Here is a 281272-nt window from a genome sequence, read left to right on the forward strand (position 1 = left end):
TCTATATTTAATAAAGCCATTAGAATTGATGCAAAGGAAACTCTCCAATGGACATTAAGAATTCAGAAGGGTGGACAGCACTCTGGTTTACATGATGGGTAGCACCAGTACCATGGGGTGTGACACCAAAACTCCAAGCCCATAGCAGATGGGTCGTGCTGCGGCTGACAGTGCCAAAGTACATCTGCAGATGTGCGATGTCACGTGGCTCAAAAACCTTTGGGATGTGCAGATGTGCACAGCTGGGATCATGGGCAGGAGAAGTTTGGAAGAGCGACTTTTCATAAGGAAAACGTAACATGGGGAGCTGCAGGGACCATCAGCTTGAGAGCAAACCCACCGCCTGCTCACTGCGTTGTGAGCCAGCTGACACCCGAACCTGTGGTATTAGAAGGGCCACAGTCACAGAATAACCGAGTGAAATCCAGCCTTACAGAGACGATCTTATCCCCGTTCCCCAAATCATACCGCTTCAAATACCAGTCCTGTTAAGAGATTAGAAGTGCAAATTCTAACTCAGTGTTTTAGAGATTCCAGGGTAAATGAAGAGCCAAGCGATGCTCATGGCTGGTCCTTCTATAGGAGGAAGATTCCATATTTCATTTTTCCAGGGGTATTCCTGGTCAGTGGGCATGGCTTTCCCGGTTTTCCTGGACTCCAGCATCATCCATGTCCCTGGCATGCCTCAGCTGTACTGGATGCAAGGGGGGGTGGTGTGTTTTCCTTGTGTTCTTGGTACCGCCTCCACGGGTCAGGCTGAGTTTGCTTCCAGCCCTTCCTGCTAGGGACTCACTGAGTCTGTCAGCAGGAATAGATAATTCCCATTGGAATGAATAGTCCCAAAGCTGACCTAAGCTTTGAGCAGAAATGCAGCTTCTTGGGCTGTGGAAACCCCTTGCAAATTCAAGCTCCCTTGCTGCTTGGTTCTGTCTGAAGGCAGAAGCTAAATACCCTGAGAGGGGTTGGTTTGGTCTGCAGCCTGCAGGAAACCGGAGATTCCTGGGGCATTTCCAAGGCAGGCACTAAACCCAACTGGATTTTGCTTGTTCTATCGCACATAAACCTGAAACTCTGGAGATCCTCTGATCCCTCCGGCAGGCTGATCGTCCCCACTCCCTCTCTGGCACCACACTGACCCATTCACAATTGCCCTGGGTTCGCTCTTCATTTCTTTAGTATCCATCTTTCAGCAGCTCGATAGGTCTCTGGTTTCTCTTCGCGGCTATGAACCATATCAAGCACTCTAATAAAGCGGAGAGATATGAATCCCAGCGTGTTTTGTCTCTTCTAAGCTTTTACTCTGTGAATGAAGGCAATTAAACTGCTTCATCAGGGTGGTTTTCATGGGCCCCTATTCCCTCACGTTCTTCTAAAGCCTCCTTTGCTCAAAGGGTAGCTGCACTTGTCAGGTTATGTTGTATGCTCTGCTCCTGCCCAGGGCAGTGGTTCTGTTATCACTGGCTTAAAGGCAGTAATACGAGGCAGTAATAAGAGGCGGAAGTACATCTTGCTGCCTTAGAGGCAGGGTTGGCAGCAGTACCTAGAGCCAGAGCTGGAGCTTTCCCATCAGCTGCTTAAGGAAAGCAAAGGAGACAGTGCTGTGGCCGAGTGTGAACCGCTTGCCAGGGAAGCTGGAATCCAATGCAGTCATACAAGAGATGTGGAAGTGGCAAAGGAAGTGAGAGGTTGACCCTAGAGCATTTCTTCAGCGGCTTGTAACACTGGAGAGATGCAATGAGCCCTTTTGCAGCCCAGCCTGGCACAGAACCCATTTCCTATCTGCCCATTTCCTACCGCTTGCATATCTACGAGTATGTTTGGTAGAGCAGCTGAAGTGCAGAGCACATCTCCATGTGGCAGGCTGAGATTCACATTTGTCACATTACCCAAATTCCCAACGTGCGTGTTCTCCTCTTGTGAGCTATGACGGACGGGGTTGTCTTAGACTGAAGTCGGGATGGGTCAGGAACAGCCAGGGCACGGTGTGCACCTCTGCAGAGCTTGTGCAGTGAGCCTGAAGGTGGCACTACTTGTGGCTTGAGCCCACAACAGGCTCTTCTCTACCTGAGCTTCACAGGCCCGGGCCGTGCACCACTTGCGGCTGCTTTTCCATGTTGCAGTGGCCCGTTGGAATAAAGAGAGCAGGAGTTCTGTGTTTTCTCCCCAGCACTGAGGCAGAAGTGCTTCGGCTGACTCCAGCAGATTCAAACGAGTGGAGTGGGGAAGGTGCCAAGAGCTTGGAAGCACTCCTGGGCTCCGAGTGGAGCGCAGCCTGAGCTCAACGCCGTGGCAGCTTTCCACATGGAACGTGACGGCTTTGGAGAACTGCACCTCTGCAATCCTCAGTTCCAGGAATGTTCTAGGAAGTGGGCAGAATCCTACTGATTTTGGTGAAAGCTGGAAAAGCCTGATTTCCCCTTGAGATCGCCTCAAATCTCTCAAGATGCCAGTGTGGCACAGCAGCCCGTGCTGTCTGGATGATGCTTAGGGCTAGGAGACCTGCTGCCCCCGCTTTAACCCGGGTGCTCTCCTCTCTTCATCTCTTTCTGTCTCATTCAACCAAGCAGCCAGCAGAAAAGAGGCTTTTTTAGTTAATACCAAAATAAACACAGCACTGTCCAACATGGGAGGGGAGGGAGAAGGGGGAGAGCATGGGCCTCAGTTGTAGAAGGAGTGTAGTAGGAGAGCAGTTGTACATCCCAGCCTAGGGGTGATGCAGCACAGTACAATACCAAAGGAGTCAGCAGAGCTGGGATGGGACCCGAGTCCTTTTCTAGCTCCTACAGCTTAGGAGTGTTTATTGAGGGATTTCTTTCCCTTTCACTTGGGCACACATGCTCTAAGATCAGTGCTGAGCATCTGGGGTTTGTTCCAGGACACTTCTTTATAGTGATGGGCAAACCATAAGCAATTCCAGCAGATTCATTTCCCTACTAACAAACAAGACAGTGTAACAGGACTGAAACAGGATGCAGGAGAAGAGGCTGGAGGGGGTGACAGGTCTTGCAGAGATGCTTGCAGTGGAATGGCAGTGTGGAAGTCTCCAGGAAGGCGTCTGAATATTCTCTCTGTCTTAGCCCAGGTTTCATGCACCCACTGGGAAAGATTCATGGGTTCAAACTGAAACAGGGGAAGTTTAGATTGGATCTAAGGAGGAAGTTCTTTCCTGTGAGGGTGCTGAGGCACTGGAATGGGTTGCCCAGGGAGGTTGTGAGTGCTCCATCCCTGGCAGTGTTCAAGGCCAGGTTGGATGAAGCCTTGGGTGGGATGGTTTAGTGTGAGGTGTCCCTGCCTATGGCAGGGGGCTGGAACTGGATGATCTTAAGGTCCTTTCCAACCCAAACTGTTCTATGATTCTATTAAAATCCTGCTGTTACATTTACTTTTTGCCCAATTTGATTCCTATGAAGAAGTAACCCAGGATCCTCCACAACCCCTTGGCTGAGCTGATTCAGACAGTCCTGATGCAATGGGATTAGATCTAGTTAGCTTGAATTAGGTTAGTTAGCTTGAATTTTACTCCTTCCTTCCTGCTGAATGCCCATGCTCATTCACTTCACCAAGCAGCTGGAATCCCAAGCAGCCTCCAAGTAGGGGGTTAAAGCAGCAATGGCAAGGAGGGACATGGAGGAATCTGTAATCAGGCTTATGTGAGGCTCTCTGCGCCCTGCATGTGCCCTCTTCTATCTGATTGCTTTTCTGAAAGCTGCTGTTCCTCTGCCCCATGGCCCCACTACGTATAACCATGTTCTCCTTTCAGTCTTTATCTGCAAACCCTCATCTCAACGCAAAAAGACAGTATTTCATGCCCCAGTGTTAAAAGCAACAAGAATTAACAAAGCATTTCAGAGAACGTGACTTTTCCGGGGTTCCACCCCTCCAAGCCAGGGTTGCTTTAGCCCTTGGGCAGGATTCCTGGGATGTCTTCCCAAACTGGCCTCCTGGCCCTGCCTGGAAGGAGGTCTGCCTGTTTACACTCTGCTGTAGAGCAGGGCCCATGCAGGCTGGATTGTATTTGGTGGCGCTTTTGAAGTGGAAACAATGCTGCTGTGATGAGAAGGTTGGCAAACAGACTGGTCAGAGGCATGGGAGGAGGAGGAACAGGCCAGTCCCGGGGCTCTGTACCCAAACAGCCATCCTGGACTGCAGTGTGCTGAGCTCCGTCCCCCCACCGAGAAACAGCCCATGCATTTATGTCCTCTGGAGTTCACATCCTGGCGGAGAAAATGAGCTGAAGATGGAGCGCCCGGGCTCTCTGACAGAGGCAGCGATGCGCTGTGTCATCTCCCTGCAGAAGAGGCTGACCCCCATGAACCCTGTGATCAGGTTTTACTGGGACAGGCCAAGCAGGGCTGGGTCTCGCTGCCTTGCTGGGGGCTCAGTCCTCACCCAAGCTCACTGAACCGGCCTCTGTTCATCTTCCCTTTCCAGCACTGCCTCCAGGTATCCAGGAGTCAACTCAGAGGAGCCTCATCCTAGCCCATGCCTGCAACGGGAGGAGGAAGGTGTTGGGTGATGTGTTGGACAAGAGAGCAGAGCCACTCTCACACCTGGAGACACCACGTCCCCTGTGCTGAAGCTTGGGCAGGTTGCATCCATCCTACGCATCTGGCCCTGCCTAGTGTCAGTTTGCCCTTCCGAACTTCATCCCTGTAGCTACAGAGGGTGTTAATGAAGCTACAGGGATGTGTGTAAGGAGAAAAGCTTCTCTTCTCCCCATTACTTTCACCCATCCACACTCACATTTGATCAAATGCCAGCTCATTGAAGGAGGCGGGCTTGATGGTTCAAGTTCATTGGACTTGGTGAGCTGAGAGGGCTTTTCCAACCTAGTTGATTCTATGATTCTAGGTGCTCACAGAGGTTTAGGAGCTGCGCTGGCTGTTACGCTACACACATCCACTGCCTTTTGTCTCCGCCAGGCAGAGAAGCCTCTTCCCTGCACACCAAAGGCTGTCAGGAAATTGCTTGTGAGCACAAAGACGGACTTTGAAGAATCCAACTGTAGGGGCTGAAATGGTCTAAGAAGGAAGATTAGATAAAATATTTCGGAGCATATGGGGCTTCTTGACCACTCCATTGTTGGGCAGCCCCGGCTGTCAGACCCGGAGCAATCCCAGAAGGAGTTAATGGAGAGCTGGGCAGGAGCCAAAGAGCTCTCGCAGGAAGCTTATCTTCCCCACTGACATATCTGATGTCTGCAGCTATGGCCATGGTATTGTCCTCATAAAACACAACAATAACAACAAAACAAGCCCTGCTATTCACAGCCCAGAAACCAGCCAGAAAAAAAAAAAAAAGGTCAAAAAAAAGGAAAAAAAAAAAAAAAGGAAAAAAAAAAAAAGGAAAAAAAAAAAAAAGGCTCTGGAAATGTAAGAGTATTTTTTAAAATGGAACCATGTGTTTCACATAGTCCTGTCTTCATAAGCTTGTGCACATCACATTGATGTTTATGTTCTCCTCTGGTGTGTGAGGGGTTTTTTCCATGCCTGTTAGTGATTAGCTGGAGGGAGCCTGAATGAACTCATGTCTCCAGCGAGTGGGACCAGGAAACCCTGCACACACTGGGTGATATGCAGCTGCAGGAAAGACACAAACTTCCTGCAGGATGGCCTTGCTTGTGTCCCTGCAGAAAGAGCCAAGCAAACAGGAGAGATGGGGCTGAAAGGAAACGGGGAAAGACGAGATTCCAGGGCGATAAAAGAGGAGGAAATTGTCCTCTGACTCATTGCAGAGAGTGTGAATTCAGGCTCTGCATTGAGAATCTTCCCTGGAGATGTCTCCTAAGGCTCATGTGAATCTGGAGCAAACCTGTCCAGGGAGGCAGGGAGATGGCTTGGGCCACGTTTATGGTTCAAACACATCACCCTCCCCTTCTGCTGGAGCCGCTGGGAAGTCAGCAGGTCTCGGCGGTCTCCACCACCCATTAGCTGTCCAGAGGAGGGCAACGCAACCGGTGGCAGGGCTGGAGGGGATGTCCTCTGAGCAGGAGAATTCTGGAGTTGTATTCTGCGGAGGAAAGAGCGCTGAGACCTTGCTGATCCTGAGGGGCAGACGTGAAATGCTGAGCTCTTCTCCCTGGGATCCGGGGACGGGATGGCTGGGAATGGCTCGAAGCTGCAGCAGGGAGGTTCAGACTTCAGCCTTTTGTTGAGGTCAAGCGTGATGGATCACGTAGGTGGCAGCTTTGGAAACACCCCCGAGCTCTGTGCTGCACTGCGCACACACGGGTATTGTTTCTGAAACGAGGAGGCTGACCCTTGGGAAGACAGTGGTGCTCCCTGCGAACTCGTCAGCGGAGCAAGCAAAGAAGAGCAGCCAGTTCTGGCCTTTAACAGAGACCTTCAATCTGTCTGAAGCTACTGGGGCATCAGCACAAGATGCGGCCGCCAGCGTTTGTGGGTAACTTGCTGGTAATCTGCCCTTAGCTTCCTGCTCCCAAGCGCTGATGGGCTCCACTGCACACTGCAGGACACTTACTGCACCGAGCTGGGGTGTTGTAGATACAAAAGAAGCTTTGGTGACTCTGGTCTTGGTCTTACATTAAAAATACAGACATACCGAGAAAGTCTGGAGCACGGATTTGGACAGGAGCTCCCAGAGAAACAGGTTCATTGGAGGAAACCCTGGGAAAAAGGGGTTTCAGATCTTTTTAGTTGAAACTGTTAATACCGCAGTTGTCATTTTTATAGGGATGAACAGCCTGGGGAAGGACCAGGAATTCATCACACACTGAGTGAGCTGGTGTAATGACATCCGCACGGTGATACAGCTTCACAGAGCCAGAGGCCAGAAGGGACGTTAGACCATCCCGAGTGACCTCATACATATCAGAGATTACTGAATTTCCCCCATTTATCCTGGTACTGAGCTAGCTCGCTCAGTTTGACCAGCGCATTTCCTCCTGCAAGGCATCCAGACTTGATCAGAGGCACTGGGGACAGGGGAGCCCATCATTCCCTGGCAGGCTGTGGCACTGGCAAATCCCTGGTGTTAGAAATGCTTTCCTTCGTTCTAATTTTCATCCTCTGGCTTTGGCATCCAGCTGATTATGTGTTTTCCCCAATGGGAAAGAGCTCTTTTCTATCCCACATTCCCCCTTCCCCCAGTGATATCCGTGCCTGGCAATCAGTGCATCCCTCAGACTTCCTCCTGGTTGATAAACCAGGATCAGCCGCGCCAGCCCTGCGGCCAGGGACCTTCTCCAGGCCTTTGATCAGCTTTGGAGCTGTGTTTTACAGCTGCTGTGGTTCAGCTCGCTCCCTTTGATGGCCCTGTCCTTATCCTTGTTGAAAACTTGTCCAGTTTGGGGCCTGCAGAGGTCCCTGCCACTACTTCCACATTTTCTCCCTGCCTCTGATGGAAGCCTGAGAGATCACAGAGCCAGAAATGTTACTGCACACTCATGGTCCCTATCGATAACAGCTCTTAACCTGTTGCACACACACCCGACCGATGCCATTCATGTGGCGCCTGCCCTGTTGGTGTTTCCCCTGGTACAACCACACCATCCTTGGACCAGACTCTGAATAAAGCCTTCCTAGTCCAGCAAGCTTCAGTTGTATTGACTGATAGGAGCTGACCCACCACCCTTTAAAGGGTCATGCAGTTTCTCTCCTAGCTTTTTATTGCAGACAGCATAGGGAGCATCACAGGCCGTACAGACGTGTTATTCAGGAAGTCAAGTCTGATTGTCAGTCTGTTCCTTCAGGCTTTCCATTCCCCAGCTCAGCGAAAGCCTTGACCACGCACCAAACAGAAAGACCCATGGAAGTGGCGTCAGCCCACACCGGCACCTTTCCTGGCAGAGCTCCTGGTGCCTCCATCTCAGCCCTCTGGGGCCGGCGGCCACCGCCTGCACCGTGTCAGACGTCAGCCGTGAGCTGCCTTTTCAAGTGACTGAGTCATGGAGGTGTTGGCACTGAGGAAGATTTGCTTCTGCTCTCAGTTCGCAGCTGGAACCATGCAGAGAGAGCTGAGAAGAAAGAGGGCGTTTTGCACCTCCCAGGGAAGGCAAAGAAGTAAGAGCTAAACTATTAGCTCGAATCTATATACGTTAAAAGGAAACAGATTTGCTGCTGGCTCTTGGTTTATTCTCTCATTACACTGAACTGGAAAAGAGACCCTGCAGGCGATGGACTCAAGACATTCAGGTTACTATGGCCAAACAATGACATCAGCTGATAGACTAACTCATACCAGAGGGTGCTGGTGACTCGCACACGACCCTGACAAGCAGAGTCTGTTCATGAGCCAAAAGAATAAAAGGGAAAATCTATTTCCCCAGACCTTGAAATATTAATAATGCTTGCAAGACGACAGAGTAATGATGCAACTCCCAAGACACACAGAAAGGTCTTCTGCCAGACAGCCCAAGACACAAAGACGTCTGCTGTGCGCGTTTCTTGTGAGGATGCTGAAGGCTGCGCATGATTGAAGACAGGGATCTTGCTTCCTGGTGCTCTCAGCTGTTGTACATGGCCGCTGTAACTGAGTGCTTGGTGGACACAGGTTTCTTCTCATCACTTTTGGCCTTTCGGTGGTTTTCAGTAATGAATGTCAAACCTATTTTGCATTGTTAGACAACAGGGTCGGAGCAGTAACCAAACAGACCCTTGCATGGGGCTGGCGTTGCTCTGGGATAATCCAAGCTGATGAAGTGCTGGTACCCAGGTTTGGAGCAAGGCAATGAAGAGTGTTCCAGCCAGTTACCATGCACTGTTCAGGGGATGAGTGAGGTCGAGATCCCATTTAGATGTCACTGCCTTGTCCTGGAGCAGGAAGAGACTTTAAGGATCTGGACATGGCCCATGATGTGATGCTTGTTTTCGGGGCAGGAGAACTGTCCTCGTTATACTAATTTGAGTGGAGCTTCTTTCCGCTGCTTTTGGTATAACCTGACTTCATGGTGGCAGAACTGGGCTTTCCTCAAGCATTCCAAGTATTGCAGGTTCCTGCAGGGACACGGGGCTCAGTTTGCTGCTTGGGCTGGTTTGTTGTCCGTGGCACTGGGCTGCAGTTGTGGGACGGTTAGGCTGTTCCAGCACACGCTGTACTGTTCCAGCTCCAGAGTTGCCTGTGTGGTCTGGCAATGTTCACAATACAGATGCAGTTCTGCGCAGCACCTTCTGTGGAGGCCAATCCTAGGACAAGAAGAATGCCTGGGCAGAATGAAACCTGAGGGAAGTTCGCATTTACCAACTGGTTCTGCACAGGCAAATCGAAATCTGTGGGCCTGCTTTGAACAGCACAAACCAAGGGCCATATTACAGATGCCGTGTCACTGGAGAAGAGTTAAAGAGGTTCCATCCAGGGCAATGCAGCCACGTGAAGCACTGCGTGCTGCCTCAGTCGAGCTGCCTGGTGTATCATAGAATCCCAGCCTGGTTTGGGTTGGAAAAGACCTTAAATCTCATCCAGTTCCAACCCCCTGCCATGGGCAGGGACACCTTCCACTAGAGCAGCTTGCTCCAAGCCCCATCCAACCTGGCCTTGGTAGTTGTAGAGAGCGAGAAGGTCCCCCTGAGCCTTCTCTTCATCGTCCACATCACACAGCTCATGCTCTGCTCCTGTGTTTGAGAGTCCTGAGGAACCACCCAGTCATTTGAACAGGGCAGTGCCAAGCGCAGGCATGTTCTGAAGAACTCAACCGAAGCTCAATGCTCCCAACTAACCTGAGTTGTTTTGTCTGCTGAGAAAGGAAAACAAAATGTAATATAACATCATGCATTGGCAGAGAACACGAGAGATGACCTCACAGGTCTTTTCCCTATGTAAAAAAGGGAAAATCACACACGGGATAGCTTTTATTCTCCAAAGAAATAGGTAACTACCCCAGCTGCTTTCACCTTTAGGGAATGGGATGCTTTTCTTCGCTTCTCTGTGATCCATAAGGAGGTAAGTTCAGTCAACCTGAAATCTGCCCTTTGACCTAAAATGAAATCATGCATTTGGCCTCACATTATATTTTATCAACCCTAAACAAGGCAAAATTTGAGATGGAGCTGTCATTTTAATCTTAAGACCATGGGCTTGTGCAGGTTGGAAGGGACCTCCAGAGATGTCCACCTGCCCAAAGCAAGTCCGGTTTGAGCACGTCTCCAGTCCATGTCGAATGGGAACTACCACAGGAATGGAGATTCCAGCATCCCTTTGTGCCTCTTCACAGGGCTTGACCAGTCCTTGTACGAGAAAGGTTTTAAATCTGAGTGGAATTTCCCTCGCTCCAGATGGTGTCCATTGCATCTTGGCCTTTCATCGCACACCTCTAAGCAAACCTGTGTCCGTCTTCTCTGTACCCTCCTGTTAGGTAGGTGCAGACAGTAACAAGATCCTCCTCCCTTTGCCTTCTCACTAAACAAACTCATTTTCCACAGCCTCTCTTCACACATCACGTACTCCAGCCCCTGTCCATCTCAGTGGTGCCTGCTGGACATCCTCCAGTTCATCAGTGTCTTCCTCGTACTGCGGAGCCAGAAACTGGAGACAGTGTCCAGATGTGGTCTCACAAGTGCTGAACAGTGAGGAATAATCACTGCCCGTGACCTGCTGGCTGCACTCTGGCTGATACAGCCCAGGATGTGGTTGGTCTTTCGAAGATGATGGAGAGCAGCCTCACAATGACTTTGGCCAGCGCCATCAGCACCTTCCGATGCATCCCATCTGGTCCCCTGCAAATTTTTGGTGTGAAAGTAAAAAGAAGACTAAGAAATACCAAATCTTGAACTTCTCACTTGCCACTTATTATACGTGCTGCTTTGTTTTGACTGGAAGAATCTGGAGATGATTCCAGAACTTCAAACAATATTTCTGTTAGAAAATCTGCTTTCCACAGGAGACTTCTGCCCATCGCCATTCCAGAGCTCTTTGTAAACCTTACGAAGTTGTGCTTATTGTAATTCTAACCAGCCTGTCCTTTACTGCACGTTGTAAAGAGACCCGTAACCACCTCACAATGGCAAAGAGGGAGCTTTTGCCCTATGCTCCCCTCCTGAACCTCTCCAGTCCCTGTGGGTTCATTCCTTTGCTCTGTCTCCTTGTGTCAACTGACTGCTCTGGGCTTGGATTGTGCACGACCTGCATGAGCACGAGCGTGTTCTTCACTCATCTCTTTGCACTGAGAGGAAAAAGAGGGATGTTCTCTCCCCCGAGGAATGCCCCAACCTGTGCTCTGCTCGCAGCTGGGCTCGGGAGCGTGTGGATGTGCTCTTAAGGCTCTGCCTGATCTTTGTCTTCGAGATAGGCTGGCTCTGGGTTTAACCACACTGATACTTGTACCAAGTGACTTGTAGGAAGGGATATTATATCATAGCAGTCTTCCCGTACCTAAAGGGGCCAATAAGAAACCTGGAGAGAGGCTTTGGACAAGGGCCTGCAGGGACAGGCCAAGGGGAATGGCTTGAACCTGCCCGAGGGGAGACTGAGCTGAGCTCTTAGGCAGAAGCTCTTCCCTGTGAGGGTGCTGAGGCGCTGGCACAGGGTGCCCAGAGAAGCTGTGGCTGCCCCATCCCTGGCAGTGCTCAAGGCCAGGTTGGACACAGGGGCTTGGAGCAAGCTGCTCCAGTGGAAGGGGTTGGGACTGGATGAGCTTTAAGGTCCCTTCAACCCAAACCAGGATGGATTCTATGGTTCTGTGATTAACCCTAAAGTTATCCTCTTGTTTTCACTTAGAAATTAGATCCCATGGAATTTGAGGACTTGGGAGCTTCCAATGGGGAATTAATACACTCCCGTGGTGACTTGTGCATTTCTGATGTCCTACAGAAAATTCCAGCTTCTCTATCTGACAACTGTTTGTAGGCTTTGCCTTGGCAGATCCAAGCAGTAAGTGGCTGGAAATCCTGCATACAGCATTGAGCAGAAGTTCCTGGGATCTGGGGAGTTGGTCCAGTGCTCTCCATCTGTTCCAGCGCCGTTGCCAAGTTCAACTTCTGTGCTGCAGATTGCACAAAGGGGAGAAAAGAGCTACAGAGGAAAAAGCAGGTTTGAAAATGGGGGACTTTGCCTTCAGCCAAGGGAAAAGAGGGTACCGGGGGCCTCTTTGGGGCTGTGGAGGGGAGACTGCACATCTGCCTGGAGATGCGCACTCCGTGGCTGTGAGACTCCCAGCACCTCCAGCAAGGGCTGGATGCAGACTCCATCCAGCCCACCTGAGGGCAACAAGAAAGGTGTTTGTATCCCCGGTTGGAATTTCACGGGAAATGGAGGGATCGCCTTACTGCTGGCGGGAGAAAGAGGCAATTTTCATCCTAGGGAAGGCAGCTCCCCTGTCAGAAGTTCCACAGCGCGGTCCCACTGCACTCACCGCGCGCCTTTTTATGAATCAAAGCTTAATAAATGTCCAGGGCTTGAGTTTTTGCAGCAGACTGGCCTGGCTTTGATCTGCACTTGCCTGGGCTCAGCCCGCCCGCCGCTGCCTGCCAAGCTAAAGAGAAGGGAAAAAGTTCCTTTCCTTAGGTTGAAATAAACCTGTGTTTTTTTAACCATCTTGGCTGTGGAGCTGGGGGTTATACATCATGCCTCGGCCCCATCCCTGCGCTCCCCATCCAGAGCGCACACTGAAACAATTTCCCTGTGGTTTCCCTCCTTGGTGGAGTCGAATTCCTAGAAAACAAAAGGAATGTTGCAACTGTGGTCACAGGCTCTGAGGCTGCAAAGCTCACACACAGGCGGGAGCCTTGGCCCGAGCGGGATACTGATAGCAGCTTATCAGGAGTGGGTACCTCGGGTTCCATCCTTGCTGCTGGCTCTGGCGAAGTGGATGGGTCTGTCCGGGTCCGTACGCATCCCGGTTTACACAGGAACATAACGCCTCACACGTGTGTGCGAAGCGAGGGAATGTTTCTGGGAATGGCAGGAGGCAGTGAGGATCTGATCGTCTCCATTGGCTCCTTGCCCTCCACCCTGAGGTCAACTCAGATCTTCCAGAGGCAAAGCCATCGGGATCTGGATCTGAGCCGGTCCTGTCTAAACGGCCCTGCCTGAAGCCGGAGGTCTCAGGGTGGGTAACCTGGGGCTCTCATCCAGGTTAACCCACACGGAATTGGGGTGAAGCTGTGGCTGCCCCATCCCTGGCAGTGCTCAAGGCCAGGTTGGACACAGGGGCTTGGAGCAAGCTGCTCCGGTGGAAGGGGTCCCTGCCCATGGCAGGGGCTGGAGCTGGAGGAGCTTTAAGGTCCCTTCATCCCAAGCCGTGCTGTGACTCTGTGATTCTATGAAACAAATGTGATCGGACTCGCAAAAGGTGAGGCAGGAAAACTGATCTGGGGTGCGTTATTTAGGATGTCAGGTAAGATGCTAAACCAGTCTGGTTTGATGTTAAAAACCCGTTGATCATGCTAGGCTGTGTGCGAAACTGGAAAGCAAATGAAACACTTGATGTGGGACCATCTCCCTGAGGAAACCTTTGTCTGAGTTTGTTCGTGACTGCCTTTAAATGCTTCCTGTGGCGCTGACAGGTTCCACTTCTGATCTCAGACGTGTTATGAAATCTGATGAGAAGTTTCTGGAAACTCCCTGCGTCTGTTTTTGACTCCTATTCAGTGCAGAAGCATTTCAAAGGAAGAGGGCATCAGGCCTCCGCTGTAGGGAGGCAGAAGCTGAAGTACAGAGGGATGAGGTGCTCGTCCCTGAAGGAAGATGGGGCTTGTCTCTTGGGCTCTGTTTTCATTGCACAAAGATGCTGTAGAACACCCGGGAACATCATGGAAAGCACCCTGGGGACAGGACTCTGGCCACACGCTGGAGTGGCTGCAGGAGGAGGGGATGATGCTGGGGGATGATCCTGGTTGTGCTGGGCCTACAGGAGCAATCCAGGGGTCACAGCTCCTACCAAGGAGGAGCCCATACCCACAGCTCTCTGGCTTCCTAGGGTCCTTCCCCATCACCGTCATCCATGTAGCTGGTCCCAGTGATCACATCTGTGCCCTTTGGCAGCAGCCCTCGCCCCAGCACCATAAGGCTCTCAGATCAGCCACGCTGTGCATCCTCCTCAGACCGTTCACACCATTCCCTTTAAATCAGATCTCTTAATTTCTCTGTTTCAAAGCTAGAACGAGCAGCCGTGGGCTTGCCAGGACACAGCCTTGCAGGGAGCTTGGAGCAGCAGCAAAATCCCACATTCCCTGACCTCAGTTCTCAGCACAAGAGCCTGATCTTGATTCCTTTTCTTTAGATGACATCACGATTAAGAGCTGTTGCTGTCCTGAGCCCAACTGTGTCATCTCGCAAGAAGCAACATGGGCTAATTTTAGCAAGTGCATTTTTTACATTGCGCTCAATGGAGTCAGACATGGAAAAGTTGAAGCTACTTTCACTCAGCTTTGCTCTAGGGTTTTGACAGTCACTGATAGGACTGAAGACATCGTCTGCTGCTCTTTAGTACAGAAACACAGGAGAGAGGTGTAATAACGTGTAACAGAACTGACGCGCCGGATTCCCATCTCGGTGTATTCATAAGGTCCTGATACCGTGCACAGCCCAGAAGAGCCAAGCATTAAGAAGCAAATGTTGAAGTTAGCTTCCTAAGCAGCTTCCAACATTCTCCCTGTGCATTTGCATGATTAGAATGATGTTAATTAATGAGGATCGCAGACTGTTTTCCTATAGGATTGCCACACGCGAGCGCATCAAAGTGAAGAGATGGCATCTTTTTCTCTACCTAGTCGGATGATCAGACCCATTATTTATTCCCACTGTTCCGTCCAGGCACGCAGGCGACATGGCAGGAATTCCTGGCCTCATCCTGTGAAAAACTTGTAAATCTCTACCCAGTCTGTCAAATGCTTTTGACAGAAAATCAGTGACGGGCGAATCTTTCCTTTCACTAAAGGTAAAATGATGTGCTCGCCTTTTTCCGCTCAAAACAACATTTCAGGAGCTTGGACAAAGATCAGCATTTAAGATGAATTAAAGCCCCCTCCACACCCAAAAGCTCATTGTTTAAAGTCAAATTATATGTTCATGTCATGCTAAAATGCTCATCAAATCACCCCAGAACGACTCTTCCTTGCTCTTCATTTCCCAGCGTGTCCAGCGCAGCAAAAAGACCGGTTCCTTGTACAGCTCTGTTCTAAGCACATCATTAATAACAATAATTAACTACGAGCGTTTCCCCCGCTGTGCTTCGCGTATTAAAACCGACCCACTTCGCCAGCAGTTTATCTTCATGGCAGCCCTGTGACCCAAGGCAAGGCGCTCTCCTGCTTTACAGGCGGGGATGTCAAACGCTGCCGTTGGCATGAAAACGCATGCGCTCATTTGCAGAGGCTGGCAAGCGGGGTTTTTCAGTGTGTGATAGTCATTGTACAGCACCTCACGTGCGTTCCAAATGGTTTGGGCTCTTGGAGTTTTCTTTGGGTACGGTTTGGAAGCTGCGGGGGCCAAAGTAAGAGAATTTCTCTAAGTTGCATTTATCAGTGAGGCAGCCGTAGCTAAAAGAGCGGTTGGTGTTCCTCTCCTGGAGCAATTGTTGCTACGGATAGATCTGTTGTGTGATTGAGAGGGAGCTGGAAGGAAATGCTTCTTTCTTGCAGGGAATGCTAAGACAGGGATTCTCCCTTTGACTCCTAAAGCCTGCAGGAGGACAGCTGCTTTTTATTGAGGGTAATTGCATGTAGGCTGGCTGGGATGGTATTTAACCACCCTATTGCTCCTTATGCTTCAGGGCTCTTACCTTGGGGATTTTGTGGAGCTGAGAAGCAGCAACTGCCCCAGTGCTTCTTGTTTCTGAAGGGGCTGATGTGGACCCCACTGCTCCCTGAAAGAAAGAAGAATTTCCTTCCAACTTCCTCTTCCATCCCTAGCTTGAGTTAAGGAATTCTATTGGATGCACATAGCAGAGGTAGGTAAGATGCTTCAGGTATTCACTTTGCCTTCTCCATGCTGCTTGGGACCAGCTAGATGCAGGAATGATGGGGATGAATGTTATCACGCACAAAAGCAATGCCAAACCACCCAGGGGGAAAAGAGATGGGGAGCTAGACAAACACATACAAGTGTTTGTAACTCCCTGTGGCCGGCAACAAGCATTCGATGGCAGGGAAATAAAGAACCGGTTGGAGGCTTGAATGAGACTTTGAATGAGATCTTGCTGGGCTGCCTGGATCCTGGGGCTTGCTATGCCCTAATCACATGCAGCTGCGCTGCAAAGCCCTGCTCTAGAAAATCAGGGAGGGAGCGAGCAGCATCGTGTTCACAGAGGTTTAAACCCCTTCTTAACCCTCTGTAGTGGAAGGCACGGCAAGGAGGGGGGTATATTTCACTTATGTGCCAGTCACTTGTAGGGCTGTGCCCCACTGCAGCCCTCAGAGAAAGAGGAGAGTAAATGTACCCAGGAAACGTTCCTTAAATGTGTTCTGAGATCCCTTACATGTGAATTAACAGAGGAAGTGGGCTGAGCAGGATCATGCCAGAGGTGAGACATGGGATAGCATCTATTCTAAGCACAAAGAACAGTTTTTCACTAGCCTGGATGCCCTAGACCCAAATGAAATCTAACTGGCATTGCAAATGCTCTCCAAAAGTGAAGCTCTGTGATTGATTTAGTACCTGCAGAAGAAGCAATGCAACTTGTCCCTTTGTGTAGCATCCCTTTGTGTAATATCACCTGCTTTGGACTGGGTTTTACAGTCTTTGGTGGCCAAAAGTCACAGATTTCTGGGAGCTTCTGCAAATCCAAGAGACCCTGTGTGCGTTTTTAGGGGTCCAAATGCTTTTACCTATGCGGTGCCCACATAAACGTGACGATCACAGTGTAGGTGTCAGCAAGGACTAAACTAGACTGGACTGCAGTGCCAACTGTTTGGCCCAGCAGTTGTCACCAACTTGCTGTGCCCTTGAGAGCGAGGAAAAGGTCGTTTGTGGTTGTGCTCTCGTTGCTCTTCTGCTCCCAGTTCTGCCATTCTCAACCAGGTAAAGTCCACACTTACTTGAACTGAAACGGGTATTGCAGGATCGGGCCAGGGGACTGGGTTTTGTATCTTGGGGAGCTCTGCAGATGTGTTGACAGAGCTGCATTCCTTGCAATGCTCCATTATTGGCTGCCTGTGCAAATGAGCTCTGCCTTTTCCCTGTCAGTCCCCACAAGTTTGCTGCTAATTAGGCTGAGCATCAGTGCTGACTTCTATAAAGCTTGTAGGGGGTTGATGAGGAAGAGCCCAAAGAACAAAGAAAGGCAGCGAGGACGTTTCAAAGGAGCAGAAGAGATGACAGAATCCCCGTCAGCTTGGGGCTTGCCCTGGAATTTCTGCACCTCTGGGAATTGAGCCGATAGCTGCATTTGAACCCTCATCTGCTGGGTGTAAAGAGGTAACCGAGCTCCAAGCCAGATGGTGGGATAACAAGGAGGCATCCCGGGATCCCCGGCTGGGTTGTGCGCAGCCGTTTGGGTTCCGTTTGGTGCAGAGACCTCTCTGAACCTCTCTGACCTGAAAAGCTGCTCGATTTGGGCTTTTAGGAGCCTTCTGGCATGCGGGGGGACTTCCACCTCCTGGCAAGGCTGTGGGTGTGCAGTGGCCCAGAGCACAGGGCGCCCAGGGAGGAGGAGGAGGCCATGTGCGTTTTATTATATAGTATTTAAAGCAGAGCCATGGGTAACGATTCCGAAAGCAAGAGGCAGAGGGAGGATTTTTTTGCATGGAGAAAAAGAGCGGAATGAGACTCGGAGCTGCCATTCAAAGTTCTTTCTTTATGCCACCAAATACTTATATTTCTATAAAGATACGAAGTTCAGACTTTTTATCACCAAATACTTTTTCCTTTAAATATATTTGTTGTGAGGAAGTGTTTTTAACTGCAGAGATTTTGTCCTTTGGAGCCGAGGTGTCTTTTGAGTGTGAAGGTTTTGAGCGGGGTCACTTATCCTTCAAGTCCATCTTTCCTTCATTGTTTCATTATAGTTGTACTAACTATAGGAAAATAATCGCAAGAAAAGTGTTTTTTTGCTTGAAATCAGGTTTTCCCTACTTTTAACATACCATTAAAAAAAGAAAAAGGAGGGAAAAAAAAAAAAAAAAGAATGTAAGCCCCAAATTGGAAATGAATTATTTTCCCCCAACCCTTTTGATGTGAAGTCACTGTTACTAATGCCCTCCTGCCTCCTGCAGCTCCAGCCTAAATTTGGGACAAGCTGGAACTGCCAGCGCTCCCTAATGAAGCGGCCCAAAGGAGGAATGCTTAGGTGATAATCACGTCTGCATTCAGACGGCTCCTGCTAAACCCAACCTCTCCCCCAGCCCCTCCTTGAAGTGAAAGACTTTTGGCTGAAGAATGCGGTAGGGTTGTCCTCTGCTACTCCCACTCCTCCTGCACCCCTTTCCCCGGCGCAAGGCCCTCCCCCTGTCCAATTTGGATGAGGCTGTACCTTTTCTTCTCTCCTTCAAGAGTGAGGGTTTTAGTCCCTTCTTTTCTGCCCAGATCTCCACTAAACAAAGGAGCTCTGGGCACATCACCAGTTCCAGGACGTAAAGGTATTTAAACAGACTTAAATCCAGAGCTGCATAGCTAAGAGCTGATTTCTTTCTCTTTATCTGCCTGATTGTTTGTCTGCCTAATTGCGTGTTAGCTGTGATTTGCACATTGTTATTTTAATGGATTGGTTGCATTTGCACACTCAAAAGCATGGGTTGGAAACTTCTCTCCTGGTTCCCTCCAAACTCAGTTTCAACTCTGATGCAGGGATCGATTCTCTTTGCTGTTTCTTACAAGGGGTCTTTGAGGGTATTTCTCAGAGCTGAAAATCATTTTCGAGCCTTTTTAAGCTGTCTTTTGATGGTTGTAAATGGCTTTTCCATACTCTCTCAGTAAGCCTTGTGCGAGCGCTCTCGGGGTACGCGCCTGTGTATCGATCATTTGTCATGCTGCTCGTCGCTGCGGGAGGAAATGGATGCGCCTGGACTCTCTGCAGTTTAAATTCAGCACAAAGGCTGCGAATGTCCCGAAGCGCACAACTTCGTGCTGCTTTCTATGAGCTCCTTTCTCCATCTGTTCCCTAGCTCGGGAGCAGAGGGAAGCTCTCCCTTTTGTCTCGCTGCGGGCGCTCCTCTCCCAGCCTTCCGCAGACAGGCGCGTGTAGCGAAGCGGCGGAGCTCTCGGGGCTGCAGGCAGGGCAGTTTCTTTGTCTCTGCCTTTGCTCCCGGCCCTGCCTTTTCCCTTCCCACTCTTTCTCATTGAAACATTAGACCTTGAAAACCGCCTGCCCTCGAGAGCAGCGCGATTCCCCCCGGCGGCTCTGGGAGCAATGAGGGTTTCGTTCGAAAATCTTGAATGTTCTGACCATGGTTTTATTTGTTTCGTTTGTTTCAGGCGCATTTTCTGCCTTTTCTGGGCTGGTTTTTCCCCCTGTTGCCTGCTGTGGGGCCGGGCTGGAACGGGAAAGCGCTGCAGTGGGAAAGCAAGGGGGACAGTTAGGGGAGGCTCGGGGGCCCTGTCCCTCCCCGCCGGAGCGGGCTCGGAGCCTCCATAGGAGCACCAGATGCTTTTCCACTCTGGGGTGGACCGGGGGGACCCGTGAGGATTCCTCCGTGAAGGAGCAAACTTTTGGGGGTCTTGAGGTGAGCGATGCTGCCTGCTGCTGAGGAGGAAGGATGGAAGGGAGGGCTCCGCAGCCCCGTTTGCGCAGGCAGAGCTGGGAGGTTTGGGGAAGAAGGGGACCGGTTTGTGGGGTGCATTCCTCTCTAATCCGTTTTACAGAGCCTTTTTGACCAGGTTTCTTACAGCCTCTCCGGGCTCCCACCCTGAGCCTGGCCATACGGCCCCGCAGCACGAAGCTGTTGCCTTGTCACAAGGAGTGTGACAACTTTCGGGGGGGTGTCTGCCTTGTGCCAGGGTCTGTGCCCCTTCCCAGGGCTGTTTCCCTTTGCCCCTCAGAGCCTCTCATGGCTGCTGTATGCACTGAACTAAAGGGACCACTGTGGGCTCCTTGTCCCCAAGGACCACCCCCCCCCCCAGCCCCAGCCGTGCCATTGCCCTCGGGGCAGCGGGGCTTAAGCCTTTCCCCCCAGGAAAGGGCCTTGTTCTGCTCAGGGCAGAGTGGCTCTGGGGGCTCAGGACCGGCCTTGGAGTGATTCAGGGCCAGGCTCTGGGTCTGGCCCCTGCCCAGCTGTGGCCATCCCGACCATGCTGTGCTTGCCCCAAGGTGTGTGCACAGCCAGAGGTGTGGGGAGTCTCCTTCCTGCCCCTATTGCTCTACTCCATCCCCTCCACGGAGGCTCTGAAGCCTGCATCATCCTCCTCCTCATGGCCTCTTGTGCCTGTTCCAGCTCAGCAGTTCTGCATCCCTCCAGCATGCCCAACGCTCCTCTGTCCCTTCATCCTCCATGGAAACCAAGCTTAGCTCAATGCACTGTGTCTTCATGCGCTAGCCCCAGCTCATGCTCTTCCATCCCGCTGCAGCCCATGATGATCCTTTCCCCTCCCTGGTGTACATGTCCCTCTCATGGGCTTGCAAGCAGATCCCTCCCCTCAGCCAGCCACAGTTACCAGGTATTCCAGCACCTGATCTCCATGCCATGGCCTATCTGGAGCACAATGCAGTAGAAGAGAGCTCAGGGACCAGGGAAGGTGGTCCATAAATAGGATCTGCTCTTTCCCAACGTTCTCTTGCTTCTTCGTAGCATCTCCTGTTGCTCCTCTGAACCAAGGCACTATGCTGAGGTCAGTGCCGTAACCCACCACCGTGGGCCCACAGAGGACGGATGTGCTTTTGTCACTCTTCATTTCTCCATCAGAAAGGCAGGAGAACAGATGCAAGGGCAGAACCATGAGTCGTGGAGATCTCTTGGTTTCCTCTTTGGGAAAGAAAAGATACTGCTGTGATTACTGCTGTGATAGGGAATGCTGTGAATGTGTTGGCTGCAGGTCCAAGGAGCCAGACGTGATGGAGACTGCACGGTCCCACTGTGTTAACTCTGGGGAGCGGCTGCTGGGGGTGATTGATCCTTTTGAGACTATGAAGGCCCTTAAGAGCTCTCATGTCTTTCTCTTTCCTCTGTTCTTCTTCTAGAAAGGGAGCAGCAGGACAGCACCTTGGCACTTGGGGGCTGCTGCCAAAACCCATCCTCTACCAAGGCAGCAGGGACCCTCCAGCTGGAACAAGCATTCGGGGCAGCCGGGGGAATCGAGGAATCTGTGCCATCATGGGGGTATTATGGCTGGCCAGGTTCGTGCTGGGATGTACAGCAGTTATGTATGTGGAACAAGCCCAGGGTCAGTATGAAGGGGACTTGCAGACAGACAGATTTGCAGGCTACGAGGAAAGACAGCCAGCAAACAGAGTGCGAAGAAGAGGCCAAGACACTTTACGAGGGTAAGTTTAATGTTCTTCTCTATTTTACAAAGCGGAATCTGGAGACGTGTACAGAATTGGCTTTCCTTGAGCTCAGGAAGGAGTCTGCTCTGCAGGCCTATGGTAGGAGGAGAGCTCATGCCACAGGGGACAACCAAGCTGACTCCCATATGAGCAGAGCTTGGTGCTGAGCTCTGCTGCTTTGTTTTGGGGCTCACAGCACCTGAGGGCTCGAGTGAGGTTATGGCTATGAAGAGCCATCCACAACCTGCCTGTTTGTGGCAGTGATGGCTGTGGCTGCGCTTTCCACCATTGCTGGGGGGCGGATTCTGCCAACCCAGGTTTTGACCCTGTTGTTGCCTTCAGCTCTCTGCCTCCAGTCGATGCTCCGGGCTGCAGTGAGAGGTTATTACCTCTGATAACTGCTTTCTCGTGGCTGCTGCTGATGGGAAGGTCTCACACTCAGGCCCCTGATGCCCAGCATGGTTGTGGCTTGTGGCCTCACCTGCAGACAACTCGGTGCCAGAGCTGGACCCAGGAGCGTTTTCCACCTGAGGAGGGAGACAGGGCTCACGTCGAGAGGCGCGTGCTGGAGCTGAGCGCTGTGTGCAGGCTCTCAAGATGGTTCCTGGCCCCAGCGCTGATGCTGGGTTATTTTAAGTCTGCCTGGCTGTGGTTCTTGGATAGTGTTCCTGTGTCAGTGGGCAGGATGGGAGCAGAACGTGAGACACGCGCGAAGCCTGGCCCGTGCCAGAGTCCTCCGGCCCTTGCTGGGGAATGCTTCTTGAATGGGCTGGAGCGCTGCGCTTTCAGCCCAGACACTCAAATGTGCCGTGTTTGGGCTGGAGCTGGAACACAGAGTCTGGCCGTTGAGCTGTCGGGGCAGGGCTGGCGGCATCTGCTCTTGCAATCCAAACGTGCGTGTCCATTGCCTCCTGCTGCACTGGATTCGGGAGCCGTGGACGAGGGGTGTCCTGCGGGTTTGCTCCTCTCAAAACTGGCTCCCCAAAGCTCCCTCGCAGGTAGGGACACCCTGTGTGTCCCCCAGTATGACCTGTAAGTGCTTGCGTCGTGCTCTTCTCCTGGAGTCCATCAGATAAAACCTCCCAGACCTTCATGGCTAAGTGGGATGAGGCTATTCCTTGAGAAGGATGGGATGGCAGTGTACCAGATGCAGAGATTCTTGCTCAGCCTGGGCGCCTGGGGCTGTGTGTGATTGATTACTGTGCTCGTAGTGGGCTCAGAAAGCATTGGAAGGAGTTGTGTGCATGGGTAATGCTGTCTCAGACAGCCCTGTGAAAAGAAAAGAAGGGCAGAGCAAGGAAACGACTTCTTCCATTCCCTATGGGACCAGGAAGGAGGTCACTGGTGTCCAATGGTCTTACTGCGCTCGGTGTCTTAGCTGACCAAATCCTGTTCTCAAACACTGATTTACTGCTTAAATCCTTTTGACTCTTGGCGACTCTAAAGGTCCAAATCCCAAGTGCATTTTAAAACTGAAGCCCAGTTTCCCAAGTTAGAAATTACTCCTGAAATCCCTTCTGTACTTGAAAGCCTCAGACATGGAGCGGCACTGAAGTAAAGCAATACCCAGTTCGTGGTTGTGTAAGTTCTTCGTGGCCACACAGTGAGTCCGAGGCAGGACCTGAAGCGTCTGGCTCTCGGTGCCCTGCAGAGAGCTGAGGACCCCACTGCTGCCTCCTTCATGTTCCCTTCTACTTTCCTCATGCCCCCTGAAGCAATTGCTGTAGGAAAAGGAACAAAAGCCCCACTGGGGTAAGCGCAGGCTCTGTTTGAGGAAATCTGTGCAGCTCGAATGTGAGGCAACTGAGGAGCCATTGTTTCTTGGCCCTTAGGAGAGCAGGGATTCAAGGGAGGGAATCACAGTGGAAGCTGGCAGAAGTCAGCGTGGCTGGAGCTGCTGCCCCAGGGGCTTCCCATGCTCTGTGTCAAGCGGCCCTGACAGCCTCCTCGGCTTTGGGTTCCAGTCTCTGCATCAGGAATTCCAGCCCTTCGGCAGTCTCTCTCCAGAATCTCTATTTTACAGGCAGACAACACCACTTGAGATGAGAAATCCATTGAAGAGTGATGGTCTAAGTAATGTTCTGCTCGGTGTAGAAAGCAGCTACAGATGTCACCAGCTACAATGGTGTAGATGGGGCTGGCAGCCAGTGCAACCCATCTCCTGCAGAGCCACAGACCCAGAGTCCCCAAACAGCACCAGTCCCTTGTCCTTATGCTCTGCCTTGAAACAATGCTGGAGTTGCAGCTTTGGATCCGCATCTCCCCTGACCTGGGTTTTGCTGCCTTAAGGCATCAGGATTCTTTGCTGCTGTGGGATTTAACAGAGTTTGATACACTCGGGGGGGGGGGGAAATCAGAGAAGCCAGCATTTAAGGTTTGCTTCATTCACAGACTAGCAGTGAGGCAGCAAAAGAAATGAATGGACAGTGATTTTTTTTCCTTGGGGCAGCTTTGATGTGAAGGAAGGTAGGGTTGCTTATAGAAATCTGGTGTTATTTTACAATGCGGGCACGCAGGTGGATTTGTGGAATCATCTATTCTAACGCCACACCTCTAAACACCCACCTGGACCTCTAAACGTGTTTATCTGTGGTTTTGTTCGAATAGTTTGGCATCATGTCATGTATTTGCTTTGGCATTTGCTCTCAAAGACCTGCAAGTTTCTTTGGTTAGAGAGATTAATCTCAATCCAAAGGTTCATCTGAAATAGCTTCGGTTCTGAGGCTTTTCGTTCTGAGGGTTGCATGGAAGGAATTTAAGTAGAACTGGAATTAAACTACAGCAAAGCTTAGCTGCATCACATGGGCCTTTTTATGTCATAAAGCTTGTAGTGAGAAACTGCTGTTGGTACCTCTGACCCACACAAGGTCTCCTTGCTAATGTCTGGAGGGAACTGGCTGTGCACTAGGAAGCTGTAGATGCCTTACTGGTCAATGAGGCTTCAGCAATGCAGGAGGAAAGATTGTACGGATTTCTGCTGGAACCATTTATTTGGAGCTCTGCTCCCATCCCAGTCCCTTTTCCTAAAGGGAAAAATATGCAATAGATGCAAAATAAACAAGGCTGTTATTCAAACAATGCTTTTACAAATAACAGTACCGTGGAGCAATAAATCACAGCCAAAGCCACGATTTAATCTATCCTTAAACCCATTAAAGTAAAGGCAATTTAAAATGACCGTCTCCTGAAAGGCCCAGCACTGACAAATCCATTTATGAGGCAGGATTTGAATGGGATTATTAGTTTAATGAACTATTGAACAGTTTCCAAGAGCAAGAATGTGTTTAACAAAGGGGAAAGAAAAGATGATTAGTCTGCAGCCAGCTGAGCTGTTTGCTGGCAGAATGATTTCCTGTAAGTTCATGGCTGCCTGTTCTTTCAAGTAAGAAGAAAGGCTCAGCTACAGCCTGACTTTAAACACAACTAATTATGTCAGGCCCATTAATTATGAAATGGCCACTGCAATTGAGAAGATGGATGAAGAGAGGCTGCTGGGGGAGGCGTTGGCTCTGCCTCTTCCGTTGCTCTGACTTGCACAAAAAGACAGAGATGTCTAAATTGAGTGTGGGGAATGGGGGATAAGAGGCGTTTCGAAGCTGCTCTCCTGTGGATTGTTGACACCTCCTTATTTTCCAACTTGACACTGGGGAGCGGAGAGCAGAAGCACGTTGCAACTGCGCAACAGCAAGAGAAGAGGAGTTGCTGGGAGGTAAATGAGCTCTTCATAGAATCATAGAATAGAATCGTTAGGGTTGGAAAGGACCTTAAGGTCATCCAGTTCCAACCCCCCTGCCATGGGCAGGGACAGCTCACACTAAACCATCCCACCCAAGGCTTCATCCAACCTGGCCTTCGTCCACCACCCTAAGCTTGGGAGCGTAGATCAGTGGAGGGGAAGAGCCATAGGCTGTGATTCTGGGCCAAATGGCACCAAGCTAAACTGGAGCTTATGCTGGGATGCTCATAGAATGGTTTGTATTGGAAAGGGCCTTAAAGCTCACCCAGTTCCAGCCTCCTGCCACGGGCAGGGGCACCTTCCACTGGAGCAGCTTGCTCCAGGCCCCTGTGTCCAACCCGGCCTTGAGCACTGCCAGGGATGGCGCATGCTATTCAATGTCAAGGGGAGGCTGGACATAGAGATGGGCTTCATCACTTTAGTAGTTTACTCCGAGATGTGCCCAAGGAGCAGATGACTCCCAGCAGTGTTTTAATCCAACTCCATCCCTGACGTTGCAGTTCCACAGGGACCTCGGTGCAGGAATTACAAACGGGTGTCCAGCAGCAGTTGTAATTTTCTTCACACTTGCTTTAGGTTTATTGGAAACATGTGCCTTAAAAAAGAGCTGATGCCCAAAGCGCAACCAGCAATGTCAGATGTTTCATGATTCAGGCCCTGATTTTGCCTCTGCCAAGTGTAAGAGTAGTGTTTTAGTTGACTTCGTTGAAAGGAAAAAGCCCTAAGAGGGAGTCAGCAAATCTTTCCTGCAGTGTTACATCTCTGCTGCTGCTGCGAATCTAGTGAGAGGTACTGATTTCCTCAACGTCTCAAAGTGAAGTCCTTTAAATATGGAAGTTCAGCTTTCATTCCTTAGAAAAAAGTTGATTTCTTGGCCTCAAACTTGTAGGAAACTTGCTTGAATGTGAAATCCAGTTTAGAGTAAGAACCAAGGTGCTACTAAGAGGCAGTAGAAGCTAAAATGTCCCATTGCTTAACTTAATGCTATGGTTTAGGCGACCAGACACTCTCATACTGACTGTGTGGGTTGTTTGTGAAAAAGAGCCAGTAACTATGGTGATTTAAATGCTTAAAAAAGCAAATCTGTGGGGTACATCACTAACTACAACTGAAACAGCAACCGTGTGTAGCCAAAGAGTAACAACATCCCTCCAGTACTTATGAGAGCGGTCTGAAATGGACCGTGCTGCTTGTGGTTGCCCACATGTCATTGCAGTTGGATTAGGTGATGACTGTAGGGCCCTTCCAACTGAAATAGCCTCTTCTATTTCATTCTAAATACTGGGTTTTCTTACAAGACAGTGAAATGCATGTTCATGCGTGCTCTGAAGACTTCATCTGCAAGGGAAAAGCTTTGGGCATCTCCACTTAGAAGCTATGAGGAAGAGCATGGTTAAGCTAAAGCAGATCCTTCTTGCCTTGTCCCATCACATTCCTGCCCTGGGCAGGATGTGGGCCTATGTGCTCTGAGGCTTGCTAAAACCACGTTTAGAGTGAGTGGACATCATTCCATAAAGGTGCACCTGGAGCTTCCAGCGCTGTGATCCACTTGTCTCTTGAGCATCTCTTGAGTTATCTCTTTGGTTGCTTCCAGGTCCACCCACTCCAGGCTTGTAAACCTTTATTCATGAAGCTAGAGCTGAAATAGAAGCAACAAAATGAAGGCAGCAGATGGAAACTTCCGACTGAAGACTCTTGTCCCTGAGTTTTCCTTGTGAGAGGGTTGATCTTGGACTTCTGGCCTAGGCTGGTTTCTCTTGCTCTTGGCAGGAAACATGAAGGCGGCTTTGGCATGGCAAGGGGTTATCTGGTGGAGAAGTGAATGGGTTTTGTTGGGAGCTCTAAGGATTGTACTTGGAGTTTTGATTGATTTCAGAATTTAAGGGGGAGGGGAAAAGATGGGAGAGCTGGTAATGCCGCTTCCCAAAGGGAAGCGTTAACCAGTTCCTGGAAATCTGCTTTCTGCTCTGGTTTTTGGTAGGAAATTCAACCCTGGCCACAGAGATGGGAGAAGCACCATCAAGCATTAAAAAGACCCAGTTAATGCTGTTTCAATTCAAGGCAATTTAAGATGTATTAGAAGTAGAAATGTAATAACCATCTGGAAAGCATAATTTAATTTCTCCCCTTTTTCTAATAATATAGAAATGAAACCAGTAAGCACCTGAGTGACTTTATTTGAAACTATAATTGCTCAGTTAAAAGGCATATATTTTGGTACCATGCACTGTCCTGGTTAACTAAAGAGAGTGCTGAAGTAGGTGTCTATGGGGTGACTCTCTTTAGCTTCAGATCCTCCATTTTCTGGGATAAAATTACTAAAGCATAAAATGTGAGAATAAAAGAACTGCTTAAATCAAGGCTTCCTTTTCTGTTAAATAGCCAAGAAAAAATAGCCTCTGTTCCCTTAAACCAATCTCTCTTGTCTAGAGCCCCTTCTAGGCTCTGGGAGGAGGAGCAGGCAGTGATGTACTCTTCCACCTCTTCCTAGTTTCCTTAAAGGGAGCCACAGTGGAGGATCAACAGCTGAATTCAGATGCTTGAAGGGCTCAGCTTTCTTTGAGCATCCTATGTCAAGGTCTTCTGAGTCCCAGTTACTTTGTCTAGGGTAAAGCAGAGACCAGGGCAGCAGAGATGAGAAGTGCTCAGTGATGCAACCAGGAGGGAGCTGTGCACCAGTTCCCATCACTTCTATCCCTGGGGATGGAGGTAGGGGTGCTCCAGAGGCCAGGGAATGTAAAGGGTTTCCAGCAGGAATGTGAGAGACGCCATAAATGTGGGGCTTTGGTGAGATCAGAGAGAGAGGTTTGTGTTGCCACAGATGGAGTTGAGTATTGCAGGTACTGCAGAGCGTCTTAGGGAAGCGATCCATAGCTCAGCAAACAGCTTTGGGCTGTGCTCAGTTCTGAATACTTTTGGGCTTGCAATATTACCCAGCAAAATAGCTGTTGGCAGCCTTAAGGGTTGTGGTTTTTACTGGTGGTAACAGGAAGCTGGCGTCTCTGCACCTTGAAAATGGAGCTCTTAGAACCAAACCGAATTGAAATCACCGGGATCTGAACTCATTCCTGAAAGCTAAGCAGATGCTGGGCTGCTCTGCAGAACGCGAGGATGATGTTTCAAGTGGGAGGAATTAAGCACCTCCTTTGCAGGACTCAGTTAATATCCTTACATTAAACAGGGAACAGCATAGGAACAGCTGGCTTCTCCAGTGGAATCACTCTACTTTCTCATTAGCAAATAACTTATTACACTGTGTATATTGCTTGAACACATATACCTGGGGGGGAGAGTAAGCAATGAACACGTGCATAGTGCGGGCCTAGGCTTGTAAAACTGATAAATCATAGCATGGTTCGGGTTGGAAAGGACCTTAAGACCATCCAGTTCCAACCCCTTGCCATGGGCAGGGACACCTCACACTAAACCGTGGCACCCAAGGCTCTGTCCAACCTGGCCTTGGACACTGCCAGGGATGGAGCATTCACCACTTCTTTGGGCAGCCTGTGCCAGTGACTGTATTCATGGTCTCTGTATATTCATATAGGGTCTATGTTTATAGGCATTAATTGTGTTTGGCTCTTTGCACAGGATTTCATGGTCAGAGGAGGGCTGGGGAGAGGGGACAAGTAACCTAAAAAGAAACTTCTATGTCTCTTCCCCTAAAATAGCTGCTCTGTGGGTAGCAGCCAGCACTCCCTTTTGCAGTGTCAAACCAGGAATCCTCTCTAGCCTCCATTGTCACTCAGGTGGTGAATTTATAGCAAAATCTGAAGGACTTGGGGCAATCTGGAGCGGTGTTTGGGCTGATGGTTGTTCCTAAAGCTGAACAAGTAGAAGTGCATCGAGAATGGTCCTTTCCAACCCTAACTATTCTATGATTCTATGAATTGGCTAAATCTGTGCCTGGATGGTTTGATTTCCCCATAAATATTTCAAAGCTGAAACCTGAGGACAGGCAAAAACCTGCAAATGAGGTAAGGGGACAGGGGAGGTGGTGACTGTGAACGTGCCAAGGGGTTGCCATTCACCCCATGTGAGTTGTCAGAACTGCTGCACCCCAAACTGGATGTGCTTGCGGAGTAGAAGAGAGATTTTCCTGTTTCTCAAGGTGCCCAGAGAACACAAAGAGAGGACAGAAGAAAGGCTGAGAAGGCCGGGCAAGGCTCATGGGTTCCTAACGTTAGGAGGTTGTGAAAGGGGGGAATAACTCCCTTGGACCTGGTGGCCACGCTTCTCCTAATCTAGCCTAGGATGTGGTCTGCTGCTGTTGTGGATTTCTCCTCTGATGAATCTGTCCCACCTATTTTGAGGACCAGCATCATGGATGAAGTCTCTTGACCATGAGGTTTGTGGTGGGATAGTTGATCTGAGGTGCTTCTCATCCTGAAACCCCCAGGCGCTGATCCCATGTGCTGGCGGGGAAGTTGCTGCACACTCTTCCATACAACACCGGGCTCCAGCCCTGCGCAGTTGTACTTTGGCAGGGCAGGAGGGTAGTTTTTAAGTGAGTGTTTTGCTTGAAACACTTAAAGAGAAAGGAATTTGTGCTTGGTCACTTGCCCGATGTGCATCTGGGGCCTGGTGCAAGTGCTCCCCTTAGCAGAGTCTTAGCTTACAGCAAAGAAGCAGTTTGAATGCAACGAGTACCTATTGTGTCACTTTGATTTGTCCTCATCAAGGCAGCAGAGAAGAGATGTCAAGTGTTGGCATCTCTGCCCTTACCAAGAAACTTAGACTGGTCCAGAGAACTGTGGCTTAGAGCCCATGGGCCCTCTTAGCTCAGTCCTTTTCCCATTGAACAGAGGATATCTTGGAAAGCAGTGCTCAGGAGGAAGGGTCGCAGCACCGAGGACCTGTTTTCACCCAGCAGGAAGATGTTTTAGGCTGTACCAAGGAGGGAAATACTGAATGTCTGTGCCAAACAAGGGAAAGGGTCCCCGTGCGCTGGCAGCGGGTACCCGGACCAGGCTTTTCCAGGTGGACACAAAGAAAGCAATGAGCTGGGAGAACATTTGCTGGACCACTGAGCATGTGCCAAGGCAGGGCAGGGTCACAGACCAGGGTGTACTCAGTCATTGGCCAAGTGTCTCCACTTGGTGAGAAGAACAGGAAATTGGCCCAAAGTGATGAATTATAGTGGGGTTCCCCCCCGCCCCATGAATTAATGTGTTCCATTGCCCCGGATGAGGAGATAAGGAGATACGTTCTCTAATAAGGAGAACAATGACCAGCTATGGGAGCAATCCCTGCGCCGATCAGAGCATCTCTGAGAATTACCCCAGCCCTGGCAATCCACCAGTTTCCATTCCCTTCTCTCTTCCTCTAATTTAAGGAATGAAAATACCCGTTTTGATGGTTGGTGACAACTGGGGTGCACTGATTGCTCACGACAGGGGAGGCAAACCCTGGGCTGCTGAGCCTGCTGTCGGGAAAGCACACACTCCATGCAGCCAAGGGTTCATTAGCTTTGTGTCTTGCTGGGTGGACACTGCAGTTATTACTCAAACCAGAGCCTCCTGAAGGTTTGGAGAGTTCAGCCTAGCCTGGGTATCCTTTTGCCCATGGCTGGAGGAGCGGGCAAAAGCCCGTGTGCATGTGCTGATGTTGGGGTTGTAGCTGTGGGTGAATGGGAAGCTCGGGGTGACTTGACTTGGTGCTGCTGAGGCTGCACCTTGAATCTGGGCTCCTCACTTCAAAAGAGACATTGAGGTGCTGGATGGGGCCAGGGGAGGGAATGGAGCTGGTGCAGGGCCTGGAGCCCAGCGGTGATGGGGAACGGCTGAGGGACCTGGGGGGTTCAGTCTGGAGAAGAGAAGGCTCAGGGGGGACCTGATGGCTCCCTACAAGTGCCTGACAGGAGGATGGAGCCAGGAGGGGCTGGGCTCTGCTCCCAAGGAACAAGGGATGGGACAAGAGGAACCGGCCTCAAGCTGCCCCAGGGCAGGTTTAGATGGAGCTGAGGAACAATTCCTGCCCCAGAGGGTGCTCAGCATTGGAACAGGCTGCCCAGGGCAGGGCTGCAGGCACCGGCCCTGCGAGTGCTCACACAGCGTGGGGACGAGGCCCCAGTGCCATGGGGCAGGGGTGGCCTTGGCACTGCTGGGAACGGGTGGACTGGATGGGCTTAAAGGGCTTTTCCAACCTGGTTGATTCTGTGATTCTACAACTTAGTTTTCGGCTTCCATCTGTGTCTGCAAAGCGTTCTCAGCCTGGACTGCCCATTCTGCGCCATCTGCCCTCTCCTACCTTTAACAATGAATTCTTCTGGGGTCACTCGGGGCATCTGACAATAACTGGCAGGACCGAGTCCTTTCTGGCTGCTTGCTCAGCCAGTGAGCAACAGCTCAGTGCTCCGGGCTGCCTTTCCCAGGCTGCTAACAGCAACAGCCAGATGCTGCTTGTGTTCTGGCCCCACAGGCGGGCTGGCACCCTGAGCCTGCCCTGTGGTATGGATTGCCTCCCAGCCCTTGCTCATGCCTCCAACCCCATTGTGGATGTGGGAGAAAGGCTTCTCTTGCTAATAGCCGTGCCTTTTCCCATCACATGGCCACAACTTTGCTCTGCTCCAGTGGGTTTTTTTCTTGGCATCTCCCCATTCTCGGATGGAACCACGGCCGGCAGGCAGCATTTGGTGCCATCAATTGAAATTCATGCTTACTTTGTCCTTGCTTATCTCTAGAATCCTACTTATTTAAAGAGGACAAAGAAGATGCTATGGCCAACATTGCGTTTCCCTCTGTCCTTTCTTAGCATCACCCTTGGAGCCATATTCACACTCACGCAAATAGATCTCTTGAGCAGCTGAGCTCTCCCAGCCTTTTCCTACGTGGCACAGAAGGTGATAAGGGAAGATCTGCCTCGTCTCGCACGTCTATTTTTGCACCAGCCAAACCATGGGCCTGCACCAGCAGTGCTGCTCTTATCTCCATAGCTCTAACACCCAAAATAGAAGCCACCCGGGCACTAGCACCATCTCAGCAGTACAACTGTGTCTCTCCAGGACTGCATGGCGTCTGGATGAGACCCCTTTGCTATTGTGGCTAGCAAGGAGGCAAAGCTGAGAACCAGTGGAGTAGAAAAACCCTCTTGGCTTTCAGTTTAGGCCTGGTATGAAGTTTCTTGCTGGTTCTGAAACGTCTGTGGGTTTTGATTATCAGCAATAACCCAAGTTAAGGGCAAGTTTATGGGATTGGAATCCTTTTTCCTCTAACCTTGGCATTCCCACATCCGAGGAGCGCTTCACCACAAACTGCTTGCACTTTGCTGTTTAACAACTGAATGACGTGCCTTTTATCCGCACCTTCTTGCTGACGGGAATGTGGGCTTCCAGCTTGTTGTTCCTGGGGCTGAGATGACTGCTCTTAATTTCCCAAAGCAATTTTGACACAATTTGGTTAAATGTTATGTTTTTTCTCACAAAGCAGTGCTCTCCTCACTGGGTTATTGCTTTGGAATCTGATTTCATTCTCCCTCCAGGTCCTTTCTGTGACACCATTAATTTCAACCCATTCAAAATGGGTTCTCCCCATGTTTTGTTTTGCAACTCGGCTAATTTTTAGCATATGCTTGTAAAGGTTCAGCTCTGGAGGAACAATGGTGATCTGGTGCTTTAGCTTACTGTGTAACAGGGTGCCCAGGGCCTCTCCCAGCATCCCTGCACAGAGCTTGGTGAAATTCTTGGCTGCCTGTCTCGTAGGAAAAGGTGGTACTTGCAACCGCAGTTCAAAATACCCACTTCAGCATCAGTTTCATTCAGCTTCCACTTTCATCTGTTGTAGTCTATGGGGTTGACGAAGATACATCTTCCTTCAATGACTTTGACAAAAAAGCATTTTATAAATGGCTATATAACAGTGTACGAGGGTTGATGGTACATGGCCATTCGCATCCACTTGCATGGCCTTTCACATCCACGTATTGAAAGGGGGGTCTGGCAAACAGCTTCAGGTGGAAGTTAAGCTGCATTCTTTGGTGCCTGGCTGAGGTCTCTGGGCTGCCTACGCATTGCATGGGGAGCCCTGTATCAAAAGAAGATCATCCATCCATTCGTCCACCCACCCACCCATCCATCCAGCCAGCCAGCCACCCATCCATCCATCCACCCATCCATCCATCCATCCACCCACCCATCCATCCATCCACCCATCCATCCACCCATCCATCCTGCATGCTGGGAGCTTGAGGGATGAAACTTGGGCTTTACAGGATCTCTGCACCTCTCTGCTCCAACAGCTTCTCATCCCAGTTCATGTCAACCACAGACATGTGTCTGCTTCTACCCAAAGATTTACACCTGAATACCAGTGGCAGCATTAGTTGTGCTTTATCCAACCTAATGCAACCGGGAGCTGCAACCCCTATCTGGGGGAACCTTAATCCATACCAACAGAAGAAGCTCTGCATTCAAGGTCTCCTTTCAATTTCTAAGCACAGGAAAAGCAGCAGATGCCCAGGCTCTTGGAAAATACAGGTGGCTTTAGAATCAAAATATAGAGTCACTCTCCACCTCCAACCATAGCACCGAGTTATTGTAGCACAGCCCTTGGTTCTATGTTACTGAGACTGATGAAGGAAGCCACATGGCGCGGGGCAAAAGCAGGTCAGATGGGAAAAGAGTTGCCACAGCTTCTATACAGGGCACTGTGTGCTCTGGGAACATCAGAACTGGGGAGCAGAGCAGCGCAGCAAATGGTCCCACCCGGTGTGTGCTGCTCAGGGATCTCCATCAGCCATGAAGAGCAGGGATGGCTTTTACATGGGAGCATCACTCCCTGCTCGGTAGAGGGTTCCTCAGAGTTTGCTCGGAGTCCAGCTCAGTGTTTTTGTCATTAGTGCAAGCGCTGCCCAGTTCCTGCTTCCACGGGAGAGCGTTCTGCTTCTTGCACATTCCTGCAGTGTATCTGCTGCACAGCCGCTGTGTCTGCCGCACAGCTGCACACGTGCTGCACTTCTGCCGTGCCTTGTCCCTGTGGCTGCTGCACGCTGTGTTCATGCCGCATGTGCTGTGCATCCCGTGTGCATCTGCTGCATCGCTGCTTTGCTTGCCATGCTTTCTGTTCATGTATTGTATGGACACTTCCTCCTGGCTGCATGTCTTCTGTGTATCTCCTATGCATCTACTGCAGTCATGCTGAAGGTGGAAGCCTTGTCTGTGCTTGGGTAATGGGTTGAGGTTGTTCTGGGATCCACTGCCCTCTCCCAGCCAATCTGCTGGGAGAGGCTGGAATCTGGTTGTTGAGCCCCACAGGATGCTGCTGAGACTGGTTGCTGTGCGCAGGGTGCACAGCCATCCCAGCACCCCCTGCCTTCCCACTCCTGGCTTGCTGCAGGAGCTTGGGAATGGCATTCAGTGTGGAAGAAAACCTGGAAAACCTCCCCACCACTCGGATTTCCAGGCAGAAGCAAAGGCAAGGACAGGAAAACAGACCAATGGTACAGCTCCCGCAACAGAGAAATGCAGGTCTCCAGCTGATTATAGACTCATGGAAGGGTTTGGGTCAGAAGGGACCTTAAAGGTCATCCAGTTCCAACCCCCTGCCACAGGCAGGGACACGTTCCACTAGAGCAGCTTGCTCAGGTCATTGACAGACTGAACATGGACTGGTTTTAGACTGATGATGTTTAACGTTGTGGCTACGGTCCCATGCTGCAGCCTCATGTCAGGGTAGACCTGGCTTTCCTTGAGTTCCTCACCCTCCACATAGTCCTAAGAGAGTCGCTGTAAGCTCAGAGCCCCAAAGCATTCTGCACAGGGAGCTCAGAAGTCAGTTCCTGACATAATGTGTGGTGGTTCCTTTGGTGGGAATGAAACATGTCTTGTTCAAGCTCACAGCAAGGGAATGGGGTTTGGCAGAGAAATATCCCACCAGAAGCTGTTTCGCTGCTCTCCCGCAGTGATGATCCACCATGATCCATGCTGGATTCATCCAATGCACTGCACAGAAACAGAGGAAAACAAGGATTGTTTTTCATTTTCAGACCCAATGTCTGTGGCTCGAGGTTCCATTCCTACTGCTGCCCCGGCTGGAAAACGCTGCCTGGAGGGAACCAGTGCATCGTCCGTGAGTATCCGTCTTCCTGTTAAAGGCACCAAGGGGGCTAAATTCCACGTGGGAAGGGATGCACATCTCACAGTTGAGTGGGTAACGCATTTCATAACCCACCGGGACAGGAGCACTGGTGCTGGGAGTTCTCATCTCTGCGAGGCTTGATTAAACCGGGGTGGTTACAACTGATGCCATTTAGTGCCTGGCCTTTTACTGCTGCCCCATTGCCACGGTGTTCCTTGTTGCTCGACAGGGAGATGAAGGAGCCTGCCCTTTGGATGGGAAGTGCAAGTCAGCTCAGGAGTAAATAAATAGGATTCCCAGTGGAGACCATAGGGGTGATTTTACCTGCATTTGGTCGTGCTTCATACTGAAACACAGTACATACATGATGTCCTGGAGGTATTACCAATACCCTGGGCATACAAAATAGCAGAGAGCACTATGGGATGTTGGTATCTCCCAGTATTTTAGCTTCCTGAAGAAATCTCCTGCATTAGAGCACACCTGGAATTGTATTGAATGCCCTTTTCCAAAACTTCCTAAAAGGAGTTGACAGTGGGAGGAAAACAACAGGCTCCTCTAGTGGGATCTCCCACCTCATACAGGTCCCATATTTCACAGGCAATTCCATCTTCAGAGTCAAAAACTCAGTCAACTTTGGGAGAGAAACACCTTGTGCTTCCTAATAGAGAGCAGTCTGGGACAAGATGTACAAAACTGAGCCCGGAGCTGCAAATACTCTCCTCTCAATGGAAACGGTGTCTGTTGTGTTAGGAGTGATCATAGAATGGTTTGGTTTGGAAGGGACCTTAAAGCTCAACCAGTTCCAGCCTCGATGTCTCACGGGCAGGGATATCTTCCACTAGACCAAGTTGTTCAAAGCTCCAGCCAGCATGGCGTGGGATGGGGACCGTTGATGCATCCTTGCACACAGTGATTAGCCAGTCCCAGAGAATGGCATTTTATGCATTCAAACCAGAAGGGCAATGAAGAGGCCTCATATCTCAGGATATGAGATGCATTAAATGCATCCAGCTTCACCCCACGTGATGGTAAGAATTGAAGTTCTGCGCCCTCTCCTTTCTCCTAAGAGAAACTCACATAATCCTCCTCAGCATCCTTAGGATGCAGGATGCCCAGACAAGGATACAGGGCTTGAGCTGGATGCTGGCTGCAGCGAAGGGTTAAAGAACTCCCAGCCAAAGAGCTGCTCTGTGGCATGTGGGGTTAGCGACACTTGGGGCTGGCTGCTGACTTTTCTCATAACTAAACCATGCCATCTGGGCTGCTGGTCCTCAGGGGACTCTGGCTTGTAATTGTATTTATAAAACACACAGAGATGAGATACTTTCATGGGGCTCTCATAAAAGTTGTGCTTACACAGGTGGAACAATACTGCCAGCTATGCTCTTGGCTCCCATGGCACAGGAAAGGGAAGAGATTAGCAGGGGTCCCAGGCAAGAAGGGATGGGGATTGATATGAAGGCATCCTGCTGGTGCGTCTCTGGCTGACTCAGGCTCAGCCCCTCATTCCACAGGAGATGCATCCCAGTGACAGTTTCCTCAATGCCAGACCACAGAGTGCAAAATGCTTTGTGGAAACGCATGCATCGTAAGGAAAAGAACAACCTGGCTCAGTCTGAACATCACTTGTCTCGGCTGGGAATCTTTGTCAGCAGGCAAAACAAATTTATTTGTTATAACATATATTATAATAACAAAAACATATATTATAATAACGAATATATAATAGAACAGATATAAAAGTGAAATACGTCTTCCCTGTCCTCTGCTGGCTCTAAAAGCAGTGTGGCAGCAGGACCAACCACTGGCTATGGCAAAAGGCAGATGTCTCCAAGGACTCCCTGTGAACAAGTGGGTCCTTCTCACTGCTGCTCTGCCCTGAGAGGTGCCCCAGCTTCCTGCCCAGGTTCTTATTCTTACAAGAGATGAATTCACAGCCCTTTAGCAGCCAAAGCCATGCCTGTGGGCAAGTTCACCCGCCAGCGCTCTGTGCTCATCGCTGTGTCCTTCTCTTCCTCCAGCAATTTGCAGGAATTCTTGCGGTGATGGGTTTTGTTCACGGCCAAACATGTGTACGTGCTCCAATGGACAGCTTTCTCCCAACTGCGGCTCAGCTGGAGGTAAGAACATTGCTGGTGCTGCTCCTCTCCCTGTGCTCTCGATTTCCCCAGCACAATGAAAGGAAACGTCTGGGCATCCCTGAAATCGTTCATGTTCTGGCAGCCAGGTTCTAATCTGAATGGGGGAGCAGTCAGAAAGTCTCATTTCTTGTGGCCTTTTACTAAGGGTCCTCACTGCCCCCGGTACCTGGAGTAAACTGCTTGCAATTCCTCTATGAGGAGTCCTGCAGGATGCAGCTCAGAAACTGCATCTCGGCAGCACAGAGTGACGCTGCTGCCGTAGAGTCCGTGCATCCATCCCTGGCTGTTCTTTGCAGTGGGATGGGATCCGTCACTGCTTTTGGGAACCGGATAAATATTCTATTTTTCCCCAATGGAAAAACAATGCAGCTTTTCCTGGGCTGGGATTTGGATGTCAGGGAGAACTGCCCGGGGTTTTAACCAACTGCTTTGACTCAATGAGGTTCCCCACTGGCAGAGCTGGGAGTGCAGAAACCGCATTGCCCTTTTTTCTGCTTGTTTCTCCCAGCTTGGACCTGGGAAGAGGACTGGCTTAGGTCTCTGAGTAACTCAGAGCGACAGGCGCATATCCAGACAGCAATTCCCATATCCCTCTGGTAATCCCTGCCCATTCAGTACCGGACCCTGCTTGCAACCACTCCGTTACCCTGCAGCACATGGTTCTGCACAGAAAACACTCCTGCTCGAGGCTAAATCCTGATGGCTAATGATCTTGTGTACTTTCTGGAAGGGAATTATTGCTCCTTTGGGCCCCTTTTTCCATTGTATTGCTGAAAGGACCTGGGAATTGTGTAGAGCCCAGGCTGGATCTGAGTCAATGGTCGTAATGGAGGGTGATGGCCACAAGTTGCTGCTTGAGATGTTCAAGCTTGGGATCTTCAGGCATGAAGAGGGTTTTCTCTGAGGGTGGTGCAGTGCTGGGGAGAGTAACCAGAGCTGGTGGGGGGGCTCACCCTCCTTGGGGGGGGTTAGGCATAGAGAGACAAAGCCATAGCCAGCCCGATGTGCAAGCCCTTCCACCCAAGCTCCTATGAGCCAACACAGAGACCCACCTGGGTCAATGCAGGCTCCAGGCAGCCCAAAAGGGCTTCAGTTGTTCCTCAAGTGACAGCAATGTGTGGATGGGAGCTGGCCCTCCAGATCCCCGAATGGGGCTGACCAAGTCCTGGGTGACCGTTTGCACTTGACTATAGAAGCACCTCACCCGTACGTGATGCCACAGCTCAGACAACACCAGCCAAAGAGTAAAAATCCTGCAGGCAAAGAAACGGAGCTGTGGCACAGAATCGGTTTAAGAATGGGTTTTGCCTGTGCCCTGTGTAAAAGGTAGGAATTCAGAGGATTTTAGAGCATTCTGGTGTCCCAGATGGCTGTTTCTAGAGACAGCCCCCAGATTTCTTCCCCATTATTGCCCCTCTGTGGGCAAGCTGTTGTTACTGAAGTGACTCGCAGGCATCTGATCGAAGGCCAGAACCCCCCCCAGCCCCACATCCAGGCTGTGACTCAAAGAAGGAAATTCCCAGGAGCTGCTTCCAAAGTGCCACGTTGTGCTCCAGCCCTGCAGAGGTCCCCAGCAAGCGCTCAGCACCAGAACCCACGTGTGTGTGCTGCTCCTGAGAGGAAGGTGCTGAAGACACAGGAGTTTCTGGAGTGAGGGTCCATGTGTTAGCAATCACGGAGGAATGCAAGGAATGCTGTAAGCAGTATATACATTTGGGCACAGCACTGGCATTCCCCTGAGCCTGGGCTGGATCGCAGCATGCGCTCGAGGTGGGGGTAGGTTCCTCTGCAGGGGCTTCATCAAATCTGGCGTTCATTGTGGGGATGCTTGGATCTGTATTTATCATGAATGCTTCAGGGAGGTAAAGCAGGCAAATTGTGCATTCCAGAGGCAATAAAAGCCACTCTGCCTCTGTCATAACAAAAGGCTTGGTTTCCTGCTCTGGGGAGTAAGGATATTTCAGGAGTCATTTGCAAGTGACTGTTCACACAGCAGTAGTCGGTCAGCAGAAAGGAAACCTGTCTGGAAACTGGTGCTGGTGGTGGCAGCCACCGGTCCTTTAAAATCAATTGTAGAACTGATCCAATCCAGTCCTGGGAAAAGTTAACCGTCATTCCCTTTATTCCTAGGACTTCGATCTCTGCTACCCTGGCAAACCCTGGCGAAGCAGAACAGGCCTTTAAATTCTCAGTGGGAAGATGCTCTTCTGCAGGGGGTTCTAACAGTGCCAGCCTTGGGGATAAGTGAGGTGGTGACGGGATCTCAGGGCTTTGGGGATCATGGCAGAAGACAGGGACCAGGAGGAGTCTTTGCCACTTAGTGGGAAAGATTCTGGATGAGCATCAGGGTTCTTCTTGTGTCAGACCCTGAAGTCCCAAAAGGTCTCAACTTCGCTACGCCTTTCCCCTTGCTGAGTGCATTGAATATGAGGCTCAGGATGCTGGTTCCTGACAGACGGACAGCTCTGACAGACAGCTCTGAGCTACCTCTGTCTCTGGGCAGCCCTCCCAGATTTGCTCTATGTAATTGTTTTCCCAGGGCTGATTAATTGTAGGGAGCAGTGCAGGGGAAGCATGTGCTGGAAACGGCCTTTTCCCAGGGAGACTGGTCTCATGTCTGACAATCCGGGCAATGCTTTGAAGCCTCCAGCTTAGTTTCCTTAATCATTAGGCTTTCATCTAAATTTGGCCTGCTCTCTGGCCATAGAGCAATAGGAAGAGTAGTAGACATCATGACTAATTCAAACCACACCAGCAATGCATGGATTAAATGTACAGCACATGTGCTGAGCATCCTGAACGCAAAGCTCTGAGACTTCCCATTCCCCTCCTCCTTCCTTTCAGGCTTCCTATGAGCAAGGCATCAACCATATATTATCCCTATTGGACACTTGTCCTACTACCTTTTGGACAGACGTTTCACTTGCACTGGCCCCGACTCTTCCCTGCTTGGAGCAGAGAAGACACAAGCCATAGCTGACCATCCACTCACATACGCACTCTCCTTTGAGCTGCCAAATCAGGGCCCCTTCTATCCCTGGCAGACATGAGGTGGTTCATGCTGAAAACCACTTTTCACATAACTTGCTATAACCTCAGAGTTGTCACATCTTACAAAGGCTGAATGCATTGTTCCAGGCCATTCAGGGAAGATGGAAAGCTCTTTGACCTGTATTTGTAAGTCAATGTTTAGCAGTTAAGCCCCATTTTGGGGCTCTTCTGCTTAAATACCATATTACTTTAGTGATGAAAGGGTTAAGCCAATAATGGCTTTGTGTCTACATCAGGATAAAACTTCCCAGTTTATTTATTGCTATTGTTTTCCTACAGTGCATTAGTCACATTTGAGTGTGGCATAATCCAGTGTGAAAGCTGAACTCTTAACACAGCAAGATGAATAGATGATAAGTGCTTTTCTTTTCAGATTTCTTAAAAAACCCTTGTGTTAAATGAATTGCACCATAGCAATAGTAATAGGCCACATAAAAAGAAGTATCTTAAAAGTTGATGCTTTTCCTCCACCAAAGAAATCCTATTCCCCCAAACATCTCATAGGTCTTTTAATACAATGGCATTTTAAAGATTGGACAGCCCAGAATGTGAAAAGTGTGTTTCTAAAACGGGGCAATGATCCAAAAGGATAATAAAAGGGTATGAAAACACTTGAAAAGTGTAGTATTCTGAAAGAAAGGCTTGTTTAGAATGGCAGAGCTATGAAAGAAAGGGAGGTACCAGGAACTATGCCCTTACTCACAGTTACACGAGCTCCGGTGTCCTGTAGAAAGGGCAAAGCTGCAGATGTTCAACTGGGGTAGATTCCTTAGCAAAGCAAAATGGTGAGTTTCTGTGGAATGAGGTCTGTTTCTGTGACTGTAAAAGCTGTTTGCTCTAAGAGGACAACGATACCTTATCCTGTATGGGATGAACTTGAAGTACATCCCTGAATTGCTCCTAGTTTCCCACTGCCCGTAGTGCTCATGGGGTTTTCCCTGTCTGAACAGTATCAGGTATAGGAAGAATCAAACATCTTACACCTAGGGAATAAAGACCAGGCTCTCTATTTACTTTTGTAATTGTACCTCAATAAAAGCATAATCCTTTAACCACACTATGGGCTCATATCCTACCATGGGAGGTCAACAGTCTCTCTGCTTCACTTGAAGGAACTGGCCACTTACCATCACCCTTAGGTTCTGCACTGAGACCAGAAAGCTTTGAGCATCCCTACGTGTGAGGTGCTCACCTCCCATCACAAGCTGTTGCATCGTTGTGTGATATTTCCCTGCTCTTCCCCATAGTCCAAACCTGCAACGTGAGGTGCATGAATGGTGGGAGCTGCAATGAGGAGTCCTGCCTCTGCCAGAAGGGCTACACTGGAACGTACTGTGGACAACGTAAGTACCTGCAGGTCCTGCTGGTGATGGAGGGCAAGGCTGGATCCATGCAGCCTCATGACCAGAGAGGTCACCTTGCACACACTGATGTGCTCTTTGGTGGCATCACTATATCCTCCTCTCCACTGGAATCTCAGCCCACTCTCCTTAGGGGATATAGATACAGATATAGACATATTGGATGTAATTTAACTGTAATTACTTAGAAATATATGTAAATAAATAAATGTAATAAATATATATGTATATTACATATAATTTCTCTGTACATAGTTTTAGGTGAACAGCATATTCTCAATGCTTTCAATTAGAAGAACAACAAAACCGCAAACCAACCAGTACTTTTTGATTATAAATTGCTCCTGGTTACGTTTGGGAAGTTGAATTTTTAGTTGTTATTTGGCAACACTGATTTTCTGCAGAGGAACCTCCATGCCGTAATAGAAAGATATTTTGCAGTGGTTTACGACTTGGTTCTCTGGTTTGTCAAATCACTTCTACCTTATAGAGAGAAATTGAGTTTCCCCCCCTAGTTTCCTAGGAGAGATATTTGGCGATTTTAAATCACTGCTCATGCACATTGTAGAAGTAGCAACCAAACAGCTTGGGTGCCATCTTTAGTAAATGCCTATAAGCATTTACTGTGCACAATAGTTCTGAAAGAACCTCCGAGCAAATGGAGTTTTCCAGGGAAATTTCAAATCCCTGCCTCCCTGTGAGAATCGCTAAGGTTCCCAGTAAGGTCTATAAGCAAAAGCTGGGCAAAACACCATATTTCCCCCTAAACTTCTCCTCAGCTATGACTGATTCCTTTTTCGCTGCAGCTTTCCAAACAGTTCCACTCCAAGCAGACACGCCATATGGAAAACCTCATTCCGAACAGCTCAAGCTTGGGAAAATTATAAGTAACAGCAACCCTGGGCTTAGAATGGAACGTGCTAGGCAACCTTAATTATGTGCTGCTACCAGCTCCACCTAGAATATCCTCAGTAGAGTTTTCATAATGGTTCAGATATTGGCAAGACATCACTGACAGGGTGGGGAACAATGGAGAGTCCCACTGGCAGCATCCCAGCGAGCAGATTTCATCTTCCTCGGCTCTAAGATGAGCGTAGTCTTGGAAGGCTTGGAAATGCAGCAGTACCTGGCCTCTGCAGCTCAGAGCTTGGCCCTGGACCAGGGAGGGCCACACTGAGGTGCTGTGGACCACAGCTTTCATGAGGGTCTATTCTGCTCCTCTACAATGTGCCAATGGTGGTGTTGGGCAACTGAGTAGTGAAGCTCTCTGTAGGAACTTTAGGAGGTGCCATAATGCTCCTCCTCTCTTTAGTCACCACAGCCTCTGAGATTCCAATAGGTCAATGGCATCTGTCACAGCCATCAGTTGCTCATGGCATTTGCAGGAGTGTTCCTACATCCTGCTCAATGAGCTTAGCCCCAGCCCAGGACCTAATCAGCAGCCTCCTGCTTTGCCTTCAGTTAACTGCAGTTTCCCAGCTTAGGGCAGCAGGTCTAATTTGAAGTCAGTGAATACTTTGTGTGCAGATCAGACTCGTTCCTCTTTGCTTTGGGTCTGTGGGATTGACAAGTCCCCTCTCCTCACAATTCACTGCTGTCACACAGGAAACCTTTGCCTTTATGCAGTTTCTCATTTGTATCAGTTCATCTTGACCTTGACATCTAAATCCCAATGCTGACCTGAATGAACTGAGATTCCAGTGCGCAGGAAATCCTCTCAAGTGAAATGAGACTTTATAGCCTTTTTATAAATGGGTTCATTCAGAAACAGGAAATCATTTCCCAGGGAAGAAAAGGATCAGGCTTCTCTCTGTATGTTCCCTGCATGGAGGAGCCTCTTGATGGGTGAGCAACACAAAGCAGGCGATATTCCAAGTGCTGCCAGCACCACACGTCTCACACTGGGGTCTCACTAAGACCAAGAATCCCTGATTTCTCTTTCCATTTCAAAACAGCTGTCTGTGAAAACGGCTGTCAGAATGGAGGTCGATGCATTGGGCCGAACCGTTGTGCTTGTGTCTATGGATTCACCGGTCCCCAGTGCGAGAGAGGTAAGGAACACGTTTTCATGATACTGTCACTGACAGGGCAAAGGATGGGGGATGGAGATTTAAGTATTAAAGATACTCAATTTGATGTGAATTTCTGCTCTATTCCTTTGCCTGATTGCACAGCCTCTAATGAACACCTCATGCCCAAAGTGCTTCCTGAGATCCCTGGTTATGTGTCTCTGGATCCTCCTCTCCACATGTGGCCCTTTCAGCTACTTCTCAACATCAATAAACCCCCATGCTGGGTACAAAAAGGGTATTTTTCTCTTGGGCATTTCCCTATTTCCTAACCTGGGAGTGGCTTAGAAATGCCAGGAAGCCTCTTAGCACAGCATCCTCATGAAGGGAAGGTGGCACCGTCAGTCCCTTCCTAAAACCTAAGAGAGAAGGGGAAAGAAACAGCTCCAGAGCTGGATCAGGGCTGCAGGGGGGGTCTCCCCAGAGCTCAGCAGAGGGGCAGGATCCCCTCCCTGAGCTGCTGCTCCCGCTCTGGGGGTGCAGCCCAGCACAGGGGGGTTCTGGGCTCAAGTGCACACTGAAGCTGGGTCATGGGGATCTTCCCATTGACCAACACCCCAAGTCCTTGTCCTCAGGGCTGCGTTCCGTTCTACCCTTTGCAAAATGGTTTTTAAGGTTTAATGCTATATTTACTTGAAAAACATTGAGAATTAAGACCAGAAGCGAAGTTTTTCCATGACAGAACCTTATTTTAGTAAAACTGTTTTGAAGGGAACCCTAAGCCAACTCTGGTTTATTATAAACCTCATGCGGGTCGGTGCCAGCTGCTGCTCCACTCTGAAACAGCTCCACTGAGAAACACAGTTTTTACCAGCTAAGAATATGGCTCTTAGTGACATGTGGCTTTGCTGTAGCTCATCCAGGCAGTGCGTGCTTGAGCAGATCAGGTTTACACTTGGGCGGTGGGGGTATGACTGAGGGTTTGGCTAGGACGTGCGATTTCTCCCTTTCCTGTTGGCTCAGATGGACATCTCACGACGCTGCGCCGATATGGTTTTTGGCAAGGGGCAGAGTGGCACAGAGCAGAAATGAAACTGAAACACGAAGCCAACGTGCAGACTCCCAGAATTAAGATCAAAGCACCCTGGAAATGCTCTGTTTTTTCTAGCCTCTCGCTTTCCCGAGATTGGGCGAATTCTGTTGAACTTCGCGTCCAAGGATTGGGCTGTTCCTGCCTTTAATGTTTTTTTTTCCAAGCTGGGGATTCTTGGCAACGTGATTTAGAGGGTGAGATAGGAATAACAGTTGGTTTCTGGTAGCCCAAGCATCAGTCAGCGTTGCTTGAATCGCAGCCAGCAGAAATAGGCAGAGCTCAACGGAGCTGTGCAGTGTTCCTTGGGTTGCAGAAGTATCTACTGAACCTAATGGTGCAGGTGCCCCATAAAAGGCCTCTGCTGTGGTTTGAGCCTCACATTTATTGGCTGCAGAGAAGGGAAAGCTCTTTAAAAGCCTCCACACACATTTACTGAAGTAACTTTTCATTGTTCCAGCCTCCTTCTTTGTGCTCTCCTGCAAACACAGATATCGGTTGAGCGCTGCAGGTCTATATTCATTAAGCCCTCTCCTTGCCTTTTTCTAGCACGCACTCACATGCACGTGCAGGTATGCACTGCTTTAGTTATGGAAGGGTATTACGATAGCAGCCTTTCTCTTTCCAAGGCTCTGCCTTGCAAGGGTCCGTTCCCTGAACCCAGGCTCCAACACTGTGTCTGCAGAGCTGCTTTCTTTTTGCCTTGCTCGCAGGGATCTGAAGTACTGAGGTTTGTAAATCCACACAGACATTGGCTGGGTTTGAAAAGAAAGCTGGGAATTTCTGAAGGAAACTTCTGGATACAGCGATGCCAGGAGGGGCTGAAAAAGCCCAACTGTCCTGACTTTGCATGCGTGGTAGTGGAGGGGTTAGCAGCGAGAGTGGAAGAGGCAGGGAAGGAAAGGGTCTGAGCTGGGCCAGACTTTGGAGACATCTTGTAATGTATAAAAAGCTTTACATAAAGAGAGCATTTTTACAAAGCCTTTAGAGATTTGGGTTAGTCCAGACTTGTACAAAGAGACAAAACAAGCTCTCCAGCTGTGTATACACGGCTCTTCCCTGCCAAGACAAACAGCGCGCTTGCTTTGCTAAGAGATGTTAAAAGTTACACTTCTCAAAGAGGCTCCTGGCTGGGCAGTTGGGGAGTTGGCAGCCAGGTGAGGTGGTTGTGACTGCCCCATGTGGGACAGCGAAGGACTTAACCCTTCTAAGGAGCAAACTGAGTCCCGCTCCGTCTCCAGGCCTGTCATGATGAAGCCCCAGACTCGCTGGAGACAGGACCACTGTTGGCTTTCTGTTCAGTTTCTCCATTTAAAGCAGCCGTGGTATTTGACATGGTTACAAGCATCCTTGGGAGTCTCCAGTAACAGGAGACTCAAGTGGCAGGCTTGGAAGGAACATGGATCATCTATAGCTCCATCTATAGCTCTGAGTCTCGCTCCTAAAGACTTTTCCCCAAGAAAGATGAATTCAAAGCAGAGCTTGAAAGCCACTGGCTTCATATGGAGGAAGAACAATTACGCTATGGGAGCATCACCACATCATCCATGCATGGCTGGGAACGTGGTTGAGTACTCTGGAAATTCCTTGGATTCCTGCCTGCATCTCAGTGGGCAGAGAGCTTTTGTGAATCATGGAATGGTTTGGGTCGGAAGGGACCTTAAAGCTCATCCAGTTCCAACCCTCATGCCATGGACAGGGACTCCTCACCCTAGCCCATTTCACCCAAGGCCCTCTCTACAGGTAGTTTAAGCTGGAAGAAAAGCAGGGATGATGTGGTATGTACAGTCACTTCCCTTAGTACTTTGCTGTGAGATGTCTACTGGTAGGACCCAGCTGGGGTGGCAGATCAGGCCACACTCAGCCTGTAAAGGAGGGGATGCGTTGTAGGATCCATTTCTCTTACTGAAATGGGGCAATTGCTTTGGATCACTGCTGGGTAATGTGCAGGCATTGACTTTAGGATGAGTGTGTACAGAGGAGTGATCTGTTCTGCCACAGACATGTGGGCTATGGACCTGTCTGCAGTGGCAAGCACTGGAGAACGTGCCAGTCATCTGTGTCGATGAAAAGAAGGGATTCAAAGCCCACAAATCAATCCGATTGCAGATTTATTTAGGGTTTTCATTTTCCTTTATTTTGCTATAACCCTAAAAGGAGATAATTTTCCCTTGAAACAGTAATAAACTACATTCCTGAAGGCTAAGCAATAGCTTCTGCTGCCCTGCACTCAACAAGCCTCATGTTCAACAGTTCAGGGCTCCAGTAAGAGGCTGCTTTGTAATAGAAGCAATCTAACCAACTTCACACTTCATTCAGGAAACACTCCACTTCGGAGGTAAATACCTTAATAGCTGGGTACTCAGAGGATCTTAGCATCATTTCCTCTCTCTACTTGACATCTTCAGGGATGAAGAACTAGAGAATATATTGTATAACCCCAGCAGCCTTTGGTAACATGAACTCCCATTACATCAGTGTGGGAGGGAAAAGCTGCAGCCCAGAAAAAACGGATCTGGGGGGAAAAAGGCCACATTCTGTTTTCAGTGGTTTTACAGAAAAAGGAGACATTTTGATGTCGTGTCTCTGATCTCACCCTCCTTCAAGCGGGAAGAAAAGGGCTGTGAAAAGGGACAGTGTTTGTCTCAGGTGAAGGTGGGGATGCTCCTCCTGTGTTCCAAGGACGAGGTTGAACTGGGTTTTCTTCCCATCCAAGTGCTGAGGTCTTCACTGTGGATGCCAGTTGCTACCTCCCATGGAAGGAAATCTTTTCCTTTGGAAAAAGAGGTTTTAGGGTAACATCCTTGATCTTTGTGGAGGTGGCCTGTGGGTCCTCTGGTTTGTCTGGTTCAAAGGGCTCTGGCTATGCTAATGGTGCAAGGTTAACCAACAAACTCCTAGGGTGATGCTCTTCAATGCGAACACTGAGCTGAAAGCCAGCTGTGTTCCTGAAGCCTTGCGTGGTTGTTCCCAACTCCCATATCCCATGAGAGCCTTGGAAGGGGTTGTGTCCATGTAGAGATAATAGCAAACTTTCAGCTGGCATCCAGTGTCTGAGTTCTGGCTCTTCCTTGGCCAGTACAAGAAAACAAAGCCCCATCACTGAATACAGAGCTCCAAGCACGTGAACAAAAGCAAGGATGGGAGCCGCAGAAGACCCTAGATGTGCAACAGCCATGGAAAAGGCAGTGAGTCTCTCCTGTTCTTCCACAGTCCTCACTGCAGGACTGTTCTCTTTCCAAACCCATAGCCAGGAGCGGGTTGGTTTGAAGGGGAAATTTACATGAATCTTGGTTAGGTCTAACTCCGGCAGTCAGTTTTGTCTAACGGCAAGCCAGATCCACAGTGATCTCTACTGTTGCCTCCAGCCGTAGCTTTTCCAGTGACAGACATCCCCTGCCATGTATAAACAGAATGCACGATCCAAAACACCGTCTTGTAACGTACAGATGGATGCTCATGAGTGGCTGAGCATAAACTGCATTTTAATCCACTCGGATTTCCAGATGGTGGGAATATTGCAGAATACCCCATTATTCTTGCTTGTGAAGCATCTCCAACCCCCCTCCTGAGGAGACTGAAGAGTGGCTTTGTCTCAGCTTTTCTGTTTCCTCTTCATAATGATTTCTTTCCCCCCCCTTAAAATATTCAGTCTAATTTGGAGGCTTAGGAGAAAGGAAACAGCCACACAGGATGTGTCTGAGCCCCCTGGGTGCATGCAAAAGCCATAGCAGGAAGCAGGCAGCAGTAATGTGGTCCCTTTGCTCACTCCTCTCTTAACTCAGGTCACAGACTTGAACTCCAAAATGCTGCTCCTAGTGAAGTCATCGGGAGGGCTTTATGGATTTCATACCTTCAGCTGGAAACTCCCCCGGAGCCCAGGCACACAGAGGCATACATCATGCTGGCAAGAAAGGGACCACGAGTAGTTCATGGGAATTCAGTGCTCTCTGGGATAACTCAAAGGTTTTAATCTCAGCCTTTGCGTTGCAGACGAAGATACGTCAAAAATCTCTCTTCCATGCAACAGGCAGTGCCTGAGGTCCACGTCCATTGTGAAACTGAGCCCAAATCCAGCTCTTCTGAAGGAAGAGCAACGCACGGTCCCAGAGGAATGGAGAGATCCCAAAACCATGGACTGAGATGCGGCTCCTTGAGTGCCCTTTGCCTGACTCTCCCCATGCAGCCCCTGAGCTGCAAGGCTGTCCCAGGGAGCCACGAATTCTTACTAATTCCTTGGATTTCAGTTCTCTGGGGTAGGAAAAAGGTAGGGACAGCACTGGCTGTGCTGGGTCCTTTCTGCCATCCCACTCAAAGCCATCGGGGCACTTGCTGGACACTCAGCAAGCCCTTCATCCTATGAATTCCAGATTAATCTTGATATTCCTTCAATCAAATCTCTTCTGCAGGAATGCTGTTGGCATCTCCCACCCCCCCAGATGAGCTTTATAGTAAAAGGCTTGTGTTTACAAAGAGATTTCTCATCCCTGTTTGAAACCGGGTGTTCAGCTGAGCTTTCCTAGTCCTCTGCTAATACAGATGTTACGACATAAAGCAGACCACGTAGCTGGGATATAAAATATATCATATAGATAAGTGGTAGAGCTCCTTCTCCTCAGCCTGCCTCCAAAGATGGGGCAAAACCTCCCCTTTCTCTACATTGTGGTAGAAAAAGCATTTTGAGAGCTGTGGTCCAAAGAGCTCTGGCATCTACTTCTCTGCATCACCTGCATCTATGTGGAAAGGTTTGGCATAAACTGCCCAAGGAGTGGGATTCAAGTCTTTCCTCAGCTGCAAGTTGCCATTTTCCTCCTGCGGACAGGTTTCCTTGATGAAGTAATTGTAGTTCTGTAAAACCACATTTCCCTCTGATCTCTGCAGAAAACCAGTGGGAGGCTGCTGGGAATGCTGGTGGATGGAGGCGCATCCTGCACATGTAATTTTCCTGCTTGCCCCTGGGCTTTATGGTCCAATCCTTAATGAGACAATCACTACTTTTCACAGCCCGTGTGGGCAGCACTCCTGATGCACAGCTTCTTGATACCTTTGCTTGTGGCTTGGTGTTCAGCCTGTGGCTCAGGGGCCAGTTTGCTGTGCACAATGGGAAGCAGCCTCTGGAATCAGAATGAATTGCCTCCAGAGCCCTTCATGGAAACAGCATTCCCAAGATTTATCTTTAAAGATGACAGGAATGTTTTGATGGGAATTTTCCAAACCTGCTTATCCTGGTGCAAACCTGTTTCAGGTTAAATAGGTAAAATTTGGCAAAGGTACAAGTAATAGCAAAGAGGGTCTTTGCAATGAGATGCTCGAGTCAACCTTGTCTAAAACCAAGATACTTGCATTGCACTGAGAAACATGGGAGTACTTGAATCGGCTGTAGCTGAGTGAGCTGAGGAGGCTGGACCACAATGGGTTGGACCTCCTTGTCTGCAGCTGACACCTCATTGCCTGCTCTGGGTTGGGCAGGAAGGTGACTGCCTCATCTTCTGGCTCTCCATCACTCTTGGATGCAGTGACATTCCCACTGCGGGGAGGAGTGTCCATGAACAAGCGTATCCTGATGCTGTGGAACCTGCTGATCCCTGTGGAAGGAAAGCGGCGCGAAGAGAAATGCTTCTTTTCACATTTCACATGAATCTGAAGGCTCTGCAAGGTCTGCAAGCAGCGCTCTGCAGGTGACTGTGAGGAATGCAGTGGAGCATCACATCACAGAGGCTCAGTTGAGCACATTTGGAGGTAGACCCATGAACGGCTGCAGTTCCTGTGCACTGACACCATCCCAAGGCTCTGCATCAACTCTGTTTTCTGCAAGCCCATGAAGATGGATGAGGAGGAATGCAGACTGGCAGGAGAAGCATTGCTTGGTCCACATCTACTGAAGGCATTCAGCTCATGGTGGCACAGCAGCTCCAGGCCTCTCCAAGTAAGCAGGTTCCATGTGCCCCATGAGGAAGAGTCTGGAGCTATCAAACCCCTTCGCTACCCCAAGCCCTCCACTCCTGCACATCCTTCTCTGCACTAACCGACCAGGCAGTGATTCAGCAGTGTTCCGAGCCCATGGTCTCCTCCAGGCTGGAGCACACAGCGCGCTCCACCACTCCCAGGCATTTTCACAACTCAAATTTAGATGGAGCTGAGGAACAATTCCTGCCCCAGAGGCTGCTCAGGCATTGGCACAGGCTGCCCAGGGCAGGGCTGCAGGCACCGGCCCTGCGAGTGCTCACACAGCGTGGGGACGAGGCCTCAGTGCCATGGGGCAGGGGTGGCCTTGGCACTGCTGGGAATGGTTGGACTGGATGGGCTTAAAGGGCTTTTCCAACCCGGTTGATTCTGTGATTCTCTAACTGCTGGAACCAGCAGCCCCATGTTGCAGTGTGTGTGCTTTGTGCCTCAGACGCTGCTCGCAGTGGAGAGCCCGCGGAGGAGGGCTGTGCGGGGAGCTCTATCTCAGGTTTCATCAGGCTAAGACTTTGACAGGAAACTGTAAAAATAGGACAGGAAAACTTAAAAAAGTTCTCCCTTTACTGTTTCCTTCGAATATGTTATTTCAGCACTCGGAATGTCTGGCCTTAGGAACCGCCCCGGCCAGCTTTTTCTTCTCTGCAGAAGTCCAAACAGTTAAACATGAGGAATGTGGCTGTGTTTGTACGAGGTAAGGAAATGACTAGGTGGAGAAAGTATTCCATGAGAAAGGAGCCCTTGACGGAGACCCTCGTGCTGTTCTCCCTGCATCCACCGCTCCCCCTCCCAGCAAAGCTGTCACGTAGGAGGCAGCCTGAGAGGCTGAGCAGATACTTGGAGCTGTGCTGTGTGCCGAGACCTAGGATCAGCATTAGGTCGTTGTTAGAGTGATGTAAAAGCTCTGCAGTCACAGTGCAACAGAAACAAGCCCAGGGCTTGTTGGCTCCTCGGTTGGTGGCTTTTGGATGCTGTTCTTCCCCGTACATTCATGGTGTCTCTATGAGCAGGGCATGAATTGCCCCGTTAAGCTCTTAATTCGGAAGCTATCAGCTCCCAGCAGGTTCTCCATGGGCTCCCTAGGGAATGGCCCCACCACAAGCAGCCAGTTTATGTGGGAATCTCTTTGGGTAGAAGCTTGCAGAGGGATGTGCCAGGTTAGTGCCTTGCCTTGCTCGCGTCTTGCCCTTTCCCAGAGCTGTTTGCCTTGCTCCAGAAGTCCGGAAGGTTGCAGCCAGGAGGAGCTGCCAGGCTGTGCTGCCATGGCCCGGGGCACCAGCCTTGTGCTGATGGAAATAATTCATTAAACCAGCAAAAACAGATATCAGCCTGGATATTCCCTGTCCTTGCTCTCCTCTCCTGGGCTGCTGGAGCTTTTAGAAAGCAACGTGGAAGCCTGCCAAAGCCTGGGGCATATGTTGTAGTGACCTCATCCCAGCGAGGTCTGTGGCTCCCTGGGGCTCGCTTACAGGCAACGTTTGTCCTTACTGCTTGAAGAAAAAGCCTTCAGCAGCGGCGTTGTTTATTATGGGAAGGAATTTGATTTTTAGCAAAGAAAAATCTCTCCTTCCTCGCTGCTCTGTTTATTTATGGTGTGAAGAAGGAATTCACCCAGCCCACGGCCTGGCTCAGGAGGGGATTCCAGCCAAACGGTGCTGGAGAAACGGGAGGCTGCAGGATGGCGCTGGGGGTGCAGAGGAGAGCTCTGCAGTCCCTTCACCTCTGGACTCTGCTTACGCGGCTGGGTCAGGCGTATTGGTGCCTCTAGGGCTGTGTTTTAAATAGCAAGGGATTGTTCCTGCTTTTCCATCCTTACCCTGGGATCTCAATTCCCACTGCAAGCATTTGTGGAGTTGGTGACACCCTGCTGGGAAGATGGATGTTAGAGAAGTGGAGGAATCCTTTCTCTTGTGAACGGTGTCCAACAAAATGCTTCTTTTCACAAGTTCTTGGTCAAAACCTACTGATGTCCACAAAGGGAAAAAGAAGAACCGGTTAAAAGGGAGGGGATGTTAATTTTCAATGCCTCCCCCCTCCAGCAGAGCAGCAATTTGAATTGGATATGAAATAAAGTTGTAAATGGTCCAGGTTCAGGCGCTGTTTCAATTCAGGTGGTACACAACGTTTGAAGAACACCCTTGTTTGAGGTCTTGAGGTCTCCTTCAGAGACCTCAAGCTCCTCACCCTTGTTTGAGTAGCTTGAGGTCTCCTTCAGAGGAATCAGCCTGGATTTAACATTTCCATGCAAACTAATGGCACTGAATACCCCAGGGAACCATTCCCTACAAAAGATACCCCTTGTTTTCATTTAGCACTGGGGAAACTGAGCAATAGAGGAGGTGCCTTCCAAGTGTTGTCCGTAAATGTTTGATAGCCTCAGAGTGGTGATTTTAAAGTGTCTGCAACTGATTATTCTTTTCTAATGACTCCAAGCTGCATTTCTGCTCTAAATTATAGCCATGGCTGGCTATAAAGAGCTGTGCATCATTCTTTATCACCTCTTGGAGGAGCTTGGACAGGCTCTGGCAGGGTGAACTTGGGTTAAGTAGGGTAGGCAAAGCCAGGGCAGCATCCCTGGTCCTCAGGTGTTGGACATGGGGAAGCTGTGAGGTTTTGGATACTGGTTTGGCTGAACCATAATGCACTTCACTGCACTTTAGTGTCCCAGCCCTTCCAACAGGACTCCATGCAGCACGTGGGTGAAGGCAGATGTCCTCAGTAACCATATAGTGTTCCTCCACTTACATCCTAGACACTCATTAGGAGAGTTCAAAATGCCTACAGGGATATTTTCAGGAAGCTGCTTGCAAGTGGAATAGCGTGGCTCAGTGTAAGAGCATGTGTAATGGCAAGGATCCCACCCATTGCCTCCCCAAGGCTTTGCGGCTTGGAACTGTCAGGGATTCATTAGCTATAGGGGTTCCTAACGATCTCCATGACAACCAGCCAAACATGGGAACTGGGAATGAGGTCTATTCCTGTTAAGCTTCCTCTTCTGAGCACATCTGGGGCCTGCGGTGGCTGCAGGGTTGGGTAGATAAGACTCATGATAGCCCCACCATGGCTCTGCAGCATCTGCAGAAGTCGCTAGTACAGGGGAGGTGATGCTTCAAAGCCATATGTGGAGGGAGGCTGGGGTCTGAACACAAATTGCATAGCAAAGAGTCAGATTTCTCATGGTTAATGCAAACGTGTTAATGCTTCAGCTCTGATTCCCTGGTGCCTTTTGCCATGTGAGGGCTCTTTCTCCTTGCTGGCTGCTCCAGATGAGTAGGCATGAAGAGTAACCTAATCTAACCTGATGGTGACAAGGAATGTATGATTCTAACTGTATTTGGAGACGTTAAGTCAGGCAGTGATTGATTTTTGCAGCTACAAGTGATTCTAAAGGCCCAGATACGTGTTAAAAGCCTCCTCCATAGAGGTGGAAAGATTCTGATGCCCCAAATAGAGCCTGATCCAGCATTTCTTACAAGCTCTTTAATGAGAACTTTACCTGCAGATGGAACTCATCCATATCCTACCACTGGGCACTTGTAAAGGTTGAGGAAACAGGAAGAAATCTCAGCTTGTAGTGAGGAAGCCACCTTGTCTCTGCTTCTCTAAGAAATGTACCAGCAAAGACCAAGCTTCTAAAGGAGAACTACCTGTGGCAGGGTTCCTGGAAGGTGGGATCCCAAGCATTGACTGTAAAAGGGCTTTAGGCATCCGAGCGTGCATATTTCCTTAATAAAATCTGATTGGTGCCCCATTAAAAATGTAATCATTTCACCATTAAAATTAGCAACAGATGGGCGGTGGAATGCAGCCAGGCTTTCTGCATTCCAGACTGCAATTTCCTTGGCTCCGTTCCCTCCAAAGAAGCAATCTACAGATGAAAATCTATTTTTGTCAATTATTTGTTTAAAAAGGGGGTGTTCTCCTTGTGCTTTCGTTATCAACCTGGAGGAATTCTTGCTGCGGTGCGTCCAGCCTCGGCAGGATGACGTGGGAGGTGCAAGTTTACCCTTTTCCTCTCGGTACAACGGAGCTTTGGGTTATAGATTTAAGTGATGTGAGTTTCTAGGAGCCCTCTGTAGGTAGACACCACAACGACATCAGCCACGGGTTCGCCATGCTCCTTTCGACTAGGAAAGGGGGGAAGCAAGCTCTTTGTTAGGAGCTGTCCCAGGTGTTGTCCTGGGGTTAACAAGGCTTCGAAGCAGCTCAGGTGATGTCCGCTATTTCACAGTAAGCACATGGGCACCGCCGCGTTCGAGCAGGGCTGAGCTGAGTTTGTGCCTCAAAGCTGTCAGTTTCCATACGCTGATAACTGGGGGACAGCACAGGAGCAGAGCAGCCCTTTATGAGCCTCCTCTGTACGGCTTCCCTGGGCACCAGGCGCCTGCAGCTCATATGATCTATGACAATTCGCATCCTCTGTTTGGAGAATTCCTCCCGTGGAGGACCACTTTCCTCTATTTCTTTTGAGCCAGCATCACTTCTCTCCCTGTGGCACCTCCTGGTTCTGGCTCTGCAAGTGCGTCCATCTGCAATCTGCCTGTTCCTCCTCATGATTTTCCCTTCCTCCAGGAGTTCCTTTGCAGGCTGCGGATGCAAACCAGTGCCCCTTGTTGTCCTCCTGAGCCTCCTCAATTTCTGCTGCTTTCTGAACCAGCCTCAAGGTTGACGTTTTGAGCAAGAGCCTTTCAATTTTATATGTAAAAAAAGAGATGAAACAACTCAAACGTTGTTGCTTTCTTCCCTAGGAATAAAGTAGAACAAACTAAAGCGTTCAACTTGGTGTGGCAGGAGACACTAATGAGGACCATGTGCTTTGGTACCTAGTGAAAATTTGGGTCGGACAAAGAAGAGGATTATTTGGTAACTCCTTAGTGCGAACGCAGTCCGCATTTCTGGTCTGATTTTCAAATCACTTTTATACCAACGTAATGTCACAGTCATTACCCTTTCTCTTCTCAAATCCTTGCTGTTTACACCTCGGTGCCATCCACAGCCAAGCTTCTTTTGACACTTTCGTTTGAGTTTCAAATACGGCTGCGCTTCCGACTGCTCGAGGAATACAGATCAGAGGAGGATTAAGCTGGGAAGAAGCAATTATTGTGCTCATTGATTCTCTCCCAGAGACAGAGGAGGATTTCTTGTATAGCTTATACAAGCTTATAGCTTATGCTTGCCCTGATGCCAGGTGGGACAACCATAACCCAGTTGAACCTCACACAGCTTTTACTCAGCGTTGCCACAGGACTGAGGAAGGCGCATCAGCACTGGCACTGTCAGTCTAAAGCCTGCTGTGATTTCCAGGTGATCTTTTACAGCCCAGGATTAAGCCACTCTCTCCTGGTTTCATGCCAATGTAAGGTTCTCCAATGTGGCTGTCGTGCAAACATACCCTATGGGAGAAAGCTTTCTGTCTCAAACCATCAGTTCTATGTTTTTTCTTGCTTTTTATTCTTTGCATATGTGTGTAAGGATTGAAATAGAAGGGAGCTGATTGCAAAGATCAAGTGTGGAAAGACAGCTGAGAATTTGCAGGCCAAGAAATGGAGCTTTCTTTTGGTCAGTGTCTATATTACACTAGGACATTTCTGGAAACAGAACTATTCATCTCTCCATGTGGTGCCCATGCTGCCCAGGGCTCATGATCGAGGTATAACCACCTTCCATACAAGTCTTTTGTTGCTTTACATGTCAAACCCAAATGTTCCACTGCAAAGAGAGCTGTGGGTTAATGTGGGGACTGATTTGGGTTCACAGCCAATTGCTGACCACTTCAACGTCGAAACTCCCTAAGCAACTTTGCAAAGCTCAGCCGGACTATCCGAAATAGCAGCTCTATGACCGACACCTAACATCCTTAGGCAGTTAATGGGGAATTTTCTGGTCTGACAATAATGTGGTTAAAGGTCCTTTTTCCAGCTGCAGATCAAACACTTGCATGCAATCATCTATTCCCAGGCAAAGGAAGATCCCTCTTGTTTCAGAATCTTCTTTCCTGATGAATGCCTGCTGTGCTAATATCCCTAATCAAGGGTCATGAGAGCCCAGACAGTGGCAAAGCCACATTCCTTAGTGCAAACAAGCCCTTCAAAATATTCTTGGCTTTAAGGGGTAGGAGGATCCTTGTTGGGAATGGGAAACAGGCTGGTGGATTCTGCAGCATCTGGGTTTTAAAGATGTAGTGAAAATTGCCAGGGGACCTTTAAGAGTTAAACCAAAGAGATTAATCACAGAGACATGTATAACAGCAGGAGGCTGACTTTACAGAGGCTGTCAGAGAGTGTAGAAATCCTTTTGTGGCATTTACAGTAGACATCATGGGGAAAGGTTTGGGAATCCTTTCCCAGAATGTTTAATGGGTGAGAACTGGGACTCTGACTCTGCAAGCCAAGTAGAAGTGGTCTGACAGCAAGGCACCTCCATCATCCTCTGTGTTTATTGTACACAGGCTGTCAGGCCCTAAGGCTGTCCATGAGAGATGCTTTTACCACGTCATCTCCATAGGCATCTTTGCCCCTAACTGAAATGAAGTCATTGCTTTGCTATACTCAGCAATTGCCTCTTTGCCTGACTTCATATCTTGAGTTCATTCTAAGGCCAGTACTTACAAGGAGTGTCTTCAGGCACGGAATAAGTATAGTTCATGGGATGAGCCTGGGGGAGATCAGGAAGAGCTGGCTTGGAGAGCCTCTTGATGATGACATGAAACATGCAGCAGAAAGGTCACCACCTCCAGTACTGGGCCCTAGCACCTGAGTGGCTGTGCTGGTAGGCAGGGGAACAGACACCCTATGCTGGACAGAAACCTTGGGCTTGTGTCTTGATCTAACCTGTGGATGTTGTTGCTCTCCCTCAGACTACCGTACTGGTCCCTGCTTCAGCCAAGTGAATAACCAGATGTGCCAGGGCCAACTCAGTGGGATCGTCTGCACCAAGACCATGTGTTGTGCCACCATTGGAAGGGCCTGGGGTCACCCATGTGAGATGTGCCCTGCTCAACCGCACCCCTGCCGCCGAGGTTTCATTCCCAACATTCGTACTGGAGCCTGCCAAGGTAAATGCCATGAACATGTAGAGGATGTCCCCATACCCATCCTGATGGGCACTGACAGGGTGAGTGATGAATGCCTGCCAGCAGCCCCAGTACAGAGAACAGTTATGTGTGTAAGCTTTTCTAAATCCATCATTATATGACACAGAGCATCACCATGGACCTTGGGTGTCTCATGGGACCATCTAAGATTATCACAGCTCAATTAAAGAGTCTGGCCCTGCTGTGGTTCTCAGGTGACATCCTCCATCCCACAAGACGTAGATAATCAGGCTAGTGTTTCTCCAAGTTTAAAACTAAGTCACAGCCTTCCATATGGCCTCTTTTTGTGGTGCTGCTGTTGTTAGAGCTTCTGTCCCAGCACCGGAGCATGATCAGCACTTGTATTGGGTGGCTAGTGCTCTGTAAATTGTATTATTGGTTCAAAATAGAAGCTGTGACTCCAAGATCCCACAGGCAGCCACAATATACATAAATCACATGCTTAGAGGTTGCATCCATGGTCGAGGGCAACCAGGCACAAATAGCAGAATGGTCCATGGAGCTCCCATCAACAGATACCATTGGCAGCCTCTCTAAGGGGTTACAGGGATCTCTGCATGAATTCCTTTCTGCATCTGCAACTAACTTCAGCCTTCACCTGCTATGATCAAAAGCCAAAATTACCATCCAAATCCCACATTATCCTACAGGACAAAACTGGGAAGGCTGAAGAGGAGAACTTTTTTGCTATTATAATCCATGTTTTATGGCCCCAGTATCTTCAGGAAGGCTTGGCCTATTTAATAGGTTTGTCACTCACTGTTAGTGCAAGCAGAACTGGAGTCTCAATCAGATCTGCAGCACAAAAGCAGGGTGGTTCTAAGCAGCAAGTACTGAGGCCTTCCTGAGATGCTTTGGAAAGCACAGTGTCCCCTCACGGATGTGGACATCATGGCTGCAGGAGGAGCCTGGGACAGAGCTGAAGAGCAAAACCTGAGTCCATAGGTTCCCCTCTCTGCCCTGTGGCAGATGTTGCTCCCTGAAGGCTGCAGAAGGGCATCCCATCAAGCCACTTCTCCTTCCCAGCTCAGCTACCAGTGTGAAACAAACCGTGAGGGGGTAGACACATGGGTGTTTGCTTTGGAAAACATTACTACACTTTTGTCCCCCTCTTGCTTGTGTAGATAAGGCAGCAACATATTTATGCCCATTTTCTGTCCTTCACCTTATTTCTAATGTGATCTGATGGGCAATTGTGTTATGAAATGTAAATCCATGTACTTTGAGCAAAGCTTCTTCTTTCTTATAGGGTTCTCGTCACGATGGGATTGAAAATTCATGTGTTGCAATGGCTTCACTTTCTAAGATCTTTGCTCTTCTTCCTGTAGATGTGGACGAATGCCAAGCCATTCCTGGCCTCTGTCAAGGTGGAAACTGCATCAACACCGTGGGTTCTTACGAGTGCAAATGCCCTGCGGGTCACAAGCAGAGCGAGACCAACCACAGATGTGAAGGTAGGACTGCAACCTCCTGCACGGCTTCACCAGCCTGCTCAGCACAGGGCTCAGGACACACTCTGGGAGCACGAGGGCCATTGAAAACTGAACCTCTCTGCTCCCAGGGCATCTCCTGGGCTGGCAAAGTAGAGATGTGAAAGAGCTCCCATGCCAGCCTTGGTGTTAGCTTCCAATTAGGAGGGAGTATGGCAAGCATGAAGGCATGATAGAAAACGTACTGCAAAGTGCATTTCTGATCTCTTTATCTGCTTCCCAGAGCCCCAGGCAATGAGGAACGGAGCTCGCCTGATCTCTTGAACTAGGAAGAGGGCTTTATTCATGTAGGTGTTTTCTGAAAGATCTTTTAATGGCAGCACAGACTCACTGAAGAGACAGGACCTCTGGAGGGCTTTAGATCTCGGCTTAGATCAGGACTGGCTCCAAAGCTCTATCAGGTTGCTCAGTCAGAGCCTTTCCTTTTGAGGCTCTTGTTCCAGGGTTGCACCACTGTCTTGGTGAGGGACATTTTCCTTATCCACTTGATATTCGTCTTTTTGCAGCTTGTTGCCTGTAGTTCAAGAGGGTGACTGGAAGGAAGGTGAAGCAGGTGGAGTCTGACTAACTGGGATGGTGATGGTATAAGACAATCAGAAATGAAAACATGGCCCTCAGTGCACTGCAGAAGGGCTGATTCCATGAGATGAGGGTATAGAGCAAGTCAATGCAGTGATACTTCACTGACTTGGTGACATCTTTCCAAACTGGCATGTTGTACAGAACCTGAACCTTGTCCTTCAGTACAAAGCAAGGGCAAATGAAATGCCAGTCAGCATCCTCTGAGCATCGATCCTGTGAGCCAGTGGCCTGGTACTGTCCCAGTCCCATTGGGGAAGCACTCCTCCCTGCTAGGCCAGGGTTATCTGCAGACAGCCTGCTTGGCTTTCCTGGCTTTCTGGTTACTCTGTAGTATGCACCTTGCTCATCTCCAATGGTGGTGTAAATAGGAGTGACCTTTTCAGCCTCAGCATCTCTTGGAAATGATACAGTGCTTCAAAGTGCTTTGGGGTGTGAAGATTTAACAATGTTAAGACTAGTCATGGCAGTTAAGGGAGATCTCTGGTTCTGGAAGCCCTGGAACCGCTCTTGGACTCACGATAAGTTGGTCCACTGTGTTACTCAGTTAAATTCAGGACTCACACAGTGAGACCAATGTCTTGGTCCATGCTGTAAGGCACATGCTGCTGCGGTAAAGCGGGGAGCACAGGCAGGATGAGATGCAGTCGGAATGTTGAACATTCCTAGGGCCACCAATCCGAGCCCTCTTCAGGAGGGTCTGCCTCCAGTTCCTCAAGGTCCAGTCTCAGCATCTCCTTTATCACTGCTTGGCATGTCTCAGAGGTGCGCAGACCTTAGAGGTGTGTGATGGGAAGGACATGCTCTCCCCAAGCATTCCCCAGCAGTACCTTGCCATGAAGGCTGCACCTCTCAGGAACAGGGGAATAAACATTTGTTGTATTTTCCAAACATCTGGCAAATGAAAAGGAAACCAGCATTAAACTTTTCCTGCCTCGGTTGTTAAAGCTCTTTCCCACATACCCTAATGAAACCCTGCTGCCTGCATTTGCCGTTTCAGGGATAAAACGTGTTCATTGCACTGGTGTGACTGCAAGCCACCTAGCTGGGCTTCAGGAACTCCGCTTCCCTATCATTCCTCTCCCAGGCTCTGTTGTAACCAAGACAAGGGGTGATAAATGCACTAGAACCCAGACATTTAACCTGGAATTTGTTTCTAGGTGGCAAAATCACATCGAGAGAGCACCTGAAGCTGTCAGCATCACAGCAACCCACCCCTGTGGCACTGTGGGTTTGACAGCATCCATTGTCTCATGGTTGCCCAAGGAAGTTTTGAATGCTCCATCCCTGGAAGTGCTTCAGACCCGGTTGGATGGGGGGTGTGGGGGGTGTTAAGGTCCCTTCCAACCCAAACCAAGCTGGGATTCTATGGGGTTTTTTCCCAAGTCATTTCTCAGGGAAAGGAGCATCACTGTTTCCAGGTGACTGTTCCCCTAGCCTCACTTTCCTGTGCTCCAGACCCTTCCTGGCTAGGATAACTGCAGTAGTCTCTGTGTCAGTGCATTCCGTGTGACCTGGGTTCAGCTCTTCCGAAAAGCTTTTCCGTAGTGAGACACAACCTACAGAGGTTCATCCTTCGGTGGGGGATGGATGCTCTTTCATGTCGAGCAGACATCTGTGTCTGTGGATCTTCCTTGGCAGGATGCCACGAGACTTTCTCAAGGTAACAGAAGAGTTTCAGTGCTCCAGCATCCAAGGACTTGGAACTCGTGGAATCCAAAGCATTTTACAGGCATCTCAGGTGAAGAGCCTGCTCCCCAAATTCAATGATGTCCCATGCAATTTGGCTGCCTGATGGGCAAAGGCTGGACTGCACTAGAACCTCAGGACACAGAATATCACTCTTGCCTTGCTCTGCCTCACCCGTGCTGGCTGGGGACCAGGCAAAGCACATATGAGATCAGTTTGGCTGGAATCTCCTATACAGCAAGATTAAAACCAATCCATTGTCTGAATCTGTCATCCAGATGCGAGGGGCCTCTGCGTGGGTCCCCACTTCCCAGAACGCCTGCAAAAGCAGCATGATGTGGCCATAAACAGCTTCCTTTCACTCTTCTTCCTGGATAGCCATAAAAAGAGACATCTTCAGCATCTACGGTGTCTGTTCCCTCACTTATCTTACCTCAATTGCTAAGGAGACCACCAAAAGAGGATGCTTTTTACTGACCTAGAGGTCCCTCTCTGTGAATGAGATAAGCATGAAGGCTGCTCTAAACTGACAGGGTTGAGGTTGTTTTTGAAGGCTTGTTTCCCAGACACAGATCGCCAGCACATCCCCACCAGGCAGCTGAAGAGGATATTTGGGTTATCCCTGTTTCCCTGTAGGACATACACCCCCTGTAAGTCACTGAAGAGCAGGATAGAGCCAGCATCTTGTAAGGGCTTCCTCTGATGCAAACACTTTATAAAGACAGGCAGATCTGGACCCTGGCTTGGTGTTTGCTGCATGCTTTGATATATTGGGAGCACTGTTTAGTACAGTGGATAGAGCCCTGAATTCCTGCTCTGCTGAGATTGTCCTGCCAAAGTAGCTGCATCCGTCCAAGTAACCTCCTCACTGAGCCAAGGGTGTTCATCAAAATAACAACCACGGGCATAAGAGGATATTTTCTTTATCCAGGTATGCTCCAAGCCTAAAATCTCAAAGCTGCAGGAGTTCCCTTGTTGAGCCTGTTTGCACTAAATTTATAGCTGGTGAAAGGAGGGGTTTCTCAGCTTGCACTGAGACCATCCTGCTTTAGGAAGGGGAGATGGTTTCTTCTTGTTTTGAGACTCCTTATCCAAGCCTAGCATCCAGGAAGTATTAAAACTAGATTTAATGTCGATGTCAAATTCTTCCCTAGTTCCCAGGAGCTTGTCTTTTCTGCTTAGAAGATTCCTGCTGGGGAGTGAGGTCAGCAGATGGGATTGCATTTGAGCCAAAGGTCAGAGCCCATGTCACTGGCTCCGCTGATGAATGATGTCTCCCTTATTCACGCAGCAGCATGTGCCACTAATCTTCTTTGGGGCTGTTTATTGGTGGGAAAAGGCAGGAGTACAGATAATGTTGTTTCTTTCCCATGGTGATACTTATCTCTTCACACAAACGGCACCTGGAATTAAGGCTCCGTTTTCAGGCCCTGAATCCCTGAAGTATAAAGATGCTTTTCTTATGCAGGATCTTCTATGCTGATAAGAGGCCAGCTCAGGCCTCATCTCCCAGGCACGTAAGGGGGCTGCAGCTGGAGGCCCTGGATGAATCTTGGTCAACCCCAGCAGGCAAATGATGTCCTTTTTCTGTCTGCAGCACATAAGAACGTGAGCACGGCATCGAGTTTGGATTTCAACCTAAATATCCTCCACGTTCAGGGTCGCTCAGTTCCAGAGTGAGTTCTGCAGCACATCTCTAATGAACGCGACACTTCCAAATAGTGGCTCATTTTATGCCTTTGTTCATTGTATTCCAAGGCAGCTCGAGGGATCAAGAGCTCCCGAGTTTGGGGCTGTGCAATGTATAATGAGACATTTCTGGCAGGGAGAGTTGCTGCTCACTTATAGAGGTCAGTGAAGCACAGCAGTGGGGTGGAAGGGGGAGGATCTCTCTTCGCCACCACTGGACACAAGGCCAGCTTTGCAAGTGCCAAAGAGCTGCATTTGTGCTGTGTTGGTATGGAAAGAAGAGCAAGGAGGGCAGATGTTGCCAGCTTAGGGCTGAATTGACAGATCCTGTGCCTGGTTTATGGGGAAACTGAAAAGAGCAGGATCTTGAAGCTTGCAGGGGAATGGGAGGTGTGTGAGCACTGAGAGAAGGACATGCTTACATCCAATGGATAACGCTGCTGGAAGAATGGAATTGTTAAGGAGGACACAAAGCCCTTCTGGCACCAAAGGTGTAAAATGAGGAGAGAAATCATCAAAGCTGAAATCCGACACATCCTCTGATACAAAGACCTTTATCAAGAAGTCATAGGGAAGTGAGGGGCTGTTACACAGAGGGACGGTTTGAAGTTAACCTGGAAGTAGCTGTCAAAATGACTCCTAAGGGAACATTTCCATGGCATGGAGTTAGGGGTGAAATCACTGAATAAAGCTTTTTCCTTCCATCATTCTAGTGGCTCTCTGCCTAGAATTTAGCTTCCTTTCTCAAAGGCCCTTCCTCTGCTGTATACAAAACACTAAGCCAGCTCTGTTATCAGTGAAGTGTGGAATGCCAGCACCTCACCCAGCATGCTTCCCAATACCCCAAAAGGAATGAGTGTCTCGCATCCAAAATTGTTCCAGGAAGATAAAATACAAGGTACAAAGAAGCACATGGAGAAACCCCAGGCCAGGGAGTGAGAGGCACTGCATGCTCAGTGCAAGCTCTGTTCAAATCCAGCCAGGCTTGAGCCTTCTGGACCATCTTCGGCATCTCCAGGAGCCAGATTCTGCTAAGGGAGACCAAATCCTTCAATCACAAATCTCTCTCCTTTACTCACTCCTTTCCATTTAGCATCAGTAGGGTGACAAAAGAGATGCTACTTATCATAGACTCATACAATAGTTAGGGTTGGAAAGGACCTTAAGATCATCCAGTTCCAGCCCCCCTGCCATGTAGGACCTACGTCCCTACAGGCTTCTCTTTCGCCACCACCCCCCAAAATCCCATATTCTCTAATGAAAACAAGGCTCTGTATTTTACACCCTCTTGAATCTCATTCATGGCTCTGAATTGGAGGGAGCTTTCCTGCTTTTCCATGAGCGGAGGGGAGGCTGGCCCCCTCTCCTCACGACTGGAACACGATAGCCATTTTATTAGCGAGGTTTCAATTTGCTTACAAAACGTCCACAGAAGAGCTCATTGTTTGGATCCATTCAAAGCCCATTTCCATGGATTTGGTGTGGTTTGGAGGCTTCCTTTACGCTCCTCTGTGGTTTCTTTGTGCTTTCTGGAAGGGAAGGTCTGAGAGTCCCATGTGCCGCACGAGAGAGGGCTGATGAGGCATGACCTCTGCTACGTGACCCAGGGATGTTTTCCCCATCAAGCCCTGTTTTCCCAGCGGATGGAAAGGTTGGGGTTTCACCACGTCTATGGGCACCCGTGGTGGATGGGCTTTGCAGGCTGCAGCTCTCTTTCTGAAGCTCTGTAGCCTTTGGCTTCCAGCATTTTCAGCCTTCACGGTCAGGCCAACTCCAACCCAGCGCCTTGGAGAGCAGATCCAAAATCAACGTTTGCATTGAATCCTGCCGTTGTCTGACGAGCAGAGCACGCGGAATGTTGCTTTAATTTTTAACAGAGGGTTGGAAAAGTCCTGGAGTAGCCAGGTTGGAGTTGGAAGAATTCCTTGCCTGGAGCTGGGTGTTAATGAGAGCTCTACATATCCGCCCCACTGTGTCAAGCTCCCCACAGGCCTCAGTTCTGAATGAATCAAAAACTAGGAGACGCTTTACAAAGAGCAAATAAAGAAGGCAAAATGTGGTGGGGAAGAGCTCAAACAAAGCCCAGAGCTCGGTTTCTTAAAGTACGGGATGTGTGAGGAGTCTTGAGAAACCGGAATTCTCCCTCCTTGCTACCACTGCCCTCGTGAGCTGGGATTGTCAAGGGGGAAAAGACTGCTGCAGTTCGACTTAACCTTTTGAATTACCTCTGGTTTTCCTTAAGAATGGAATGCAGTTGCTTCCCCCCACTCCGCTTCTCTTTGGATGACTGATGCTATGTCATGAGTACCGATGTGGTGAGATGCCTGCCCGTCAGCTGGCCTCCAGATCTCTGATACAACAAGCTTCAGGCGGGCTCTGCAGGGGTTCTTATGCTGCTGTTTCGCATAGCACAACCAGCTTTTGCTTCATAAAGCTCTTTCCCTTCCAGTGTTCTGCAAACTGTAACCAAACACAGGCCTGTAATTAAATGACAGGGCAGGCTCTAGTGATAAAATCTCTTTCACTGCAGGGGCCCAGGTGGGGGAAGTGTTTTCTGAGGATTTGCATTGCTGCCTTTGGAGGTTTCGAGTTGTGTCTGTGGGTTGGGAGGGCTCTGAGCATCAAAGAGCTAAAGGAGCACTGCAAGGACAGAGGCGATGTCTCTGCTGCTTGCACAACCTTTGGCTGGCTGAGTTCTAGGGTTCCTAAGAAGCCAAACAGGAATGCACCGTGATGTATGGGTGTGCAACCTGCCCTGTGCACTTGGGCTTCACTTTGTGTGTGTTGAAATCGAGGTTTCACTCAATCCCGCAGGATTCGGAGTTGCAGCCAAAGGGAAAAAGAAGCCAATTGTGTTTGTAAGAGGTTGTGTGAGCAAGGAGGAGGGATTGAAGGGGATTGCTTTGACCACACGAAGCACCCGTGGGGGGGGTCTCTGTCAATACCGTAGGTCTCACTTCAAAGGGCAGCTCAGATCATCTTGAACAAACACGCATCGCCACTGTCTATTGCTGAGCTGGGAGGGATGAACTTCCTTGTGTCTCACTTTGCCTGACCCCTCCTTTCTGTTACCACCCTCTTGTTGAGAGCTGGCACCACACAGAGCTCTGGTATCCAGGAATTAACCTTGTTCACAGGTACCATCACCTACCCGCTTCTGCTCAGGGCTGCACTAGCATCGGTAGCCACTGCATGGCACTGTGAGATTGGAGTCAGACATTTGCTTCCCAAGTCCTTTTCCCACTTTCCCACTGGACAGGACACAGCTCAGCACCCCGCTGGGTAACTCACACCTATTTCTTACACCGATTTCATGCCTCTTTCTCAGCTCTGACACTGTGGCTCATATACCCATCACCAGAGCCAGCTCTTCTGGCTCCCAGCACAGTTTCTTCTGGTCCCTCCCTTGCCCTGATGGGTTGGGTTCAGGTAACTTTCCCATTATCCCTTCATCTCTGAAGTCTGCTGGATAAGCTCTTCCAAAGACATTCTCCATCCCCATTCCCATGTGAAAGGTCTTTACTGTTCTGCCTTTGCCCTGCAGCAGCTCTAACCTCACACATGCTAATGCCATCAGGCTGTGCAAGGTGGCCGTGCTGTTCACGTCAGCAAAACCCCCCTCAAAGGAGCAGGCTTTGACCAGTTCCTTTTCATTACTTTCCTGCCAGCCCCAGGCAGCATCTGAATTGCATATAAACCCCCCCCTTAGCCATTCACAGCAGCACCGTAGATTTGAAATCCAATAAATCCAGTTGCTCGGCAGAAATTATTTATTTTGCCAATTGCCAAGACAGATTTTCTTGTATTTCTTTTATTTTGCCACTGTAAAAACTATTGGGCGAATATTGCTTCTGTCTTTTACCACCAGCTGGGCCAGAGCCCCCAGCCAATGGCTTTGGGTGGATTAAGTAGAGGTTGGCTCTAATTCCATCTTAGTTTCTGAATCAGATTTCAGTTGGCAATAGCCATATCGATAACCCTGCTCCCAGACAAGTCCTTGAGTCAAGTGCCCCACAAGCACGTCTGAAACCTCTGCATTAATGATATTACCATTATATATTAATATTAATATATACTGATGATATCAATTAGTGGAAAATAGATTGCCCTTGTGAAAAGAGCTGATTTACCCCTCTGTTCCCATTGATTTTTCAAAGCTTTAGGTCCCAGGTGATAGCTGCACACAGAAGTTTTAGTGGGAGGTGTCCCTGCCCATGGCAGGGGGGCTGGAACTAGATGATCCTAAGGTCCTTTCCAACCCTAACTATTCTATTCTATAAGTTATAGTCTGTCTCTCTCTGTATCATCTGCACTGGTACTTGTTGAACTTTCTGCTCAAGAACTTTGTCAAGGTTGCAATAGAAATGGCCTGAAAAGGCTGGAACATCCGACAGTTCTCAAGCAAACCCTGTAGGGTCTCATCTTTCCACCTCAGTTCTTGCAGCGTGGATTAAAATCTAACTCTGAGCCAGATTTCACCTCCAGAAGCTCTCTTAGGATCCAGAGCCAGGCATCCAGGGTCTTGGCGATGGGCACATCTCCATGGTGAGCTTGTGGTGGTGGAGCCTTGTTCACTTTCAGCTTGAAAGAGGAGCCTGCCCTACCTTCACACTAGAGAGATGCTTGTAGAGCACTTTGTACATTCAGAAGCTACGTGACTGGGGTGGCTGCCTCTGAGATTTGGTGCTCTTGTAACCTCCCCATGACCGTTACCACCTGCCTGGGCACCTGGGCTGCCTGGTCCTTCTGTTGTCTGGGTCTGGCTGTTCCACCTTCCAAAACCTCGTGGCAATGTCCCTATTTTCCATGCTCTAAATCCAGAGAGGTGCACCTCCCTGGTGTGTTACAGTCACACAGCAGTGGGCTGCTGGAGAAGCAGGCTGAGCAGAAGCAGTGTGGGGCAGGACTTGCTGACAGGGATGGTGTTTCTTGGATTGCCATGGATAATTTGGTGGGATCCCTCCAAGGACTCTCTATCTCTCTAGTTTTCCCTGTCAGGAGATAAAACAGTTCCAACTATAGCGTGCTCATGGCACTGTTATGCAAATCACATTAAAATAGGACTGCTGATGGAGGAGCTGAACCCACAGCGTGACATGGCTGGACCCTCCTTGCCTAACTGGTAGTACAGAGGCCTTTTCACCTGGATTTAGATGCCTGAATGCACTTAAAATTGATCCAAATCCCTCCTGCATGGAGAAACTCAGCAGATAACGCACGAGCCGGTCCCAAGCATCCCATGACAACCCATAACACCAGCTGCTTTCTTCTGCGATACCGGCGCTGGTCCTGGATCTGCACTCCAGGCAAGGAGATGATTTACAGGGTGTCCTAATCACTGTTGGTTTGTTCTTTTCTAGATGTGGACGAGTGTGGGGCGATCTCTGGCGTGTGCGATGGTGGCGAGTGCACCAACACAGCAGGCAGCTACGTGTGCACGTGTCCACGTGGTTTCATGACCAGCCCTGATGGATCACGCTGCATTGGTAAGATGCTAAATAGATCTGAGGACCACAGATACAGGGAGACATCACGCTCTGAACCCCAGAGGGGAGGATTTGCAAGTCACTGTCTTTGCAGATCAGAGGGCACATGGCTCCTGCAATAGCTGGGAAATGCTCTTTTCCTTGTGCTGTCCCTGCGTGTGCCTGTTCTGGTCACAGGTTTTGATGCTCTTGCAGACCAGGGCTTTCTCCCTCTCCGTAATTTGGACTGCAGGAGCCTTGGTGCTTGAGGTGTTTGAAAAAGGGTTGCTGAAGACACTGAGCAGGAGGGCTTAGGGGGAAGGTGTCTGGTTGAGGAAGGATCCTTGTGCTCCCACCCACAGAACTGCATCAGGTAGTGGGAGAACCCCAGATGCTACCCCTTTTCACCAGGGGTCATCCCACAACTGCACATTCATCCGCTTGCCTTGCAGAGGTGAAGTGGGGAAAGGTTTACTCCAAGTGTTTGCATAACCAATGCAAACAGTGACTTCTAGCATCTCCTCCTCTTCCCTGCTTAGACCACAGGTAATGGCTCATAAATCCCAGCTGCCCCCAGCTAATCATCAACAGGGCTGTGGACTCAATTGGCTTCATCTCATTGAACTCAGCCTTTTGGGAGTGAGCTGCTTTGCACCGAGCTACTGGTCTGGATCCCCTCTGTACCCAGTGGAGAGAAAGAGATGCTTCCCAAGGACAGCACAGGGCACCGCTGACACCTATTCCTGCACCCGTGTTCAACCTGTTTCCAAGGCCATCATTCAGCTCTTGCACATTACAGTGCTCAGGTGCTGGAAGACCTTGGTGGGGCTGGTGTGTGCTGCTCCCGTTTGGCTCAAGGTGTCTGGGTTTCAGAGCTTCCCAGCACAAGCTTGCCGCACAGGGACAAGCTGTCCTGCCGGCAGACCGCCGAGCCTGCGGTGAATCTTGCTCGTTTAACAGATCAAAACGCCCTTCCAAGCCTTGTAAATATTTGATGGTCCATTTCTCTCTGTAACACAACAGCTTCTATGATAAATAGATCAGCGCTCTGTTTACTTGCTCCCAGCAGGGGCACTTACTTTAGTCAAAATGAATCCCAGCGTTTGTCTCGCTGTTCAGGAAGTTCATTTGCCTTTTGAAAGGCAAGGATGCATGGATTTGTGATGAGGAACTGGTACGAGAGCAATGTTAGTGCAATGGCAAACGTCGGGTAGCGCTTTCTGTTGAGTCCTGGAAATGAATGCAGGGGGAAAAATCCCTTCCAGCTTCTTTTCTATCCACAGCAACTGGCGTACAGAATAATCATGTTCTGGTTGTGGAAAGAAAACTGGTGCTGAGTCTAACACAAGAATCACCTCTGATAGAGTTTAATGAGAATGAGCTGCTTTTCCTGCCTTGGTTCGCAGACCCTGCCATCCGCCTGGAGGGCGGGATGAGTCATATGGACATTTCCCACTTTCCTTGAAACCAAGAGCTTCGAGAAATGAAAACGAAGTAAAATTAGAAAGCCCAGATTTAAAAATAGCCGTAGACTCTTAGAATCAGGGAGTAGCTGGGGTTTGGAAAGGACCGAAGCTTATTTAGCTGCAGTGGACTATGACTGCAGCTGAACTCAATACATCATGCTCCAGCCATTTCCCTCAGCTCATACATGCTGCTGCTGTGCTGCCACATTTTGGGACAGACAGTATTTATCCTGGCATGAGACACGGTCACTTTTGGGGTATCGTTGCCCTGGGATCCTTATTTTGCAAACCCTGATTTGTTTCTAGCAATTTTAGTGCTTGGTTTGGGGGGTTTATGGTACTTTAAGTCCCCGATTGAAATAAATCACAGGAATAGTTTGTAAAACTGGAAATGAATAAATAACGTGGGTGAACGGCGTCAGGAGAGAGCTGAAGAGATTGTCACACTGCCACCTCCAGATGTTTAGACTGGACGTGACCACAGTGCCTCATATATCATGGGGCACCAGCACTGGCGAGGTGGTGACTTTATGGTGGCAGCTTTCATATATTCCCATCCCTTTCCCCTCCCTTTTTAGTAAAGTAAACACCTTTTTATTGCATTTGCACAATCTCCTGTAGTTTCTGCAGCTGAAACAGCAAGGCCCCGAGCTTGGGTTGAGCCCAGCCCTCATTAGGTGCTTTCAGCGTGAAACGTGAACAGCAGCAAAGCTGGAGAAAGGCCGTCAGAGTTTGAAATGAGCATGAAGGTGTTCACAAACCATGTAGATGAGGCCCTCCGTGATATGGTTTAGTGGGAGCTTGGGAGTCCTGGGGGAATGGTTGGACTTGATGGTCTTAACGGTCTTTTCCAACCTACTTGATGCTATTATTCTGTGCTACGCTGTGATTTATTGAATGATTCAACCACTTGTGCTTGACACAAGGAATCCAGTTCCACGCATGTTCAGAGCAGCTTCATTCAGTCAGGCTTGTCAAAGGCAGGCTCAGGGTCTTGCAGAAGCTCCAGCAGGCTGGGAGCTGGGTTTTCCCTTTCCAGGACAACGTTTTGCTTTCCAAGAACAGCTTAAGAAAACGGCCTTGCAGATGCATTTCCAGACACGCGCGTGGTGTTCCCCCGTTTGTGGCAAGTCAGCACTTCTGCACATCGCTTTCTTTTGTTCTTCTTCCCTGACAGTGCAGCAAATGCTCTGAAGGATTTGGGTCTTGCTTTGCTTGGGCAGCATCAGCAGATCTATTGCCTAAAGTTCTGGGTAGGGCCAGAGCTTGCTTATAGTTGCAACGTTCTGGGCTCAGAGAAGGTTATGAGGGTGTCACTGAGGAGTTCACCTGCCTGGGGACACCTTTTTACCCACCTTGGTCGTTATCCAAGGAAGGAAAGAGCAAGAGGAATAAGGAAATATGAGGAGCTATTTCTGAGGGCAAGGAATGACAAAGGGAAGTGGGATGAGGGTCACAGGCTCAAACCAGGTTGATAGGAGCTGGGGCCCTGAGCAGAGCTCCTCAGTACCAACCAAGGCATTGAGGGATGCGGGAGCTGTGCACAGAGGGATGCTTTGTGCTTTGTGCCTTGGTTCTTGTGTGACTCTGCACTGAGACAGACAGCACCATCTAATCTTACCCAGACAAGAAGGAAATTGGTGAGTTTTCCAAAACAGGGAACACAGAATGGCATCATCGGTCTAGACTGTCCTCACCGCAGTATGCGGCTCCTTTTTGCACCCTTCTTCCTTGCAAACCAAGCACCATTGGACATCTTGGGTGGGAGATCTTTGGCTACATGCTGCTGTGTTGCAGCTCCATTCTGAGCTAATAGCCCTCAAGTCTTTTGTAGACAAAGCCAACTGCCTTTTGCAACCACTGGTTTGGGTTTGGTCACTTGGGCTTCTCAGTTTCTGTACACGACAAGACACAGAGTGGGAGAAATACCCACCCTTTGAAGGGCTCTCCTGGGAAGCAGTACCAGGACTTTCCATTCCTCCACCTCCCCCTGTCCCTACCCCACCACCAGGCAAAGAAACTGGGATGAAAACTGCAAAGTCCTTTGCAGGTGCAAACCAGTCTTAGACACCTTGTGCACAGCCGACCTACAGTTCTGGTGTCCCCAGCATAAGGACATGGAGCTGTTGGAGCAAGTCCAGAGGAGGCCATGAGGATGAGCAGGGGCTGGAGCAGCTCCTGTATGGAGCCAGGCTGAGAACATTGGGGCTGTTCCCCCTGGAGAGGAGAAGCTGCGTGGAGAGCTCAGAGCAGCTTCCAGTGTCTGAAGGGGGCTACAAGGATGCTGGAGAGGGGCTCTTCATCAGGGACTGCAGTGATAGGAGAAGGGGTGCTGGGTTCAGACTGAAACAGGGGAATCAGAGACCGCTGGCAGACCTGTGGCTCTATCCCCCACCTCTGTGCACTGTCTAACCTCATGTGGAATTTCACCTCCTTTCTTGCCTGCAGCATCATCTGATTTACAGAAGTTCTTGTGCAAACCTGTTCCCTTTACAGCTGCAGGGGAAGGCAGAACAAACCCACCATGGCTTTGTGCTGGTGTGGGTGGTCCTGCAGGAGGTCACAGGGGGACTGCAGAGACCCGCTGTTCTTTCCATCTACCCCTCTCACTGCCCAAAGGCAGCTCCAGATGAGTTTTCAATTAGCTCTGACCTTTATTTCTGAGAGAGATGATTGCAAACTGCAGCAAAGGCAGCTGAATTTAATAACCGTGTCCAGATGAGTAAGGGCTGGACCATTCCCTCCATTGCACAAACTGCTGTGACCTCCCTGCTTGTCAAACTTGTCAGCACATGTCCGTCTGTGGGGAAGGAGGCTGCCTTCTCCAAATCCCTCCTTACCCATTAACTGGCTGGCTGTGACCATGTATCGCAGCTTCAGGACAGCAGGCATCCCACAGCAGAGCCGTAGGAGCCGGGTGGCATCTATCCTCTCTAATGCCCAAAGGGCTTATTCCAAACTACCACCCTCAGATCTCGAGGTTCGTTTGAGCTCAGCCCTAAGCCCTGATTGAGCTAAACCCCCATTAAGGGTTTGAGGTGCACTTTTCCCGGATGGCCCCACTATCCTGCCCTGGTTTGTTCAGAAAGCAGCTTCTTTCTGGATTGAGAGGATGCTGAGGAACATCAACCTGTCAAGGTGCCATCTCCTGCCTCCAGCACCTGCTGGAACCTCCAAGACATGAGAATTGCTCTTGCACTCTTGCCCCTTGCCAGAGATCAAGGGCTTGGGATGACCTGAACACCCCTGTCCTTGTACTGCCCTTCACTGCAAGTACGAGCTAATCCAGGCTTGCATTCAGTCCCCTCACTCAAGTTTCCTTGGTGGATGAAGTTTCCCAGAAGGGGCTGAACCCATGAATCCCAGGAAAGGATGTATCTGAGGAAAAGACCTGTGGGCTTTAAGCGGGGTCACTGTCCTCTGGAAGTCATTGAGCTGTGATGAGAGAAGAAACGTAACCACAGCCCAGAGATCAAACAGCTCCATGCAATCGATCCCAATGATACTTCAGGGAAGTGTCAGCCTGCTGGCTAGAGGCACAGATGAGAAATCAGACCAGACTTTCCCCCTCATTAATTCACTTGAGAAATAAGGACAGGAGATGAATGAGTGGAAGATTCCAGGTTTTCCTGGAGGACTTGGTGCCAGACGGAGCCTGCTAGACGTGTGAAAGACCCTCAGTCTCCTGGGCCTGGTCCAGATTCCACACACACCAAACACTGGTGCCAGCCTCAGTGTCTGTGGCTTTGGCCAGGCTCATGCACTTTGACCACCATCCAGGACTTGTTCTCCTCCCAGCTCAGTCCAGGCTGTGGGAGCTGACCCATGACCTGAAGCGGGCATCCATCGGGAATGGGAGTGGGTAGGCTGGAGGGATGTGGAATTAGGAACAGGTCCATTCGTTCAGTGAGAGATGCTGGGACCACTGGGACCTGGCAGGGAATGCGTCCTCGTGGGAAGCCTGGGACATTTGCCATTACATCAATTGTGGGAATGAGATTCAGGTCCTTGCCAGGCCTGAGATGTGCAGGACCACGTTGGACAGCGGTGGCTGTGGGAAGGTCCTTCCTTAGCACGGCATCAGGGACCACCGATGCAGGAAGTACCTGGATCCCCAGCCTGGCCAAAGTGGTGCAGGAAACTCTGACCCCCTTGGTCTGCCCGCTCTGCCCTGCCCCAGGACCGCTGCAGCCAAGACTTCAGCCTGGAGCAGGAATGCTGGGGAGTGCCCGCTCAGCCTGGGAACCCTCAAAATAGCAGCAGGCAGCGCTGGGTTGTTTTTATCACAGGGAAGTGTTTTTAGTGGCAGAAGTTAGAGGAAAATCACGCTGGGTCCAATGGCCCAAGAGAGGAGAAGGCTTCATGTAGCCAAGTTCAGGGCCTGTTGGACTTTAATGTCGGCATTGATGGCCAACCCTTGCTCACAAATACAACTAAGCAAGGCAGATGCTAACGTCAGAGGAGGAACTTGAAGAATGGACATCTCAGCCCCAGGATGCTATTTTGTTGAATAATTGATTTAGTTGATTTAATTAATTGATTTAATTGATTGAAGTTGATTTAGTCCATAGCAGTTTATCTGTCTCCAGCAAGGGGATAGGTCCAGGTGTCCATTGTGTCAGTGTTTGCAGTGGTCTCCTGCAGACCACCTCATCTCAGATTGTTCCCTGTCCCAGCTGGAGCACTAGGTCAGTGGGGGAACCCATCCCTGACATGTTTTGTAAGTGCAGAAGCTCTGGTGAGAGGAGAGACACTTGTAAACGACCCCATTTCCCTGAGAAGGTGAGGAAGCGTGGGATGAGGTGAGGGATCTCATTTGTGAGCTCAGCCAGAATCTGCTGGGTCATCTTGTCCAGCTCCCAGCGGAGAGGGATTGCCCACCTACTGCCTGTTTCTGGTCCTTGTTCAGCCTGCTTATAGTATTTAGAAGCCTAAAGGGGGACACGAGATGTAATACTGGGAAATGGGGCCTGGCCCTACAGCCTTGATGTGCTCCAGATGGAGGTGCTGGAGAGCCTCCTGATCTGGGGAGGATGGGGCAGAGCAGGAGGTCAGGCTGGGGCATTGGGCAGCCGGAAAAGGCACCAGTGGGCATGGGCACTCAGGGGCTGAGCAGGAGCGTGGTGATGAGAGGTTGTGAACGTGGCTCCTTGTCCTCTCCCTCTGCAGACCAGCGGATTGGGGCGTGTTTCTCTGCGCTGATCGGGGGCCGCTGTGCCGGGGACCTTCCTGGCCAGTACACCAAGATGCAGTGCTGCTGCGACTCCGGGCGCTGCTGGGCCATCGCTCAGACCCCAGAGATGTGCCCTGTCCGGGGCTCTGGTAAGTGCAGCGCAAAAAGCCTCCATCCTTGGCCAAGTCCTGGCTCTGATGGCCAGAGTGGTACCCCGGGTTTGATGTGGAGAATCATCACCAGAGGATGCAGGGCAGGGTCACACGGGGATGCTCGCTCTCCTGCCTGGGTCTCATCTGACGTTGAGCCAGATGAGTTCAGCCAAGGCAAGAAGTTATCCCTTTTCCTCCTGCCCCTTCAGCTCCCTTTGGCTCCCACCATAATTGAACCGTGGGGCCAAATGAGGGTGAGTCCAGGCAGCAGGAGGCCCTGGGGAGGCGCAGCACTGTAGATATCTGCCTCTCTTCTTTCACCACCAGCTCCAAGCAGGGCAGAGCTTTACAGTGTCTGGCACCTTCCCATGTCCTCTCCTTTCCTGCATGAAGGGAGCCCATGGTGCCATGCACCCCGAGAAGCTGTTGCCAAACACGCTGGCAAGCTGTGTCTCACCGTCTGCTCCGGATGTGTTAAAGCTCTCCTCACCCATCTGCCCTGTTCCCATCAGCACCCATCCTCTTTGCTCCCTGCCAGTCCCTCTCCATCCCTCTGTTCCCTGCACTCCGGCAGAGGCAGGAGGAGGGCTCTGGCCCTCTTGGAAAAGCACTAAGGCAGCTGTTTTGTTTCAGATGAGTACCGCAGGCTGTGCATCGAAGGGCTCCCAGTCGTGCCAGGCTTCCCTGGGAACTTTCCAGCAATTCCTGGATTCGGGCCCAATGGTGTTGGGCCAGGACTCAATGGGCCTGGAGGCATTGGACCAAATGGGGCAAACGGACAAGGCGGGATCCCAGGTCTGCCTGGAATGGGCGCAGGAAGTTCAAGCATCGGTAATTAACCTGACTTTCTTACTGCGCTGATCCGCTGTGGCTGCTTGTCTCGGGACACGGGCAGCGCGTCCTCCTGCGTGCTGGTCCCTGCACACGGCCCTGTTCTTAGACAGCTACAGGGTTTATTTTGACACAAGGCGAGTGATGGGATGTGGCACTAATTCTGTGCGGGATGCTGAGCCCAGAAGCAGATCAAACAGCATCTCCTGGCAGAGTAAGAGCTGAGCCTGGCTCCCGTGCAGAATATCTTCCTAATGACCAAATAGGAACGAAGCTTTCACGTTAGAAACTCCCTCTCTGCCTCCTCCCTACAAAACTGGTTTTCCTGCCACTTTGGATACCTCTCTCATGGGCATCCCTGTATAGCTCCGTGCTAAGGGCTGAAGCCTGTGAAGATGCACTGGATGTCAATGAATATTGATTCCCACCTTTCTTCCAAGAGGCTGAGCCATCTTGTGCATGTCAGCCAGGTACTGCAGCACCCTGCAGAGGCTCCTGAGGCAGCTGAGTTTGTGTCTGCAGCCCCATGGCTGTTCAGGAGCATCAGTGTCACAGGGTTTGGACTTAAGGACCCTTGTGCTTCCTGGGCACAATCAAGGGCGCTGTAGTCCTCTGCCTGATGCTGTCTCTTGTGCTTTCCAGGAACTGCCACTTTGAATCAGACCATTGACATCTGCAAGCATTTCACTAACCTCTGCCTGAACGGACGCTGCATCCCCACCCCATCCAGCTACCGCTGCGAGTGCAACATGGGGTACAAGCAGGACGTGCGCGGGGAGTGCATCGGTGAGTAGCTGCTGCCCCATAGCCCCCACTGCAGTCAGAGACCCACACAAGATAGAGGGCTCGTGTCAGGCTACAAAGCAGCGTGGCAGAAAGGGTGTGTGTGCCCTGCAAGGGTGACCACTCCTGTGGTAGCCACAGCATTGCCACAAGCAGTGTGGTAGCCGGGAATGGGAGATACTGCATGGCTTTGTGTGCTGGCCCAGGCTGAGTGACAGCCCTGCGTTAAGGCTGTGCGAGGGGGAGGTAAGCCTGAATTCAACCTCGAGCTGACTGCCATAAGTAACTCAAGATGGAGAGATTGGACCCTTGTTTCTGCTCAGAGCAGAAGGAAGAACCTTCCTCTGAAGTGCCTCTACAGAAGAGATACAACACTGGGGTTGGGGAACGAAGGGTATGTGAGTAGAGAAGTTCCAGGAAAAGCCAATCATGCAGCCTAGATCCATGGAGGCTCTGATGATGCTGCAACAAGGCAACTTAGAACCACCAAGAGACTATGTCACTGAGAGCAGATGGTGTTATTCTATCCTCCCAGTCAGGGGACAGGGCTGAGGAAGGAGGAGCAGAATCAAACAGGGTGAATGCCTGGCTGCATGCCTGCTGCCATACTCAAGGTTTTGGCTTCTATGATCACGGGTCTGCCTTTGAGAAGCTGGGTCTGTTGGGAGCTGATGGGATTCACCAAGGGCAAATTGTGCCTGACCAATCTAGTGGCCTTTGATGTGACTGCATCAGTGGACAGAAAAGAGCTGTGGCTGTCATCTGTGTGGACTTCTGTAAGGTCTTTGATATAGCTCCCCACAACATTCTTACCTCTAAATTGGATTGATGTGGGTTTGGCAGAGGGACTGCTGGATGGATAAGGAATTGGCTGGAGGACTGTGTTCAAAGGGTTACAGACAATGGCTCAAAGTCCAAGTGAAAACCAGTAACAAGTGGTGGCCCTCAAGGGTCCATTCTGGGACCAGCACTCTTTAATGTCTTCATCACTGCCATAGTGGTACTGAGCAAGTTTACCAAGCAAGTGGTACTGAGCAAGTGGTACTGAGCAAGTGGTGCTGAGCAACTGGTATCCTCAGCAAGTTTGCAGATGACACCAAGCTGAGTGTTGCAGTTGGTTCACTAGAGGGAAGGGATGCATCCGTTGCTGGCTGTGATGTCAGGATGCTGAGTGCTGGGGTTGAAAGGACAGGCTCAAGGCAGCCTTTGCTGCCTCTCCTTGTAGCTTGCTGTGTATCATGGTGACTCATGGGTTTGGGCTTTTCTTCTTGCAGATGTGGATGAGTGCTCCAGCAGCCCTTGCGTGCATGGTGACTGCGTGAACACACCGGGCTCCTACCACTGCAAGTGCCACGAGGGCTTCCAGAGCACCCCCACAAAGCAGGCTTGCATTGGTAAGGGTGTTCTGTTTCTCTTCTGGGGAGGACACAGTGTACTGTAAGAGTGTCAGTGGGTTATAAGAGACCTAGGTACCAAAGGAAAATGATTGTAAAGGGGAGGGAGAGCGAAGAGTCATAGAATCATGGAATGGCTTGGGTTGGAAGAGGCACTGAATCTTTTAAGCTGAATTCTTCTCATGGTTCTCTTTCTGGTGGTGGAAATCAGGTCATCACTTCCTCTTTACAACACTCATTACATGTGGCATTTTGGGGCTGTTCAGCCTGGAGAAGAGAAGCTGCGTGGAGACCTCAGAGCAGCTTCCAGTGTCTGAAGGGGGCTGCAAGGATGCTGGAGAGGGGCTCTTCATCAGGGACTGTAGGGATAGGACAAGGGGTGATGGGTTCAGACTGAAACGGGGGAAGTTCAGGTTGGATCTAAGGAAGAAGTTCTTCTCTGTAAAGGTGATTGACAGAGCCTTGGTGACATGGTCTTAGTGTGAAGCATCCCTGCCCATGACAGGGGGTTGGAACTGGATGGTCTTAAGGTCCCTTCCAACCCAAACCATTCTATGATTCTATAATCCTAAAATGGATCTGATCCTAAGCTGGGTTGTTCTCACTCCACCTGCTGCTACTTTCTTGTGTTTATTTCCCTGGCAGATATCGATGAGTGCATCATGAATGGGGTGATGTGTAGGAACGGCCGCTGTGTTAACACTGATGGAAGCTTCCAGTGTATCTGCAATGCTGGCTTTGAAATAACCCCTGATGGCAAGAACTGTGTTGGTAAGCTATCTCTTGATGCACTTGGGACTGAGACTATGCCCTTCATAGGGACTGGTGATTTCTTTAATCTCTGCTGTATTCCCTTCATCTCTAGGGCAGAGTGCATCCTAAAATGAGAGGACTGGAATGGGAAGGTGTTTTGTAAGGGTGCTAGTGCTGCTGGAGTGCTCCTGTAGGTTTTGGGGTCCAGGAGCATGAGCAGGGCTGCGTCTGGAAGGAGGACATCCTCCAGCAGCCAGTGTCTGAGTCCTGCTGTGAGCTGCACTGGCTGCCCATGGTACTGACAGCAGCAGGGATGCAGCAGGACAGCTCTCACCCAGGAGCAGCACTGGGAGCTCTGCCTTGAGGCTTAGCACCCACTGCCATAAGAACCAATCTGACCATGAGATGGGAGTCAGAATGTTTTTGAGCACAGGAGAGTCTTGCTGATGCTCTCAGGCTCAACTCATGGTTTCTGTTTGTCCTCCCCAGATCACGATGAATGTGCCACGACCAACATGTGCCTCAATGGGATGTGTATCAATGAGGATGGCAGCTTCAAGTGCATCTGCAAGCCTGGCTTTGTGCTGGCTCCCAATGGGCGGTACTGTGTCGGTGCGTAGGTCCCCAGCCTTGGTCCCTGTCCTCTTCCCAACCTGCTGCCCACATTCCTGGGCACTTGTGATGTGTCTGAGACAAGAGGAGCTGAGGAAAACCGAGGCTGTTGCCAGACATATCCTGTTCTGCCTTCAGAAATGACCCCCTCACAGCAGAATGGGCACAGAGGGAAATGTTCTTGCACCTCCACTACAGCACAAATTGGAGCTTCAATCCTCTTTCTGGGGGAGGTAAAGCAGGGCTGTGAAGCTTCCTGTTACCAATGTGAGCTGGCAGCAGTCATCTCCATGGCTTCCCCAGCCTCTGCAGCACATTCCAGTGTGTGCGCCACCTCCCAAAGCCAGGCAGGTTAGAATGTGAAGGCAGAGAGGAGAAAGGAGGAGGAGGAGAACACAGCATTCCTTTGATATGCTGCTGTGACAGAGGGTGAATTCTCTGGGTCACTGAGCTGTAAACAGAGAATGGGCTGGGTCTCAGGAGACCGAAGATCCCCGTTGCTTCCTTTGAACCATCAGGAAGAGTCAGCAGAGCACACAAGGGATGTGATGCTCTAACTGCACCTCTGAGCATCCAAGTCACCCTGCAAGAGAGGGTAAAGCTCCCGTCAGTGTCTCCTGCCTGTGTTTAAGTAACAGCCACTTTCTCCTTCCTCTTTCAGACATCGACGAGTGTGAGACACCAGGGATCTGTATGAATGGCTGGTGCATCAACACAGAGGGCTCCTTCCGCTGCGAGTGCCTCGGGGGCCTGGCCATCGGCGTGGATGGACGGGTCTGCGTGGACACCCACATGCGCAGCACGTGTTACGGAGGCATTAAGAAGGGCACATGTGCTCGTCCCTTCCCAGGAGCAGTCACCAAGTCTGAGTGCTGCTGTGCTAACCCAGACCATGGCTTTGGAGAGCCCTGCCAGCCCTGTCCAGCCAAGAACTCTGGTGAGCTCCTCTTCCGTCTGAGTTTGCAAAGAGCTTGGGAGGTGCTTAGAGACATCCCAGGTCCTGGAGATGGCCTTGACAGCTTGGCAGGGACACGGGGAAGCCATAGGCAGTGGGAAAGGAACGCCATGCAGTTACAAATTGAGGTTGGATCCACAAAGCTGATGCTGATCTCTTTGCAGGGCTTCTCACAGTGTTGGACTATTGAGTGTCAGCTCTCAAATACACATTGTATAAGTGTAAACAGACACTGCTTGGAAGCCCATAGGTGACATTCAACCAAGCAATAAATCCAGCACTACCAAGAGTTGATGTGACTATGTGTGAACTGTCTAGAAAAGCTAACAGCTTTTTGTGCTTTCCACACAGCTGAATTCCAGGCGCTCTGCAGCAGTGGCATTGGAATAACAGCTGATGGCAGAGGTATGTGCATCCCATGGACCAGGGTTTAGACAAGCACCTCTAACATCACTCTCAGCTCTTTCTTTCAGCTGCTTTTAATGGAGTGTGCATGCGTCTGTGGGAGTGCGTGCCATGGGAGGCTTGGCACTGCGGAGGGTGTGCTGGAGAGTTAGTCCATGACACCCGTGTATGTAAGAGCTGTTTGTGAGTAAGCACGGGGTAGTTTGCATAGCCTGGGTGGGTGTAAGTGCATGCAAGAACCTATCTGTGTGTTAGTGAGTGTCAGTGGCTGGGATGTGAGCTTGGGCGCAGGGAGAGAGGAGTGCTGTGTGTCTTGTTTCCTCCCTCCATGAGTTAATGTTGAGCAAGCACCCCTGAGGACTGTGTATTGAATCAAGGAGTTGATTCCTGGCACCCTGTGGGAACTACATTTCAGGGGATGCACACACAGAGCTCGGCTTTACTCCCTGCTTTGGTGGGAATGAAGAGCATGGCCAATTGCATCCTCTTGCTTGTTCCCATCCTCTGCCCTCCAGCTCTGTGGTCACAGGGGAAGAGGGCTCAGGGAGAGGGAGGCGATAAGCGTGTGTTGGGATGCGTTGCCAATGGGCTGCTTTGAATTAGACAGCAAGAGGTCAGGCAGGCGGCTGCGCTGCCAGCCCCGGGCAGTGCTTGGATCAGCAGGAAGAGCACAAAGCAGCCAGAGAGCTCCGGTCTTTCAGAACTTTCCAAATGGGAATGAGCCAGAGGCAAAACCCTGGTGACTTCTTGGGCTTCCTTCCAGGGCACCGTCTCTTGGCCAAAGTCAGTCTCAGGCTAACGATAAGATGCTTTCTAGCAAGAAGCTAACGTCGGACGTGCTCTGGTCAGCCCCTTGCTGCCCGCAGCCAGGGCTGGATGCACTCAGTGCTCTCCAGGGCTGTGTTTCCCTGGGGATGTAACTGAAGTCCAACTGCATGGAGACAAAGGCCAGCAGTGTCTGGGAAGCCCTGGCCTGGGCTTCTTGCCATCTGGCTCTATGGCACTGTGAGGACGCTGCTGTACGAACCTGCCCTGTTCTGTGGGGAGCCTGGTTCTTGCCAGGGTAAAATCTCTTTGCCTGGGCACCACAGCAGGTTGTCCATCATGTTCTGCCCTTGCCCCAGCAGGACCCAGCATCCTGCTCATAGCATCTTACAAACAGTTCTTCCTCCCAGATTTACCAATAGGAGGGATAATTAAATGGTGTGCCCTGAGTACTTGGGATAAAGATACTGTAAGGAGACTCAGGAATGTAACAGAAAGACCTGAGAGCCCTTGATATGGAACTGAATCTGAGTTTATCTCAGCCCCTTATCCAGTTCTCTCCTTCCGAGCTCAGAGCCCTATACTAGATCATACTTGTGTATCCCCAGGGCAAGATGCCCAGTGCCATAGCCCCAGAAAGAGAGGAAAAAGGGTCTCCAGGACCTACTGGGTTAAACCAGTAGGGCAGGAAGGAAGGATTTCTGCAGTGGGGTGCCCACTGTAAGGAACAATGAAGAATTCATGGGGGGAAGATTTCTGTATTTGCATTTGCCGGGATCCATCTGATTTGACTTCCTTCTCTGTGCAGACATCAATGAATGTGCCCTCAACCCTGACATCTGCCCCAATGGCATGTGCGAGAACCTGCGCGGGAGCTACCGCTGCATCTGCAACCTGGGCTACGAGTCAGACCCCACGGGCAAGAACTGCGTGGGTGAGTTCAGGGCAGCTCCAGCTCCCTGTGGCAGGGACCCAGGAACTCAGGGATGCTGGGGAGAGGGTGGCACGCACTCAGTGTGGGGCTGGGAGCCAGATGCAGGCCTCTGACTGCACTGGAGCCTGAGGTGATAGAGACGATGCCCTCAAGCGCTGTTCCCATTCAGGGATGCATTGTCCACATGGAAGAGCACAAGGTGCTTTGTGTTTGCATAGCACCTTGTACCAAGCAAGCTACATGTATGTACATCGCACATTCGTGTAGCAAGGCGCTACATGTATGTGATGTAACATACCTTCCACATGGCATCGCTTTGAGGGTGTTGATGCATTTCCGTGCCTCTCAGGCTGCCAGAGCTCTGTAGATGCTGTAGCTCATCAACCCCATCTCTCTGCCCACAGATGTTGATGAATGCACCGTCAATCGCCTGCTGTGTGACAATGGACTGTGCCGCAACACACCCGGCAGCTACACCTGCACCTGCCCCAAGGGCTTTGTCTTCAGGACGGAGACAGATACCTGTGAAGGTAACGTGACTTGAAGGGACCTGAGAGCATCTTCATGCCTGAAAGGGAGCTCAAGGTCTAACGTGTCTTTGGTTCCCTTTTGACCGCAGCGGTTTGAACTGGAGCAGATCCAGGCTTTGGGTTTGTGGTTTCTTTTCCTGCAAGGGGCAAGTTTCACACTTCATCCAAAAGAGCAGACATCCAAACCCAGAACATCTGGACTGTTCAGTGACAGAAAACCACAACCATTTCCTCTAGAGCCCCCAAATTTTAGCTAAAACCTGACCAAAATTGCAAGTTTTGGCGATTTGATTGCAAGCTTACACTTTGGAACGGGGGAAATCATTTGGTGACCACAAAGTCCTCAAATGTTTGAGAATTGGCCTTTTGTGCATAAATGTCTGTTTAGAGGGGGAAAAAAAAGAGATTTTCTGTAAAGAAGGTGAAAAATGGCCTGGACTGAGGGTCCTCTGGGTGACTGAAAACCTCTTTTCTTCATGTTCTTTATCATCTCCCCCCAGCCTCTGGCCCAGAAAACCAGGTCCCATAGCACTCAGTGCAGTGACAGTCCCTTTCTTCCCACAGATATCAATGAGTGCACCTCCAACCCCTGTGTGAACGGTGTCTGCAGGAACAATGCTGGCTCCTTTGCCTGTGAGTGCTCCCCTGGCAGCAAGCTGGACCCCAGCGGCACCATCTGTGTGGGTAAGGATGTGACCGGCAGCTCTGGGACAGTGGCTGGTATCAGTAGTGCCCATCATCACCCCTTGCTGTTCGTCTGAAGCAAGCCTTGTATTTGTGGCTTGGCGATGGGGATCTTTGGACCCCTCTCTTTCTCATCTGGTGTTTCTTTGGTTGTTGGTAACAATTCACATCTTATTCATGCATCCTGAGAGCCTGAGGAGCAGCAACCTCAGGCAGTGCTTTGAGCAGTGTGCAGCAGACATGGAAATCCCCAGCTGTGCTATAGCCATGGGGTGCCAGGGGATCCTCAGGGCATCAGGATGGTAGGTTCTCACTCAGCAGATGGGTTTGTAGCGTGCTGACATTAAGGTGCATCAGGATGAAGTAGATCCCTCCTCATCAAGATGATAAGGTACCCACTTCCCACTCCTAGGTGGTGAGGGGCAGCTGGAGAAAAGGACTATTTCTACCCAGAAGAGGAGCAGGCTGTAACTAGGAGAAGGGCAGACACAGAAGTGATGCAATAGGTGTATCAGAGAGCACAGAAATGCTGCTCTGCAGCACAGCTGTGCTCAGGAGACCGGCAGAGTTTGTGTCCATGCACTTTACTCCACAGCATGAAGGATAAAGTGACACCAGGGAGCAATAGTCCCACTGCAGCTCCATGATAGTTTCTTCTTAGCTGCTTCTCATGGCAGCCCGGCTTCCATGGAGCCAGGAACCTCCATCAAGGAGCAGCTCTTCACTCGTGTCTTGTCTTTGCCTCTCCAGACAGCATGAAAGGGACGTGCTGGTTGAACATCCAGGACGGACGTTGTGAGGTGAACATCAACGGGGCCACCCTGAAATCCGAGTGCTGTGCCACGCTGGGGGCAGCGTGGGGCAGCCCCTGTGAGCGCTGCGAGATTGGTAAGGCTCTGCCTGCACCACCCTCAGGGAGGCAGGAGGAAGCCCATTTCTTTGCTGACAATCCTCTGTTTCCTTGCAGATACTGCCTGTCCCCGGGGATATGCGAGGATGAAGGGGGTCACATGTGAAGGTAAACTGCTGCAGGACACAGAAGATGAGGGTTTTTATTGGGAACACGGTCACTCTTTACTGCTGTCCTGCAACTGAGTCTTTGGTGGGGGATCTACACTTTGTGACCCTTTGTCGGACTCTCTCCAGTATGTCCATCTCTGTCTTATACTGTGATGTCCAGAGCTGAATTCCAGTTGTGCCCTCACGCGTGCTGAGTAGAGAGGAAGCATCACTTCCCTCAGCTTGCTGGCAACACTCCTAATGCAGCCCAGGATACCAGTGGCCTTTGCAGCAAGGGCACGTTGCTGCCTCATGTTCAACTTGGTGTCTACCAGGACCCCAGGCCCTTTCCTGCCAAGCTGCTTTCCAGCTGGGTGACCTCCAGCATTTATGGATGTTCCTGGCAGCCCATTTCTCCAGCTTGCCAAGGTCCCTCTGGATGGCAGATTGACCTTCTGGTGTAGCAGCCATTCCTCCCAGTTTTGTGCCATCAGCAGCTTTGCTGAGGATGCGCTTTACGCCATCATCCTGATAACTAATGATGTTAAACAGGATCAGACCCAGTACTGAGGCCACTGAACAGCCCTCTCTCGGCCCAGCCATTCAGACAGTTTTCAATCTATCTCACTATCTGCTCAACCAACCCATACATCAGCAGCTACTGTATGAGGACCTTATGGGACGCAGTGCTCAAGGCCGTGCTGAAGGTTAGGTGGACAATGTCCACCACTACTCCCTTGCCTGCTGGGCCAGCCACTTTATCATAGAGTTAGATCAAGCTCATCAGTCATGACTCCCCCTGGTCCATCCACGCTGACTCCTGCTGATGATTTGCTTGTCATTCATGTACCTGGAAATGGGTTTCCAAATTTAGCTGCTCCATCAGCGGTACTCAGGTTTGTGAGTCCTGCTGCCACTCTGTCAGTGCTATGCCAGCCAACGGGACCACTCTATCTCTGACAAGGCTCTGGAATGCCATTGCAGAAGTGCCTGGGCATGGCTGTGGCTCTGTGACAGGATGCCAGTTTTAGTCTTTGGGTAGCTCTGGACTCCTTCCATCTCCTCCTTCCATCTCCTCAAGGCCACACTGGGCTTGTCCATGTGCCGCTCTCATGCCTGTCTCTTGCTTTTGTGCCAACAGATGTGAATGAGTGCGAGGTCTTCCCTGGGGTCTGCCCAAACGGGCGCTGTGTGAACACTGCTGGCTCTTTTCGGTGCGAGTGTCCAGAAGGACTGACCCTTGATGGCACTGCTAGGACATGTGTGGGTAAGGACACCTCCTCTCAGCCACATCCTGATCACTGTTCAGCCCTATCTACAGTGATCCAACCATCCCCTACCCATCACGTGCAACAGTCATGAGAACTGAGTGCTGGCACGTCATACCTGCAAGGCTGCCATAGCTTTGTGTCTGCAGGTTCAGCTAGTAATGCAATCATTCTCCTTGGGTGGACATCAGGGGTAGACATACAATTAACCTAACTGGTTAATGACATGGCCCAGCAGCCCTAAACCAACTCCTGGCTGCTTTCTGGGCACACCATGACAAAACTCTGCCCTTCATATGGGCCATCTGCGCTGCTGACTACCCTGTGGAGGTTCCTTTCTCTGGTCTCGTTGCAGTCACAGGCTGGCCACGTCCATGCTATTTAATCTCTTGTAGCATCGCGAACAAGGTGGCCTCATCCACGTGGCCCCTACCTGGGCATTGTTTAGAGGATGCTCCAGCCAAAGCTGTTCCAGAAACCTTGCCAACTGTCACAGGCAACGACACCTCTGGTTTTCCCAGAGGTTGGGTGCTGCAGGCAAGGGCTCAGCTCTGCTCTCTCCCCAGATGTGCGTGTGGAACAGTGCTACATGAAATGGGATGAAGATGAGTGCACGGAGCCTCTGCCAGGCAAGTACCGCATCGACATGTGCTGCTGCTCCGTGGGCTCAGCCTGGGGCATCGACTGTGAAGAATGTCCCAAGGTTGGCTCCAGTGAGTACAAGGCCATCTGCCCAAGGGGACCCGGCTTCGCCAACCGAGGAGACGTGCTTTCAGGAAGGCCTTTCTACAAAGGTGAGGAGAAAGAGGAGCTGCTGTGCTCAGCCCAAGGACCCTGCTGCTTGCCTGCGGACTCTAAGGTTCATTGCAGACATCCCCTCCCTAAACCTTGCTGTTCTGTCTTCACCCACAGATGTGAATGAATGTAAGGTCTTCTCCGGCCTGTGCACTCATGGGACCTGTCGAAACACCATTGGCAGCTTCAGGTGTCTCTGTGGCAACGGCTTTGCTTTGGATGCTGAAGAAAGGAACTGCACAGGTAAGGGAAGAGCAGCTTCCTCTGGAACACTCTTGCCCATCTTGCAGCCTTGTCCACCTCGTGGAATTCTTAGCATGATGGTGGTACCCAGAGGAGCCACAGCTTTTATCTGAGGGACATACTGAGAAGCCAAAGGCAGGACCATGAGTGGAAGGCTCCTTCTGCTCACGGGATGAAAGATGAATCCTGCACCAGAGAGAAAGTTTAACTGCTCTCTCTCCCTTCAGGAAGAGGAGTTCCTTGGTCTGCTGGGCCAGACCTGCCAGTCCTTGTTCATTGAATTTGATGTGCAGTACAGGCAGCTGTAGTGGTGCTTGTAGTCTGTTCTGCCTCCACTAGCTGCTCTTCATCCCCACAGACATCGATGAGTGCCGCATCTCACCAGACCTGTGTGGCCATGGCACCTGTGTCAACACGCCGGGCAGCTTTGAGTGCGAGTGCTTCGAAGGCTACGAGAGTGGCTTCATGATGATGAAGAACTGCATGGGTAAGGACTTGTCTCCAGGGCAGGGCTGCACCTGACTTGTTTGCAACAGGGAAGAAAGTAGCTGGTGCCACAAAGGACTTTGTGCCATGCTGCTCTCTGTGTGTCCGGCTCTCTAGCATCCTGTCTCTCTGCTCCTTGGTATTAAGCCAAATCTCTTCATTGCCCTCTGGGGGAGCAGTGGGAGTCCCCAGCGCTGCAGAGAGCTCTGGCAGCCTCTGCCCTCCCCAGGGTAGTGAGTCTTTTGCCTTAGAGGTGGAGCTGGGCTGAAGGGCAGCACGTGTAGAGAGAGGGATGCTGTGTATGGAGCTGAGGGCACCACAGATGTAATCCTGGGGCTGCTGTGCTCTACCTGGGCCAATAGCCCATCAGTAAAGGGCTCCACGCTGTCTCTGCTAGCAGTGCCCCAAGGCTCTGCACCATGCAGAGGCAGAGAAAAGGTTGTGAGACTTGGAGCCCAAAACTGGGATTCTTGCCTCAGAGACCTCTATTTATGATGACCTCCTGGTCCAGAGGCCAGAGCCTGTGCCTGGCACCAGGGCTGGTGGTGCCCCATGAGCCAGGGAAGGAGACTGGCAGCCCAGACCAGCATCAGGGAGGACTCTGTATTTTTACATATATATACATACATATATACATATACATTTTATATATATATATATATATATATATATATATATATGTAGTATAGTGCATCCTGGGCTCTTCCTGTGCAACATTCATGCGATATCGTTAGTCCTGCCCTGCCACCTCCTGGCCACCGTTACCTCAACTGTGGGAGGCCACAGGGGAGCCCAGGTGCCACCAACCAGCTTTTCTCCAGTTCTTTCCCATCCCTTTCCTGCTTGCTGTACCCAAAGGGCATTTCCCTGCAATCCCAGTGCAATGTTGCCTCCCTTATTTTACATTAGACTAAGGCCTCGTGTTTCCTGTTCATGCACTATGCTCATTCTTCCTTCGCTTCAACCTCCCCTTGCACCAAACCTTGGCCACTAATCTTTCCTGTTGTTTCAGCCACCAGCAGCTGGAGCTTGAGCCTGGCATTGCCACTGAGCTGGGACAGGAACCATGCCTGGTATTTTCATTCCTGCTACGTAGGGAGACGGCAACCTTTATACTGGAGATTGGCTACTGCCCAGAGGAGCTCTGCCAGGCCAGCAGCTTGAACTCATTGGCTGTGAGCTCCAGTTCTCATGCACACTTGGCTCTTTCCTTTGGGTGATGTCTCATCTCCTTCTACTTATTTTCAGCCTTGTGTTACCCATCTACTATTTATTCTGCCACTGATTATTTACATATCCACACTCTAAATGTGCACCCATCTCCAGACATGATTCATATCATATGTTCAACCCTTACATTGAACCATGTCTTTTCCAACAGCATTGCGGAACGTTTCTCAACTTGTAGATGTTTTTGTAGATGTCTCCATGCCACCACAGGTATCTTCCTAACTTGGTCCATCTACCTGCCCAAAATGATGTCTCACGTGCTGCATCGGTCATTTAAATCCAGTTACATGTAGCTTGGTCCCTTTCTTAGATAATTTATATTCCTTGCAAGGAGCTGTCAAGTTATGATTAGATCACTACTGAGATTAGTAGACCTATTATTTCTACTCCTCTATTAGAAGACATATTAAGCTTTGGTCTTTATAGCACTGCTGTCATTGCACATCCCACAGCCACGTGCCATTAAATCAAATGCTTCCACTGGCATGAGAACATGGAGAAATACCTTGCTCAGCAAGAGGTTCACCAGTTGATAGCTTGCGTCTCTTCCAGCTTGAATCTTGCTGATTGAGCCAGTTTTCCTCGGCCAGCTTTCCACTCAGTCTTTGCTAAAACAACTCTCAACCTGGTCTCGCTTCTGGGTGAGATCTCATCAGCTGCTGCTGTTTCTGCCCCGTTCCTTGGGATCCGCAGCATTTTCATACCTCAGCCATGAATCAATAGCCTCAACCATTAATCAAGCGCCAGTCCAGTTCCCCAGACACATAGCACAGATCAAGTCCTTCACGAGGAGTTCTGGTAGACCATCTGCATTCTTCTACCCCACTCTATTTCCAGTAAGGGTTGTAAGGGCTCCCTTCCACCTGCCCATTTAATCATCCTTTCTCCTCAGATCATTCTTTACAGCTCCTCCCATCTGGCCAATGCTTGGTTTTATTCTGTCAGCTTCTCATCTGCTTTCAATTGAGTAATTCTTGTTTGTAGCTTAAGAAAAACCCCCTCAATGACCTCAGTACCTCAGTTTGTCTCCAACAAGTCAGCCAGACTGTTGCTGTCCTTTAGTTCCTGGCATACCATGTTCCTCTCCTCGTCTGTCTAGCCAGGAGAACTTGTCTGACTGACAGTCTTCATGTTCTGCTCTTTCTGCTTTGCCTTGGACTTTCAAACCACTTCAGTCTGGGGCTTGATTCAATACCATGGATTTCTTTTTTAGATTTGATTCTCTGAGCTCTTTATAATACATCCCTGCCACTGGCGTGGGTTTGTGTCTTTCCACACGATTTGTAGTGTGGGTTCCCACAGCTCACACTGATCCTTCTCCTCCTTTTCCATCTCCATTTCTGGGATACTGAGATTCACAGCCCCACCGATGCCCTGCTAAGCTCTTTCGGTAATGAGATGTCTGATACCTTTACACAAGGATGTTGTATTTCATCGTTGGGTTGGGTTGGGTTGTTTGGGGTTCTTTATAATGCCCATTCCGCCTTATCCTTTCTTCCAGGTGACAGGGGGTTGACTCATTTCACCCCCAAGTGTATTGTGACAACTATGGCTTTTCCCATGGTCAAGGATTAACTTCTTCCTGCCTGTGTCTGCCAAAAGAACTTGGCTTCAGCCTCGCAACGGAAGAATTCTTGCCAGCCTCTGGCAGGAGACAACCTCCTGGCACTAAAGGGGTTTGGGGGCATTTGTTTTAGCTCACTCAGTTCATCCACGTTGCTCTCCATGGCTTTGTATTCTGAATGCCCTCGTCTCAGAGTGCAGCTGTGGACAGATGAATCCTCTGAGCAGTTCCAGGAAGGCTTCTCTTTTTTCCCCTCTCCTACTGTCAGAGCAAACCATCTCGAGTCAATGCTAGGGGCAAGGAAGAATGTACAATCTTTGGAATCTATTCTGGGACCAAAATCGAGATGCTCATTCTCAGATTCCTGTTTCCAGAGTTGGAGGATCAGATTCATCCAGCGCTTGCTATGGGAAGCACCACAAGTAGCACGAAGACCTGTACAATATCACAGGAGATCACGAAGAGCTTTCTCCAGTGACCACAGATCAGGAATCAGTAACAAGGCTTCCCAGTTTCCATACTTGCAGTTCTTCATCTCCTCCTTCCGTGGGTTTCTGGTTCCAACCGTCACCATTCCAGTTCACCATTCCAGTAGTTTTCCTTGCTTGGGTTTATTTTTTGATTCTGGCATTTCTAAACTTCTCTATCACTTTTTTCAGCAGCCCGGTTCCGTCTTCGCCTGGATCACCTCCCTCTCCCAGCAGTTACATCTATTTCAGGAATTCCTCCAGTTCCCAGTAAATTTAATCTCTTTGTCCATATGTGATTTTTTTTCAGCCATGCACAGCCTATTTCCTAGCGCTGTGTGTGATGCTGGCACTGCTTGAAGGCTGGTAACAAGAATGTTCACATTGTTATGCTAGGACAATGTCCTAGGATAGGTGGATGGGAGCTGGGAACTATCTTTCTAGTCCTTGCTGGCTAATCTGTGCAAGGTTAACGACTTCTTTCCTCCTCATGTTACGCTTTCCATTCGACTGAGCTCAAGACAAGAGCTGTGGTTTCCCAAGCGCACACTTCAGCCATCAATCCACCCAAGCCCTGCATTCGCTGCCCTGTTGCTTTTGTGATGTCCCTCTGTGGTGATGGGGCTGTGGTGCACGGCACCAGCTCCACCCCATCATCTGGAAAACCAAGCTGAAGGGGACAGTCCACCACATCTATGATTCTATGATTTCGTGTCGTTCTCTGTAGATATCAATGAGTGTGAGCGGGACCCGCTGCTGTGCAGAGGTGGGATCTGCATGAACACAGATGGCAGCTTCGAATGCATCTGCCCCCCTGGACATGAGCTGACGTCTGAAGGGAACACTTGCATAGGTGAGATGACGTTAGGACCAGAGTGTGTTCAAGGGTAAGGATCCAAGGAGACTTGGATGGGGGTAAAACACACTCATGCTGGAGGGACTGAGGTCACTCCCAGGGTTTCATTGCACTTATGTCTGTTTTCTGCCTGCTGTTTACTGATCAGTGGGGCAATGACATTCAGTCTGGGGACAGAAGTAGGTGGGGGGTACCCAGGGAGGGGACCAGATGATGCTCCTCATGATGTCAGCATGGTTGGCTGCTCAACCTGTTCTTCCTACTGCAGATATCAACGAGTGCTCCCTCAGTGACAACCTGTGTCGCAATGGACGCTGCGTCAACGTCATTGGTACCTACCAGTGCGCCTGTGATTCGGGTTTCCAGGCCACCCTGGACAGGCAGGGCTGTGTTGGTGAGTGCTTCTCTTTGCCAAATAGTTGTGCCAAGACCCCAGTGTACATCCAGAGCCCCCCTGGCCTCATGCCTCTTAAAATGCTTGGGCGGGTGTCTGAGGGTAAGGCAAGGGGGGAACCTCCTGGTTGAGCTACTGCCAGGCTGGTCATCAGCTGTGAAACTAATGTGAGCGGCAAGTGGTTGCCATGGAAAGCAAGAGATGCTTTCTTGTGGCTGGGTGGGGGGGTTGTTTCCTCTTCAACACCTCTCCCACCTTGTCTCTGTTATGGGCACTATGAGCAGCTCTGTTGCAAGGCACGTATGGGCCCATGACCCAGGCAGCTGCCTGACCTCTCCCTTCTCCTCCAGACATTGACGAGTGCACCATAACCAACGGCGGCTGTGACACACACTGCTCCAACTCGGAGGGCAGCTATGAATGCAGCTGCAGTGAAGGCTATGCTCTGATGCCAGACAAGAGATCGTGTGCAGGTGAGCAGTCAGCTTGGTTCTCGTAGGTGCTGCCCCAGGGGCCTCAGCGTCCATGGCCAGTCAACCTTAGTGTTGGCTTTAAGTCACTTCCAGAGAGGTGGTTTTCCTGGACAGATGGTTTTGCTCTGCACTGCAATGTCCAGCCCCTCATTAAAGGCTCCAGAGTCCTGTAACTACATGATTTGGAGCAAAGTCCCTCCTGTGACTCCCTCCTGCTCCCACAATACCCTTTCACTGGCTCTAACAACTTTATTCTGGTCTCCTCTCTAGATATTGATGAATGTGAGGATAATCCAGACATCTGTGATGGGGGGCAGTGCACTAACATCCCTGGGGAGTACCGCTGCCTCTGCTTCGATGGCTTCATGGCATCCCTGGATATGAAGACCTGTATTGGTGAGGACAAGGCTGTGGCCAGCACTGCATCACAAGGCTGCTGTTGGATGGAGGAAGGGCTACAGAGGGTTACCCCAGAGTCGTGGCATGGTTCTTGTGCTGTTCCAAGCAAGTCCTTTTTCTCCTGCAGACGTGAATGAATGTGATCTCAACCCTAACATCTGCCTGCATGGCGAGTGTGAGAACACGAAGGGCTCCTTCATCTGTCACTGCCAGCTGGGCTACTTTGTCAAGAAGGGAACCACAGGCTGCACAGGTAGGAACACACCAGGCTAGGAGGGTGCTGGTGGGAGCCCTCACAAACACCTGCAGCTGCCATGGGGAGAAACCAGCCCTGCACTGCGGGATGCTGGGCACACCTAGGGATGTGGCTGTGTGCTGGGAGCCCCTCCTGGGCAGGCAGACGGCCAAGGAGGCAGGAGCTGGCACTCTCCTAGTTGACAGCCAAGCCAGGGGCCTGCCCTTCCTTTTGTCTTCATCTTCCAGGGGTGAGCAGGGTGAGAGTTTTACCCTTGAGCACTTCAGCTCAAGGGTACAATTCAGGGCAGCCTCTTCCCCAAAGCACCTTGTTCCGACCTCCTGGGGTTCAGAATCCCGGGAGCTGTTGGTACCCAGACCCATTAGCAGGATTTTACCCCCTCCTCTCTAAGGGGAGCTGAGCTGTGTCAGCTCTGATGTCCTTCCTTCCTGCAGACATTGATGAGTGTGAGATTGGGGCTCACAACTGTGACATGCACGCCTCCTGCATCAACGTGCCCGGGAGCTTCAAATGCAAGTGTCGTACAGGCTGGCTTGGAGATGGGCTGAAGTGCAACGGTGAGTTCCTCATCCCAGGAGAGGGTCTTTGTGTGTCCGGGTGCGCTATGGACACTTGTGGAGGGATGTAAAGGTACGTGGGTCTGCTCTGGGGAGGTACTGGGAGTGCGGGTATGTGTGTGGAAGTGTCTCACTGCTGTACTGTGTGTGTCAGCACTGCTGTGGGAGCGTCTCGTGGCCATAGGGGCTCACAGAGATGTGTTGGAGCCTTATGAGTGCTCCAGGCTCCTGGAGGCTGCAGTCTCCTGGGCCATTTGCTTGTCCTCTGCACCCTGCACTACCTGCCTGGGCTTAGAGGGAAGGCCAGAGGCAAAGCACTGACAAGGGTGTTCTCCCTTCCCAGACCTGGATGAGTGTGCAACTGAAGAGCACAAGTGCAACCTGAATGCCAACTGTGTCAACACGCCAGGCTCCTACCGCTGCGCCTGCCGAGAAGGCTTCAATGGGGATGGCTTCTCCTGCTCTGGTGAGGCCCAAAGACTCAATGGGCATCCTGCTGGGACATGGAGTCATCCCCTCGGAACCACCAGCCTGGATCAGCGCCCAGATGCTTGTGTCTGGGGTTCCCCAAAGCAGATGTCCCCCAAAAGCCACTGCAGCCTGCCCTGAGCCACAGCCTGCTCAGATGCCTGCAGCAGAGATCCCCCTCTTCTCAGCATGGGTCTGGGGAGGGTCAAGGCGATGGGGAGCGTTGCAGCCCCCTCCTCAGCCTCCCAGCAGCGGGGTGGGAAGCAGCTCCTGGGAGTTTCCTGGGCAAGCTGAGGGAAGCTCATGGGGTGGACACCAGCTCAGGCTCCTGCCTGACTCTCTCTAGATGTGGACGAGTGTGCGGACAACGTGAACCTGTGTGAGAATGGCCAATGCCTCAACGCACCCGGGGGTTACCGCTGCGAGTGCGAGATGGGCTTCAACCCCACAGAGGACAGCAAGGCCTGCCAAGGTGAGTGCCCAGGGTTGCCACTGCTGCTCTAGGAGGTCCAGTGTCCACCTCCTGGCTGGGCTTGGTCTCTCCACTGCACTGTCACCACCTGATCTATTCCTAAGCAAGCCCAACCATCCCCTGGTGGTGCAAGGCTTCGCTTTCAGGTGGGATGCCAGATCCTGAATCCCCAGCTCTCCCTCTTTTGCAGACATTGATGAATGCACCTTCCAGAACATCTGTGTCTTTGGGACCTGCCAGAACCTGCCTGGGATGTTCCGCTGTGCCTGTGATGAAGGCTATGAACTGGACAGGAGTGGAGGCAACTGCACAGGTATAGGGCTTGCACAGGGCTCTCGGATGAGGATCACTGGTCTGTGATCTGCTGGTGGGACCTTGCCCCAGCCACAACACTGGCAGTGGCACTAGCAGCTTAAAGCCATTTAAGCATCCCCGTATGATGTGGTGATGTGTCCTTGCTCTTGGTGGGAGGTGGGCCTTCAGTGGATGGGAGGGAAAGCTGTGGCTCTGCTCCATTCTTCTGACCCTGGGCATAGTGGTGTGAAATAGGACAAAGCAAGATCTGTTTCTAGAAGGGCTTTGCCTACCATCACCTGAGGAGCCTCAGAAACACTGTGGTCGTGAGGATACACCCTGAACATACAGTGCAGAGCTTAGGGCTGTGGTTTGTGTGCTTTCTTCATCTATTCGTTTTTCAGTCTTCATCTTTCCACCCTTGCAGACATCAACGAATGTGCAGACCCTGTGAACTGCATCAACGGCCTGTGTGTCAACACCCCTGGCAGCTACCTCTGCAACTGTCCACAGGACTTTGAGCTGAACCCCACTGGTGTGGGCTGCGTGGGTGAGTGGAGAGGACAGCTTCCATCCAAGACCTTGGCAGTCCTTGTTGGTCCCACATCCCAGGCCTGGCTGTCCATGCTGGGCTTAGCGCTGCAGCAGCACAAAAGTGCCTACCTCCTGTTAAGCCTGGCCCACCTTGTGTCACCAGTGTGCGTGCTCCTCTGGTCGAAGTAATGTTATTCCTGGGCAGCTGTGGAGCTGTTCTTCAGTGTTTGTTTCTTGAAAGGCCCTGGGTTACTGGGGACATTATTTGGGTCATGCTCTCCAGCCATACTGATGGCAGACAAAGCTGGACACGCTTTATTCTTGAAGGGTTCTCAATGTCATGAGCTGCAAGGACAGTACAACACAGACAACCCAGGCAGCTGACAGTGTGTGCATCTGGGACAGGACCAGGGTCTCATCCCTCTCCTTGCTTCTTGAGGCAATAGTGCCGTTCTTTCCTCCTGTGTGCACAAGTCTTTACTGGAGGGGCTTTGCTCACCCACTGCTGTCTTTGTGCAGATACCCGTGTTGGGAATTGCTTCCTCGACACCCAGGATCGAGGAGATGGGGGGATCTCCTGCAGCGCAGAGATTGGAGTCGGGGTCACCCGGGCATCCTGCTGCTGCTCACTGGGGCGTGCATGGGGCAACCCTTGTGAGCTTTGTCCTCCAGCCAACACAAGTGAGTTGGGAACATACCTGGGGTGAACTTGGTCATGGGCTGAATGGGCAGCATAGAGCTGAGAAGAGAAATGGGGCCACTTCCCTGTGGCTTTTCAACTGAGGCTGGGGGTCCTGGGTCCAGGATATGCTATCATCATGATGGAGCAAGGGGAGCTGAGGGAGAAGGCAGTAACCCTGTTGTGTCAGTGCAGTGGGAGTGGTGAGATGGGGTGCGGGATACCGGGCTGGTTGTGCCTGAGGAATACAGGTTGGGATCCCTCTTTCCAGTACAGTGGGCTAGGGGAGGGCATGTGGATGTGGAATAAACCCATTCAAGAGCAGGCAGGCAGAGACAGGGTGGCTAAGTTGGCTTGGCATGCAGCGGGAGTCAGGATGCTCCATCTGGACCACTGCCACCGTCCTCATGGCCTGTGTCTCCTGGGCTTCTCTCGGTTCTCACTGCCCCTCCTGTTTCATGGGAGCCCTCTAAGGCCAGGACCCCCCTGACTGTCTTTTTCTGCAGCTGAATACAAGACCTTGTGCCCTGGAGGGGAAGGTTTCCGGCCCAACCCCATCACTGTCATCCTGGAAGGTAAGCTGACATGGACCCCATGCCCCTTACCAGGGGCTTGGATGCTGGGTGAGCCCACCCAGCCTTGTGTGGGCACTCTCTGCTGTGGCACTGGGCTGGCTGGGCGCACGCTGAGCCCCTGACCACCAAATGACAAACAGCAAGTGTGTGCTCTCCTCGGATGTGCTCCTGGGCACCAGCAGGGGCTGGAGGTGGAGGGATGGACCCGCTGTGGATGCCAGGGTGCAGGCACTGCCTGCGCTGCTCTGGCAGGCAATGACCACCTCCTGCCTGCTCTCCCTCCTCAGATATCGACGAGTGCCAGGAGCTGCCGGGCCTCTGCCAGGGTGGCAACTGTGTGAACACCTTTGGCAGCTTCCAGTGCGAGTGCCCCCTTGGCTACTACCTCAATGAGGACACGCGCATCTGTGAAGGTAGCTGCAGCGCGGTGCCTGCGCTTGGCTGTGAGCCTGGCGTGTGCGGCACACGCGTGTGTACATGTGCATGTGTGTGCAACAGGCTTGGGTGTGTATCTGGGCTGCCCGAGGAGTGGGTGGCAGAATCAATTCCCATCCTCATCACAAACCCTGTCCCTGTATCAGGCCCATCCAAACCTTGTGCCAAACCTGCCACCTCTCCCATGTCAGGTTTTCTCCCTCTGCCCAGTGCTTTGACCTCCAGTCTCCTTTCCTTGGCAGATATTGATGAGTGCTCTGCTCACATTGGGATCTGTGGCCCCGGGACCTGCTACAACACCCTTGGCAACTACACCTGCGTGTGCCCCCCTGAGTACATGCAAGTCAACGGAGGAAATAACTGCATGGGTATGGCATGGTCTGAGCCTGCGGGCAGGGGTCCGGCAGTGCCCCGCCTGCGTGCAACCCCTGGGTTGTGCTGTGGGCAGCGCAGTGTGGGCACCTTGCCTGAGCACATGGAGCAGCAGTGCTGGGGCTGGCACAAGACACTGGGCTGCCTTTGCAGACATGAGGAAGAGCGTGTGCTACCGCAACTACAACGACACGTGTGAGAACGAGCTCTCCTTCAACATGACCAAGAAGATGTGCTGCTGCTCCTACAACATTGGCAAAGCCTGGAACAAGCCGTGTGAGCCCTGCCCCACGCCGGCCAGCCGTAAGTCACCCTGGCACCGTGGCTGCCCCTTGCTTTTCCAGCCATCCCCTGCACTGTGAGGCACAGACACTGACAGAACAGGAGAAGCGAGAGCCTCCTGTCTGGCAGGGGGGTGCCTGTGGGTGAGTGCTGTGGGGACGGGCATTGCACTACAAGGACACAGGGGAATGGGCCAGTATCTGTGGACAGGAGGCGATCATAGGATCATAGAATCAACCAGGTTGGAAAAGCCCTTTAAGCCCATCCAGTCCACCCGTTCCCAGCAGTGCCAAGGCCACCACTGCCCCATGGCACTGAGGGCTCGTCTCCACGGGGTGTGAGCACTCGCAGGGCCGGTGCCTGCAGCCCTGCCCTGTGCAGCCTGTTCCAATGCCCGAGCACCCTCTGGGGCAGGAATTGTTCCTCAGCTCCATCTAAACCTGCCCTGGGGCAGCTTGAGGCCGGTTCCTCTCGTCCCATCCCTTGTTCCTTGGGAGCAGAGCCCAGCCCCTCCTGGCTCCATCCTCCTGTCAGGCACTTGTAGGGAGCCATCAGGTCCCCCCTGAGCCTTCTCTTCTCCATCTGAACCCCCCAGGTCCCTCAGCCGTTCCCCATCACTTGGGCTCCAGGCACCAGCTCCATTCCCTTCTCTGGCCCCATCCAGCACCTCAATGTCTCTCCTGTAGTGAGGGGCCCAGAGCTGAGCACAGGATGTGTGCCGCCTGCCTCTCGGCCCCCTCTCTGATCACTCCAGCCTTAGTTGTCCCTTGTCGGTCTCGGCCCTTGCCGCACCCTGCTCTGCCCACCAGGCATGGCCATGACCTTGATGTTCCTCTTCCAGCCGAGTACCAGATCCTGTGTGGGAACCAGGCTCCTGGGTTTATCATCGACATCCACACAGGAAAGCCGATCGGTGAGTAGAGCCCCTGGGAGCCAGGTCTGCTCTTTGCCCCTCTGCTTTCTTCCTGCAGTGGTTGTGAGCTTGTTCCCTTCCCCTCCCTTGGTAAATGAAGTCCTGAGCAGAGACGAGGCGAGGAAATAGAGCAGCTATGGGGGCTGCTTTCCTCCCTGCTGCCTTCCCGGGATGCTGAGAGCTGTTGTCTGTGTGCAGATATTGACGAGTGCAGTGAGATCCCTGCTATCTGCACCAATGGTGTCTGCATCAACCAGATTGGCAGCTTCAGGTGCGAGTGTCCCATTGGATTCAGCTACAACAACATCCTGCTCATCTGTGAAGGTAACGGGGCAGCCAGGGCAACACTGCCAAGGACGCCCACGAGGGGGGATCTCAGTGTGGCACTAGCACCTCCTCACTCCATGGGGCACCAGGGTGAGGGCTGGCAGCAGGCATGGACAGAGTCTACATGCTCTCAGCCTTCTTGAAATCTTCATTTTCCACATCCATGGTTGGACAAAATGTGCTGATTTCCATTCATTTTCCTGCCTGCTTTTCCCTTTCTTCATTTTTGGGGGTTCTTTGCAAACGTGTTTGCAAGTTTTGAGAGAGAACTGAAATTCCCATGATTTTCCTGCGAAGCAATAGTGAAAGCTCGAAACTTGCCCCTGATTTGCCCAAACCAAGGGTTAACCCTCAGTTGACTCCTCTGGGCCACTCCAGCCCTGCCAGGCTGCCGGTGGCTGGCGCTTGGCCCTGTGCACAGCCCGGCTTTGCACTGCTCTCCTCCGCAGACATCGATGAGTGCAGCAGTGGGGAGAACCTCTGCCAGCGCAATGCCGACTGCATCAACATCCCAGGCAGTTACAGGTGCGAATGCTCAACCGGATACAAGCTGTCGCCTAGCGGAGCCTGCGTGGGTAAGATGGGAGCTCTTTGCTACCTATTCCATCCAGAGACACGTGTGTGAGGTGCTGACACCCCTGCCTAGGCTCTTCAGGTGGCTTTACAGACCCCCATGTGTGGACCAGAGGAAGGACAGGATGAAGGATGTTCCATGTCCAATGGACAGCATGAAGGATGTGCCAGTCCCATGTGTGGGTTCTTTGTCTTTTGTCAAGCCTGTGGGCTATGGCCTGGCTGTGCTGGGATTATCACAGACTCATAGAATGGTTTGGGTTGGAAAGGACCTTAAGATCATCCAGTTCCAACCCCTTGCCATGGGCAGGGACACCTCACCCTAAACCATATCACCCAAGGCTCTGTCCAACCTGGCCTTGGACGCTGCCAGGGATGGAGCATTCTCCACTTCTTTGCACAGCCCATTCCAGAGCCTCACCACCCTCACAGTAAAGAGCAGTAAAGATAATGGCATACCTTTATTTCTGGAAAAATCCCCAAGGATTGTGGGCGGCTGAGGGGTGAGGAAAGGTCTCTGGGAACTGCAGTTTTAGTCTGGCTGCTCAGGCCATTTGCTCCCGTTCAATGTATACTCATTCTGTTAGAGATCATGGTGCATAAATCTTGTTCCCTGTGAAGCCACCTCTCAGGAAACAGAGACCCTGCTGGGCTGCGCTGCTTCTCACAGACACACTGCCCACCCCTGTGTCAGCTCTTCCCATCTGGTCCATCCCTTCTGCTCACTGGTGCCCATTTGGCTTTGTTTTAGGTCGCAACGAATGCCAGGAGATCCCCAACGTCTGCAGCCACGGGGACTGCGTGGACACCGAGGGCAGCTACGTCTGCATCTGCCACAACGGCTTCAAGGCCACGGGGGAGCAGACCATGTGCATGGGTCAGTGTGGCTGCCAGAGCCCTGCTGGCAATCACAGATCGGGATGGATGTGAGCTCCATCCAGCACCCGCTGGGTAGTGCCAAGGACGGCCAAGGGCCATGGTGTTCCCTGGGTCCCGGGCTGCCCCTGAAAGCCACAGGGGTGTTGTGCAGCTGCCTGGACCCCATCTGCATACCCAAAACAGTGGCTCTCAGCTCACCCAGCCCCTGAATGAGCTGTGACCTTCCCTCTGCAGATATTGATGAGTGTGACCGGCAGCCCTGTGGAAATGGGACCTGCAAGAACACGGTTGGCTCCTACAACTGCCTCTGCTTCCCTGGCTTCGAGCTAACACACAACAACGACTGCATGGGTGAGCTGCATGAAGCCCTGACTGCATGGATTGCTGACTGGGGTCAACGTGGCAGCGGCTGGGGGGCCTGGGTGTCACACAGGGGCATACGGGGAACAGCTCTGGGTGTCAGCCGGCAGTGGCTGTAGGGGTTGTTGGATGTGTCAGAGGTGTAGGACTGACACTCACATGATGCGCATCCCTCTTCCCATTGTGCTTCTCATTTCCCTCCCACAGACATTGATGAGTGTTCATCCCTGGTGGGGCAGGTGTGTCGGAATGGCCAGTGCATCAACAGCATCGGCTCCTTCCAGTGCCTCTGCCAGGAGGGGTATGACCGGACCCCTGATGGGAAGAACTGTGTAGGTGAGTGTGCAGGCAGCAGGCTGGCCCTTCTCTGGGGGTTTTGCCTCATGCTGGTGTGGCTAGCGCTACGAGATGCTATGAGATGTGGTGCCCAAGATGGCCCATTAGAGGCAACTGAGAACTCCACTTGCAAGGCTTCAAGTCCTCCAGAACAAAAGCGTGATCATTTGACTGCCCATGAAAGCTGGACTGGGCCTCACTATGCTTGCATCTCCCTTCCAGCAATGCAGGGAACAGTCAAGGCAGTCCCTTTCTATGTGCTGAGATTTGCAGGCAGTGAGGAGAAATGTTGTCCTATCCATGCCCCTGCACCAAGGGATGCCTTGGGAGCTACCCTGCAGCCAGGGGCTGTGAGGACAGACAGGCAAGTTGACCTCTGTGCCCACCACTCTGCCCCCTGCAGCACCAGGTCCTGCAGAGCTCAGTCCATGTTCCAGGGTACATGAGGCAGAGCATCCTGGAAAATGTCTTATCTGCTTCCTCTCCATGTTTTGGGAAGAGGAGGATGCAGCCGCATGTAGGGCAGGAATGTACCCTGCGCCCAAGCCCTCCATGCTGAGCACGGATGCTATCCCTGGTGGTTTCCTCTCCTCTGCAGATATCAACGAGTGTGTGAGCCTGCCTGGGACCTGCTCCCCGGGTACCTGTCAGAACCTGGAGGGCTCCTTCCGCTGTATCTGCCCCCCCGGCTACGAGGTGCAGAACGACAACTGCATCGGTAACGTTGGCTCTGTGCCTCCTCCCTTTCCAGCACAGCGTGTGCTCATCTGCTTCATAGAACCATAGAAACAACCAGGTTGGAAAAGCCCCTTAAAGTCATCAAGTCCAACCTTGACCCCAGGACTGCCGAGTCCACCACTAACCCATGGCACTGAGGAGTGACCTTGAGCTATTCCCACAAAACCCTTGTTCTTCCTGAGTGGGCTGGGGCATCGCCACCCCCAAATATCTTCTTGAAAGCAATTGGACCCAGAGCAAGGCAAGGCAAGGCCTGCTCCCATGACAGAGGAGGCTTGGGGGTTTTGCTGTGCCCTGGCCTCTTCATTGCCCCATACACCCTGAGGGAGGGTTAAGGGTCAGGGCTGGGATGATGTCCTGCGGGCATCAGAGCTCCCCAGACATCGCAGATTCACGGCTGGTTTTAATGCAATGATGAAAGGAGTCACCTTTGGCTGCTCTGTGTGTCCCTGATGCTCCCAGATATCAACGAGTGTGAAGAGGAGCCCAACATCTGCCTTTTTGGGACGTGCACCAATACCCCTGGCAGCTTCCAGTGTGTGTGTCCTCCAGGCTTTGTGCTGTCCGACAACGGCCGGCGGTGCTTTGGTGAGTGCAGCTCATCCCGGTGGGAAGGGAGGATGATGGATGTCTGCAACGAGCTGTGCATAACCCATCCTCTCACAGATACTCGCCAGAGCTTCTGCTTCACTCGCTTTGACAACGGGAAGTGCTCTGTCCCCAAGGCCTTCAACACCACCAAGGCTCGCTGTTGCTGCAGCAAGATGCCAGGAGAAGGCTGGGGAGACCCTTGTGAGCTGTGCCCACAGGAAGGGAATGGTAGGTGTGCTGAGAGCCAGCTCCATAGGAGAGGTGGCCCCGTGTGTCTCTGACACGTGCAGAGCGTGGGGAAGGTGTGCAAGGGCAACACAACCAGCACGGTGGGCTCCTCTGTCTGGAGAATACTGCCTTCAAACCTAGGAGCCCTTACTGGGCTATGTCCAGTTCTGGACACAGTGGAGAGGGTCCAGTGGAGGCCATAGGGATGCTCAGGGGTCTGGAGCATCTCTGATGAGGAGAGACTGTGAGAGATGGGCCTGGTTGGTCGAAGAAGAGCAGACTGAGTGGATCTCACCAATGCAGATCAATAGCTCAAAGGCAGGTGCCAGCAGGATGGTGCCAGACTCTTCTCAGTGGTGCCCAGCGACAGAACATTTCACTTGTAAAAATACCTCACTTTTCTGCTTGCTTTCTCCCAGTTGCCTTCCAGGAGCTGTGTCCATATGGCCATGGAGCTATCCCAGGCCCAGGTGACACCCGAGAAGGTAAGGTCTGATCTAGGGATGGGGAGGTTGCCTAGAAGCAACCAGGGGCTGTCTGGAGAGTAAGGGTGAATGTCAGTGGTTGGAAGGACATAGGACTGGGTGCCCTCCCAGGCTCATGGTCTCTGGCTGCTCACTGAAGCTCTGGAGAGGAAGCATCTGGGGTTGCAGGGTCAGTGCTGAGAGGACAGGGATGTTTCTGGCTACGTGCTCACATGAGGTTTCGTTGCCTTGGTTTTCCTTCTAGATGTCAATGAGTGCTCAGAGAACCTGGGTGTCTGCATAAATGGGGCCTGCATCAACACTGATGGGTCCTTCCGCTGTGAGTGCCCCTTTGGGTACAACCTGGACTACACAGGAGTCAACTGTGTGGGTAAGTGCATGGGGAGCACCTGCTTCCTCTTGCTTCTATCATAGAATCATGGAATGGCTTGGAAAGGACCTTAAGACCCTTAGGATCTTAAGCCTTAAAGCTTGCTGGGCTTGTTTGAGTGCTCTGGTTACAAGATCAGCCTGCACCTTTCCTAGCTCATCTACCTAACATGGTCCTGGCTTCCTCCAGATACTGATGAGTGCTCCATTGGCAATCCCTGTGGGAATGGTACCTGCACCAACGTGGTGGGAGGCTTCGAGTGCGCCTGTGATGAGGGCTTTGAGCCGGGTCCCATGATGACATGTGAAGGTAATGCTGCTGTGGGGCAATCCCTTCACCCCCATTGCACACTGGGTCACTTGCCTGGGTGAGCAGCAGGTCAGGCTCCAATGGGCAGTGCAGAAGAGCTGGCTGGGGCTCGTCTCCGCGTTAGTGTGCACATCAGCACTGGTCCCCTTCATCTTCCTCTGAGGCTGGAGCCCAAGAGGAGGTCTGGGGACCTGCTGAAATGCAGGAGCTGCCTCAGCAAGGACTGTCCAAGCTGCTGACCCCAGGTGTCAGTGCCGAAGACCATGGCAGGAAGCCTTGGTGGAACAGAGTTCTCATGAGATGAATGCACAGGGAGGGGGGAGCCCCCCCGTCCCTGCCCAGCTGACTGCTGAGAGCACAGAGTGGAGCTCTCTCCTCTCTCCTGCCTCCCAGATATCAATGAGTGCTCACTGAACCCTCTGCTCTGCGCCTTCCGCTGCATCAACACCTTTGGCTCCTATGAGTGCACGTGCCCGTCCGGATATGCCCTGCGAGAAGACAGAAGGATGTGCAGAGGTAAAATCCCCTTCTGCACCCATCAGGGGGGCTCCCACACCCTCCCCAGCTCCTGCACTTTGTTGGTCTCTGGTGCTGTGCAGAGGACTTCTGAGCTGGCATCTCTGAGTTTGGGCATGCTCCCACCTGCCTTGATGTCCGTGCTGTGTGCCAGCCAGGCTGGACCAAGGCAGAAGGGATGCTGGAGGGTGCAGGTGCAAGGACTCAGTTCCTAGTTGCCTTGACAGCGCTGGCAGGTTGAATGTGGGCTCATGAGGTTCTCGGTTGCAGATCTGGATGAGTGCGCAGAAGGACTGCACGACTGCGAGTCCCGAGGGATGCTGTGCAAGAACCTCATCGGCACCTTCATGTGCATCTGCCCACCAGGGATGCAGCGCAGGCCCGATGGAGAGGGCTGCACAGGTACCAAGGACCAGGCTGGCAGGGATTCCCAGTGGGGCTGGAGACCATCCTCTTCTAGGCATTGTCCATTTAGCTTTATATTATGTCCTTCTGTCAAACAGCTCCTTCCCAGGGCTGCCCATGTGTCAGAACTTCCTGGATGTCCTATTAGATGCCTACACGCACAAAACCTCTGTTCATCTCTGGACCTATGGTCTATACACTTCCAGCACAACATTTTACCATGTGTCCTTTCTATTGAGTCTCTCCAGGTCTGTGTCAAGCTTTTGGAGGGGCCAGCACTGGGCAGCCCAGACCTGCACAGTGCTAGGCACAGCAGGAATGCAAAGCGAGCCCAGCTCCACTCCTAGCCCAGCAGCTTGGCCACTTGCACGTGGAGAATGTGCAAAGCAGGGAAGCTGGTGCTCACCCAAAGCCACACTGCTTTGGGAGAGGCCCAGAGCGGGTGGATGTGTGGATGTATTCCTCAGCTGCTCAAGGGTGTAGAACTTGTCCTCAAGGTCTATGGGAGGGTGTTTCAAACACGGGGGCTCATGGAAAGCTGGAATTTGTCCTGTGCCTCACCTCTCCGTGGCTCCTTCCTTCCCAGATGAGAACGAGTGTCGCACCAAGCCTGGGATCTGCCCCAACGGCCGCTGCATCAACACGGTGGGAAGTTACCGCTGTGACTGCAATGAAGGTTTCGAAGTCAGCCCCTCTGGCACAGAGTGTATTGGTAATTACCAAGTCCTGGTGGGGCTTGAGCAGCCTCTGTAGTAGCAAATGATACTTTCCGTGTGTTTCTGAGCAGAAAGTTGTTGGGGTTTGCCTTTAGCAATACCCAAACCACACTACCGTCTGTGCTGGGACTGGCACAGGCTGGACCAGCTGCTCGGTTATCCCTGGAGATGACTCTCACTCAGGTCCTGACCTTGTATCCTCACTCTCTCTACCCAGACACTCGCCAAGGATTCTGCTTCACTGAAGTACTGCAAACCATGTGCCAGATGTCCTCCACCAACCGCAACCTGGTCACCAAATCTGAGTGCTGCTGCAACAGTGGGCGCAGCTGGGGCCCCCAGTGCGAGCTCTGCCCCCTTCCTGGAACTGCCCAGTACAAGAAAATGTGTCCTCATGGGCCAGGGTACTCCACTGATGGCAGAGGTGAGCTGGGGCAAAAGCAAAGATGCGGGTGTAGGCAGACTTCTCCTGGGATAGACCTGCACAGTGCCTGAAGCAGATAGGAAACCTCTGTGACATTATCTTACATAGAATCATAGAATCAACCAGGTTGGAAAAGCCCTTTAAGCCCATCCAGTCCAACCATTTCCAGCAGTGCCAAGGCCACCCCTGCCCCATGGCACTGAGGCCTCGTCTCCACGGGGGGTGAGCACTCGCAGGGCCGGTGCCTGCAGCCCTGCCCTGGGCAGCCTGTGCCAATGCCTGAGCACCCTCTGGGGCAGGAATTGTTCCTCAGCTCCATCTAAACCTGCCCTGGGGCAGCTTGAGGCCGGTTCCTCCTGTCCCATCCCTTGTTCCTCGGGAGCAGAGCCCAGCCCCTCCTGGCTCCATCCTCCTGTCAGGCACTTGTAGGGAGCCATTCAGGTCCCCCCTGAGCCTTCTCTTCTCCAGACTGAACCCCCCAGGTCCCTCGCCGTTCCCCATCACACTTGGGCTCCAGGCCCATCATCTCCCTGACCATATTCTCTGGCTCCCTGGGAGACTCTGATCTCCCCTGGCACAGGAGCATGGTGGCAAAGGCAGCGCCATCACTAAGAGGTCCTTCCCTCCCTCCTGCAGACATTGATGAGTGCAAGGTGCTGCCCAACCTCTGCAAGAATGGACAGTGCATCAACAGCATCGGCTCCTTCCGCTGCCACTGCAGGCTGGGCTACACCGCGGACATCACCGGCACCGCCTGTGTGGGTGAGCTGGGAGAAGGAAACCCAAGTCCCTGGACAGCCCTTGGCCTTAGGGGGCTTCCACCCCTACTTTCAGCCTGCAAACAGAGGGTCCTGAAGCACACACACACATCCCCCACGCAGGACCAGCTCTCACTGCTGTGGATGCAGCATTCACCACTTCTTTGGCAACCTATTCCAGGGCCTCAACACCCTCACAGGGCAGAGCTTCTGCCTTATCTCTGACCTGAACTTCCCCTGTTTCAGTCTGAACCCATCACCCCTTGTCCTGTCGCTCCAGTCCCTGATGAAGAGCCCCTCTCCAGCATCCTTGTAGCCCCCTTCAGACACTGGAAGCTGCTCTGAGGTCTCCATGCAGCTTCTCCTCTCCAGCTGGACTGCCCCAGTGTTCTCAGCCTGTCTTCGTGTGTTAACTCCTTAAATCTGATGGGCAGAGGTGACAAAGCTGTAGAAGTAGAGGGCTGGCCCTATCCCTGATGTTCCCAGTACTCAAAAGGAGCATCTCCCCATCTCTTCAGCCTGGAAAAGGTGTCCCTCAGATCCACCCGGTCAGACAGCACCCCATGTCTGAGTTGATCCAGCTCTTTTCCTGCAGGAGATCTCCTAGATTTATTGTGCTGGCTCAAACTGAAGTCTTCCCTCCAAGCCCTTGTCTCTGCTCACCTGCTTCCTGGAGAGTGGAAAAGATGCATTTCTCTGGGGCAGGAAATGCCAGAATCATAGGGACATCTGACCACTTACGTGGGCCCATGAAACCTGGGATTGCCATGTGTAGACTGAATGGTCCAAGGGGTGGTGGGGACAGAGTCCAGCAGCACAACCCATGGATGCTGATGTGTCTTGTCTCTCGAGTCTAGATTTGGATGAGTGCAACCAGTCCCCTAAGCCATGTAACTTCATTTGCAAGAACACAGAAGGCAGCTACCAGTGCTCCTGCCCCCGAGGGTACATTCTGCAAGAAGATGGGAAGATCTGCAAAGGTATTCATCCAGGATAAGGCAGCAGAGACCCTGCCTCATCTCTGGCAACTGAGGGGGGGTGGCAAGAGCTAGCTAACAGACCGGTCAGGTCCTACTGTTCAGCCACAGGACAAGGCTGGATATGGTAAAAGCTTCCTTGCTGGACCTTGTGGCTGGATGCATTAGGGTTTCATCCTTCCACAGACACTCTAGACCTGTGTCATCACCATGGGCTGTGCATGTCACTGTCAGGGCTCCTGCTGCTGCTGGCAGCCAGGCTGTGAGGAGGGTGCCCTAAGAAAGCAGGAGGATCTGGGGACTGCAGGATAAGCAGAGATGAATCTCTACATCTTCTAAATGTGTCTGTGCATGGGGTGGGGAGAGGCTCGCTGTGGTTTGCATGTAAGAACTTCGTGTGTGTTGTCGCTGAGGCTGGTCCAGGTCAGGTCGTGGTCTGCCCAGCCTGCTGTGCATCACCATGTCCATGCAGGTGTCACAGACTCAGACCACGAAGCTTTCTCACTAAGATAAATTGAGACGCGTGTTCTTGCGCTTGTTGCTTTAGACTTGGATGAATGTTCCACCAAGCAGCACAACTGCCAGTTCCTCTGTGTGAACATTATCGGAGGATTCAACTGCAAATGCCCCCCAGGCTTCACTCAGCACCACTCATCCTGCATCGGTGAGTAGAGGCTCCAGGGGTTAGCTTTAAGCACCCGAGAGTCTTTCCAGCCCTCCAGCTCTGGCTCCAGAGCACTGCCCCGCTCCGGTTGGCCTTGGGGATGTGCATCTGAGTCTGCTGCTGCTCAGACTTTGCTAAGCTCCGCGATGGGAGGTGGCTGTCCGCAGAGCTGCGCCCAGCCACAGCCCTGGGGATGGGCTTACAAGTGGGCCCCTGTGTTTTGCAGACAATAACGAGTGCACGGCTCAGCCCTCTCTGTGTGGAGCCAAGGGCCAGTGCCTGAACACCCCAGGCAGCTACAACTGCGAGTGCCAGAAAGGGTTCTCCCTGGACAGCTCCGGAGTCAACTGCGAAGGTGGGTCTGTGTCTCTGGGGCTTTGACAGGCATGGTCCGTGTGGAAGGATTCCTTGTTCATTCGCACTCTCTAAGGCAGCTCAGTCCAGCCAGAAGGGACTGCTCCTTACTGTGGGGCAGAAATCCACATGGGATTTGCAAAAGGAATGGTTCTTGGTGCAAATAAGAGGTCTGACCTGCTTGGAGGAACACCGGCTCCTGGACAAGTAGAGGAAGGTCTCAGTGCTGCAGCCGTAGCAGCCAAAGCTGGGAAAGGAATGGTCCTGTAGCTCATCAGGAGAGATCTCATGCTGGCCAAAACCCACCATGTGCTATGCTAAAGAAAAGCCTGTGTCCAGCACAGGCAGCCTGAAGCAGAGTAGATCTGGTAACAGAATTGAAGGTAACAGAATCGAAGTTAACAGAATCTTAAGGCCAGAACATCCAAGCAGGGGCTGCAAGGGGATGGATGTGGGCCTGGGGGCTGTGGGTATCATTCGATTGCAAGCTGCAGAGACTGAATTAGGCAGAAGAACCCACCTGAGCACCCTCAAGGGTGCTGGCTGCCAGGCACATACCATGTGCACATGGTCCCTGTGCCCCCAGTGCTGCCCATGAGTCAGGCAGAGTTTGTCTCACCCCCATCTGGGTTCCACTGCTGCAGATGTGGACGAGTGTGATGGAAACCACCGGTGCCAGCATGGATGCCAGAACGTGCTCGGGGGCTACCGCTGCGGCTGCCCACAGGGCTACGTGCAGCACTACCAGTGGAACCAGTGTGTAGGTGAGTACGGGATGGAGGCTCTTGTGTCCTGTAGCTGTGGGGATGGGGGATAGAGGGCACTGAAACCCCAAGTCCCTCTCCAGCCACCCTTGGACAACGTGGTTCTGGGCGACCTGGTCCAGTTGAAGATGCAGAGGGGTTGGACTGGATGAGCTTTGAAGGTCCCTTCCAACCCAAACCGTTCTATGATTCTATTCTATTCAGAAGGGAGCTCACTGCCAGCTCAGCAATGGCCATGGGCAGATGTCCTTGGCCATATGGGGTGGGGAAGCACCAGCAGCCCGTTGAATTTCTGACTAGTTCTGTCTTTGGGTACAGATGAAAACGAGTGCTCCAGCCCCACTGCCTGCGGCTCTGCCTCCTGCTACAACACTCTGGGAAGCTTCAAGTGTGTCTGTCCATCGGGCTTTGATTTTGACCAAGCCTTTGGTGGGTGCCAGGATGTGGATGAATGCTCAGCAGGCGGCAGCCCCTGCAGTTACGGCTGCTCCAACACTGATGGAGGTTACCTCTGTGGATGTCCTGGAGGCTACTTCCGAGCAGGACAAGGGTAAGAGGGCAGTCAGGATGTAGTCCCTGTATGGTCCTGGGGGATACTGCAGGCTGCCAAGTGCATGGTACCCCCAGCCATGCTCAGTCGCCACAATTCTGTTCTGTGCCACCAATCCAATTTGGAGTCGTTCTGCACAAGCCATGGCTTATACCCTATATCCTATCCTTCAAGTGTTTCTGGGTGCCATGTGGAGAACCTGTGGGAGCAATGGTAAGATTTCCTTCTTAAAGCATGAACCTGAGATGGGGCTCTCTGCTCTTCTGCCACCAGACACTGCATTTCTGGCTTGGGTTTTGGGAAGGGTTCCTACCTTCCTGCCCCCCAAGAAGAGGATGAGGACAACCTGCTCTCCCCTGAAACCTGCTATGAGTGCAAGATAAATGGCTACCCCAAGAGGGGCCGGCAGCGACGCAGTGTCAATGGCACTGAGAAGCACCAGGTGAGAAATCCGTGGCATCCTGCGTGGGGTGGAGCAAGGGAAGAGCTGGGACACCCAGGGGATAACTGCCTGGGGTAGGTCCTGTGCATTTGTACCCATTCCTGTGGAGCTGCCTCAGACCAGGCAGAGATAGCAGCTCTGTGTCTGTCTATACTGGGTGCTTGGGTGTTTGGCAGTGCCACTGAGTCCAGAAGTCCTGCAGAAATACGAGGTCCTTCACAACACATTAGAGAAGGTCAGGGCGATCTTAAGTGAGATGCACTTGCGTGGTTTGACCACAAATGTCCAGAGATGCATGCAACCAAGGAACGAAACACACGTTTCCTTGCAAGGGAACAGGGGGGAAGTTCCCATAGGGCTATAGAGGAGGGTCAAGCACTTACTGTCTCACTGCAGACTGGACCTCTCACTATAAATAACAGGTTATTCCTTGGGGGGAAAGTTCTGTCTAAGGCTCCCCCAAGGATTTCACAGGCCTGGGCAGGATGGATTGGATCGGGAGGTCATTATGGGCCCTTCTGCCCAATCCATTCTGATTCTATGAGGCAGAATTCCTCTAAATCAAGTCCTCCTTCACCTGGCCAGGAGCTTTTCTTGGTATCTGTAAGTAACATGCCTGGTTCCTTCCGAAGGATCACACTGTGAACTTGGCCAGCATGGATGTGGATGCTCCTCTGTCCATGACGCTGAACCTCTCTGACCTGGCTCACAAGGAGCACATCCTGGAGCTCCTGCCGGCTGTGGAGCCGCTGGAGAACCGCGTGCGGTACCTGATCTCCCATGGGAATGAGGATGGCTACTTCCGCATCCACCAAAAAGAGGGGCTCAGCTTCCTGCACCTCGGCCGCAAGAAGATCCTGCCGGGCACCTACCTGCTGGAGATCGTGAGCGTGCCCCTGTACCGCAAGAGGGAACTGCAGAAACTAGAGGCCAAGAACCACCTCAACTACTTAGCAGGGGAGCTGGGCCGAGCACTGAGGATGAAGCTTCAGCTCCAGCTCTACTAACATCCATGAGATCCACCCGCCCAACCGACAGTCCAGTCCTTCGCCTTGCCATCCACCTCTGGAAACAACTGCCTCCTCTCTCACTGCACCCCCTGCCACCATCTCCCCCACTGCACTGTACAACTGATGGGGAACGTCCCTTTGGGCTCAGCACTCACCTTGGCCATGCAGGGATAACTCCGCTTGAGTCCAAACCAAGTGACTTGAGTCCAAACCAAGCCACACCACAAACGAGCTCGGGCAACCTGTGCCAAAGGCTCAGACCTTGGCAGCAGGGCCCCCAGTCCTCTGCTCAGCTCTTGCCTGTCTCCTTTAACCGAGGTACTGTGTTAGTCTGAGCTGGCAAGGGTGGTCCCACCGGGAAGCTGCCTGTCCTTCATGGGCACAGGCCAGGAAATGTGAGGGGGGCCTGGGGGCAGCTTTGGAAGGAGCTATGGCATGGTGTGGTATTAGTGCATTTCCCAACAGCTCTTGTTCCTCCTTTGCTTGTGCAGAAACCATCCCGTCCCCACACTGCCCGTGCTCTGGCTTTCTCTGTCCTCTCCGTGTCTTTCTCTGGTCCTTTCAGGCTCCTCTGTCAAACAGAAAAGGTCCCCTCCGAGTGAAGGGGCAGTTCACGTTGTGAACCTCACATCACAAAGCAGCCAGGCTACAGGGACCATAGGCTCCTGAAGGGAAGCCAGGGTTTTCACACTGCAGGATGCTGAACACGCGCGCGTGGCCACTAAAGGTTGGAGCTGGAAGGGCTTTTCCAGAGCTCCAGCAAGTCCAGGGGTTAAGGTGTCCTTGTGTGGAGGAGGAGCTCTGGGGAAAGGCAAATTCTTGCATTGCTGAATGTGGTTGGACAAACTAAACGGGCAGGAAGAACACCCTGAGTCTGGTAAAGAGCATCTGGCTGCTTCCCCTGCCAGCGGGGATGGAGGGCTTGGCCGGACGTGTGTGGATGCTGCAGGGCACATTTCCTGGCCAGCACTGATGGAGTGCTTGAAAATCCTGGGAAAAGCTTCCCACCAGCAGGAACAAGTCGGGGATGGAGTGGGAGGGGAGGCGCCTCTGCAGCCTGGCAGGAAGGAAGAGGCAGGGACAGCCAGAGCTTCACTCTGCAAACAGCCCTCAGCTCTGAGCCACCCCATCTGCCCGAGTGGTGCTTATGGGCCAGATCCCCCCCAACCCCGGTCAGGAGCACTTCTGGAAGCAGGGGCTGCGGGTGCCTCCCCTCTGGTTGTCACGTACATCTTGGTCAGGCCAAGGTGACAGCCGGGATGGGCGGTCTCTGGTTAATGCAGGCAAGTGAAATGCACTAAAAAGAGCCTGGGAAATAGGAATTGAGTGAACTGGGGTCTCCCTGCTGCCTCAGGCAGCCTGTCCAGCCTGTTCTGTCCTGGCTTTTCTTCCTCCTTCATGAGCGTTCCTCACCCAGCTCGTCTCTGCAATGCCATCCCCCTAGTTTTGCATGACCCTCTTTTCAGTTCTGCATCAACCCTGTGCCTCGTCACAGGAAAGAAAGGTGCTAATTCACTCCGGTGACACACAGAACTACCTTATCACCAAAGCTAAGGTGCTTCCAGCTCTCCGAAGCTGGTATCGAATGGTCAGCGTCAGTGCACTGTAGCCGTGCCCCCTTCCATACGGATGGATCACCACCACACGTGGGGTTGCCGGGGGCAGATTCCTGCAGTCTCGGGTTGGTACTTGGGGAGGGGGGGTTGCTTTGAACCCCGTGCGCTGCCACCACATGGGCTGGGGGCAGCCAGTGGGTACCGGATTGGGGCTAATGGCAAACTTGAAGAAGCTTTTCCATAGCGCAGCTCCGGGCTCTGGGTTGTGCAAGGGTCGCGGAGCTGTGTCCGGGTTGGGGCTCATGGCTGGGGGTTGGGTTTAGTATTATTTTGGTTGGTTTTTTTTTTTTATTTTATTTTTATTTTTTCCAACAGGTGCTTTTTATTTTTTTTTTTTTGGGGGGGGGGAATTTTTATTTTTAAGAATCAAAACCTATTATTAATAATAATGATGATGAGCAGAGCTGGTTTGTGTGTGCGTGACAAAGCTCAAGGGCCCTTCCTTCCTCTCTGGTGCCGGGCCGGTTTTCGGTTGTTGTGGTGTTTTGTATTGTATTGACATTTCTTGCTGGTTGGTTTGGTTTTGGGGGGGGGGGGGGGGAAGCGTTGAATCCCAGCCCCTGCTCCCCCTTGTCCCGCACACGGAGGCGGCTCCTTGTGGAATCCCTTTTTTTGTATCAGAAGCAACAGCAACAATAAAATTATTTTGGGTTAAGCGGGGCTGTTTCTTCCTCCTCGTTCCCGGGAAGCCTGGGAATGTGGCAGGATCCGGCCTCGCTCCAGCTGGGATGGAGCCCAAGCTGGCTTCTTCTCTGCTCTCCTCACGGGCACAGAATCAGTCTTACAGCATCACCCAGCTCGCCCACCCCTCCGTGTCTCAGCACCCGGAGGGGCTTTGGGGTCCCTCCCAAAGCAATCAATAGGCAGCGGAAGGATGGAGCCATCAGCAAAGTCTCCTCTGCTGTGTTGTTCTATCCCAGCAAAGGGAGTGGAAGGAAAGTGATTGACGCCAGAGCCGGGTGGGTGTCTGAGCCCCATCCCTCAGCGCCGCTGGGCTGAGGAGCAGCTCCAGGTTGGCAAAGAGGGGACAGGGGAGATGCAGGAGAGTGGGGACAAAGCTGCTGCTCCCCCAGCTCCTGCCCTGCTCACCCTGACTGCGCTGTGCTCGCCCTTGGCTCCTGGCTCGTCCCCCTCTGGGGAGCAGCACCACTCGCTGCTTGCAATGCAGAGGGCAGGGTTTGTGTAGGCTGTGCAGTGAACGGTGTGTGCAGGGATACAGGCCCTTGCCCAGGGCTTGTGCCCTGCATCCAGGACTCAGGGTCCGGCTGCTGGTCTCATTTTGAGCATCCCTTCTTGACCTCCCCTTCTGGACACAGCCATGTGCCACAAGAGGGCTGCAGAGCCGCAGCATCCCTGCGGCAGGGAGGGAGCTGCTGCTTTTCCGGGCCAGGGGACAGTGAAGCCGTGAAACCAGAGCAGAGGAAAGCGAGATCCCCTGGAGCTCACAGCTGGAAACCGTCCCTCAAAGAGCCGCCTGCGCTTGGCAGTAGGCGAGTGCTGGTAGACTTGTGGCACCAGAGCAGGTGCTGGGCTCGGTACCCATGTCCTGTGGGTCACTTCTCTGCAGTGACTCCTTGCCTCTCCCTCCATGACCGTGCTCATGCAACCCTGGACGCACTTGAGACCTGGACTGATGGAGAAGACACATCCAGGCATGGCCCATGGGTCCTGCCGCAGATGTGGCCAGGTTGGGACTATCCCTACCCAGCAACACTGGCTGAGGGGACACGCTGTGGGCAAGGAGCACATCCCTGAGAGAACACATGCCCAGGTACGGAGCACCCACCGCTGATGCTCCTGTCCCGCATCACCCATCCCCATTGAGCAGCTCCAGCTTGCGCTGGGGGATGTGGGGCCTTGGCTCAGAGAGAGACATGGGGCAGTCCAGCAGTGCCGGGGGAGCAGCCGGTTCTCCATTGAGACCTGATGAGATGCATCAAAAAACAGAGGAAGAGCTGTGTGGGGTTAGCACAGTGCAGCTTTATTTCCATGGTGGAGGAAGAGGTTCTCCCCCATGTGCTCACATCCCTCAGTACAAACCTTCTCACCAGCCCACAGCCATAACCCACCACGGCTTTTGCTAGCCCTGGGCTAGCTGCAGCATCCCTACTCACCAGGCATGGTCCAGCCGCGCGGCAGGAGGACAGCCTGGCTTTCCCCTCAGCTACTTACACACACATTGATACCCAGATGCAGGATGGCCAGGGAAGGGCCACCCCCCTGCCCCTTCTAGCAGCCCTCAGCCATGGGGAGGCCACCCCAATCCTGATGGAGCAGGGATTGGCCATAGTGGGATAATGGTGGGAGGCTGCCAGGCTTGGGCTGGCTGAGAAGCATCTCCCAAGTGTTGTGTGGGACCATGGATCCCTTCCGGGGTCCCGGCAGGGCCCCCCCCCCCCCAGCAGGAATGCAGGAAGCTGCTTGCCTGCACCTTGCTCAGACCATCTTCACCAGCTGGGCAGGGACAGGTCACTGCTGTGTAAAGCAGAGCAGGCTGCAGGGCTGGATGCCCAAAGGGGGCTGCACATGGGGGTCTGCATCTCCCCATCACTTGCGGACCAGGGGTTGGGGGCACTTGGGGCTGCCACACAGAGAAGAACAAAGCCAGCACTTGGGTCTGGTGCCTATAAACCCCCTGACAGACACAGCTCAGCTACAGGGACACACACACGCACACCACGGTCAGCACGCCCCGGAGGACACAGACGAGGGTGACATGGGGGGGGGCAGGAGGAGGTGGGGGTCAAAGCTCTGGCCTGGCAGCAGGCAGAGCCGCCCAGAGCAGGAGCCCCACGGGCTGTGGCCAAGGGCAGGTCCCGCCATGCCCTGCCCCATCCCCTCCTGCCCCTGTCCCACGGTGGGCAGCAGGGACCATCCAGAGCCACATCCCCCCCTCCAACACATCTCTCCAAGAGTCCTGCAGACTGCAAAGAGAACTGAAAAGTGCTTAGAAAAGAGAGAAACCCCTACAAAACCCACCCCGGGCGAGAGCCTGACCTCCCCTCCCTGCCCAGAGCATCCTTGCTGGCCCAGGGCAACACCACAGAGGAAGGGGGGGCCGGGGCCGGGGCCAGCCGGGGTGGGAGGCACACGGAGCACCCAGGCTCGCCCCATCCCTGCCCTCTACACCAAGGCGTAGTCAAACTGGCCCCTCTCCAACCCCTCCTTGTGGTCAGTCCAGGAGGAGGCGGGCATGCGGCTGTAGGGGTCCAGCAGGATGCGGAAGCAGCGCACCATCAGCATCACTAAGAAGACCAGAAGGAAGATGACAAAGGCAAAGACGGTTTTCTGCTCAGCATCCATACCCGCAGCGCCGGCTGGGTGCTCAACCAAGGAGGGGGACAGCAGTTCATAATCCATCGTCGATGCATCATTCATGGCAGAGGCGAGCAGCACGTGGGCCGGGCGCATTCGGTGCCCGGGCAGTCGCTTCAGCCACGCACCCGGAGCGCAGGTCACTCCATAGCCACCGGCGCTGCTATGCCAAGCTCGGGATTCACTCCTGACCAAGCCAAGAGCTCCTGGAGGAGAAAGCAGAGAGGGTGAGGGAGGAGGAACCGGCCACGGGCTGCAGCAACGCTGCCAAATAACCAGGAGCAGGGAAGTTCCCAAGTGGATCCCGGGTTTTCCAGCAAGCTCAAGGAGCCACTCACAAGGGGACGAGGGCATGGGATGGATGGGCAGCGGTGCAGAGCTTGACTCTCTGGGCACAAATCCCCAGCAATGCCCTGGAGAGGGGGCCCACCAAAGCCAGTGCTGCAGGACCCTTCCGGACCCAATGCTCTGGATCACAGGAACATTCACAGTGGAAAGGACCCCGGCAGTGGAGTCAGAGCGGGTTGAGGGCTTCAGCTGGTCTTGAAGGTCTCTAAGGTGGATGCGAGCTTAGAGTTTGCTCGCTCCTATGAGGGGGTTTTGAAGCAGGCACAGAAGAAGCTGAGTCGCGATGGAGGAGGAGGGCACGTACCTCACTGCAGCTGCATGGGGACACTGGCATCGCTATTGCAGCAGGAGGAGGAGAAGGCTGTGTCCGAACAGCCACGTCACTGAGGGGAGATCTCCGGGGTCCAGCTTTCTTGGGCTAGGGAAGCAAAGCAGAGGACAAAGAGAGCAGAAGAGGTCAAAAAGGACCGACGGACACTCAAGAGACACACCAAAAGAGCACAAGGCAGCTCGGAAGTGCGCATCCTGCTCCTCTCCACTGAGGTCTTTGGGGACAATCACAGCTCTCTACAGCCTCCATCTCCCCCTTGGGCTATGAAAGCATCACATTCGTGGCATTCCTGCCACTTGGCTGCAATTCCCTGTGCTCAGGGCTTCATGCTTCCCATGGGCACATCTGGGTTGAGAAACCCCCGCTTCATGGCTCTCCATGGTTCTCAGTGCTAGAGATGAGCAGGATGGGCACTGCTGCAATAGGAGCTACCTGAGCACAAGTCATGAATCTGGAGGTGCCCAACTAATTCACACCAAAAGTACAGGGAGGAAATGGCACATTCAGCACAAAAGAGAGGATTTTCTGTTAAATGCTGTTCCTAGTATTGTATCCTGTAGTATCCAGGATTTCCCTCACGTTTGGGATCTGTTGCTTTTTCATTACTGTGTAAAGAAGCAGATCTTCATTTCCTGGAGGAAAAAACCCGCTGATGAGGCAGTTAAACGAAGGCAGCTGTTATTTAAGGAACATCTGATTGAGTTTTATTAAGATTCATGTTCCCTTAGTAACTAAAAAGAATCTATGAGCAAGGAAATTGTTTAACAGGGACAGGACTCACAAAGGAAGAGGATCACTGTCAACAATCCAGCAGCGCCGGGCTGAGATCTTCCCGGGTATGAAACACGTCGCAAATGTTAATTTGGGAATGGCGAACGTGGAAGGAGACGCAGGGTGCAGGATGCCATCTGGGATGCGGGGCTCACCCTTCCCACTGCACACACCTCCAGGCTGAGGAGCTGAGTGGGCACAGAAGGGAGGCGGTGGGCAAGGCCAAGGGGAATGGCTTGAACCTGCCCGAGGGGAGACTGAGATGAGCTCTGGGGCAGAAGCTCTTCCCTGTGAGGGTGCTGAGGCGCTGGCACAGGGTGCCCAGAGAAGCTGTGGCTGCCCCATCCCTGGCAGTGCTCAAGGCCAGGTTGGACACAGGGGCTTGGAGCAAGCTGCTCCGGTGGAAGGGGTCCCTGCCCGTGGAAGGGGTTGGAGCTGGATGGGCTTTAAGGTCCCTTCCAACCCAAACCAGTCTGGGAATGGAAGTGTCCAAAGCAGAATCAGAGCCTGATTAGGAAAAGCAGCTGGAGAATGTCTCCTGTGTCAGCCAGAAAGCAATTTCTGGATGCTAACATTTTGGCTATTGCTTACTTCCAATTCACAGCAGAGTAACCTCGCTCAAACAAATCTGTTCCTCCTCCAAACACTTTACACCCACCAGCAAATAAAAGACGAAGCCTGGACCCTTGGCACAGCCGTGCTTTGCTCTGCATTAGTGCGCAGCCCATGCTCCACGCATGGTGTAGAGGGGATGGCGAGCAGGGAGCCCAGCTCTGGGAGCAGGATGTGTATTTTCTAAGCAGGGATTCAAAAAGACCCCCGTGATGCGCACAATGAAGCAGAATTGCACCAGAAAGGGTTGATCTGCTCGAAGAATGACCCTGGAAGATGATGCGAGGCACAGTGGGACAGGGTTTCATTACGAGGTGTCAGGAATGCAGTCCAGCAACTAGGGAATTATCCAATTTGCACACTTGAAAATAAACCCAACTTAGTGCTTTTATACCCCAAAAATAGACATTTACAATTATATAACAACGAGAAATGCGACTTCAGTCTTCAAAGGAGAAAGTGGAGCCAGTTTTGACGGAGGAGAGCCAGGAGGGGCTAAAACACTTCAATTCAAATGAAGATTTCATGGAGACCAGACTAAAACGACTGCACACAGAAGAAGAACTGGAGCGAATCCATCAGGCCAGTGCTAAAATAACCCTGCGTTGGAAAGGACAACCCTGTTCTTGCTCCCCGTATCGGAGATGTGGAGGAGTAAAAGTCAAAACGCTGCATCCAGCATCCTCGCGATGTGAAACGGAGCTGGTTCTGCGGCCAAAACGAGCAGGGCAGGGGGGGGCAATGTGGCACAAGCACTAACACAGGGCTCTGGCAAAGGGCTCTGAGCACATCTGCTGCTCTCTGGGAGCAAGGGAGCTCACAGGCCCCGTGTGCTCCCCTTGGTAAATATCCCTTGCAGCGCTGCACATGGTGCTCAACCGCCTGTTGCCACCAGACAGCAAATGTGATCACCAGGGAGATCCAACAGCGAACGCCCTCGCCAGGGCTGCAGGCAAACAGGATCTGCCAAGCAGGAGGATTTCTAAGGCCGAAGCTCCTTAGGGATAGGGAAAGGCTTTGATTTGCGGGTGCGGCAGGGCTGCGGTGCTCCCCATCTCCTGCCACTGCTGTATCCCAAAGCCCAAGGCGGATCCGCTCGCCGCAGGACCCTGCTGGGATGCAGGCAGCTGGATGCCTTTCTGGGAAGTGCACCCTTGTGCTTGGCACTGCCCCATGTTGCTCATGAATTCGTTGCCTTTTCCAGTAAATGCTGCTGCTGGGTCAAGCGAATGAATCCCACAGGAACGGGTGCCCGCACCGCATGGCTGCCGGTGTGAGCACAACCAGGGAAGATGCACTTCCAATGGGATGCAGACCCCTGGAGCAAAGAGCTGCACTGTGCCCCCAGAAGTGTTTCTGCCCCATAGCAAAGCACGTTGTGAATCTCTAGGTTCTTTATGGGATGCACCCTGGCCCTGTGAGCAAACAGGGCTGCAGTTATCCACATGTTTTTCTGTCCTCCCTTCCTGTGCATCCCAAAGCCAAGTTGCTGCATTATCCCTGGGAATCTGCTCCTGTCTTTGCCACCAGTTGTTGATGCAGGACTCACACAGGGGCCATGTTTTGTGCCCTTCCTCAGCACACAGCCAGGCCCGGCAGGAACAAAGCTGTTTCCCATTTCAGGAATCCAGTGTCTCCAACCTCTCCTTCCCAGCTTCCCTCTTATTGCACCCGAGCTTTAACCCCAGCACCCTGCACTGACTGTCCCTGGCAGGGAGACACCCCCCTGTCGCCATCAAGGTGGGTTATGTACGCATACAGACAACACTGTGGTCCAGGAGGGATGCTGAGTCCTCCCTGCATCAGCCTGGCTGTGTCTGACCCACCTATGGGTGGGCTGCACAGGCAAACACCGGGCAGGCAGTGCCAGTCTCTGCCACAGCTCCTTGTCTGCTAATGCTTGTTACCCACAGAAGGACCCAGGGGGATCCTTCGTGAGCCCCTCTCCATCACCTGGCCCTGCGGGGGCTCAGCATGCGGATGGATGAGGGGTCCAGGAGATACCTTTCCACAGTACCAGGGAGCAGAGGCATGGAGGGGAGAACCAAGTGGATCAGGCCAGCGCAGGAGCATGAGACACTGAGTGTGAGGGGTGTCCCATCCACTCCCTTGCAAGGGAAAGGGGTGACCCTTCAGCCATGGGGAGATGCTTGCCTCCAAATGCCAGGCTCTGTGGTCCCTGGTCTCCCTGGAGGGCATGAGAAGCCCAGCCAAGTGCAGGGCTCTGCAGCACACCTTCACATGCCTCCTCTCCATGGTTATCCCACACACATGGAAAATCCACTGCTGCCAAGCCGAGCCACCCAGGAAGAAGATACACCCCCCCCCCCCCCCCCGCAAAAGCTTACTCTCACCCATCCCACCCCAAACCCAGCCTCCTGCCCTCTCCATCCATCAGAAGCTCCACTGGACCCCAGCATCACGCAAACAGCGCCAGCCCCATCTCCTGCGCTCACCACCGTGAGGGGTAGAGGGGGTCCTGGCAAAAAAGCCCAGAGGGAACTACCCCCCCCCCCCCCCCCATCCCGCACTCCCCATGAGTGCTCCAGAGGGGATGGATGGGGCACGGGTGGTACCTGGCTGGCGCGGAATCCTGGCTCCATCACTTGCCATCTCGAGGGAAGGAGCAGCCGCCTCTCTCCCGGAGCGCCCAGGGAAGGGAAGGGAAGGGAAGGAAGGGAAGGAAAGGGAAGGCAGCTGCTCCTCACTCACGCTGGAGCGGGTTCCTATGGCGATGCGGAATCAATTAGAATAAAAGGTGGAGCACAGCAATTGGAGACGAGAGAAGTTTCCTGAGCTGCCTGCCTGGGAATGCCAGACCATAGGAGAGCACAGGGCAGGGGGCTGAGCCTTGCCTTAAGCTCCTGAATCCCCCTGTAAAAGACCCTTTAATCCCCAGGGCACTGCATCCCAAACCTCTGTCTGTCCCCAGTGTGCCTATCCCAGGCGTGCAGCCCCAGTCCTGGAAGCCTGGGATGTGCTGGAGCAAACACAGCATCTCTGCTGGGCAGGCAGCCCCCTGCCACCCACACCACTGCCTGCTGCACGCAGGACAAGGGGCCGTGCATCAAAGAGATGCTGGGGACACAGCTGGCCATGGAGATGTCTCCTCTCTCAAGGAACAAGGGATGGGACAAGAGGAACCGGCCTCAAGCTGCACCAGGGCAGGTTTAGATGGAGCTGAGGAACAATTCCTGCCCCAGAGGATGCTCGGGCATTGGAACGGGCTGCCCAGGGCAGGGCCGCAGGCACCGGCCCTGCGAGTGCTCACACCCCATGGAGACGAGGCCTCAGTGCCATGGGGCAGGGGTGGCCTCGGCACTGCTGGGAATGGTTGGACTGGATGGGCTTAAAGGGCTTTTCCAACCCGGTTGATTCTGTGATTCTATGTTCAAGGTACTGCAGAACCCCACTGCAGCCCCACGAGCACCTTCCCACCCCAGGCTGAAGCAGCAATCAGCAGCCTGGGATGCACAGAGCTTGCAGGGAGTCACACCCAGCTCACAGGGAAACATCCCAGGCTCTGCAGGAGCCTGACTACGAGCCTGGACCCGGAGCAGGAACCCAGCACAGCCCTTGCTGCCCAGCAGCCCTGTACAAGATCCCAGAGGATGAGCGTGCGTCTGCTGCTGCACAGTGCCCAGTCTCAGGGTAGCAGCCGGTCCCTGAGATGATGGCATCCGTGGTCACCATTTCCAGATATTGAGGCATCCTCATGGTGCCTCGTTCACCCATCACATCTCTCAGAGTGATTGGGTCTTTCCCCATCACTCTTTTCCCCAGGCTGTTGGGCTGCGTGGACAACAGAGTGCAAACCAACCCCTCTCCATGTCCCTTTGCTTCCTATGAAGAAGTCTGCCCCAGCCTTTGCTACCATTTCTAAGCCCAATCTATTGAGAAGGGTCCTCAATGCCTCCTCCAGCCTTTCTCCTCTCTCAGAAGGCAGCTGGGTGCAATGCACAGAGATGCTCTGGACACCCAGGCTGCAGCCAGCACCTTGCCCCAGCCCAGGAAGGACCATGCCCCCAGGGCATCCTCTGGTCCCGCTGCTCCGGTGTCAGACCGTGGCAGCATCTCTGCTCACAGCGGAGACCGGGGCTGCATTTCGATGAGCTCCTGCTGATTTTATCCTCTTTAAACTGACGAGGGTTGTTTGTGCAAACACAATTACTCCAGCTGAGAGCTCTCCAGGAGCTGAGCCATGGTGTGGGGCGGACAGGATTTCCCTTGCTGGGATCGTCTCCAGCAGAGCAGGCTGCATCTGTGACACCGACTGGGCGCTTCGCACTGACGGAGAGCCAAGAGGAGCAGGAAGAGCGCTGAGCATGCAGGTGTGCAGCCTGCACCATCCCAGCAGCACAGGGAATAGAGTAAGGGCAGCAGCAGCAGAGCCAGGGGATGGTGTAGACCCTGCCTTGCTGCAGAGCACAAACCCACAGCAGGCATTGGGCTCACTCCTTGCTGCAACAGTGGCAGCAACTTCGACTGTTCTGCATGGTGGCATCTTGCAGAGAGCAAGCACGGCTCCTCTGGTCCAGAACCAGGAATGCAGGCAAAGATCCCACTGGGGCAAGGCTTCAATAGAGCTTGTGCAGGACCCTGCAGCTCTGGGGTTTGTGTGGGGAGAGCAGATTTCTCCTTCAAGAAACCAGCAGCAGGATGAGCAAAAAAATAGTGCTAGTGACTACACAAGTGGATTGCCCAAATTACCCCTGCACCCCTTTATAGCTAAGCCATGACTTGTGCACAGGATCATAGGACTCTGGAATGGTTTGGGTTGGAAGGGACCTTAAAGCTCCTCCAGCTCCAACCCCTGCCACGGGCAGGGACCCCTTCCACTGGAGCAGCTTGCTCCAAGCCCCTGTGTCCAACCTGGCCTTGAGCACTGCCAGGGATGGGGCAGCCACAGCTCCTCTGGGCACCCTGTGCCAGCGCCTCAGCACCCTCACAGGGAAGAGCTTCTGCCTTATCTCCAACCTGGACTTCCCCTGTGTCAGTTTGAACCCATCACCCCTTGTCCTATCGCTCCAGTCCCTGATGAAGAGCCCCTCTCCAGCTCCAGTATACACAGGATACCAGGCCCTACAGAACACAGAACCTGTAGTTTATGCAGGAGCATCTCTGCTCTGCCTCCCAAGACACCTGCAGGCCATCGGATGGGTGCATGTGCAAGCCGATTGCATGGAGGTAAAGATTTCAGCATGGAGGCAAAGATTCCAGCTGTATCCCTGCACTCCAGACAGGGATGCAACATGTACAAGAATCACCATTACAAACCAATGCAACAAACCAATGAAACCTCTCAATGAAGGAGGATGTGGTTCCCAGCCCTGTATCCAGTCCCTCTGTCCCTGAGCAGATAAAGATGAGCCCTGGCTGTGCTGGAAGGCCAACTCCAACTGCTCCGATAGCTTGGTCTTGGACTTCCTCCCCGCCTCCTGAAGTGTCTGCTCCGAAGTACCTGCCTGGTGGGAGCTTCCCACCCTGCCCTAACTCCTTGGAAAGATGCAAGAGTTGGAGGGTATCTTTTTACTGATGATTTTACCTCTTAGAACAGGAAGAGCTGGATGAGCCTTGGGGAAACGCAGGACACAAGTTCCTCGAGGCACGTGGAAGACTCTGGCAATCGGAACTATCAACTCTTGAGTGCACTTCAGAGCATGGATTTAATACTGCGCCACCGTCACCATCCCAGCAAAGCACCAGGAGGGCTGCTCCGGGCTTTGGATTAACTAATTGCACCATGAAGACAGCAAGAGAGTTTGTTCTGCCGGGACTTATAGGGCTTGGTAATTAAATGAGGTTCAGCCTTTGCATTATCTCAGCCAAGCACTTTTGAAAGGAAAACGGAGAGTGTTTCTCTAATCAAAAATCCATTCACCTATGAAATGCAATACCTTTCAGAAAGGGATCTAAGCACTTCTTTTTTTAGTGCTGACAAAGTGATATTGTGAAATACCGCACTGGTTACACCGGGTAAAACCCCGTGGCATGGCGTGACTGGGTTTGTCTTTGAGGACAGCGACTGCAAGCGCACACTTGGATGTTGCAGTTCAAAGCCAAACTAGTTGCCCACGGCCCAGTGAAAGCCATCCTTTATTCATGCCGGTTTCACCTAGTAAAGGTTTTAATGTAGCTGCCAATGGCAATTAACAAAAAATCTCTTCTGACTTATGGCGAGGCTGGATTGCAGCAAGTGCTGCCTCCGGAGGGCTGGACAGCCCCGGAAAGCTCTTTGGCCTGAAGGCACTGTCCTGAGCTGCTGCACATGGCCAAGGAGTGAGGATGGGGCCAGGATGCTCTGATTCCCTTTTATCATAGGGGCAGGGCTGGTGGCACATTCCCATCCCCTTTCCTGGCAAGTCCTGACCTGACCCTTCCTCCCAAGGGCTGAGGGCACCCCAGTGCCACGTTGTCGCTTGGATGACCATGAGGGAAGAGTGTCCTTCCCCAGGCTCACCCCGAGCACTCAGGAGCCGCTGACTCCTCTGCAATGGCAGCTGATCAAGCAGAGAATTGCACCTCATTGCTCTGCCTGCGAGCCAAGTCCAGTTTGCAAAGCTATTATGGATAACATGAATGATGCTTTAGAGTTGACCTCTTCTTTGGTATCTCTCAGTATTGCGACCTCTCCCTGTGTAGCCTCCTGGTTCAGTGGCTACCAAGTGCTTCCCTTAACCATTATGGGTTAAGGGAGGGAACCATGGTCCTTTAGGCAGTCCAGCACCTATAGAGTTCATGACAGCATCATCTCCAAGTCGTCTGCAGCTTGCGACTGCCACAGGCACCGTCAGCCCTGGAGAGGACCAGGGAAGCTCAGTGGAAGGTGTCCCTGCCTTGAAGTTGGAGCTGGATGCGCTATAAGGTCCCTTCCAAGCCAAGCCAGTCTGTGGTTCTATGGTTCTATGAAAGGGCACTGGGATACAGCTCCTAGGCCATGTCTGGTGGGTGAACAAGTGCAGAGGTGCTAAGACCAGCTGCCGTGGGCCCCAAACCTGCACGTTCCATGTCTGCTTGCATCAGGTAAGGCAGAAGCACCAAAGAGGTCATTCCTCCGTGCTCCCAGAAGCTGCTGCCATCACATCTTCTACCTAAGAGACAGTCTTCAGGAAACCCAGGGTGGATGTGGCACCAGTTGCTCTGGCTTTGGTGGCTGGCATTGGTCAGCAGACTGTTGATAACGGACTACTGAGATCTCCTACTTAATCAACTAACTTTGTCCAGCTCAGTCCATATAATTCTACTGAAGATAAACTGCTCCACTGCCTGTGACCAAGTGGAAGAGGCTCATGGGGCTGACCCAAGGCTGGGATGCAAATTTGGAGCCATCACCAAAGACCAGGCTTCAATCAAATGTGTGCTGTCTTTTGCAGCAGATCACTCCGGTCCCTTATGAAGAGCTCCCTTCCAGGCTGGAGAGTTGGGCGGGGAGAAACTTGATGAAATTTAACAAGGGCAAGTGTAGAGTCTTGCATCTGGGGAAGAACAACCCCATGTACCAGTACAGGTTGGGGGGTGACCTGCTGGAAAGTAGCGAAGGGGAAAGGGACCTGGGGGTCCTGGTGGATAGGAGGATGACCATGAGCCAGCAATGTGCTCTTGTGGCCAAGAAGGCAAATGGCATCTTAGGGTGCATTAGAAAGGGAGTGGTTAGTAGGTCAAGAGAGGTTCTCCCCCTCTACTCAGCCTTGGTGAGGCCGCATCTGGAATATTGCGTCCAGTTCTGGGCCCCTCTGTTCAAGAAGGACAGGGAATTGCTTGAAGGAGTCCAGCGCAGAGCCACAAAGATGATTAAGGGAGTGGAACATCTCCCTTATGAGGAGAGGCTGAGGGAGCTGGGTCTCTTTAGCTTGCAAAAGAGGAGACTGAGGGGTGACCTCATCAATGTTTACAAATATGTAAAGGGTGGGTGTCAGGATGATGGAGCTAGGCTTTTTTCAGTGATATCCAGTGATAGGACAAGGGGCAATGGGTGTAAACTGGAGCATAGGAAGTTCCACGTTAACATCAGGAAGAACTTCTTTACTGTAAGAGTGACAGAGCACTGGAACAGGCTGCCCAGGGGGGTTGTGGAGTCTCCTACACTGGAGATATTCAAGGCCCGCCTGGACAAGTTCCTGTGTGATGTACTGTAGGTTACCCTGCTCTTGCAGGGGGGTTGGACTAGATGATCTTTTTAGGTCCCTTCCAACCCTTGGGATTCTGTGATTCTGTGATTCTGTGATCCTTGTAGTCCCCTTCAGACACTGGAAGCTGCTCTGAAGTCTCCACGCAGCTTCTCCTCTCCAGGCTCAACAACCCCAAAATGCCAAGGAGCTGGCCAGGTCATTGGCAGCTGCTGGATGAAGCCCCAGATCCGCAGCTAAGGAATGCTATTGATGCTACAGAGTCAAGCCACTTGAAAGCTGGGATTTGCCAGGCAGAAGGTTTCCTCAGCCACTCCAATTAAGCCCCTTCTGTAACAGCATTATGATACAGCAATCAATGACAGAATCACTCACTCTTCCTTCCTATGCCTGGGCAGCTGTTCAACATCTCTGTTTATTCTCCTTTTCACTATTTGGCCTTGCTGGTCCACGTGCTGCATCCATCCCTGCCTGGAATGCAAAACCCCTTCACTATTGCTATGGTGGAGCCAAGCTCCAGGAGCGCTGAAGATTCGCATCCCTAAGCACAGAGGGCTGGGAGGAATTCGCTGCTGGTTTCAGTCTCCTCTCACAGACGAGTGAACGGATGTTTTCTTCCCATGGACAAAGGTGGGCCAACAAAGAGGAATTCACTGCTGTGGTTTGGTGCTAAACGACCCAGGTTTGTATTTGCAACAAGAAGGAAACTCGAGTTCCTTCCACTTTCATTTGAGCCAAGGTTTCCCTTCAACAACCCACGGTGCCCTGCGGTGGATGCACAGCAAGCTCTTGTAAACAGACAGAGCTGGGCACGGTGACAAGCAATCGATATAGGATTTTACAACAGAAGCCACTGGGCAGCCCTGGCACTACAAAGAGACAGGAAAACGAGGGGAAACCTGCGCTTTTTACCCCAAACCCAGCGCACAGGACCACTGAGGAAGACAACGCTGCAGGAGTTGCCACGTTGCAGAATGGATCTGCTAAAAGCCCTTGAAACAGGAGCTCTGCTCCATCGGAGATGGGAGGTTGCTTTCATCCCACTTTCCCTCATCCAATGGTCAGGAATCTTCTCATTTCCAGCTCTGTTCTGTCCCAGCCAGGTCCATACATGGATGCTGAGACCTGCTGGTCACCGGGGACCTCCCCTGCCTGTGTGGCACATGCTGAGCCCCCCCTGGGGCAGAGAGGGAACACGATTGCTTCACTCTAATTAGTGTGAAGCATTAAATAAGATGTCCCCTTCCCGACTCCAGCATGTGCTAGTGAAATAGCTCTATCAAAGCTGCCTTGTCAGGGGACAAGAAGTATCTTTCTGCTGGGATTACACAGCCATGAAATTATCCCTTGCCTTTGACAAGATCAATTAATTACTTCAAAGTCATTTGCAGCAATAAATTAACTTCCCTGCCTTCCTCCTTGTTAAGCTGGAATGCAGCTGCTGAGTAAAGAGCGGTATCTGGGCCGGCTCACAGTGCTTGAGACCCCCAGAGCCAGGCTCTTGACCCATCCTCCTCCACTTGGGAAGACCCATCTTCTGCCCGGCTTTGGGAATGGCTCTGCCAAACCCAGGCCCACACAATGGCAAAGGGAGAAGCATCCGCAAAAGCAAGGTGGTTTTCACCAGCTGTGGCAGCCCAGGTGACACGGAGGCTCTGGGACACAAATCGTGTTGACACCTTCACTGGGACACATTAATCTGGTCCTTCACACTGAGAGCCTAATGATAAAGAGGAGCATCCCTTGAGCGGGCTCTTCCTGAAAGAATGTGTCACCATCAATAATTTGCTGGGAGATTTATTTCTGCCAGCCTTAAAACTGCACCCAAAGTAATGTGATTTGCTCAAACTCTTTAACATGCTGCTCTCTCCTTGATTTAAAGTCTGTGGAACTGCCTTTATTTTCTTAGCACATTATTAATTCAGATTCTGGCTCTGACGCGAAGGAACCGAGATGCCTCTAGAGTCTGTTATTTGGGAATGAAAGGAAGAAAGGGCAGATGGAAGGGCTTAGGCAGCAAAAAAACCAGCTCAGTGTAACTTCAAGCTAGGAATAAGCAAATGTTATCGGCGTCTTGCACATCACTCGTGTTCCTTTTCATGCCTACAGCTCTGACCCCATCAAGATAACCCATCGGAGAGGTCCCCAGGGGCCTTTCATCCAAGACTACATAAATGTGGTTCACTCTCCTCGGCTCTCTGATTTACAATCCCTGCTCCAAGGCCAGGGCAACAGCTCTGAGACTTCGCTGAAATGAACAGCATAGGACAACAGCCGTCTCCAGCCCTTCGGGGTAGTTTGCCAGACACCTGATCAGTCCTTGCACAATTTAATGAACCTTTCCTTGGATAAGCATGGAAATACCCCATAAGTGAGAAGGAACAGATCTCCCATCGTTGCTGTACAAAACCAGCTCATCTCCACCACGTGCTGCCTGACAACAGCAGGTGAATTGCCGACAGGGACCTTCCTGTGTTTAACTTCCACATCCCTGAGCAGGGCTGTGTAAAACAACTTCAGCAATTCCTTGGCTGAAAAAAGCTCCCAGTGAACATCTGCTCTGAAGAGCAACAGCCCTTCACCATCTCGTTAGCAAGCTCCCCAGGAGCAGGAGCAGCCTTTGCAGATGCTAAGATGTTGTTTGCTGTGCCCTGACCAGGAACAAGAGATCTTAGGCCAAGGGGGACCAGAGGATCACTCAGCCCCAGGGGACAGGAGCTCCAGTGCTGGATGTGTGCATTCAGCCTCATTAAACTCAGTGGTGAAACCAAGATGCACAGTCACTGCTTCTGCAGGTCGGGACTCTGAGTGCTGAGCTGGCTCCTTGGGGCTGTGCTGGCAATCTGGAAGAGCGTGAGCACCACAAGCTAATTGCTCATCTTCAGCACTTGTGCTCCTCTGTCTTCTTCTGTCTGTACTCCGATACAGCCAGAGACCTCAGCATCTCCCCTCAGGCATAACAGAGACATTGCCACCACCCCGAAGACCTCACGACCTCTCCTAATGTCTTGGGGAAAATTGCCAGGGTATTTATTGCCAGTCTCCCATCATCCTGTCTATTGATTTAGGGCTCATTCAGTCCTGTGCTCTGAACTATTCATCCTCAAACGCTCAACATCCATGCACGAATGAGGAGCGCAGCCACATCAGTGAGGACACAAAACCACCCCCAGTGGGGATCAAACCATGCACGCTGCCTGTTGCACCCTCCTGGTGCTTCACCAGTGCAGTTTCTCTCCCAGCTCTTTTACCTCTAAGGCTCCTGCAGCATCCCGGCTCCAAGAGCAAGCCGGTGGCCAGTGCAGTTGCCATGGTTCCCACAATGTTCTTTAACTGCATTGACATTAACCACCTAATCACGCTGCTCTAGCTCGGTGGCCCTCGATGCCTGGCACAGCTCCCAGGCAGAGTTAAGGTGCTCACATCCAACCACTGTCTCTATCTGGTTTGCTCTGCCTTAACAGTGAGCACAGCTCGATGTGGGATCACTGCCACCTCCCTTGCTAGGTGTTTTTCCTCCCCCCCCCCCCCCCCCCCTTAAAACCACTGATTCATCTTCTCAGTCTTAATTGCATCATAACCCAGTTTTGTCTGGAAATCTATTCCCAGAGCAGGAGGGCGCCCAATATAAAGATATCGGAGGGGCTGCACCTGCACCCAAAGGTGCAGCCATTGTTACAGTGGGGGCCGGTTGTCTATCAAAGTATCCCAGTGCAAAAGGGCCTTGATCTGCAAAGCAACATGCCCAAGGAGCTAAGAAACAACCCCAGTATTCTCCAGGTACCCCAGCAGTGATGGTTCGGCTCCTGCGGGGTTCCTCTGCATCACCCATGGGAAAACTCAGGTTCCAACAGATCCACTCACCCTCTGCTCATGATGCCCTGTGCATTCCAGGAACCCCTCTATGGGCTGCAATTCCTTCTCCCGGAAACCCAGCAATACCCATGGGAGGAGAGTCGGAGAGTTTGGACCTCAGTGAAAAGCTGACAAAGGGAAGGGAACCTGGTGCCTTGCTTTGCTTCAGATTACCTAGAAATCACTTCAGTGCAGGGGGACCGGCTGGGGCACGGCAGGCACAGATGCCCTGGCTTTGCTGGGTGTCAGAGCAAAGGGCTCTTGTGTTCACCTTAACTGCTCTGGGAAGCTGAGCTGCAGCCAGGGCACAGGAGCAGGATGCCAATTCAGAGAGAGAGACAGGCATTGGGCCAGTGGGAACAGCTTGGTTAAGCTGAGCATCAGTCTGAGATCTAACGCGTTTCAATCAGCAGGACCAGATAACCTATGTCGTGTCTCCCATGGAAAAACAGTGCTTAAAGTCAGGAATATTTAGTTGGGAATGCTAATAACTATGTTAAGCCAGGATATGGGATTACAAGCTATTGATACTCTCTTCTTTCTGGAGAACAGCAAATATAGTTCCTGGGCTGAAGAAAGAACAATACACAAAGATATAAACAGATACACAAGCAACTACAGACTCCATAGAGTCCAGCTACAACAGCACTCATGGTTCAAAGTAAACTGGGAACAAAGCAAAGACATACATGTGAGATAAAACGCCACAGCATCAACAGCGTGACCATGCCAGGCAAGCCGATGGCTCTTCTTAACAAGATCCCTGTTTATAGAAATAAATCCCAATTACTGTCATCCCCCAGGATTCCAGCAAAGTGCTTGGTGCGGTGAGAAATCTGCAGTTAGGCTGGGGGTGATGGCGAAGGAAATAGGATGAGCTGTCAGCCACAGAGGAAGATGCGAGGGGGGTTGCTGAGAAGAAGGGAGTGTGCAGAGCTGTTCCTAATGGAGGTCTCACAGCCTGTTCCTGAAGATCGACTGCATTTAGGTGCTGTAACCGACCAGACACAACAGAGTAAGGGAAAAAATGGAATATGGGAGTCTGAGAGGCATCACTGAGCTCATGGAAGACTTGGACATCATTGGAAAGACCATAGGGTCATACAATCATGGAATAGCTTGGGTTGGAAAGCACCTTGAGGTCATCCAGTTCCTACCCCCTGCCATAGGCAGGGACACCACACACTAGACCACGTCACCCAAGGCTCCATCCAACCTGGCCTTGAACACGGCCAGGGATGGAGCATTCACAAGGAGCCTAAGCCATAAAGAAGAGGGGATATGAAGGAAACAAGGCAAGTAATAAGGGTAAGGCTTTACGAGCCCTCATCTGGAAGTCTGTGCAGCTCCAAAACATGGTCTCAAACAGGGCTGGATGCAGTGAAAGCTGTGCAGCTCATCAGTGGCATGGGAAGTTCTATGATAAGAGACCAGAAGAGCTCAGCCTAGTGAAAAACCTGCAGAGAGGCAATGGCTGCTCTCCAAAAAAATCCACAAGTGAATAAAGAGCAGAGAGGGTGAAGTGCTGTTAAATATAAAGGCCAAGAGTGGCTCAAGCACAGTGCCCAAGGCCAGCAGGAAAACGTTTCGGCTGGATTCAGGCACAATTCAACCTCACCCTGAGAGCATCCTGACTTGGGCACAGGAACCCCCGTGTGCTCACCAGAAGATTCTCTGCTGGGGCAGTGATGGTTACATACAGCTGCCTGTCCCTCTAGGTACCTCCCCAAGGCTTTGGACGCCTCAGAGATGCAGATGATGGCTGCTACCCAGAACATCCTGAACCAACCCACTAAAACCACAGCAGGTTTGGATGTTCCTCCATTGAGATGTTTCCCCATTACCCACTTTCAGTGCCTGAGAGCACTCTGTACTCCAAACCCTTTCCAGCAAAGCTAAGGCACTCTGGAGCATAAAACAGATGCTACCAACTTGGCTGACAATACTGCAGCAGTGGAACTGGAGATGGAGATGGTCACAGAGGGAAAAGAAACAATCTCAGTTTTGTTCTAGGGCTGGGTATACAAAGCACCTGCAAAATCTCCTTGGCCAGAAGCAGCTGCATCTCCCTGAGGGTCTGCTAGTACTGCAGCAGCATTGCATTGAAGGATGCCTGCATCTCTACTGCGACCACACCACGGGGTTGGTCTGCACGGCCATCACGGGGACACTGGAGTTATCACCAAGCCATGACCAAGGCTGCACTGGGACCATCCTCAGTGTTCCAGGTCTCCTCCCTACTTTAGCAGTAGGAGGAAGAGGGCAGCGAGCATCCCACTCTCTGGTCTGTTGGGCGAGTTTCCCCTGTGCACGCTCCATATGCGCAGCAGAGCGGCTTGGAGAAGAGCCAGTATACAGAAAATGAGGAGCAGATGTAATCTCAGCAGAACAGGAACCAGGGGATGCAATTAGAATGAGTGTCTCAATAACTAAAACACACTTACAAGCATCTCTGCCACTACACTGCAGGTCAGGACCCGGTGCAGTGTCCGCTCCTCAGGCCCCAGGCTTGCCATAAGGAGAGCCAAAATGCACTTCCCAAGCCCCCAGGAGCTCTCTAGAGGGATGCCTATCTCAGGTCTTCCCTTCCGTCCCCAAAACACAGGGTTGAAGCACAGGAGTCAGTCTTTGAGGCTACAACCCCAAACACCACAGCAGTGACAGCTTTAAGAGAGGGAGAAACGGCTCCATCTCAAGGGAGCACCTTGAACACAACGGGAATAGGTGGTCAAGGCAGTATGAGGAGATCACAACACCAGTAAGAATATGTTCTGCAGGTCTCCCTCTCTGAGCAGATGGAACCAGATCCAGAGAGCTTAGGGGCAATAGATCCAAAGGCAGGAACAGAACCAGTGTCTAGAGCTTGGCAAGACAAAAGGAATCCCACTGAAAGGGGAAGCAAATGCAAAGCCAGGGCTCCCTGAAAGCCCAGAATCACCAGTCCTTGCCAGTCTTTGCCATTTCCTCGCCATTTCCTCATACCTCTTGTGATGCCAGAAGTCTCCTGCCAGGCCTCTGGTGTCAGAGGAGGATGTATTGGGTTTAGGTTTTTGGGGTTTGTTTTTAAACCAGCACCAGCTGTCAAATTCCAGCTAAAAACAATCAACTCTTAAGTAGACCACGAATCAGCACTCAATAGGTTGCTTTCCTTAGATGCTTATTTCCAAGGGAATGTCAGGAAGCTGAAGTGCTTCACCTGCCCTGAGGTGATTCCTCTTCACAGGAGATACTCAGGAACTGCTTTATTCTTTGAAAACTGCCTGTGCTGTTGGTAACTGAATAATATCCTTAAAACCTGCACCTGTACTTAGCCTGAGCTCATTTAGCTTTAGCTTTCAGCTGCTGGGCTTTGGTACATCTCTGCTGGTAGAACAAGGTGGTTCCCCAGGCAGGCATTAGTACCCTATGATGAAGATACCTCTGCTCAGCCAAGCTGCCGATGTAAAGCCTCCATTTCTCATCTTCACTCATCAGTCACTTTCTTCACTGACTTTTCTCCAACTTATTAATATCCTTCTGATGAGCGCTGGTGAGTAATGGCACTATCGCTCCAGACTGCAGTTCCCCAGCCAAGGATCTCGTTGGAGTGTTAGTCACAGCCACACGCTGGAAGCCCAGATCCCATTCAGCATTCACCCGGCTTCCCCAAGCCTCTTTCATTTCAACAGCACACACACTGTTGGCTGGATGAGGCTGCTGAAGGAGCGACCCAACTCTGCCATCAGCTGCCCCCTCAATCACATACAGACACCTCCCCCTGTGTCTTTACAGCCCCCACATAGGCCTTCAGAGATCACATTTTGGTTTTCTTCCAGGCCATTGATCACCAAGGAGAAGCAGCCCTGCAGAACCCAGCTTCCACCCATAGTCGTTACCTCTCAGAGCCTGTATTAACACACTGCACAAGTGTGCAGCCCAGGGTAACAACCCATCCTCTGCTTACTGCCCTTCCAGGAGAGCATCACCCTAGCGCCATGAAGTCCATCAGCTCTCTTTTCAGTCAGCTCACGGTCAGGGGTGCCCCCAAAGTCCTCCAGCTGATCCAATGGTGAAAGAGCCTGACCAATCCTCACTGCATCCAACACAGGTTCTTACGGCAGCCAGGCAGCACCACAAGGGATACCCGTGGTGTGATGCCATCACCAACTGGGCTAAATCTCACACTTAGCTAAAACGCAAACAGGAAGGGTTCCAGTCTCCCACTGTGTCCTGGAAAACAAACTGAGGCTGAATGTTGGATGAAAACCAACATGGACTGCCAGATTCAAAGGCTGATGGTTAAGTGGAACAGGCAGTCGATGACCAGCGATGCTTTTCACAGGGCAATACTGGTCCAGATGCAATCTCAAAACCTCAGAAAGCTGGAGGAAAGAACTAAGAGAAACCTCAGCAGATACAAAGTGACTTGGTCTGGTGGTGGACTTGCAGTCCCGGGGTAAAGGCTTGGGCTTGATTTTAAAGGTCTTCTCCAACCTGGTTGATTTTGTGGTTCATGGAGGCAAAATAACACTCTGCACCAGGACCAAACAGCTGGAGAGCAGATGTGCAGCAGAGGACATGGAGATCCTGGTGGACACATTGGCCACGAGTCAGCCTTCATGTCCTCCAGGGCATACAGCTAACTGTTGTATCATGTAGGGAAGGCATTAGCTGAATCCATCAACCGAAACATAGGTGAGGAGCAGAGCTCCACTGGAGAGTGAAATGAGGGAGCAGCAGAAAGGACAGAGGTGCCAGAGCCAAGGGACTCATTTCCAAGAGCTTGGAGAACCAGTTAAAGCCTTCAGCAATGCCGCCACCCTGCAGCAATTGGTCAGGAGCAATCCTCCTGCCTCCCCCAGAAGTCCCAGTCACTTCTTTGCTGCTCAGATTCCAGGAGGATGGAAAGCAAAGTGGCTTTTGCCAGAGCTGCTTGCACTCAGCAGCTAAAAGGAACCATCTCACATTTCTGATTATCACTTCGGAGAAGGAAATGACCCAGGCTAATGGAAACTGGCAGACTATTATTAGTGATGACTTGATTCCTTCAGTAAACTGGAGCCTTGGATAGCTCAGAGCTGCATCCAGACTCCTCTTTAGGCTACAGATACATTCTCTGCTCTAGACATCTCTGAATGCGATAGAAGTGTAAGGACGGGACAAGAATACATCTGGGGACAGGGCTGAGGTCCTCAGAGATCCCAGTGAAATCATCCCAATGGGAGGTAAACATCTCCACATGGAGATTCCCAGAATCAAGCATTCCCATCCTCAACAGGAACAAAACTGGTCCCCACTCCAGCACTGAACACTGTGATAAAATGTTGTACGAAGCAGAATCCTCTCATCTGAATTAGCATTTGAAACTGAAGGGTTTCGTTCAGAACAGCATTTTGGTTTTCTCTCAAAGTTAACATTTTCCCCATGGGAAATATTGACCAAAACATTAAGATGTTGATGAAAAGAAGAAGACATTTTCATCCATAAGGAACCAAGGGAATGCAAGCCCTCAACCAGCACTATCACTGATAGACTGGAGGACCCACTTTAGGTCAGGCTCGGGTCCACCAGATGTGGGGAAGATGCCTGTAGGCAGGCACCCACAAGCGGGTCAGACACAGCAGCCCAGGTTAGGAAGGGATGAAGTTAGCAGAGGCCACCCTAGCATGGAAGCCCTTGGAAAGGGGCCACAGAGGCTTTGCCTTACAGGGACCCAGCCTTGCTTTGGCATTGTGAACGTGGCCTGTCCTGCTCCCGTATCAAAAGCTATGAGTAAATCCTTGGAAGAGGCTGGGTAATGAACTGACATTGAGTAAGTATTCCTGATTGGGAGCGTGTGACTCATTACAAATGTTTAATGATGAGTTCATCGGAGCAAGACCTCAGCACATCCCTCAAGCTCCCTTCAGAAGAGCTCAGAAGCACTCACTATTTCTTGGGGATCGCATAGAGACACAGTCCCTTACCCAAACACCCCCAAGCACCTCTGGTACCCCCAACACACACTCCGAGTGCATGCTGTATACACCACACAAGCATGCAGCCTCCATAGGCATGCAGGCATGCAACACGTATGCATACATCCCCCATCTCTGCATACATCCTCTCCTTCCCACCCACCCGCAGTGAGCATGTACACTCTTCAGCATGCCTACACAGCCCAGAGCGATGCACCACTGATCTGCACCCAAATCCCTCATCTGATCCAGCAGACCTGCTTGGTTTTTAATTCCTGAGTGCCTTCCATAAGACTGGGGGCTCCAGTCTTAGAATCCCAGCGTGGTTTGGGTTGGAAAGGGCCTTAAAGCTCCTCCAGCTCCAACCCCTGCCACAGGCAGGGACCCCTTCCACTGGAGCAGCTTGCTCCAAGCCCCTGTGTCCAACCTGGCCTTGAGCACTGCCAGGGATGGGGCAGCCACAGCTTCTCTGGGCACCCTGTGCCAGCGCCTCAGCACCCTCACAGGGAAGAGCTTCTGCCTAAGAGCTCAGCTCAGTCTCCCCTCGGGCAGGTTCAAGCCATTCCCCTTGGCCTGTCCCTACAGGCCCTTGTCCCAGGCCCCTCTCCAGGTTTCCTGCAGCCCCTTTAGGCACTGGAGCTGCTCTCAGGTCTCCCCTTCAGGAGCCTTCTCTCCTCCAGGCTGCCCCAGCCCAGCTCTCTCAGCCTGGCTCCAGAGCAGAGCTGCTCCAGCCCTCGCAGCATCTCTGTGGCCCTCCTCAGTCCCTGCATCTCAGATCTTATTCACCCTCCTCCTGACGCCTCTGCACAATTCAAAACATCCCAGCACATCTCATTGCCTCCTCCAGGGCCTTTCCTAACAAGCTCAGCTCTCAGGGATTAGGAAATGCCTTTTTAGCCTATTTGTCACTCCTAACCTGAAAACAACATCTTGGATGCTCTAGCTCTAGGACCTTCAATACCAGTGCACCCAAGGCTATATACAGCAAAAGAGCTTGTAAGTGTGGGTTACACACAGCAGGGGCTGGTGTTCATGGGACCTTCAGCAGGGAAAGGAAGGAGGAAGATGGGGAACAAAGCTGGGCAGGTTCCGCAGGCAGCCTGTGCCTTTGGATCTGCATTTTAACTCATGTTTTGAACAGCCATTAAAAGCAGATGTGCCACAGGCCTTCCATCAGCACAAATGCTTGATAAGCTTACAAGATAGCTGCCGAAAAAAGAGCACGAGTGTTTATGCCCTGTGCAAACAACACACATAAATGCTGACTAATGCTTGTGAGATGGGAAGTAACTGTATTACTGCTAATTAGCAATTAAATTACTTGGTAATTTCTTGGATTTAAATAGTAATAGAACTTTAAACAATGCAAAGCGAATCAGGGCTTTAGCATTTAATTACCAGGCTTTCACATTAATTATTTAGCAAGTGGGCAAATAAGCTACTGCAAAGAAATCCATTGCTGCAATTAAGTGATTTTAAGTTGTTTCTTTGGCTTGCTGTCCTGCTTGCCCCCATTCACGTGCAGCAACATGCAGGCTGGTGCCTGGGTATGGGGTCCCTGCCTTTGGCAGGGGGTTGGAACTGGATAAGCTTTAAGATCCCTTCCAAGCCAGACTGTTCTGTGGTTTCTGTAGGTGATGGCTGCAAGCATGCAAGAGTTGGATTGCCCACCCCAGGCTGCCCAGCTCCCTTGGCATGCTGCAGCACCCTGGGTCTGCACATGTAGAGCTGACACCTTCGAGGAGCTACCTTAGAGGAGGGTTTTAAACAAGGAACTGATGAAAGCATGAGCATCTCCAAAACCCACCTGCCCCCAGCACTGAAATGAGTCCAAGGATGCTGAGAACAGCCCGGAGCTTTGTTAAAATTCAGCTGGAGTGGATTGTCCCAGAACTCCGTTGCCCATCTGCATCTCACTCATCTCTAACCTAAATCTCATTACCTCCAGATTAAGCTGATCACTTCTCATCTTGTCCCAGCAGACGCAAAGAACAATTGATCACTTTATAACAGCTTTATGCGTTGGGAAGAGTTCGCTCCCTTTCTTTGCTAATCAAATCCAGCTCGTTCTGCCAGCCCCCCCCCCGATCCTTCTTAACTCTCTCAAGTCCTGCTGCTTCCTCCAGCTGGGTGGGAGTGATGTTTGGAACACACAGGGCTCTGCAGAAGGATGCATCTCCGGCAGGGAACCGGGCCACCCAGGAAAAACTCTGCCAAGGTTCCCTGCTCCCACACTTCTACATCACTTCCCAGTTTCTGGGCATATTTCTAATGTCTGGTGGAATATGGGAAAACCCAAGAAGAAGATAACAACTGCAAGAGGGGCATCGCATCCCGTCCCATCCCATCCCATCCTGAGCCTGCTTGCTATGGGTTGCCGACTGTGTTTTGCCTGGGACACAGTCAGACAGGGCTGGATTGCACCACATTGTGCAGAAGGGACAAGTCCTTCTAGGGTCAGAGGGGATGAGCTGGAGCCTGGCGCTCTCTGCTCTTGGCCTGAAATGGGATCATTTCTGGACAAGCCTCCTGCTCAGACAGTGGCATCACCACCAAAGCCCAGCACTTGCCAGGCAGCATGTTCAGCTGCAGCTTCAGGGGAAAAGAGTCATAGAAATAGGTAACATTAAGAGAGACAGCATTAAGTGAATGCATCGCCCTGCTCAGGTGGTACCCTTCAGCCTTTTGCATCAAAAATCCTTCCAAATCAGCAAACACCTCCTTGAGGACTTGAATTATTCATGCCATTTTTGGCAAGAGAACTCCAGCTTCGCCCAAAGCTGCTCCATTTCTCCATTCCAGCAATGGCAACCTGTGAAACCAGCCCCCTTCGCTGCTCTGAGCTTCCTGTCTGCTGGCAGGCAGGAGCATGGAGGAGAAGGAAGTAGGAGGAATTGCACAGGATGCTTTTCCTAGCAAGGACTGTGCCTTCTCGCCCCTTAGCTCAGCTTGAGGTTAACAGCAAAACCAAGAACAAGCTCCTGGGGAGTTTTTGTCACTCTTCTGCTCAGTGGCAAGGAACCCAAGGACTGGAAGGGACCCAGGAGCCAGCCTGGTTTGGTGCAATCAGATCCTTCCAGAGTAATCTTGGCTGTGGTGGGGATATGAACATCCACAGCTCAGGGTATAGGTGGCTGCAGCCTGCTCTACACTGCTGGCATCTTCAGATGGCCAAGCCACAGTGCTGGGGAGCTCACCCATAACCTGGCTCTAGCTCCTGGGCTGCATTAGAAAGAGCATAGCCAGGAGTTAAAGGGAGGCAACCGCTGAACAGAGGGGAGCACTCATGAAAGCGCATAGAGGCAGGGTCCCATCAAACTGGAGAGCATTCCTGGTATTCAATTCAGGAGCTCCTGCTCTCCAAATGAGAAGCCCAGCCCTGCTCGGACTTCTCCACTGGAGAGGACTATCCCACCCGTGCAAACAGACAGCAAAGGCTTTGACCCAGCTCCAAGTGGCTCCTGCCAAGCTCAGAAAGCAGCAGCCAGGAAGGGCAGAGCAAACAGCACAGCCGGAGCCCCACAAAGAGGTGGGTTGATGAAAGAGCCTTAAAGAGCTTCCTCTGCGAAGGGCCCGACAAGTGTTTTCCAACAGAGCATCCCCAGTGAATCCAAAGGGAGAATGAAGTTTTCAAAAGCCAGCATGGGCCAATTGTTCTCATTAAGGAATGCCAAAGGCAAAAAGAGCCATCACCCTGCTCCTGGCATCTGAATGCTCTGGGATCCATCCCTTCCACCCCTCCAGTGCAGAGGCAAATGGAAGCAGGAGAGGGAGAGAGAAAAGTGAAGGCAAAGCCTTGCTGGAATTGGCCTGCATCTCCCACAAAGCACCCCGACTGTCAGCAGCCTGCAGGGCTAGTGTGGGGAAACTGCAATCCCTGCAAGAGCTTTCTCCTGGAGAACATCCCTCCGGTCTTTGTAGGCAGGAACATGACACTGCAGGACCAAGCAAAGACCAGAGGGGCTGAAGCAACCAACAACAGCATCCCCAGGACAGAGCTGCTCTGCAGCTCCTGTCAGCTGAGATGAGCTGATAAAGATGCAGATCGATTCCAGGTCTCCAGCCTGTGTAAATCGATGCTGTTCTCGTGACTGGAGCAGATTGCTACTAACTCAAGTGATGTTATCAGCAGTGAGAGACACAAGGCTGCAGGAAGCCAGGGTATCCCATTTCTGCTTCCCTTAGGGAAAGTGCTCATCATATCCCATTTTGGCCACAGTTCCCAGCATCTGAAGCACTCCCTTAGCCCGACCTGTACTTGGGCAACCATGAACCCACCACAGACACAGCACTGCCCTGGATCACAGCAAGGGCTCAAGCAGATCCCTCTGACCCATTGTCATCTCCTTACCCCAGCTGTAGCCAGAACTGCCCACAGCTTCCCCCGTGTGACACCATGGCCAAGGATGCATCCACGAGGGAATGGTGGGATGGGATGAGTGACACAAACAGGACAGCCAGGCTAAACATTCCTGCCTGGCCTGATGGCTTTTTGGTGTTAATGGAGGCGCAGGACTTTGCTTTTGTAAACCAGTGCCTATAAACAGCTCAGACATTCACCCAGCACAGGGCAAGGCTCTCTAATCCCTACTGTGAGCTTATTCAGCAGTACAAAAGATAGCCCTGATGTTTGATGCTGCCTGTTATATTCATCTGCAGATATTTTGGTGCTAATGAACCCTGGGGATCTGATGCATCCAAAAGATCACCTTCAGACCTGGAAAGGGTTGCTAGTTCTGCATCCCACTGCAGCTCTCACAGCTGGACTCTGCAGCTCTGGACTTCACCATGTAAAATCAGGGGGAAACAAAGGTACCCTGCTCTCCTCTCAGGGGTAGGGACCCTGAACTGCGGGACCAGAGCAGCAACATTACCCCTGCAGCTCAGCACAGGGGTGGCTGAAGGCCTCTCTTACCTGGGGCACAATCATGGACCCCCATGCAAAGGCTGCCCACATCAGGAGCCCAGGCTCACCGGAGCCATGGGGCACTCTGCCACGGAGCCAGCCTGTTCAGAGCAAGCAAAGGCACTTGGCTGCTGTGGGATGGTTCCTTCTGTGTGGGGTTTATCACCTGAAGCCCTTCTCAAAGCTCAGCACTCGGTGTTAGAGCTTTGGTGAGGGTCATGATGCTTTTTACCCCGAGTCCTGTGACTGCTGCCGTTCCCCACCGGGGAGGTGAAATTCAGGATCAGTCCCATATTCTGGAAGAGTCAAACCTGGATCTGTGAGCCTGGGAAGCAGAGCACGAGGTGCAGTGGGAGGCAAGAGCATCTCCAGAACTAGAGCCACAGGCAACAAAGACACCCTATTCCTTCAGCCCACTGCTGAAACACTTCCCCCTTCCCACATCCGCTGTGCCAGTCTCATGCTGTGTGCGCAGAGCAGGAACAGGCAGGGACAAGCAGGACGCAACACGGCTGCTTGTCTGCAGCTACGGAACATCAGGAGATGGGACCATGCTCCATGGAGACCATCCCAGCCTTTGGGCTGCAGCGAGGTCAGCTGCCACTGGGCTAAGCTCCGGCGAGGTGCCAGTTACCTAAACTCACAGGGCAGTGCTGGTCTTGTCTGTACTCCCCTTGCTAACTGCACAAGGCCCCTTGTGCCAGGACACTGTGTGCCATCACGATGCCAAGCACTTGTCATCACTTCTTGATTTGCTTCCCTGCCACATAACAACCGAGAAACGCAGCCCCATGCTCATTCCTGGAAGCATGTTGGCACACCGGGATGCGCGGCTGGTCCGAGTCCTGCTGACTCCTCCAAGACTGCTCTTACTGGAAAAGAGAATCGCAACCCAAAGACACGCGGTCTCTACCCAAACCCTGGCACCTCCAGAACAAGAACTCCTTTGGCTGACGGAGATGATGCTCTCCCCCTTGCCATCCACTGAGCTTTGCTCTATTCTTGCCCCAGCTCCACTCTCCATTGTCATTTATGTCAACCCCACCAAGCAAAGACCAGGTCTACCGGTGTAACTGGAGCCATGGCACAGGTCTCAGTCACCATCCACCTCCCCATTGGGCTTATTGGAGCTGACGCTTCCCCCAAGCCTTGTTTGCAGCCCATGTGCTGCACACAGAGGTTGTGCCCTGCTCCTCCTCCTCCATCACCTGGGTGCCCAGATTCATGCAAAGGGGCCCTGTGGCCCTCTGTCAATGGGCAAGGCTTGGCCAGCTGGTAGGAGAAGGAGGTGTGGGGCAAGTGGTCCATATCCAGCATGTGGATCTGCATCACCAGATCCCAGTGCAGGACAAACCAGGAGGCTGCTCCAGGCAAAGAACAGGGATGAGGGAGGGGAATGGGGGAGGGAGAGTATTATAAAACCAAGACCTTGAAATAGGCAAGGGAAATTTGGCCTGCACTGCTCACCCTTCCAGGCCTTAATCCCTTCATTAGCACACATGCCCAATGCAATTAAAGACAAAGTCCCAAATCTGCAATGCAGACGGTCTGCACCAGCAAAGGGGTCTTTGAAGTCATCTCTGCATTAACTGGTATCTCCCAAGCCAAGGAGCATTTCCCATATCATCCAGTTCTGTGGGGCCGGCCCCCAAGTCTAGTTGCATCCCATGCGTTGGGCTCTGTGGAGGAGTCCCAGGTGTTGAAGAGGGATGGGGACAGGCTGGTCCAGCCAGAGGAGATCTCTGGGGCAAGTGGGGCTGGAGCTGGTTACACACAACCAGCAGGAACAACGGCAAAGGCAATGAACGCAGAAGGTGTGACCAGGTTTTCTTGTCACCGAGTCTCTGCACCCCTCCCTGCAGGTCTAGATCCCCATTCTAGACCTAGATGGAGACAAGCTCCATCTGGCCTCAAGAACCTGCAACCCTGCAAGACCCAGAACAACTTGATGGCAGGTTTATCTCCACCTGAAGCCCTCACATCTTGCCTCAGTATCTTCCTACAGTCCCTACCAGAAGGCGGGAGATGGGTCCGTGGTCCCCATTACCCAAGCATCACACGTTCAGCAGGCACATCTCACGGTACCTTAAGCAAGTCCAACATCTCCATCACCTCCACACTTCATAGACACCAACAGTTTTGGCCCTGGCTGACCCATGCAAGCTCCCCATCCCTCCTTGCTGGCCACTGTGGGCTTCGCAGTGATTTTTAACCTTAACTCCACAAGCCCAGTCGGAGCTGGCACCACACCAACATCTCAAACCCCACAAGCAGAGCCTTCATCCCACATCCCCCAAACCTGGGCCATCCAGGAGCTCAATGCCACAGGGAAAACCCGGACAATGAGGGCACGCAAAGCCACTTCTGCAGAGGAAGTTTGTGACCGCACATGTATATGGTTTGTATGGCACAAAGGTACATGTGTGGGCACACACATCTGTACGAGTACACACATCTGCCCCTGTGCCCCTGCTCAGATGCGCACTGAAGAGCATCAAACAGCTCTGCTTCTCCCCAGAGGCCTAGTGTTTATCCATTTATTGTTGCTGATCATGGCCTATCACTTTCTGGGCTATTATTGCCTTAGATTTATTTCTCTCTTTTATTTAATACATGGAAGAATTGGTATGCTGGGAGCATCAGTGCCTTGAGCTGCTTCCATAGCCACCTTGCCAGAGGCTCGTGCAGGCTGCAGCACAGGTCTGGGTTGGTGTTGCTGCTGGGGTGTAGCAGAGCTGTGTGATGGGGACAGGCAGTCATTGCCACCAGAAGCAGCACTGCCCACCCTTAACAAGCGAGCAAGGATGATGCCTGGTTTGGAGGCAGTCAAACAGCACAGATATGAGGACTGTGAGGGATAGAACTTATGGGGAGAAACACCCCCAGTGTCCTTGCTTGGAGAAACAGCCTGTGAGACAGCTGCTGATAGGGGACCTAGAGGCTTGGAGGTGAAGTAGAAACGCTTAGCCTGAGCTAACAAACCAAAGCTGCTATCGCTGCACATCTTGGGAGGGGATAAATAGGTAAATAAATAAATGAATCAAGGAAACGGGTCCCACAGGATCTACAGAAGAGGGAAATAGGGCTGCTCAAGATGCGTTACGGCATTAAGCCCTGTGTCTTCATGCATCCCCAGGGAGAGGTCTTCTGTGCTTCTGTGGCTTCGCTCCCTGCATCTACTCCCATCCCTCCTGCCTTCCCAGGGAAGCAGCAGCCCATGGTGAAGGGAAAGGACAAGCCTGGGGAAGAAATATGGCTCCTCGTGGGGCATGGAAAGCACAGCACAAAGGAGTTGCCTGGAGGAAAGCCTGGCCATGCAAAGTCATGCCAAGGGATGCCTCCCCATGCCGTGCGGTGGAGCAGCTCCCACAGGATGCTCCGAGCACACTGCTGAGCCCAGACTAATGTAGGAATATGAGGCATGGGGCAACACTCATCCCTTCATGGCAATTGCAGGACTGTAAGGCAGGAGGAGAGGGCTGCCTTAGCCCATGCATCTCCACACAAGCAATGAGCCTGCTGCTTCCAACAGCACCCAGGGCTTGAGCTGATGCTTTATTATCCACATGGGCTCCTGGTACTAAGGGTGTCATTACAGCTATTATTACAAAAGGCAACAGACCCTGCTTGGGTCGCTTCTGTAGGCAAAAGGACTGCGTAAGCCCATGTCAAGGTTTTGGAACCTGAACTCATGATGTTTGAACCCTGGCACTGGCTGCATCTTAATCCCCATCTCTCTTCAGTGCCCACACCCCCTGTCATCCCATAGCATCTCTCTGCCCATCCTAGCAGATCCAATGGCATCTTCCCTCCATTAACCCACCCAGCTCCCCTGAAGCTGGTAGAGCTCTGCCAATTGGCATGGACAACCCAGGGGTGACAGCTCTGCCCCTCCATGTGTCCAGATCCCATCTATCTTAGTGCATGCCCCACAAACCAGAAGCAAGAGCTCTTTTAAGCAAAGGGCTCTGACTGCGTGGAGCCACACATCAGAAACCACTTCATGGCAGGGAGAAAGGACATGGACTCCATGACATCCATGTGATGCTGCTGGAGGTGATCACAGCTCACAAGCCCATGTCTGCGGTACCTGGCCCACTTGCCCAAGAGCTGCTGCTGACAGGGTTCAGCCAAGACACATGAATTGAGGCCCATGGAGAGATCCAGGTGGTATGATCACACTATCCCAATGGTCTAGCCCTATCACAGCAAGGGATCGGGCTAGAGCCCACTCTACAGCTCAGGAGTTCAGAATCAGGCTCTGGAAGGGGCTGCTGACCACCATCCCCTGCAATCCTCCCTGGAAGCTCCACACCAGCCTGAAACCAGCTTGTTCCTCCCCAAGCACTGCATGGGCTGGAGGCTGCTCCTGGATCTCACCAAAGAGCCTGAAGATGAGATCAGCACAGCCCACACCTAGGATGAGTGTGACAGGAGCGTTGGCATCTCCAGCATCTCCGTACTGGAGGCCAGATGGGGAGATCCTGTTGTTCGTGCCCTCCTCCCTTGCAAAACTGGCACTAAGGTGTGCAGACACCAACCCCTACATGTGTGGGCAACGTCTCCAAGTCTCCTGAAGGCAGAACAGACTCCCACCACCACTGACTCCTGGTCCCATGGAGCTGCCCTATTCCCCAAAGCCATCAAGACAGCTCCAACCCTGAGAGAAGCAACAGCTAGGAATCCATTCCCATAGCCAGCATCATCCCTTTACCCCTCAACCACTGCCTCAGTGCTAACTGACCAGTGATGCTCTGGGACAGCACTGTTAGCAGATGGGGATGAGTAGACAGAGAACAGGTAAGTCATGACCTGGATCTCAAAGAGTGGGACATCACTAAGGTGTCCACATTCAGGAATGGGGCTGAGCAATCCCAGATCCTTGCTCTCAAAGCCCACACTGCTTAAGGAAGGGCAGGAGAACATGCGCTGCCCCAAATCTGGGTCCCACCAGCACTTAAACACCTTCTGTTCCAAAGCATCCTCCATACCTCTGTGCCTGTCCCCACTGCAGCACCACTCCACTATGGTCCCTTCCAACCCAAGGTTTCTATCAGGCTGCTCCAGCCCATGGCATTTGTTAAGAGGAGTCTGAAGGTGACCATCAGCTCACAGAGCTGTGGGATGAATCCCCTCCCAACAGCCTTGAGCCACATCAGTTGTGAGCAGCACTGCCCCATGGCTCCCTGAGCTGAAGGGGTCCCCATCCTGCTGGCACCACATCCATTGCTGTGTCGATGGCTGTAGTCACCTCGCACATTCAGAGCCCCTGCAGCAGTGAACAGGAGGGTTAATGCAGGCCTGGACATGGCCAAGTCCCTTGCAGAGCCCATCACACCCAAAGGTGACTCCTCAGCCCCCCAGCTCTGCGGCCCCAGACCTGATGCGGTTTAATCCCACCCAGAGGGGCAGCAAACTCATTGCGCTCCCGTCTCTGCACCTCCCGTTGCGCAGCGAGGCTGGGCAGGCAGATCAAGGACCGCACCAGCACGCTGCCGAGCCAGATCCAACAGCATCCCATGCCCACAGCACCCCCCTTCTCCCAGAGACCCTGCACGTGACTTGTGACACCCCTGGAATGTGGGAGGAGAAGCGAGCTTGCTTCTGGTCTACAGCCTACTAACACAGCTCAGAGGCATTCAGTGCTCCAGAGCCCAACCAGGGCTGAAAGCAAAGCTCGGTAAATGATGTTCTGCCTAATTTGGAGCTCCCAGGAGCTGTTTGTTCCTTTCCATGGACTCAAGTGATCGCTCTCTTGTGGGCACGATGATCCCTGCTCAAACCCCTTCTGTTCCTAAACGCTTCCATTAACTGGGTAATTCAACCAGCAGCTAAGTGTGCTTCCAAATACAGTGGTTTAGAGTACAAAAACCCTCCCCAAAGGAGGTTCGTCCTCAGTGTCTGGGATGTAGAGATCCAGGAGGCACTAAGCCCTGCCAGGATAGGAAGAGAATGGCAAATAAGGGCTCGAGAGGTCATTAATATCCACAGCTATGTCTGTATTACTGGATCCTGGCCCAGGCTCCAGATCTACACCTCAGCTACGTCCCAGCTTCACCGCAGCATCCTGCTTCCCCACACAACAGAAGCCTTCTGCCTATGCTGGAGGGCAGATGTGGAGCGGTCCTGGATGTGATCTAGTCTCATGCTCTGCGAATGAGGAAGCTGGGAGGAAACAGAGACAGGACACCTGATCCAAACCAGCCGAAGGGCTATTCCATCCCACAGCACATCATGTCCAGTATAGAAACTGGGTGAGTTACCTGGAAGGGACCGATCGCTGCTGGGGTTGGGCTGGGCATCGCTCAGCGGGTGCTGAGCAACCGTATTGCGACATCAGTGCAGGGTGCGAGTCGCCCACATCCAGGTCTCCAAGACGACCCTGCAGCATCTCTGTGAATCAGCACAGACCCGAGCTTCCCGACCGGGAACACTGAGGAAATGCCCTTCCATCAAGGCCAGCCCCTGACCCACAAAGGGGCTTTGGGTTGGGGTTGCTCTTGTCTAATGAAAGCCAACACCGGCAGCAACCAGCCAGGGACCCCCAGAGCTTCCCCACCAGCTTCAGCCTCAGACAAGCGCTCTCTTGACCGCAGGGGTGCTGTGAGCACCTCGCTGGGTGGCAAAGTTTGCAGCAGGAATGGCCACTGCCCCTTCCCGGTCCAGTAAAGGGAAATGCCATAAGCTCAGCTCTGCAGCCCTGCAGGAAGGACGCCTGCTGCAGTGAGCCCAGAGGATGGAGATGTGCAGGGGAGGGCTGGCCGTGATCCCCAGGGGTACATGGGGTGCTGCTGGTCTGCGCCTGGCTGCAGGATGCTGCAGAGAGAAGGGGAGGCCAGAGCCCCGATTTACACTCATATGGACACCAGCACATCCATGGGGCAGGGGCATCTTCTAGTTTTAGCTGGGGAAGCACAAACAAGAACTGGCCTGATGGCAACAAGCAGGGAGCAATGAACCTGGGCTAAGCTCTGCTTCAAAGCCAGTTAAATGGCAACCACCTAAGGAGGGAAGACAGCATTCAGCAGCTTCAGGAGCCACAGCAGAGCCTGGAAGGGGCCAGGGACAGGCCAGGACAGAGGTTATGCTGGCTTTGCTGGCACATGCAGAGCCCAAGGAATTGCCCTGCTCGTCTCAGTGCAACCAAAAGGACACCAGGACAATGCTGGGCAGCAGGGCAGGGACCGAATCCTGTCCGCAAAAGGGACCATAGGCTTGAGAGCCACAAGCAGAACACTGCTGAGAGCAGAGCCAGCACTGGGGACTTTGAGGATGCTGACCCATGGAGGCTTGACCACTTCAGACCCACACAGAACCAACCAGGTTGGAAAAGCCCTTTAAGCCCATCCAGTCCAACCGTTCCCAGCACTGCCAAGGCCACCCCTGCCCCATGGCACTGAGGCCTCGTCCCCACGCTGTGTGAGCACTCGCAGGGCCGGTGCCTGCAGCCCTGCCCTGGGCAGCCTGTGCCAATGCCTGAGCACCCTCTGGGGCAAGAATTGTTCCTCAGCTCCATCTAAACCTGCTCTGGGGCAGCTTGAGGCCGGTTCCTCTTGTCCCATCCCTTGTTCCTTGGGAGCAGAGCCCAGCCCCTCCTGGCTCCATCCTCCTGGCAGGCACTTGTAGGGCACCATCAGGTCCCCCCTGAGCCTTCTCTTCTCCATCTGAACCCCCCAGGTCCCTCAGCCGTTCCCCATCACCGCTGGGCTCCAGGCCCTGCACCAGCTCCATTCCCTTCTCTGGCCCCGCTCCAGCCCCTCAATGTCTCTCTTGCAGTGAGGGGCCCAGAGCTGAGCACAGGATTCGAGGTGCAGCCTCACCAGTGCGAGCACAGGGGCACAATCCCTGCCCTGGCCCTGCTGCCGCACTGGTGCTGATACAGCCCAGGATGCTGCTGCTCCTTGGCTGCCTGGGCACCCACTGGCTGTCCCCATTACCGGTCAGTTTTGGGTCCCTACAGCTCTGCCCTGGCAGGCACCAGCTCCTCCTCACACAAGTGCTGCTGCCACAGACCTTGCAGCAGCCTCTCTAGGTCCTTGTTCTCCATCGCCTGGCCTCATGCCCCGGAGCAGCCACCCCCTGCCACCCTCCACCCATCTGGCAGCCTCTTCATTTATCTTTATGCCTTTAATCCTTCAGTTAAATGGCGCAGCTCTGCACTCAAAGCTGGAAAGAAACAGCCTAATGGCCATTAAGTTCCCCTCCAGAATATTACATTTAGATCCATCAATTTTACTTTGTAGAGAATATTTGCAGTAAAATCTGAGCGAGCTCCCAGGCTCCTGACAGCCCAACAGGGGTTTCTTCCTGGGAGCAGCTATTCAGAAAACCCATCGGCTCAGGATTTACTTGGCAACAGGAGGTAGCTCGGAGCCACCAGCCAGAGGATGCCACCCGCTTCTGTCACCCACGTCAGCACCCATGAAGAAAGCACAGAGGCGATAGAACAGGTCTGCTGCTATAACCCAGCATCCTCCTATTGCAAGCCATTGCTCCAGCCCTGTCCTCACCGAGGGAGCGCTGGTCACTGATGTGCAGTCCACCTCATCCCCACTGAGGGCTGGGAATGCTGCCCTGGCCACACTGCAGACAGAGCAGCGGAGCAGCCAACTGCTAGGGACAAAAGAGCAGGTTCTCTGGCAGAAGCACAGTGAGAAGCAGCAGGACTTGTCTCCATGGCCCAGCCTGTGCCACCTGCAACAAGTGAGCAGCACGGTGAGGACAGGACCAGCCCATGGAGCAGGCTGGCAGCACACAGCGAGGTTGTGCATCCCCGCAGCACAACCCTGATCCAAAGGTTTTCCAGGGGGATGTGCAGGTTGGGCATTTCACCCGTGCCATGTGCACGGTAGGACCAGCCCTACCAAAAACTACTTGCAGCAAAATCAAAGGATGCTTCCAACTCTGCCACCTCCCAGCTGCAAACCCAAGGACCAGCACGCTCCCAATGACACTGACAGCAAAGAACACCACCACATCCCCTGGGCTTTACCTTGCAGGGGCCTTACCCACCTAGCCCCAAACTGGGCTTTACTGGGACAACAGGCTCCTGCTGGGTGGGGTGGTTCCATCCAGCTCAAGATCCATGCCCCAAGCAAGGCATTAAAGTGGTTGGAGGCCTTGAGCACTGTGTTAACACATCACAGCGAAGCTTGGGGTGATGAGGCACTTGCTGTGCCTTGAGACAAGGGAGCCTTGTCCAGCAGACAGTGCATCCCCAGGTACTGCACACAGGTCTGCCCTGCCAGCCTAAGGGGTTTCTTCCTCTGGTTTGGGGGGGAAAAAATCACAACAGCTGGGATTAAACAGCACATCCCTGGAAACGGCAGGAAGGCGAGGATGGGAGTAAAGCGCTGGGGAGCCCCCAGCCATTGTCACATCCCCACTTGCCACTACAAACAGCTTGTACCCTCATGGTTAACGTGAGGCTCTGCACCAAAACCTGCCTCCGGCTTGCCCAGCCTTCCCGGGGCTCAGGAGAGCCGAATTCCCCCCGCCACGGGCAGGGCTCAGCGACACTCCCAGCATCACTCGGGCTCCTCCCGCAGCTTCAACTCTTCCCAAGGGGGCTGAGGTTTAGATGACCCCAGCCCCACCGTGGGGCTGCCCGGGCTGGCTCCTTTGCCCCAGTCTCGGTGCAGCTCCCCCCTGCTCCCGCACAGCCCCACAAGGGAGAAATCAGCCCGATTTCAGCCAAAAGTTTCACCGATCCGTGCTGGCTCCCCAGACCCGAGCATCCTCCAGGCCCCTCAGCCCAAGAGGTCCTCCACAGACCCCCCCCCCCCCCCCCAATCGCTTCCTGCTGTAAGAACTCCAAAATCAGCGCGTTTGCAGCAGCTGCAGAAATTCCCTGTTTCCGACTTCTTCCCCACAATGCCCCACCCGGTTTTCCCATCCAGGAGCGCTATTCCTGCCCAAACCCCCACTCCCCAGCCTCAAACAGACCCTCGGGAGCACAAACACAGCCCCTGCACCCCCCATCTTCCTAGGGCCCACGGGAACCCCACACACACCGGGGATGGGGTCGCGGGGGAGACACAAACACAAACACAGCCGGTACCGGGAGCATCCCCCCTCCATCCCCCGTTCCTCCCCGCTCACCTGCGCTCCGCGCCCGCCCCGCGGCTCCCCGAGCCCATCCGGACCAGCCCCGTTCCCGGCCGCTTCCCGGAACGGAACCGCCGCCGGCGCTTGCGGGGCCGGGGTTTGAATTCCTCCGACCGGCCGTGATTGGGCTGCGGGAGGAGGGGGGGGGGCACCGGGGTGGGGCCCGGGATTGGGAGCGGGGGGGGGGGGGGGGTGTGGAGGGATGCGGGGGGGTGGAAACGGGGGGATGCAGCGGCTGGGAGGAGGGGAGGGGGAGGTGGGGATGGGGATGAGGAGGGGGTAGGGGTTGTCAGGGGGGTGGGATAACGTGGGGATGCAGGAAGGGGGGGAGGATGGAGTGCTCGGGGGGGTGGGGGGTGAGACAGTGGGGATGCAGGGGAGGAGTGGGGGAGAGTTGGGGATGTTGAGGATGCGGCGGCATGTGGTACCCTGGGGATGCAGGGGGATGTTGGGGTGCTGCAGGGGGATGTGGGGGGCTGCAGGGGGATGTGGTACCCTGGGGATGCAGGGGGATGCTGGGGGGATGCAGGGGGATGTGGGTGGATGCAGGGGGGTGTGGTACCCTGGGGATGCAGGGAGTGTGGGGCACACAAGGGATGTGCTTTCATGCGGGCGGGGTGGAGGGGTGGGGTGTCTGTGCGTGGAATGTGGATACAGGGGAATGTGATGCTACGGGGTCCCTGGGGAGGCCACTTGGGTGGCTGGGGGCTGCAGTGGGTGTGTGCTGGTGTGTACTGTGGGAGGACCTTGGGGACGCAGTGGGGGGGCCATTGCAGGGAGGAGTAGTGCCATGGGGCTGCTGTGGAAACGCAGAGAGGTTAAGGGGGGGTGAGGTAGCTGCAGGGGCATGGAGGGTGATCAGGGGGATGGCAGTCCCAAGTGGAGATGCAGGGGACAGGTATGGCCTTCGGGTAACAGGGGTGCAGCACTGGGGATATGCAGGAGCAGGGATGCAGGGCTGGTGGGTTGCTGCGGGGACAGAGGAGGTGCGGGGCTTGTGGAGCAGGGAGCAGTGAGGGGTGCTTGGGGGTCTGCTTTGAGGGTGCTGGGAGGGCACAAGGAGTGGTGCTGTGGGGAGGATGGTGGCCCTGAGGGAGGGTGCCATGAGGAGGGGTGGCTGTGTAAGGTGCACAGTGCATGAGGAGTGCCCCAGCGCTTGTGGGACCAAAGGGGTGATGATGCTGCCAGAGGTTGGAGCAGGAGGTTGTGGGCAGCAGAGGGGCAAGGGAGGAGCTGCAGCCAAGGGATGCTGGGGAAGGGACCACAGCCTTGAAGTAGACAATTTGCAGGAGAGAGCCAGGATTCTCCAGTCAGGAAAAGATCCCTGTCTAATGCATTCCCGTTACAGCATTGCTGCTGTTTGTGCTCAGCACCAGCTCACAGCTGGGAGCACACTTTGCTATCAAAGACTAGCAGAGCTCCCCTGTCCTGCTGGGGCATCTCCAGGGGACTTGCAGAGCCAGCATGGGGTGATAGCAGAGACAGGAGCAGTGATGGAGCTGCAGGTCCTCCCTAGCGAGGTGCTACCAGCGCACCCTCAGACCATCCCTGCAGCCAAGCACAGTTGCTGCTGCTGCACCGCAGCCATCCCTGCCTGGATCCATCCCTCCTGCTCTCCTGAGCAATGCACCAGAGCTGGCTTCCTGCACACAGTGAGAATGACCATGTCCCCTTTCCTCTGTTTCAGCCTAAAGAGGCTTCAAGCTCCCCAACCTCCTGTGTTCCTGTGCCCTGTCCCAGCATCTTCTCAGGCAGGATTGTGTCACTTGGACTCTTGTCCTCTGCAATGGTACAGAATACATGCACAGAGCAATAAAGGTGTTAGAGGAACATTCCAAGCCATGACTACTGCTGGTGGGTAGGACGGGTCAGCACAGCTCCTGCTGATGCCCGGTCTGTGCCGGTGGGCCTGTGTCCCACACACAGATGCGTTCCTATAGCGGGACCCAGCCCAGAGCTCAGCAGTGCTGGACCCACCGCTGACAGCAGTGGATGCTCCTCCTTCCCTCCAGCTCCTCTCCTGGGGGATGCTGGCTCTGTGGACCAGTGGGGGTTATGCTGTGACACTGGGTGCTGGCAGCCTGAGCTGTGCCCAGGCAAGGTCACTGCAGTGGCCTGTGCCCTGCTCTTTGTGTCACGGTAGCACAGACACCTTCTGCTAAGTCCTTTTTCTCTAACTGAGCTCTTTGCTCCTGCAGAGCAGCTCCGGCGCTGCCTGTGTGCTGGGTCCATGGAGCCCAGTGTTACCCCTGCTCTGGTCAACAGGAGCTGGAGGATATGCCCAGATGAACTGGGACAAGGAGGGATGCGAAACCCTCCCAGACCAGCACCTGGAAGAAGCCACAACTGCATTGGCAGGGGACTGTCCCTCCTGAGGATGCTCTGGGCACTCAGCAAAGGGGGCACGCTTGGTTTTGGGAGGACAGACGGGCTGTGCCTCCCCCTGCCCGCATGCAGAGGACGTGGATGCAGCTCCTGGATCTGCTTTGAAAGGAGCTGATCAAAGAGTAATGCAGCTGCATCTGTGCCCCAGGGGGTAAGGACATGCTGTGAGGCTGCAAAGGAGTTCCCATGCCTGGTCTGGAGGCTGGGGCTGGCACTGAAGCCAAGGCAGGAGTGACCACTGTATGTTCAGAGCAAATCACATCCTGCTCTCCTCCTCTGGTTCCTCTTGCATCTCCCAGCCATTGCAGGGCCTGGAAGGGACCTTAAAGCTCCTCCAGCTCCAACCCCTGCCACGGGCAGGGACCCCTTCCACGGGCAGGGACCCCTTCCACTGGAGCAGCTTGCTCCAAGCCCCTGTGTCCAACCTGGCCTTGAGCACTGCCAGGGATGGGGCAGCCACAGCTTCTCTGGGCACCCTGTGCCAGCGCCTCAGCACCCTCACAGGGAAGAGCTTCTGCCTAAGAGCTCAGCTCAGTCTCCCCTCGGGCAGGTTCAAGCCATTCCCCTTGGCCTGTCCCTACAGGCCCTTGCCCCAAGCCCCTCTCCAGCTTTTCCCCTTTTCCATCCTGCCCCGAGGCTGTCTCCTGGCTTCCCAGGAGCAGAGAAGCTGCTGGGCTGCGTCAAAGCGACGCCCGGGGCAGAAGTTCATTGTTGGCTTCTCATTAAATGGGAAGAAGTGGCCTTGGTGAGCCAGAGACCTTTGCTCCCAGCAGTGGGGTGCTCAAGAGCAAAGACAAGCTTTCGTTTGTATTAGCTTCAAACGCTGAGCTCGGGGAACAGCCCGAGTCATCACATACCCAAGGAGGCTGACAGCATCTGAGAGGGGAAAAAAACCCAAACCCAACCGTGGCAAAGTGTTGCTGTGTCTCTATGGTTACAGCAGATCGTGTCAGAGGATGCAAAGACGTTACCGGGGAAATCAGACTTGATGGTGTCAATAGAGACTGCGGGAGCTCATCTCCATCAGGGCAGGTGCTCCGTGCAGACCCACACAGCAACCGATGGGGATGAAACCCAAATGCCAAGCGAATCGGGAGAAGCAACCATCCCACACACACAGGGATGAGGTGGGCCTGGCAGGGAAACGCGTTCCACCCGCTTGGCACATGTTCCCAGGCAGCTTCCAGTGTGTGCTGAGGAGCTGCTCCTGCCTGGGCAGTCAGAGCATGGGTACAGACCTCACCGCAATTAGAGCCTGTCAGGATGTTGGGATTCAGCCTCGCATCCTTTCCAAGAGCTAACGCTCCTGGGAGAAAGGATTCTTCCTAAACCACGGCGTATTTTCAGTGTGCTTTAAGGAAATGGTCTCCTTAAGTTTCTGCTGCATTTATATTTTTAAAATGTGGTATTTGGGGGATGTTTTTCTCTTTCAAAATAACATGTAAATGCCATCAAATAGCTCCAGTTACCAATTAGGAGTATTGCAGCAGCAGAGTGAAGATGAAGGAAAGCTGTTGTATAAAACACCTCACTTGAAAGCATACCAGGGAAATACAAGATTTAGATCAAGGGCAAAAGAAAACTAATGTATTCATCTTTTAATCTGCAGTCATTTGTCTATTAAGAGTTGTTCTGCAAACAAGCAGTACAAATATTACATGGAAGTGGGATGGCTTTTAAAGGGGAACACAAGAAGCGCTGGGTCTCCATGGGATTTCCAAGTGCCTTCCAGCCCTTTTCTCTGCTCCCATAGGTGTCTGCAAGCTTTTTGTGTCCTGTTGCTGACAGCTCCTGGCTGCAGCATGTTTGGCCACATGCTCCAACCGGCTTGAGCTTGGGCGAGGATGCTTTTCAGTTTGGGCATCTGCCTCTAGACGCTTTAACGTGGATGTGACGTTTGGAAGCGCTGAGCTCTCTCCCTCTGGAAAGCAAATTGCTGATGGCACCTGCAGCTGCTGCCCAGATCGTAATGCAGAGCTGACAAGTGGAGGGTGCCCATTCCTTTGCTCACGTTCCATGTCTCCGTGGTGACTCCGCATTTTAAGAGCCGGCACATTTCACACGTGCACCTTCAAACCCGCCTCGAGGGCTAGGAACCACCTCCCTGTGCTCACAGAGCTTATCCGTGTGTGAATGGATGCTGTGAGGCTGGAACAGGGTGCCCGAAGAGTGGTGAATGCTCCATCCCCGGCAGTGTTCAAGGCCAGGCTGGATGGGGCTTGGGTGACATGGTCTAGTGTGAGGCATCCCTGCCCGTGGCAAGGGGTTGGGACTGGATGACCTTAAGGTCCTTTCCAACCCAAACCATTCCATGGTTCTCCAGAATCATTCTGGAGTCATTCACCACCAAAATGAACCCGTCTCAGAGGCTTTGGCAGATGAGCATCTCGAGAGGCAGCACAGAACACTTCTGTTCCATAGACCTGTACCCCGGCCAGGCAGGTACGTTCCTGAGATGAAATACACCTCATGCCCGAAACTTCCACTTCTAATGAGCTGTTCTTAAATGAGGTTGAGGCATTGTTCTTGGCACAGCACTTACCTCGGAGCTGTAATTTGGCACTGAACATTTTGTATGCTGAAGTCTGAAAAGAAACAAGCCTGTGCCAGAGTCCAAAGAGGACAATTGCATCTGGCAGCACGGGCTGCATCCCTAATCTGTGCCATTTGGTGGAGGAACAGACAACCAAGTGAACCAGAGGAGTCAGTGGGGACACGTTCAAGAGCTATCCCGGGTGCCACATTTGATCAAAATCAAGCATAAAACTTGGAAATGGCTGAATAAAATCTTCCGTGAGAAGCGTTTGGTCTGCAAACACACGCTGTGAGCTCAAACGCAACAGGACCAGCAGGGCAAAGCCCTCAGTGCCTGGAGATAACAGCAGAAGGTCTGAGATGGCAATCTATCCCATTGCTCCTCAGGGTATCAAGACCACTCCTACATGTTGATGGTGGAGATGCTAGAAGGGACAAGCAGATCATTTAGTCAGACCTCCTATATGATACGGGCCAGGTACCTATTTGTAGGACCATAGAATGGTCTGGGTTGGAAAGGACCTTAAAGCTCATCCAGTTCCAACCCCTGCCATGGACACGGATGGCTCACACTAGACCATGTTGGCCAAGACTTATCTCATGTCTGGCCAAGATGTCTGCTGCCAAAAGCCATCTGATCCCGGCCTGAAGCCCTCTGTAGTGGAGATACCACCACTTCTTAAGGACTTTGTCCATGAATTCAATGGGAGCATTTCTAGACCCAGCTGGCCCAATGCCCTCAGCTGGATCCAGCACCACCCAGGTTGCAGTGGCTCTTGGTCTGCAGGGACAGTGCTTGTGGAGGAGCAGCCCCCCTTGGCATGCTGTGCTCCACAGAGTGACCTTGGCTTTCCAAGAAGGAGACACTTCCCTACTCACTGGCAAAAAGTAGCTCCTGGCCAGAGCACCATTGAGCCCTCTGGCCCCATCGCTGACCTCCAAAGCCCCCAGATAACCTGGGTAGAGGTTATTGGGTCCATGTCCCAGCCACTGCAGACAACGGCCCCACAGTGTCCTCCTCACCCTGTGGCCATAGCAATGGAGGATGGCCGGAAGCCTTCCCAAAGCTTTCCAGGAAGGCAGTGGATAAGGGATGACAAAAACCTGGGTGGGCAGCGCCTGGCACCAGCTCCCCAGGCAACCTGACCAAGTTGAAGACGTTGGGGGTTGGACTGGGTGAGCTTTGAAGGTCCCTTCCAACCTGTTCTATGGTTCTACAACAGCTCCTCCAAAGAGAGGGTATGTGGGGAGCTGTGAGGAGCTCGTGTCCTCTATGGCCAACCCACCTCAAATCGCACCAAGACCCCAGCAGCCGGTGTGTTCTTGCACCATGGAGGGGCAAGGTGAGGGAAGGAGGACCCTGTCCTCATCCCTGTGCCATACACAGGGGTCCAAGCCAGATAGGACCCATAGGGGACCCCACGCTGGTAGGTAGCCACACTGGGATGGGATGGACCTGCCTCCTCCTGAGGTCCCCAGGGAAGGATGCAGATTGCTTCTTCCCCAGCTCAGTATTGATTGTGGTCAGGCCCGCGGCTCAGGGCTCGCTAATGAATTGTAATTGGGAAGAAGTTCCACTTGGACATGGTTTATTTCAGTTATGTCAGGATTCGCCATGCATTAAGCTGGAGGCTCATTCCATTAGCGAGGCAGACGCTTCTCTGTGCAGCCTTGAGCCCTCCGCTTGCCCCATGCACCCGTCCCAGGGGATTCTGCCCTTCCAAAGCTGCCCCTCCCTGCATTAAGGGTGAGCACATGGTGGGGCCCCAGCCTGGGGCTCATTTGACCTTCCAGAGCTGCCTTCTGTGCCTGGCTCGCCACGGAGGATCCATCTCACCCTGCTTCACCTCACGTCTGCTGGCAGCCGCGGTGCCCTCTGGCCTCCAGACAGTCTCCGGGTCCAGACAGGACCTGAATTTATAACACTGGGAAAGGCAAAGGGAACACAGAGAACATCTCTCCCTGCCCAGCTGCTGCCTCCCTGCATTGGCCTGCCCCGCTCCTGCTTCCAGGCAGGCTTCCCGGCTGGCCTGCGCTTGCCCCAGGAGGTTCAGCCATCCCTGTTTCTGCTCCCTTCTCCACGCCTTCATCCAGCTTCCTGCCATGCATTCCAATGCACGTGTGTTCACCTTACTTCTGAGCACCAGCATAGTCTTGGCATTATCGACAGGCTCAAAGAGACCATCGCCCATCATCAGAAACAGGCAGTGCCTGAAAGCAACGCGAGCGCATGGAGATGCCACCTGGACCTGTGCTACAAGGCAAGGTTTCCAAGAGCGCAGCTGCCGAGTAGGAAAGAGTCAAAGGAGGGGTTTGCCTCTGGGTGAAAGCCAGTTCAGCAAAACGAGCACCAGCGAGGGTCACGAGATGGATTTTCTACCAAGGGCTGCTAACGAATGGATGTCAACACGCATCGCTGCCCTGAACTGGGCCATGAAATACGCTGAGGAGGAGACGAGGCGATGAACGCAAGCCCTGGTTACTTGCTATCGGAAGCGAGAACACCATGCTCCTAGAAAGAAAGCGCTCATAATGGACACGAGATTAAAGACTTGATTTCAGGCGACCTGTGGCACCTCACCCTCAAGGCAACACCGTAACGCAGAGCAAGAGACCTCCCTCCGTGGGGAATAACGACGGGAATTAGAGATGTAAGCAGAGAAAGAGTCGTGTGAAGCTGAGCCACACAAGTCTGGGGAGACAGCACAAGGTACTGAATCAGAACTACAAAAGCAGGGCTGGGAGGAGGAATCCAAATGAGACTATGAAGGCAAATGGAATAGCGCTGCAGGAATGAAAGAGCGCATGAAGTGGGGAAGCAACTTGGCTGTAAGTAGTGCCCTGTCTCTTTACCAGCCCAGGTAGATTTCCAGGGAGCATCTATAGAGCATCCGTATTCTGCTGATCCTGCGAACAGATGGTACATACAAAGAAATCAATCAGAGAGGGTTTAATATACCTGTAAAACCGGCAGAGAGGTGTGGCAGCAGCAGGACCTGGCAAGATTTAGTAGCTGGAATTGGTGGAGAGCTGTCTGTGCTCAGGGATAATCACACTGAATCAAAATGGAATCGTTCTTACAAAGTTAGACCAATTCTTCTCGTTAGGTTCGCTGCTCGAGTTAATGGCCTGTCTGATGGTAGGCTATGAAAGCTGGGGAGAAAATACAGCCACATGGAGCTCTTCCAACTAAGCCTTAACTAATATCCTGGGATCCTGTGCATCGATGAATTAGATGGGAAGATAAAATAAAGCCTTGGGAAAGTAAAAGCTGTTCCGAGGCTGGTCTACTTGAAAGAGGCAATACAGGAAAAGGCAAAGCATGACAAAGTGTAGACGCGATAGCGCTCATGTGCTGATCCCTGCCAGAGGGCTGGCGAAGAATTCCCTATGGAAGAAAACCCCAAATTGTCTTCCGATGGTGGGAAGGGATCCCCTGTGGCTGCATCCTCAGATGGACGCAGGTCCAGGTTCCCTCTGTGACCAAGGCGAGCTGGGATGCGGGAGGCAAGGCTGCTCTGCAGCAGCCGGGAAGAGAGGTTGGGAGCAGAGCATCATCCATCACTGCCAGGTCTTTCCTGCTGGAGAGGCCTCATTAGCATGGAAACGAGCTGCTCCTGAGCACAGCTGGGGCTTCCCTCTGCAGCAGGTCACAACCCTCCTTTACTTGTAACTACAGCAGAAAGCCGGGATGCTGGAAGCCCACATCACCTTCAGCAGAGTGCGAGTGCCCACGTGCTCCAGGAGCATCATCAGCTTTACCCATCCCAATAAAGGGAAACAGCTCCAGCAGGAGATGCTGCCCAGAGCAGGAAGGAAGCACCAGTGTCATAAAAAGGCTGGGGATCGTTTTCTTGGGACGCATGGAGGCGAAAGCGATGCACGTGGTGCTGCCGCATCCTCCCCCAGGTCCCAGCACCTTCTGGAGAAGGATGGGATGCAGGGAAGGGGTTTGGCAGGAGGAGCTGCCTTGGAGGGCTATTCCTATGGATCAGCATCACTTGCAGGTGAGGTGAGGAGGCAGCAACCCAAGGAAGGGCTCAGGTGAGGAGCTGGGAGGTTGGGCACTTCCACAGCCAGCCCATCCCACATCAACCCCTGATGCCATTTACCCACCCTGCACGTGGTGCTTGACTCCAGTTACCCCACTGAGGGTGTCAGGGGGAACCAGGAAAGCCCCTGACATTCCTGCTATCAGCAGGCCAAGAGCTCCATGCCTTGAGCCATACTGGAAAGCAGCAGAGCCAGAGAGAGATTCCCTTTTATTTATAAAGCAGGCCGTGTTATTAATACCACATAATGACTGTATTGCTGTATCCAGCACTGTAAATACACACACATCCCAGAGCCAGGCACATTCCCTGCTGCAAATTGCCCACAATTAGCAATCGACTGTGTCTATAATCATGGGGACTGTGATTTGTGCTTCCAGCACGGGAGCCTGGCAGGAGGATGAGTGGCTCTGCTAATTGGAGCTTGGTACAGGAGGGAATTGCCCTCAAGGCCAAGACTTCCCCTTCAAGACAAGAGACCTGATCTGTCACCAGGCAGCCCCATTCTGGCCCCAAGTGATGCTGCCTCAGACTTCTCTGTGCACACTGCACTGGTGCTCCCTCTGCGCGTTAATGGATCCATGTCATTGCCTGGGGCTGGTCCCCATCCATCTCCTGCTGCTACAACACAGAGGACCCCTTGTTCACATGGGCATGCTGCAGGATGCGCCATGTCCTGGCCATGCTCCGTGGTGTCTGGTTGTGGTAGACACCGAGCTGTTGCCAGGGGTGAAAGGGGAGATGCCACCAATGCAGCTTCAAACCACCCTGAAGACAGGAAGGAGGTGAGGGCAAGGCAGTGACACCACAGCCAGCAGCAGCCTGCTCAGGAGCACCCACCCTGCAGAGCTCCCATGGGTCCCCAGGATGTACCAGCTTCAAAGCCAGCATCCTCCACAATGGCTTTGGTCTCTCCTTTTCTAACCAGCACCCAAACATCTACAACAGAACTGCAGAGTGGGTTGGAAGGGACCTTAAAGCTCATCCAGTTCCAAGCCCTGCCACGGGCAGGGACCCCTTCCACAGGCAGGGACCCCTACCCACTGGAGCAGGTCACCCAAGGCCCTGCAAAGAGCTCATCTGTAGACACCCCCAGGAGGAGCCATGAACTCACTGGGTCCTTGAGGCCAAGCTGCAGCAGGATGGGGATGCTCCTCCCAGGATGCAGGGCTGGGGCACACTGCTCCATCCGAGCATCACCAACAACCGCTGCTGCCACACTTGGGCCAAGGCTGCTCTTCACTTGCAGGTCCATACCCAGAGGTTCCTGCAGCAGACCCATGGGGTCAGGGATGCTCAAGGTGCAGAAGGTGCCATGTGCCAGAGTTGCTGGTGAGGCCGGAGCTATGGGGAAGGGCAGCTGCTGGCACAGGTTGGCTCTTTGGTGTCTCCCAGCACAAAGCTGGGGCTCCCCATGTTCTGGCCGTACCCCACAGCCTCCTTGGAGCCAGCACAGATGGGTTCCTGGAGGACTCATGGACAAAGCCCCATGCTGAAGGCAGCACCAAGACCCTGGGATAAGGACCCTGGGGCCAGGGTGGGGATGGACACTCACAACAGGACAGGCTGCAAGGCCTCCTCCTGAACAGCTCCAGCCCCCTGCACAGCAACAGGACCCCACAGCACCCCGAGAACGCAGGGGAGGGAGCTGCAACCCAGGCATGGACCCTCCCACCCTTCTCCATCTGCACCTTGGGCAGCCGCAAGACCAAGAAGGGGCAAAGAAAGAAGGAACAAAAAGAATCACTGCAGCAGCCAGGAAGTGCCTGGAGAATTCCTCCCTCTTTATTGCCCATTTCCCATAGGAGCTCCACAACCTGGGCCAGGAACAGCCCCTGTGGGAAGCGGCCTCGCCTCTCCCGTTTGCTCGAGAGGAGGAGGAAACCAAAAGAAGGGACAAAGCCTGAAAGCCAACCATGAAGGAGCCTCAGCGCCGGAGGACGAGCTCTCCGCTCCCGAAGCCGCTCCAGAAGCCCTTGGTACCATCGGAGCAGTGGGGCAGGCGCAGCACCACATCCCGCAGGCCGAGGCAGTCGCTCAGCATCCCCTGGGCTGGCGGGGCAGAGCCAGGACAGGGTTTGCCGTCGGTAAAGGGGCTGCTGTGCCAGGGGCTCCATCCGCGGCGGCGGTCGGGGCTGCAGCAGGGGCCGGAGCAGCTCCCGGTGTCCGAGCCGAGCGCAGGGAAGACTTTGCTGCCGAGGAGAGAGCCAGTGATGCTGCTGCTGAGGTTGCCGAGCTTCAGGTTCCCATCAAATGAGGCGGGTGCGGAGGGGTCCTGGCTCTGGAGGAGAGGCGGTGAAACCCTGGCACCATCTGACCCTGGAGAGCTGCAGAGCCCGGAGTCCCCAGGGCTATGGGGGAACACGGGAGCTGCCGCCTGCACCCTCCATCCCATCTGGTCCAGCTCCCACGCCTTCCTCTCAGCACCAGGTTTCTTCTTGGAGTCCCTCATCCAGAGCCGGACCACTTTGATGCGCTCCCTGCTCAGGCAGCTCCTGCTGCTGAGGTCCTCAAAGGCCCTGCAGGCGCTCTCCAGGCTCTCGTACTCCACCATGGCGCAGCACTTGCTCAGCAGCTCCGGGAAGCGGGTTATGTATTTCCGCACATCCGAGGGTAATTTGCGGCCTGGACGCAGGAGGCGGATGGCGACGATGGCTCCAAAGGGGCTGAACATCCTTGTGATGGTGTCCAGGAAGCTCTTCTGGCGCAGCAGAGGCAGATCCTGCTCCTGGGGCTGCAGCTCCCAGGCCAGCAGCAGCTTGCTGGGAGGGACGGTCAGGAGGGACTCGGGGATGGGGATCTTCCTCCTCACTTTGGTCCCCTCCTTATTCACCTCCAGCAGCGTGGAGAACTGCAGGGCATAGAGCGTGAGCCGCCAGTCACGCGTCAGGTACCTCACCTATGGGAGAGAGGGGGACACGGCATCCCCATGAGTCTAAACCCCCCTAACCCCACCATCCAGGCAGGCTTCAACCCCATCAACGTGAAGTCGCAGCAAGACAACATCCCCCGTTCACAGGAGCACCTTCAGGCCTGCAGGAGAAGGTCTCCAATGCCCCCCTTGGTTCCCCACACATCACAGCACCAGCGCTTCCCAGCAGCATTTTGGTTCTGGGATGGTCTCTCCCAAAGCAACCCAGAGGAACCATGGGCAGAGGAGGCGAATCAGCCCCAGGGGTGGTTTGAGGACTGCTGCAGCACAAAGGCAAAGAGCAGAGCCTGGCCCTGCACCACCAGCACTTCCCCAGGACACAGAGCCTGAAGCTCCCCATACACCCCATCAGAGACCCCCAGAGCACACCCGGCCATCATCCGTGTGAGGCCACTTCCCACCCCAGCTGGACGGCACCGGGGGCTGCCCACCTTCTTGAAGGACGTCAGGAGTTTGATGCTGACAAAGCCCATCTTGTTCTTCTGGACGTGCTTCAGGAGGAAAGCGTCCTTGGCCAGGTTCTCATCAGAGAGGTAGAACTCCACCTGGGACACGATCCTCTGGATCAGCTGCTGGTCAGGGATGGAGCGGTTGCAGCCCAACAGATTGGCCCCTGAAGTATCACTCACGTTGCAGAAGGTCCTGGCAGGGCAGCAGGGGCACAGGTATGAGCTGGTGGCCTTTGGGATGCGCAACAGTGCCCGGTCACAGCCACAATGGTGCATACAGCAGAGACCAGAGACCCAGAGCTTTGCCCCAGCTATAGGGGAGCGATGCCAGCCTGCACCCTGTGAGCACCAGTGCTCAACAGTGAATCTAAGCCCATTCCAGACACATTCCCTTGGGGATAAACATAATGCTCAGTCCCCACACACATCCCAGCAGCCACATACCCACTGAAGCTCTCAAAGAAGTCCTCCGGCCTGAGATTGAGTGAGCAGCTCCATGGTGGACGAAGATGCTGTGTCGGGATGGAATTCCTTTGTCCTGGCACTGGGGTGCAGCAGCTGGGCTGGGAACAGGGCCCTAAGGCCACCCCAGAGCCATACGATGAGATCATCCTTTGTCTGGAACATTACACAGGAGAAGAGGAACACCAGGATGCTTCCCAACCACAACCAGCCCAGGGATGGGGGAGCAGAGGGAGCTTGTGGCTGTGCCCTTACCTGCTTGGCAGTACTGGGAAGGGTAGAATGTCCTGGCACTACATCCTAGAGACCCGCGGGCAGAGACCCCAAACCCTCCCCACCTCCGAACAAAGGCTCCTGAAAGAGGAAAGAGAGGAAAAGAAAGGAAGAAAAAGCCCTCAGAGCCCCCAGGCTGCTGGTTTATAACAGCAGCCACACCGAGGGAGCCCCAGTGATGGGTTACGGACCCACCAGGCCCCAGGTGAAACCTCTCTGCAGGTTAAGCAGCCCCAGCTGAGCCCTGGGGGCAGCCCCTGTGTCCACTGCTGAGCCAGGCCAGGCAGCAGAGCAGCACAGAGGCACCAGTAGCAGCACTGGTACCAGTACCGGCACCCTGTGGTACCCAGCGGGGCAGTGAAGCGCTGCCATGAGGCAGCTCTCTCCGTGCCTCAGTTTCTCTTTCTTCTGCGGGGACAGTAACAGGCATAGGGAGGTGCAGGGAGGGTTCATTCAGCCCAGGGCATCGCTCGGGTTCTTGGTGCTGCCAGGGTGATGGCAACGTCCTTCTTCCTGCAGAAATACCTCCAATCCCAAGGGAGGGAGCAGGAGAGCCCCAGGGGTGAAGCCCAGGGTGCGGTGGGAGGGGTGATGCTGTCGGGCAGGACAGCCCATAGCTTCAGTTGAAGATTCTTCTAGTTGAAGACGCCCCCGCTCATTGCAGGGGGTTTGACCCAGATGATTTTTGAAGCTCCCTCCCAATCCAAACTGTTGTTATGATCCCAGGATTCAGTACGAGATGGGGAAGGTTTGGGATGAAACTCATCCCTTTGCTTGAGCCCACGCTGGGACCAGCGGGAGGGCACCAAAGCAGGGCTCTGGGGCAGGCAGGGGGGGACCCATCACACATCCACCCTGAGCTCTGGAGATACCCTGACTGACGGGTGCATCCCTGGCAGCATCCCTGGCAGCATCCCTCCCTCCCTCCCTCCCAGGGGCAGGCTGGTCCCCTGCCCCAATGCCTTGCCCAGCCATGTGAGGCTCCTGCTGCTGCACCCCCCAGCTGTGCCTCACTGTCCTGCTTGAAGCTCATCCTTCCAAGGACTGGCAATGCCAAACTGCCTCTGGGATGTTCCAAGCCCTGGGTTTCCCTGGGGTTGGCACAATTGGTGTCACCCCCCCCACCATCAGCACCACGTCAAACTTCCCTGTCATGTCCCGGCTTTCTGTGTGGTGGTGATGCTGAGTGCAAGAGACAGTCCTGGGATGCAGGAGGTGGCACAGGAACTGCCAACAGCCACTGGAAGGTGGTGGCAGGTGGCGGGTGACAAGGAATGTGTGGTGGGAAGCAGAGGGTGTCCTCCTCCCTGCAGCCACCAGCTCCCTGGCCAGAACTGCTTTGAGCAGACCACTCCGGGCAGATCCTGCATCTCCCCTCAACGCTGCAAGGCTGCATCACCTCCCTGACACCTCTTTTCAACGGCTAAAGAAGAATTGGCACCACAACATTTATTGTACAGGCCTGAGCATTTGATATACGTTTATTGCTATTCAGGTTTAGCTGGGAATTTGGTGCAGATGGGGTTCAGGTGTTATCCAGACTCCTCGCACAGTGCTGCAGAGCTCCAGAGCATCTCCTTTGCCCGTCCATGGGAAGCAGACGGTGGCTGAGGTCGGTCGGTAGCGGCTGCAAAGAGCCAATGCACCGGTATTGGTTCAGGCCACACTGGGTGGGAGCAGGGGAGTTTGAGACCTGGTTGCTCAGTTGGTGGTTTAGACCCTTTTCGCAGCAGGATCTGAAGTGCAGCCTCTGACCCAGGGAGTTTTCATCGTGGTTATTTACAGACAAATCCAGCTTTCTCACTTGTCTCCTGCTACTTCGATATGAGACGTTTACAGACAAACATCATCCTGACAGACAACAGCACGGGACAGTGGGAGGGAAAGATGTGCCACTAAACACACGCTCTCTTTACTTTCCATTAGCACTAGTTTTTCAAGTGTCACAGCTACCTTAGTACCATTTGGAGTGAGTAAATAATATATTTGGGTAGAATATACTCTGATACGCAGATGTACACGAGACCCCTGGAAAAGCTCACATCAAATACTGCATCATTAGAAATAATAATAATAATAATAATAAAAGCTATTTATGACACAGCCTTTATTCACAGACAGATTTGCCCCGGGGGGTTTGTTTTTGCTGTTTGACTGGATGGCAGATTCCATCCCCTCCCTCTGCCCTGTGTAATCCATGTCAGCCCAGACCTCACAGGGCATGGAAAGGGAGAATAAAACCCTGCTGGGGCAGAAACTCCCCCAGCTCAGCCCCACGGGAGCCACCACCACGATGCTGCAGAGGTGATACGGCCCAGGGCAATGCTGGTGGAGTGATGAGCACAGCCGGGGCTGTGCCAGCCCCTCACTGCTCCATGGGATGGGCTCAGCCAGCACAGGGGGAAACGGGCCTGCCAGCCCAGCCTAAGGCACTGCAGTCACACACCCTCACCCCATCCACACACAGCCCTACAGGCAGCTGCACCCACCTTCAATATCTTAGCAGGACATCAGTGAGAGTCTGACAAAGCCCAGGACATGGGACCAGCTCCCTTCTGCCTGGGTACCCTGGGGAGGATGGGGATTGCCCACAGGCATCAGAGCACAGGGGGCAATGGACGTGCTTTGTAACCAGCTGCTGCTTCCTCAGTCCTTTGGTATCTTGAGTTGGCCTGACAGTGGCCCAGGAGCATTTGCAGATCAGCAAGGAAACGCTGAGCTGGGAAGACATGGGAGCAGCTGGGAATCCTGTCCCAGAGCAGGTGTGTGTCAATCCCAGAGCACGCATGTGCACCACTCCGCCGGGACCAGATGGGTGTGCAGCCTGGAGCCCTCTGCCCCGGTGGGTACAAGAAGGGATGTACTGTCCTGCACTCCCTGGTACAAACGATTTGGCAAAGTCGGAGCCAGGACTTGTCTTGAAAGGCTGGAGGAGAAGGGTCAGGCATTTTTCTTTCTTCTTGGGCACTGATTGGTTCAAGTCTGTATCACAGTGAAGTCTGACAAGTGGGGAAGAAACCCAAACCACCTTCCCTGAAAGAGGAAGCCTCATTTGCCTGCCTGGCTCAGGCTGGAGCGGAGAGGCTCACCCAGCCAGGCACATCGGATCCACTGCTGACCACGGGGCTTCCATCGCTCAGTAGCAGACTTTGGACCATCACCCTCCAGCCAACAGTGATGCTGGAGGAAAGCAGGCGGCCAAACCAGCTCCATCCTGGGCTCACCCCAGAGCCCTCCTCAAACACAAGTAAACATAAAGAGAAACTAAGAGGCACTAATAACGCAGATACAGGAGACTCAGGCTTGCGAGCATCAAACCTGGCTCCGGACGTCTTCCCCCAGCTGGAGAAAAGCCGAGTCCCTGTTTCAGATCTCCTGCAGTGAGTAGCCAGGGTCGCTGCGTTCACGCTTCACCAGTGGCTCCCCCATGCTTCGGGAGTCCGTGTCCACCTCGTTGCTCAGGTCACCAACGTCATCTGCAAAGGACAGGGCTCAGCATGAGAGTGGCACTGCAAGGGGAAGGGGTCCTTCTTCCCAAGAGAGCAGGGTGGAAGAGCCTGCACAAGGTTCCCCCTCCCACAGCAGCTCAGCCCTGGGTAGCAGGACTTCCCCTGAGGGACAGGAGGTACCTTTGTCCAGCAGCGTTGGGGACAGGGACGTGAGGTCACCAAACTGAAAGGAAAAGGAGTTACAAGGTAAGTGAGGCTCGTTGGAGACCCAAGGCACCAGACCTGCAAGTTGGCACCTATTCCCAAGCAACTCTAACAAGCAGCTGCAGCCCTCAGGAGAAGCCACAACCAGCAGCAATGGTAAAGAACAGCCAAACCAACCACGTGTTCTGCGGAAAAGCCTGTAGCTGCCATTTGAACCTGTGGGCAAACACCCCCCCAACAATCCAGGGCAGAACTGAGCTCTGGAATGAAGGAAGGAATTGTTCCATCTCCCGAGTCACATCCAAGTGCTGGCTCAGACCAAAGGATGGTGCCTTTTCTCCAGCCCTCTCCATCTGTTGGGCAACTGCTCACCCAAGCCATCCCAGCTTGTCACCTCTCCCGGGGCTCTACCATCACTTCACCTCTCTACAACTCTCTGTGAAGCCTTTGCTTTCATGTCAGGAGAGTGTTTTGGCTTGCAAGGCCATTGTGCCAAGTGTAAGGAGAGCCGGGGATATACTTGGCTCTGAAGATGTGTTGTCTCCCTCTGAAACACTAAACTGCTATAACGATAACGCTGAAAGGTCCTGCAAAGTGGGGCAGCAGAAGGAACTGAGAAGCGGAGGAGCTCCAAAGGGAGCAATGGAAATGGAAGGATGAAATCTACCCTCTTTAGGTGGGATGACTCAGCCCCCTCCTGGAGAATAGAAACAGTGCAAGAGTTTAATGAAGGCAAGGCAAAAAGAGCAGGAGGAAAGATTCCCCCAGGCAGCTTTTCCTGGGAGCCACTCTCTGCCTTTCATGTTCCTTTAGTATCAGTAAAGAGAGGGCTTTTGTTGGGAATAGTGGGAACTCGCAGCACTGCTGACCTGGTGCAACGGCATGGCTCTAATAGGAGGGGAAGGGGAAGCAAAAGGCACACACAGCTGATCTGTGCGGCTCACATGAGCTCCATGGAAGGAAGAAACCAGCTGAAATGAACTGGAAGTTGCAGGGAAAGTTACTTCTGGACCTTTCTTTGCTTGGTTTAGTTCTTGTGTTTGCTCTGGCAGGAACCCCAAAGTGAGGGTTGGTACCCACAGGTTATGGAGAGAGATGGGGAGATCCTTCTCCTCCAAAACTCAGCTGATGCTCAACTGCCCAATCCCCCCCACAGCTCAGGTATTAGCCAGCCAGGATGAAGGATGCTCAAGGAGCTGAAGCCTTGTGCCAGGCGCTCAAAACAAGTCAGTAAATCATTCAGCAAAGCTGGTTACAAGAACATGGTGAGGACACAGTGTGGTTTGTGAAGCAACCACATCTCTTTGAGTGCTGGTAAATTTGGGTCTGTTTCTAGGGAATAAACAATTCTCACCTCTCCCATGACGGCAATTGGCATCTCCCCCGTTGCCTGGGCAACACGATGCTCTACCAGATAAAACATGTATTCATCATAGAGCAGGCGAATGAGGTGGAAGGAGCCAAAGCTGGCAGCACTGCGCAGGGTGAGGTCACGGATCACCATGGAGCTGGAAAATGGCCAGGAAACAAAATATTTGCGTTGTGTTTTACACTTGCATCACAGCTGATGTGAGTTCTTGACCCTGACAATGCTCTGTTTCTACCTCTAGCCCAAGAGTAGCAAAGCACTTTATAAGAACTGAGTTGATGGGGCATCCTATCCCCATCCTGAAAGGATACAGGAGACACAACTATACCCTTCTGTACCAGGGCAGAGAAACAGTTAACCAGAGTTGCATGGGAGTAAAGAAATTGGCCTTGGCTTTTTAAGGAGCTGTTGACATGCCCTAAGCCCCATGCAGAAATATCTCCAAAATGAGAAAGGAAATATACCTATAGAAAGACCATTTCAACAGGAACTGCCTGGCTGCCTTGGGGAAGCTGGGACTGCCCTCATGGTGCTTCAGGACTTGAGTAACAACGTTATCCAGCCAACTCGCCCACTGGTCCAGAGAGCTCTGCTGCTGCAGAGTGAGCTTGAAATCCTGCTCCAGCTTCTGTACCATGCCTTCCTTGCACTGGCACACCCACGAGGCTTGCTCCTGCTCAGAAAGAAGGGCTGAGTTACTCGTGCCAAGCCTGAATGGTTGTTGCATCCCATCCCAGGAATTCAACTTCATTTCTTAGCAGACAAGAACTGTGCATGAGCTCGGAATCCTGTCTCCTCCAATTCATCCAGACTACAGCACAATATTGTTATTAGAACTATATAATGGTTGGTACCACTACTTCTTACAGAAATTCCTTGATGCCTGCTCCCCTCTTCACAGTGCGATGGCAAACTTCCTTGGAAAAGTAACATTAAACCATGAAATTGGTCATTTAATTGCTTTTTAGTATTGGAAAGAAGATGCTGGCTACCAGCAGGGAACCTCCTTAGAGTCCCCGTTCTAGACAATATGACATAGGGAAAAGCACCACAAGATACCTGCACATTGGCGAAGTCGACCCGGTTGAGGTCACTGAGCATCTGGTTTATCTGCGAGGTGTTCTGCAGCACAGCCCGGGCAGCCTGGGCCAAGTGGTTCAGGGATGTGTATCTCCGTAACGTCTGCGCGAAGGCACTGACCACCCCGACCTGCAACACAGGCACAGGGCTCCATGAGGAGGAGCCCATGGAGCTGGGACACGAGCTCCGTGTTTAGCTCAAGCACACAGCACACATTAGCTGGGGTACCCTGCACGGCCTCACTTGTGCTGTTGTCCAAAGCATGCCCGAGCTCCTTCAGAGCAGCTCTTTGGCAGCATCCTGCAAACCAGCCTCTGTGGTTCTTTAAGCTAACAGGTTTTCACACTCTGCCTCCAGCAGAGACCAGCAAGGTGAGAACAGGCTACAAGAATACATGGCTTTAAGGAGAGGAGAAGTAGGAGCCTTGGGTTCAGTCTCTGCAATGCCATTCAGTCCATGAGGTGTCCTGTGGTTTTCAACAGGACAAACCTCATTCCAGTGCAGAGATTTTCTTCCACAGAGCCTTTATCTTAGGATAAAGGAATGGTTCAATGGACAGAGCATCATCACCTGCTGGTACAAAGGAATTTCCCTACGGGTCATAGAATGGTTTGGGTTGGAAGGGACCTTAAAGCTCACCCAGTTCCAACCCCTGCCATGGGCAAGGGACACCTTCCACTAGAGCAGCTTGCTCCAAGCTCTGTCCAGCCGAGCCTTGAACACTGCCAGGGATGAGGCATAATGATTTTGGTTCATAACCATCCATTACACCGTGTTAGCCTGGAGCACACGTGGCCAAACCCAAGCAGTGATTTCCAGGCATTGGAAAACTGCAACACACAGACACTCAGTTCTTATCTCTGACCTGTACCATGCTCCTTCCGCTTACCTTGATCTGGACGATCTCGGGGGGAAAATCACTCATGGCATTCATCAGCCACCCTTCCAAACTCTTGGCAAAATTACGGATCGCCTGGGTGAGTGTGCCTGCGAAGAAGACTGCACAGTTAGAAAGGATGTTCCCTATCATCTTCAGACACCACTTTCTAGCTTAGGACTGCCGTGGAAAGCACAGCCTCTAATCTGGTTAGCATCTCCATTAGCATCAAGGAAATCAGCTGAGTCCTGAGATGCAATCAAAGTTTTCTTATTCTCTAATGTTGTTACTCCAACTTTACTTCTTATTCTTTTTTCTTATTCTATCTCATTATTTTCTCATTCTTAGTTCTTCTGAGCATTCTGCAGATGTTGAGATCTGCTCTTTACAGACACCCATGTGCCCCAGCACTGGCAACAGCAGCTCAGAGGGATGTGGCTTTCCAGTACTGCCCAGCCCATCTCTGATCTCCCATAAGGAAGTTGACCTCAAATTCCCAGGAGGTGCTGCAGGGGACAGGATTGTCCTACCCAAATATACTATCTCAAAGGAAGCTCTTGTGCATTGAGGCCATGCTTTTACCTTGACTCCTAGCCAAACTCATGAGATGGGATATGCCATAAACCAAGTTGCAAAAGGCATGGGAATTTCCAGGGGCCACAAAGTACCACTGACACAGAGCAATGCTGCAGGATGAATATTGCTGTTGCCATAATATTTTAGCTGGCATTCAAAACCAGCCCCTCTAAATCTGCTTTTATAATGGAAATCTTTGTGACAAGTGGTAGCCAGGCTGATGCCTGTTTGTCAGACACAGCATCTCATGATCCCGCTGCAGGATACTCACTGGGCACTGGTCTGAGCACATCTGGGATGAGAATCTCCACCAGGGCCTGGTACAAGATGTGATCACAGCTTCTCATCCACTTGAGGATGGGTTCGTATTTGCACAGATTGATCAGCTTCTCTTTCGAGAGGTTTGCTTCATGTTCCTCACTGTGGGAGGAGGAGGAGGGAGGCAGTGTTAGCAGCAGGTTTGCGCTCGGTGTGTTCACTCTTCTTGATTTCTAACCCATTTTCAGCAGAAGAAAAGGCAGAAGCCATTCATGTTTCGTTCAAAAGGAAATCTCTGATTGCTTGTACAAGTCTTGTCTGACTCTGCAAGCACCTCTCTGCCCATGGGCTCTGAGCACAGTTTTCCCTCAAACCCACATCTCCTGGTGCTTGCCCTGCCTGCCTTTGCTTCTGTCTCCATTGCCTTTCACATGCTTGTGTCTGTGGGTACATGGGAATTGCACTTCAGTACAGACATTTCAGCAAGCAAAGGCTTAGCTGACTCCTCCCTACAGACCCAGCTGCTTCAAACACAGAATCATAGAATCACAGAATGGTTTGGGTTGGAAGGGACCTTAAAGCTCCTCCAGCTCCAACCCCTGCCACGGGCAGGGACCCCTTCCACTGGAGCAGCTTGCTCCAAGCCCTTGTGTCCAACCTGGCCTTGAGCACTGCCAGGGATGGGGCAGCCACAGCTTCTCTGGCACCCTGTGCCAGCGCCTCAGCACCCTCACAGGGAAGAGCTTCTGCCTTATCTCCAACCTGACCTTCCCCTGTTTCAGTTTGAACCCATCACCCCTTGTCCTATCCCTACAAGTCCCTGATGAAGAGCCCCTCTCCAGCATCCTTGTAGCCCCCTTCAGACACTGGGAGCTGCTCTGAGGTCTCCACGCAGCTTCTCCTCTCCATTTCTAAAACCTTCACACCTCTCCTCTCTGCTCTAACCCTCCTCAGCTGTAGCAGTGGCAGCAGACGTTGTCTGAGCAGCTCAGCCAGTACTGACAGCTACTACAAATGGTTTCAGTGTTTAACACCTTCAAATGCTGAATGTTTTCAGAGGGAAAAAGAACTGGTGCTTGATGAGAACAGAGTGTATTGTCCCTGGCTGAATGAGGCCAACCAGGTTGCATTATTTTCACTTTATAAATGCATGGAAACTTTTTTTTTTGCATGATTAATGCGTAAGATATTTGGTTAAACAGCAAGCAGAGAAAACCGAAGCCTTAATGCACTGCCAGCGCACCGAAGCAGAGCTGCTCAGATGTTATGCTGGGAATTGGGAATTTGGAAGGGACTTTCCCCACGTGTTACATTAAAAGCATTAAAGCCAAGCCTTGGACATACTATAAAGGTACTTGAAGCCTCTGCCTGAGCAGTTTTAAATGAACTCCATGAGCTAGAACAGCCCCATGGAGGAGCTGGCCATCAAGTACCTGAACTTTCTGTTAAGTGGAACCATGATCTGCATTTTATTGTGCTTTCAATGTGCCACTTTGATAATACTTTGGGTTTATATTTGTATATCTGTGAGGCAGGGGGAGGGAGTGATTTACCTATAGCAGTGGTATGGGGAGGTACTAGAGCACAGAGCCTCAGCAAGACAGGCTGGTTTAGACAGAGCCCTGCGGAAATGCTGCCTCCAGCATCCGAGTGAGCCTATCTGCACCTAGCACAGCTCTCTGGGTGCTGCACTGTGCCTTGGAGATACAGCCTGAAGTAAAGGAGATTTGGAAACAATCAAACACAGCTATAGGGATTCTTTGCAGGAGCAGATCCATTGGGTAACATCTACTGAGGGCAATTGTACAGATTATTATGGGGTATTTGCTGATTACTCAGACTTTAAGGCATATCAAGATCTGCCTAGCCAGCCAACAAAGCAAGTCAGTCTTAATGTCACTGAAACCTCAGAGCCTGAGATGTCACTCCAGATGGATACCTAATGGCACAGAATCCTTGCTGTCTGCTCTTCATGACCATTTCCATTCTCATCCATCTCTGCATTTTGGATGAGCACTTGTTACAGGAGGTTTAAGGCACAGAGATGTACATGATCAGAGCAGATGCTTTCCTCAGGGGTCTGAACTTCGTGTGCCTGTTATAAGAAACGCTCCTGACAGCCTTTGCAATGATTCTGCTGGGAAGCAAATCCTTTTGAGTCCTACCAAGCACTCCAAACGCCTCAGGAAGCTGAAAATACTGCAGGCATTTTTAAATGGATAAATACCACCCCAAGAAACGGAGCGTTCTGAATGAATGGAAGCGTGTACCTGGACGGCAGAGCAGTAGAGCCATCACTAGGTGGTGTTTTAGGACTCCAGAAGGATTGCCACAGTTTCTCAATGTAATGAAACTGAAGATTCATGACAACATCCAAAGTCACCTAACAACAACGAAGAACAGAAGTCATTAGCCGCTCTGCCAGCATCTTGTCACGAGCATAAATTTCATGTGCTGCCATTTAGATTAAATAATTTACAAGGAAAAGAACAGAAAATGCATGGGTTTAGCAATCAACACAGCATAAAACTTGTCACAGAATGAAAAAAGAACATAAAGCGCAATATTTAAGTTGTATTACCCAGCAAATCAAGCATTCCCTATCATATTCTGGCTTCTCCTAAGAGCAGGATATGAGATGAGCACATGAATTATTTCCCACATTGATTAATAAATCCATTTAAAACATTGCAAATCATCACCTCGCAGTGTTGCCTGTAAAGAAGCTGCAGAGTTTTCACATCATTCATGGTCACCCCTTCTTGTAAGAGGATGCTGCCTAGATCAGGCGCTGGGAACTCAGGAAAGACATGCGTTACATCTAGGGAAAAGATTGGGAAAGATGGTGAGGGTTAGGAGCACTCAGTTACTCAGCACTCAGATGAGCACAAGGTGCTGCTGTTGTGGGTGATACTCTTTCATGTTTCAGTTGGGATGAAATAGGAGAAATAAGACTGATGATTCAGTATTCTCCCTGATTCATGTTGGTACAGGGGGCAAAAAGAGAACAAGCACAGCCCCTTCATTCAGTGTAGAAAGGGAAATGTTTTCTTACTCTTTGCAGTAAAAGAAAGAAGAAAACATCGTCCTCTCTACCATGCTTCCATTAGATTTTCTCCCAAGCCTGCAAAATGCCTCTTTGGTATTTTGAGAGTACAATGGAACACAAAAGATGGATCAGGAGCAATTGTATTTCAGAGCTGGCTGGGATTTGCTGTCTCCTGGAGGTGATGGAGACACACAGATGCAGAGCCAGCAAAGCCAGAGAGCGCATCTCACAAGAGGACGGTCCACATGGACCATCTGCCCTCAGATAGGTTATTGCAGCCTTTGGAATGAAGAGAGTCACTCCCTGAAGCTGCCTGTCTTAGCCAGGCTCTTCAGGACCTCCGCTCCTTCCATCCAGTTTGGGGAAAACCAGGCAGATTAAGAAGTCTCCTCACCTATGAACTGCTGGTGATGTTGACTTTGAGCAGCAACCGACTGCTCTGGCGTAGTGTGTGAGTTACTGTTGGAGCCACTCTCTGACGTCCCATCCATCTTCTGAGCTGGTCTATACCTAAATGTAGAGCATGGTTTGGGATTTACACAGGCAGGAGCAAACACACACGTTATTTGCAACACAGGCATGAAGACTTCTGCCTTCATCATGTAATACATGAGCTTACATTCAAGCAGAGGAGGGGAAATGAGAACCTCCTTTTGAAAAGCACTCCAAAGGTGGAATTAAAGGGGCTAAGAAGTTAGCCCAAGGTGACACCAAAAGGAGAAGCAGTCGCAAAACTAACCACAGCACCATTTAACTTGCACTTTTGCACCAAAAAAAACCCAGCAACCAAACAAAACCCCAATTCCACCCAAACACAACAGAAGCCTTCAAGTCCCTTACACTGATTTGGGACAAATAACTCCAAAGCTGAGGTCCTAAAACAGTTTGGTCACAGGGACACCATGAAAAGGGGCACATATGGTGGCATTCTCTGTAGCAGGGGCCTGCTACAAACAGAATAGGGAGATAATAGAATCATGGAATGGTTTGGGTGGGAAGGGACCTTTGAAGGTCACCTAGTCCAGATCGCTTGCAACGGGCAGGGACATCTTCCCCTACATCAGGTTGCTCACAGCCCCATCCAACCTGGCCTTGAACGTTTTGCAGGGATGGGAGCATCTCCCAGAATCGTTGTTGGACCCTTCCATTTCTCAGTGCAGCCAGGGGCTTGCAGCCCCCTCTTCCACAGCTCAGCTCTGGCACTTCAGCAACACTTGGGTTTGACCTGTCCCAACAGGCTCCCTCTGCTCCCAAGCGAAGTCAAGCCCCAGGATGTGGTCTGCTGCATCCTTTGGGAAAGGACCCTTGCCTTTGGCAGTGGTGAGGGCACAGCTTGTGAGCTCCAAGCTGCTGCAGCACCTACCTTTGCTTCTGGTGGATGGGCTGCTGTCTCATTGCCATGTATTGTGTATCCTCCTGCAACCGGTTCAGCGGAGACTCCGGCTTTAGGCGGATCCCATAATAATGATATTTGGAGTTTCCCCTGGAAGTGTTGAAATTGCTCAGTGTAAGCAAGTTAATGGAAGGGACATCACAGCCCTGCTATTTACTCTTGGGCTTGCTTTGACAATACACCCTGCTTCTTACGGCACGCTTTGCTTTGCTGCCAAGCACTACGAGAATTCCTGAACTAAGGAACTATTGCATGCCATCATCCCCTCTAAAATCTAAAACCACGAGTCACAAAGGTCAGTGACATCCACATGCAAAACCCAGCCAGGCTTCTTGCAAGTAACCCGTGGTAACCAGAGAAGAAGAGCCATGTGTTACAATACAAAGTGTTATTTAACAGAATGACAGAAAGACCTCAGGGGATGCTGCTATTTGATTAGGATTTAAGGATTTGCTTTTTTCCATCAAAACAAACTTCCATCTATATCAGGGCTTGGAGAAAACGAGCCTGGCTGAACAGCCAACCACGATAAGAAAAATGTCTTTCTGTTGCCAGCCCTTTGACGGCCACAGCAAGAGGCTTTGATGTGGCTTTGTTCTTGGAGTTGCTCATTTTGGGAGGTTTTGTGGAAAATAAAAGCTTTTTGCAAGCGAAAGAGGCTGTATTTCTTCTCCCTGGGCTGGCCAGTGAAGCTGCTGCCGTGCATCTCGGGGGAGCATCTTTCCATCACATCAGACAGATGTGTCAGCTCCAGTTTTTCCATCAAACTGGAATTTTGCACTCCCCAAGCATCTGCTTTTGGGAGGGAGAAGGACAATTATGCAGCCATGGATACATGATGACAGCGTGTCCAACTTGGCGTTAGCCAATCTGTCCCTAATAACAGCTGAGCTGAGAAGGAGCAGGGGAGCAGCAGGAGGGTCTCCAGATCCCCTATTGGGGATGCTTCAAATTCATTTGCTGCATCACCATGGCACGGTCTGGAGGCACCTTAAATCCAATGATGCTTCCCATTGGAAAACTAGAGAGAGAAATTGAAGAGAGGAATATTTGACAAAGAATTAACCCTTTCTTCCTTGCTGACTTGTCCGGTCTTTGGCACCGTACCAAAGGGGGGTTGCACACACTGAGTGCTCAGGTACGAAGTACACCTTGGCCACGTCTTCAGTGATTTTAAGTGCCTGCCAATTAAATGACTGCTGCATTTATCATTTCAATTAATGAATAAGCAAATCACGGTGGGCAGCTATTTCCATATTTACTAAGGTATCCATCCCAGCCTGCACATTTGCAGTTTTAAGTGGAGTTTTGCTTGTTATTTTCCTTTAATCCTTGATGAGATTAAAGATTTTCTCTCCTCTACAGAAATGATTTCAGATCTCTTGCACTTGAACCAATCTAAAGAAATCCAGACTCTTCTTATGACTGTTGCCTCCACATTCCAGCTGTGGAATGCCCTGGACGCATCTGGTTTTGTTCTTCTTTAGAAGCCCAAATATCTAAGCTTGAGTTTGGTTATAAAATCTTGCACAATCAGAGCAATCTGTATTTCTCCAGTGTATGAGCTACTTGTATAAATTCATAGCTGGGATAAATGCACACTCAGCTCTCCAAGCCATGCAGGTTCTTTGGATGCGCCCTGGTAGGACACATGTAATTCAGAGCAAGTATAGTTTCTTATACTATGCTTTTGTTGGAACATCCTATGGATCTTTGATGCTTTAAAAGAAAAACCTCTGTCACAAGTTCAGCTTTGGGTAGCCAAGAAATAATCCGTTTCCATCTGTACAGTTTGTCTGCATCCAGAGGTGGACCCAAAGGGAGAAACCATTGCACAGCACCACAATTAGGAGCTCTGCAGCTGATTGTCACAGGTTAAACCCAGCCAGCAACTCAGCACCATGCAGCCCCTCACTCATCCTCCCCCTTCCCTTCCCCAGGCATGATGGGGAGGAGAATGGAGAGAATGCAAACCCCATGGGTTGGGATAAGAACAGTTTAATAACTAAAGCAAAATATACTGTTACTACTACTAATGATAAGGGAAATAATGGGGGAGAGAATATAAAACTAAAAGGGGAAAGGAAAAATAAACAACAAACACAAGTGATGCCCAACACAACCGGAACACCCCTTTGGCTAGTTCAGGGGTCCTGTCTCTGCTTCCTCCCAGTTTTCCATGCGCCTCCTCACTTGGTAGAGCATGAGACTGAAAAGTCACTGATCAGGGTTAAGTGCTACTGAGAACCAGCTAAACCATCCCTGTGTTATCAGCATTGTTCTCAGGCTAAAGCCAAAAGACAGCACTGCACCAGCTACTAGGAAGAAAATTAACCCTATCCCAGCTGAGTTACTTTGTCTTGTAGAGACAGTAATGGAATGAGAAGGCAGCCTAGGTTCAAATAACACATTCTTTCAACTCCTTAGGACAGGGACTTAGACCAAATTCCACTGTGTGGCTGGACAAGGCACTGTCACCGGAGACCTGGAATGTGTCTGCAATTCACTGTATTGCCAAGCCTCTCACACTGCTGATTCCTGGTGAGAAAGCAGCTTTGCCTCACAGGAAATCACCTCCATGCCTCACAATAGCAACTTTTGTCCCTAGAAGATGATGGTTGGTTGTTCCTGTAGATCTCAGAAGAAAGATTGCCTGCTCAATGATGCTCGGCAGGTCCTCAATATGCATGAGAGGGGTTGTGGGAGGGTTGAGGTTTGTATTTCAAGGTAGATTTCTACCAACCTGGTTCCCAGGCGACGAGTCCTCAGCCCCATGAACACCGAGCGGATGAGCTTCCCAAAGGAAGCAGCATTCACCGGATCCAGTTTGTGCTCCTGGCAGTGCCTCAGGTAATGGTTGTAGAGGGAGCTCCTGGGAAGGCTGACACCTTCCGCTGTCTCGTAGTTGTCCAACAACCACTGGAGCTTTATGTGTGGAAAACATAAAGAAAGAACACATGAAAGTCTAAAGAGAGCTGGAACGGGCCTCGTCAAACAGCGGCAATGCCTAAATGTCAGGACAGCCCATCTGCCCTTTCAAGAGAGCTTCATGCTGGCTGCTTCATTTCTCTAAGTTCATTTGTATAACTTATACGCCAGTTGCATTTGATAAAAGGACCCTCAGCCCAAAGCTCGTCACCCAAACAGGCTTTGCAAGAGCATCACAACCCCGTCCACCTGCCAGCAAAGTGTCCACCTTGGCTTCAGATGGATTCACTGCAGAGCCAAAATCAAGCTGTAAAACCTCCTGTTTTCCAGGAAGAACGATGTGAAGATACTGCCTCAGAGGAATAAAGGAGCCCAATATGCTGCAGTCTTTATCAGTGTGAAGACTGGCATGCATCTGCAAGTGTTCCCTTACCAATAACATCAAGTTACCAAAGCAAGCTCCAAAACCTGAGGGGGTCCTTCTAGCTTTCAGAATTCACTGTCTGAACTTCTCCTGACATTTCTGTGGATGCAAGAGTGCAATGAATCCGAACGCAGACCTCCAGCCCTGCCTGCACAGGAGGCACAGCTCACCAGACACAGCTACATTCCCCCAGCAGTGGCAAAACAGACTTGGGTTGCGGATGCCAAAACATCAGGCACATCATTTCCTTGCAACAAGCAGTTTAAGCACATGTTGTAATTAAGAACAAACTGAATCACGAGATCAGCAGGATTTAACCATGCACAGGGATGTACACGTTGGTTTGTACTTCACTTGTCTCTACTCCTACTCCAGTATCTGGATCTTTTCTATCACTTTCTCCTGGTGAAACCAATCCATCGCTCCACTTGTGTTTTACATCCATAGCTCTGTGAAAATACCACCTGAAATGTGAGGGCCATCTCAGACACCTCACTCCATTGAGTCATTTTCAGTTTAGGTATCTCATATCCAACACTGCTCTCCCAAAAAGCTTTTTCAGGACTTACGAATGTGCGCTCTGTGGTTCTCATTCACGTACCCAAATCGAAGCTTCTGCTACAGAAAACGAGCTGAATCCCAAACTGTACAGTTCAAACGATTCCATTCATTACTTGGGTTTGATCCAAAGCAACCACGAGTTCAAAAGACTGGCTCCATCACTGTTGGTGGCCTATGGAGCAGACCAGGGGCGGCCACAACTGTAAGAAGAAAAGCCTCTTGGCCATTTCCCTTCTGTCCTGCTTTTCAAAGAGCTACTTGTCACCTTCCCACCTTCCTTCACTTACTCATCACCTAAGTCACTCTTTGGTGTGTTATTCCACAGACAAAGAGCTTTCTGACCTCCAAACTCTACAGTCCTAAGGGGCTGTGTTTCCTAATGACCATGTCCTAAGAGACATCACTGCGAGGCCCCTAAAAGATGTTCTCTAGCCCTGAGCCTCCCCTATCCATTAAGCCAGTGCTAACAAAAGTGGACCCGGGTGTTTGTGACATGAAAGTTCAGCAGGAGCTCAGTTTTAAGCGGTCCACATCTGAGCTAACTTCAGCCCATCCCCTGTACGTAAAAGATTGATGATTAAGAAGGTTCTTTTCTCTTTCTTTTTTAACTGTTTATGGAGCTGTTGGAGCAAGTCCAGAGGAGGCCACGAGGATGCTCAGGGGCTGGAGCAGCTTCCGTATGGAGCCAGGCTGGGAACATTGGGGCTGTTCAGCCTGGAGAAGCTGCGTGGAGACCTCAGAGCAGCTTCCAGTGTCTGAAGGGGGCTACAAGGATGCTGGAGAGGGGCTCTTCATCAGGGACTGGAGTGACAGGACAAGGGGTGATGGGGTCAGACTGAAACAGGGGAAGGTCAGGTTGGAGATAAGGCAGAAGCTCTTCCCTGTGAGGGTGCTGAGGCGCTGGCACAGGGTGCCCAGAGGAGCTGTGGCTGCCCCATCCCTGGCAGTGCTCAAGGCCAGGTTGGACACAGGGGCTTGGAGCAAGCTGCTCTAGTGGAAGGGGTCCCTGCCCATGGCAGGGGTTGGAACTCAATGAACTTAAGGTCCTTTCCAACCCAAACCATTCTGGGATTCTCTGATTTATCCTATGGAACACACTGAATGTGGATCACGCGTTTCTTTTCTAACCCTGTTCTAATTCCAAGCCTTAAAAAAGGTAGAAAAGTTGCATGTTACGATGGGAAATTCAGACACAGGTAAAACCCTCTCATTTCAATTTGATCCTGGCCATTTTTAGTCTAATCCCAGATATTTCTAGAATATTCCCTTCATTTTGCAACCTTCTTTTGCTTTATAGTCCTTTAAACATTACAGAGTTTCACTATATGAACTCCTACGATTGAATTAGAAATCTCTTATGAAACGCACAGAAAAGCTTAAAAAGGAAATCTGTCAGAATATAAATAATTCACAAAAACCATGATTTTTGCTCTTCCTGCATTAGTAAGAACAGAGCAAGCGCTTAAAATGAGAGCATTAAAGATTCTTTGCCGTTTGTACCCTTTCTTCTTGAATTTTGCTCAGTTGTGACAACCATGAAGATATTCTACGCTTTCATTGCTGTGCATACTATGAGCAGGTCCCAATCACATCACTATGCAGCCGTGTGCTGCTGTGCTTGTTACAGGCACTGCAGGGGAACATTCCCAGTTCATGTCTGCTCTAACTTTATTGCTATTGTTTGGTTTGATTTAGAAATAAAATAAACATCTTTAGCAAATAATTTGTCTTTCTTTGATGCAAGGATGGCTCCTAAGGATGGACAAAGTGGTACATGGGCCTATCTGAGAAAACAAAACCCCTTTGTTTTCTGAAGGTCCAGTTTTGGATAAGTTTTCTTATGGGTACTTCCATGCGAAAGAAGCCGATGAAGACACACATTTGTGGTTCGTATTTAAGGTGGTTTTATCTGAGACTAAAAGGACCAGGTTCTGAAGTCCTGGCTCAGTCCAGCTCCTTAGGAGGGAGCCTGGCAGTGTTCAAGGCCAGGTTGGACAGGGCTTGGAGCACCCTGCTCTGGTGGAAGGTGTCCCTGCCCATGCCAGGGGCTGGAAATGGGTGAGCTTTAAGGTCCCTTCAACACAAACCAGGCTGGGATTCTCTGATTCTCTGACCCCGGGCCACCTGCGTGCTGCAGAGCATCCTGAGTTCAGCGATGGGGAGAACTGGCTTCCCACCAATCTTCTGCAATTAAAGTTCCATCAGAACCTATGCATTTTCTAGAGAAGTCTCTTTCCTAGACCAGTCGCCTGTCAGCTCTGCTCCCGAGCCACCCATGTACATGAGCACAAGCTCCAGCATCACCTGCCATTCCCCAAGCAAGGAGATTCGCCTTTCATGAGGCTATTACATTCCTCCTCCAGCCAAGGGACAGTTATCCTCTTTAACAGTTTTCCTAGTTGGAACCAGATGATCTTAAGGTCCTTTCCAACCCTAACTATTCTACGATTCTCCTTTTCCACTTAAATACTATTTGGGAGTAAGCTCTTGTCCTCAGCACTACCTGAGAACCATTCAGAAGTCCAATAGTTTGATAGGGGTTTACTTTGGTGTTTTGGGTTTTTTTCTTCTATAGGAAGTGAGGAAAAAACACCTTTTCCCCCTCCTCCTATGAGTGCTATGGCTATGGAGGAGCTGCAGGGCCTCAGGCAGGTGATAGCATCCAACAGCTTCCCTCTGTGCCGAGCTTTAGGCACTCAAGCGCAAAAATTGCTGTCATTTTTCCTCACATTTCTTTGCATCATCTCCAAGCTCATAATTGGCAAAGAAATAATCCTCTGACCCAGTGACTCCAGAGCCCACTTGTGAGCAGAGCCCTTTCAGCAACAGTAATAGATCGACACGATTTCATTAGAACCATCATGTGTCACTGGGGTATTAACATTAGCTTAAGCTTCCAAATTTGGTATTTCAAGTGCACTTAAATAACCTTCTCGGAGAGTTTTTGAAGCTAAATTAAGCCATCAAGCGTGGCTCCATTTCACAATCACTTTGGTTAAACAGCATTATGTAAAAAGCACATTCCACTTGACTGAGATACCTTTCGCTTCCCGTGTTGCGCTTGAAACAAAGATTCCTGGCACGAACCATCTGCTGACAGCAACAAAATAAACCAGGATCTCACCAATGTACACATGTGCGAACTGTGACATTTAAAACGAGGGACGGATCACTACAAGGATGGGGCCTACAAGGATGCTGGAGAGGGCCTCTTCATCAGGGTCTAGTGTGCTGCATCCCTGCCTATGGCAGGGGGTTGGAACTGGATGACCTTAAGTTCCTTTCCAACCCAAACCATGCTATGATGCTATGATTCTATGAACACTGAATGGAAAACTCTGCAACCTGAAGATTAAGAGCAATTCAGTCACAACTAACAGCGCAGTTAGCATCATCTCACAACTTCCTCAGCTGGTTTATTTGCTTTGGAATTTGCCTTGTGCCAAACTATGAACCATGACCTGAGAAGAGACATATTAGGTTCTTTAATTCTACCCTGCAAGACAAAGGTGGGGAAGATCTGATCAGAGGCTGGATCAGGCCCCCAACACCACCCTGTACAGTCAGTCTGTGGTCAGATGAAATCTCTTTTCTATCTTCACTTTCTTTCCTCTATCCTTTTCCTGCTCCTTTTCAAACCTCCTTCAACAGCACACCATGACCCACTGCGTCCTGCTCTGCACTGGGATGAACAAGAACTCTGCAGAGCAGCATTATCCTTGGCCAAATCTGCTGACAGGAGCCCTGGCTTGGAGCTCAACGTCAGCTTAAGAGAATCAGCCCATTAAGTTTAATGTTCCTTTTATTTCCTTGGGGTGAAAAGGGCAGGGATTTTTGCAGGCCCTAAGAATGACAACAGCTACACCCCCAAATGCAAAGCAAAGAGAAATCTGTTAGAATAAAGAAGCATCACTTTGTATGCTGTGATTTCTCAGTGCAGACCATGCTTGAGCCTAATCAAAACACAACGAAGTCAAGGCAAGCCCAATGACTTCAACAGGACTTGAATTAGACCCTTCAAATCTCACACAAGCATGTGCTCACTGGTAAGCATTACTGCACGGGAGCCATAAACCATGATGCAGAGGACCAGCAGAATAGTGGGAACTGCACACAAAGCAGAGAAATTGTTGGCGTAGTGAGAAGAGAGAGGTCTAGCAAATGGATTTAGCAGAGCATTGTAACAGTAATGGTCTTTCTGAGGCACAGTAAGAGGCAATAAAGGCATCCACAGGAGTAGGCTTTTGGTAGGAGCTAGCTAAGGGGTATCTGTGCTGATCCCCACTGAGTTATTGCTGTAGAACTACAAGTGATTTTCCAGCCGTCTTTCAATTCCAGTGAAAAGAAAGAACTTCCTCAAATGTGCTTATTTAATTGCCAGCAATTTCCATTGCCAGGCAGATGAAATCAACAAACACAGGGTAGAGGCAGTTACCAGAATCCAGAGCATCTCACCAACAAACATGAACATCACAGCACTTGGGGCAGGTTCTTGGTTCTTGGGAACGGGCAGCGCAGCTGAATCACAGGCTGCTTCGAGTGGCTCGTGCTGCTGAATATACCAAAGAGCTACAAATAATGCTCCTACCAAAGCAGGGAAAAGGTTGTAAATTCTGATTGTAACTTACATGGCTGTTGAGCAAACTGCTTTTGTGTGATGTAATCCCTTCATTTTTTTGTAGGTTTTCAATCGCCATTTCAAGCTAAAGAAAATGTGCACAGGGGAAAAAAAACATAGGGAAAAAAAAAAGAAAAAGAAAGGAAATCAGATAGTTAGCAACAGCCAGATTATTATTTCTTTATTAATACTTGAATGATTAATGCTTTATATCAACAGGCTTGTGAAAAAGAGGCAAACAGATGAGGCACAGTCTTTATGGGATGAAGCTGCAGAGACATTCCTGTATGGCATGCAACCAGCATCACAGCAAGGACCCCTATGAGGGTGAAGGAGCAGACCGGGGGGGCTGATCTTCCACTATTGCCCCCTTATAAAAGAGCAGCAGTTTTCCTTCTCCTTTCCCCTTCAAGCCTAGACCAAAACCTCACCAGACAGATAATGCTGCAGCAGGTCAATGCGGATGTGCTATGGAGAAGGTGCATTTTAGCCAGCCCTTCCAAGGAGAACTGGAAGCAATTACTTCAGTTATTACTTCTTAATATTCTGACAAAAAACTAATGGCAACTAAGGTAGGGGCACAAGGAGTGTTGACACACAGAATGGGGTGTATTAAAGCTCTTTTTGCTGCTAAAGAGAACTGCAAAGGGACTCTGGAGGAAGACAGATTTCATCTTCCAATGAAGATGGGCTGGCACATCTTGTGCTACTTGTGCTCATGTCCATTACCTCAGAGCTTCACCAAGCAGAGCCCCGGTGGGGCACTCTGGCTCCTGAAGAGTCCTTGGTCCCTTTGCCTGGCTTCTGTTCTATGCTCAGCCTGGCCTTGGCTGCTGCCTTGGGCCCAAAGCCTCTCCTGGAACCTTCTTGTCTTCTCCTTTCTGCTGGTGGCACTCCATTCCCAACCTCTATCAATCTCTAGCCCATGAGATGGAGGTCCCAGAGCTCCAGTGCCGCTGAGCACAAGGTTTTTGCAGGTAAGGAAGGAAAGAAAAAACCTCAAACCAATAAACCCCCCCCCCCAGAAGGGACTGCCTGCTCCTGCCAGGAAATGTTGTCAGACCCTTCTTATCTGTGACCTGTTAGTGCAGGCAGGACGAGGCAACCCATCAGCCAGTACAGCTTGCAGTCAGCAGCTATCTCTAGTCCTCATTTAACACGCATTCTTCTGTAGGCACAAAGCATCTCCACAATGGCCTCCTTCACGTAGTAGCCAGGTCCTGCATCCCCTTTGCACTAACTCATAGCACGGTGAAGATAAAGGTTGAGCTAAAACCAGCCATTTACAAACCCAAGCTCTGTCAGAAAGGTAGGAGGACAGAACAAACCACATCTAACTTCTGAAGAACACCCAAGCATTCAAACAAAACCCCATTGGACACCCAAAGACACAGTCTGTGCCATATCCACCTCTGAACGCGATCCTCTGCTCAAGCACTTCCAGCACAGCTTCCTTGGTTTCCATCCAAAAGAGCCACCGTTGTAGCACTTCTCAAGTAGTTATCATTGAGTTTAAACAAAGGTCAGTCTAAGACTGACTATGGTTCAGTGGGTTGCCCATCACACCCTGGTGTACCATGAGGAACCAAGGCCTGATTGCTGATGCAGCCTTCAGGAAATGAGTCAGTGTTAGAGGGAAACACCACTTCCTTCCTCTGTTCACAGCACGGTGCCAGTTGAGCAACACCTCTTATGCAAGCACAGCGATGCTGCCTGTCCTCTTGGCACTTCAGTAAGTGTCCCATAAGAATGGACTCTTTGCATCTGCAAGAAGCAATCTTAGAGGGGAAAGACTAAAAGCTCTTAAACAGCCCTGCACGAAGGTGAGGAGCTTCGAGGACCCACTTATGGGAGGTCTGGAAGATGGCAAAGCCTAATTTAAATGAAGATTAACAGTGCTCTGTTGGCAAGGCCTGAATGGGACTGTTTCATGTGCTGCTTCAGCCTGCTGGATGGAGCAGGCCATCATTATTCCAGCAGATATGGAAGCCCTCTCGCTTCCCCATTCCTTGCAGCTGCCTCTCAAACAGCTAAGCCCTCACATTGCTGCCCACTTTGACATCCATCCCCTTTGCACTACACCCCAGGCCGCACGCAAACACTACATGATACAGCTACAGGAGCCAAGTACATTTGCTTTCTCTCCACAAAGCTCTTAATCCTGGCCGAAGTACACGTTTCCAGGACTGCAGCCTCTCCATCCTCTTTAACACCAGCCTTTCCTACCCTCTGTTTAAGCAAGACATTGCAATGAAAACTACTGCTCCTGCCCATTGATTTGGTATAGTCATTGCCCTCCTTAAGCCTCCCACTATCTCTCCTGCCATTAGGATGTGAAATTCAAAGCAGTTATCATGGCTCTGCTCTATTCCCCTCCGACTCAGGTCTGTGCTGGAGGAACTGAAAGCCTCCCACAGAGGTGGCTTCCATGCCCTATTTCACCACTTTGAGCCCCTCCACAAGGCCCAAAGCCATTCCGTGTTACAGCTCCTTCAGAAAGTCCATTCCCACCTGCAGCAGAGTGGGTTTATCTCAGATGCATGTTCATACAGGTCGCTTCCTGAATGCTTTTGTTTTGCTGAGCAGCTTTACCTGGTGTGATAGCTCCAAACTACAGCTGTTGATGGGGCATTTGACTGATTCATTCCACTGGGGCTCTTTCCATTGTGCCCATCACCATGGGAATGAAAAACGAAGGCAAAAGACAACCCCCCAAACCCAAAAGCCCCAAAGCCACGCGTGGTGTGGTGCAGCTCTGCAAGATGCGGCCCCACGCGGGTGACAAGATCAGCACCTTCCATCTCCCTGAAGCAGTAAATCCAGGGCTAGGTTTTGGCTCTGACCAGTTAAAATACACACAGACACAATTCCCATGCAAGAAATAACCCCCAGCTAACCCAGAGCTGCCATCTTCTCTTCCACCCAAAGCTATGGACGTTACCCCTACTCCTCCCTAAGGCAGAGCACAGGTACTCCAGCATCAAAGACAACCTCTCAAAGCACAAAGATTCAAACCCCATGAAGTCTCTATGAAAACTCAGCAGGAGGAGGAAGCACAACCAGATTTTCAGGAGTGCTCGGTAGCAAACAGCTCCTGCTTTTCTCCCTGGGTGGTGCTGTTCACGTTTTAAAGCCTGAATTACTCCTCCATTTGTGATTCTCTTTGCATTCACGTGTAGAAACACACAGAACTCAGGAAGGGAAGGTGAGCAGTGGTCCAGGAATGAGCTCCAGCCCTTCCTGGCAGATCCCAGGTAAAAGCCCTGGTAGGTTCTAGGTGCAGAAAGGCTGGTTTGGGTTACTAATTGCATCCCCCTGAGTCCCACGCAGCTGTATGCTTCCAGCATCCTGACACCTTGACTGACACCATTAAAGCAAATGAGAGCCTTAAAACATTTCTGTTTGATCAGGATGATCCCTAAAATACATTTTCTGCAACGTGGCATGGGCAGAATACACAATGGTGTAGGAGATACATAGAAAGACTTTTTGATCACTGTGCATTTGGCATGATCAGCCCGACACCCCTTTCATGCTAGTTATCCACTGTGTTAATAATGGATTATTCAGGTCTTTTCTTAATTAAAAACATCTATTTCTTTATTTTGAGTAAGCCAAGCCCCACATTTGGCTGTTATTAGAAAATGTTAATATAGACAATTCCTTGGAATTGGAAAGCCAAAGCATTTTACTTGGAGGGAGAAAAGGGGAAGCACAGAACCCCCAGGAATTTATCCTTACCTCCGTGCTGCATCATTTCAGTGATCCACCAAGAGTTTGCCAAGCCTCTGCCCATCACCAAGAGAGACATTGCAAACTCCCCTTGCAAAGATGTGTAGTACACCAGTGTCTATTCTCCCCCTTGCGTTTGCATGGCATGTTACACAGACATATACACAGTGCTAACTACCAAGTGGAAGTTTTACTCTCTGAAGGCTTTTCACTTCCCTTGGACCAATTCCTGGCCCCTGAGCTGCGATATCTGCAGGGCTACATACCGTTGCTGGAGAGGAGCGTGAAGTATGTGACAGAGAATGTCTAGTGTTTTCCATCCCCCCATGAATGAGATAGGCTCCCGAGCCGGAGAGGATCTGACTTCCCCCAATGTCCATGGTGATGCCCACCATGTTGTGAGAGGGAATGGCTGTAGGAGAGGAGGATGCCGCTGTAGTCACCTGAGCTCCACCTCCCTGCGGTTCGAAGTAGGATGCTGCGCTGCTGGGGGCGTAAATCTGAGCTTCCGTGTTGTAGGAGTAGGCAGCTCGTCTGTCAAAGGAACAACAGGGTCAGGAGGTGGAGAGCAGCTCCTCCATCTAACCCCATGGACAACAGCTTCTGAAACCAGGAGCACCTTTGGAAAAAGGATGGATTTGCTCCATTGAATTTGAAACCTGTGCTGGAGGAGTCAGTCCTGCAATGGGGATCAGTCCTCTGGCTGCCCTGGAGCAAAGGCCCATGGCAACAGTGAGAGCAGAACCCACAAGTAGCTCTGCAGCCATTGTAGGTAGCCTCAGTGAGGAAGGCTGAGAGCATCCCCAAGGACAGTAGGAGGAACAGGAAACCTTACAAACCTCCCTTCTTTCCATAGCAGTTCTGCTCTGGTTCCTAAAGCCACCCCATATCACCACACAATGGGCTGGGCAAAGGAAAATATCTGACACTTCAACGTGGCAGGATTCCCTGGAATTCTATGAGAACACCTCTTCCAAGGCTGGAGTCTGGCTGAAACTACCCCTATGCATGTCACATGGCAGGAGAAACAACTGCTCCTCCTCTTCCTCCTTTTACCGTGCCAGCAGTGCCGGGGTGGAAAGAGCCTGAGAGGCCCAAAGGGCTCAACCCAGCTTTGAGGGTAACAGGGCTCTGCCACTGCCAGCAAGGGACTCTTACATGGTTCCATTGGTATAAACAACTTCTCCTCCTTCCACATACTGGACCTGGGATGGATATACATGCTGCACGGCTTGCACCTGAAACAAGCATCAGAAACTTGAGTTAGGGATTGCCTGGGAACAGCGGGAGAAATTGCATATCACAGCCTTAAACAACCCTCAACCTTGAAACTTATCAACTTTACCTTGACATTTATGCTTTCTTTTTAAAAGAGAAGGAAAACCAAACCACCTCCCCTCCCCCCTTAGGAATCCCAAAGGACATATTTATTTTTAAAGGTCAAATTAAAATGAATAAGTAAGTCCTTGCTCCATGAGCAGTGGAAACAATGGAGCAGGGTTTCCTCTGCACACACGTCTCAGGGCTGGTTCTTTGCTGACTAATAAGGGTGAGATCACGCTGCAGCCTTTCCTTCAGAGAAGAGGTTGCGGTGTCCATCTGGGAGGGAGGGACACAGTTGTCCTCAGTCAAGTTGGGGTTTTCTTCGCCGAAACTGAGCAACCAAAGACTTGCTAGAGGCTCAAGTCAAGAGAGTCAGACTCACTGCCCACAGGAAGCAGCATCACATGTGCCTGGTTTCTTAGGAAACAAGGACTGCAAACGGCAGAGTTCGGATAAGTAAGAACACTTGCATGGCTCCCTGTCACCTCACCTTGCTATGAAGCCACATGCAGTCAGTGCAATTATTTGTGGCATTAAAAAAGAATCCCAAACACTCTGCCTCTAAAAAAGTCTTTACAGAGGACGACTGCTTTTAAACGGCAATGAAAAGCATCCATCAAATCTTCAGATATATAGAAGACAACCGGGATGCTGAAGGTTCTTTCTAAACTTTAAGTATCTTGAGCGGTTCTTTTGCCATCAGTCTAAGAAAGGAAGAGAGATGGTGAAAGCTGCTCTCACAGTGATCTCCAGGGCTCTCTCATCAGAGCATGGATTTTCCTAAGCAGCTATCTGGCAATGTTTAGATGTCGTGTGGGTGACCCAGGGGTGGTGTCTCACCCCAGAGGTATTATTACCTGTTGTGCAGCCTGCTGAACTCTGGGAACAGAGATTTGCTGCATCTGCACTCCTTTGGGAGCAGAGCCCGTGGCTTGGACCAAAACCCTCTGAAAGAAGAAGATACAGCAACAGACACTCACTCTCGGTGTGTAACACAGGTAAGTTAGGTATTCTCTTTCAAACTCTCAAGGAAAACTTGCCTCCTACTTCAGTAGCACTAGTCCCTCTTACTTAGCATCCCTGCGGTTCCCATCCTTCCAATGCAATCTGCGCCAGACACCGCCCCGAACCCCATACCCCAAACTTGGGAAAAGCTGGATCCACATTTTCTGACATGGATCATCTTGTCTCCACACGAGGAAATAACAACACCTCAACACGAGGTTCAGTCACAGCTAAACAAGAACCACTCCTCACACATTCACATCTTCCTCCTATCACAAAGCTTCTTCTCTTAGGGCTGCTATTCCAGTACATATCTAGTATATATCAAGTATATCTAGTTGGAACTGGATGATCTTAAGGTCCTTTCCAACCATAACTATTCTATGATTCTATTTTATGATTCTATTTTATGATTCTATTCCAAACCACCTTCTGCCTCCTGCAACAAGAAATCCCATTCTCTAAGCCCTTCCAGTTTCTACCAGCACCAAAGCTCCCATGAAGCATCTCCATCTTCAGTGCTACCAAGGGCACAAAACTGCTTTGCCTTGCCTTGCGGTGGTCACTGTCCTCTCCCTCTGCACTGTCATTTCCATCGTCCTCCTGCTCTTTGTGCTGGCATTCAGTTTGAGGTTGGACACACACCTCATAGAGTGCTCAGCACCTTGCAGATCCAACAAAACAAGCATGGGGATGTGGGGGACGGAGAGAAACGATTCAGTGAGGCCCAAAGCCATGTATCAGTATGGTCTTTTAAACCAGTGAGGACCTTCCCCAAGGAGACAGCCATCTTCTGTGAGCTGAGGCTTTAACAATACCCAGCACATTGGGCCAACAGAACAAAAAGCTGCCAAAGAATCCCACATGAATCCTAAAGAGACCTTGACCATTACTGGCTACCTTATACACATATGCTTCTGGTTTTTAGCCCTCTGGCTGGAATTATTCATCCCCAACCTGTAAGATGAGGCCGTCCTGTTCGTACAGCCTTTGCTCGCACTGAAAGGTAGCCCAGTGATCAACAACACCAAAGGCTTCAGCCTCACACCAGTCACGCTGCCAGCAGTTCATTCCTAGTGTCTTCTTTGTCCTGCTGGTGGGAAGGGAAGGCTCTGGATGCTTCTCCTCTTCAGCAATCTTCCACAATCCTCTGGGTCTTCTTTAAGCCATGGAGTTCCACTCCATACTCCGTGTCACGACGACAGCACCGGCACAGGCTGGATGGGTAATCTCATAATCCAAAGCCAAGGGGGTTTCTAAACTTCTTTAACAAGTTGTCACAGCCAAATGACTGACAATGCCTAAAATACACTATTGCTCCGTGGTATCCACATCATCCCAACAGGAACAAGAAACACTGCCCAGAGCAATCCAAGATGGGAAGTTTGAGAGGTGACAGTGAGCTGGGCAGGGAGGTGAACGTCCGCGTCTGCTGGGGAGATGCTCCTACCAGTTCACAACTTCTAATTATTCCTTTTCATCAGCATCCAATGGCAGCTACTTCTGTTCACTTGGGAGCTGGGAAGGGTGTAGCTAAGTTACACCCACCCATCCTCTTATCCCTCCAGCTTCCTGCGACAAAACCTTCTTGTGATAGTTCCCCAAAAGGCACAAAAAGGAACCAGTTTTACTTAACCCTTCCCATTTCCAGCTAGGCAGTTTCATTCATCAGCTGAAGCTATCATTTCTCTCCCATCAGGAGACCTCCCAAGTGCATCATATTAATGTATCAGAATCACGGACACCTCCTCCCCACCTACCAAATGAAGAGACCAGCATGTGGCTTCTCCACCTTCTCCCTGCCTTAGCACTTCCCTCACCTCTTCTCTGTTGAGCTCAGTACCTCATTTGCAGAGATGCCTTTAAGGACTGTTTCGTTTTCTCCTGCTTTTACTGACACACCAAATAACAACAGGATCTTGCACTAAAGCAAACACCAGACTGCATGAAGCGGCTTCCTCAGGTAAAGATCTAAATCCCATGGTTTATAGCTTGCACATTTGTAGGGCTAACACAGGAAATCTCTGTGGCCTTTAAAAGTCCAGCAACAGGTTCTCTCCACTACTTCAAGTTGCTGATTAACAAACCTAAAATCCCAGACTGGCATCCCTGCTACAGGCAAGGGCACCTTCCACTAGATCAGGTTGCTCCAAGCCCCATCCAACCTGGCCTCTCCCCATATAAAACCCCTGGCTTAAAACACATCTGCCAGCAAACCCAGCCTCCTCTGCACAGAAACCCTATTCCCTGCTGTGCATCCATTACCTGCTGAGATGATGGCACCAGCTGCACCACCGGAGCTTGGGCTGACGCTGAGGTGTGAAGTGCCACAGAAGCTGCTGAGTCTGATCTGCCCTCTGAACTCTGCATGCTCACTGCTGGGGAGAGCGGAGGGGAGGTCAGGCAGGGAAAGCACAGCTACAACCCAGGAACCCGCGGCCGAACGGCACAAAATCCCACTGGAAGATCCAAGGGAAGTGCGAGGAAGGAAGGTGCTACCTTCCTACACAGAGGCCTCTTTTTAGTCTTGGAGCTAATTTTAATAGAGGATTATATTAAGAAAAAAGAAAGTTGCACAATTGTTCCACCGAAAGGAGAGGGAAGGAACAGAAAATGCATTTCTAAATATAACCAAAAAGTAGCGCTGGAAAATTAGTGTGTCACAGTGAGGACAGCTCCAGATCTGGAAGAGTAAAAGCACGCTTCTAAAATCAGTTTTATTCCTTATCGTCTTTAACTACTGCAAAGAAAAAGCCCTGAATAAATATGTGCCTGGAGCCTAGCTAATGCTCTCAGAAAAGTAGGGTGGTCAGTTTGGGTTATAATAACCAGTAATCAAACATGAAGAGCATCTTTTTAACACCCCCAAATCACCCCCACAAAGAAACACCTCCCCGCTCCCACCCCCTGCCCCAGAACCTCACCAGCCTCACCCAGGTCCCTAAATACCAACACCATCATCCCCCAGCCCTGCTCCCACACTGCAACCCCATGGAGGTGATGCCCTCAGCATCTTCATGTTACCCGGGTCCCCCCATCCCGGCCAGCACTGCTCAGCCACCTTGGGAAGCATCCCAAGGGCCACATGGGAATATCCTGGGGGCGGAAAGGTGGCACGAGGGCAGGGTTCTTTATCCCTTGGGACTCCTCGCTCCCACATGGCACTGCCCTGGCTCCCTGTGTCCATCGCCACCTGAGGGACACCAAACCTGCTGCTTCCTGAGTGCAAACAGTGTCATATGGGGGAGTTTGATGTAATATGGGGGGGGGGGGGACCTTTTATTTCTCGGTTGCTTGCGAAAGTTCCTGTTTAAAAAACTATTTCAGGAGCTTTCTTGCTGCCACTTCAAAACCAAACCCTTCAGAAACATCCCGATTTGGAGCAGCAGCATCTCTCCTCTCTCAGCCTCACTGCTGAGCATAACGGAGCCTCCAAATAACAGCAGGAAACCTTTTCCATTTTGCTTCCTTTCTGCATCCAATATTTAAACTTCTTCCTCGACTTTGTGCATGTTAAGAGGCAAAAGGGAAAACGAGAAACGGAGGGATGCTGGCCTATCATCTCTTTGTGGTAAAAGGCAATGCAATGGGGAGGTAAAGGGCTCTGGTTCACAGCTTTTGAGGGTTTCGCAAGTGGAAGACTCGAGCATGGAGAGGTTAGAGAAGAAAGGTGAATTGCCCAGTATAGTTTAATGATCTGTTTGAGAATGGGTCTGGTGGGATCAGATCTTGGCATTTCAAGTCTACAGAAAGCTGTCTCTTCAAGTGCAAAAAGGATGCTCGGAAGAGATACTGTCTCCAAATTACCGCCTGATCCTCCCTGCTGATGAATTTCATCTTCTGGTTTCCCCCAGTGACCCAAAGAGAGGCAGGGTGGAAGCTGAACTATCTGCTGCCAAAATAAATCAACGTACTTCTCAGTTTTGTTACAAAACACAGGCTCTGCTACCGATGACAACCAAGCCAGACACGGGCACTGATGAAATCTGGTCCTTCCAGACGAGGTAGACAGACACAGAAGTACCGGAGCCACCAAGGCACATGTACAAGACTTCTTATGATTTCTCAGTGCAACATCCTAGATAAAGAATCATTCACTTCCCATTAAAGCCACCCTGTGCTTCCTGAGGACTGGAGAGACACACACTGCTAACGTTAATCTCCAGTGATGAAAAGCTGACAACGGAAACAGAATTCCTATGCTCTGAGAAACCACTGCAAGGTGCTCCAGAGCTTTGCTGATGTCCCGGGAGCACAGCTCCTGAGTGAGCAGGCATGAGAGCCTGGGATCCAGAGGATGTATAAAGCATCAGCTTTCCAGGAGAGGGAATGTGGCATCCGAAGTCTTGCTCTTCCCTCTTCTTGGGTGTTATGCGTGTGGTGTAAGGAACACCCTTGTAGCTCCTTTATGGACATCGGCCGCTGGAGCTCAGCAGTCTGCTTGAGCAGCTCTTTGGCAGTTCTGCCACATCCCTAAAGCAAATGCCCATGAAAGGCCTCGCTTCTCTGCTTCCATCTCATTTATCACCTCCCACAGGGAAGGAAGTTTTACAGTGTTTCTGATCATCCTCTCCTAACAGAGATGCAGATGAATCAGAGAAGATGCTGCGAGGGCTGGAGCAGCTCTGCTCTGGAGCCAGGCTGAGAGAGCTGGGCTGGGGCAGCCTGGAGAAGAGAAGGCTCCTGAAGGGGAGACCTGAGAGCAGCTCCAGTGCCTAAAGGGGCTGCAGGAAACCTGGAGAGGGGCTTGGGACAAGGGCCTGTAGGGACAGGCCAAGGGGAATGGCTTGAACCTGCCCGAGGGGAGACTGAGATAAGCTCTTAGGCAGAAGCTCTTCCCTGGGAGGGTGCTGAGGCGCTGGCACAGGGTGCCCAGAGAAGCTGTGGCTGCCCCATCCCTGGCAGTGCTCAAGGCCAGGTTGGACACAGGGGCTTGGAGCATCCTGCTCCAGTGGAAGGGGTCCCTGCCCGGGGCAGGGGTTGGAGCTGGGTGAGCTTTAAGGTTCCTTCAACCCAAACTATTCCATGATTCCTTACTTGGCTCAAAAGCCTCCTGTTTCCCAAAGATCTATGATCTGCTGCCTTCCTCTTAGATCTGGTCTAAGAGAGAGAGAGGTTCATCCCAGCCATGCTTGCTTCCTCTGCTGCCTGGGGAAGGATGCTGTAGCTCTCTCACAGCAGGAGTGACCAACAGAAGCTATTAGAAGGTGTCTCGTGGTGTTTGGCAGCGGGTGAAAGCCTGGCAGCTTGGCAGCCCCTGCACTGGGGAGCTGGCACAAACTGAGAGGCTTATTAGTAGTCAACAGAGCTGCTGGTGGGTCACAGAGAGGATCAGCATCCCCATCCAGGGCTCCTTGCTGGGCTAAGAAGAGCAAAGAGACGAGTCAGTTGTTATGCCAGGGAAAAGAGCAGATGGGACCTGACCATGCACCAGGAATGAAATTGCTGTGAAAAGCGCCTTGCTCAAGACATCAGCGACTCAGGTAGAGACAAGTTTAAAACTCGGGTTGCTCAATGGGGCTGGTGACGTCAGGGGCAACATCAGGACCGTGGAAGGCATTGCAGAAATCTGGATTCCAGGTTGCATCATCCCTGAATGAATCAGGCAGATAACAAAGCTCCTGTTTACTCACAGCTGTCTCGGTATCCAAGCAAAACAGGAAAGAAAAGACAGAAAACAACTAAGAATTTCTGGGTGCTATTTCTGGTTCTGCCACCGATGCGCTCCATGACCTTGAACAGATGCTTCCCCTTCCCCAGGCTTCAAGTTTCCCACTCCTAAAAAAGCCAGGACACTCCCCTAGGTAAGGGATTTGTTGAGCACTGGCCGCAAAGTCTGAATGCATTTGAGAAAGACAAGTAGTACTGCCACTAGCCTTGAGGGCGATGAAAACTCCACTTCTCACCGTTCCATTCATAAACCACATTGCCTTCATGTAAATGGCCTTGCCTTTGTTAATCTCTCCTGCCTAAACCAGCTGCCAAACGCTGGGAAAGCAGAAATAAGAGGAGCAAAACATGTTCCATGCTCAAATTTGCAGCCAGAATGGGGAGGGAAAGAGGAGGCAGCAGGAGAACATCCCACAGCTTCCAAGTGCCGAGAAGGGAAAGCAGCAGCATCCTCTGCACCGGTTCCCAAGGTCCCCAAAAGAGCAAGGAAAGGAAGGAGCTGGAAGGGTGCTGGGGCTGTGCTGCCAGGAGATGAGGAACGACAAGTGTTTTTCCAAGGAATGGTTTCATATAAACTATGAGCTCCTGAGCACTCAAAACCATTTCAGAGCTAAATGCCAATGCCCCAAGCATCCAGTACCTGCTGCTGAGCAGAGCCAGAGCAGGAGCCTGCCCCAGGGAGGTACTTGGGCTGCTTTCCTTTGGTGCTCTGGTCCATGCTCCGTGGGACATGTAAGGACCAGCAGCATCCCAGGCAGCCCTGAGCCTTCAAATAAAAGAGCATTTAAGTCCTTGACTTCCTCAGGCCCAGGGTTGCTTCTGTTGGAACTGCAGCCCAGTTCCTTGGTGGTTTTATACTGGAAGATGTCACCAAGTGAAGTGAATATAATCCCCCCCTGCCTCACTTTTCTATTCGAGGAGCAGCCTTACAGAAAGCAGGGGTGGGACTGGCACAGTCTTGGCTCTCATGGGGTATTTAGGTCTCGTATTTGTATCTCTTTCTTTTCTGAAGGCAGAACTGTAAAATGCATGAGCTAGCCTACACCAGCATCCAGACTGATCATGCATCCATACTAGTGCTGCTTTCGAAGCACTAACACTGTTACTGTTCCAGTGAGTAGCTGAAGACAAGTACTTGAAGACTTATTTGAAGACAAGTATCATAACGGATTGTATTTAATTTGCTTTTCAAAGCTTACTTGCTCATAGAATCATAGAATAGAATCATAGAACAGTTCGGGTTGGAAAGGACCTCAAGATCATCCAGTTCCAACCCCCCTGCCATAGGCAGGGACACCTCGCACTAAACCATCCCACCCAAGGCTTCATCCAACCTGGCCTTGAACACTGCCAGGGATGGAGCACTCACAACCTCCCTGGGCAACCCATTCCAGTGCCTCAGCACCCTCACAGGAAAGAATTTCCTCCTTAGATCCAATCTAAACTTCCCCTGTTTAAGCTTTAACCCGTTACCCCTTGTCCTGTCACTACAGTCCCTGATGAAGAGTCCCTCCCCAGCATCCCTATAGGCCCCCTTCAGACACTGGAAGGCTGCTCTGAGGTCTCCACGCAGCCTTCTCTCCTCCAGGCTGAACAGCCCCAACTTCCTCAGCCTGTCTTCATACGGGAGGTGCTCCAGCCCCTGATCATCCTCGTGGCCTCCTCTGGACTTGTTCCAGCAGTTCCATGTCCTTTTTATGCTGAGGACACCAGAACTGCACACAATGCTCCAGGTGAGGTCTCACAAGAGCAGAGCAGAGGGGCAGGATCACCTCCTTCGCCCTGCTGGTCACGCTCCTTTGGATGCAGCCCAGGATCCGGTTGGTTTCTGGGCTGCGAGCACACACTGAAGCCGGCCCATGTTCATTTTCTCATCAACCAGCACCCCCAAGTCCTTCTCTGCAGGGCTGCTCTGAATCCCTTCTCTGCCCAATCTGTAGCTGTGCCTGGGATTGCTCTGACCCAGGTGTAGGACCTTGCGCTTGGCATGGTTGAACTTCATCAGGTTGGCATCAGCCCACCTCACAAGCGTGTCAAGGTCCCTCTGGATGGCATCCCTTCCCTCCAGCGTATCAACCAGACCGCACAGCTTGGTGTCATCGGCAAACTTGCTGAGGGCGCACTCAATCCCACTGTCCATGCCAGCGACGAAGATGTTAAACAAGACCGGTCCCAACACCGATCCCTGAAGGACACCACTCGTTACTCGTCTCCAGCCGGACATCGAGCCATTGACCACAGCTCTTTGTGTGCGGCCATCCAGCCAGTTCTTTATCCACTGAGTGGTCCATCCATCAAATTGATATCTCTCCAATTTAGAGAGAAGGATGTCGTGTGGGACAGTGTCAAACGCTTTGCACAAGTCCAGGTAGATGACAGCAACTGCTTTACCCTTGTCCATCAGTTCTGTAAGTTCTGACAAGTTCATCCTTGTCCAAAGCCCCTCTCCACGTTTCTTGTAGCCCCTTTAGGGCTATCAATTATTCTACTATATTATTTTTCTATAAAAAGGTGGAAAAAGTGTCTTTTTCCAGGTGAACTTGCTCTAATTACACTTGCTTTTTATTTCTGACGGTTTTGTTCCAACAGGAAGCACATGCCAAGTGCATTAGCTCTCCTGCTAAAAGGAGGTATCCTGAACTTGTAATCATCACCTACACACATTGTTAGCCACATCCCATAGAATGAATCCAAGATAAATCTGTCACGGGGACAGACAGAAGCTTCATTCCATGCAGACACAGGACTAAAAAGGGTGGATGCACCAGGACTGCAGGAAACCTCAAGAGCGGGATGTTATTGCTAATGGCATTTTATAGGAAGCTTTACCCTGAATCAATGCAGGAGGTAACCTTTGGACATCTTTAATATTAGCAGGAGCTAATGCCATGTAGGGCACCCAGCGCTGGGCGCCCAGCTGTGCACAGTTTGGGCTCCATGGATTCTTCCTGTCAAATGGTTCTTGGGCTGAGCAGGGGGTGAAATAACCAGGGAATCACATATGGTCCCGTTTCCATCTGCAAGCTCAGGATACAGCCATCCCTTTATAGAAACCTCCTGATATCTGGGTATTTTACTGCAAATACTGGGGATGCTGTAGTTTAATTTCAACCCCCCTAATGGTTACTTCTCATCCAGAACACTGCTGGGATCAAAATCCAAAGCCAGGGGTTTGCTTTCTTCCTTTTGCTTGGTTTTGTGCGGTTTTTGCATACTTCAAAGAAGGGTTTTTTACATTTTAAAAGGGTTCTTTGGTTTCTGGCACTTTTATTCAGGTTTAGTTGGCCTGGAGCTTGCATAAACAGGAAAACCAGAACAGGAGTAAGGGAATTCAGAAGGAATAAAAATGCTATTTGAGCATCACGTTCTTATATGGGCTCTGAAAGAGGAATGACGGGTTCGACATTGCATGGATTCACTCCTAAGAATCCTCAGTGCTCTCAAAAGTGACTGAAAATAAGAGAAAGAATGCCGGGAATAGCAGATTTTTACCTTCTTTTCCAGCAGATGCACACTATCCATCAGTTTATCCACCACCCTCTATGCCTCATTTTTTTACTAAAGAAAAACTTCACTATTTTCCAGTTTGTTCAACATTTTTGGCTTAGTCTCTATTTAGGAATTTGCCCTGAAAAGGCATCAGCTGTGTTTTCACCGGGGCATAGAAAGGAAGTGTTTAATACCTTGGAAAAGGAAACGCAACCTGGTCTAGTGGAAGGTGTCCCTGCCCGTGACACGGGGTTGGAACTGGATGAGCTTTAAGGTCTCTTCAACCCAAACCATTCCATGATTCTATCACTCTATGAAATCTATTGGATGTGAATGAAAATGAAACCAAGTGAATCACACCCCCTCAGAGCAGAACTGAGGCATACACTTGTATCGGCCCCAGCTTGCCTCTGTGTCCACACACATCCTTTATTCCCTGCAGCGTGTGTCTCCAAAGCCTGACATCTAGAAGAAATACCAGGCCTTCCCCTGGAACATGATTCCAGCTCACCCATCCACAAAACTCTTCACTTTTGGGTGGCAGAACCAAAGAGAACCTGCTCTATCAGCATCCATGTTTAGGAGATCCCTCTTCCTTCAGACCATAGAGGGGATGCCCTGTTAGAGACGGGTGCATCTGGAAGTCTGGTTGTTCAGCACCTGAACTTAATCCTTGTCCAGAATGTTCTACAATTGGCACAGTCACAATCCCAGCCGGACTTGGGAGAGCTGCAGTATTTCCTGGGTTTAAAGTGGCTCTAAAAGCCCTGGAACAAGAACCTGCTCTTCTGGCTTTCAGAGCGAGCCAGGAAACGCTGGAGCAGGCTAAGACAGGACAAATCTCAGCTCATCAAAACCTTGACCTCCATCCAAACCCCTCATCACACACCAAGGACAGCCCAGAATGCCTGCAGCAACACTGAGGATGGTGCTGGGCATCCCCAGCAGCAGACACAAGCACTCGGGTACCATCTGCATCCCAAGGGCTGCAGCAGCTTTCACCTTTCACAACCAGCCCCTCCTAAACCAGCATCCCCTTCCTGCAGAGGAGAGGGGAGAGGTTTGGGCCAGCTCTGGGCAGGGGGAAGGTGCCCTTATGGCCATTGCAGCTGAAAGCAAGCCCTGTCAGATGAGCAGGGGCTGGTACTTGAAGGGTGATCATCGGAAGGGCATCCTGAACCTCATGTCACAACCTTTAGCCTTTTAGTAAGTGGCAGGAAGTGAAGGGGATGGAAGGGGGAAACAAACACGACAAGGAACCTGATAAGAACCTGATTTTGGAGAGGCTGCTTGTTATATTGCTGTGCAATGCTATAAACAAATGCTATAAACAGAGAAGGCACCAGACCCTTGCACTGATGAGGTTAAATGAATTTAAACCAGAAGCAAAGGCTGCTTGTCCAAGAGCTCCAGTTCCCTGGAAACACAGATAAACCCAAAGCACACATCTCAAGGGCAGCAGACAGTGTAGAGCTGCTTAGGGGCTCTGTTAGTCGATTGGTTTTCTGTTTTCAGCAACCTGGTCCTCATGGAAAAATACAAGTTTGGAAACAGCTTTTATTAGCGAGTTAATAATACACCAAAATACAAATATACACTCGGTCTTTAATTAGATTTCATGGACTCAAGTCAAGTAATATAGATCCACACACACACACACACGGAACTGTTGTGTAACAGCAGCTCACTAATCTTTGCTGTGGCTTTAAAAGTAACTTTCAGAGAGGCAGAAGAGAGGGAGGAATGTGTCCGTGCTGGCTGTGTAATGTGGAGTTTCCTTAAGAGCCAGCTGAGACCGAAGAGCAGACGCTGTGATGGTTTAATGTTGCGTGCACAAATCCCACGTGCATGGATCTCAGACCTGAACACGGGCAATGTAATGCTGTGAACCTCCCCCCCCCCCAAAACGCTGTCCTGTTTGCTTTCTGGGTTAATAAGAGGAATACTCTCCAAGTGTCAAAGCCAGGACTGGATTCCTTCAGATCTGAACGCATCCCTTCTTGGTGCTCAGAAACGCAGGCGCCAGCCTGCAGCCTATTCACTGCCTCTGCATTTCACCCTCAGGCTCCCAACAGAATCAGCTGGGAGTCCCTGTTTGTTCCCAAAGTCCAATGAGTGCTTGAAACTCAGAATCCCAGCCTGGTTTGGGTTGGAAGGGACCTTAAAGCTCACCCAGTTCCAACCCCTGTCACAGGCAGGGATACCTGCCATTAGAGCAGGTTGTTCCAAGCCCCATCCAACCTGGCCCTGAACACTGCCAGGGATGGAAGAGTTGTTTCCTTCCTCTTCACTAGCTCAGTTTTGACTTCAGGAAAGGTTTGCTAAAATGATGGCAAATCATGGTACCCAAGAAACAACATCTTGATATCTGGTGAGCAGTAAGGAAGCTTCCGGAAGGAGGAATTACAAGTCACACACCACACTGTACTCCATATCAAGTCCCTTCAGACACCGACTCCAACATAAGCCTCGGTGCTACCCAGCAAAACCAAGCCCAACTTCTGGGCTCAAATTCATCATTTTCTCACATTTAATAGGTGCACTGCAGGGGTTTCCCAGGCTGTGATTCACCAAGGAGCATACAGCACATCAAGTGAAAACCTGGCACAAAAGCATTCCGAAGGTTCCTGTCTAAGCCAAATCTTAGTCACACCCCAAATCAGAACATCTGGTTACTTGAGCCCTGTGGTCTGTAGCCCTGCTTCTGTGTGCTCTCAGGATGATCCCAGGTACCTGGGTACAGCTAATTCCCACCCTACACACACAATGAACTGGGCTCATTTTGGGACAAGGAACTGCAAACCTTGGTACTCGACTGTGTTTTTGCAATAGCAGCTTTTCTAGCTTGTCCTATGGCAGAAAACTATGGAATATGGCCCTGTAAGTGTGAAGTAGGTGATTTGCTGCAGGATTTCATTTAGATGTGGCTGTTTCCATCATGCCTCTCCAGTGACCAACAAATACAGAAGCAACCGCTGCCAGCACAGCCCTGGATGTTATTTATTTATACAGCACCATTCACAAGCATTGTGGGGCTTGACAAAGTTAAGCAGAACAAGCCACAAACATCAACTGTGGCCACTCAGAAGAGAGACAACTTTGTCTTGGATTTTACAGCCTGAGCTTGAGTGCTCTGGAGACTGCTCACAGGCTGAAACGTGGCTCAAGGGGATGAGCAAGTGGTCACGAGCATTGGTGATGCTGTGGGTTTGTATTTGGGAGTTTGAGAAGCCTGCAAGGAGAGAAACAAGAAGTGGTCACTGTTCCCCTCTGAGAGGCAGGTAGTGCCTGGGCAGGCACAAGGAGGAAGAGGAGGAGGAAGAAGATGGTTTCTTTCTCCTGACACTAAGGGCAAGCTTCTTCATCTCTCTCAAACATCTGCAGGAGCAATGGGACAGGAGCAATTGCTTTCCAGTGCACTGGTAAGAGTGCACAGAGAAGAGGGGCAAGGTGCTGGGTATTTCCCTGTAGAAACTGAGGGTTCATACAGCTCTTAGTGATGGGTACTGCAGACTCCAGCATTAACATCACCCCAGACAGAAGACACAACTATCTAGAGACACACAATTCTTCCTGGAAAGGCAAAGAAATGAGAAGGCTGCTTCAGATGCCCTAGAAACACAGCTTGGGAATAGGTATTTGAATATTCTGCTCTTGGAGAAAAGCCCTGCTGTATTTTAGGTGAGGACAGCAATAGGACAGACCGTATTCTAGACAAATGGGAGAAGAGCTTGCAACTACTGCTCTGATAGCTCCCACTCTCCCAAAGAAAGAGAATTGACTGTTACTGAACTAGAATTAAGTGATTTATGCCTTTTATCCAGGCAATAAATTCCTGTGGGCAGTGGGTTTGGCCTGGAGACATAAAGGGGGGGGGGGGGGGGCTCCTTCTGACTGGCGTCTCAGGCCACTGCCCCTTCTGTCCTCAGCCTGGCTAGGGAGGGGTTCAGATGACACCCACAAACCACTTGATCTTCTCCATCCACTGAGCAGGCAAGGCAAAGCTGCAGTTTAACATCCTCCAGTGCTGCGCTCATTGCGCTCGGAGTCTGTGAATCCGAGAGGGAAGATTTAAGCCCTTTTGAATCATAAACTCAGGGAGGGGGAAGCTGACTTGAATCCTGATCCTGACATTACCTTGAGGGGTTCCAGGGACCCTTCCCAGCCCCTCGGAAGCGCGGCGCGGGCGGAGGAAGCCGGCGGTACAGGGGGAGGATGCGCAGGCAGCGCTGTTTGGGGAGCAACAGCGGTTGCCAGGGGCGACGCGGTCCCCTCCCGTGTCCAGGGCGCGTTGCTCGGCAACGCGGGGAGCGCTTCCCAAACCAAACATCCCCATCCTCATCCCCGCCCGCCCTCCCCGCCGCGAGCGCTCACTAAATATGTCAGCGGGTATTTTCAGCAGCCCGGGAGGACTGACAAATAATTTCTTTGCTATAGTAACTGCGCGGGGGGGGGGGGACGGGACGGGGAAGGGACCGAAGGCTCCGGGGCTTTGTTTGGGCTTTATTTAATTGTTATTTCAGAATAAACGGATTACCAGGCTGGGCAGTTCGATCTGCTCCAAAGCAGATGCCCAGGAAAGGAACCGTCCTCGGTTTGTTTGGTTTTTACAAACATTATTAAGGAGTTAACCTCTTTTGGTTGTAACTGGTCATTAGGCAAACACACGCGCACGCTACCCCCATGCTGTGTCTGCAGTTTGGTGCCCCGGGGAAGGCAGCAGCAGCAGCTCCCTGCAAACATGAGCCCCTGAGCAACTCCTCTTGCAACTTTATTTCCCCACCACCACCACCTATGTGTATATTCCTAGAGGTTTCCCTGCAGATGGAGATGAGCTCTGAGGCAGAAGCTCTTCCCTGGGAGGGTGCTGAGGCGCTGGCACAGGGTGCCCAGAGAAGCTGTGGCTGCCCCATCCCTGGCAGTGCTCAAGGCCAGGTTGGACACAGGGGCTTGGAGCAAGCTGCTCCAGTGGAAGGGGTCCCTGCCCATGGCAGGGGTTGGAACTGGATGAGCTTTAAGGTCCCTTCCAACCCAAACCATTCCATGATCCAATTTAGATCCCTTTAATGTAGGATTTGGCTTACATAAAACAGGTTTGCTTTCCTTAGTGGTATGTGTGAGCCTGGGGAAGGTAGGCTGGGAAATGAGCTGTTGGGAGAGGGCGTGTGTGGTTTGTGAGTGCCTTCTGATTTGATAAAGAGGAGAAACTCACCAAAAAGATGTTTTCTTCTAATTCCGTGAACGTAGGAAACCCAATTAAATTCTCTACTTTGCATTTTTATACATTAAAATTTGAGGCAATTAATCATAAGCAAAAACTTACAAACACTTAGAGCATGTTAAGGTGGAAATCAAGCCTAGAGACAGGTTTTTGCTTTGCTGGTGGAAACACATCATTGTCCCGGGCTCAGTGCTATGATCTGAAACAGAAAAGTTCTGCTGTGTTTGCTGATCTCCATTAAGGCCACATGCTGCTGTCACAGGTTCCCCAATTCAATAGGAGCCGAATTTGGGCAGAATTTATCCCTCCAACGTTTAAATCCAAGCTTAGGAACTGGCATCCCATCAGTTCACCCACACAGTGATTACTGACAGAGGTTGCTGGTTTCCAGATGTGGATGTGCTTTTAGCACTGCCTTTGCCATGGTTTTGGGTGTTTCTCTACCAATGGCACAGACGCCCGGGGCACAGCACAAATTGCAGCAAGGTATTTGCTTCTCTGAGGCACACGCCATGGAAAGCAGACATCACTCACCCACTGGATGAGAAATAGGAAGTCATAGCACTGGGCACATTCAATAGAGAGCTGATACTCGTGCAAGACAGGCAGGAGAGGGGCAGAGCTTGGCAATGTAAAAGTGACAATTGAGAATTAAGAAGTGACATAACTTGAAGACTCTCCCCTGCGAAGGGATAAACCCCCCACCATGAGCAGCTGGTTGAGGCGATCCAGTAGCATTTGCATTCACCGCAGAGAAAATTAAACTCAAAACAAGCTCCTTTGATTAATGATACCTTTTCCCACCCTGCCTATTGCCTTATGGCAAACTCCAGCACTGAAGTCTTGATGCTGTGTGAAATATGGTTGCCCAGAGAAGCTGTGGCTGCCCCATCCCTGGCAGTGCTCAAGGCCAGGTTGGACACAGGGGCTTGGAGCAAGCTGCTCCAGTGGAAGGGGTCCCTGCCTGTGGCAAGGGTTGGAGCTGGATGAGCTTTAAGGGCCCTTCAACCCAAACCAGTCTGGGATTCTATGAGAGCAGCCACAACTCGACCTTGCTCCTTCCACCAAAATTACTGAAGTGATCTCTTTGCTGGCATTGACCCAAGTCCAATCAACTCATTTCAAGGTGTAAAGGAGTTTGGCTGCCCTAATACCTTATTAAGATGGGCACATTAAGTCCAAGAGTCTTCTCATCCCATTTCTTTGTGCTAAGTGCCATCATTCCTGCTTTAATATGCTAAAAAGTTACCGCTGAGATAAGGCAAACACATTGAAATGGAGAGCTGACACCTCTCCTCTGGAGTGTGGATGCTGGCGGGGGTTTAGCATTTCAACTGCTGGAGTCCTATTGCTCCCACTGAGCTATGCCTGACAAGAGAAAGGGTTTCCAGCTTTCCAACCTTTAGTGAGGAAGTAAAAAGAAGAACCCAGTTTCAAAAAGTCACTATTTAAACAGCCTTCCTTCGTTTTATCTCCTAATGGGGTTTAATCCAACCTTATCCTTTGGGGATTTTCTGGTCCCATGAGGGGGAGCATTTATTCACCATCATACAGCAACTCCCTCCCCCCCTTGTCTTTTTTATCCCTTTCAGCTTTTGCTTTCCAGAAAATTAAATGTACATCCACTCCTTGCAAGCGCGAGAGCAATGGTAGAAGCGTCAAGTGTGCCTGCAGGAGCTATTTCCAGGCTACACAGCATCTACTGCATGTGCTGAGCGGCACATTGAAGAGGCCGTGAAATGCTAACGCTCTCCAGACTGTCAGATACAGTCCTAAAGAGAAGGAAAAAGTCTCTCTGAAAGAGGTTTTTTTGCCCATTCCAGCTCCAGAAATCATACAAAACTTTTAACACCTCCCTTTGGCTCAAGCTTTCCAAGTTACACTTGAAAAAGTGAAAAGGAAAACCAGATGGGGGTGAGGGAGCGGATGGAGATGATCCGGCAGAGCTAAAATATCCATTAGTTGTAAATTCCACCATCTCCTCCCCCTCCCAAAAACAACCCAACCCGGACTGCATGGGTCAGATTCCACCCACAAACCCAGAAAGCAGCTCCAGCCACATTCAGACAGCCCTTTTTATTCCCTTGCTTGGCTAAGTGGCTGCTAGGCAACCCCAGCAGCATTGCTGCTCATATGCATTAAGTATTAACTATTATTTCATTCCTTCCCCCGTTCTCCACAAAAAGGCAGCAATCCTCAATTCACAGCACACAGCTCTTTTCCCAAAAGCAAATGCTGGTTAAACTAAGCTGGAAAACAGAGTTAAAACCGGGTAAGGGTTGAATAGACCCTGTTTAGTTAGAGGATGCTCTTGATGCAGGCGCTATGAGATGTAGAGGATTTCCAGCACCCAGCATCAGCCACCTACCCCCAGATGCTCTTGTTAGAGGCCAAAAAGCTCGGTTTTGGTGTACCAGGAGATGCAGCTACCCTGAGGCAAATTCTGGAGGTAACTGCCTCTGTGCTGTCTATGCAGGGAGCCCAAGATCATGCTTTAAGTTTGGAGCCCAGAGGGAAACAATGCAAACATCCCCACTGCTCCTGCTGCTTCCAGCCCCTGAACAGTGAGAGCCATCCCACAGGAGGTGGTGACTCCTGTGCAGATAACCCCTGCTTTTGCTGTAAAGCAGGGCAGATGAGCAGCAGAAAGGATGCTGAGGCCACTGCCCTGCCCAAGGACAAGCGCTAAGGTAGACTACACAGTGTGTGAGCTTCCCTACTCCCCTCCCTCGGGCGAGTCAGGTCTCTAAGCAGCATCCCATCATTGCCAAAGGCAACTCTTCCAGCAGGTACAGCAGATATTTTGCCTGAAGGAACAAAAACCAGATCTGGGACAAGAGAGAAGAAAGCAGCAGCTGCCAGGGTGTAGAAATGGCCAGGATTCTTCAGCCCACTAAAGAAATTCAGTTGCGGTTTATCCAAGACACATATTCAGTTCCCCTTATGATCCTGGTCTCACCTAACCCTGGTGACACTTCTGTATCCAAAGTAATTACCAGAACAACAGAGGAGGAAGGTGCTGCTAAGGACAAAAAGGCGTCAGGACAAGGAATTTTGCACCTATAGGAAGACTCCAGAAGCAGGAGAAGAAGGTGGCTGCACAGCCCTGCCCTGGGAGGAGAGGCTGGGGATAGGCAGAGCCCAGGTTCCTCCAGCTCCGTGACATTTGTGAGTAATTACAAACCTTGAGATCCATTCTAATGTTAATTTGCTGGCTAGCTGTTGTGGAGCAGTGTAATTAGATGTCGTGTAGCTAAGATGCAGACTGGAAGGAATGCTAAGAATCCCTCCACTTGCAAACTGAGCAACAGTGGGAAGAGCAGGAGTTGGAGCACAGAAGAGCATCCACACACCTCTGGAGCCTGGGGAATGGAGCAGGTCCTGGTGTCAGATCCCCCTCTTTAGATGCCCCACTGCATCCCAAACACGAGCTGCCAAGCAATGCCAGCTCAGCTCAGATGCCACTAGCAAGCAGTGAGAAGGCTGGGCTTTGCTTTACATCTTCACACATTCCTCCTTTATGCATGCGTCTGGTCAGGGATGAGAAGGGTACCCCCCAGTATCACATCTCACTGCCGTGTTCCAGCAAGGAAATCAGTGTTTGCCTCAAGTAAGAACATCCTCTGGATTTCTGCCCTGAGAAGCTGGGGCTGCCCCATCCCTGGCAGTGCTCAAGGCCAGGTTGGACACAGGGGCTTGGAGCAAGCTGCTCCAGTGGAAGGGGTCCCTGCCTGTGGCAAGGGTTGGAGCTGGATGAGCTTTAAGGGCCCTTCCAACCCGAACCATTCCAGGGTGCTATAACTTATGTCACCATCTAATTCAAGTTTTCAGGCTAAATGCTGTCTCTAATAGAGGCCAGCCAGAAAATGTTTGTTTTTCAAGTTATGAGACATTTCCTGGGTTAGGGCTGCACTGGTGAACAACAATAGCGGGCTACAGCTGAGGATGACAGACGTTTTCAACTGGAAACAAACCTCTTTACACACAATGCCTCTGCCCATTTCACAAGTAAGAGAAGCAATAATTGCAGGGTTTGGTTTGGGTTTTTTGTTGTTTTTTTTTCCTTAACACTAATGTCCCAGCACATGTGGAACCAGAATCAGGCATCATTTCATTTCTGAAACATAACTGCTAAAATCACTGCCAGATTTGATATCAATTTTCCTCCACAAAACAAATTGATTAAATGCAAACTAAATTGGATTCCCTAAAGCTCTGTAATAGCAAACTTCATGTAGCAGCTTTGTAATTTGCAGGTGGAAATCCAGAAGAGCATTCATTTGCAGCCTTACTCAAGTACCCAGTTACTCTGAAAAATAGCATTTTAAGCTATCAACAGCAGCTAAATTATTCAAGGATGGAAAAAACAAATGCATCTCCTCCAGAAAGGAAACCATCAGTGCTAAGAACAACACAGCTATTCTCCTAAGGCCAAACAATCAGCAAAGCAAATACTAGTAGAAAGATGCAGCACCATTAGCAAAAAGAAAAGTTTTCTAGGAATACTCCAGTCAAAAAGTGTGTTGTAATGAAGCCCACTTTAAATGATACAGCATTTAAACAGGCAGAGTGAGAAGCAATACCCTGAGCATCACCATGTTCTCGTGGGTGAAGGCAGGCCAAGGGGAATGGCTTTAACCTGCCCGAGGGGAGACTGAGATGAGCTCTTAGGCAGAAGCTCTTCCCTGTGAGGGTGCTGAGGCGCTGGCACAGGGTGCCCAGAGAAGCTGTGGCTGCCCCATCCCTGGCAGTGCTCAAGGCCAGGTTGGACACAGGGGCTTGGAGCAAGCTGCTCCAGTGGAAGGGGTCCCTGCCTGTAGCAGAGGGCTGGAAATGGATGAGCTTTAAGCTTCCTTCCAACCCAACCCCTTACTGCGCAGGAGAACGGATCAACCCGACAAAGCCAGACACCACACGGATCAGTGGTTGGTACATCTGCTTTTTCCCATGGATATTTCATATGGCCACAGCCTGTCAGGCCTATTTGGTCAGGCTGAGTTTAAATGGTGAGAGCGCCCTGGACAGGGTGCAGGGTGTCTCCTGTGCCACTCCATCACCGAACTGGCCCCCGCTGTGCTCCTGTGTTCGTCTCTGCGTGTTCCAGCTCCTCCTCACCATCAGTTGCACATTGTAATTCTTAAAGCATATGAATGCAATGGTGGTGATGGGGGAGAAATCGGAGCTCTTCTGCCAGGAACTCTCTGGGCCCCCCAGATGTTTGCAAATTCACACAGAGAGCCTAAACAGAGCAAAGATGAGCTGCTACTGTTCCAAGCACTAAAGTTGTTATCGCTCTAAGCAACGTCAGCCTCCCTTGCAGGGACACCGCAGCTGCCTTAAAGGACTCTTGCAGCAAAGCTGCAAAACCCAGGAGCAGATATTTGCTCTCTGGAGCAGCTACGGAGGTGTGAGGATGCTGTTGGAGCTGTAGCTCCATGACTGTATCCAGGAGCATCACTGAACACCACGGCCTTAAACATCCCCCAGAGCCACCTGAAGCATCGACCTGGTCTGAATCACTCTGAGCCATCAGCAGCAACTTTTCCTCCTTGTTCTCCTGCAAAGAGCCATGAAGATTTGTCATTATGTGGAGCAGAGGGAGATCAGGGCGAGACAGGTAAGAGCCAAGACCCTGCTCCTCTGTGTGAGCTGTGAAGCTTTCAATGGATTGCTCCCGTGACAGAGATTGCACGAGTGGTTGATTAAACCACCTCAGCCTGATTCCCCTGAGCAGCAGAGGAACCAGTCAGCATCCCCATCTTCCACTGCTGCTGGCGATTCACTTCACTGTTGTTCTTTTTAAATGAGGAGCAGTTTAGCTCTCGACCCACGACTGCTCTCTCTTCGTTTTCCTTTCATTGACTGAATTGCATAAACCTGTCTTTAAAAAGCAAGCCAGAAGATGCAAGCTGCTGCTAAACTCTACATTCCACAGGGTCATCCCCTGTTTGCAGCATCTTTCCCCACACAGAGAAGGAAAATAAAGAGACATTTAGGAAGGGGAAAGGAGAGGTCGAGGAGCATTAATTACAGATGGGTTCTGTTACTGTCAAATGAAACATCCGTTTATTCTGTTAAAGTAGTGGGACTGAGGTTTCTACCACATCCACACTTGACCCTTTTCTACTTCCCTACTCATACCCTTTCCTGGGCTATGACTTGAAGGCATTTATGAGTCAAATGTGCTTCAAACAACTTGAAGCATCTTAGAAAAGGCTTCCAGTACCTCTGAAGAGCCTCCTCCAGCAGGTAGCCAGCAGAGACCATTGCTCTGCCGGTTTGCAAAGCAGAATGATTTGTACTCTTAAAAACCACTTGAACCTTCTCAGTGGCTCCTTTAGTTACTGAGAAGAGGTTTGGGTGAAGAATCAGGGAACGAGTTTCTTCAATGCAGCCAGATGGAATTCCAAATCCCAAGTTTAGTCAGGGAGCTAAGGGGAAGACGTTAAAACATGCTTTCCATTAACGCAACAGCAGCAAACACAACTGCGTTAAAATGCTATAGACAAACAATTCCAGTGCTGCTAACAAAACCTCTGCCAATACCAGTGATTTTATAACCATAGTAAGTGTAAACCGACAGCAACAGAGTTGTAAGTCAGCGATATGGTATTTTATTCTTAAATATTTGCTTGTGATGCTAGCTGACATCAGACGTCAGTAAAAATAACCTATAGCAAATGAGATGTTAAATGGTCCCATCTGCCTGTTTCACAGGCAAAAAAAGTGGATTTTGTTACTCCTGAATTTCCAGTTGAGTCTTCCAAAACAGAAGGGTCAGTCTCTGTTCTTATTTAGCATGTTGTAAATCAAAAGCAAATGGGTTTAGTTCAGTGGTATAGGTCAGGGGAGGCCATACAATTGAGCCATTAACAGCAGCTTTTAAAAATCAAGTATGACATTCATTTTCCCAGTGAAGTTCTTTCTGCAGATGGAGGGGGAAAAGCCAACGCCATCTCCTCTGCATCTGCACTTCAGTTGCTCAGACAAAAAAAGCACGCCGGTAGCAATAATGCACATTGTTCAGCTGAGCATCCACATCAGCGTGGTTTTCCTCCCATCACCACTACATGCCAAAAGTCAGCTCATCCTCAACATGGACAAGAAGCTATGGGGGGACCTTGTAAAGATCCAGTTCAAGACATGGACTCAAAGGAGCACCACAAGGAGTTTATATGGAGTGCACAAGAGACACCGGCTTCTCTAGGAAGGAGGCAGGTCCAGCAACGGTGCCAGAAGCCACTGGCAAAGAGAAAAAGCATGGAATTTAGGAAAACTGTGTTTACAGCCTTGACCTCCAGTTCCACGTGTGTGTGCTCCCGTGTGTCCGCAGGGGAATGGTGCTTGTGCTTCTGCAGTGGGAAAACACCCACTGATGTCACAAACCCAGCACAAGGCATCAAGAGAGAGATTTTACCTTCCAAACAGCTCTTCAACACACTCGTATCTCCAAGGAATAACACAGTCAACCTGCTGTACCCAGCTGAGGTTTAAACAGGTTACGGGTCCAACTTCCAATTCCCTACTAGCCTAGGATGGCCATAAGCCAGCAGTGCAGAATTCATCCAGAGCCAATTTGCTTTTCTCCGGCAGAAATAACTGTTTAATGTCCTGCAATTCAATCCTGATATACGAAGAGAGCAGTTAGAAATCAGGAGATGCATTCAAAATGTTCACTGTGGAACATTTTGTTGTCCAACATCATAATGTAAATGCATCCACAGAGCAGCCAGAATGAAAGCTATCACAAAAATTCCTTAATGATAGACTAATAAGAGACACATCACCGAAGTATTGGAAATTCTTTGGGGAACATGAATACGAATTGTAATGTATGAGCTATTACTTCAGTTATTTGGTGGCGTTTATGAAAAAAGCTCAAGTTTTAAGGCCATGAGGTTAGCATACAGCTGGAAAAATTCAATCCAAGCCATAAACTGTCTCTGGATATGTGCAAAGAGAGGGAGTGTCACTGTAACGAGCCTGTGTTTCTCATCAGGTACTGCAAACAGAGCAAGATGAACAGTGGAGTTTAGCTCAGCTACGGTTCATCTTCCCCAATAGAATTCACTTTCTGAGAGCACTCTACATGTGTGTTCATTGGGACTGTAAAACAGCCTGAAGAATGACCCCACTTCAGCAAGAAAACCCCCAATCCCTTTACTTCCCCCAAGGAATTGCTCTAATGAAGTCATTTCTCCAGGGGTTGGTTGCTTGCTTGGTTGTCATCTTTCAGGATGTCATCCTGAGGACCAAAACATAGCTCTGAGCACAGCTCCACATCTTCCCCTGCAGCCCTTTGCAGAAGGGAGGGTAAAATCTCAGTGTCCAGAGAGGAAAAGGCAAGTGCATGTGCACAAGGGGTTGTGAGAGGGCACGAAGAAGAGCAAGAATGACACCAGCCACAACAATGCAATGGTTTTGATCAGTAAAGCAGCCATCACTTGAGGACTTCAAAGCACTTTATAAGTATGAATCTTTACAAGTCTCCCCAGCTTAATTTTCTGGCTTCTGGAAATTGAATTTTTCCTTATGGAAAATGGAAGAGAAAGCGCTGAGCAAATAAAGCCACATTTCCCAAACGGATTCGGAAGTACCAATAGATGTGGATTCTGGGTCAGAAGAAGATGGGACTTAGTAGATGAGAGCACAATCCCATTGGAGAGTCTAAGGTGGCACAGAAATCCCAGTGAGGACTGGGCCTGAAGGCAAGGAGGTGCATTGGAAGTGTGGAATAAGCATCCTTCAGTGTGGTGTGCTCTTGGAACTACACTCGATCATGATGTGTATATACATGTATGTATGTATGTATGTATGTATGCACACACACATCTGTGTATACACAGATACAGCCCCAGGGCCTGCATAAGCATACAGATCTTATTGTGACAAACACACCCTCAGATGTTTTGATATCAAACTTTCTCTTTTCAGTCCCCATCAAGGAAGTGAGGATTAGTGTTTCTTACACATGAGCTATGAAACCAGAGCTTGCAGGGTACCTGTGGAGCTACAGACAAAGCACATTATTTCCCCCCAGGACAGCAGCAGGGGACTTAATTCCTGAGCACTATAATATGGTGAATCATGGTTTTGAGTGATTGCATCCATGAAAAAGATGCAGAAAAGTAGCCAGTCCACAGTTTGTGTTTAGGAGAGACTTACACTGCAATCCATCACCCCGGCTCATGTAATCCACTGTGACAATGGATACCATGGGATAAACAGGTGCTGCCTGGCCTATACTTGTGTCTCTCTGTCATCACACCCTGTTAAGAATCAAACTGCTGACTCCCAAAACCACCTCTAAGACCCAGGTGTTTGTAGGTTGTGTATTGAGCACCAACACAGCAGCTCGTGCGTCACACATTCCCTCCATGACAGCATCGGGGGTGTTTGCTCTCAGTGGAGGTGATCTCTAAGGGAGTTCTCTATCTTAAACTGCCTAATGATCCTCTACCTGGAGCTGGCTCTTCCCTTGGCTCTTCCCTAGTAACCAAAGGCTGTGGCGACGGCGCTTCCCAACAGTACAGGGATGACGCAGCAGCAGCCGATGAGGCATCGCACTGGAATGTCTTGGATGGAGAGTGCAGAGGAGGTTTCTGTGACGGATAAAACCCGCTGCCAGCACAAAGTCATTAATCCCTGTCTTTGCTGTAAGACAACCTTTGCTCTGCCCCTGCCCTGTGAGCACTCTGGGACAGAGAGCAGCCCCAGTGCTCTGCTGTACTTCACCAGGACAACGGGGTGCCAGGGTACATTGGGGCATCCCAGCACTGGAACGGCTCCAGCATTCACAGGGTTTAACTCAAGAAAGATTAAGTAATGAACTGACTCAGAACTGCCGTAGCCAGGTAAACCCCTGGGAACACACAGTTTAGTGGCACAGAAATGCTGACTGCGCTTTTTAGCCTACAAACAAGTTGAGGGGTTTTGACGGGCTTTTTGGTTGGTTTTAACTACTTTTAACTCCTGAGCAGCATCTCAATTGGGAAGAATGGAAATGTGGAAAACAGCAGTGGTAAGGACCAAAAAGCACTTTTGTGCTCCAGTATAATTTGAAACATGAATTACGTGGCTCGCAACCCCTCACCTTCCACAGTTGTCTCTAATGGTTGCATACAAGGCAATACTCTGAAATTTAAGTCAGTCCATTTATTCACAAGGCAAGCAGCAGTTCTATCATCTAAGTGCTTCCTGGATAAGTGCCTCCTACCTGGTGAATAACTTCAACCAGCGCTGTAGTGAGGCCATCGTTGCAGCATCCCAGCGGAGGGCTGTTGGATGCCTATACATGATCATAATAAGCATTACATGCTCAGTGCCCTGATTTCTCTTATCATTATAGTTCTAGGGGGAAAAAAACTAAGTCCTTGTGGCCCAGTGTCTCCCTGCTCAGTTACACAGAGCCAGTCTGGGGGTTTTACCTTGCAGCATGAGGTTCCTTTTCCCAAAACCTGCTGAACACCCCCCACCAGAGATTAGGAGGAACAGAATAACCGAGCTAATTCCCCAGCCAAGGTGAATGTTTGATCAGCTGTGTGTTAAGCCAGAAATTATCCAGGGTAGTTCCAGGGTTGTCATGGTGGCAGTGGGATCTTAGGCTGATACTAAAGAATAGTCTTACAATGACTGACTGGTGGCAGCTAAGGAAATTGCTTTATTATGCTGAGGTTGTTTGCTTATAATCATTCCACTCGGGCCCTTTCCTTTCTTTCTTCTTCCCCTGATGTTTCTTGTCAGTCTTAACTAGTGACACCTCTAAGAGAAGGAGCATTCTTAACTACAGGCTCAGTTCAGTGGGGCCCTTTGCTCTGCGTTAACCTTAAAGAACCAGCAGCCGCATAATCATAGAATCCCAAACTGGTTTGGGTTGGAAGGGACCCTAAAGCTCATCCAGTTCCAAGCTCAGCATGGGCTGCCCGCAGGCACAGGCCAGCTCCTGGAGAGCAGGTACTCTGATGAAGTCTCTCTGCCACAGAAGACAGGGACGTGTCTCTCTCAAGCTGCTGGTCTCCATCAGAGCCATTACTTCATCGCAGCAGGTACCTGCTGTGGTTTGTCCTCGTGCACATTCAAACATTCGCCCCATAAAGCCAGAGAGGAACCACCTCAAAGAAAACAGAGCTGTTATTGGAACCGGATGGTTGCAATATGCACCAATGAACTAAATGACCCATCAGTGAGGAGCATCGCTGCACCCAATGCGATTATTACCTCTGTCAGCTTCTTGCTACAGGCACTGAGGATTTCCTTCAGTGCAATACTGATTTGTGACAGGAAAAGAAAGAATCTGGGGCTTGGTTTATTCCATTTCCATTACCAAAGTCATCACTGGCATGGCACGAGGTGACCTCTGTTTCCTTGAAAGCAGCTGCAATGTTCAGTTGCTAATTTCTTGTCATAGAATCACAGAATCATAGAACAGTTAGGGTTGGAAAGGACCTCAAGATCATCCAGTTCCAACCCCCCTGCCATGGACAGGGACACCTCACACTAAACCATCCTACACAAGGCTTCATCCAACCTGGCCTTGAACACTACCAGGGATGGAGCACAAAGCTTCATCGCTACAATACATTTGTCTGTGTCTCTAAGCTGAGACTTTAATAAGCTCAGGAAAATAAATTCCTAACAGAAATGTCATTTAGGAAGAAAGCAGCTTCTCAATCACCTTTATGTGACTTCACAAACACCTTCATGAGGCTCCTTGACTCCTACATGACACCAGATCAACACACCAAAGCTGTTCAGAAAGTTCTGGTTGGGAAGACTCTGGTTTCTGTTGTAATTTCACATACTCCTTGTGAATCGAATGCTTGATGGGTACTGCCTAACCCCAGAGTGCTGTAAGCAAGGGGAGCATCACTGGAAGAGGAAGATCTTTGCATTCATTGACATGAAATCACACGTCTACACATAACTACAGGTTGCCAGAACAAGTCCCCTGAATTAAGGACATTTAAACTTTTCTCGTCCTTCTGGTTTAGCTGGGGGAAACGGAGACATCAGAAAAACACGACCCAAAGCTGAAGTTGGGTTTGGTTTTTTAACTTCCCCCCCCTACGTGCAAACAGTTTGTGCATTGAAATAATTTCCTCTGTGCTTTCTGTCTTAAGAGAAGTGACTGTCTGGAGGTAGGGCCCCATATGGAAGGATTTCTCTTTGTTCGGTGTATTAAGGGGTATGTAGCTCGTGTCAAAGAAACCTTTTGTTGTCTATCTATGTATTTATGGCATAATTAGTTCATACGCTGCTTAGACAGAGATAGCCTGACGTGAGAAAGCCAGCACATTCTTAGACAATAAGGTGGATTTGTGTTTGAACAAAGCAATAAAGAACTGCCAGGCCAAATACGACAAAACCCCGCGTCTCGAAGTGCAGATCACAGACAGAAGCTTTGCATATGCTTCCAACAGCACAAACATACCCCGGGATGAGGGAGCTGCAGGCACGGGCGTTGGGTGCTCCTCTCGCAGCACCCACGGCAAGCCCTGGCACCCACAGCAAGCCCTGTGCTCCAGCTGGCTGGTGCCCGGCAGGAACGGCTCCGGCATTTGTTCCAAGGGAGGGAAAGAGGGAAAACTTGGTTTAAATATAACTCGGCAGCCTCCAGCAGCAACTTTGGCTGCGAAGCGGAGCGGGTAAGATCCGCCTGTTGAATCAGCAGAGCCCTCCTCGCGCTGTGACTGCGCAAGATGCTTTTAGCTCGGGAGTGCTAAAAGCGAACAAGGAAAATCTGCTGGAATGAATGCGTGAAAGCAGCTCTGTTTACCGGCCGCTATTAAAGTGAAAACACGTTGTGATTAAACAGAACAGCTGTCAGTGCGCCGAGGTGTTACAAGCGTGAGACTATTTAAAGACAATGACTGGCGCCATCTATTTCACTGCGCTCGAGCGAGGAAAAGGCACAGTTATTAACCACTGACTGAGGCTTTACGTTCACAGCAGCCCTGGAGATGCGTTGTGACGGAGAGGGCAGCAAGTACAGAGGTGACTTTTAGTGGCAAGGAGTACTCCCAGGTGGAGAATTTACCCAAACAAAGAGCCAGGACACACGAGGCCAGTCAATGTCATCGGAGGTTGCCCACAGCTTCAGTGATTATGGCCTTATATTCCCAGATCAGATTTCCATGTGCAAAAGGCTGGAGGAAGCGGTTTTCTAAGGTACCTGCAGGTACGTCACACGTGATTTAACAGTGACTCTCACTAGATCACGCTTAGCCTCAAGCCTTGAGATAGGTGACCCTGTCCCTCCCTCCCACCCCTGCTGCGCGGGACTCAACAGGACGCATGATGCCAAGTCCCTCGATGAAGACAGGCCTCCATCTGTACACCAAACCTCTAAACTTACATACAAAGCCTCCAAACTGCTCTCTGAGAGGGCAGATGTGATGCTAAGGGAGGATTTGCTGCACTGGGCTATGGCCCCCAGTGTCTTGCACCCTCTCTGGTTGCTGTAGCACAGCGCTGGGATTTCACGCTTGCGCAGAGCCTTCCGGAGCAAGCGGAGCTGGCAGCTGGGCCCCAGGACAGGGACACGGTGCTATGAGAGGAATTCATGAGATGCAAATGGCACAGCAGGGAAATGCAAAGCAGGGACTGTCTGGGGGAGTCCCCTGTGAAGTCTGAGGGACCTGGTCCTCACATTCCCCTGTGCCAAAGGATGCTCTCACCACCACGAACGCACTGGGATTCATTCCTGTTCTGCAGAAAGCCAGCAGGGACAAAGAAATCCCACTTACCAACCTTCACCCTTAAGGCTGAGATCCTGCAGCTACCTGAGAACCCAGATTCTGCTTAAAAAGGCACTTCCAAACCTCACCGTTATGGCAACAGCTTTGAGAACATAGGCTTAAACCTCCAAAACCCAGCACATCGGTGTGCACCGATGGTCCTGCAAGTGTGCTTTTTCCTCACCTGAATTCAGACATCTAGAAGTGAAACAGAAACCTCCAGCCGCTGATCCAACCCATCCTGAACCACGTAACCATGAAAGAGCCTCCCAAAACGCCTTCCACCGGACATGTAACTTGAAAATAAAGCCTAAGATACGACTGAATGCATCTTAAAGGGACTGAGGCGAACTCACCCTGCAAACAGCAGAGGCAGAGAAGGATCCCCAGGCTTTGGGAGCTTAAAGTTTATGCTTTGAGACTGATCTTTTTTCTTAGCCAGCAATTTCTCTCTGTTCTCCAATGATTTGTACTGAGATTGAGCTGAAAAGTTTGGCCAGAAGCAGATGAATAAAGCCCTGGCTCGCAAATGGATCTCAAGCTGAGGATGGTCGGTTTAAGGGCATTCCAAGTGCAAAAATCCCCACGAAGGAGATTTAATAAAATTACTATTTACTCCACCTTGCTCTTTAATTAGTAAGTTTTGCTTCTTTCAATAGCAAAGCCCAAAATAAAGACTTTAGAGTAGTTATCTAAGCGAAAAGAATGGAAAGATTTAATCAGACTGCAGGAACTCGCTCTTGAAATAGGCACATACACAAAATCCTGCTTTAACGGGAGGTGAGCCTCGTTTCACAACGCACTTTATTCAAAACAAACAGGAGAAACCAAGTCAGGAATAGAGGGCAGAGGCTTAAAAATAGGACTCGGTGCAATTTTCTCTCGTTTCTAAGGCTAACAAGAAAGCAAGCGCTGGGATCCGAGAGCTCTGGCAAACTACAGGGATGCGCTGGAGTCAGAATCAACCCCCAGTGGGGATGGGAGGAGTGCGCGGGGGAAGCGGGGGGAAAGCGAGCGGAGGCAGAGCGGCCGCCGGCCGCGTCCCCTCCCAGCTTGCCCCGGCTCCGGAGGCTCGAGGGGAGCCGCGCCTCCGACCACTCAACCGGACACCCGGAGTTACGGGAAGGGACGAGCCGCGATGAAGCCGGTGGCGGCCCCCCCCCCCCCGGAGGCGGGGTGCGTGCGGGGGGCGTGCGCGCACTCCGGTCCCGGGCAGCGCTCACAGCTCCGGCCCGCAGCCCCGCGGCGCGGAGGGCGCTCCGCCGCTCCCAACTTTCCGGGGCCAGCGCCCTGCGCCCCGGGGGGGGCTCCCGGGGACACCGAGGACCGCGGGGGGGGGGGCCCGGAGTAAGGAGATGGAGCAGGGGATGGGGTCCCCCCGCCTCACAACCCCGGGGGAGGCCACGAAGCGACTCGGCCCCCCCCACGCTCACCGCCGCGGGTGGGATCCGCTGCCCCCCCCGCCCCGACCCCTGCGGGGCGAGCATCGCCCCCGCTCACCTGCCCTCCCCGCCGGGCGCCGCGGGCTGCGCTGGGCTCCGGCCGCCGGGGCCGCGCGTTGCTCCCGTTGGCAAGTAACAGTCTCCAGGGCTACGGTCACTATGGCGCCTGCCGCCGGGTCTCGAGGCAACTGTTGCTACCCTCTCCCTTGCACGTCACCGCCCGGCCCCGCCCAGTCCGCGGCGTGCGGGGGGGAGTGGGCGTGTCCGGAGAGGAGCCGCAGCCTATTGGCTTAATAGCTGTCTGTCATGAGGGGGGCGGGATTAGGCGCGGGTTGGACCAATGGGGATGGAGAGGAGGGGCGTGGCGGAGAGTTGGCGCGCGCTTTGGCGCTCCGGCGCGGGGCGGGGCGGGCGCGCGGCGTCCCGCGCCGATGGGGAAAGTTCGTTTGTGTGCCGCGTTCGGTGTTCAAACGCTCCCGTTGGATGCCGAGGAACGGCCGGAATGCCGGGGGGGTGATCGGGGCTCCAAGCTCCCCATGACATCAAACCGTTTCCATAGCGACCAGCTGTGACGTCACAGCCATCAAAACAGCGGGGACAGATGGAGCTGGTGGGGAACCAGGGGCCAGGATCCTGGGTTAGGGCACATGTGGTCAATGGGATGAGGCTCAACAAGGTGAAGTGCTGCGTCCTGCACTTGGGCAACACCAACCCCACACAAGGCTCTAGGCTTGGGGAAGAGCGGTTGGAAACTGCTCATGGAAAAGGAGCTGGGGGTGCGGATTGATGGAGCTGAACACGAGCAGTCTGTGCCCAGGAAGCCCCCAGCATCCTGGGCTGAATCAGCACCAGTGCGGCAGCAGGGCCAGGGCAGGGATTGTGCCCCTGTGCTGGGCACTGGGGAGGCTGCACCTCAAATCCTGTGCTCAGCTCTGGGTCCCTCACTACAAGAGAGACATTGAGGGGCTGGAGCGGGGTCAGAGAAGGGAATGGAGCTGGTGCAGGGCCTGGAGCACAAGTGTGATGAGGATCTTGTCCTGGTCTCTTTGCAAAGAACAGCCAAATCCTCTTGTTTTTTGGCAGGAACACAGGCTGGGTTTTATATCTGCCCCTAAGAAAGAGACTGTGAAGGAAACACTGACACTGTTAATGTGATTTTTCTCTTTTTCACCTTGCATTTGCAACTGGTGTAAATTTAAACATACTTGAAAGTTAAGATGTTTCTATTGGTCAAATTCCAAGAGTTCTTTTTGCAATCAACAGCTCTCACTAGTATTAAGGTGATGATGAGCCTGGCCATGGCTTCGTGGTTAAGTTTTGCTCCTAAAGAATTAATTATGAATGGATGAGATCTTTAGAAAGGAGGGGGGATTTGTCCTTCTTCTACTCCCACCAACACACATCAATTGACCTTGCTGCTTCAGAGCTGGCCTGAGCCATGCAGATTAAAACCAGTCCTATGTCCAGGGCATTTCCCTGAAGTTGAAGTGACTGATAGATCTGCAGTGGCCAAGACACTTGCTTTAACTACCGAGGAGAGAGGTGCTTTGCTCCCACATCCACTCCAGTTTCATTTAATTCAGCCATTACTGCATAATGAAACCAGTCTGCACTCTGGGTTGGCCTCAGCTCTTCCCCATGGTTTTTGAAAGCAGGTGCTGCCAAGAAAAGCAGCTTTTTTTATCAAGCTTTATGGAACACTTCTGTTTGTGGTGGTTTTGTTGTTTCCCCTGGCTCTGCTTCCTCCCAGCTTCTTGTGCCCCTCCTCACTGGCAGAGCATGAGACCAAAAAGTCCTCGATCGGGGTAAGTGCTGCTGAACAACAACTAAAAACATCAGTGTGTTATCAGCGTTATTCTCAGGCTAAAGTCGAAAACACAGCACTGCACCAGCAACTAAGGAGGCGAAAAATGACTGTTACAGCTGAACCCTTCTCCCCATCACCACGTGCTTTTCAGATGCTTTGAAAATTCCCCATCAGCCATTCCAGGATGTCAAGGATCACCTTATTGACATGCAATAAAAAGCCTTGAGGATGTATTTTTCTCTAACGTTTTCTGAAAAGTATGTCCCTGCCTAAGCCAAGGAAGTGTGTGGAATTCGTACCCATGGAGACTCCAATAACACAGCAAGCTCCAATCGCCGCAGGATCATTAGTTTTCTTACCTAACGTACCAGGAAAGAAGTAAGTGGAAAAGAGAGGGACGGAGAGAAAGTCCCTGAGTGAGGAGTGAAGCAATGCAAACTGGAGAGACTGGTCTTGCTGGTTAGGTAGCGCTTGGTCTGTCTGCAGATTGGAGGTTGATATATCTGCTTTTGGAAGCTCACTAGGGGGCTTATACTGGAAGCATCCACAGAGTGTGCATCTGAGCACCCAGGACGTGTCAGGTATGGTTTTAAGAAGTTGCAAAGTCTCTCAGTGGGCTGTAGACCCTTAAGCCAAGGATATTTAAAGAGATCAGCTTTTAGGTGAGGGTGTCAATGCTCAATAAACAGTAAAATAGAAAACAGAGACGGAATGGTTTTTAAGAAGTCATCTAATGCACATAAACATCCACCTTTACCATGGGAAATAGAGACCATATTAATCTTTCTCTTAACAGCGCCTTCAAATCGTTTGAAGGCAGTTCTTATTTCTTCCCTTTTAAATTGAACAACCCTTACTGTGAGAAAAATCCTGGCCTTTCCCACACAAGTGCTATGTAAACAGTTATTTTCAATCCTGCAATACTGTGGTCACTTATTCCTGCTTCAGCACCATTGCATTTGCCCACACTGAATTGCATCACATTTATTTTGAGTCATTACTCAAATTTACAGAGAGCTTAAAGAAATCCTCCAGAAGTGCCTGCAGTCCTGCCCAGTTTAGCTGATTGCCTGTAATGTGTTGCTGCAGGTCTGTTATCACTTCAGGTTTTAGAGCACATTCTCCACTGCACAGCATCGGTACCTCTGCAAAAAAACCCGTGTCCAGTTCTGGGGCAACAGCACAAGACATGGAGCTGTTGGAGCAAGGCCAGAGGAGGCCATGGAGATGCTGTGAGGGCTGGAGCAGCTCTGCTCTGGAGCCAGGCTGAGAGAGCTGGGCTGGGCCAGCCTGGAGAAGAGAAGGCTCCTGAAGGGGAGACCTGAGAGCAGCTCCAGTGCCTAAAGGGGCTGCAGGAAACCTGAAGAGGGGCTTGGGACAAGGGCCTGTAGGGACAGGCCAAGGGGAATGGCTTGAACCTGCCTGAGGGGAGACTGAGATGAGCTCTTAGGCAGAAGCTCTTCCCTGTGAGGGTGCTGAGGCGCTGGCACAGGGTGCCCAGAGAAGCTGTGGCTGCCCCATCCCTGGCAGTGCTCAAGGCCAGGTTGGACACAGGGGCTTGGAGCAAGCTGCTCCTGTGGAAGGTGCCCCTGCCTGTGGCAGGGGTTGGAGCTGGATGAGCTTTAAGGTCCTTTCTAACCCAAACCATTCCATGACTCTATCAGTTGGATGATACCCTGCAATACCCTGAAATACCCAACATGCACGTTTTGATTAAGCCCTACAAACCTTGAAAGTTCACCAGTTCAATCCTGGGAACTTCGGGAGTGATCACAGGGACCTGTCTGTCACCTCTTGTTCTTGGCTGATCACTGGAATTAATTTTTCCTTGTTTCCTTGTCTGCATAAGCCAGACCTCATCCCTCTCAGCGCAGTATTGGGCTGGCTCTTGTGGAAGTAACCTTCCTGAAAGAATCTGGTGGTATGGAAAGAGAAGGAACGGAGCCTGAGCAAAGGCACGTTTGCTGCAGCTGTAACATACCCACAGGAGGGCACATTCCTCAAAGCAAACTGGAATTCAGCTCAAATCCAGCCCCTCTCAAAGGCTCTGTGCAACCTGATTTCACCAAAGGGAGGTTTTGACAAAATCTCATCTTTTGATGGAAGAAAATGCTCTGTACAGGTGGTGGGGTCCTTTAAAATCTCATGTTTATCTGTGAAAAATGCTGTTGTTTCAGTTGCTGGTGATGAAACCTTAAATGAAGCTGTTCCCTTGAATTGTTTTACTGAAGAAATGAAAAAATGCCCAATTATTAAAACCAAAACAGACCAAAACATTGCCTTTGGGGTTTTTCTTGCTTAAAATAAAAGTGTGCTTGTGTTCAGCAAGTTTCACTTTCTTTAAGCTTTCTGTGTCAGGTTCCCCCATCTGTGCTGTCTTTGAGTGACCTCAGTGCATTGGGTGTAAAACATCAGGAGCCTGAACCTGTGGCTCTCGGAGTCTGCTCTACCACTGTATAAACAGCATCATCCCAAGCAAGCCAAGAAGGTTGTCTAAACTACCATAAGGGATTTTCTTTCAATGTAACAGTGATAAAATTTTACTTCATAATCATTTTAGATAGGAGATGGGATAGGTTCTGGTTTTCTACCACCTTCTCCTGAGGCAACATCTTCAGAGAGACTGAAGCAAACTGAAGCAATGGCTTTTCCTGCATGGAGCTGCACATCGCTCAAGCACCACAGTGTATTGACAACACTGCATGAGAACCTGCTCCAACCACAGCCCCAGGAGTGCTGTCTTCTGCATCATAAACTGCTGCTGGTCAGACAACAACCCCCTTCAGTTCTTTAGCCTGGTCTTTAGAGGATAGATCTGCTGAGTGTGGTTGTGCCAAGGCCATGCTGTAACTTCCCAGTGGCATCAGAGCACATCATCCTCTGCACACATGTCTTCAGCAGGAAACTGAAATCCAGGCTGTCACTGCTCAGTTACAGGATGCTCTGTGCTGTCCTTCCAGCCTTACCCAGCCTGAAAGCACCCAGGGCTGAAGGGCTGAAGATGGGAGAAAGAAGGGGAGTTCAGCCCTTCCCTTGCTCTTCCATCTCCCTTGGGTGGCAAGAGGTATCACAACAGTCTCTGGCACAGGCTGCCTGGCTCGATGTTTCGATGACGTGGACTTTGAAAGAGGTTACTGCTCTTCCCAACCTTGTGTCTTCCCCAACATCTTTTTAGCAGAGCTAGAAACCCAAATGCTCTCTTTCCTTTCAGCAGAATTAAAGGACTAAGCATTGATCTGGCGTGTTATCTGTTTGCTTTGGCTGCAGCTGCCTGGAAATTCTGTAAAAAACATTGGGTACAGTCATGGAAAAACCGGAGTTTGTGGGTTTCTGTGTGCCACTCCCTGCAGGGAGCTGCAACCTCCTCAGCTCAGAGAAGCTAGAGGAGGATGTATCCACAACTCAGATGTAGTCAGAGATAGACATATTGATATAACCAAACCAATGCAGCTTTTGCCAACACAACTTCTGTATGGAGGCAACATCTGTGTAATTCAGCTCCCAATCACTGACTAAAACATAAGGTTTTAGTGGAATTGCTGTCCACTGCAGAATGTCTTCCCTGGTGCAGTGACTTTAACTGAGCATTCCCCATCCTGTTGACACAGATACAGGGAAACTCATGTGCTGACCAGGTAAACTGCGGCGGAATTCCTTTGAAAACCAGCCTGTGGGAGGACACAACCCCTCTTTGTGAGTGTTCGCAGTGTTTCAGGTCACTTGCACCCTGATCAGGGACAAAATATGAAGTCTTACAGAAATTTAGAACCTGAATATTAAACAGAAAGGTTCAGCTTGTTCCTATGGAAGTTCAACACATTCTTGACTGTGAGGATTTTCAATTCCGGCACTTTTCTCCTAGAGCGAGTTTATGTTTAAAAAACACAGAAAAATATTAAGTAGCCCTGTGGATTATTAACATTTCTGTCTGAATTACAGGTGCATAGGTCATGCTCCATACCCTAACCACAGTCAATCAGCAGCAACTCCTCTGCTTGTGTTGTCACCAGCACACAACAGTATTTGGACTCTGTGCAACCAAGCAATAGCGCATGTTTCTGTTATTATCTGCTACCCTGTTTGCAAATTCATCCCTTTCCTGGTTATAACACAACTTAAACAGGGAGGACAAACAGGGAACAGCCTTGTTCTGCTCTGGTAAACCTGCCTGGTAAACACTGTGACCAAAGTCCCTCGGCTTGGGAGTGGGGAAGCAAACCCACTGCTCTCATCCTACAGCAGCAAGAGAAAAACCACAATTCTTTTGCTATTGAAGTGCTAGAAATGCAATTGGGGTTTTTCTGAGCTGCTGGAAGCAACTCTTCCATATGAAGACAGGCTAAGAACACTGGGGCCGTTCAGCCTGGAGAGGAGAAGCTGCGTGGAGACCTCAGAGCAGATTCCAGTGTCTGAAGGGGGCTACAAGGATGCTGGAGTGGGACTTTTCATCAGGGACTGTAGCGATAGGACAAGGGGTGATGGGTTCAGACTGAAACAGGGGAAGTTCAGGTTAGATCTAAGGCAGAAGCTCTTCCCTGTGAGGGTGCTGAGGCGCTGGCACAGGGTGCCCAGAGAAGCTGTGGCTGCCCCATCCCTGGCAGTGCTCAAGGCCAGGTCGGACACAGGCTTGGAGCAAGCTGCTCCAGTGGAAGGTGTCCCTGCCCGTGGCAGGGGTTGGAGCTGGAGGAGCTTTAAGATCCCTTCCAAACCATTCTATGATTCTATGTAACTTCTGCATGCATCTTACTTTGGAGCAAATAGCTTTCCATCCAATTCTTTGTTGAAAGTGAAGTTACCTGTGAGCATAAACAGCATTGCAATTTGGTTTCAGCTTTAATGTTCAGAGGATCTAAGCAAAACCTCCAAAAAGAGGTGATAATCTAATATCAAACTAAATTGTGATATAGACTAGAGATTCTAATTGTGATCTGTGATAACTGAGAGTTGGATGTGAACCCAGGACTTCATTTAATGGGGGATTTTAGTCTGTCTTTTTCTCGGTGGTGGTGGTAATGGTGTGTGCGTGCTTTGGGTTTTGCTTTGTTGTTGTTTTTTTTTTCCAGAGAGACCTACACCTATTCACTGTAGACCCTTTCACATAACCAGAAAGGTGTTGCAAGTCCTCGGTGGGAAAGATAACATGACCTGTTGGAGTTTAGACATTATTATGCAACAAACAGACTCTTCTGCCTCCCTTCCTTCCCTGGGACCATGTGTTTAGCACCATATTTTCCCAGTGCATTTACCCTCCTCTTGTTGAGCTTCACATAGAAATTACTGATATAGTGTATTGCACACACCCCCCCCCCCAATTATCTTTCAAGTCAACGTCCTGAGGTGCAGTTACACTTGCTACCAGTGACTCTGGAACTGGGAGTTTGTGAGTGTTATCAGAGGAATGCTAGCCCAGAATAGCTCACAGACTCAGCGCCCAGGCTTGATGGGAAGGCTGATAAAAGTTGTGTAACTGTCTTGTGTCATTTTTGTGGACAGATATGACTTGTTCCATATGGGGAACGATTAAGCTGAAGAAGGAACTTACTTGCACTCTTTCTGTGTCCACAGCTGTGGATGATTCTTTGCTAGAGGTAAGAAAGAACTTGCCAATGGAATTCCTTTTGTGTCACCAGAAAGTGGGGTGATGTTCTGGAGGTCACAGGAAACCTGTAGCCAAGAAGAATGCAGCTCATGGCAGCAGCCGGCCTCTGCCTCACCAAAATAACCCTTGACAGGAAGAAGTGTCTGCACACCAGCGTTTCTAACCACACTTGGGTGATTTGACATGCACAAGCCTAAAGAACTATGGCCCCAATCTGCATTTAGCCCAAGCCTTGTCAAGGCATTTACCTTTCCACTCTTACCCTCTGACGGACATCTCTGTCCTTGATGGCATCTTCCTCCACCTCAGTCTTATGCTGCAGCGTGTTGAATACCTGCAGTTGTCATGGCAGGATACAAACATGAAGGCATCAGCATCATTGAGGCTTGAAAAAACCCTTAAGATCATCGAGTCATTGCAGCTGCAACATCCTCAGTGCTGCTGTGTCCTCCGGCAGGAGCTTCTCTCATGGCATGCCCCATCCCTGGCAGTGCTCAAGGCCAGGCTGGACACAGGGGCTTGGAGCAAGCTGCTCCAGTGGAAGGGGTCCCTGCCCCTGGCAGGGGTTGGGACTGGAGAAGCTTTAAGGTCCCTCCCAACACAAACCATTGAGTCACCTTGAGCACTGCCAGGGATGGGGCAGCCACAGCTCCTCTGGGCACCCTGTGCCAGCGCCTCAGCACCCTCACAGGGCAGAGCTTCTGCCTTATCTCCAACCTGACCTTCCCCTGTTTCAGTCTGACCCCATCACCCCTTGTCCTGTCACTGCAGTCCCTGATGAAGAGCCCCTCTCCAGCATCCTTGCAGCCCCCTTCAGACACTGGAATCTGCTCTGAGGTCCCCACGCAGCTTCTCCTCTCCAGGGGGAACAGCCCCAGTGTTCTCAGCCTGGCTCCATAGGGGAGCTGCTCCACTTGCTCCGACAGCTCCATGTCCTTACGGTGTGGTCAGAAAGCACCACCACGGAGCCGGTGTGCTCGGGGCCGCGCTCCAGCAGCCCCCACACCGCTCTCCCGTCCCCCCAGCACAGCGGCCTCGGACCCAATGCACCCCCGCGCCGAGGCCAGGCCCCGTGCGGCGCTGCCAGGGCCGCGGAGCGCGCCCGCTCCCGGCAGCCTGGGCCCGGCAGCGGCGCAGGGCAACGACCGCGGGTGACCTCCGCCTCAGGGAGCGGAGCAGGGGGCGGAGCCTCGCCCCTTCCGACACCCGCCTCGTCCAATGGCGCGGCCGCGCGGGTCTTTCGAGCGCCAATGGGGCGGGGTTGATCGGGATTTCCCCGCCCACTCCGGGCCATGGCCACGCCCCCCCGGCCCTGCCCGGCGCGCCCTAAAGGCCCCCGCGTGGCCGTCGCGCCGCGTGGTGGTCGTCGCGTGCCTGCCGGCTCCTGAGGTAACGGGGCCCTCCCGTCCCGTCCCGTTCCGTTTCTGTTCTCCCGGCACAGCCGTGACGGGGCTCGTCCCGCCCTGACCGCTGTGGGGAGGAGGAGGAGGAGGAGGAGGAGGCGCTGCGGGGGCCGCAGCACCGTACAGGGCTGCGCCATGCGGTGTCCCCGCGGTGTCCCGAGGGGGAGGCTGTGGGGCTGGTGTGGGTGTTGGGGCCGGGTCGTGCCTGGCTCTGTCAGTGTCAAGCGAACGTTGCTGCGGTGCTGCCTCCGGTTCCCCACGAGGCCCATCCCCTCCCGGGGCGGCTGTTGCCGTTCCTGTCCTGCCGTAGGCGGTAAAGGAGCATGGAGGGACTTGATTGTCTGGGGATGCTCTGACGCTGGCGGCTCTGAGCTGAGATGAAGCCTTGGGTGTGTGGATGCTGGCAGAAGCAGGGGTACCGTGGCTCTAAGCACATACCCCAGTGCTTTCTTACTCTGCGCAAGGGGTTTTCCCCCCGCAGGCGAGCGCAGATGGTGGAGTAAAGCCAAGAGCGGTTTAGGAAACAGGAACCTAAAAAAGCCTCTTGGTGAGTCACGTCGCTGGGGAATTCACCTAAAATCTCCCAGTGTCCTGGAGAAGCAATCAGCACACAGCGTGAAATGAGCTCTGCAGTGGGCTGTCTGGCTGAAGGAGCCACACGGGGCTGATGCTTCCACCCCACGCTGTCACCCCACCTGGTTTTAGGTGACAAAGTGATGCTCTGCAGCATCTGTGTTCAGTGAACGTTCGGCGTTGTGATGGAGTCAAGCGTCTGTCTGCAGTCATTCACTCAGGATCTTTGGTGTGGTATCATCCTTATGGAGGTTGGAGCTGCTTTTCTTCGTGCTCTCTTAGCTCCAGCATCGGACCATTTCCCAGCACAGCCGTATGCCAACCTGTGGTCAGTGTTACTGCCTAGGAGAAAACCTTTCGTGCTTAAGTTTTTAGTGCTGCTCTCTTAAAAACTGGGATTTATCTAAAAGAGGAAGAGGAGGTTGCTCAGCTGCTCTTTCCTCAATAAATCTGTGAGGGAAACAAGCACAAGGGCCAAGTTTCAGTTTTGGTGGAAGTGTGGAAAGGCAGCGAGGTAACAGCAGCTCCTAAAGCTGCTCTGCACAGTGAAAACTGGAGCAGATCAGACGTGTATTTACCAGAAAAAAGAAACTCAGTTGTTAACAGGAAGCCAAGTGAGCTGTGCTGGAAGATGTCAGCGTGACCAATGCACATCTGCAGCAGTCTGAGTTTGAACTGACCTTTTGGAAGCTCTGTGTGGGCCTTAATAACCTCTGACCACTTATAAATGAAACTGGCACTCCTGTCCCATTGACTGTCATGGGTTTGCACCTTTCATTTTGTTTTGTTGGTGAAGCTCCAATGAGCTCCTTCCCCAACTTCCACATCTTGGACGCAGCATTCCCTCAAAGCAGAGGCTGCTTTGTATTGAAATAGCTTCAGTCGCCATGCAGGGTAATTAAAAGGGAGGTTTCTTTCAGCAGGCTTTTGTTTGGGTGTGTTCTTCGTGTTCCTGACCATCTGTGTGTTAGCTCCTGTGCAAACAGTGTGGGGCTGGATGGGATCATTCCTGATCCCATTTGTGATCACATTCACCCCAATGAGCTGATTTCCAGTGGTGTAACTAAGCCTCAGAGAAGGAAGGGGTTGGTGGCAGTGCTTAGCAGAGCCACTCAGAGTATTTATATTGGCAAATACTTGTTTCTAACCCAAATCTGTTATACAAAATGCATGGCTGCCTTGGCATTCCAGTGGCCTGCGTTCACAAGGAACCTTGCACAACCGGGATGCATTTCAGCTTTGTTTTGCAGTGTGAATATACCTGGATGCTCCAGAAGTTCTGCTGCTGCTTCTGCAGGGGGGGATGCTGCTGCTCTCCAGGTGCTGGGGACCATGGGGCTTTAACATCCAGGTTCTCTCTGAAGATCCCATCCCACCAGATGTGATGGAGACAGTGATGTCCTGCTGTGTCTCCCCAGACTTTCAAGTGTGCTGTACCTTGTGAGGCCCCATCAGAATAAGACCCTCCTGTGAGGGCTATGCCCTGAACAGGGTGTCTCAGTGACGGGCACATGTGCAGCAATGGCAGAGCACAGCAATAGTCTCCACTGTGGAGCACTTTTCCCTCTCAAGTGACTGTGGGTGATGCAGAAACGCCTCTGTGGGAGGAGAGGCTTCTCCCTTTCTTTGCCCAACAGGTTTCTAACCAACATCCACCGGAATGTACCGCAACGTAGCTGGTGTGAGGACACAGCCACGCTTTCGCTGCAGATTTTCTTGCTGCACTGAAAAGCAGATGGCAAGAGAGATGCTGCAATTAGTGCGGGGAGAATATCTTCCTGCAGGGATGCAGGGGAGCTTAAACCCCTTGTTGTGGGGTGCTGGGAAGGAATGTGGGTGCAGCAGTGGGAAAGAGGCTGATGACAGCTTCTACAGTGCCTTGTGTCTTGGTCTCTCATTGAGCAAGAGAGGTGATGGTGACACCTCCAGCAGGCACAGAGCCGGCTGGTAACCAGGATGCTCCTTTTGATGTGGGAGTGAGCTCTTCCAGGGTGGGGAGGGGGCTAAACCTGGGTCTCAGGGTTTCCTCTAGAGATAAAGCCCCTTTTCTCATAGCTGTCTTATTACAAGAAACCCCAAGAGAATAAACCACTGTGGTGTTCCAGCCTAGATTGGGTGCTGGGTGATGTCTGCCCTTTATCAGAGCTTCAGAGATGAGAGTTTTGGAGACATCTCTTTCTCAGCAGCTGCTGAATGAAACTACTTTTTGTGTGGTGAATTGCAGCCCATAACAGAATGTGGTGTGAGCAGCAACGTGTCCTTTTGTAGACGAGCAAGGGGAAGGGGTGGGATTTGCTTTCCGGGGGGGAAGGCAGCTCTGCCTGCTGGGAATTGTGCCTGCCCATGGGGATGGCTTTCCCCACACATCAGGGGCTGAAGGCTGCAGCCTGTCTGTGTCAGATACGTAAGATAAAATAGCTTTCTCGTTTTGCTCCTGTCTCTTATTGTTGAGACAAAGATGCTCTTCACATTGCCCGCTTGAAACTGTGTCTGTCTACTGCAGGTACAAAATAGCACGCTAACATCCGCTTTGCACAAAGATCAAGGATAATAAGATTCCTCTCCAGTCAAGTAGAAATCCCTTGAAACAATTAAAGCTCAGCCTGTCAAGCGTGAGCATCAAAAGCTTTTGATGAACATAAACCTTAAATAAAACCAACGTCCTAAACCACTTTGTTTGGGTGGTTAAAACCCCTCACAACAAAGTACTGAAAGCAAAGGCTGCAAAGAGGTGGATTGTTATGAGAACAGGTTCAACCTCTGTGCTGTTCTGGGGCTGTGCCCCCCCCCCCGAGCCCCCTTGTGCAGCGGCTGGCAGGCAGGCACAGAGCCAGAGCTTCCTTAAGAGGCAGCGGTGTGGGGTGAGGAGCCGCCTCCAATTGCGAGGCAGGCAGCACATGACATAAGATGCTCCAGACCTGCCTCCTGGGCGCTAGTTTAAAACTCAAGGCTATTGCACATCCTGCTCCTCAGCGCTGGGCTGGAGCTCAAGGGAGAAGAGGCTGAGGCTGCACAAGGACCATGCGTTGTGAGGCTGGAGCCGGTGCCCTGGGAGGTGGGTTTGGGGGGGTCTGAGAGCCGGGTGGGAATGGTTGGGGGCAAGGGAGTGTAAAACTTGAGCTGTCAGGCTCGTGGTGCTCTTACGGTCAAAGGTGTGGTTGTCACACTTGTGTTGGGATGTGGGGTGGGTGTATCGCCTATCACTGATGGGGTTTAAATGCACCGAGCGCGGAGTGTGCTGTGTCCGCTGTTAGAATCCACTGTGTTCCATGCAAATCTGTACTGGAGTCACGCCTGCGTTGGGATCACCCTGCTCAGACAGCTCCATCAACGGTAGCTGATTTTATTGCCGCCTTTGATTGTATTTTAATCTTCAAACCTGTTTTTGCAGGCACGATGCTGTGTGAGGCAAATGCACCCGTGGCAGTTGCAGAACCAGTCCCTGTGGCTTGCTCTCATTCGGATCCTCAAGGGAGCGCTGAGGTGTCACTGGATGATGCGCTCAGCTCATCAGCTAGGTTTGTCTTAGCTCAGGTTTTCTCTGCGGTGACCTGTATGCGTAAGAAACAGTTTGCATTTGATTGCGTTTGCATCCGTTTAATTCCCATTAGATTTTGGAAGGAGTTTCAAACGTTTCTTCCCAGTTCCAAAAGCTGAATCTACAACCTCACCCTCTCAAAAGAAGAGGAACAGAATCAAATTTGCTGTACACAGCTACCATACAGAGTCTGGAGCTTAAAGCAGCACAGATTCAATATCAACTTAAAGCACAGGCATGGTAGAATATCCTGCACAGTCAGTAAGACCACCTCTTCCAAAGGAACCTTGTGGAAGTTTTAGTTCTATGTAGTTGGGAGGGCACTGATCAAATCGAATGCCCAGTGAGTACGTTGTGAAGTGTTGCTGCAATCAGAAGTGTGTCTCAGTGGTAGGGGATAGCCCATGTTCAGTACCTGTGCTGATTTTCATCAAACTCCTATTAGTCTCTCTGTAAATCTAAGCAGCCTCTTACTAAAGAGCAGGTCAGTGTGTAAGGGTCTGTATCTCAACACAGGGTAATGGGAAGTAGCTCACAAAAACCCTCTTTACATATTTCAGGCTGCATTTGCATTACATGTTAAGGGGGAGAAAAAGGTGACTTGAGTCACTGTAAGGGAAATAACTGGGGGGGGGGGTTGCCCTGTATTACTGGGTCATTTGCATGTTTTGATCCTAAAAGCTGGTGGAGAAATGGTGCAGAACTATTGCAGCTGAGGGCTGATGTGCACTGAAGAACGTTCTCCATGTCGAGGGGGAAATGTGTGGTAGGGAACATCTCGTCATCCCTTTGGGGAAATCAAGACAAAAATATTTACTTCCCTCGGGTTTCTGGCTTGCAGATCCATTGCGAGAAGCAGTTCCACTTTGGACACAACACGGAAGTAGCCTTGTCAAATCTCTGTGCCTTAAACCCTCTCATAAGGCACAGAGCAATAGCAGTTGATTATCCCCTAGAAATTGAGAGCAAACTTTAACCAAAGGGAAGGGATTTACACTAAAATTCACACAGAGCCTTGTGCTGACTCGTCCTCTCTTTGGCCTAGCAGAAAGGGAAGATATGGGGCTCAGTAGGGACCCTGACTGGGGTAGGCTGAGGAGTTTACATGGGACTGAGGAGCATGACAGGCAGAGATGTCAGGGCTTCACCTGCCCCAAAGCTGCCCCTGCAAAGGGCTGGCACTGTTGTGATGTCAGGAGCACCCAGCCTTTCTAGAACACCCGGGTGCTAGAGAGCAGCCTTGCACCAAACGTTGCCATGGGGCACAGTGAATATCTGGCACTGGCATGAAGAAAGAAAGACCTTTGTGATTGCCTGGAGCAAAGGGACCCAGGAGGGCTGTTTGGGAAGGCAAGATGGAAACTTGGGTTCTCTGGAATATCTAAAGCTTGGATGTTACTGCAGTGCCGTGTTCCCTGCTGGTATTTGCCAGGGTGGGGGAATGTCTGCCTGTAGGCTGGAGGGTGGGATGCCCTTCTAGGGCCTCAAATACCAAATCCCACAGGGTCTGGCTTTCAATTTGTGCTCTGAAGTGGGACGTGGGCTTGATTATTCCTTACCCTCATCATTCACAGCTGTGAGTCTGTCTTGGAAGGGGACAAACACAGTTCTACAGCCGCAGGCAGGGGGCACCTCACCAGATCTTGCCAGGTTGAAAGTAAAAGGGGCAACTTCCAGCTGGCATCTCTGGACAAGCTCCTGGTGAGGAGCGTGACTGGAGTAGAAACAGGCACATTCCCCATCTATTTCTTCACAAACATCTGGCAGGAGCCTGATGCCCCAGGTTTATTAGGAATACTAAGGACAAGCTTTCCTGTTAAATCCATTTCCTGCTCCTCAGCTGGCCTGGCTTCTGCAGGAAACCCCTGTGGGTTTCCCTGCAGGCTGAAGGATTGTGCACGGCTCAGGAGAGAGGCTGCTGAGGCCTCCCCTTCGTGAGCTGCATGTGCTGCAGATGGGAGATTGTGGGCCCCTTCCTGCCCCCTGCCTCCTCACTGCTGGAGCGTCTCAGTTTCAGGCACCCAGAGCAGAGCCCTGGTATGAAATCACTGCTGGTTTCTGGCTGACGTGTTTATGGGTTCCTCTGCAGCTTATCTGAAACAATAGCTGCGGTTCAGACAACATACATGTGTCTAAAAGCAGTGCAGGCAGAGCTTGTGTGCCCTCTGAGAGGGAACTGGGCTGTTGCTGTAGCCATGCAGGCTAGTAAAATCAATAAAGTCCCCTGCAGAACATCAGGAACGACTCTGACACATAGCCAAGGACTAATACAATGCTGTGATGGAGAGAGCATTCTTCACCCAGGGTGCTAAAGCCTTTCCAGGACTCATTGCTTTTGCCTTGCAGAACTGTTGAGGTCCACAGCAGCGAGACAGTTGAAGATACTAAGATGGAGAGATCTCAGGTTAGTTACAAAGGTAAGTGGAGCGAGTTTTCAGTTACTGTGATGTCCATAAACTTACTGAAATGGGAAGAGGAATTTGTCTGCAATGGAAGAAGAAACTGAAATAGCCATCTGCTCTGTCCAGAAGTGTCTTGAACTTGGACTTCAAGGAGTAAAATAGGTAGTGTCAATGCCTAATGCTTATCTACCAGGTAGTAATGTGCTGCTTCCAGTCCTCCTTAAAAGGAAAGCAAAAGCAGAGTGTATATGACTGTTGTGGGAAGCTGCCACTTTACCGGTGCAGTTCGAGAGCTTTAGGGCAGCAAAGCAGGTTAGAGGGGGATGTAAATGGGAACTGTTTAAGGAAAGTTCCAAAGTGCTTTAGAGGCTTCCTCTATTAGCCCTGATCTAAAGTACTGGGAGTTTTATGGCAAACTTGCCAAGGATATGAAGTCAAAGGGGTGTGGGAGGGGGCATAACAGCATTTCCTTTCTTATGTTTAATACTTCTATTTATGTTTCTCTTATGGCAACAAGCAATTGCTAAATATAAGATGCTGACCACTTCTCTTTCAAACCAGCCTCTTCACCTACCTCCGGTTTGTGGACAACACAACGAGATGGAGAAGTCAAGCTGAGGATAACTGAGACAGGCTTAGGCAGCAAGGCACCAAAGACTGTGCATGAGCTATTCCAGGAAACTGTGAAGAAATACTCCAATTACTATGCCCTTGCATCCAAAAAGAATGGCAAATGGGTAAAACTCACGTATCAGATGTACTATAATGAGTGCTGGAAAGCGGCAAAAAGCTTCCTGAAGGTAAGCTTGTGTTGAATTCTCCTTGTTAATGGTCAGTTGGTTTAACTGCTCAAATGGCTGTAGTCAACTTAGTTATTCTTGAGTGTAGGAGAGCCTTAAAGTGTCAGGGAAAGACCTTGAACATGCCATGAACAACTTGGGAATTACCACAGTGGTTTTGCTTGAATTTCTTGCAGGTTGCTTCCACATCCAACTTAAAAACGTAGGTAAGGAAACATTGCAAGTGAAGTGTTTGAGGTGCATGGCAAACCTGGCCATTGTCCCTCCTGAGGTGTGTACATTTTAATCTTCCACAGAAGAAACTTGAAGGGGTAATTATGAATCAAACTTAAATGTCCAAACTGCCTGAGCCTTTTGCCTGTACTGTAGGGAGTTAAGACACTTGGAAAGAGAAACAACATTACATGTGTTAACTGCTATCAGTTAAGGAGGTGATCCTGCCCCTCTACTCTGCTCTTGTGAGACCTCACCTGGAGCATTGTGTGCAGTTCTGGTGTCTTCAACATAAAAAGGACATGGAACTGTTGGAACAAGTCCAGAGGAGGCCACGAGGATGATCAGGGGCTGGAGCACCTCCCGTATGAAGATAGGCTGAGGAAGTTGGGGCTGTTCAGCCTGGAGAAGAGAAGGCTGCGTGGAGACCTCATAGCAGCCTTCCAGTACCTTAAGGGGGGCTATAGGGATGCTGGGGAGGGACTCTTCATCAGGGACTGCAGTGACAGGACAAGGGGTAACGGGTTCAAACTGAAACAGGGGAAGTTTAGATTGGATCTAAGGAGGAAATTCTTTCCTGTGAGGGTGGTGAGGCACTGGAATGGGTTGCCCAGGGAGGTTGTGAGTGCTCCATCCCTGGCAGTGTTCAAGGCCAGGTTGGACGAAGCCTTGGGTGGGATGGTTTAGTGTGAGGTGTCCCTGCCCATGGCAGGGGGGTTGGTACTAGATGATCTTGAGGTCCTTTCCAGCCCTAGCTATTCTATAATTCTGTGATGATTATGAGGTCTTATTACTTGAAGTTAAGGCCACTCCGTTCTCACTCCTGTGGTGGGATCTTTCAGTCTACGTTGGGATAGAACCAGAGAAGGGCTGAAGGAGCTTTAAAGACCTGGACTTTAACAGCTGGAATTTCATAGCAAAGTGTCTCTGACTGTCACTGGAGCTTGTTGCTCTTGTCATTGTTGGCATCTGACATAGCTAACCTTATTAAAGGACTGAATGTCTCAAAAGGTGTTGTCTAACTTCACCTCTTATTTTCTCCTTCCCAGCCCAAAGGGATGATTAACTGCCTAGATTGCAGTTGTTACAACAGCATTAGCATCAGTGAGGTCCTCACACCGAGTGCACCCTAAGGATAATCCTTTTATTTTCTCCTGCCTACTGATAATGTGGGACAGTGTCTGATGTGAAACATAGCTGGTTCCATACTAGGTCTTGGGTAGTTCCTCTGTGTGAATTACTCTATATAATAGCATGAACTTTTCCCTGGATGTGCTCTCAACAGAGATCCATGAATTAACTCCTAGCATTCTTTGAAGGAAAACCAGGATTGCTGTAATCTCCTCTCTTTGTTTGCAGCTGGGACTAGAGCGTTTCCATGGAGTGTGCATCTTGGGATTTAATGCTGCTGAGTGGATTATTGCTGACATTGCAGCTATCCTTGCCGGGTAAGAGTGAGTGTTCTCTTGACATGCATCTTTCCTTTAGCATTCAGATAGTAACCTCAGTATTCCTGTGAGGATACTGAGCAGTGAATAGTCCCCCAACAAACCCAACTGCTTCTATTTGAACGTACTGAAGATAGCTTAGAACCTAACTCTCTCTTTGCTTCATTATGAGTTAATGAGACAAAAATTAATGATGTTTTTTAGCCAGGTACTTCTCTCAAAAGAAGACCTGAACAAAAGGTTAATCCAGAGGCAGGCTTATTTACACTGTGATTAAAAAAATGATGGGCAATGCCAGAGAATCACAGCACTGGACTTTGGTAGCTGCCTTCCACCTAAGACACTTTGGTCCCTTATACCACTCTGACATGCCCCATACACCAGAACAGAGCCTTTGCTCTTGGAGTTAAGCCCTCTGCTTTTTATTGTTGCTTTATGGGATATTCTCCCTAAGTTTTTTCCTCTCTTAAAAGTTGGACATGATGTGAATTTTGCCATCAACTCTGCTAATCCTATAATCACGTTCTGCTTTCCTGTTTCCTATTCTTTCCTTTTCTAGGGGATTTGCTGTTGGTATCTACGCTACAAACTCTCCTGAGGCCTGCCATTATGTAGCAGAGAACTGTAATGCTAACGTGGTGATTGTGGAAAACCATAAACAGCTGCAGAAGATCTTAGAAGTAAATACACTTCCTAAATGGCTGGGGGCTCGAGCTTCCTATTGACAGATGTGGGAGAGTGGTACCCAAGGGAAATGCTAGGTCTGAAAGCAGAGGTGAACTGATGGAGCCTGCTTGGTGTGCTCCCTGTTCAAGCCACATGAATAGTCACTCTTAGGAGAGGTTACATGGTGGTTTCATAGCTTAATGAAGCCTTGAGCTTTAAATATGAGTAGCCTTAAAGAACAGTTGAGCATCCCCTGGTTGTCTGGCAGCATCCCAGTCAAAGTGGCTGTCTTTATGGAGGCTTGCCCATTCTCTTTCTGTAACACAGATGAGATTCTCTTAGCTTTATGTAAAATAGCAAGTAGCAGTGGCTTGTTAAGTAGCGGGTTGCTTAGGCTTGAAAGGGACAAGCAGGATTTCCTCCTTCTCATGAATCTCACTTCTTAACACAGATTCAGCATAAACTTCCTGATCTGAAAGCTATCGTCCAGTATGGGGAAGCGCTAAAAGAGAAGAGACCAAATCTGTACTTTGTAAGTACTGGGCATTTTGGTGGCTTGTAAATACTGGTTGTTGAGCTGATGGCTTGTGATCAGAAGCCATTGCCTTCCATAGGACTGTCATCAGATGAGCTTGTGTTGGCTCTAGTGGGGGATTGCTTGCCTCACTGGAGCCGTGGGTGTCTGCTGTAGTTCAAACCTCCATAATCCACGTTATGTGGGAGGTTGTCAGTGTGCAAGGCAGCCTCAGGGCCCTCAGTAGCACTTGGCACTCCCAGTTAATATCAGGGTTGCTACAGCACTAGTGATGGGTGCAGCAGTTTTGCTTTCTGCATCTTGCCCTGCCTCTTGTGGCAGCCAGAAAACATGGTGGGCCTGGCAATGCTATTTACAACCTCTTCCAGTTTGTGCCAGAGGTTTGGATGCAGAAAATAGTGTCCTTCTCTTCATGTGTAGCAAAGGGTTTCATTTTGCATGTGAATGATAGCCTGCAAAGTGATGGAGCTCTGCTCTTCTGCATGCAGTGGAGTGAGTTCATGGAGCTTGGCAGAGATGTTCCAGACTCTCAGCTCCATGAAATTATCAAGTCGCAGAAGCCAAACCAGTGCTGTACACTGATCTACACCTCGGGGACAACCGGACAGCCAAAGGGGGTGATGCTCAGCCATGACAATGTAAGTCTCTGTGTATCTGCCCGCTTGAAGAACTGTGACCTGTGGTGTGTGCTGAGGGAGGGTAGAGATGGGCTGAAAACCATCCCTGCTGTTAGAATTGTGGGATGTTGTAGACTTGTTCTGGGAGCTGTGCCTGCTTGGAAGAGCTGCCACTCCACACTCCCGTGGCTTCTTGTTGCAGCTGACCTGGACGGCAATGGCAGCTGGATGCAGCCTGCTGCTGACAGGTGCTGACACAAGGCAGGAGCTGTTGGTCAGCTACCTGCCCCTCAGTCACATTGCTGCGCAGATGACAGATATTTGGTTGCCAATGATACACGGAGCACAAGTCTTCTTTGCTCAACCAGATGCATTAAAGGTAAAAACATAGTTAAAAGCCTATCTCCATCCACCTGCTTGTAGCTGGGGGGGTGCTTTAAAACCAACATAGCTTGACTTAAAACCAACATAGTTTGACTTATCTCATGATTCTGGAAGCTGTGCTAACTCTATTTATTTGCATAGTGACCAAGTGCTCCTCTTTAAGGGTCTGTTGTGTTGACACATGCAGCCACTGACCTTTGCCTTTTGACTCCGTATTCCAAACTGGGATAAGCTGAGCCAGCTCTTCACAACTGGGAGCTTCTTGGCGTCTCACCTGACTGCACTTCTTTGGTTACGCAATGGCTTTATATTTGCTCTGTCCACATTGCAAAATGCCCCCAGAGTTAAATCTGTCCTGAGAAGAGAATGAGTCTTGGGGCTGTGTCAGCGCTGGCACTGAAAGCATTGACCCTTGCTGTCTTCTCAAGACCACTGTGGCATCTGGATGCTGCTGGGGCTCCTTTTCCTTGGTGCCACTGCAGTTGAAAAGGAGAAATCCCTCAATATTGAGGGTAGAGTCCTAAGCTTTGTGAAGAGCTGCCCGGTTCTCTGTGCTAAAGCACTTCTGAAAGCCGCATTGGATTCTGCTTTGCTCAGGGCACTTTGGTGGAGACGCTGCGGGAAGTGAGGCCAACGTGTTTCTTGGGAGTTCCTCGTGTCTGGGAGAAAATGGAGGAAAGAATGAAATCCATAGGGGCAAAATCCTCAGCATTCCGAAGAAAAGTGGCCGCGTGGGCCAAGGAAATCGGGCTGCAGACAAACCTGGACCGGATGAATGGGTAATTCTGAGCTACAGGAAGGGGTGTCAGGAACACTGGGAAAACTTCGCTGTCAGGTCAGGGATTCTATCCCATGGAGCAGGTCAGACTCACTCCATCTGGCTTCTGCTGTTTGTGCTTGGACCAGAGGGTGAGCAGGAAGGGTTGGAGGGGGGAGAAGCAACTCTTTTACTGAGTAAACTAAAATAGGATGACGATGAAAGGAGGATGAGGTGTCCCTGCCCATGGCAGAGGGGTTGGAACTGGATGATCTTAAGGTCCCTTCCAACCCTAACTCTTGCATGATTCCAAGTTCTACTTGTGACTGCGATCTTGTAACCATTCTTTTCCTGCAGGTATCATGATATCCCAATGAACTTCCACATAGCCAAGCACTTGGTGTACAAGAAAGTGCAAAAGGCCATTGGGCTGGACCGGTGCACGAAATGCTACACAGGGGCTGCTCCTATCTCCAGAGAGACACTGGAATTCTTCTTAAGCCTGGACATCCCTGTGCTTGAGCTGTATGGCATGAGTGAGAGCACTGGGCCTCACACAGTCTCCACACCTCACATGTTCAGGCTTACCAGGTAAAGACCTTTCTGTGGGCAGAGCACTGCTGCCGATGAGGAGGAGCTGCTTTAAGGTTTCTCCTGCATCTTGCCATGCGCATCTCGCCTGATGCAGCTCATCCCCAGAGTCCTCCTGCTGGGAGAAAGTCACCATGGAGCCATTTCCTTTGGCCACATCTTGCAGATGAGATCTGCAAAGGCAGCAGTGGTGTTACTTCAGTTTAGCTTGGCCTGCACCCTCTAGGAAGCAAGGGATTGATGGGGAGAGGGAATTAGGACCTCCAGCCCACAGTGTCCAGTGAATGAAGGCAGTGGGACTGCGCTGCTGCTCTGAATGGCTCCTCCCCAGGCTGGCAAGTGAACACCACCTTGGTAAAACTTTGCTGCCAAGGCCACGGACCTTCTAATTCAAAGCTCAGGTGTTTGAGAGCAATGAGTGGAAGCCACCGGGTGTGTGAGCACCCATCTCTGCAGTAACAGCTTTCTCTGTAGTTCCCCTTACACAAGCAGATGCCTTTTAAGTTCAATGCTTCTCGCTGAAGCATGCCTGGCTTTGTTCAAACACTTCAGCTTGAGAGGGGCCTGCTCTGATCTCACTCTGCTGCTCAGCTACTGAGCTAAAGCCAAGCCAAGCCCTGGGTTTGTGTGTTCTCTTTTAGCTGTGGAAGGAGCATCTCGGGCTGTGAGACACGGATCCATAACATAGATCAATACGGCGTTGGGGAGGTCTGCTTCTCGGGCAGACACGTTTTCATGGGCTACCTGAACATGGAGGACAAAACCAAAGAGGCAATTGATGAAGAAGGCTGGCTGCATTCAGGTGACCTTGGCAAGCTGGATGCGCATGGATTCCTCTACATCACTGGTAGAATTAAAGGTAACATCCCCTGATGGGGTTGTCTCGAGGTTACACAGTACCGTGATAAGCTGTGTTCAGCCCCTGCTAGTGGTGTGGCTTGGGCAGAAGGTGGCTGCATGGAGACCTCAGAGCAGCTTCCAGTGTCTGAAGGGGGCTACAAGGATGCTGGAGAGGGGCTCTTCATCAGGGCCTGTGGTGACAGGACAAGGGGTGATGGGTTTGGACTGAAACAGGGGAATTCAGGTTGGAGATAAGGCAGAAGCTCTGCCCTGTGCGGGTGCTGAGGCGCTGACTTCAGAAGCAGCCGTTGATGCTTGTTGTCTTGTTTCATGGTGCTGGACCTGCCCAGGTCTCACTGTGCTATCAGCTCCCTCCTGTTCCAGCTGGTTTTGCTGGTTAACTCCAAGAGAAAACAAGAGCTTAGTGAGGTTGTGAAAGTGGGGAGCAGCAGCGTGGCTCTTGGGCCACCACTGTGACCCGCACCCAGCATGAAATCCAACTTCATGCAAGACTTCAGTCATCAGAAAGAGATAATGGTTGTGCAAAGGGGCTGCTTTAGGCAATAAAGGCAGGTGAGAAGGGCAGGCTCTGCCCTCCCTCACCCTGCATTGCCTCCGTGGATGTTTCCCTTCAGTTTCTGAACAGCCTTGGTACCAACATCCACGCCTCAGGGCTTAAGGCAATGTTGGCAGGGTGCTGAGGTGCTCTTACACTGCATCCCTATGCCCAAACCACAGACATCTCTGCAGCATTAAAGCAGCCCTTGCAATGCTGTGTGCACACCTCAGCCTCCCCTCTCAGCCTGACCTGAGCGCTCCTGGCTTGCTCCCTTCTCCAGGTGGTGGGACAGGGGCTCACTCTTTGTGCCTCGCAGACCAAAGGAGCAATGAAGTTACTTGGGGCTGTGGAGGAAGAGGGAAAGGCTCTGAGCATTAATGAAGATTTGACTCTTTTCCAGAGCTCATCATCACTGCAGGAGGTGAGAACATCCCTCCCGTTCCAATCGAGGACGCTGTGAAAGCGGCCGTGCCCATCATCAGCAATGCAATGTTGGTTGGAGACAAAGCCAAGTTTGTCGCTATGCTTCTAACACTAAAGGTAATGGGAAACAGGGTAGGAATCCACCTGTGTCGCTGCATGGGTTTAATTCCAGTGAGGAAGAGAATTGTGCCACGTTTTACAGCCTCCTGTGGCGATGGGAGGTGTTGTGGGGTGTGACTTGTTGCAGCCGAGCTGCAGACAGGCGCCTGCTCCTGTTTGGGATCGGTGTTTCTGTAGCAGGAGTAAAAGACCTAAAAGTGAGAGTGAGAACCCAAACCCTGCTGCTTTCCTTACCCCTCTGTACCACCTCCTGGGGCTGCAGCAGTGGCTGCTTCAAAGGGAATCGTGTGTGCGTGCCAGTCACGTTGCCTGTGTATTGTCCTGCAGTGCAATGTGAACGCAGACACCGGTGAGCCAAGAGACGATCTCACTCCAGAAGCCCTTGAATACTGTCAGAGGCTGGGCAGCAAGGCCACCAAGGTCTCGGAGATCGTCCGCAGCAAGGACAAGGATGTCTACGCTGCCATCCAGAAGGGGATTGCAGCAGTCAACGAGAACGCAATCTCCAACGCCCAGAGGATCCAGAAATGGACCCTGCTGGAGAAGGACTTCTCTGTCGTCAGTGGAGAGCTCGGTGCGTGGGCACTGGGGTGACCGCATCACCCCTTCTTGGGTCCTGAAACCCCTTCGTGGTCCATGGAGCTGCCCGTGGCCTTTCCATGTCATGGTTTGGGGAGGGTGGGATGAATCCCTGCTTCCACCAGCAGGAGGGAGCACAGCAGCACTTAAGCATGGCTCTGGGTTGCCCCTTGAGGCCGGTCCTGCTGCTCCTGTGCCCAGGGGAAGGGAGAGAGATTGCATTAAGCACAGAAGCAGTTTGAAGTCAGTGTCTGCACACGTGTTCCTTTGTTGGAGCAAGTCCAGAGGAGGCCATGAGGATGAGCAGGGGCTGGAGCAGCTCCTCTATGGAGCCAGGCTGAGAACACTGGGGCTGTTCAGCCTGGAGAGGAGAAGCTGCGTGGAGACCTCAGAGCAGCTTCCAGTGTCTGAAGGGGGCTGCAAGGATGCTGGAGAGGGGCTCTTCATCAGGGACTGTGGTGATAGGACAAGGGGTGATGGGGTCAGACTGAAACAGGGGAAGCTCAGGTTGGAGATAAGGCAGAAGCTCTGCCCTGTGAGGGTGCTGAGGCGCTGGCACAGGGTGCCCAGAGAAGCTGTGGCTGCCCCATCCCTGGCAGTGCTCAAGGCCAGGTTGGACACAGGGGCTTGGAGCAAGCTGCTCCAGTGGAAGGGGTCCCTGCCTGTAGCAAGGGTTGGAGCTGGAGGAGCTTTAAGGTCCCTTCAGCCCAACCCATTCCGGGCTTGCTCAAGGTCTGTGTCTCCCTCACCCCGTGCCGTGTTTCCCCCAGGCCCAACGATGAAGCTGAAGCGCCCGGTGGTGCTGGAGAAGTACAAGGACCAAATCGCTCAGTTCTACGCGGACTTGGACGGGCCGGGCGCGGCGCGGAACAGCCTCCGGCAGTAGGGAAAAGGCTGCGGACTGGAAGGGGCTGGGAAGGATTCCCTGGGGTCCCTTGAAATAAAGGAGGCTCAGGCACACGCAGCCCCCTTCCCATTCACATCCCCCTACAGGTCCTGCCCCTGCAGCACAGCGGGGTGAGCGCGTTCATGCCCCGCGCTTCCCTGTGGCTGGCATCACGCTCGGCCATCCCTGACTCCATTCCCCAATCCGTGCCCTTCCATTCTTCCAAGGGCAAATCCAACCTTTACCTTCCACCCATGTGTTTTAACCAAAGTCTTCTCTTCCTGAGCTGAATGTAAACCCATCAGGAGCCGCCGTTTTCCTCCCTATTTCTTTGTCCCCCCTCCCTCCTTTGTGCGTGTCTGACTGCATGCTGGTGGCACCCAAGTTGTTCCCTATCCCTTTACCCACAGCACGTCCTCCATCACAGAGGATGGATGCTGGGGGAAGGACCATGTGGAACCTCGGGTTTGCTGGCTTTGTCTGTGCAATACTTTTATCTTCCGAAGTTATCATGAAGCTCGAAGTTGTGGTGTTAAATGAGCAGCCTGGGGCGTGCTTTACACCAGGGCCTGCTCATAAGGCTGGGGACTACCACGTGTGAAGGCTGTGGTCTTGCAATCATAGAAATGGTGCCAGGAGCGGGCGCAGCTCCAGAGGTTTTATTCTTCCCAAGGTCCTGCCAGAGGCATTTGCACCGAATGCAGAGTTTAGGACACACAAGAGCAGCTTCAGAGCTGGGGGAAGCACCCAGTACCAGGAGCTCTCTTCTCACTGGTTCTGCAAGGGTGACTGGAGCCTGCCCAGCACCTGGCAGGACTGCTGCTCCCACCGGGAATGAAGGATCCCTTGGAAAATGCCTTATTTCAAATCAGGAACCATTCCTGAACACAAATACCCTCTGAGGCCGAGTAATGCTTCCTGTTGGCAAAGCAGGAGCAGCAGGAGCAGGCGGAGGAGCACCAGGAAGGGCACTGGAGCTGCAGCACTGTTTGTACCACAGAGATGCTGTGGGCCAGAACTGGGCACCTTGAGGGGGGGTTAAGCCTCAGACCGTGTCTGCTCTGACCTCTCCAACAGGCACGTGCCATGACTGTAACCGGGTGTTCGTTCCCCTGTCTGAACCCAAACAGGCTCTGTTGTCCAGAGCAGCACCCAATAAACGCTGCTGTTTGTGTCCTTATGCCTGCGGTGAAGTGATGCTCAGCCCTGGCGTGGGTCAGGGGCCAAGGGGATGGGGAGCAGCAAAGCCCCTCTGCTGCAGCAGAGCCCTTGGAAGTCCAGGGACCCCAACCCAAAGCGGCAGGATTCAAGCTCCAGCTGTAAAACCGATGTGTTAACAAAGATCAGTGCTTAAAGGAGCTTCCCTTCCTGTGCTGTTCATCACCAGGGGCTGCCAGAGAAGCTGTGGCTGCCCCATCCCTGGCAGTGCTCAAGGCCAGGTTGGACACAGGGGCTTGGAGCAAGCTGCTCCAGTGGAAGGGGTCCCTGCCCGTGGCAGGGGTTGGAGCTGGATGGGCTTTAAGGTCATTTCCAACCCAAACCAGGCTGGGATTCCTATGGAACTCCATCATCGCTGCCCATGGAGAAGCAACCCAACAAACCAAAACCACCCCAAGTTTTACTTTTCCATCTTACTTTATTTCACTTTTTCTAGAAAATTCCTCCATAGTTCCACAAATTTAACAAAAAGTTTAAAATTCAGGACAAACAATCCTGGACCGTTATTACAAACATGATTTCTTTTTAATCTTGAAGTTAGTCTTGGGCCAGCTGCATTTCTTACAGCCGAGTGAAGAATTCCCGTTCCCAACACAACTTTGACCATCCTCAAGTGACAAGGTATTTAATACCTCGGCTCTAGGCAGAAATACAATTAAAAGTCATCTAGAAGGTGAAGTACTTACATTTGCTTTAGGAGTGCAAACTCGTCTCGGCAGGGTTTGATGGCTATTCCATGCCCCAGCACACCAGGACCCCATTGATCCCAGGCTTCAGAAGTAACACGGAACCAGCGACCTGGCTCTCTGCTGGTGGCAAGCTCCAAAAGGGAAGTTTAAACCCCTCCTGCCATCAAATCCGTTCAAGATGGGCCAAAAACCGCTTCGGGATTGTTGCATCCATCGCTTGGGCTGGTCCTGATGCTACCACCGCGAGCAGCAAGGGAAGAACTGGTGGCCAAAGCACTGATTGCACTTCCATGGGTCCACGGGCACCGCTCGGCCGCTGCAATCCATCACGGCAGTAAGCAAAGCCTTGCGGCTCAAGACACCAGGAACATGCCCTGACCCCCTCTTCTGCCCCTTCAACACCAAGGGAGAGCTGAAGAGCCGCATCCTGACCTCAGCTCCACCACCACTCACACTCCTCTGAAAGCCTTCAGCCCGACCGGCACCAGCTCGTGCCTTCAGTACCGAGACGACGGACACTGGGAAGTAAGAGTTCCTTTTCCTTGGAAAACCATTATGGCTACAAGTCAATTTTGGCTATTTTTGTCCTTTTTTTTTTCTCCTCTTTTTTTCTTTTTTTTTGTCTTTTTTTTTTTTTTTTCCCCATTTTAACAACGCTACTACAACATCCTCGAAGACCTGAAGCAATGCTGAGGGCAGCACCGCCACCTCCTTCCTATAGTACAATACTCCATCCATGCTCTCAAGAGTGACACAAGAACAAACACTTTATCCACAAATACCTGTACACGGCATGTTCAGAACAGCGGCCAGCCAGCCTACAGAGAACCTACACAGGGAACTCGCTCAGACCCAACTAGAAGGGGACACAAGATGAGGCCCGAATGTGACCGATCCTTGGTTGCAGAGTCATTTCCTCCTGTGGTCCCCGACGCTACCACATACCCCAAAAAACAACAACTCTGTAGAACAACTAAGTACTTGCAAGAAACCTTTTTAGTAACAAATCAGCATGTGCACACAATGGAAAAGAACTATTGCTGGGGGGGGGGGGGGAACGATCCTAATTCAGGTTTTCAAGGAGATTATAAACAGTCTAAAAAAATCCATGTGTAAAATACTTCTTATAAAAACCAAACAGGATGCCTATCACCGCTCATCGGACTTCACGACTAAAGTCGCTTCCAGGACAGGACGATGCCAGAGCAGGAGCCCCGGGCGCTTCCAGCCGCGTTCAGGAACACCCTCCCATGCGTGTTCATGGACGGGCTGGGAGCAGCGCGGCCCCTCTGCATCTTCACAGGAGAAGGGGCGGGCGGGAGGTGGCACCTCCACACCCTTACGGGTAATCCCAGAGGCCACCAAGAGGCCCAGAAGTGCTGCCAGGAGCCACAGGGCACGGTCCCTGGGCACAGAGAGAGGAAGGGAAAGACCTCGGGAGAGCTCAGGCCGGCTGCCACCGCGGGGACAGGGGTGATGCCGCTGTCCCCTTCCCCAGGGGCAGCGGGCAGGAGGCCCTGCTGGGTCCATAGCGACCACTTCGGGCTCGCCTCCTCCACACCACAGACCCAAAGGGAGCGGTTCACACGTACCCACGGCACCCAACACAGCCCCCGGTGAGCGGGGACCCGCGTGGGCTGCCTCTGCCGTCCTGCACCGCGGCGCGTCCCACTGCCACCGGGCCAGGACCGCAGCTCCTCCTCCTCCTGCCTCCCCGGCGGCCGCTGGCGCGCAGGGGCTCGCTCCAGGCTTGGCCTTGTCCATCAAGAAAGGAAACAGCTGAGATCACTGTCGTGACAGGGTTTGCGCCTGGCATGAGCTTGATTCTTTTATATATATATATATATATATGCATATATATATATACACACACACACACACACGACACATGAAAGATGGTACAAAGACAAAATTAATGGGAATCGGGTCAACATGACCCAACTCAAACAAGCTTATCATCATATTGCCACTTCAGTTGATTAGTTGCAACATTTCCATGATAAAGAAAGGGGGAACCCAAAACAAGGGACTGGATTTTAGAGTGGAGAAGGGACACAGCAAACCCCGGCGTGATGCAGCACCCCCCCCAGCTCCCCTGTGGGGCTGTCACAGAGCTGAGGGGACCCCTCGGAGCAGAGGGATCCTTGGGAACGCCGCGCTCCTCCTCACACCCGCAGCCCGGCTCACATTTGGCAACAGCTTCGACACTGATGGGGAAAACTGAGCAATTCTTCAAGAAAATACTGAGTTTTGGGAGCGGGAATGTAATAGAGGTTCAATGAGAGCTTCAGGGCTTTCCACGCACCCACCTAGACAACACTTGGAAGCCAACACTAGTTTAACTAGAAACATAGGAGAGGTCTGGGATTAGTGTTTACTGGTTCCTGAACAGGCAGCAGGGTGGGAGAGGGAGGAGGAAACAAACCCGACTTCACTCATTTCCTATGTCAGCATTTTCCAGCTGTGTCCAAAGATAAAACTCTCCCTTGTTTTGGTTTTCCCAAAGTACAGCCACTACTATAGGGGCCACTGTAGGAGATTCCTCTTTGAGAACATAAGAACAAAACCAATCACGTCGTTTGGCAAAGTTAGCATCAACACTGACAAGTGAGGAGACGAGAGGTGAGCCCCTTCCGAAGCACTGAACGCTTCCAAGATCGCTGCTGGGCTTCCACACGCTAGAAATTGTCCACAAGAGGCATTTTAACAAACAAGTCAAATGTTCTTAAGCGCCCTTCCCCTGCCAGAGCCTTTAGAAAAGAGAACAGAAAAACACACCCTTAAGATCATAAGACCCAACTAGGCCCTTCTTATACATACAGTACATACATATATATAATATATATATAAAATATACAGCTTACAGTTTTGTAGTCCTATTACAGTTAAAGCAGACTGAAAGGAGTGAGACTTTGTTTAGGAGCTCAGATCAACAAAATATCTCCAAACCCCAGCGGGAGACAGCAGATTCTAGAGGCCTCTTCAAAGAGCACGAACTGTCTCTGCAGGAAGCTGAAGGTCCTGCCCGTGGAAGGATGCCCTGGAGAGATCAGGAGCCACGTTACAGCAGTGCTCTGCACCGAGCCACGCCAGAACGAGCTTGCAAGCGATCACAACTGGGATCTGTCCATCTCCTCTGCAGCAGAGCAGCGGGACCCACCTCTGGCGTCAGGCTCTCGGGTTAAGCTTTGTAAAAGCCAATCTTACTTACACAGCATCAACGCTTCCTCACAGAGCTGCAGGCAACGGGACTCACTGGAGCTCTCCGCAGGCAGATGGTCCCTAGATTTGGTGAAGAAAACATCATCCACACTTCTTCAGACCTCAGAGACGCCTGAAAACGTGCTCTTCAAACACAGTAGCTTGAAGTAGAACGAGAAAGGTCGCGCCGGGAGGTTAAGTGCAGCACATCTTCTGCTCTACTCAGGATCTGCGCCCAAGCGTACATAGGAAGCCAGGGAGGACAGACTCAGCAATACGGGTGCTTGTTTGAAGCCTACAAGAAAGTGCAGCTGGCTGTGCATTCATAGAGCATGGCTGTTCTCTAAGGCAGTGCTTCGGGTGAATCAGGAGAATAAGAAGGCCTAGTTCCATGGGTTCGTTTCCTGGTACCAATCAAGGGGATCTCTGGTTTCAAAAGCAGCTGCTTCCAAGGCCAAGCGTCATGTCGCCACTGCTTCCAAGTAGCTCTGCAGCTTGCGGACGGTCGTCTCATCCAAGGAGAAGAGGTCAAAGTCAAAGGTTGTGTTGGTAACGTTAAAATGCCCAGTTTCTTCAATGAGATTTACAATCTGTACAGAAAGGAGACAAGCAAGGATGTAGACAGGGAGCGATGAAGATCACATAGAGCAGATACAGAGCAATCTGCCCCATCCTTCCCTCACCCCTCTAGAACAGCCTCAGAGAGGAGAATGTCTCACAACATGAAGGGAATCCTCTCCCAAAAAAGCAAACCTCCTGCACTAGCTCAGTCCAGGGAGGGACATGGGCACGTTTCTTCCCTTTTAAATTAGGCAGAGAGAGCCCAGCTTTGGGACTGCTACTGGGATGGCAGAGATGCAAACCACACTTGTGCATCTTTTCCAACAATACCATGGCATGCACATCTGATTTAGTGGGGGTTTTTTTCTACGTATCTTTGCTTTCAATGAGAAGCAGACCCTCTCCTGAAGGAGAGGCAAGTGAAAAGTCAAGCATCACAGGGGTCCAGCTGAGACCCTTGGACACAAAGGTTAGAGTACAACAGCCTGCCAGAGCTGACAAATGATCTCTACCTGCTGTAGCACATTGCGCTCTCGTAGTGCCATTAGTCGCCTGTGAAGCTCCACTAATTCATCAGTGTAGGCCTGTAAAGGAGGCAGGAACAGAAACAGTGACATACGTGGCATGTTTGAGTGACTGCCAAAGTGACTCTTCCAGTGAGGATCAGAAGAACTCGAGGCCCTTTCACACATGCTCCTATTCACAACTTTTTCCCCCATTTTTTACTGCCTCCTCCATCCTTATCAGGTACTGGAGGACTTCACATAAACTCACATAAAGACTTCACAAGCTGAGGGCAGATTTAGATTAGACATTAGGAAGAAGTTCTTCACTGTGGAGGTGGTGGGACATTGGCACAGGGTGCCAGAGAAGCTGCGGCTGCCCCATCCCTGGCAGTGCTCAAAGCCAGGTTGGACACAGGGGATTGGAGCAAGCTGCTCCAGTGGAAGGGGTCCCTGCCTGTGGCAGGGGTTGGAGCTGGAGGAGCTTTAAGGTCCCTTCAACCCAAACCAGGCTGGGATCGTATGAAATACAGATGGTCTGAAGACCACCAGAAAGATTATTCAATTACACCATTAACCAAACGCCTATAACCAGCTTTAAGAAGTGGTCAGAACCTTTGAGCTTAGAGAACCTCAGCGAGGTGAAGTTCACCCTGGTGAACTTCAGTGCAAGTTCCTCATCAGCAGGTTGCACTAATAAACTACCCATTACCTGAAAACACCTGCATCAGTTCCCAGCAACCTGCTGAGCAACGAGTTGTGTTTAGGGAAGGAAAGACTCTGACTGTGCTGTACTCACGGGTAGTTTTACTTGCACAGGGGGAACTGCAGGCTTGGTTACAAGCTCAGCACAGTAACTGCTCTCATATAAGGGTGTTAGGGTTTTCTTATTTATTTTAATTTAGGCAGCCAACCAGGCACGTTTCTGCCAGTGCACTATTGCTCACAGGGGATGGAGTCTGTAAAGTTGCCCCAGAGTTGTTCATGTCTGTATCAGCAACGCTGAACTCATTTAAGTAATTGTACCAAAGGAAAAAAAGTACAGTAATCCCAAACTCGCTTTCCTCCCCGCCAAAATGCGTGAACCATCCCCGTCCCCAGCACACTGACACAGAAAAAAGCACCAAACACCCTCACTGAATGCCATGCTGCTGGGACAGCTACTGCCTTATGAAGCCTCTGGACAAGCGGATGCTGTTTCAGGCACTTTCTTCAGTGTGTCTCAAGGGTGTCCCCTACCATGTGCATTAAGCAATCTAATAAAAGACACTATCACCTACAGACCTTGCCCTAGATAAGCCACCGGAGCTCTGGGTAACATCAGGTTTTGTGGCTGGCAGGAGACTCCGGCGCAAGTATCTTTAGGATCCCAGCTTACACCTCCAATTAAGCCATAAACTTGCATTGTGTTCCCCTGTTCAAAGTGTTAACACACACGAGCTACAGTCTGATTCTCTGGTTACTGCAAGGACCTCAGTGATTAGACTAAGGGAAAGTATTAAGCTCCCATTTGATTGATTTCTTTATGAGAAATAACACAGTGGGAGAAGCCTCTGGACAGCTTGCGGGTTGGTGATTTGCCTGCCACTCAGCCGTGCTTCGGGAGCACACACACTGCTCTGCTTCCCTCAGAGGCTACAAAGAAGGGCATTGCACTGAACAAACAAGGTTGCAACTCAACCAGCAAAGCAGAGCATCAAACAGCCTTTCATTTGTCAGATCAAAGACAGATGAAAATGGACTTTGAATGAAGTGGCCTCACCACTGCAGCAGTGGCCAGACCACTGGTTCAGACAAAGGGCAAACCACTAAAGCAATTCTAACATTTGCATATGGAAACATCCTGGGGGTACCTCTACTTAACATACACAACCTCAGCAGCATCACTCTCCAAAGCCTGGCCTTTCAACAACTGGTTTTCATTATACTCAAACTTTTAACCTGCCCAGACAGAACCACATGAACAGGCTCAGCTGACACAAGCTGTTCTCTACACACAAATGTGAGCAAGCATCCAACAGTTCTACAATACACAAATCCTCAAACGTACCTTATCGTACGTGCCCTTCTTCAGGATCTTCTCTGGCTTGTTACAAGACTCTGGGCTTTTTCTTCCAGATGCCTAAAGGTAAAAGAAATCAACATTAGGGACCAAAATTAGTGCTGACAACACAGTGGGTTAACGGTTTGGACACACAGCACTAAAGAGACAGAAACTATGGGTCTGATAAAGAGTGAAATAGGGAAGATTTGGTGCCACCACGGACTGAACACAATGCAGGAACCAAAAGTGGTGGGAAGCAGCCCTGTATGGCACCCAGGATGCTGCTGTACCTTATTATTTGCAGGGGGCAGTTTCTGACCAGGAGGTGGCTCTCGACTCGGCAGGCAGGAATCTGCGCTGTTATCACTGTCGCTGTCACTAAGGCTCAGTCTGAAAGACAAGCAGCAGAGAATTAGCATCACCAGGTAGTGGGAAACTAACTCAGCTGTCAGCTAAACCACAGAGTTTAGTGAAATTCTCTTCTTTATTGGACTAGCAAATTGTCTGGGATAAATGGTCAGTCTGATTTCCAAGAATCCCTTTTTCCCCCAGCTGACACCACCTTTGCCATCTTCCATTCCCTGGGCAGGCCCTACCAACACCTCCACTGAAACCACGGGCAAAAAACACATTTACTGTTTCTGGTGTGACCTTTCAGATCCCCTATTTATTCTCATTCTTCTTGTGGCCTTACAGCTGGATTATAGCAGGTATCCTAACTTCTAATGAGCCTGACAAACTGCTTGGTACCTATCCTCTAAAAACATCCTCCAAAGTCTCTCCTATTCCTGTTCAGTTGATAACAAAAGTGCAACAATGGATTTTGGAGGGGGGAGCTGGTAAACAAAAGCATCACTTGAAACTTGCAGTTGCGGTCTGGGACAAGCATTTGGTTTCAAATGTCCAGCCTGACACTCTGGGTTTTGTCTACAACAGTGTTTCCTGGCGGAAAAAGATGAAATTCAACTATTTCCATTGACTAAAGCAGAAAATGGCTGTAAACCAAGTCCTGTAGGAATCAAGTAACCAACCATCAGCAAAGACCACAATGTCTCCGTTTCGTACCAGCCCTGTGCAGTGAGCAGAGCTCACATGCTGACACCCTCCACACCACTCCTCTCAGCTCTGCAGATCAAAGGTGGCACACACCACCACCCTCTGCAGAGATCTGAAGAGGACAATTAGGTGACTGTTTTAAGGGGCTCAGTCGCTAACACCTGCAAGCTCACAGATCCCTTCCCAGGGCCTTCCTCTGAGTCCCAGTGATCCCTCCTCATCCAATTCTGTTCTCACCCTGCTCTTTTCATCTGCTCTCTGTCCCCACCCTGTGCCAAGTCCTCCACACATCTGCCCCTTCTCTCCTCCTCTCACACTTGAACACATCACTTTGATTCCTCCCTCCAAATGGAGGGCACACAAAAACACCAAACATGGAGGGGAAGGACAAACAAACATCTTTTTCTTCCTGATTTGTTACCACCTGGAATCCCGGCTGACTGGATTTGCTTTGACTGCTGCCTCTTCTCCGGAGGAGCTGTCATCATCATCTGACTCCTCTGACTGCAGATCCTCCACCATGGAGCGCAATGGGCCTGGGATCGGAGTGGAGAAAGCAATTCATAAGGACACACAGAGCGAACTTCATCTGAGCTGATCTCAACTGCATTAGCTGTTATTAAGATACATCAAGATTTCCCAGTAAGATGTCACTGGTATGCCCATTTTGCACAAAAACACTGCTAAGAGACTGGATTCCAATCTCAAAACTGAGTTGACAAGCTTTACTACTGCTGTGAAGCCACCCCAACCTCCCCCAAATCCTCTCTCTGAAATGAGAACAAAAGAACACATTTTTCATGTGCTTGGGGGCTATTGTAAAAGTCACTCAGGAGACAGCATTTGGAGCAACACAGCATTTGCTAAGGTTAGAACATTTACTGGGACCACAGTGTATCTCTTGGGACTCTCAGTGGAGGGATCTGAAAAAGGAGCTTTGTGAAGTATTGGCAAAGTGATGAATGTCACATTTCTAATTTTTAATAAACCATATGAGAGATTGGAGGAGAACTATTCTGGTGGCACTATAGATCAAGCAGCAGCCAACACATTTATAAACTGAGGCAGAAGCCAAAGTCAACAGGGAAAGAACCAAATCCAGAGAGACACCCTCCTCATAAATTAACTGCCAAAAGCAGAAAAATCCTTGTTCATGATTACGCCAGGACGTTATCGCCTGTTCTGGGTGAAACATCACAGCTTCAACACATGGTTCCACACAAGAAACCATATTAGCCTTATATATAAAGTGCTAAGAAAATAGTTTTAATTCTCATGAGCCTTTTAAGGTTACGGAAGGAAGAGTTTAACAAACTTGATTCCTTGCAACACACCTTGACTGTGGTTCTGAGATGGCTCGAAATCAGAGTCAGAGCTGGAGTCGGAGCTGGAGCTGGAGTTGGAAGGGCTGGACTGGACAGACTTAACCCCCCATAGAAGGGAAACAAAAGAGAAAGAATCTTAACCTTTCTAATCCAGAAAAGCAGTGCATGACACAAAACACAGTGAGACTGAAGCATGTGAGCACTCTACATCGTACATCACTGAATGCAGCCCTTGGAATTACAGAAAGCATACAAAACACAAAATGAATAAAAACAGCAGTTATGGAAACTTTAGCACATTGTAGCTCAGCAGCATCAACAGGTCCCACCAAATGGGAAAACACAGCTCACTTTGCAATGTGAAGGTGACCAGCATAGAGCCTAGAACAATTACTACAGCCCTCTTAAAAAGTGTATTTGCTGTAAGCCACCAACATTCCCTCTGAACACCTTGTACTGATCATGAAACACAGAAAGGACACCTATCCTAACCAGCTCACTTGGCTCCCAAATGAGTTCTAATGCATTACTATACCCTCAAAACAGATGTTTCTACACCAATCTGAGTGATCCACTGTGGTAGTCCCAGTTTAGGGTGCAAACATAACAGAAACCTGCTGACCTTCAGTGGAACCAACCCTGTGGACAGTCAGTGCTTAGCAGCAATGCCAGGAGCACACTGTGCAGTCAGAATGGGTGAAAAGACATCATCAGCTGCCATTCATAGCAGCATCCAAAACAAAGCTTTAGCACTTGATAAGGTTTTAACATAAGCCCAGATACCATACAGCAATCACTGCTTCAGCCTGATGGGCCACGAGATGGCAGTGAAGGCTCAGGCAACTATTTCATCCCCAACAGCAGTGCCTATTACAATAACCTTAAGGTTTTGTTGTTACTCAGCAGGACCTGGTTTGAAGCTTCTCAATGCACTGTAAAATTACCCTGCCTCTTTTCCAAGTAATTCCCTCAAAATGTAGCATTTCAATTTCATTGCACCATTCCTGGGAATCCACCTATTATTTCCACTACCAAATCCTGATGCTACAAAAATCACACATTCCTGTTGAGCAGTGAACTTTATTACAGAAAGTGCTAATACTATAAAAACATAAACTGGGAGACAAGAGGCACATCAGCAGCTTTGGGCATTAAGTGGAAGTGGCAGCAGGACTTTCATCCCAATACCACCCTTTCCTAACTGTAAAGATTGTGAAGAGTTTCATTTATTCCACTGTAAGCAGCTGGGGAAATGTGTCAAAAAGGGGTATTACAAAGGGGAATTATTCAGTAGCCAAGGAGAATAATTTAACAGTTCCAAAATCTGATCCATCGACACATCGCAGCAGCCCTGTCTGTTTAGAGAAGTTACAACATGGAAGTAGAGCCGTATTTTCAAGGTAAGTGAGAACAGCTCTTGTGTCATACCCACAGATTCAACCCAAACATCCTCCACTCCTGATCATCTAACAGGTATTCCCTTAAAATGACTGAACCCCCAAAAAGGAGAAGTTGGAAGCTGTACAGACCCTCATCTCTCCTTTTGCCATTAACCCTACCAGCTATTCCAGCTGGACACACTCTGCTGCTCAGGCTGCAGTTACTGTCACCAGGCTATGACAAAAGCACAAGCCGACAATGGAAAAAAGCAGCCCAGTCCTCACATCTCAGCCTCTCCCTTTTGTCAGCACCAGCATTTAAGCAGCCAAGCATGAGGCCAGCTCAGGGAACTGGACTTGATGGGGGAAGGAGGAACAAAAAAAAGGACAACTAACTTCCAGCAGGAGCTGAAATGGAAGGAGAAACTCCTCCAGCCCATTGCAAAGTCACACGAGCTCTCGTGCCAGCAGCACAAATGAGAGCAAGACTGTTCCTTTCAACAGCAGCCTGCAAAGATGTCAACTTTGAACGGGGAGCTGCAGCCTCAGAGCATGTTGCACAATACGCTGGCTGCAGCAGCAAAGCTGATTTAAGAGTTTCCGGGCCCCGGTCCACCTCCAGCTGCTCCTTCGCTTTAGTGATGTGGCTTTACCACACAGATCCTCCACCAGCTGTACAGTGCAGTCACTGGAGCAGCAAACTGCAACGCTGGGAGCAAAAAGAACCCCCCAGGGTAGAAAAGGAACTCAGTCTTCCCTGCTGATGCCAATGCATTATGCAGTGACACCCTTAAGCTTCAAGTTCCACAGAAACCTAAGCTGATCTGACTGGCAGCTGCCACGTTCCCTCTCCATCACACTGAATATTCCTACCCTCCTCTGGGCCAGCACTCAAATACCTCTTGTCAAGCATCCAATGGACACAGGAGCTGGTGCAAGAGAGGACACAGAAGCATAAAAGCTTGGTGGGGGTAGGAGAGGTCTGCAGTAGCCGTTGTGGACCCAGAACTCCAGTTTGTGGTTTCACAGAACAGTCTAAATGCTGCTATCAGCTTAGAGCTGCCTGGCAGCTCCCAAGGGTATGGATAACACCTAAGAAACAATGAAGTACAAGACACTCGGGGCTTGACATAGCTCAGCAGAGCACAAGCTCACAGTGAGGGCCATGGATCTGGTATAGAAACAACGGGCTTACTACACACTGACACACTCCAGGTATAAGGCTGAAAGCAGAGAGGAGCTGCTGACTGTCTTTAAGGCACAAGCCACACGTTTAATCAAGCTGGAAAAAACCTCTTTGCAGAGTAACTTCAATTAACACTTCCCCAATAAGCTCTTCTACTGGGAACCCTTTGCCAAAAACTCCTTTCTGAAATAAACACATCAATTCTTACTGTATCATGGTGCTGAGTAAATCCTAGCATGAACTGTCCCTAAAAGATTTATTCTAGTTAAAGGAATCTTTGTAAAAGCAGTCAGGAGGAAGCAGTTCAAAAATTCCTGTGCCATTATCCTGTGAATCCTATTAGAATATAGATGGCTTTGTCACAAATACAAAATACGCAAGCAGAAAGTAGTGACAGTTTGGATTTAAGCTGTGTCTTTCCCCTCCTACTTTTTTCCTTTTTGCCTTCTTTTGGAAAATGATTTTTAGAAGACAGAGGATGAGGAATGTCCTTAGCTGGAAAAAGGAAAAAATATTTAGACAGCTTTTAAAAATAGTAGCACAATAACATAAATTGGTTTAGGTTTTACAACACAACTTCAGTTTAATGGCATGTGGCTGGACTCAGAGCTTTAGCCAATCGCACATTTCCTACGGGCCATGTCAGGAGTAGGGGGTTTATTTATATTTTCATATAGTTCTGTTTCTCAGAAACAAAACTGAAATTATTTCCTCCTCTTCTGAATTAAGATCACATTCAAAACCACCATGAGCAGGTAGAAGTGTATCTATGGTTACTGGACCTCTATAAATGTCAATGCAAGGGATGAACGAAAGGCCATAACCTTAAAATCTGACTTTTAGATAACTCTGCCTGCAGATAAAGCTAAACTGAGCTGCACATCTGAAACAGGAGGCAAAGCAGGTAGTGGCAATGATTAACACTGAGGAGGTTTTCAAAGAGGAGTTCTGAGGCAAAACCAAGCCTCAGCATTTGCCAGTCAGGTTCTCTACCTCATCTGAAGGAGTAGTTTTGAACGGCTTTCTCAAGCTGGGATTGAAGCGGCGTGCTTAAAAACCCTGGTAAAGGACAAATCCCTACTCACCTCTGACTTGAAAGAAGTTTCATCCTCTGAATTCGACTCCTCCATTTCCACAGGCTTTTTGATCTCCTTGGCCTCGCTTTCAGGTTTTACCTTTTCCACTTTGGCATTCATCTTCTCCTTGGTTTGTTTCTTCTCTGGATATGAGGAAGATGAGGTTCTGGGAGATGTCCCTAGGATATTCTTTACCCCTTTGGAGCTACTCTTTTTCTGTTTTTTGGCACTAGGCTTTGGTGACTCCACATTAGAGGGCCTCTTGCTGGAAGACTTTAATTCCGGCTGTGGCCCACCCTTTGGAGAAGTGTTCTCCAGTTTGGTCTCCTTCACGGCCAGTTTTGGTTCCTTGAAAGCAGCTTTTGGAGGTGCCTTTTCCTCCTTAGGCAGTTTGTTCTCAGTTGGTTTTCTGGAGGAGTCCTTCAAAGGCTTGTTTTGCTCTCTTTCAAGGTCTTTGGAGGAGTTTTTGCTTTCAGAGTCTTTTCTTGGCCTCTCTCTGTGCTCCTTGGTTACTTTGTGTGGCTTGGATGCCTTGCTACTTTCCTTGTTTGCATCCTGAAATTCAGCAACAGAAACATGCAAGCCAGGTATGAAACTGAAGCTCATCATAAAGCACAGCATCAAACACATTCTCGTAAATCACACGGAAGCATTTGTTTCACATAGACATCCACCCAACAGATGCCCAATATACTTATCTACCCCAGAGCTAAACATCTAGATTTCCCTAAAGCTGAGATTGACAGCAGGCACTTAAACATCTACACTAGGACAGGATGAAACATGCTTCACAAAAGCCTGTTCCTTCCCATGGTCTATAAAAGGAGGTCTATAAACACCTATAGATGTTTAGTTCAGATTTAATCTACAGGGTTAACATCTGAACCCAGATAAGAGGAAGCTCACTCCAGCTGTGTTACCCAAAGTTGTATTTCACATCAGATTTTAGAGAAAAAACCCCAGCAACTAAAGAGATACTTTAAGGTTAAATCCCTTCCATGGCAAATCCAAGTTATGTTGACAGCTGCCAGCTCACTGCATCAATCTCTCTGCAACTGGCAAAAATACTTAATGTCCTCACAACCATCAGAGGCGCAAAGTCTCTGATATCAGCATTTTATCACCTTTAATAAGTGCTTTAAGACAATAGGCAGGCCCCTGCCCTTCCTAAGAGACAGGTACCCATGAAGGGACGGGACTACTTCCCTTTGTGAATTGCATGTGAACTCGACATGCACACTTGCAGAAGTGGGTCTTGTGGGGAGACACTGGTGTATGAACTGGACATGCTGAGATACAAACACAACTGCACCTCTGAAGGCAACCTGGAGGAAGAGAACCAGGAGCCTGTTGTATCTTTAGCTACTGGCAATTTTCACCAGAGCTTCTGTCACAGCCCCTGATTTCTCTTCTGTCTTCTGTGTTTTCTAACGCTTAATTCCCAACCAAATTTAAATTGGCCACTAACAGGTAAGTCATCTCTATTCCTTTGCATAACAGCAACATCAGAAAGCATGACTGAAGAGCCAGAAGTGTTTAGAGTCCTGAATATGGCTATCAGAACTGAATTACACTATAAAATGAACTGCCACTAATATCTGACTGTTCAGGCAGATAAAGTGTACATAATCCACATCAAAACACTGCTGATGGATTGCTTCTCTCATGTAGAATTATATAAAAATAGCTTCATCGCAAGTGGAAAAAAGAAAACTTAAGGTTCTTCTGAAGTCTCAAGAACTAGACACTGCTGGATGCAAACATCAAGTCTTCAAATCACTAGTGCGACCAAGTGCAGCCTGTTTTACGTTCTTTGCACCACTACCCTAAGCAGTCCTAATGACAGAGGAAGTGTCAAATCTCTACTCAGCCCCCCTCCTAAGAGATGCGAGGACTTAAGAGTACAGCTTTGCCTGACAAGACAGTGAAAGATCACGTAATGCACCCTCAGCATGAGGGCTACAAGTCAGAACGATCAGAGAGGATTTCATTCAACTTTATCTGCTAGAGCAGATCAGGAGGAAGATATGGTTCGAAAATCCCCATTCTTGGATATTTCATTTTCTTTTTGAGTTTTCCCTGGAGAGAAGTCCAGCAAATCATACAAAGGCCTCCTAATTGAGGCTAAGTTCCAGACCATTAGCTAGTGGCCTACGGAGTACAAGGAAGATTTCAGAGTTAGAAGTAGCCAGAAACAGCTGCTAAACAAGCTCTTAGCAGCCAGTCCTGATAGACTTCTTCACCTCAGGAGGACAAAAAGCACATTTCACTCACTTTTGACCCATGGGATGGTTTGGTCTTCTTGGGATCAGAGAAAGCAGAGAGTGGTATCGTGGGTAACATTGGATAATCGGGACTTGGCCTTGAAACAGTTTCTGCTCCTTCTGGCATCACCATTACCTAGTATTAAAGAGAAGAAAAATGATGTATGAGAGAAGTCACATAGACTATTAACACAGGATGATGTTAAGTCACTTGCTCAATTAACACACTATTATTCATCTTTTGAATGTTTTTCTCCCTGCTTAAAGGGCATAAAAAGATATTGTCTAGGCAATGCTTGGTTTCAAGGCAACTCCTCAAATACAGAACACTAAAAATCACAGGAAAAAGAAAAGCAACATGCAATATCAAGTATCTTTCCCAAAGGGAATGCCAATATTCTGAGCACAAGCAGGCAATAAAGCTCTGGGCAAGAACTGTGTGTTCTGCTGTAAATGCTCTTATCCTGCAAAAGGGTAGCAAGATAAATCTGAAGGAAGGAGCAAGTCTTCACTCATTCAGAAATAAAAAGCAGGCTTTGGGGTCTCCCCCCTTGACAAGATCTGAGCACCAAGCTCCCAGCTCATGAAACTTCCCTTCTTACCTCCCCTATGCTCCATCAGAATAATCCTGTTCAAAATTCCCACTTAGATGAATGGCATCCAAAGTGAATCACAGATGAAACATCTCAGTGTGTAAGGAATACAATAACTATGAAAACCCTAGTACTATGAAAACCCTAGAAAGCAAGTGATGTTTTAGCCATGCTATAGCTAAAATAACCACTTTCCTCCTTGTGCCCTGGACGGAAAAGCACTGGTACACTGAGGAAGAGCTGGGCAGATCAGCTTGGAATACTTGCCATTCCTTATTACTACCAACGAACTTTTCCAAGCCTGAAACATGTTGGTTTTGTTTTCCCCAAAAGAGAATTCTGCCAGAATTACAACAACTTTATTAAAGTCCTTGAACAAAACTTAACCCATTCTATGACTCTGTGATAAATGGGGGTGTCTCGGAATACAGTCATGTCATCCTCTGCTGCTTAAAACCTTCATGCGCTTTGTGGCTTGTACTAATTTGCATAGGTCTTGTAGTTATTTAGGTACCATCTCTTTAGAATATTACTTTCCTGGAAGCAGAGCTCATCCACTGTAGCAACCTGTATCTTATTGTGCATTCAAGAGCATAGCTTTTTTCCTTCCACACCTATTTCTAATCTATGTTCAAACATTTTTCCTTATATTATTTTGTTAGCCACAAGCAGCCAACCTCAGCTTTAGAGCACATTTACTGATCAGCAAGCACTAAGCATTAAGCTTTCCTGTGGTAAAAAAAATCAAGCAAGGAATAGACTGGAAGCCTCTACCTTTACTTGAGCTTTTCTATACTGATACAGCTCAAGGAGGTCACAGATAACTGTGTAACTCATGGACAGTGTGCAACATCCACAGATCTCCATTTCCAGGAGAGGTTTTAGTGCTTTGATGTTAATGGTCACATTTCAATTGAAGCATGAAGTGCCACCAATCACACCAGCAATGGTTTAGTTCTCCTTCAAGGGCCGCAGTCATATAACCAGGAGTAACACTGTCACTTGATGGGCTGCAGCTACAGAGAAACCCCAGAGCAGAACAAGATCCCTACATGTTTCCATAGAATCATGGAATGGTTTGGGTTAGAAGGGACCTGAAAGCTCCTCCAGCTCCAGCCCCTGCCATGGGCAGGGACCCCCTTCCACTGGAGCAGCTTGCTCCAAGCCCCTGTGTCCAACCTGGCCTTGAGCACTGCCAGGGATGGGGCAGCCACAGCTTCTCTGGGCACCCTGTGCCAGCGCCTCAGCACCCTCCCAGGGAAGAGCTTCTGCCTAAGAGCTCATCTCAGTCTCCCCTCTTTTCAGTTTAGCAGAACCTCTCAGACCTCCAGTCCCTTTGGCACTTACCCCTCCAGCCCTAATGAGTTTGCGTCTGAATTCCTTGGTGGGGTTGTTGAAAGTCAGCTTCTCACAGCGAAGGTGGTTCACAGGTGGATTTCCCTCCAAGTTTAAGAACAGGTCGTATGTGAAACACACCTTTTTCGGCTCCTCCTAAAAACAAGACAGACTTTGGGAAAAGGGAAGAAGTTTGGCAAGCACCCTAAGTCAGACAACTCAAACGGTCGCTCCTGGGATTAATTAAGCCACTAAGTGTTGCACTCAGGCAGTTTTTCATCATGAGATCAGAGGGTTAGAAATTAAGCTATTTGTCCATGAAGTTAACATATTGTTCATCAGAAACTCGGACACAACTTTCCACTGCAAAAGCAACACATGGACAAGGATTCTGACAACTGTCTGTTTAAAACCATCCCAGTCTTCCTAAGAAAGAAGGCTAACGAGCCATATCCACTATTTTGTTTCCACTGAAATCCAGGTCCTGACTCCTTTGGGAAGCAACTGAACTATAAGAATAAATATTAAGAAAAGCATAATTCCTTATTTAGAGAAGGAACAACTTCTGAACTCACAGGAACTCTGTGCGTACCGAGGAAAGATTAAAAGCAACAGTAAAAGGATGACTTGTTTTGTAAAATCCTTTCAATATGCATATTGCAGGGGCTGAATGGGAAGATATCCTGGGCTTTTGAACTTTCCAAGGGCACTTTCACAGGAGTTTGTATGCACGTTGGGGATCATCTGCGCCTCACTGGTTTTGCTCCACCTGCCACAGCAACACCCTGCATTTGCAGTGCAGAATGGAAGAAAGCTTTTCCCTTTTCCCCCCCCCTCCCAACATTGCAAATACTGTGTATTACTGGTGTATTACAAACACTGAGATGCTATTTCCTGGGATTAGCTTGTATTCTGCATTTCAAGATGAAAACTCAGTATGTGGCAAACGAGACTCTCCTGCGAACCACGCAGAGCCTTACAGTACACTCAGTATTTACATGAATGCATCCCACATGCCTCGTTCAATGCGCAACATCAAGCAGCTGCACAGCAGTCTTTTCCAGAATTCATATCCAGCAGCTTGATTTCCTGGTGTAGTTGCATTGTTGTGTGGGAACAGGCCCTGCAGGCTCCCAGCCCAGGCCATTAGATTTGCTGAAAATAGGTTGAAGCATCAAACGGCTTCAGACCACACTGATTCCTGCTGGTTGCTTGGTGGATACTAAAGGCCCTAAAGAAGCCATTTCTTGTACAAACTATACCTCTAATAACAACTGTGGTAAACACACCTGGTTTACATCAAAATCAGTACCCTGAGCTCACCTGGGAGCCAAGGTCTTGGCTCCTCACTCTGCAAACACAGGCACATACACACCAACTCTCACATTAACCAGCAAGAACATGCTACCAACATGAGGGTCTTCAAACCCCCTTGGAAAAATCCTGAAGAATTCCCACACACTTCAAAGGGTTCAGTGTCTACCGAGATGATGGGAAGATAAAGAAAAATACTTGCCAAATCCATTGCCTGGTCGTTTTCCCTTCTCTATGACCGTTCTCATTAACTGAATCATTAGTGAGCTCTGCATGTGCGCACTTATACTGAAGTTCAAACAGCAGCTGCAGAGGGTCCCTCGAAGTCTAATAAACTTAAATGAAGGATGAACAGAAATCCAAATGTGGCCTAAGAATGGCTTCTAAAATGGTTTTCCTAATTTACCACAGAGTAAATTGATCTTGGATATATTAGCAGAAGCAGGCTTTAGTCAGAAGCTGTTATAGCATCACATTATCAGAGCTCTGCTTCGGCATTTCCCTGTTTGCTTGCAGAGCAGGAGAAGGGCAGCAGATTCCTTTCCCTTTTATCTTAGAGATGCCTTTATTTTTTAATAAAGATTTAAAAGCAGAGAACCTCCCAAATATTTACTGCACCTCTGTTGAGGAGTTCCCACTTTTTGTGAAATTAAGACAATTTTTCAATGTGATTTTTCTCCAACTCAGAGATCACAACCGCCCTGGGAACTGAGCCCTGGCCAAGTACCATGATCATTAAAATACCCTTTGTATCGCCTCAGGCTATCAGAAGCCCCCCCCCCAAGAGAACAGTTAAGATTACAGCACTCCTAAAAGAACTAGTACAAAAGTCTCAAAGCAAAAAGCTGCAAATAAACATTCTTTCCTTTACTGCCTTCACTGCCCAGCTAATGATTACAGCTCAAGACACTCCAAAGCTTAATCCATCCGGTCCTCACTAAAAGGTTCTTCCCTACAAACAACCATCGAGGAGGGGGAAAAAAGGGGGGAGAAAGGAGGAAAAGAAAAAACAAAACCCAAGGAAAATCTCTCCCCATTGACCTGGACCTACACATCCTCTAACTTTCAGTGGAAAGCCACACTGAATCCACAGCACTGCACTTCAAAGCCTTTCCAAATAACATGTTGGGATCTGCACATCCTGCTGCTTGGAGGTGCAATAGGTCCAGGCAGTGTGTTTTCATACTGCAACAGCACTTTATGTACTCCTGCTTGAGTAGCAATTATATGCACAAGCCAAGCTTTACTCTCAGCTGATTCCATCTTCTGATACTAAACCCTTGATGTCAACAAGCAAACCTGAAAAGGTCTGTCAATATTTTGTTGCTCTCTGAGACCATAAGCTTCTCTAAAGGGCCTCGCTTCCAATAAAGGCTGTAGAAAGGATGGATCACATTCATTCTAACTGGTAGATACTGTAGTTACACAGATTAAAATTCAGTGGTGACTCTGGGCATGAAATGGTTAACCTGGTCCAGAACCTCTCAGCAAGCCACCTCAGAGGCTCAGTTTGAATCTGCCCCTTAAATCTCCTGGTGCCAGAGAAGTAAACTACAAGTGTGGACCACAAAGCTGTGGCCATGCTTTGATTTGCAGCCGCTGTAAACTTCCTTCCATCCAATGACACCCCCCCTCTAACTCCTATCCCCAAAGCTGAGCACATTAAGCTTTATTTTTACTGTTCTCCAGCTTCCTGTCTGCAGCGAGGCCACTGCACTGCTAGGAACGCTGAAGCTGCTTTCTTTTTGTTCTGCAGCAATGGGTTAAGGTTCTTTTGGCATTTTGCATAAGAGGAGGAATTTTGCAAAGTCTTTTGTTAAAATTTCCTTGTCCTGTTTTGAAGGCAGGGTGTGCCCTTTGCCACTTGACACAAATCAAAAGCATTTCACTGGTAGCGTGTGCATAAAGCTCGTAAATCACTTTTAGAAAGCCATAAAACAAAATTATCTACAAAAACCTAGCACACCAAGGAAGCAGGCTCATGGTTATTCAATAACTACAACATCCAGCACTACTTCCCTTTTGCCACAGATCCAGCCTGACAGAGTCATTTATCCGCCTGTAGAAATGAAACCCCCTTTGCAGGCTCGTACAACCTGTTTGACTGGTCCACCACCCGCTTCCAGACAGGACAGTTCAAAGTGAAGAGCCCAATAGCCATTTTCTGAAGCAAACAGCCTTATGTTGCACTTATGAAACACCTTTATCTTTGAGATCCTATAGGGTTATGTACAACAGAGAACAGCATTTTAGAACGCTCCCCCCACCTCTGAAGCTCATGACTTTGGTTGAAAACTGGGCAAATATACTCCCTGCTCAAAGACAAGCATTTAGTAATCCACTAGCTCTCACAAATACATATGATGTTGGTATGGCCAGCTGTGAAGCTGATATGTTTGACAACGCTTCCTCACCAGGCACTGGGATCTATTCAGCATCTGCAGATGCCTATGGATGTGCCATGCTGAGAAGAGTCTGCTCCAACAGAAAAATGGATAAACTGATAAATGTGTACTAGCTTAGGACACAAAAAGGTGATAAAGAGATTCCCCGCTCATCAGCAGCACAAAGAAAGTGCTGCAGGTTTGGTAAACCAATACAGACCTAAAAAATGTGAGCAAATCATGCTTCCACTGACAAAACGACATGGTTTACTACTTCCTGTATTTCTCAATAAATCCTAACAGGTTAAAGTTACTCCCCTTTTCCTCCAACCTGTGCAGACCCCTTCCCCGATAACACAGCAACTGGTTAGCTAAAAATCAAACGTCTCGTGCAAAGAGAGGCTCTTCAACCACCTTCCTTAGAGTATTTCATAGCCAACTCCTTCCCAAGGGCACAGGTTGGTTCTAACTGACCCCCTGTACAACCCACCTACAATGTCTCCACCAAGCTCCTACTTCAAAACACAAATAATTCTTCCCTTCTCCCCTACTTTTCTATGTATTTTCTGTATCACACCTATAAATGCTGCAGAAGTGGTAAAACATTCATGTTTTCATTTTGAACCTATCTGGAAAAAGGAAACAGATTTCTCTGCTTTCTTTGCCTATCTCCCTTTTCACTAATAGGAAAAGCTCGCGTTCCAGGTTTTCATTATGTAAATACTGGAAGCCTTTTACCTCCAGCACTGGAACTGGGAGGTAGTATCTTTAGAGAGACTTAAACACAATCAATATCATCTGCCTTGTATCAGAACAGCATTAAAATACACTAGACCTTTTAGCTTCTGTTGGGAGGGGGGACTGACCTAATCTGATTAGGATGCAAAGAAACGTAACGGGATGAATACCAAAGTCATACCTGTATTGCAGCCTCCAGATTACAACACATGCCACAACAAGAGATGTGCTTGGAGACAACAATGAGGCCATGAAAAAAGCCTCCAGACTGTTGAAATTGAGTGGGGGAGAGGGAAGAGGAAGAGCAGCTGAAGAACAGCAATGCATTTATTGTACCCAGTTTGTATTGATTCAATCACCAGAAGCCACTAACAGCAGCCCTCATTATAGGAACACAAAGGATTTAAACACCGAAATAGCATACGAACATTTTCATTCCAACAATCCCAAATGATCTGCTGCCATTAGTCAGCCATGCTTTAACATCCAACCTGCTGAGGCTCGGCCATTTCTTCTAGCAGGCCACTGTGACTCTCTGGAGAGCTCAGATACGCAAACTGCCCAGGTTCACAGCAGTATTCAAAATACATGTTCTGTAATTCAAATGACAAGACTGAGAAAACATCTACTTACTGAGGAGCTGAATTACAGCACAGGAAGGACAAATACATGCCCACAAGGCACAACTATGTTTGTAAAGGATAAAAACAGGCTCTTGCACCTCCTTTAATACTCTGCTGACACTTCCCTGTCGGACAGAAAGGCATCGAAAGCTTCAGTGGGGCCAGGAGACTCCTATTCCCAACAGGCAACACCAAGAGAGTACTCCAACACAAAGAGTTAATGGGCAGTATTATGCAAAGTTGCCTGATGAAGTTCATTAAAACCATTCTTAAGCCACTCTTAGTAAAACTGTTCCTTTGCAGTGAACAGGCCCATGTTTCTTTAGGCAAAGCAAAGCATCCATGGGCTCTGACAACCACTATTTATCATCCTAGTAACAAATTAGAACAGGGAAAGGAAACAGCTAAGAAAGGAGGATTAAACTGTGGAAAAACTTTCAGCCAACCATGGCAAAGATCAGCCTCCACAGATTAGCTCACTGCCTCTTTAAATCCTTTCTCTTCTCACCTTTACAAAGCTAAAATGCTTTGATAAACAAAGCCCAAAGCCTTTAGGACTTTGGTTTCAAGCGAGAGGACACACATCAACAAAAATGTGCTAGAATGTGGGGAGCATATGGCCAGAAAGACCCCCCAGCTCCTCCTGCCCAGCCACCCACCACACAGCATGTTCTCCTCGACCCCAGAACCAACCCATACATAACAGCTACTTGAAAAGAGTTACTCAGGGATGAGTCCCAAATGCTGTAATCAATTCAGAACAATATATACTCCATGCACAACAGCTGATCCTCACCAGTGTCAACAGGTTTAGAGAGATCAGAGCGAACATATGGTCTCAAAGTCGTAAAGAGTTTTATTTATCTGGTGCTTTAATGTCACTTTCTTTAATGCAAGGGAAAACAGGCTGTATTCAAAGCCTTTGCCATTCCTCTTCCTCCTGATTCTTTTTCTTATCTACAATATCTCAGCCTTTGCTTATCTTTGCTCTTTGTGTTCCTATTTTTGCAGAAGTATCTACATTTCCTTTGACTGCACTTACTGAAAGGAATTAAAAGCTCTTAATATTTCAAGATGGCATTAGCACCAGGCAGTCGTGGTCAGAGGAGCCAAATTCTTCACATCCTCAGGCAGTGTCTAAGCTTCCAGCAATCCTAAGTACCACACTTGGCTTCCAAATGTGCAGAGAACACAACATTTGCTGACATAAGGATGGAAAAAATACTTTTTTTAAGCAGCAAAAGCAAATTTCAAGCAACTTCAGCACAGTTTATGTATTTCAAGTTCATGGTTGAACCTGGGATCGTGTCTGTTCAAATGACGTGCTCGAAGACAGACTCTATCATGTTTTTCCGCAGCTCCCTCTTGCCTCAAGTTAATAATGGGAGGTGCACTCAAACTCCTGAATTAATCAATTTGCCCATCACCTTAGAAGCAGGAAAGAACTCCATAATGCAGGCATGTCAAAAAGAGGGTAAAGAGGGTGTTTTGAAGATCTGTAGCTTTGAAAACAAGTCTGCAGCTAAACCTGCTGCATTCTATTCATTTTTCATGTTTCTGAAGACCAAAATGCCAAAACCAAACCACCCTCTCCTAAATGGAATAGCTACTCCCATTGTTTCCACTAAGAAGAGAGACCACCTATTTCCCTTATTTATACAAGCCATCCTATCCCTAAGACTAGAAAGAGCAACTGCACAGTCACATGTGTATGGGAACAATGAGAAGTGATGACCCTGGTGGGTGTGAAACCAAGTGAGATTCAGAAAAGCTGCTGGCTCCATATTCTGTGAGGAGCACAGGAATACAAGGGACTCAGAGAAAGAAAACAAAAATCAGGTAATTGTCAATGCGAACAAGTGCACCTACAACAAAATACAGGAGAGGCAGAAATGAGAAAGGAAGATTTGAGGACCTGTGAAAGACAAAGGCCCTGGATTCCTACACAGAAAAATTAAGTGTGAGAGAAGCCTGAGTGAAGAAAGGAAGGGGAAATAAAAGGTAAGAGTAGAAATAAAACATAGTTCAACCCCCACAGCCATCAGAGATTCCCCTTACAAGAAATCAGCATGGAGAAGTTCACAGTTTCTGGTCAGGAATGAAAAGGCAGATTTTGAACCTGAATTAAGCCAACACGCAGTGCAGATGAGGAGTTTCCCGATTTCCATATGAAACCTCAGAAAAGCCACCAGAAGGCAAACTACTTTTAAGCTTTTTAAGTTTTTTTGGGTTTCTTTTGCACTCAAGTCATAGTTTTCAGTGTTTGCCAAAAAGCTGCTTCTATCAACAACTTCCATCCCCTACCCCCTAACTGCCTTCACCTCCTTGTGGCTTATCTCACACACACCCCCCAAAAGAAAGCTGAGGGGGGTACAGGTTTACAAGTCTTCTTGTGGTTCAGCCGTGTTACTTGGTTTATTACTCAGACTCATAAAGTGGGGGTAAAGGAATGTGGTTTGCCAAAAACCAAACTAAAACGTGAATAATTGACAAAACACCATGGCCAGGAGAATATTCTATACTAGAGTGAGGCGAGAAAGAAACGAGAGATGTGTTTGTGGGAGCTACAAGGGAAAAGATTCCAGGAAGTTAAATAGAATTACGCTGTTCTATGTGGTCTGCTGTCAACAAAAGCAAGGGAATGGCTCGTGCTTGGAGGGCTGAGGGGCAGAGGGTGAGGTCATACAGTGTGGTGATGTGGCTTAATGGGCAAATTCTTTGTTTATCTCAGTTGCCTCTTAGGGATAAGCAGCAGAATATTTAATCAAAACCAGAGAGATTTAATATTCATGTTCAACATAACAAATTAACCCAAACTGAGGTAATATGAACACAAGTGCCCAACTCCATATTTTCATAACCTTTTCCAAAGCGTGTAGCGTGTGACCTCTGTGGCAAGACTCAAAGCAAGCAATAAATCCCAAATTTTAACTTGCATATACTTGTTGGCAATGCATCTTAAGATTTAAACTATTCATTGTTTTCTTTTTGGAAGAGAACTGAATCAGAGCAACAATATTTTTAACATAGCTGTAAATACTTGTCCTGTAGATGCAAATGTTTGTCTTGGGCCTATACAAATTTTATACCTGTACAGTTAATTTCATAAGACTGCAAATAAACCCCCTGATTTTTTAATATATTGACTGCCAACAGGATTTACAAATGTTTGTAAAATCTGTGATTTATGTTTATTTGCACAAAATATTTTCAACTGCTTTAGCATTATCCATGCTAGAGAAGCTTCTTGCATGTGGTCCAATGTGTTCAGGATCTCTAGGACCACCACAATGTCCTGGTATTACCTTTCTATACAATTCCATTTCTGCCAAAAGCTTTCTTTTGAAGCTTGGCAGGAGCTTCCAACTCCCAGTTAAATTCTATTTATTAGACTAATAAAAAACACACACATAAAACAGTCACATAATTTAGAGTCTTTCTGTCAGGCAGTTTCAGGCTCTGGCACAGCTCAAAACAATTAGAAGACCAGAAATCAGATTCTACCTTATTTTTGAAGTACACTTCAATAGGCATAATGAAGCCTGCGTAGCCAGACTCCTCCACTTTGTAAGGGGGCTCCTTGCACACTGAAAAGAGAACAAACAACCATTAGCTTTGAATATAATGCAACTTAGTATGAGCCAGAAAGGAGTTGCAAGATGAGAAATGTGGCTCTGACAACTCAGGATACATTAAAACAGTGACTTTCGTGAAAAAAAAAAAAACCAAAAAAAAAAACAACAAAATAAGATGGTGGGCATAGGCCTAGTTAGGAACAAGAAAATCTGTTCTTAGCTCCTCCCATGGAAAGGAAACATAAAACACCCCATGCCAGAGCCTGGGCAAGAGTCTTCCCCCCCTTTTGCAGGGAGATACAATTACATTGCTGTGCTGGTCCACAACAATGCAAGCTGCCACTTAAGAGTCATCTTGCATTAAAAAAAAATAAGGCAAAGACCCAAAAGGTGGGAACTGGAACACCATGGAAAGGTAAAATGTACTTTATGTCCATATTTCTTAATCAAGACACTACACCACACAAGTGGAAGTTTTTTTCCCTTGAAATAATCTCCTGCAATGCTCAATCTCCATAATTACCTAACGGCCACAGCACAAGCTGCCTCATCCAGAGGCTGCACCAAACCTGAAGGGCAGGTTGGAACTGCTATTTATTCCACACACAAGGAAGCAGGGAGAGGTTAAACGCTTTGCTGCTAAGGTCACGGTGCCGCTTACGGCAGAAGCATCCATTACAAAAGTTAATCTCTTCTAAGAAATTAAGCTGCTTCCTGCCTCAGTTCCCCCTGTCCTGCTACCTGTTGTCTCCTGGTGCTACTGAACCCTTCCCATCACCTACCCCTGCATTTCAGCACAGCGACAGCCCATGTGAAGGACTCTGGGGTCACTTATTAGCACTTATCTTTCAGAAGAAAGAGACCAACAGAGAGATTCTCCCCCTCAAGAAGCAGATGCACTTGCACATAATTTATGCATTGCAATATATGTAAATAAAGTCAATTAAGTAATTAGAGGAATTCAGTGCAAATCTTTTTACTTTCTCTAAAGAATCCCAAGTAATTAATATGATTAGGAAACACTACCTCAAACCTGAAAAGCACACAAATTATCACCCTTTGATGTAGCTACATTATCCCAGCTCGAAGCACTTCTACCATCACTAAGGTGCTAGGAAGCAGCACTCAAAATTCTAGTGTGAAAAAAAGAGTGCATCTAAAAATAATTAGTATCTCTAGACTTGCTTTAACTTGAATTTCATATAAGAAGCCTATCATTTAGGGGGGAAAGCCCCAAAGAACAGTGCCAATATGGCAGCAGGAAACTTCAGACTGTCAGCCAAGCAGCCTTTGTTCCTTTGCTGCTCTATTCAAAGGAATTAAAACTACTAAACAAGCAATCTGCTCGCAGCACAAGCCTACCTTCCCCAGTAGATTCTGTTCCAAGTAAGAGCAAACCATCTGAAGAAACCCTTCAAACAGATCTAGAAATAGTGTGCATCTGCCATAGCATTTCTGTACAACCCAGACACACTTAGGTCAAAAGCAAGCTGGCACAAGGAGCAAGCTTATGAAATCACAGTAGAGAGATGGGGAAAAAACTTGTCTTTAAAGGTAAATGATATGGCAACTGACTGAGCAAAGACCAGGTACTACCCCACACAGTTGTTTGTAGTAAAGTAATTACAGCAGATGACAAGAACTGTAGCACAGCAGCTCGTAACTTTTATTCTGTATATTAGCTTTCAGCTGAGGATTGCATTTGCTGATCATACATCAGTTTTACTAAATCAATTTGAAGAAGATACTAACAACACACAGACTAGATTCACATCCTTAAGAGCTGAAAACTTCTGAGCTCCTTTCCACTGTGGGCTCTCACAAGCACCAACACAGTATGAAGCCCTAAGACATCCTGTGTAAACAACTGACTTCCAGTGAAATATTTCAAAGAATGCACGCTGCAAAGTGATGTAGAGCAACACTCTGGAGCAGCCAGCACTCCTCCTAACACTACAGAACAACACTGCAGATGGAGTTACACAATCTTAAGCAGATCTAACTGTGCTGTTGCTGAAAAGGGCAATTCCTGCTCTTCCACCTCAACCATGTGCTTCTGCTGCCCCATGCCAAGAATAAGGTTCATGCTGCTGCACAGTCAAAAAGAGCAAAGAATGGATCAGCAGAAAGTTAACACTATAGTTTGTACACTCTCCCAACCACACTAACTGCATGGTGCCTGCACACATCCGTGCCACTGGAACCTGCGGCCCCAGTGGCAAAGAGACCATCACCCCTTTGGCATCATTGATTTCTGCTGGGTTTAATGTTACCTGAACAGGCAGAAGATTGTCTGTTCAGTTTCTACAATTAGAAACTGCAAGAATCCTGACAGCTATTTAATGACCAACACAGAAGTCAACACACTCCAGCATGTATCCTGGGCTACATCACCAGAGCATGAACAGCAGCTCAGGCAGGGGATTCTCTGTCCCTGCTCATGTCCCTGCCCATGGCAGGAGGCTGGAACTGGGTGCGCTTTAACGTCCCTTCTAATCCAAACCACTCTGTAATTCTATGTTTCTATGTATACAAGCCCAATATTTAAGAATCTCTTGCCTATCACACACTTCCAGCTTTTGTTAGCTAATATTAATAAATCAAACACATCTTTCCCATTCTGTAACATGAACTACCTTCTGCTGTCACTGAGTGTCTTGAGAATCTGCATGTACTAATGCTTAAATAAGAGAAAGCATCTCACCTCCAGCCCTTTCATCTGAAAAAAGGTCCCATTTGCCCTGAACTTCCTCAAACAAAGACAGTAAAGGTTACAGCTGAAGTGTACACAATGCACATTTTGCTCCTCTTGCAGAGGGTATTTTGCAGGAAAGTGTCAGTCTGAGACAACCTTGACTTGCACAATGCTCTTTCAGACAGAGGAGCCCAAATAACTCACTTTCGGAAACGCACTCACCTCGCTTGGGTTTGGGAAAGCTCTCATGGAGCCGAAAGACCACACGTTCCACAAAGTGCTGGATGTCACACTGCTCCGGGCCGCGGACGAACACCATCCAGTCATGAGTGAAGCCCTCGGTGGTGGGCTTCTTCCGCAGTTGGGCTCGGTGCCCCAGCTCCAGTTTTACTTGAACCGTGCACTGGTTTAGAACAGAGGTAAGACCATAAGCAAAATGAAATGGTTTACATGTTCTGCATAATGCTGAGCCCCACTGATATCACTGCAGGGGAGGAATACAACAGCCTGCATGGAGAGATTAATCTCATACTCAAAACTACATGGCTGTCAACAGAAAAGGTATCATAAAAATAGCTCCTAGCACCATTTCGTACCTATTTTCTTCCTAATATTAGCATTGCAGGGAAAACAGCTTTAGAAGAGGGATAGGTTTATCTGCCTCACTTATTGAAATTGTCAGCTAAGTCCTAATTGCAGAATCTTTATTTCTGGAAAGTGTCAGAGACAGAACTTGATGTTCACAGCTTATAGAATTCACAGCACTGACAGAAAATTAATGTTAAAACATGAAAAACTGGATCACGAATTGGTGGTTTATGATATTCTCTAGGATATGTAATCCATTAGAATAAAACTATGATGCTCCTTCTTGTCTTTTAAATGTATTTTATTAACACACTCTCAAAGACTAAGTTACCATGTAGCATGTCTGCACACTACCCAGCACTAAAATGACCCAATTCTGATTTGCGCTCCCAAATCCCCCTCTAATCACTGAATAACAGAGAAGGTGTATTCAATGTCTCATTCAAAGCACAAGAATCACATTAAATGTCTTAAAACCCAGATTAAATTAATTGTGAAGATCCCTGTATTACTGCAGACTGCACAGTCAGAAGAAAGCAGACGGATTAAACACATGTAACAGAGGAAAGGCAAACGTGATTCAGACACAAGTTAAAGCAAGCAAATCTTAGGGCAAGATTTGCAGAGACAGGGAATAACACTGAAGGTATCCGAACACTTAGGAACATGTTGTACAAAGTAAACCAGGAGCTCAGTGATTGCAAACTAAACTCAGCAAAATCCATCTTCAGCAACTGGAAGCTGATAAAAAAAAAAAAGGGGACAGTTTTTAGTCCTTCCCCTCCTTCTTCACCTAAGACCTGAAGATAAGTGTCTTGTTATTTCCAGCAGTTCAAATTACCAGTGGAAGAGACAATGTTATTTGTCATTACCTACATTACAGGTGGACACTGAGCCAAGCCGAGGGCATGATGTTAGACAATGCAGAGGGAAAGAGAAAGCTTCTCAAGCTCTACACAAGCATTTAGGATAAGTATTACCCTCATTTTCCCATTGAGGAACTGCAACAAGGAGTATGGCTACAATTAACACTCAGAAATTCTTCTGCGTCTCCCACCTGACGCTGGCTGGAAACGTGATTTTTCAGAGCATGGTTAATACCATCTGAAAAAGCGCCTCAATCGCCGTATTCTTTCCTTTGTAAAAAGATCACACAGGAGGTCTACAGACTACCAGGCATCAAAGCTCGACCTCCCAAATTGCAGGCCAGTTCTAATTTCAACTATAAGTCTTAACGCGCTCTTTCACGCAGTTATATTTATAGCAAAATACCTTCAGCTGCCATCCAACACATCAATTCTAAGTCTCAGGGACAAGCTCATCTAATTGCTTCACTGGTGTTACTACCACATTTCTTTAGGTTACCTTCCGCTGCAAGCTCTCTTGAAAGGCCGTTTTTCCCCATTCTCTGCTTTAGGGCTTATCTACACTGGCTCCATCTCACCTAAAAATGAAGGTATGAGGCCGTCTGCTCTTTCATGGTGTATTAAGGAATGAGAAAAAAGGCAAGGTGTGTTTCCGTCCAAGCTCAGCAATCTCTCCACTGGTGGGAGAGCATTATGTGGAGGCAGCCTGCCTAAATCCTAAGCTCACGAAGGAGGGGGCTTGCAGGCCTGTTTTATCTGGGATACTTCCCACAGCGTTCACGCAAGCATTCACATAACGGAGCCAGGCTGTTCTGCAGCTTCACGTTATCGATTCCATAATTACCCTTTAAATCCTGCTACCGTTGCCAGTTACTACCCCTCTCCAGAGAGGTGCAAATGACTGTCAGGCTACAAAATCTGCCTTTCTAGCTGAAACGGCTGAGAAATTTTAGCTGAGAAACAGATGGGGCTGTGTGGAAGGGAACAAAATTAAAGATAAAAGAGAAGTGTTTAACTGAGAGTGAAAGTTGTACTCGCCACACTCCTCACATATCGGTCCCATTAACAATCGCAATGAATTAAGCCAGAAGTTGAAACACATTTGAAAATAAGATCTCTCAACATAACAAACACCCAAAGCTGCTCCGCTGAAAATGGAGGTTTTCTTTTCCAAGCGTGTCTCTCAACAAAGGGAAATCAGGCTCCTATTCAAACAATTTGTAATAATACAAAGGCGTCTGCTCCTCAACTTCGCAACAAACACTCGCAAGGCTGCGCCGGTTTTTTGTTTGATGTGCTAATTGCCTGAAAGCCGTAACCAGCTCGCCCCTCGCCCTGCCGAGGGGCTGATGCCGCGGCCGCCGGGGCTCTCCTCCCGCGCCCCGCTCGCAGGTAACCTGCTCCCGCACACAAAAGGCCCGGAGCCCGCCCGCTCGGCATCACCTCAGGTAAACTTCCAGCCTCCATCCCCGCCCGCTGCGGCACCGCGGCCACCCGCCAGCTACCGGGCGGCTCCCCGCGGGGCGCCGAGGACTCCGCCGGTGGCATTAACACTTCGCACCGCGGTGGCGGGGGGGGGGGGGGGGGTTTGGGGGGGACCAAGGCCGGCACCACCCCTCCCGTTAAAGAAGCCCGGGCAGGAATTTGCGGGAAATGCTGCTGCCACCCCCCGCCGCGGGCGAGGCTGCAGCGCGGCCGCCCAGGAAGGGGCGAGGGCTGAGCACCCCCCCCTCTAAAAGGGAATGTGAGGAGGGGGGGTGAGGACGGGGGTGTCTCCCCAAAGCGGGGCGATGCCCCCCAGCACCACCGGGGCAATCACCCCTACATTCCCCGCTGAGGACGGGGGTTCCCTCCCCGGGGCATGCTGAGCCCAGCCCCTCCCCATTCGTGCCCCCCCCCACCCGGGGGTAGGGGCGGCGCCGAGGGGCCTCACGCCGGCCGCGGCACGGTGGGGCCGCTCCCTCACCTGATTGTCCATGGCTGGGCGCAGCGCCGCGGGCCCCGCTCGCTCGCTCGCTCCCGCCGCGGCGATCTACGCTGGCCGGTCGGCGGGGGGGGGTCTCTTTCTCCCGTCTCTAACCTCGTCTCCGAGCGAGGCCGCTCTCCGTCCGTCCCCCCCCACCCCCCTCCCCGCCGCCTCGGCCGCCGCCGCCGCCGCCTCCTCGGTCGCGGCCCCTCACGGCCCCGCCGCCGCCGCTCGCCTCATTGTGTGTCACTCACAGGCAGCAGCCCCGCCACCCCCCCGGCGCCCGCCCCGCGGAACCGGAAACCGACGGCACCAGAGAGGCACCCTCCCGCCGCCAATGGCCGCACCACCTCACTCCTGGGGGCGGGGCTTCCGCCCGGGCGCTGCCGTTATACCCCGCCTCCTCCTGACGGGCAGGAGCAGCAGCCAATCGGCGGCGGGCGGGCTGCCGAAGGGGCGGGGCTAGGGGCGGGGCGTGCGCTGGGTCAAGCGGGGAGTGGGAGGGAGCGGGCCGTCGCCAGCTCCCATGGCCCCCCTGCCCGCTGCGCTGCGGCGTGGCCGGGCCCGCGGCCCCGTTCTCGGTGCCTTCCGTGGCTTTTACCCGGCCCCGCGCCGCACGACCGGGACCGAGTGTTTAGGCCTTGTTGTACGTTGCGGCTGCGCCAACCCGCCCCTTTCCCCTCCCTGGGCCCACGCTTCCCCGCCGCTGGCGGCTGCGGATCTCAGCCGTGTGTTAATTCCCTACACAAATGAGCTGGGAACAAGGGACACCGCAGCTCCCAGCACAGCGGGCAGGGCAGTCCCGAACAGCTGGGCTGGGCTGGGCAGGGAGCCGCTGGCGCTGCCTGCCCGCTGTTCGCCTTGTCCTCCCGCAGCATGCCTCCTTCCATTTTACCTCCGCTTCCCCCCGTCTTATTTTTCCCCTCCCTATTTCTCCCCAACGCCCCAGCTCTTCTCTCTTGACCCCTCGTTTCTCTTCAGTTTCTCTTTAATCTTACCCTGTTCTCCCTCACTCCCCTTTCATTCTCCCATGTTCTTCCTCATTTTTCCCTTCTCTTAACTGCCCTCGGTCTCCCTCATTCTGTTTCCGTCTCTTTTCCCTCAATTTCTCCGTATTTTCCCTTTGGTCTCCCTGTCTGTTTCAATTTCCCCTCAGTCTGTATCCTTTCCCTCTCAGTCTCTACCCTTTCTCTTCTCAGTCTCTATCCTTTCCCTCTCAGTCTCTACCCTTTCCCCCCTCAGTCTCTACCCTTTCCCCCCTCGGTCTCTATCCTTTCCCCCCTCAGTCTCTACCCTTTCTCCCCTCGGTCTCTATCCTTTCCCCTTGCTCTCCCTCCTTTCCCCTCAGTTTCTCCCGTTTCTCCTCTTTGTCCCTCCCTTTCCCTCAGTTTCTCTCACGTTCCCTCTCATCCCCCCAGGCCGCTCTCGGGCCCGGCCCCCGCTTGCCCTCCAGCCGCCGCCATCCCCGCCGCGGCGGAGCTCGGCGTTCGCTGCTATGGACCCGTATCGCGTTGGCTGGGCTGGAGCGGGGCTATTTGCAATGCAAATGGCCCCGGGGATTCCTTCAGTGCAGCGGTGGCCCTCACCCGCGGGCCAGGCCCGGAGGCCACCGGCCCGGCCCGAGCGCAGCTGCCGGCGGAGGCCTCGTTAGCACCCGCCCGCTCCGTGCCGCGGTTCCCGGCCCCGCCGGCGGCTCCGAGCGGGGCATTTGCATCTGAAAAGTGGGGTTTGTTTATCCTCGCTTAGAGCTCTGCAGGCCAAGTTACCGCACCCGAGTCTGGGAGCCTTAAATGACGGCGGGACCGTCCTTCCAAAGGCCGTTTTGCCGCAGCTCCTGAGGGAGTTTTCCTTTGGAACAGACGCCAGGAGGATTTTTTCCCTCCGTGGAACGTTCCTGTTTGGAATAGTTTGTTGAGCCCTGTCAGAAACCCGCGTTGTGAGCCGCTAGCGCCCTGTGTGCCGCGGGCTGATGGGCAC

The 281272-nt window shown here is 50.8% G+C and overlaps 6 protein-coding genes and 1 long non-coding RNA gene across 21 annotated transcripts; 2 read left to right on the forward strand and 5 right to left on the reverse strand.

The window, feature by feature from the left end:
- The first annotated feature begins 15677 nt into the window (after nucleotides 1-15677).
- Nucleotides 15678-114232, forward strand: LOC136024432 (fibrillin-2-like). Of its 4 annotated transcripts, none has more exons than XM_065699753.1 (65): nucleotides 15678-15841; nucleotides 21002-21304; nucleotides 35025-35107; nucleotides 37141-37239; nucleotides 41559-41654; nucleotides 43628-43723; nucleotides 57589-57786; nucleotides 59154-59279; nucleotides 68633-68758; nucleotides 75373-75525; nucleotides 76162-76359; nucleotides 77002-77145; nucleotides 78417-78536; nucleotides 79182-79307; nucleotides 79779-79901; nucleotides 80563-80838; nucleotides 81208-81261; nucleotides 82835-82960; nucleotides 83365-83490; nucleotides 84055-84174; nucleotides 84925-85062; nucleotides 85142-85192; nucleotides 86315-86440; nucleotides 87008-87235; nucleotides 87354-87479; nucleotides 87838-87966; nucleotides 91954-92079; nucleotides 92351-92476; nucleotides 92827-92949; nucleotides 93220-93345; nucleotides 93476-93601; nucleotides 94039-94161; nucleotides 94505-94627; nucleotides 94976-95101; nucleotides 95292-95414; nucleotides 95823-95945; nucleotides 96449-96610; nucleotides 97115-97183; nucleotides 97471-97596; nucleotides 97861-97986; nucleotides 98144-98293; nucleotides 99114-99185; nucleotides 99384-99509; nucleotides 99962-100087; nucleotides 100837-100962; nucleotides 101199-101315; nucleotides 101532-101660; nucleotides 102259-102378; nucleotides 102861-102986; nucleotides 103065-103217; nucleotides 103637-103702; nucleotides 103947-104072; nucleotides 104262-104381; nucleotides 104775-104897; nucleotides 105168-105299; nucleotides 105889-106014; nucleotides 106236-106442; nucleotides 107079-107204; nucleotides 108058-108180; nucleotides 108725-108841; nucleotides 109068-109196; nucleotides 109840-109959; nucleotides 110278-110509; nucleotides 110783-110951; nucleotides 111584-114232. In XM_065699753.1, exons 2-65 carry the CDS (start codon nucleotides 21135-21137, stop codon nucleotides 111956-111958), a joined length of 8622 nt encoding a protein of 2873 aa, XP_065555825.1. In that variant the 5' UTR covers nucleotides 15678-15841; nucleotides 21002-21134; the 3' UTR covers nucleotides 111959-114232. The 4 variants fall into 4 exon arrangements, with proteins under 4 accessions (XP_065555825.1, XP_065555829.1, XP_065555827.1 ...); XM_065699757.1 differs by having other exon boundaries at nucleotides 76162-76323; XM_065699755.1 differs by lacking the exon at nucleotides 15678-15841 and adding an exon at nucleotides 17288-17307.
- Nucleotides 114233-115537: 1305 nt separating this feature from the next.
- On the reverse strand, nucleotides 115538-151968 carry CTXN1 (cortexin 1). 2 transcript variants are annotated; one of them, XM_065699759.1, is made up of 3 exons: nucleotides 151879-151968; nucleotides 117545-117658; nucleotides 115538-117098 (listed from the first exon to the last, which is right to left on the reverse strand). In XM_065699759.1, the coding sequence occupies exon 3, from the start codon at nucleotides 116986-116988 to the stop codon at nucleotides 116701-116703; it is 288 nt and encodes a 95-aa protein (XP_065555831.1). In that variant the 5' UTR covers nucleotides 116989-117098; nucleotides 117545-117658; nucleotides 151879-151968; the 3' UTR covers nucleotides 115538-116700. The 2 variants fall into 2 exon arrangements, with proteins under 2 accessions (XP_065555831.1, XP_065555832.1); XM_065699760.1 differs by lacking the exon at nucleotides 151879-151968 and adding an exon at nucleotides 121531-121791.
- A 10447-nt stretch (nucleotides 151969-162415) lies between these two features.
- LOC136024454 (la-related protein 6-like) lies at nucleotides 162416-165097 on the reverse strand. The gene is made up of 4 exons (XM_065699795.1): nucleotides 164955-165097; nucleotides 164682-164855; nucleotides 164220-164430; nucleotides 162416-163755 (listed from the first exon to the last, which is right to left on the reverse strand). The coding sequence occupies exons 2-4, from the start codon at nucleotides 164846-164848 to the stop codon at nucleotides 162784-162786; spliced, it is 1350 nt and encodes a 449-aa protein (XP_065555867.1). The 5' UTR covers nucleotides 164849-164855; nucleotides 164955-165097; the 3' UTR covers nucleotides 162416-162783.
- Nucleotides 165098-166420: 1323 nt separating this feature from the next.
- Nucleotides 166421-221577, reverse strand: RFX2 (regulatory factor X2). Of its 8 annotated transcripts, none has more exons than XM_065699974.1 (18): nucleotides 221435-221577; nucleotides 194084-194193; nucleotides 191671-191760; nucleotides 190649-190728; nucleotides 189757-190024; nucleotides 185769-185843; nucleotides 179971-180152; nucleotides 177198-177317; nucleotides 176229-176344; nucleotides 175488-175606; nucleotides 175056-175168; nucleotides 172799-172947; nucleotides 171964-172061; nucleotides 171054-171203; nucleotides 170459-170667; nucleotides 169980-170133; nucleotides 168602-168644; nucleotides 166421-168448 (listed from the first exon to the last, which is right to left on the reverse strand). In XM_065699974.1, the coding sequence occupies exons 2-18, from the start codon at nucleotides 194186-194188 to the stop codon at nucleotides 168339-168341; spliced, it is 2181 nt and encodes a 726-aa protein (XP_065556046.1). In that variant the 5' UTR covers nucleotides 194189-194193; nucleotides 221435-221577; the 3' UTR covers nucleotides 166421-168338. The 8 variants fall into 8 exon arrangements, with proteins under 8 accessions (XP_065556046.1, XP_065556045.1, XP_065556050.1 ...); XM_065699973.1 differs by having other exon boundaries at nucleotides 194084-194196; XM_065699978.1 differs by lacking the exon at nucleotides 194084-194193.
- A 3073-nt stretch (nucleotides 221578-224650) lies between these two features.
- On the reverse strand, nucleotides 224651-229931 carry LOC136024415 (uncharacterized). The gene is made up of 4 exons (XR_010616821.1): nucleotides 229723-229931; nucleotides 229031-229116; nucleotides 228726-228847; nucleotides 224651-226463 (listed from the first exon to the last, which is right to left on the reverse strand). It is a non-coding gene; the product is annotated as an uncharacterized LOC136024415 (long non-coding RNA).
- Nucleotides 229932-230110: 179 nt separating this feature from the next.
- ACSBG2 (acyl-CoA synthetase bubblegum family member 2) lies at nucleotides 230111-247296 on the forward strand. 2 transcript variants are annotated; one of them, XM_065699707.1, is made up of 15 exons: nucleotides 230111-230171; nucleotides 234150-234276; nucleotides 236643-236713; nucleotides 237260-237498; nucleotides 239071-239159; nucleotides 239719-239839; nucleotides 240277-240357; nucleotides 240849-240998; nucleotides 241180-241356; nucleotides 241959-242140; nucleotides 242476-242709; nucleotides 243351-243568; nucleotides 244509-244648; nucleotides 244979-245225; nucleotides 246001-247296. In XM_065699707.1, the coding sequence occupies exons 2-15, from the start codon at nucleotides 234155-234157 to the stop codon at nucleotides 246114-246116; spliced, it is 2187 nt and encodes a 728-aa protein (XP_065555779.1). In that variant the 5' UTR covers nucleotides 230111-230171; nucleotides 234150-234154; the 3' UTR covers nucleotides 246117-247296. The 2 variants fall into 2 exon arrangements, with proteins under 2 accessions (XP_065555779.1, XP_065555778.1); XM_065699706.1 differs by lacking the exon at nucleotides 230111-230171 and adding an exon at nucleotides 233520-233813.
- Nucleotides 247297-247732: 436 nt separating this feature from the next.
- Nucleotides 247733-279547, reverse strand: MLLT1 (MLLT1 super elongation complex subunit). 3 transcript variants are annotated; one of them, XR_010616824.1, is made up of 13 exons: nucleotides 279296-279547; nucleotides 276098-276278; nucleotides 273110-273192; nucleotides 264559-264702; nucleotides 262629-262754; nucleotides 260363-260909; nucleotides 256723-256818; nucleotides 255813-255924; nucleotides 254623-254722; nucleotides 254339-254410; nucleotides 252298-252369; nucleotides 251235-251814; nucleotides 247733-251063 (listed from the first exon to the last, which is right to left on the reverse strand). XR_010616824.1 is itself a non-coding variant. In XM_065699763.1 (12 exons), the coding sequence occupies exons 1-12, from the start codon at nucleotides 279305-279307 to the stop codon at nucleotides 251686-251688; spliced, it is 1674 nt and encodes a 557-aa protein (XP_065555835.1). In that variant the 5' UTR covers nucleotides 279308-279547; the 3' UTR covers nucleotides 247733-251685. The 3 variants fall into 3 exon arrangements, 2 of the variants coding, with proteins under 2 accessions (XP_065555835.1, XP_065555837.1); XM_065699763.1 differs by having other exon boundaries at nucleotides 247733-251814; XM_065699765.1 differs by having other exon boundaries at nucleotides 247733-251814; nucleotides 256723-256810; nucleotides 260364-260909; nucleotides 279296-279546.
- Between the last annotated feature and the right edge of the window lie 1725 nt (nucleotides 279548-281272).

The sequence above is a fragment of the Lathamus discolor genome, chromosome 21, assembly GCF_037157495.1.
Source record: "Lathamus discolor isolate bLatDis1 chromosome 21, bLatDis1.hap1, whole genome shotgun sequence".
Lineage (NCBI taxonomy): Eukaryota > Metazoa > Chordata > Aves > Psittaciformes > Psittacidae > Lathamus > Lathamus discolor.

What these genes read in the sequence shown, in the direction of transcription:
- LOC136024432 (XM_065699753.1), top strand. Translation starts at nt 21,135, where the DNA reads ATGGGGGTATTATGGCTGGCCAGGTTCGTGCTGGGATGTACAGCAGTT. An exon ending in CACTGCTAGGACATGTGTGG is followed by an intron (nt 86,441 to 87,007) that starts GTAAGGACACCT and finishes CTCTCTCCCCAG; the next exon opens with ATGTGCGTGTGGAACAGTGC. An exon ending in GAGTGGAGGCAACTGCACAG is followed by an intron (nt 95,415 to 95,822) that starts GTATAGGGCTTG and finishes CCACCCTTGCAG; the next exon opens with ACATCAACGAATGTGCAGAC.
- CTXN1 (XM_065699759.1), bottom strand. Translation starts at nt 116,988, where the DNA reads ATGCGCCCGGCCCACGTGCTGCTCGCCTCTGCCATGAATGATGCATCG.
- LOC136024454 (XM_065699795.1), bottom strand. Translation starts at nt 164,848, where the DNA reads ATGATCTCATCGTATGGCTCTGGGGTGGCCTTAGGGCCCTGTTCCCAG. An exon ending in TTCTTTGAGAGCTTCAGTGG is followed by an intron (nt 164,431 to 164,681) that starts GTATGTGGCTGC and finishes CTGCCCTGCCAG; the next exon opens with GACCTTCTGCAACGTGAGTG. An exon ending in TCCTGACGTCCTTCAAGAAG is followed by an intron (nt 163,756 to 164,219) that starts GTGGGCAGCCCC and finishes TCTCTCCCATAG; the next exon opens with GTGAGGTACCTGACGCGTGA.
- RFX2 (XM_065699972.1), bottom strand. Translation starts at nt 192,889, where the DNA reads ATGAACTGCTGGCAGCGTGACTGGTGTGAGGCTGAAGCCTTTGGTGTT. An exon ending in TTTACAGGCAACACTGCGAG is followed by an intron (nt 175,169 to 175,487) that starts GTGATGATTTGC and finishes CGTTGTTGTTAG; the next exon opens with GTGACTTTGGATGTTGTCAT. An exon ending in TCTACTGCTCTGCCGTCCAG is followed by an intron (nt 172,948 to 175,055) that starts GTACACGCTTCC and finishes CTCCTCCCACAG; the next exon opens with TGAGGAACATGAAGCAAACC.
- ACSBG2 (XM_065699706.1), top strand. Translation starts at nt 233,780, where the DNA reads ATGCGTTGTGAGGCTGGAGCCGGTGCCCTGGGAG. An exon ending in AGAGACCAAATCTGTACTTT is followed by an intron (nt 240,358 to 240,848) that starts GTAAGTACTGGG and finishes TTCTGCATGCAG; the next exon opens with TGGAGTGAGTTCATGGAGCT. An exon ending in CTCAACCAGATGCATTAAAG is followed by an intron (nt 241,357 to 241,958) that starts GTAAAAACATAG and finishes TGCTTTGCTCAG; the next exon opens with GGCACTTTGGTGGAGACGCT.
- MLLT1 (XM_065699763.1), bottom strand. An exon ending in AAGTGTACTTCAAAAATAAG is followed by an intron (nt 264,703 to 273,109) that starts GTAGAATCTGAT and finishes TCTTGTTTTTAG; the next exon opens with GAGGAGCCGAAAAAGGTGTG. An exon ending in CCAGTCAGCCGGGATTCCAG is followed by an intron (nt 254,723 to 255,812) that starts GTGGTAACAAAT and finishes CTTGTCTTTCAG; the next exon opens with ACTGAGCCTTAGTGACAGCG.